Below are 288,358 nucleotides of genomic sequence, written 5' to 3'. Positions count from 1 at the left end.
AAATCACAAGGTGGGGGGATCCCTGGCTTATTGCTGATGATGCCAAGGAGCCTGGCATCCTGCTAAGAGCTCCAGGGCTCAACCCAGGATTCAGCTGGTCCCAGACAAAACTGTATAGTTTTCTTGCATGAATATACCAAAGATCAGCCCAGGGAGTGATGTAAAGTCTTCAGTTCTCATTCTAGAGGCCCATGCAAGATGAATACTCATATTCATGTGTGTCTGTTTTTTTTAAAGAGGCTATTTCTTAAACACAGAAAGTATAACAGTGAGACTGGGGCAGAGGGAAATGAGGAATCGTTTAATGGCTAGAGCATTTCAGCTTCTCAGGGTGAAAAGTTCTGAAGACTGGTTGCACAACAATGTGAATATGCCTAACAATACTGAACAACACACTTGAAAATTGTTAAGATGGTAAATTTTATGTTACACGTGTTTTACGTGATAGCCTTCTGGTACAATCAGAGAAAATAATTAAAATAGCTACCATTTACTAACTACCTCCTACACGCCATGTGTTTATAAAGTAATCCTTATGAAAATTCATTGAGATGGGCTATTATCCTGAGAGAGGCTAAGAAATATGCACAAGATTCACAGCTGATGAATAGCAGAGCCACCATTTGGGCTGAGATCTCTCTGATTCCAGTAATGTGCTAATTCCTATGCAACACTGGTTGAAGTGGAGAAGAAAAACAATTGCCAGATGTGGAAGACAACTTTAGGTGGGAAGAATGAAATTAGGAGGATATCAGGAGTTTTAGACCAGGAACCATGCTTACTGTTTTTTATTTTTATTTTTTAATAATTCCCAGAAAGCCTAGCACAATGCAACTGCACCCTGAGGCCTTCAAGAAATATTTTTTAATAAATAAGTGAATTATGAATTTGTTGTTCAGTCGCTCAGTCATGTCCAACTCTTTGCGACCCCATGAATTGCAGCACAGCAGGCCTCCCTGTCCATCACCAACTCCCAGAATCTACCCAAACCCATGTCCATCGAGTCAGTGATGCCATCCAACCATCTCATCCTCTGTCGTCCCCTTCTCCTCCTGCCCCCAATCCTTCCCAGCATTAGGGTCTTTTCCAATGAGTCAACTCTTCGCATGAGGTGGCCAAAGTATTGGAGTTTCAGCTTCAACATCAGTCCTTCCAATGAACACCCAGGACTCATCTCCTTTAGGATGGACTGGTTGGAAATCCTTGCAGTCCAAGGAACTCTCCAGAGTCTTCTCCAACACCACAGTTCAAAAGCATCAATTCTTCGGCACTCAGCTTTCTTCACCATCTGACTCTCACATCCATACACGACCACTGGCAAAACCATAGCCTTGACTAGACGGACTTTGTTGGCAAAGTAATGTCTCTGCTTTTCAATATGCTATCTAGGTTGGTCATAACCTTCCTTCCAAGGAGTAAGTGTCTTTTAATTTCATGGCTGCAATCACCATCTGCAGTGATTTTGGAGCCCCCAAAAATAAAGTCTGACACTGTTTCCCCATCTATTTCCCATGAAGTGATGGGACCAGATGCCATGATCTTAGTTTTCTGAACGTTGAGCTTTAAGCCAACTTTTTCACTCTCCTCTTTCACTTTCATCAAGAGGCTCTTTAGTTCTTCTTCACTTTCTGCCATAAGGGTGGTGTCATCTGCTTATCTGAGGTTATTGATATTTCTCCCGGCAATCTTGATTCCAGCTTGTGTTTCTTCCAGCCCAGCATTTCTCATGATGTACTCTGCATAGAAGTTAAATAAGCAGGGGGACAATATACAGCCTTGACGTAGTCCTTTTCCTATTTGGAACCAGTCTGTTGTTCCATGTCCACTTCTAACTGTTGCTTCCTGACGTGCATAACATAATTATTATTAAAGAACAAAGTGATTCCTCCCATTTACTTCTAAAAACTTAGGTAACTGTTTCTCTCTGGCTTTCAGACCAACCAAAGTAAGTTTATTTCAAATGGGAAAGACCTCTGGGACTTCCAGTTTCTGGTCCAACATTGAAAGAGTTTGAACGTCATTGCTCCCCTCCTCTCAACAAGAAAAAAGGGGAACAAATGGAAAATCATCACTCTTCTCAGATCCATCAGAGAATAAGGTCATAGAGCAAACTGCTGCCCTGAAAACTGGAGAGACCACTAGGCACATACTTAACTGGGAGCAGAAGTCCACAGATGGAGCCAGCACTTAAATTATCACTGATGAACTGCTGGAGGTGTACTGAGGAATAGTGCAAGGGTTGAAAACTGAAGGAAGGGCAGTCTTAGGGGGTCCCTAAACTTTCCTGAGTTTTACTAGATTCTTACTGGGACAGTTATAGAAAAATCTCACGCTTCCAGCAAGGGAGTGGAGGGTGGAGAAAGTAGCCATTTTCCAATATGCCCCGAGCTCTCTGTTCTCCTTAATAAAGCCTTCCCTCAAGGAAAACTATTTTGCCAGCGCCTACCTAACCTTGGGGAAAGAAAACGTTCAACTCCTGCCGCCTAGAAACTTCCGTGACCGTTTTTAAGAAAGACTCTCTAAGGAAACCCTGGATAAGGAAATGGCTACCCATTCCAGTATTCTTGCCTAGAAAGTCCCATTGACAGAGGAGCCTGGCAGGCTACAGTTTGGGGTCACCAAAAGTTGGACACGACTGAGCATGCACACACATGCTAAAGAAACCAAAAGACAACGAGGAAGACGAAAGCAAGGACACTAGAGAACATTTTATTCTCTGACAGGAAGCTACAATAAACAGTCAGCACAGCCTAACCCTTGCCAGATAAACATAAAGTCTCACACCAAAGACCAATCTACCTTGGTTCTTTTTCCTAGATTTATCATGCCCAATTTCAGCAACAAAAAAAAATGACAAGGCATACTTACAGGTAGAAAAACATCGTCTGAAGAGACAAAATTTTTTAAAAAGTATCAGAACCAGACTCAAGATGGCAGAGATTTTGGAAAAGACCTCTGAAGGGTCCTGATGGACTCCATATCTTTAGGAGGAGGAGCTCCTGACTCTGTGATCCTAGACAAACTTCTCTAAAGCTGGTCCTGCTAATTGTTCTACAGCAAGGGCTGTCACATCCACACTTTCCTTTTTATTCTGTTGTCCCCTGAATCCAGGCCCCCATGCCCCTTGGATTATTGAGTCATCTCCTAACTATTCCCCCTGCCTCCGCTTCTAGGCACCCTACATACTGCTCCAGGTTCATTATTCCACTTAGCGCATGCCAGCTCCACCTTAAATACTCCACCCGTCTGGAGCCAAGTCCTGGAGGAACCCTCCCTGCTGGTCCACCCCTTCCTCTGCCATGTCCCGGAGGGTAGCACCTCACTGTTGCTTATGTCCTCTGCCCTGCCTCGTCCCCCTCTCTACTTATCCACATGTGGGTGACCTTCCAGGCACAGCTCAGGGCCTCCCCATCTCCACATGAGCCTCAGCCCTCTGTAACCACACCTTTCTCCATAGGTCTGTAAGTCTTTATCTCTACTGTTCATTTCACCTTTATTACTCATTGTTGATGACACCAAAGAATTGTGTAAGCTATTAATTAATCACTATGTGCCAGATACTTTCTGGCCTTACATACTTTACATACTCATTGATCCTTACCAAATCCCTGTAGTAATGGCATTATTACTATGCAAAAGTATATTATATTAACAATAGTATTATCCTCATTTTTCACAAGAGGAAATTAAGACCCAGAGAGGTTATGCAACATATTCAAGATCACAGCAGTGGTACAGCTGAACATCAAATTCAGGTCTGCGGAACTCAGAGCCTATGTTCTTTTTATGCTATGTGACTTCTCAAAAAACTATGATTGTTTGCTGAATACTGTGCCTACTATGTGCCATGCACGTATGTAGTGTAAGAGGGCTAAAGGTCAATTAGACAGAAACCCAGACTTCAAAAGCTTTGAGATATACTCCTATATGATATCTCTTTTTCTGTATTTTCTGTCTTTCCACATCTACGATAACTACCTTCATACAGTAGAGACTCTGTAAACGCACTGTAAACGCACAGTTCACTGAACTGTAAATGCATGAGGTCAAGGATGGGGGTCTCAAGCAATGCTTTCCTCTCAATATTTACCTCAGTATCTCATGCATAATAGATATTCAAGAAATATTTGTTGAACAAGTGAATAAAAGAGTGGATGAAAGAATATTTAAAATGGATGGAAGGCGGGTGGAATGAACTGGGAGACTGGGACTGACATATGTATACACCACCAATACTATGTATAAAACAGGTGGGCTTCCCAGGTGGCACTAGTGGTAAAGAATCTGCCTCCAAAGCAGGAGACCTGGGTTCTATCCCTGGATGGGGAAGATCCCCTGGAGAAGGGCATGGCAACCCACTTCAGTATTCTTGCTTGGAAAATCCCATGGACAGTGAGGCCTGGTGGGCTACAGTCCATAGGGTCACAAAGAGTCGGACATGACTGAAGTAACAGCACGCATGCACATATAAAATAGGTAACTAGCAAGAACCTGCTGTATAGCAGAGGGAATTCTATTCAATGCTCTGTGGTGACCTAAATGGAAAGGAAATCCAAAAGAGAGGGGATATATGTAAACAAATAGCTGATTCACTTTGCTATACAGCAGAGACTAACACACATTATAAAACAACCATACTCCAATAAAAATTAATTTTAAAAAAGATCATCAAAAATAAAAAGTATTTTTTTAGGGCTTCCCTCGTGGCTCAGTGGTGAAGAATCCACCTGCCAATGCAGGAGACACAAGTTTGATCCCTGATCCGGGAAGATCCCATATACCATGGAGCAAGTGAGCCTTTCTGCCACAACTATTGAGCCTGTGCTATAGAGCCGTGGAGTCACACCTACTGAAGCCCTAGAGTCTGTGTTCCACAACAAGAGAAGACACTGCAATGAGAAGTCTGCATGTCACAACTAGAGAGTAGTCCCCACTCACCACAACTAGAGAAAAGCCTGTGCAGCAACAGTGACCTAGCACAGCCAAAACTAAATAAAATTATTTTTAAAATTCTTTTAAATAAAGCTAAAAAAAAAAAGAATATTTACAGGGGATAAAGATGTGGAAAGTGAGGAGGGGGGAGGGGTCAGAGGATGAAGTCCTCCATTTCCATGCCCCAAGATCCCCAAGGGGAAAAGCATAAATATAGCAGTTTGAGAGCAAGAAGGAATTTAATACTATTGTCACTGCTTAGCTGATGGATGGGAGTCAAATCGTTCCCATGTTGGATATCTGGCCCACAGAGCTGATTGATAGACTCGGTACAATGTTCCCGCTCCCACACCAGGAAGAGAGGACTCCAGGTCCAGGGTTCCCAAGTTCAATAGCCTTTTCTTTTTTGCCTTAAAAAAAAAAATTGCTGAAGCATGAGATACTTCCGTTCTCCACTGGCATCTTTTCACTGTGCCCAGAGAAACAATCATATCGCATTCAGGAAGGCAAGGGCTGCAAAGCAGGGAAACAGGAACTGTCCCCACGGATGTCCTCCAAAGGGGGGAGGCAGCCAGGGGCTGGGAACAAACGCTGTGTGAAAGGAAAGCCGGCCTACATAAGAGGCTCCAGGTTGAGGGGCTGGCTCGTCCCAGCAGCCGGAGGACCCTCAGCCACAAAGTCCAGGAACAGCATGTTATTCTTAAAAACACACACTTTTCCTACCCTAACCCCAGTCTCACATATTAAATCTCATGTGAAAGCTGAACAAGGAGCTTGTACTGCAAAGTACATTCCAACTCCTTAGACCCAATTCTAGACCCTCACCAGAAAAGCATCCACCTATCTCATTCAAACACATCTCTGTTAACCCAGCTCTAACCTGGCAGCTCTGCTCACTGTCCCCAAGGATGTGTCAAACAGTCTCACTCCAATCCAACCTTCTCTTTCCCTTCTACCTTCTACCCTTCTCTTCCCTTCCTCTCTGATTAGTAAGATTTCCCCATGAGTCATTGACTCAGAGCATCTCAGTCAGAGTTACCCTCTCTTTACTTTTAAACCCCAGCAGCACTTCCTAAGTCAGAGCTTCCTAATCTTTTTCATGGAATAAAAGAAAAAAATATTTCCATTGCACCCAGGGTTAAATACATGAAGCTGATCTCAGCCAGGGCAACTAGCCCAGGAACCTCAGATGCTCGTAGGACAAGGGGAGCGGTTCCTCAGACACACCTGTAATCCATTCAAAGTCACTGCACACAGGAGTGATGGGTAAGCTCAAGTCTACAGCCTGACTTTGCTACAGAGCAGTATGCACGCTAGACACAGAAAAAAGGAATATAGGAAACCCCCTGCCTTTGAGGTATTTGCATGCTAGTTGAAGAAGCAGAAGATGCCTGCATGTATAAACACAAACATACACACACAAAATTATTTTTAAGTTCTTTATGGACATAAAGATCTTGACCTTTGGCATAAAAGACGTATAGAAGCTTAAACTCTGGCTTTACTACTTATCTGCTGTATGAACTTAAGCAAGTTAATACCGCTCTGATCTTACTTTTCCCATCTGTAAAATCGGGATAAGACTGCCTATCCTCACAAGATTGTGTTTTTAAATCATCTCTAAGTGAGATATAATTTACACACAATAAATTTCACCCACTAAAGAATATAATTCGCTAAGTTTCGAAAAGGGTATACTGTCATATATTCACTACTGCAATCAAAATATAGAACATTTCCATCACCTCAAAGAGTTCCTCCAGCCTCTTCACAGTATCCCCTCCTCCTACCATATACTCATACCCCTAGCAATCATGGATCTGATTTCCATCACTTTAATTTGGCCTGTTCTATTAATAATTTTCATATAAGCAGAGTCATACAATCATAGTCCTTTGTGCCTGGCTTCTTTGACTTACGATAATGCTTTTGCAATTCATTTGTATCTAGTTTGTTCCTTTTTACTGTGTGTGTGCTCAGTCACTCAGCTGTGTCCAACTCTGCAACCCTATGGACGATCCCACCAGGCTCCTCTGTCTAAGGGATTTCCCAGGCAAGAATACTGGAGTGGGTTGCCATTTCCTTTCCCAAGGGATCTTCCAAACCCAGGGATCAAATTGGTGTCTCCTGTGGCTCCTGCATTGGCACACAGATACTTTATCACTGAGCCACCTGGGAAGTGTGGATAGAACTCCATTGTCTGGAAATACAACCATTTATTTAGTCATTCTCCTGTTGATGAACATTTGGGTTGTTTATGGGTTTGGGCTTTTATGAATAAAGCTACTATGAGCAATCTTGCAAAAGTCTTTTTGCCAACATGATTTAATTTTTGGGGGGTTAATACCTAAGCATTAAATTGCTGGCTTATAGAGTATGTTTAAGTTCTTAAAAAACATCCAAACACTAATTCAAAGTGGTTGTACCATCTGACACTCCCACCACCAGTGTATGTGAGTTCCAGTTGCTCCACATTCTTGCCAACATTTGGTGTTGTCAGTCTTTCCCATTTTAGCCATTCTGGTCAGTATGTGGAGACATTTCATGGCAGTTTTAACTTGCATTTTCCTAATGACTAATGATATTGAGCACATTTTCATGTGTATGTTAGCCATCTATACTTTTTTTTTCTGAAGTGTCTTTTGCCCATTCTATTTGTTAGATTGTCTTTTTATGATTGATTTTTAAGAGCTCTTTATATACATTGGAAAGAAATTTTTTGTCAGATACATTTTTCAAATATTCTTCCCTAGATTGTAGCTTGTCTTTTCATTTCAATGGTGTCTTTTGATAAGTAGTTTTGAGTTCTGATAAATCGATTTATCAACAGTTTGTTTCTATTCGGTTAGTGCTTTTTGTAACCTCTCTAAGAAATATTCTCCACTCTAAGGTCACAAAAAATATCTTCTCAGGTTTCCTTCTAGAATTTTTACAGTTTTAACTTTCATGTTGAGGTCTATGATACATCTCAGATTAATTTTGTATGTAATAAGAAGTAAGGGTAAATTTTTTTTTCATATGTTTATCCAGTTGTTCCAGCGCTATGTTGGAAAAGGTTTTTCTTTCCTCTACTGAACTGATTTGTCAAAAATCAATTGACTACATATGTATGGATCTCTTTCTAAACTCTATATTCTGTTCCATTGATCTATTTTTCTACGTTTACATCAATTCACTGTGTTAAATACTATAATTGTAAAATATTTATGTAATTAGATAATGGGAATTCCCCAATTTGTTCTTTTTTTAGATTATCTTGATTGTTCTAGTCTTCTGTATTTCTACATAATTTTTAGAATTAACATACCAATTTACATTTTTTAAAAACCCACTGGAATTTTGATTAGGATTACAGTAAGTCTATAGATGAATTTGCAAAGAATGAGCACCTTAACAATACTGATTCTTCGAACCCATGAACATTACATTAGTTCTCTGTTTCAGTTCAGTTCAGTTCAGTCGCTCAGTCGTGTCCAACTGTTTTCGACCCCATGAATCACAGCACGCCAGGCTTCCCTGTCCATCACCAACTCCCAGAGTTTACACAAACTCATGTCCTTCGAGTCGGTGATACCATCCAGCCATCTCATCCTCTGTCGTCCCCTTCTCCTCCTGCCCCCAACCCCTCCCAGCATCAGGGTCTTTTCCAATGAGTCAACTCTTCGCATGAGGTGGCCAAAGTATTGGAGTTTCAGCTTCAACATCAGTCCTTCCAATGAACACCCAGGATTGATCTCCTTTAGGATGGACTGGCTGGATCTTCTTGCAGTCCAAGGGACTCTCAAGAGTCTTCTCCAACACCACAGTTCAAAAGCGTCAATTCTTCAGTGCTCAGCTTTCTTCACAGTCCATCTCTCACATCCATACATGACCACTGGAAAAACCACAGCCTTAACTAGACAGACTTTTGTTGGCAAAGTAATGTCTCTGCTTTTTAATATGCTGTCTAGGTTGGTCATAACTTTTCTTCCAAGGAGTAAGCATCTTTTAATTTCATGGCTGCAGTCACCATCTGCAGGGATTTTGGAGCCCATAAAAATAAATTCTGACGCTGTTTCCGCTGTTTCTCCATCTATTTCCCATGAAGTGATGGGACCAGATGCCATGATCTTAGTTTTCGGAACGTTGAGCTTTAAGCCAACTTTTTCACTCTCCTCTTTCACTTTCATCAAGAGGCTTTTTAGTTCCTCTTCACTTTCTGCCATAAGGATGGTGTCATCTGCATATCTGAGGTTATTGATATTTCTCCCGGCTTCTCTGTTTAGGTCTTCATTAAGTTCTTTCAGTGATGTTTTGTACTTCTCAGTGTAGATATTTTGCACTTTTATTAAATTTATTCTCAAGTATTTGATGCTTTTGACACTATTATAATAATACTTTTAGATTTTATTGTCCAAATTTTTGGTGCTAGTATAGGCACATACAACTGATCTTTGCATATTGGTTTTGTTGTCCATAACTTTTTAAGTGCACTTATTAGTTCCAATAGGGTTTTTTCTTTGCTTGTTTAGATTCCACAGACTACACAATAATAATGCCATTGGAGAATAAAGGTAGTTTTACTTCTTTTACAAAGTTTATACTCTATTTCTTTTGCTTGCAATACTGTACTGCCTAAGGCCTTCGATACATTACTGAATAGAAGTAGAGAGAGCATTTTCCTGATCTAAAGAGAAAAGCATTCAATGTTTTACTATTAAATATGATATTAGTTGTAGAATTTTTCATTGATGTCTATTATCAGATTGAAGAGGTTATGTTCCTCTCTGATGAGCATTTTAATCAGGAATGAGTGTTGGATATTTTCCAATTTTTTTTCCCCTGTATTTATGGAGTTGATCATACGGCTTTTCTTCTTTATTCTCTAAATGTGGTGAATTACACTGATTGATTTTCAAACATTAAACTATGTATTATTTGTATTATTTGTGATAAACTCCATTTGGTCTTAATAAATTATCCTTAATAACATTTTTAAAATTATTCCTTTCATGCATTGTCAGATTTAGTATGACAGTAATTTGTTGAGGAGTTATTTTTTAGTATCTATATCTATGTTGTTGAAAGAAAACAGTCTTCAGTTTTCTCATAAAGTCCTTTTTTCTGATTTTGGAATCAGTATAATGCTGATTTTATAAAATTATTTGGAAACCTTTCTCTCCTCCTCTGTTTTCAGAAAGAATTTATGTAGGGAATAGTATTTTTTTCTGCTTAGATAATTGAAAAAATTCACCATAAACCATGTGGATGGGCTGTTTTCTTCATGAAAAGGCTTAAAATTAGAAAGTTTTTCTTTTTTTTCAATTTTTTGTTTTTCCTGAGTCAATTTTGTTATGTTTTTAATGGATTTGTCTATTTTAATCTCAATTATCATATTTATTGGCATAAAATTGTTTATAAAATTTTTCTTATTGTCCTTTTAATATCTGTAGCATCTATATTTATATTCTTTCTTTCATTCTTGATTTTGGAGTTTTCTTCATTGATGAGCCTTACTAGGGATTTATGAATTTTATTAATCTTTTCAAAGAAACAACTTTAAGCTTTATTAATTTTTCCATTGTTTGTCTTTTCTTCTATTTAATTAACTTTAGTTCTTCATTATTTCCTGACTTCTATTTCCTTTGTGTTTAATTTGTTCTTTTTCTAGCTTCTTAAGGTGGATACGGAGATCACTGATTTTAAACATTTCTTCTTTTCTTAAAAAAAAAGTATTTAAAGCTTTAAATTTTCCTTCAAGCCTTTCTTTAGATGTATACCAACATTTTGTTTCATTCAGTGAAAACTACTTTCCGATATCTCTTGTAACTTCTTCTTTGAGACACAGGTTATTTATAAATGTGTTGTTTAATTTTCAAATGTTTGAGAATTTTTCTTGATACCTTTTTGTTATTGGTTTTTAATTTTATTTTATTATAGTTAGAGAATATATTCTGTGAGATAGTAATCTTTTGAAAGTACTGAGAGTTATTTTATGGTTCAGCTTATGGTTCAACTTGGTGAATATTCCCCGGGCTCTTAAAAAGAATGTTTGTTCTGCTATCATAGGATGAAGTGTTCTATAAATGTCACTAAGTCAAGTTATTGACTGTTGTTCTAAGCTTTTTATCCTCACTGATTTTTAAAATTTACTTGTCCTATAAATTACTTAGAGAATGTTATTAAAATCTCCCATTATGGAGATTTCCCTGGTGGCCTAGTCATTATGACTCCACACTTCAACAGAAGGGGGAACAGATTGGATCCTTGGTCAGGGAACTAAGATCCCACATGACATGTGGTGTAGCCTAAAACAAAAAAAATCTCCCACTATAATTGGATATTTGTCTGTCCTTTTAGTTCTGTCACATTTTCCTTCTGTTATTAGATGTATATTTAGAGATGTTACGTTTTCCTGATGAACTGACCCTTTTATCATTATGAAACAGCTGTCTTTTTTGTTAAACAGCCCTCTTAATCTCTGAAAATACTCCTTGACTTACGTCTGCTAATATTAATATAGCCATATCAAATTGCTTATACTGCTGTTTAATTGTTTATCTTTTTTCCCATCCTTTGACTGTAAACCCACATGTGTGTTCTTTGTATTTAAACTGTGTCTTCTCTAGATATCATATATACTTGAGTCTTGATATTTTTTACTCATCTGAAAAATCTATCTTTTAAATAAAGAATTTAGTCCATATTCATTTAATGTAACTATTAAGTCCATATTCATTTAATGTAACTACTAACTATTACATTAAATGAGTATGGACTAAATTCTTTAAGATCATTGGGTTTAAGCCTATCACCTTGCTATTTCTTCTCTCTTTGTCCCATCTAGATTTTTTCCCCTCTATTTCTCCTTTTCAGCCTTTCAGTTTTTTTTTTTATTAATGGAACATTTTCAGTATTCCCATTTATTTCCTCTATTGGCTTTTAAATTATATCTCTTTGGGTTTTTTCTCTTAGCAGTTGCTCTAGATATAACCACAACCCACATACTGCAATGACGATGGAAGATTTCATGTGGCACAACTAAGACCCAGCACAGTCAAATAGATAAAGTAATTAAAATAAAATAAATATTAAAAATAAGATATCCCTCTGATTTAAATACATATTTATTTCGTCATTCATTTCAGTTGATCTGAATGTTCATCTGGTATCATTTTCCTTTAGCCTAGTAAGTATTTTGCAGCATTTCTTATAATACAGATCTGCTGGCAACAAATTCTCTCAGCTTTTCTTTATCTAAAAGTGCTTTATCCCACTTAAGATTTGAGGGATATTATCACAAAATATTGAACTCTGGGTTGACAGGGATGGTTTTTTTCCCTACATGTCATTCTGTTTTCTTCTAGCTTCCTTTGTTTCTTATGTGAAGTCAGCTCTAGTTTGTTTCTTTGTTCTCCTACAACTAATTTTCCCCCTCCCCACTTCTGGCTGCTTTAAGATTTTCTATTTATTTTGGATTTTCAAAAATTTGACTGTAATTTCCTGAACAGCAATTGAATTGATGAACACTGAAACTGGACCAGCATGTTCAGATTGCAGATTAAATCTCTGGAAACATTTCTTAGTATACTTTAGTCTACTTCACAGTTTCCCAACTAAGAAGGCATTAAAGACCTTGAAGAGGACAGAGATTAGATGCCCAGAACAAGGAGGTAGAAAAATAAAGCCATGAGAAAAGGTTAACATATTATTATACTAGAAGATAAGAAGTCTGGAGGGACTCATGAAGAGAAAATGCACAGATACCTAACAATAACTGCATAAATGTTGAGCTCTACCTAAGTAAAAATTTGTTTATCAGAGTTGTTTAATAATGAGATAGGCTGTCTCAAAGAAGTGAGTTAATGGTCACTGAAGTATTCAAATAGGAGCAGTAAGAGTCCTTGTCTAGAAGCTGGAGAAGATGGTTCTGTCTTGGGCTGGGAATGAGCCAGTCCACATTTATGTTTTCATCAAATTGTAGTAATCTATAATTCAATTTCAGAATTTTGGGGTTCTCTTTTACTCATTCATTTAACAAATACCAAATGCCTATGATGTGCTGAGTGCTGGGAACACCATAGTGAGCAAAATAACACAGTTTCTGTCCTTAAGGAATTTACCCATCAGCAAAGGGAAGAGAAGAAATAATTCTGGGCTGTAGCACTAAGGATGTAGATAAGCTCTAAGAAAGGGTTTGCTTAGTTGTTAAACACAGCAGTTTTGTAATTTGTATCCTGCTCCTGTAAATCTTTTAATATAGGATAGATTCTCATCTACCTGGGACATTTTAAAATGTAATCAGGGAATGCTTGTAGACAGAGGAATGAACTATCTAGTGACTTGAAATCTTTTCTATTCCTGTGAACTAATTATCTTCTGAACACATTTGGGACTATGTCAACTTAGAATATTTCATCCAAAATCTTCATGCTACTTCCTAATCTAAATTAAGCAAAGTTTACAAGATGGACAAATCTCTTTATCCTTCTGTTTAAAAGGGAAACTGAGCTAGATAAAATGATTTCCCAGGACCAAAACCCAAACTTAGAAAAATATCCTTTATTACCATTGATATTTACTGAATATCTACTATGTGTTATGCACCTACCAGCCTAGGTATCTTAAGTACATTATATTATTCATTCCTTCCAACAATCTTAAGGCTATGTATTAAAATGTGAAAACTGAAGCCCAGAAAGTAAATATAATTTGCTAGTAAGCAGCAAGATCAGGATTCAAGCCCAGATCTGATTCTAAGACCTCTGTTCTTGCCCTCTGTACTGTAGTACGATCATACACAAAGTGTATATAGTAATTGAGTTTGTAATTCTCTAGGCTCTGCTGGCCAGGAGACATCCATGGCATGCCCTCCCACTCAGGGAAGACACATCTTGCTCCAGAACATGGAGGGTCCTAGCTACATAGGTTAGAGAATAGTGGGACCCTGAGCCTTCAGGGCCAAGCAACATATCTCCTAGTGGCTGGGCGACAGTGCTCCTGATGAGGAGATGGATCTACTGCTAATTAAAGTCTTCATTTGAGTGGGGTCCAGCCTCTTTCCAGGGCCAAGAGGCAGTACAGATTAAGCCCCTAATACAGGTGACACTGACTTGCTTTCTGATGCCAGAATCACCCTCTGATATACTGGGGAAGATTTTTTTCCATTTGCTAAAGCTGGTTTTAGAAAAGGCAGAGGAACCAGAGATCAAATTGCCGACATCCGCTGGATCATCAAAAAAGCAAGAGAGTTCCAGAAAAACATCTATTTCTGCTTTATTGACTGTGCCAAAGCCTTTGACTGTGTGGATAACAATAAACTGTGGAAAATTCTGAAAGAGATGGGAATACCAGACCACCTGACCTGCCTCTTGAGAAACCTGTATGCAGGTCAGGAAGCAACAGTTAGAAGTGGACATGGAACAACAGACTGGTTCCAAATAGGAAAAGGACTACGTCAAGGCTGTATATTGTCCCCCTGCTTATTTAACTTCTATGCAGAGTACATCATGAGAAATGCTGGGCTGGAAGAAACACAAGCTGGAATCAAGACTGCCAGGAGAAATATCAATAACCTCAGATAAGCAGATGACACCACCCTTATGGCAGAAAGTGAAGAAGAACTAAAGAGCCTCTTGATGAAAGTGAAAGAGGAGAGTGAAAAAGTTGGCTTAAAGCTCAACGTTCAGAAAACTAAGATCATGGCATCTGGTCCCATCACTTCATGGCAAATAGATGGGGAAACAGTGGAAACAGTGTCAGACTTTATTTTGGGGGGCTCCAAAATCACTGCTGATGGTGATTGCAGCCATGAAATTAAAAGATGCTTACTCCTTGGAAGGAAGGTTATGGCCAACCTAGATAACATATTTAAAAGCAGAGACATTACTTTGTCAACAAAAGTCCGTCTAGTCAAGGCTATGGTTTTTCCAGTGGTCATGTATGGATGTGAGAGTTGGACGGTGAAGAAAGCTGAGCGCCACAGAATTGATGCTTTTGAACTGTGGTGTTGGAGAAGACTCTTGAGAGTCCCTTGGACTGCAAGGAGATCCAATCAATCCATCCTAAAGGAGATCAATCCTGGGTGTTCATTGGAAGGACTGATGTTGAGGCTGAAACTCCAATACTTTGGCCACCTCATGCGAAGAGTTGACTCACTGGAAAAGACCCTAATGCTGGGAAGGATCGGGGGCAGGAGGAGAAGGGGATGACGGAGGATGAGATGGTTGGATGGCATCACTGACTCGATGGACATGGGTTTGGGTGGACTTCGGGAGTTGGTGATGTACAGGGAGGCCTGGCGTGCTGTGATTCATGGGGTCGCAAAGAGTTGAATACAACTGAGCAACTGAACTGAATTAAACTGAACCGGATATTAAAGGGTTATCCCTCTTACCAATTCTGTAGGAAACCACTGACATGATTACATTTATCATACTCTTCAAAACATCTTGGAAGATATTTTATAAGAGAGGGCATAGGTGGAAATCCCTCAGAAGTCAAATACCAAAGCACTGCTACATCCCTCAAGAAGCCTCTTGAAACCCAGGTTGTGTGCTCCGTTGTTACACTTAATCAGATGCCAGTTCATAGCACACTTATTAGTGTATGTTTCCCATCCACTTTACTACATACAAGTCCTGGTGAAGCAACTTTTGGAGACAGATAGATCTGGATTCAAATTCAGTCTCTATCACACACTACCTCTATTTGGAGTTAGGCAAATTGTTGAATTGCTGAATTTTCTGACTCTCTGTTTCCACGTATTAAATTTGGATTGACTATATTCCCCATTAGAGAATAACTCTTAGAATTAAAATAGACAATGTGTATAGAAACACCTAGCTAGTTAACTATAGACATTTGGCCCAGGGTTCATTCCACGTGGAGAGTAGAAGCCACACCTTTGTCATCTTTACATCCCTCCAACTACCTAACTTAGATGCTTGAACTTCCAAAATGTTCAGTCTCTGTTTGCTGAGTGAGGAAAGTACTCTGAACTTGCAACCAAAAGGTCATACTTACTGCCTGTGTAGCTGTGAACCATATGCTTCCCTTTGATGAAACTCAATTTTCTTACTAGTAACATAGAGTTGATACAATTTGTCTCATCTGGTTGTTGTAAGGATGCAGTAAGCATCACTGTGCCAAGCTCAGTGCTTCTAAACCCTGATTATACATTAGAATTAGAATGCGGGAGCTTTTGAAAAATACTAATCCCTAACCCCACCTAGGTCATGAAAAAGAAGTCTCTAGGGATGGGGTCTTGGCAATGTATAAATTTCTACAGGAGCTTCTAGTGGAGAATGAAGGCTGAAAATCACTAGCACGTGTCTGATGAACAGCAAACACCCAGTTAAGTGTTCTTCCTTCCAGGTAGATGTAGTAGAAGTGGTGACAACGGGAGCAACTTCCTAGGGGAAGGACTCACTATTTCAGAATCATTCCACACATATCCTGTCACTTAGAAATTCATATTTAAAAATTATTTTAAAGATTGAAATACTGCTAGGTTGGTTATATTTATAAATATTTATAATTTAAGCTGGTGGAACCCTTTGAAAGCATCCGGTCCACACCCCTCATTTTGTGGATAAGGAAACTGAGTCCCAGAGAGAAGAAATGGTTTTCCCCATGTCTCATAGTGACAAGAACACAAGTCTTCAAACCACCAGACTGTTGTTGTACTGGATAATGAGATCTTCCTCAAGCTACTAACTAACTGAAAGCGATGGAAGGGCAAGACCTTGAACAGGTGCATAAACCTTGTGCATGATACTATACGTGCTACAGCTACAAGAATAATTCAAGCAGGGATTCTACCCTGATGGAGAGATTAGAGATTTTCTGAGAAAAAGGTAGAGAAAGGAAGGTGGATTTCTCTTTCCTTGCAGTATTGCCTTGGACCAGGGGTAGGGGGATCACTGTATCAGTACACCATGAAAAATCATCCTCATGCTACCCTGGGCACCTAATCTAAATTCAGTTGTTACTGTTGTTGTTGTTTATTCTTAATACAATATGAGCATTATAAGCCAAGTTTACTAATACAGACCGACCACATCAGAGGTTTCTGGGAAATTCATATTTAAAATTTACATAATTGAGATTTCCTGCTGTGACTAGAATCTGTACAGATCAATTCTTCCAGCTAGAAAATCTGGATAAAATATTTGAAGTAAAGGCATCAATTTGAAGGTTCAGAGAGCTACCAAGATGTCAAAACACTTGAGGACAAATACTTTGACAATGAAGAGATGAGCACAACTTTCAACTTTACTATCTTAGACACATTTGTTGATTTAAAAGTGGGGACTATGAGGCTGGGAGACTGAGCAGAGCCACTGGCAGCCTTAAACACTGGGAGAACAAAAACTGGAGTCAGGGTCCACCAAGGAGGAGGAACTCTGATAATACCCTAGGCTTTCACTTGGGACCTCTAAAAGGTCACATTTTAGGAGTGAATGTCAACTAGAAATAGATAAAAAAGGATAAATCTCAAAAAGGATAAATCTCAGTTCTCAATGAATTCAGTCATCAGTTGGAATGGAATAATTTCCCTCTAGTCTTCTGCAAAAGCAAATGTATTTATTCTCTTAAGCAAAAGAATGTCAGTAAGAGCTTCTGATATTTTATACACAATGCCCAGGATTCAAACAAAAGTTACAGAAGCGACAGGAGACAAGACCAAATGTGTGAAAAACAAGAGGGGAAAAAAAAACAGAAAATGAGAGACCCAGAGAGACCCAGACCCAGATCCATGAGGGATTCAGATCCTGACATTATCAAATTAAAATAACTGTGAATAATACACTCAAAAATAGATAAGATGGAAAAGCTTCCTCAGAGAACTGGAAAATATTTTTAAAAGAATCAAATGGAAATTCTAAAACTGAAAGAAATACAATAACTTAAATTCAGAATTCAACAGATAGATTTGACAGCACATTAGACAGTTGAAAAGTAGATTCACAAACCAGAAAAAAAAAAAATCAATAGAAAACATCCAGACACAGAGAAAGAGAGAAGTACAGAAAAGAACATGAGACATATGGACACGGTGAAAGGTCCAACAGACACAATATTTGTCTTTAAGGAAGTGAGAGAGTGAATGGGGAAGAAGCAATATTTGAAGAGATATCAGCTGAGAATTTTCCACAACTCATTAAAGGCATCAAGCCCCACACTGAGAATCTCTGTGAATCCAAGCAACAAAATACAAAAACCAACCAAACAAGCAAACCCACAACTAGGCACATTATCACAAAACTGTTGAAAACTGAGACCAAGGAAAAACTAAAAGAATATGGGGCAGGGGGCAAGGGAAGAGGAAGATGGAATCACATTACCTACAAAGAAGCAAAATAAAATTGACAGATGACTTCCCAACAGAAACTATAGAAACCAGAAGGCAATGACATATTTAAAAGTGCTGAAGAAAAATAACTACAGTCTAGAATTTGACAACCCATCAGAAAAAATTATCATCGTAAGTGAAGTTTAAGTTCACCCATTTTCAAACAAACAAAGAAAAGAGAGATTTCATCAAAAGTAGGCTAGCACTGAAAGAAAAAATAAAGGTAGTTTTTTATGCAGAAGTAAAATTATCCCAGGTAGTATATTGGAGATGCAAAAAGGAAAAGAGGAAACAGAAATGATAAGTATGTGGATGATTCTAAAGGAATATTGTATAAATTGATGGTATCATGTAATGAAACCCCAGTTCCCAAAACTGCTCGCCTGGTGGAGACAAACCACCATAGTCACTCACGTGATAATTAGAAATCCTTCCACATTTTTCAACCATCACATTTTTTTCTCACTTTTCTTCTTAAGCCACAGACAATTTATCTGCTAATCACTAATACTAAGTTTCATTATCATTTGTTAGATTAGTTCGTCTTTGGCCAGGTTAGTTGATCTGTTATGATAATGCTGTTCCAGTACATCTGAACATGTCTTCTTCAATACACTATGTACAAATGCCTGTACAGTCTTTGCCAAGATAATCTGATGAATTCTTGGCCCCAGGATCTAATAATATATATTTAAAAAGTAAAGGTCTACTTTCTCCTTCATTGCCATTTATTTTCTGCTTCTGCCACCAACAATGTTGGAAGCTTTAGTACACTTTGCTCTATTCCAGCACCGGATTATTCAATTCAGAGTCACAACCACAAGCATCTTCAGTTTCACCCAAATGCAAACCTCTCTTTAAGCTAGAATTAAGCACAGTTTTGAGTATGGAATTTAGGCTAATCAGGTATATATGCAGTGCAGCTCTTTCAGGTTTTTTAATTTAGACTTGCTAGTATGTCATTGTACATTATTGATTAGTCTGTACTCTAGATACTCAAGATGTAATGGGGCCAAATGTTGATTCCTTCTACTGGCTGTTATTTAGTCAATAAGTCATGTTCGCCTCTTTTGCAACCCACAGACTGTAGCCCACCAGATTCCTCTGTCCATGGGATTCTCCAGGCAAGAGTACTGGAGAGGGTTTCCATTTCCTTCCCCAGGGGATCTCCACAAGCCAGGGATCGAACCCATGTGTCTTACATTAGGGGCAGATTCTTTACCACTGAGCCACCAGGGAAGCCCTTCTATTGGTTACTTATAATCTAAGTAACCAATAGAAGGTTTTTTAATCGAAGTTTCAAAGAAGTTCAAGTTACTGCCTGGTGATGTTAAGTGAGACAAACTATATTCATTCGTTCAATAAACAATTTCTGAGCACTCAATACAACAAGATTCCCACAATGACATAAACTAGAATTAAGACAATTGAACATGGCTCCTACCCTCCATCCAGCCCCCATTCTCACATACAGTAGTCTGTTTGTTTTAGTTGCTAAGTTGTGTCAGACTCTTTGCAACCCTATGGACTGTAGCCTGCCAGACTCCTATGTCCACGGGGTTCTCCAGGCAAGAATACTGGAATGGGTTGCCATTTCTTTATCCAGTATATATAGTGTATATATATATATATATATATATATGCCTTTGGAAGCAGAGAAATGGAGGGTGAATCTCAACATCCCCAGTATCTTCTGGATGTATTTTCTTGAATTAGGCCAACAAATGGGTACTACTCACCCTGAGATTGCTAGAATTACTGTTTTTTGCCCTAGAAATTCCAACAATAGATCACAGAAGCATCCCCAGTAATATTTAAGACAGAAAAGATAACTGCCACCAGGGGTTGCCAAAATTCAGCCAGGTGTTGATAAATTTGGATGGGAACTTCCTGCTGGTTAGCTGAGTTGATTAGCCCCAATTATTTCATTAGCCTTATTAATTTGACCCCTCATTTTTTGTTAGTGAATTTTTGGACACCACTTAATCAAAGATTAGTGAAATTTTATTGATATGAATTTTAATTAATATGCCCTCAAGGAACTTGCATTTTATTGGAGGGGCTAGCTAAACTAATCAATAATTATAATGCGATTTAATAAATTCCACAACAGAGATATGGATAGGATGGGATTATCCCAATCAACAAAACAAGGGGATAATTGACTGTTTTTCTTTTACCAAGTTTTTCAAGAGTCTAGGATGATCATCTTCATTGTAAACACTTTTAGACTTTGAATAGATTTTTAAGAATGATGGATTTTAGATCTTTGTCAGACCAACAGCTAAGTGTGTTAAACTAAATATTACAAATATATCACCACTATCCCCTATTGCAGTACAATTTTCTTTCATTGATTCTATTCAGTGTTATCATCACTGTGGTTATTATTTCAGTGGTTCTTAAAGTTCAGTTCAGTTCAGTTTAGTCGCTCAGTCGTGTCCGACTCTTTGCGACCCCATGAACCGCAGCAGCCAGGCCTCCCTGTCCATCACCAACTCCCGAAGTTTACCCAAACCCATGTCCATCGAGTCAGTGATGCCATCCAACCATCTCATCCTCTGTCGTCCCCTGCTCCTCCTGCCCCCAATCCTTCCCAGCATCAGGGTCTTTTCCAATGAGTCAACTCTTCGCATGAGGTGGCCAAAGTATTGGAGTTTCAGCTTCAACATCAGTCCTTCCAATGAACACCCAGGACTGATCTCTTTTAGGATGGATTGATTGGCTCTCCTTGCAGTCCAAGGGACTCTCGAGAGTCTTCTCCAACACTACAGTTCAAAAGCATCAATTCTGTGGCGCTCAGCTTTCTTCACCATCCAACTCTCACATCCATACACGACTACTGGAAAAACCACAGCCTTGACTAGACTGACCTTTGTTGACAAAGTAATGTTTCTGCTTTTAAATATGCTATCTAGGTTGGCTGATGGTGATTGCAGCCATGAAATTAAAAGACGCTTACTCCTTAGAAGGAAGGTTATGACCAACCTAGATAGCATATTGAAAAGCAGAGACATTACTTTGCCAACAAAGGTCCGTCTAGTCAAGGGTATGATTTTTCCAGTGGTCATGTATGGATGTGAGAGTTGGACGGTGAAGAAAGCTGAGCGCCGAAGAATTGATGCTTTTGAACTGTAGTGTTGGAGAAGAATCTCGAGAGTCCCTTGGACTGCAAGGAAATCCAACCAGCCCATCCTAAAGGAGATCAGTCCTGGGTGTTCATTGGAAGGACTGATGTTGAAGCTGAAACTCCAATACTTTGGCCACCTCATGCAAAGAGTTGACTCATTGGAAAAGACCCTGATGCTGGGAAGGATTGGGGGCAGGAGGAGAAGGGGATGACAGAGGATGAGATGGTTGGATGGCATCACTGACTCGATGGACATGGGTTTGGGTAAACTCCGGGAGTTGGTGATGGACAGGGAGGCCTGGCGTGCTGCGATTCATGGGGTCGCAAAGAGTCGGACACTACTGAGCGACTGAACTGAACTGAACTGAACTGAGGTTGGTCATAACTTTTCTTCCAAGGAGTAAACGTCTTTTAATTTCATGGCTGCAGTCACCATCTGCAGTGATTTTGGAGCCCAAAAAAGTAAAGTCTGACACTGTTTCCACTGTTTCCCCATCTATTTCTCATGAAGTGATGGGACTAGATGCCATGATCTTAGTTTTCTGAATGTTGAGCTTTAAGCCAACTTTTTCACTCTCTTCTTTCACTTTCATCAAGAGGCTCTTTAGTTCTTCTTCACTTTCTGCCATAAGGGTGGTGTCATCTGCTTATCTGAGGTTATTGATATTTCTCCCGGCAATCTTGTTTCCAGCTGGTGTTTCTTCGAGCCCAGCATTTCTCATGATGTACTCTGCATAGAAGTTAAATAAGCAGGGTGACAATATACAACCTTGACGTACTCCTTTTCCTATTTGGAACCAGTCTGTTGTTTCATGTCCAGTTCTAACTGTTGCTTCCTGACCTGCATAGAGGTTTCTCAAGAGACAGGTCAGATGGTCTGGTATTCCCATCTCTTTCAGATTTTTCCACAGTTTATTGTGATCCACACAGTCAAAGGCTTTGGCATAGTCAATAAAGCAGAAATAGATGTTTTTCCTGGAACTCTCTTGCTTTTTCGATGATCCAGTGGATGTTGGCAATTTGATATTTGGTTCCTCTGCCTTTTCTAAAACCAGCTTAAAGTTAGAGCCACATTAAGTCCACTCTTAAACTAAGCTAATTAACTCCTAAGCAGGTATAATCACAAACTCTATTTGACTATGCTAGTGGAAAAAAAGGCCAGTTTAAAGAGGTTATAAAAATTATTAAACTTAAAACTAACATGAGGGAGAAAAAAGATCCCTTTGGGGCAAAAGCTTTTTTATTTCTAAGAATAGAAGAAATGGCAACAGGCAAAATCATACAGTTGGAAGTTTAACATTTTATAAGGCATCTGGAGAGAAGTCAGAGGAGAAGGCAGTCCAAGATTGATTTCTTATGGACAGTACAAAATGAAGGAAAACTGGAGACCAGAAATCCCCCGACACTATAATCTTCTCAAGGTTCTTACCTTGCTCTCCCTGCACAGTTATTCTACAGCCTCTTCTTCCAATCTACTTTAGCAGTCAGCCAAATAGCAGCCGACTGGTCTAGTTACAAGGAATTCCCCACCCCTAGGAATGGCTACAATAGGGTTTCAAAAATGCAATTTATAAGCAAAAATTTACAGCAGGAAACATGAAAGGAATCGGGTTATGCATAAACCATGAGACATATCTGCCAGGGCTCTCTTCCTTAAAAGGTTGGATCTAATTATACAGGGAGCCATAAAGGAGATGGAGTTAGCGTGAATGACCCCCAGAGTTTCACATTCCCAAGACTAAGGGACAAGGGGGAGGGGAGAACTTTGGTGTCTCTCTAAATAGAAATAACTCCAGCTTGGCGATGAGCTATGTGTCCCTTCTTTCTGTGATCCTCTGGGTCTTGGTCCCTTTTATGCTCTTGTATATTTGCCCAGTTATGTGTCTCGGTTTCTTTTATCCGAGCGCTCTCCTGACTGATTATATTTTATCTCTCGTTTTAATGGGCATGTGAGAGTACAGGATCTTCCACCCCCATGTCAGAGCAGACATCTTATTTCCTGGTCTTTCATTCCAGGGCCCACCCTATAAAACATGCTGAGCTTAAAATGATGTAGGATCTGCTTCCACAAATCCCCAGTTTAAAGCTCAGTTGTAGACTCTTCCTTCCCCTCCCCTGCTTGTCTCTTTACCAAGGGAAAGCAAATAATGTTACCAGAGTCTTGAACTCCAGCTCTTATCTCTATCTCTGCATTCTCCAAAATACCACGTGATGGAAAAAAACACAAGCTTTAAAGTTCAGGGGGACTTGGGTATAAATCCTGATTCTGCCACCTCTTAGCATTGTGACCTTGGACAAGTGAGTCAATATATTTAACCTTCATCCCCCCTATCTGTACAATGGGAATAAAAGAGCTACTTTGCAGAGCTTACATGATTAAATGAAATGATAAATGTAAAGGTGCAAGCCATATAATATATATTTAGTAAGTGCTAACTATTAGAAAAAAATAAAAGACTCTTCAATTTTAGGTATATATTTTTTATCCTCACAATAACATTGAGGTTCACGTCCACAGATGTCTAACTCTTAGAATGTTATGGCAAATGAGACCTACATTGTGTCAGTTCCTGATAGCATGAGTGATGGACAGTAGCAGATCTTCTTACTTGTAACTTTGGTCAAGAAGTTGTCGTGCTTTCTTTTTGTGTGTCAGATTTCCAACCAAACCAGGTGGTGAATTCACAGAGCTGAACCCGTATCTCTGCTCCAGTAATGGACAGAATCATTTCTCAACCTAATCCCACCCAATCCTGGGGTCTTTCTTATTCACCATGTAGAGTTTGGAGAAGAAAGTTGGCCTCCTTAAAGAGAGAAAGTTCCTGCAGAAACAGTGGCCCAGATTTTAAACAGGAACAACCTGGTGACCATTCAGAGACTTATCATGAGTTCACACAAAGACAGAGCAGGGAACTGCTCTATCTTTCAGTTAACACTTCACAGTTTCGGAGGGCTTTCATATTTCTAACCTTCTGGGAAGGCCAATTCTTAATTGTTTGCATATTCAACTCTCCCCATGTCTCCTCCATTGAGAAAATACTAATTAGTCCATTACTTATACATATTATTTGGTCCATGTCGATATCCAGGAGGACTGACACCATGTGTAACTGGTATAACATTGTATTTCCAGCTTCTAGCCCAGTGCCTGGTACAAAGTGGGTACTCAATAAATATTTGGTGAATGAAAAGAAGTTACAAAACCCATATGCCCATCAATCTCTAATAAAATATTTTTTATCAGGCTAACAAGTTTAGTTGGAAAATTAATCCACTGCCAAGACAAATGTCATGACATTTCCCAAAGCCAAAAGTAAGTATCTTTTTGGATAATCCCAGCTACTGCTCCACAGATCATCAGAAAAGGACTGTAGACACCCCTAACTCTCTCCACTAATGAATCATCATCTCATTTAAGAAGCCAGCTGAGTATTTTCTTCCCAATTCCATTTCATCAGTTTTACTTAAACAGCTGTCAACTCTAATAGGTTGTTTCTCCAGATTAATTCTGCTCACTTTAAAAAAATTTTTATTTTATATTGGAAGTATAGCCGATTAACATTGCTGTGATATTTTCAGGTAGACAGCAAAGGGATTCAGCCATACATATACATGTATCTGGAGAACACAATGGCACCCCACTCCAGTACTCTTGCCTGGAAAATCCCATGGACGGAGGAGCCTGGTAGGCTGCAGACCATGGGGTTGCTAAGAGTTGAACACAACTGAGCGACTTCACTTTCACTTTCATGCATTGGAGAGGGAAATGGCAACCCACTCCAGTGTCCTTGCCTGGAGAATCGCAGGGATGGGGGAGCCTGGTGGGCTGCCGTCTATGGGGTCACACAGAGTTGGACATGACTGAAACGACTTAGCAGCATACATGTATCCATTCTCCAAACCCCCTCTTGTCCAGGCTGCCACATAACATTGAGCAGAGCTCCCTGTGCTGTACACTAAGTCCTCATTGGTTATCCATTTTAAATATTCTGCTCACTTTTTTAGAATGACTGATGACACATCACCCCCATTTTGATCTTTCTATTCTTCAAGATATTCCTTCTAGAAAACAACAATATCATTTAGAGACTGTCTTATCAAAGTGGTCCAGGACTTAGGAAGCATCCTAAACTTCATTATACATTTTTTTTTAATTTTAATAAATTTTTAGATTTCTCTAGAGCGGTCTTTTCTGATTCCCACCCATAGCTTTTTCTTTTCTTTTCTTTTCTTTTTTTAACATTTCCCTGTTAGAGACTCTCAAAGTAAATAAGTATTGAGGGAGGTGTGATAGAAGCCCTGAGATGTGCTTAATTCCTGGCCTTACCCCAGATGCAATGCAGCTGTGCCCAAGGCTGCCAACACGGCTGAATGGCATGTCATACACACTGTCCATGACCTGTCCTGTGAGCCAATGCCAAAAGCTGCTTTGATTAATTTTATTTTTAAATGCAATTGCTGTGTGGGTGGAGCATAGATCCTGCCTCTGCAAGTTTGGAGCAGGGCACATAATCCGTCTCTTTCACCTCTTTGTCCACTTGCAAAACTGGTATGGCAATAAAATTTGTCTTTCCACATTGATATATAGTAAGACATAAACTATTCAGGACCACTGATAGTTTGACCATGAAAAAGTGCCATGTGAACAGCTCAAAATGATGTTTTCTGAACTCTCTGTGTCACACCTTGTATCTTTAACAAGGTTCCCTCGGCTGTGTACTGAGTCCCCAGCCCCAGCCTTTAATAATTGTATAAGCAACAAACACAGATTCATCTTAGTACAAATGAAGCCAAAAGAATTCCTCTAAAACATACATCATGGCATTCAAAAGAGTTTGGATGATCTAACCCACAGCTCCACAGGCAATGAAGGTTGGCCTCCTTTGGGTACTTACTCTGTGCCAGGAACTGTGTTCAGTACTTTACATGCATTAGCTATTCAGTCCTAACAATTACCCTATTACATAGATGCTATTATTAAACTTCATTTTATAGATCAGGAAACTGAGGCACAGAGAGATTAAATGGTTTGCTTGATATCACACATCTAGTACGTGGCAGAGTCCAGATTTGAGCCAGCTGGCTTAGCTGTCACACTCTACTGCATTTCTAGATAATGAGAGTGGCCATTCATGTGCCAGCCATCGGGCCAAGTGCTCTACAGAGATTATCTTATTAAATCCCCGTAACAGTCATCCCCATCTACAGATGATAACACTGTGACTTCAAAGAATTAATCTGCCAAATATCACAGAGCTAGAGAGTAGGAGGCTCAGAGACAGGCTGTCTGATTATAGTGTCTGAGAGCAAAGGAAATACTAGATCATGTTGAGAAAGTCAGTGATGAACTCTAACTACAGGGTCTTCCAGGCAAGACACCCTCATCCTTCAGAAGGTCATGCAAATGTGCTTACTGGATCTGGTGAGGAGGGAAATTCCTCTGGAGTCTGCACTCTAAGGGATGTGCAGACAAGCCAAGGGGAGAATGAACTTCCACATAGGCTCCTGGAGTCTACTGAGGCAGGCTTTCACCTGTGACCAGCCAGCAGGCTTTTGGAGGGCCAGGCTAAGGGTGGGTAGCTCACAGCAGAGGAAGCCCCCTCCCAACCACCTTCCACATGGCCCCAACATCTCCACCCACCCCGCCCCCAGCAACAGAGGCTTCGTGTAGCATTCAGGTGGATGGGTTAGATTCACACAATCTCAGCCTTAACTCTTAAAATGGACACTCTGCTGTTCTAACCAGGATGGCCCCGAAATGTTTCTGTCTCCTGTGAATCTAATCTCTGAGATCAGTCTTCCATTTGCTGAAGTTTATCCTTTGCCATCAAATGAACCAACAGTCTATTCAATCCACATTTGCCTTTTCTTTAAATTTTTTTAACTTTTTATTTTGTATTGGAGTATAGCCAATTACTTCATGGCATCACTTCGTGCATGCATGCTCAGTCGCTTCAGTCATGTCCGACTCTGTGCGAACCTATGGGTTGTCGCCTACCAAGCTCTTCTGTCCACAGGATTCTCCAAGGCGAAAATACTAGAGTGGGTTGCCATGCACTCTTCCAGGCGATCTTCCCAACCCAGGGATTGAACCCGTGGCGTCTCCTGCATCTTCTGCATCACAGGTGAATTCTTTACCACTGAGCCACCCAGGAAGCCCTGGCATCACCACTTCATGGCAAATAGAAGAGAGGAAAGTGGAAGCAGTGACAGAATTTATTTTCTTGGGATCCAAAAATCACTGTGGACAGTGACTGCAGCCATGAAATTAAAATATGCTTGCTCCTTGGAAGGAAGGCTATGACAAACCTAGACAGCATATTGAAAAGCAGAGATATCACTTTACCAACAAAGGTCCGTATAGTCAAAACTATGGTTTTTCCAGTAGTCATGTAAGGATGTAAGAATTGAACCATAAAGAAGACTGAGCACCAAAGAACTGATGCTTTCAAATTGTGGTCTTGGAGAAGATTCTTGAGAATCCCTTCGACAGTAAGGACATCAAACCAGTTAATCCTAAAGGAAATCAACCCTGAATATTCATCGGAAGGACTGATACTGAAACTGAATCTCCAGTACTTTGGCTACCTGATGCAAAGAGCCAATTCATTGGAAAAGACCTGATAATGGGAAAGACTGAAGGCAGGAGGAGAAGAAGGAGACAGAGGAAGAGATGGTTGGATAGCATCACTGACTCAATGGACATGAGTTTAAGCTAACTCCAGGAGCTGGTGAAGGAGAGGGCAGTGTGGCGTCCTGCAGTCCATGGGGTCATGAAGAGTCGGACATGACTTAGCGACTGAACAACAACAACATAGCCAATTAACAACGCTATGATAGCTTCAGGTGAACAGAGAAGGGACTCGGCCATACATAATACATGTATCTATTCTCTCCTAAACTCCCCTCCCATCCAGGCTGCTACATAACATTGAGTAGAGTTCTCTATGCTCTACAGTAGGTCCTTGTTGGTTATCCATTTTAAATATAGCAGTGTATACAGGCAACCATAAGTTTGTTGTCTAAGTCTGTGAGTCTCTTTCTGTTTTGTAAGTATATTTTTAGATTCCACATATAAGGGATGCCATACGATGTTTCTCCTGCTCTAACTTCACTCATTACGACAATCTCTAGGTCCATCCATGTTGTGCATACATTTGCCTTGTTATGATCAAATATTGCCCCAGTGTAATAAGGAATACACCAGAGGAAACAAAGACAGGCCTGGGAGAGGGAAGAGAGAGATGTAGAAAAGAAACTCTTAGGTTTTGTGGTTTGGAATTTGGGGGCTGTGGGAGACAGGACAAATATTTCAGTGATGAAAGAGGCTAGTGAGTAGGAAGGGGAAAAGGGGGGCAAATGGGGGATATCCTCTGCAACTTCCAGCTCCACCAGGGAGGGCATCAGAAGGTGGCCCAGAAAATGTGGTCACACAGTAAACAGTTCCCCAAATGTGGCCGGCCCGGGTCTTTCTCCTTTGCATTTCCCATCATCTCAGCCCTTCCCACTGAGATCAAGTCCATCTATTCTGGTGTGATTAAAAAGAGCTCACTCAATTCCCTCCTCCCTCGCAGACCTTGTATTGGATTATTTTTTGGCCGGCCTTCTGAAGTTGTCCTAAAAACCATGCCTGGAGCAAAAGAGAGACAGCATCGCCCTCTAGTGACTCAAGGCCAACCCCTGTGGTGCTTTGGAAGCTTTCCTGGACACCTAGGCAGAAGCACATCGCCAGAATGGAAATAACTCCCTTAGAACCTCTGGCTGTTAAATGGCTTTAACAGTCATTTTGCCCAAGTAGTGAGGTCTCCAAATATCACCCTGCTCCCCGTATCCTGCCAGCCAATTTCCTATACAGACAAATGAGAACTGTCTGCGGTGTCTGGCTCTTTTTTCTTTTAACTATATTTCAAGTTGATTTACAATGTTGTGCTAGTTTCTGTTGTATAGGCTTCCCAGGTGGCTAGTGGTAAATAACTCGCCTGCCAAAGCAGGAGATGTAAGAGATGTGGGTTCAACCCCTGGGTCGGGAAGATCCCCTGGAGAAGGGCATGGCAACCCACTCCAGTATTCATGCCTGGAGAATCCCATGGACAGAGGAGCCTGACAGGCTTTGGTCCATAGAGTCGAAAAGAGTTGGATACAATTGAAACAACTTAGCACATAAATATATGCTCTTTTTAATATTCTCTTCTATTATAGATTATTACAAGATATTGAGTCTATGTCCTATTCTATACTGTAGGTCCTTATAGGTTATCTATTTTATATATAGTCGTAGCTGTTGTTGTTTAGTCACTAAGTTGTGGCCGACCCTTTGTGACCAACTCTTTGTGACCCCATGGACTATAGCTTGCCAGGTTTCTCTGTCCATGGGATTTCCCAGGCAAGAATACTGGAGTGGGTTGCCATTTCCACCTCTAGGGGATCTTCCCGACCCAGGGATTGAAAACGTGTCTCCTGCATTGGCAGGCGGATTCTTTACCACTGAGCTACCAGAGAAGCCTATATATAGTAATATGTATATTTTAATCCCAGACTCCTAATTTATCCCCTCCTCTTCCCCTTGGCAATGGCACCCCACTCCAATACTCTTGCCTGGAAATTCCCATGGACGGAGGAGCCTGGTAGGCTGCAGTCCATGGGGTCGCTAAGAGTCGGACACGACTGAGCGACTTCACTTTCACTTTTCACTCTCATGCATTGGAGAAGGAAATGGCAACCCACTCTGGTGTTCTTGCCTGGAGAATCCCAGGGACGGGGGAGCCTGCTGGGCTGCCGTCTATGGGGTCACACAGAGTCGGACACGACTGAAGCAACTTAGCAGCAGCAGCTTCCCCTTTGGTAACCAATGTCTTCTATGTCTGAGTCTATTTCTGTTTGGTATATAAATTCATTTGATTCATTTTTTTATATACATTGCTTCTGTAAGAAAGCTTGTGGGTTGGTAAGTCAGCAGATCAGGACTGAAAAGAAAAAGGGAATTCTGATGTCTTTGTTTCCATTTCAGTCCATTTAGCCAGGTTGAAGCAGACTCGCTTTCATTTGTCTTAAGTCCAAATAAATAAATAAACCTCTCAAATCAAACACCATCACATATTACTCCTAAGGAATAATGAATTACCTTTTTAGGTAAGGGAAAGAAAGGCTCAGAGAATCCCAGCCAAGCCTAGGGTGAGTGGAAGGAGGCAGGGAATAAATTTTGTTGACTAGGGAAAGGTCTGTGTCTTGAGCTCAGAAGCCAGTCTAGGGGCATCAAGCTCTGGGGGCCCAGGTCTGTGCTGTCCCCACTGCAGACAAACGCTCTTCCTGCTGCAGGTCTCTCTGTGACCGTCAGAGGCTTTGCCACCACACTGAGGTCACCGTCCTCCCAGGACCTCCTCTGCCTCTGATAGGAGGAGGTAAGTGGAGGGTGGACACCAGAGTTGGGGCGCGGCTGGAGCCGCCCCTCCATCAGAGCGCAGAGCTCCATCAGAGCGCAGAGTCTAGACCCATCCTGGCCAACGCAGAAGCAGGGAGTGAGAGAGGCAAAAGGAGCCAGCCTGTTTCCATAGATACGGATTGCAGTTGCATTTTATGACAGCCGTGCCCCGGCTGCGTGGAGAGGCATCGCGTTTGGATGCCTGGGGACCCGCTCAGAAGGAAAAATGAAGAAACAATTCAACAAAAAATAAATTCCAAGTGGCTTCCCTCTCAGATTCAGGCCAAGAGCCCCCTGTGCCCTCCAGGGAGGTTCCTATTTGAAATTAAGAGGGGAAGTCATTTGCCTCCCTGGAGCCCTGGGTTATGCGAGCAAAGCTGGCCATGAACTGTACTTACCCACTAGCAGAATTCCTCCTTTTGGAGGATTTAGAACTCCATCTCTGCTTTCTCAACACTCTTCTCTATCCTTGGCCAGCTCTCATGAATAAGATAAAATAGGACTTGTTACCAGAATGTTCCCCTATACAGCTTGGGGGTGTAACTAAGACGCCTCGGTGTGTCCCAGGGGCATCTGAGAGGCCCTCTGACCATGGGAATGCCGGGGTGGGGGGCAGTTCCAGGTCCCTCCTGTGGGGCTCCCACAAGCCTCCCTGTTATGTGTCCAGAGTCCGTTCATGCCTGTGAGACTATAACCTGGCTCTGACCTATTTTGATGGACACCCTGGGGAGAAAGGGCCGGGTGCCTGCAGAGACTGGCCTCAGCAAGTCATGTCAGAAGCACAGAAGTTGAGGGAAACCCCAACTTCCTCACAAGCCAGAGTATCTGAGGAAATATAGAGATCCAAGGTAGCCAATGTTTTGGAAATGGGTAGCCTCTTTCCCAGCATTACCTGGGAGAGTGGCGTAGGGTATTAATTGGCCAGAGACCTTCAAACTGAACTTGCTCAGGTCTTTATAACCTCACAAGGTGAGAAAGTAAAGATTCCAGGTTCCAGATGACAGGACACTGTGGTGCCATCCTCATGGGAGAGGCTCAGGACGAGGCAATGGGAAGGCGACATAATACCTCAAAAGAATGACCTGGAGCCATTTAGCAGAGTGAGTCAGCTGCTTAGGGAGTACCAAGGCAGTGTGTGTGTGTGCGTGCTAAGTCACTTCAGTCATGTCTGACTCTTTGTGACCCCAAGGACTGCAGGCCACCAGGCACCTCTGTCCATGAGATTCCCCAGGCATGAATACTGGAGGGGGGTGCCATGCCCTCCTCCAGGGAATCTTCCCAATTCAGGGATAAAACCCATGTCTTTTATGTCTCCTGCATTGGCAGGTGGGTTCTTTACCACTAGTATCACCTGGGAAGCCCCAGTGAGTATGGCAATTCCATTGCTGTTTTCAGAGGGAACACAAGTCTCCCAACATTCTGAAAGCTTCATGTCCTATAGGGCCAGAGAAGGTGATAGCTTTGTGGTCAGCTCTTTTTGTCCCCACACACAGTGCTAGCTCAGGACTGAGTCCCATATCTGAAACCGACATCAGCCCATCATAGGAAGGTCACTTTCATTAACCCCAAGGGGTCCTGTTCTATCCTTCTCAGGTACCCTCAGTGGACATTCTCAGGTATCTTCTTCTCCCAGAAGAGGAAGGAAAAAGAGGATTCTGGCAAGAGGTCATCCCTGGCAGGATCCTTGCCTTTAAGCACAGCCTCTAACACTCCACACCCTCCATCCCAGAGTGAAAGTGAAAGTCACTCAGTTGTGTCTGACTCTTTGGGACTGCATGGACTGTATAGTCCATGGAATTCTCCAGGCCAGAATACTGGAGTGGGTAGCCCTTCCCTTCTCCAGGGGTTCTTCCCAATCCAGGGATCAAACTCAGGTCTCCCGAATTGCAGGTGGATTCTTTACCAGCTGAGCCACAAGGGAAGCCCAAGAATACTTGAGTGGGTAGCCTATCCCTCCTCCAGGGGATCTTCCCAACCCAGGAATCGAACTGGGGTCTCCTGCATTGCAGGCCGATTCTTTACCAACTGAGCTATCAGTGAAGCCCAGGTCACAGTCAAAAGGAGCAGACCACGGCTGGGGCTTCTCTTAAAGCTGCCAGGGCTAAAGGAGTTAACAGTCCCCCAACCCCTAGTGACCCATCATGAAGGCTACTATGGGAGCTGTGAGAGGAGAGGTTTCACCCTGGCCTCCTGTGGGTGGCTCAGCCTGCAGCCTGAGAAACTCGTCTTACTCCCAGATTCAAACCATCCACTCCCTGAAGCACTCCTTCCCTTTCCCACTTCTACATCTTCATCTCCTATCACCTCATCTACTGGGATGACTCTCCCTCTGCTGCTGCTGCTGCTGCTGCTGAGTCGCTTCAGTCGTGTCTGACTCTGTGCGACCCCACAGATGGCAGCCCACCAGGCTCCACCGTCCCTGGGATTCTCCAGGCAAGAATACTGGAGTGGGCTGCCATTTCCTTCTCCAGTGCATGAACAGGAAAAGTGAAAGTGAAGTGACTCTCCCTCTACTTTACACTTATTCATGTATCTGTTTACCAAAAAACCATAATGAGTTCTTTCATTTGCCCGGTCTTCCTAAATTAGACACAAAGAAGACACATTTCCTGCCACTCAGAAACCTCATAGACTAGTGGAGGAGACAGAAACATAAATGAATTATTGAAAAACAAAGTAGATAAGGTCAGAGACAAATTCCTGGAGAAGGTGAAGCCCAAACTGAGCCTTAACAGATGAGTCAGAGTTGGGGTAGGGAGGATGAAGTAGAGGGGACTGCATGGGCAAAAGAATGTAGGCAAGAATCAGAGTGACATGTACAGGGAACATGTAGATCATAGATGCTGAAGGTCAAGTGCAAAGCTATGAGCTGCGAAAGATGGGCTGGAGTAATAGGCAGGCTTCAGACAGCAGAGGGCCCTGTACGCCTTGTTAAAGGGCACAAGCTTCATCCTGCAATGGTTCTTTTCTTTTTTTTTTTTTTTAACAATTCCAGGTTTCAGTTTATTTTATTTTATTATTGGAGTATAATTGCTTTACACTGTTGTGTTAGTTTCTGCTGTACAACAAAGTGAATCATCTGTATGTATACATATTGTCCCTCCCCCTTGAGTCTCCTCCCACCGCACCCCCATCCCACCCCCCTAAGTCATCACAGAGCACCAAATTGAGCTCCCTGTGCTATACCGCAGCTTCCCACTGGCTATCTGTTTTACACACGGCAGTGTATATATGTCAGTGCCACTCTCCCAATTTGTCCCACCCTTCCCTTCACACCCCCACACTGTGTCCATATGTCTGTTCTCTACCTCTGCATCTCTATTCCTGGCTTGCAAACAGGTTCATCTGTAGCATTTTTTCAAGATTCCATATATATATGTTAATATATGATATTTGTTTTTCCTCTTTCTGACTTACTTCACTCTGCCTGACAGACTCTATCTCCATCCACATCATGACAAATGATTCCAATTTTTTTTTTCTTTTTATGGCTGAGAAATATTCCAGTGTATATATGTACCACATCTTCTTTAACCATACATCTGTTGATGGACACTTAGGTTACTCCCATGTCTTGGCTGTTTCAAATAGCCAGGCAACAGAGGGCCCTATATGCTTTGTTAAAAGACACAAGCTTCATCCTGAAGTGGTTTTTGAAACTTGTTTCCTGGAGCTCCTGAGAGGCAGGACTTGGGGCCCATCACCCCTGGCCCAAGTGACTCAACTACACAGTAAAGTTTAATTTGAAATAAAAATATTGAACAATACCTCTATGTGCAAGCTACGGAAGGGTTTTTAGTATAGAGCAGGCCAAGTTTGTGTTTCAGAAAGACCTCTTTGGCCTCTGGGTCCCAATTCCAAACATTCCTTAGGGAAAGTCTATTGTTTAAGAAAAACTTTGACAGTAGTAAGTTATTTGAAGCAAAAATGAAAGCTAAACTATGATTACTGTTGCCAAACTTATTACATTCAGAAGAAAGTGAAATAGAGATCCCCTTTCTCCACTTGGACGGCAGACAGAACCATCTTCGTCAGCTCGCTATGTTGATGACGCCATCTAGTGGTACGAGTACACCATTACCCTAAAAGGAACCAAGATTGCTTCCTAAGAACCTCGGTGTCACATTTGTAAAATTCCCTATTTTCTTATTTAATCCTCAACATATCTCAGTAAGGTATGTCCTATTTTTCATCCATGTTACAGGCCAAGAAATTGAGGAATTTATGGGAAATAATGTTTCTGTTGAGTCTTCTTTGGATTAGGAGCCATGTTAGATGATTTATAAGAGATTGGCATTATCCCTACTTCAAAGATGAAGAAACTAAGTCCTTGGTGATTGAGAGATCTGCTATATTAAGCCATAGACAATGAAATTTTTCTGCTGCCGTAACCATACTCTTTCTAATGAATCTGGTCAGATTCAAACCCCTTACTTAAGTCAAAAAGAAATCAAGTAGTAGTAAAGGAATAAGTAAGAGGCAGGGTTTTTTTTTTTGAATTCTGGGAAACTGACCCAGACTACAGCTATTTTATTTGCCACCAAAATAGGGGTGGGGGAGAGGCAAAAAGATAAAGACCAAAGTTCCTCCTCATAAGAGGGTAGAAAATATGACTGTAAAACAGAAAATAATAACATTCTTGCTCTCTCTTTCTCCACCCACCCATAATATCTGAATATAAGTAAAAAATCAGGCATTCAGAATGATAAGGAGGCAAGACAAAAACACTGATAAGAAGCAAAAGGACACAGATGATCCCTACATTTGGTTTTCTGATTTGCAAATCAGACTAGGTCCTTGAAAATGGTGATGATGATGAAATCTGTTGCCACTTACACCAAGCTGATGAATAAAAATTGTATAATTTCTTTATTAGTAAAAAGAAAAAGGCCAGTAGAAAAAACAAAGAGGCTAAAAACTAGGAGGAGAATAGGCAGTACTCATATTGCTCTGACAATTCAGTTTTTTCAAGGGTCCGGGCTTAAATGCTGAACTAAAACAGAGTCTACTCTGGCAACTTTTTTTTTCTAACTGATTTCCTGAATTTTAATGAAACATAGAGGCCTTTCCAAGCCAGGCACAAAGTCAGGAACCATAAATTTTTAGATGAGAGATTCAATTAGGTAAAAATATAAATCCTCTGTATAGCAAAACATGCTAAAAGCGAAGTTACAGAAATTACAAGTGATAGTTTGAAAAAAATGTTACAACATACATGACAGAGAAATAATAACCATAGTCTATAAAAAGACCTTATGAATCAATGGGGAAAAGGCAAATAACCTGTCAAAAATGGACAAAGGATATGAGTAGGCAACTCAGAGAAAAAAAATGCAAATGGCTAGTAAGCATGTAATGAGTCACTCCATCTGTCTAGTAAGCAGAAAAATGCAAATCAAAAAAATACTTTCTGCCCAGCCTATTGTCAAAAAATGTAAAGAGAGACAATAGCAAGTGATGGTAAGAATATGTCATGAAGTGCCCTCTCACAACCTATATCGAGAACACTGTCTGGTGCGGTCTTGTTTGAGAGTAATTGGTAGTATCCCATCAACTTAAAAATGTTACCCATCTTTTGAATAACCATTTCTACCTCTAGGAAGACATCCTTAAAAAACATTCCAGCACGTGCTGGAATATTGGAATATATACATTCCAAAAATATCTATATGTAGGTATTTATTTTAAAAATTTGTAATAGCAAAAAAAAAAAGAAGAAGCAACCTAAGTGTCCTTCAATAGAGAACATATTGAACAAATTTATAGGATGTCCTTTTTATGGAATACTGCTGTAGACATTAAAAAGATGCCATTGCTCTATATGTATACTTCAGATATATCAACATATATTAAGTGAATAAAGCAAAAAGTGTCTGAGAGAACACACAGCGAATTGTCAAGCATGGTTACAGTGCTCATGGGGAAGAAGGGGGTAAAAAGAGATCTTTGCTTTATATCTTATAGGCTCCTATATTGTTTAATTTTTTTTTCAATGTGAAAGTATTCATGCAATACATTTGTAGTTTTTTAATATGGATATATGCCAAAAGAATTCATCTATTTAGAAAATATTGGCAGCTATGTTGGTTGCCCAGAACAAGCAAAAAAAAAAAAAAGTTAAATACCCAGATGTTAACTGGTTAGAACAAAGACCAGAGACCCCACATGCTCTGAAAGGTCAGCACTGTAGCACTGAATCTCCTAATTAAAGGAGACAAGATGGGCAGCCAAAGCAAACACGGGCTTTGAGGTCAAGCAGATGTGGTTTCTGTCCTTGCCCTGCCCCTTTCTTTCTGTGACCATGAGCAAATTACTTAGCCTCACTGGGGCTTGATAAAATGGAGATAAAAAGTATAAAAATGTTTTTATCCCCTTCTGATTTATGGTATTACAGACGGTTGTTGTTGCTGCTTAGTCGCTCAGTCGTGTCCAACTCTTGCAACCCCATGGATTGTAGCCCATCAGGCTCCCATGTCCATGGGATTCTCCAGGCAAGAATACTGGAGTAGGTCGCCATTTACTTCTCTACGCGCTCTTCTCGACTCAGGGATCGAAACCACATCTCCTGCATTGCATGCAGATTCTTTACCACTGAGCCAACAGGGAAGCCCATATTACAGATGGAGGATGGACTGATATGGCAGCTGAGAGCCATCAGGGAAATCACAAGAGTTGCGTTTTCTGGATAGACCCAAAGAAAGGTTTCTAGGGCTTTGTCTTGGCAGCAGAGTGTCAGGAAAGTTAGTGGATGTGGGAGAAGGCTATACAAAGAAAATTCTGGGTACCAGGGCTGGGATGATCAATTCTAGTAGCGGGGGCTACCTCCAGCAGTCTCCGAATCACCTGGAGGGCTTGTTAGAACAGTTTGCTGGACTCTCACCCCAGAGATTCTGATTCGGTAGGTCCAGGCTTGGTCCAGGCTTGAGAGTCTGCATTCCAGAAAGTTCGCAGGCAATGCTGATGTTGCATGCTGAAACTATAGTGCTGATGCTAAAACTACAGTTTCAGGCTCACTGCCCTAGAATATCAATAACTGCTCCCACACCAGTGAATTTTAGGTGGCAGCAGCCTCTTTCCCTACCCCTCTGCTGAGATGTCTCTGCAAGCCTCTCTCAGGCACCTAGAATGCCAGGACGCTCCCTAGGCTCACCCCTGGCCAGCCAGTGGCCACTTTCTGCGGCCTGTGCTCCTCTTGCCAAGGTGATGGGGCAGCCAAGGAGAACCCAAGACTTGGAGCAGGGAGAGGGGAGGAGATGAGGAGAAACGCTCAGAGCCAAGCCCAGCCCTGGCCCTGGCCCGGGTCCTGTCTGCTCTGTGTGCTCAGCACAAGGACGGGAAGTGTGTCCCTCTTCTGCCTAAGCAGATGGGGAAAGATAACTTTGTTAGCAGGAGAAGCCGGTCTGAGGGGTCGTGCTCTACAGAACTGGCACAGTCTGCTCTCATGCATGAGCTGCTCTGCTCAATAGAGAGCCTGGCCTTGTCCTGACAGCTCGTCTGTGCGTCTGTGCGGGAAATCCTCTCCCCAGTGAAAGTGCCCCCGATCCACCCTCCACCCAACCCTTTGCCCCTCAGGGCACAGGAGCCCTTGAACTTCAGCCAAATAACTGTGATGAAGAAGAATTTCTGTCTGACAACCAGGCTGGCCAGGGAGGAGGCACAGAGAGGGCCATGTGGAAAACAAGCAGCAGCAAGTATTGATCCCAGTGCTGGTGAAGCAAGGAACCCTCGATCTCATTCCAACAGTATCCAAACCTTCTTCTTAATAGTGGGAATATGTATCCTGATAGCTCAGATGGTAAAGAATCTGCCAGCAATGCAGGAGACCCAGGTTCCAGCCCTGGTTCAGGAAAATCCCCTGGAGGAGGAAATGGCAACCCACTCCAGTGTTCTTTCCTGGGGAATTCCACCAACAGAGAAGCCTGGCAGGCTGCAGTCCACGGGGCCTCAAAGAATTGGACACGACTGAGCAACTAATATACACATTTATCAAGAGCTTTCTGAACACCAAATACTGAACTCAGTTTTACACACGTTGCTTTATTTGATCACTGCAACTCTTTTTCAGTGGATATGGGTTCTCATTTTTCACAAGAAAAAACTGAGGTGGAGACATGGAAGTCACTGACATGAGTTTAGGCAGTGTGCTAGTGGCAACACTGACACAGTCTCATTCCAAAGCCTGGCATCATGGCTGTTCAGTCTCCTACAAGATGGAGGCCCCACCCTAAGGCCTGCTCTGCGGTGTGGGGGCTGGGAGACCAGACCCCCATGGTCCTGTCTCCTTGAGCAGATGTACACGTGGTAGCATCCCATCGGGGCCTGTGCCTTATGCATCTTTGTGTTCCCAGCACAGCGCCAGGCACAGAGTGACAGCTGAGCAAAAAGTATGACGGCTACACAACATTGTAAATCGACTATAATATAAAATTTTTTAAATTTCTTAAAACCTATAAAGGAAGGTAATCAGAAAAAAATAGACTTATATGTATGTATGACTGAATCACTTTGCTGTACACCTAAAACCAACACAACTGTGTAAATCAACTATATTCCGATATAAAATTTAAAATGTTTTTTAAAAATCTGTAAGGAAAAATAATCTTCAAAAAAATAAATTTTTTCGTGTGTATGACAGAATCAGTTTGCTATACATCTAAAACCAACACAACCTCATAAATCAACTACATTCCAGTATAAAATAAAAAAAATTTTTTTAAATCTATAAGGGAAAATAACTTGCAAAAAAATAGATTTATATGTATGTATGACTATGACTGAATCACTTTGCTGTATATCTGAAACTAATACAACATTGTAAACCAACTATCAGTTCAGTTCAGTTCAGTCGCTCAGTCATGTCCGACTCTTTGCGACCCCGTGAACCGCAGCACGCCAGGCCTCCCTGTCCATCACCAACTCCCGGAGTTTACCCAAACTCATGTCCATTGAGTCAGTGATGCCATCTAACCATCTCATCCTCTGTCGTCCCCTTCTTCTCCTGCCTTCAATCTTTCCCAACATCAGGGTCTTTTCAAATGAGTCAGCTCTTCGCATCAGGTGGCCAAAATATTGGAGTTTCAGCTTCAACATCAGTCCTTCCAATGAATGCCCAGGACTGATTTCCTTTAGGATGGATCAACTATACTAAAATTTTTTAAAAATTGAAGTAAAAAAATTTTTTAAGTGTGTAATGGAAAAGAAGGGCAAATTTGCACATTGGATGCTGTGTAGGATCTCATCTCTTGGTGGTACTGTAGTTTTAAAGACATGCAAGAGAACAAACCATATGTGGACAAATAATCAAGAGACAAAAATTACATCTCCCAACAATTTCTGTCCTCGCCTGCTCTGATTCAGCCCCTCGGGCCTGTTGCTATGGCTGACAGCCTTCCCTCAATACCCCACGGCTCCATCCCTTCAAAGCAGACCTTCTTTATAGTCTGCTCAAACCTTCTGTTCTCAGTAAGGTCTGTGTCAGTACCACCTTCCCTCCTGTGGCTCTCCCAACGCCCCCAACCCTGTCATATGTTTTTCATATTTGGTAGCACTTATCAGCTTCTAATCTACTATGCGATCCCCTGGCTTGTTGTATTTAATGAGTATTATTTGCCTCCCCCACAAAATATAAGCTCTGCTGTGACAGGGATCTTTGTTTTATTCACCAATGTGTCCTGAACATCTCAGAGGGTGGGAGCTTAACAAATACTTGTTGAATGAATCTCCGAATATTGCCCACTAACTCAGAGCCAGGTCTGAGACACTCAGGAAAGGGACCCAATTTACCCACAAGGTCTGGTCCTAGGTTTCTTAGAGGCTCATTCCCCCTCACACCTCAGCAGCTGGAAGGGAATAGATGTGTGTGTATGTTAGTTGCTCAGTCATGTTCAACTCTATGGACTGTAGACCATAGAGACTCAGACCCCATGGACTGTAGTCCATTCCACTGTAGTCTGTGGAATCCTCCAGGCAAGAATACTGGAGAGGGTAGCCATTCCCTTCTCCAGGGAAATCTTCCCAGACTAGAGATAGAATTTGAGTCTCCTGCACTGCAGGCGGATTCTTTACCATCTGAGCCACCAGGGAAGCCCAAAGGGGAGGAGATACATGTCCCTCAATTGCAGTCACTGGGATTGACTGAGGACGGTCTCCTCTGGCCCATGTAACCACCTGCCCTTCTACTCATGCCCAAGCTCACCTGCTTCTCCCTAAAGAACCCTCTGCTTATATGAGACATGGAGGCACCAGAGCCATGGAGAGTGCCTGAACCTCAGAGCTGCAGCAAAATATCAGTGTCATTTCCACACCAAGCCTGAGTTTCCTCATCTATAAAATGAAGGCAGTTGGAGTCAGTGATCTCTTCTGGTCTTTCCCAGTTCTGACACTTCCTGCGGGAAGAGAGGAGTGTTGGACCTTGGTCAAGGTACACTTTGAAACAAACCAACTCAGGTCCCAGGAGTACAGGACACAGCCTGTACTCGGAGCAAGAGGAGATCACAGCAAACATGACCGACGAGTGAACAGGGATTCACAGCATTGCATGGACTAGATAAGTAGCCACCATCATTATAAAAGGTTCTTTTTACCAAACAAAAAGGCAGGTATTATCCTGTCTATTTCACAAATGAGAAAACTGAGACTCAGAGAGGCCAAGTAAACTGCACACAAACAAGAAGCAGAAGAGCCACACACCCAGAGCCAGGTCTCCTAACTACAAACCCCATAATCTTTGCACACATGTAACCGCTTCACTGTTTCCAAAATGAACCCTGGTAGAAAAATGCCACCATTGAATTACTTAAAATGTTAATAATCTATTCTAAATAATTACGGAATATAAAAAAATTGGAATTTGCATTTGAATGTGGTTATGTGCCATGTTTTAAAGATTTATTTACATCCAATCAGATAATAGGGCCATCATGAGAAGACATCCCTCTGAAAGACCTGAGAAACTGACTGATTTCTTTAGGAAGAGGCCGCCCATCTCTCAGCAACAGCTAAGATGAATCTCTCTCCTCACGTCTTTCAAAACATTCCTCAAGAGGTTTGGGATTAAGTGTTTATATTTTCAAGGACTTTGCAGCTGTCAACAACTATATTTTAATCAATTGGGCACTATTAGTAGAGTGTCTTCAGTGTCAACAGAATAAATAAGCAAAGAAAGTACTCAATTAGAAAACTGGATTCCTCCAAACCTGAGAGACTGACTGGTTCAGAGTGATGTGGACGTTCTCTGATTTTCCAGATGCAAGCACATGCTCTACTATCATCTCTCACACAATGATGTCAGGAGGTGGGGCCACCCCAGCATATAGCCAAACTGGGTCAGGATGCCCTGAGTGAGCAAAGTTCATTTTGAAAGTTCTGGGATGTCTCAGGGAAAACACAAGTGTCAGGAATCAACAGTTACTGAATGTTCTCAAAAGAAAGAATGATTGGGTTTCTTTCCCTCTCTCCTCTATCTTCTTGCCTTACTGATATTGGGAACAACCATGACTGGCTGTTTTCAACAGAGGAATTCCCTGGAGGGCATCATCTCAATCACTGTGGGCCCTTAAACCTAGAAGTTGGAAAGAAATCAGAATTCTAGAGAAAATAAGGCTGTGGGCTAGTGAACATTTTAATAAAAATGGAAGTTGAGACCCACAACCTTGGTACTCTCCTCCTTCAAACTGCCACCATCAAAATGCAATATGCTGAAGAAGGAAATGGCAATCCATTCCAGTATTCTTGCCTAGGAAATCCCATGGACAGAGGAGCCTGGAGGGCTACAGTTCATGGGGTCGCAATGAGCTGGACACAACTTAGAAACTAAACACCACCAAACTAAGAATACCTACTGCAGTGGTTTGTTGTGAGATTAAAAATAAAGTATGCCTAGGACTTGGGAAAAAAAATGCAATATGGCCATGACACCAGAAAGGACAGGAAACAAGGGGTGTGGCTGAGGCAAGTGCCCTTTTTTCCTCTGGCTTAATCTCAAAGTTGCCTTCAATTTAGTAATCACACATTGCAGATTTCCTAAAACAATTTCAGCTTCAACTATTTTGCTCCATTTTTCCATAAGTAAGTTTGTAGAATAAAATGCCCCAATTTTTGTTTTGGAAAATGTGGTCACAACAACCGTTTTCTATACCAGTGCAATAGTGGAAAGGGAGCAGGCTCAGAGAGGCACAGAACATGCACTCATGTCCTCCATGCTAGCTTCCCAAGCATCATTTCTCATTCAGCCATACTCGTGTTTCATCCAACAGCCTCTTGCTGGGCAAAACTATCAAACCCCCATCTCACAGATGGAGGCACTAAAGTCTAAAACTCTCACTGACGTTTCTTCAGCTTTCTTCCCCTTGATTCTTCAACTTCTCAAAAGTATTTATAATTATGAGTGAAATAAAGTGGGAAACGTCATTACCTTGACAAATGGTGCCAGAATTCTTTGGAGTATTAATACTCCTTTCCAATGAGGGAGACTGCCCTGCTGGAAGTTATGAGACACAAAAACAAACCACCAATGGAAGATGAAATATCATCCTTTAAAGGGATCAAGTTTACTCTTTCTGGAGTGGCTTTGGTCCAGTCTGACTTGGTGACCTCTGACCGTCCCTACATTCCTAAGATTCTCTAAGCCCACGATAAGGTGCTGGGAAAATACGCCCAGGGCTTATGTCCTCTGGAGAGAAGTCAAAGATCTCCTGTTGCGGAGGGCTAGTCTCCTGCTAAAAGAAACTTTTGGAGGCTGCAGAAGCCCCAGCTAAGCTTTCCCACATCAGCTTCTCCCCACTCTCCTCCCCTCACTGCCTAACACAGCTCTCCCATTCTCTCTCGCCTATTGTTTTCCAAACATCCCTCCTTTCATAAAAGCTGTCTGGCTGGGAGCTTAAAATATTGCTGGACAGTAAAACCTACCCATCAGGGCCAATCCAGTCATATCTGCTCAGTCGTGCAGCACAGTAGGGGCGGGGTAGAGAAGTGGGAGGTGGGCTTTTAGGTGCCAAAGGAAAGAGGCCAAAGTTGCCATTTTACCGCTGAGCGCCAAGAGAAGAAGAAAGCACATATCTCTCCGGGAGACCCTACTCCTATTGGCAAGTTTTCCCTGGGTGATATTAGCTTATAGGCTTCCCAATCCCTCCCATCCCCCACTTCTTTCCCAGCCTAATCTAAGGGCTACGTCTGGAATTCTCCAAAAGGAGAAAGGTTGCCACTAACATTCAGTCTTGGATTAGGATGGATGGATTTAGAGTTCAATTCCAAAAACCTTGGAATTAGCCTAAGAGTTGGCAGAGGTTTGGAAGGGAAAGAAATGTGGGAATGGAGGAACAAGGTGGGGTGGTGGCAGAGATGTCCAAATTCTAACTACAACCTGACTTTCTAAGGCCTTTCTTTTGTCAGAATGAGTTAACATGCCCCCAGGTAGCCCGAGGGATCTAAACCATGTATTTGAGGTTATGAAAGTTTTCTGTACTTTTTCACTCAAACTCTGCCATAGAAGTAGCAGTGATATTAATAACTGTCGAGTGCCATGGGGGTAGGAGAAGCTTCATGCTCAGCATTTTCGATGTTGGAGTATTTACTGGAGCACAGGAACGGGTTTGTTAAGGACCGCTAAGATCTTCCTGGGGGCATGTTCTGAGAGCTGGTGGTTAAAGGGGCTGCTCAAGAAATGTGGTGGCACATTTACACTGCCTTACCCACCGGAGTGGTGCTTGCTTGCTTGCTCAGTTGCTCAGCCCTGTCCAACTCTGCAACCCCGTGGACTGTAGCCCTCCAGGTTCCTATGTCCATGGAATTTTCTAGGCAGGAATACTGCAGTGGGTTTCCATTTCCTACTCCAATGGTAAGTGGCCTCTAATCCTTTTCATGGAACTAGTTAACACGGATGTATATGTGTTATTCTGCCTCTTCAAAGCCAGAAGAAGGCTATGCTATCCTGAAAATCACCCTGGGCTTGAAGTCGAAAACCACGGCTCTGCGTTCACTAGCTGAGCCCCCTTGGAAGACTTACTTAACCTCCCACTCCATCTCCCATCCTGGTAAATGGGGCTGATAATGCCAGGTTGCCTGGTTCTCAACCATCCATCTGTAGACCTGTCAGCTCTGGTCCAAGATGAATTATTCAGCTGCCTGTGACAAAAATGTGACAGTGATGTAGTAAACAGTGGAGTAAATTGTTCACCAAGTTAAATGTGTTCGATTTCAAGGCCTGTCTTTTATTCCAAAATTATGTCCTATCTAGGTTTGTAGTATTAAAATTCCCCTTTTATGGATGATGGTGAAAAAAGACTGCAGTCATAGTAATTTTAAAGTTTTTTGGCAAAACAAGGAGTCAGTAGCCATATGTTGGAGTCTGTACCCTATTTTGTTTTTATTGTACTAGTCTCTGAAATCCAAGTCTGATGACCACTGGCCTTAGTTCACAGGTTTTTATGAAAACTGAAATAAGATATGCTAAAATGTATCATTTATAAATAGATAAGGGCTACCCAAACATAAGGTGTTATTTTAATCATTACCTAAAACCATAATCCTCTGGTGGGGTGGTATGGTGGATACCTTGAGGGTGGAGGCTCGAACTCTGTCAGTTTATTTTCCACCTGTAATAGATTTTAACAAGCAAAATAAACCAGAGAATTGCCTCCTTGAAGAAAAGGGAAATCCTTTGCTTTAGATTTTGCCATTCCAATGAAACAATTTGCCCAGATTTACTCTTATCTGATTTCCTTTAATTATGATTTTCACTTTTAGAAGTCAAGAACCCAGGGCACCTTTCCTTAGCACTTCTAAATCTTTTCTCCTTAATGGTATTGTTGGCCTGTTTCAACAGCATGGAATTGGAAAGATTTTGTCCTCAATTGTAGTTTCTCTTTTTTCATTATTGCAAGAAATTCTGTAACATAGACATTTAAAAAAGAAAGAAAACCAGTCAAACAATCCTAGCATTGCAGGGTGAGGTGTGGAAGGACACAGCTCTGTCTGGTTTTAGTTTGGAAATTATGAATGAGGCAGTCAGGAGGGTCTTCATGTATCATGAATGTGTGTCATGATACATGTCAAAAATTATTGGCCTTCCAGCTTGTATCTTTAATTTTATACAAAACAATACCTCAAAACAACTAGTTCTGGATCCATTTACCATCCTTTTTTTAAATTTACCATTTCTTTGCAAGTTTTCAATCTCCCCACTGCTAGCCACAGCAAAAAGGATTGAAGTTCCTTAGGAATTGGAGCTTCCTGTAGGTAAGACTAGTATTACATGCACTCAGGGATTGAGAATTTCAGATTTCAAATGATTACCATTACCTATCCACTGGTATCTATGGAGCTCCCACTCTGTAAGGTCTTTGTTCTGTGTCATGATGGTTCACAGAGGATAAAGACAAAATGGTCCCTATCCTCCAAGAGCTTTTGATTCTAAAAGGGGGAAACAAGACTAGTAGACATACAGTCCTGAGAGTTGGTGCCCACCACACACATTCATGTGGGTACATGAGTGAAAAACATACAAAATTTCAAAGGGACCAATATGGTACAATACAAGTAAGCTTGTAAACTGAGTTGATGTATTAACGGGGATAAGACATTAGCAACACGACATTTAGAGTTCATTAAAGCCAGACTTGATCTCACAGGAGTAAATTACATAAATTATTGTTTTGACATTAATTTTAGATTGAACTAGTTGATTAAAAAATATTGGATTTTCCCGGCTCTGTCACTAGTAGGATTTATGCGTGGACTGTTTACATGATTGTGGTGTTTCCCACCTTCTTCCAGAAGGCAATGGGTATGGCTGCCACTCTTCAAAGGGCAAAAACTAAATTTAATTGCCATCTGAGGAGTGTTAAAGGCAGTAGTATAGCTAGATACATGTGACTGGGATTCTGAACAGCTGGTTTTGAGTCAAGAACCCTTGGCCACTCTCAATTCCCCATTCCCAAAAGGAACTCTTCCCAAAGCCAGAGTCATGGCTGGGGTTACCTCAGCTGCTCTCACCTTCCCACAAGGAGAGAAGCTGCTGTCAGATGCCTGGCCTAACTGGAAGTTTCTGTGGCTCCAAGAGGAGCAACTCTCTCTACTCTTCACCATAAAATAGATAGCCGAGAGCCTAGGTTGGTCACTGTTCACACCTGCCATCAGTATCTGCCACCAAGTTCTGTCTGGCCAGGCTCCAAACCACAGGTTGGAAGAAAGCTTTCAGATGTTATTTTATTTACCGTCTTCTAAAGATGACAATCCCACTTAATTTAAGATACCACATTTCATCACTCATCCAAATGTTTAGCAAATATCACTGTCATTAAATGTGATGGGCATATCCTCTGGCCCCATGGACTTCTGATCCTATAATGTAGGGCTCGGCTGGAGAAGCCCAGATCAGCATCTCTAGCATGGGCTCTTGCTCTGGTCTGAGGGCAGTGATGAGTAAACCCCACAACTCTAAAGATGTTCAAGCTGGAGGAGCATAGCCAAGGTGGAGGTTTTGACCGGAGTCTTTCAGAGATTACCAGCTTGCACCACAGGTTTGCACTGGACAAATGACCCAGTTTGCACACATCACCCCCATCAGTTCAATCCCATGTCCATTAGTCATCACCATTGCTAGGGGCATTGTATACTATCATGTTTAATGGTATTTTTTTTTCTGACAGATGAAATTTTAGCTCTATTAAAGCAGCCACATGTTACAGACCCTAAACCCTTTTCACTCTGTGGGACACTAAAACCATCTTAATGGACTTTTCTCACCCTGTGACGTGATTTCTTCCCAAAACACTCTCCCCATTCTTCGGATTTAAAAGAGTGATAATACATAAATATAAATATATATGTACATATATATATCACTCTCAATTTGAAAAGCTATTAAGAAAGGTTTCCAGATTTCAACCTAGAGAAGAGAAAACATAAATGAAGAGCACAGGAGTCATAGAACTGTACAGCTCCAATCACAGGCAATGAGTCCCAAAGGGGTGGCAAAAAGAACCTAGCAGAAAGAACTGCTGCTAGCTATCTGATCTTGGACAATTTATTTAAACTCTCAGAGCCTCAGTTTTCTCATGTGATAGAATCAAATTAGTTAAACATTTATCAAGCTTTCATTATGTGCTGGGCTCTGTGACAGGCATGGAGTAGGTCTCACAGCATCAAATTGAATGAAAAAAATGTAATGCCAAAGGTCATCAAAGCAGATATTCAAAAAATATGTTTCCTTCCACTTCCCTTTCAACATACAGTCATTGTATACCCCAACACAGTCACAAGTCAGGTGACTACAGGCAATTTCATACATAGGAAAAAATGGGGGGAGGGGTGCAGGCAGACACCAACGGATTAGAATATTTTTTTAGCATTATGCCTCATGAACCTCAGTTCAGCTTGTGGTCTTGACTTAAATCCATGAAACCATGAGTTTCTATTTATGATCAACAATGATTTCTTATTTGATATGTAGTTCAAGGCTTATACAGACGCTGCCTCATTTATCCTTTCAGGCAGCTTGTGAAGTGAATGTGAACCCATTTTACAGATGAGAAACCCAGTGGAAGCAGATTCTTTTATGCCTCTTTTGTTCCCTGAAGTTGGTGATGGACAGGGAGGCCTGGCGTGCTGCAGTTCATGGGGTCGCAAAGAGTCGGACACAACTGAGCGACTGAACTGAACTAACTGAACTAGTACTAGTCTGCACAGAAGAAACACTCAAAAGATACTGTTTACCCACTGACTGTTTCAGCCACCCATGAAGGGGAGGTACCCCGAGAGTTAGCAAAAAGAGGTGGATTCCGGATTGCACTGTGGCCGCTCAGCTTTGCCTTCTCCTTCTGCAGGTAGGTGAATCATGGGGGACTGGAGTTTCCTGGGGAACATCTTGGAGGAGGTGAATGAGCACTCCACAGTCATCGGCCGCGTATGGCTCACGGTGCTTTTCATCTTTCGGATCCTCATCCTTGGCACTGCTGCAGAGTTGGTGTGGGGGGATGAGCAGTCCGACTTCGTGTGCAACACCCAGCAGCCAGGTTGCGAGAACGTCTGCTACGACGAGGCCTTCCCCATCTCCCACATCCGTCTCTGGGTCCTGCAGATCATCTTCGTCTCCACGCCGTCGCTGGTGTACGTGGGGCACGCGGTGCACCACGTCCGCATGGAGGAGAAGCGCAAGGAGCGCGAGGCGGAGGAGCTGAGCCAGCAGTCGCCGGGCAATGGCGGCGAGAGGGCGCCCCTAGCGGCGGACCAGGGCAGCGTCAAGAAGAACAGCAGCAGCAGCAAGGGCACCAAGAAGTTCCGGCTGGAGGGGACCCTGCTGAGGACCTACGTCTGCCACATCATCTTCAAGACCCTCTTTGAGGTGGGCTTCATCGTGGGCCACTACTTCCTGTACGGTTTCCGGATCCTGCCTCTCTACCGCTGCAGCCGGTGGCCCTGCCCCAACATGGTGGACTGCTTCGTGTCACGACCCACCGAGAAAACCATCTTCATCCTCTTCATGCTGTCCGTGGCCTCCGTGTCCCTCTTCCTCAATATTCTGGAGATGAGCCACCTGGCCCTGAAGAAAATCCGATCCGCCTTCAAGAGGCCGGTGGAGCAGCCACTGGGGGAGATTCCTGAGAAGTCCCTCCACTCTATTGCCGTCTCCTCCATCCAGAAGGCCAAGGGCTACCAGCTCCTCGAAGAAGAGAAAATCGTGTCCCATTATTTCCCTTTGACGGAGGTGGGGATGGTGGAGGCCAGCCCCCTTTCTGCCAAGCCTTTCAGTCAGTTCGAGGAGAAGGTGGGCCCGGGGCCCCTGGGAGACTTGTCCAGGGCCTACCAGGAGACACTGCCTTCCTACGCTCAGGTGGGCGCCCAGGAGGGAGCTGGGGAGGAGCAGCCTGTAGAGGCGGCCGCAGAACCAGAGGTGGGCGAGATGAGTCAGGAGGCAGAGAAAGTGAGCACAGAAGGCCAAGAGACCCTGGCTGTGCTGGAAGCGGAGAAAGTGGAGCCCCCCGAAGTGGAGAAGGAGGTTGAGGAAGAAGAGCCGCCGCCTGAGAAGGTATCAAAGCAAGAGCTGACACCTGAGAAGGCGTCTTCGCTTTGTGCGGAGCTGCCAGGGGACGACACCAGACCCCTGAGCAGGCTGAGCAAAGCCAGCAGCCGGGCCAGGTCAGACGATCTCACCGTGTGAAGCGGTGCCAAAGAGAGAAAGAAAACGCCTGAGCTAACACACGGCAAGATGAAACCTAAAGTTGCCAACACGATTTGAGTCTTCTCTCCCTCCCCTCACACCACCCTGGTTGGATGGGCACCGTGGAAGAACTATGCATACAACCAGGAAACTGCCTTTCCCCGTGTACAAAGGCTACCCAGATAAACCCATTGTCCCATCAAAGTTCCCAGTCTCGTGACTGCCCTGCCCTCTCCACAGCCACAGGCAATTCTGCTTTCATCCTCATTTCCCCATAGAAAGCCTTTCAATCAGAACTGATTGCCTCAGAGATTTTTACCAGCCTTGTGGCAACTTTACAAACTCAGCTGAACTATATCAACTCAGCACTTCCCTAGCAGACCGTGTAGCATATATCAGCGGTCCCAAACTTAACTGCCTGCAGGATGCAGGCAGGTGGTTTAAATTGGTGAAGTGCACCTGTTCTAATGCCATGCGAGGGCTGCGGCTGTGAAATTTGGAGAGCAGAGGGCAGCTGCTCAGTTTCAGGCAGTGATTACCAGACAGTGTTACCTGGCCATCTGATTTTTCAAGAAAAGCCAGAAATCCAAATGTTCAGGTGAAGTTTTCCACATTTTTAACGTTGCCAACTAAATTTTAAATATGCCATGTGAGCAAAACAAAAAAGTGCAAGCCAAATTTAACCTGCGGGGCACCAATTTTCAAGTTCAGCTTATACTTGTGAGCCCAGCTTTCCTATGGAATTGGTCATATTATTTATGGTCCCAACTCATTCCCATGGCTTCCAAACCTCATTTTACTGTTTTGGAGTGTTTGGTTTAAATCATCAGTCCAGGAGATGTCCAGAGTTCTCACTGGCCTTTCTTTTGGGTCACTGTAGCCCTGGGTTCTGATGCAATTACATCCCTTGTATTAGTGGGAATTCTGCACTGGGCACCATGAGAAAAGGAGAACAAGACTCCATACCCTCTCCCTGAACTGAAAAGGTTTTAAAAATCCCAGTCACAGTCTTCTCCCCTAAAACAGAAAAGGTCCCTTTCTTTCCTGTCCTCTTATAGCTTCAACACTCAGCCTGAAATCTACACCTCCTTTTATCAGGGACTGGGAACAAACCTAGCTCTGGGCCAGACGATACCTCCTACTGGCTTGTTTTGAGGAGAATCAGCCCTCAGGCCTTGCTTGAGCACAAGATGTGTACCAAAAGAGTCATCAGAGGGCCACCAGGGAGAGCCTCTTACAAACTGGGAACACAAACAGCCAGGGTCCCTGTCTAGTCCCAGGTCAGACTTCATCCCTGGAAGGGACCTAGAGGCTGAAGAAAACAAGAAGATCTTCTACCCTTTGTGCCTGCAACCAACACTCCTCAAATCTAGAGGCCAATCAGAGGAAATCCTCAGGTATAAGTACATATTTCACACACACAGTAATTTTATCTAGAGCCAACCAGTTCCCAAAGCAGAGGGAGAAATTGATAACCAAGATGGTTCATCTAAACCAAAGCTATTCTTCATGGATTGCAGTGCCAAGGCTAAGGTAGGAGGGATAGAAACCAAGTTGACATCACAGGGAACTGGACAGGAGAACCCCGGAGACTCAGAAAAACTGCCTTCATTGTATCCCCCCCATCCAGCACCACCCCCCAAAAAGGCAAATCCCTTGGGCTGACCTCTGGTTACCACCTTCCTTTTAAGATACTCATTCTAGATGTGCTCTCCAGACCAAAGCCTCCTCAAAAATTATTCTTCCCCTGTGACAGTATTCCCACTCCTTGGTGCTCCATCCTAAAGCAAAATGGTCTAAAAATTAAATTCATTCTAAGATATGATTTTTTTTTATACTTACTCCAGGGAAAATTTACATTTTAAAAGAGAAAACCTAAAATGTATTTTACCTAGGTTAACTCAAAGTGACAAACTTTCAGTAAAGGAATGTATCAGGCAGTAGACAGCTGAACAGGTGTATTTATCTTGTGGACCTGTGGCTTTCTGGCTACTACCTGAATCTTCCTTCCCCTTTCCATCAATGCTATTCCAGACAGACCTTCTTCTGGATGGTGAAAGAAATAACAAAATCCCACGTCTGAGAACTGGACATCATCACACTCCCTCGCCCCCAATGGCTGCACTATTGCTCCTACAGTTTTGCTCCTGAAGACCCATTTTAAGAAGATGTAAACTCAGAGCCTGAGAATAGCTCGATCACTAACAGAATAAAGTGTCTATCTCAAGTAGGACCTGATCTAGAATAGAAAAGAAAAAAATTGCATCCTCTTCTAAGTGAAAAGTGCTGGTGCTCTTTGGGGGGACCAGTAGCAGATGTGTAGGTGAAGGCTGCTGGTCTCCTTGTCTTGTTATTTGTTCAGTTGCTCAGTAGTGTCTGACTCTTTGCGATCCCATGGACTGCAGCATGCCAGGCTTCCCTGTCCTTCACCATCTCCCAGAGCTTGCTCAAACTCATGTCCATTGAGTCAGTGATGCTATCCAACCATCTCATCCTCTGTCAGCCCCTTCTCCTCCTGCCTTCAATCTCTCCCAGCATCAGGGTCTTTTCTCCTTGTCTTGGCTGAGGCCTAAGTGTCTGTGTGTATTTCCTTGAGTAAAGTGGCATCCTGCTTCAGAGTCTGTACCTACCCCACCATCGTGGAAGTTGCCATTGTCCCTCTCAGTCTTCCCAACAAGTGAGGAAGCCTATTTCAGAAGAAATGGACCCAGGCATCAAGGGACCACGAATTTTTTTTTCTCTCTCTGCCACTTAGTAGTTGTGTTATTGTCATCTCTTAACCTCTCTGTACCTCAGTTTTCTGTCTGCAAACTAGAGATAGCATTTGCCACCAACCTACCTCCAGGGGTATCAGAAGGATTAATGAGTTGGCTGTCAACTCTAGACCCTGCTGAGTGGTGCCTGACTGATTCCTTGAACAGCAGGGAGACTGAGAAGAAGGGCAGGTGGGTAACTTCTATCTGACCCTCCAGACCTGCCTTACAGTTTTCTGGTGAGAGCTTTTTGGTGTGGACTAGGCACTCTGGAGATGTTTTCTTGGAGAAGACTCAAAACAGAATCATGACCCCATATGTTTGGTAGGAACCTATCTGACCGTGAGACATGGCTGGGGACAGGAGGGTGATTACTTTCTACCTGGGGAAAGTGTTCCTTCATGCTCCATCTTAAGCTGCCACACAACTGCTGTCAGGTTCCATTCACAGGCAGCAGTGTGTCTGTGGAGGACCTTACCTAGTACATCTGGATCCCTCAGCATCTGTTCTGAGGCAAATAATTACGACTGACTCAGGATTATCACCATCCCTGGGCTCCATTAAGGCCAAGCTTTCAATCCTAATCCTGGTCCTGTCTTTGTTAGACTAAAGCTTTACGGTATGGGGAACTACCAGCAAAAAGAAGCATTGGACAGCAGGCCATCAAAAGTGCAGCTCTCTCCAGAAGCAAAGGACTAATGGCCCAATAGCAATTATAACACCTTCGTTAGGGGAGATCTGTGACCAGGAAGGATAGAGTTCCTCAAAGCTCAGTGAGAAAGTTTCAGGCTTGGCTCTGGTAATCCCTGGGTCTCATATTTGGGTCATCATAGAAAGGCCTGTCTGCTTTTCATCATGACTCTGTTACTTGGCACCCACATGAAGCATGCATCACCGAGTTGGACAAATATTCCTGAAGGTCAGTGCAACCTGGGGATCAGATTTTCCCACAAGGAACACTGAAGGTCAAATCAGAAGTGTGGGCTGTACCTCTCTGACTCTGGGAGCCCCAAAATGTCATTTACCCACTCCATATGACAATTTTCCTTAGGTAAATTGTGGGTAATAAGTTCTGCCCCTCCTCCACAAGATAGATCCAGTGAATTGATATGCAAGAAATACTAGGAGCATACTAAGAGAAGAAATAAGTGGGGTTTTTTAATTCACTTATTTGGAAATGAAAGGGGGGAAGGTCTTATCCAAATCTGTCATAAGTCCTTATTTTAAAATGTTGACTGAAGAAATAACAGTCACCACTTTCAAATGCTTCACAGATTGTTAACTAAGCAACTGGTTAAAAGTGAGCCAATGAGTGAAAATGAAAGAAGTAAATGAAGGTGATGGGGGGAGGTCAATTTTTCTGTAGTTTTGAATTCCTGAGAATTATAGTGCAAAAAAGAACATCTTTGATCATGCATGAGATTCATTGCTGACAGTGGTGCTGAAGGATTCAGCTCACTAGGGCCCCTGTGGAGAGATGTACCAGCCCTGGGACAGTCTTACTCCAGGCGGAAGGAAGTTCATGGAATCAAAAGAGCTGCATATAGCAGCTCTTAGTCCAACCCATGAGGAAGGCCTGGGGTGAGACTTGTGTGGACAGCTGCTTTTCCTGAGTTCCTAAGGAGGGTCCCTGAGGCAGCTCAGATACCACTCAGACAGCACCTCCTACCCACCCCCAACTCCTTCTTGCTCCTTCCCCTAACCTTGAGTTACCCCCTACCATGTATATTGTGTGCAAATGATCACACAATCTAAGGTAGCAAAGTGTAGAGGAAAAACGTTTGCCTAGCTGGATGGAAACTCTTCTAAGAATAAATAGACCGGGTAAAGCAAAGTAAGTATGTACCTAGAAGTGATAGTGAAATAGGCAGGGAGACTGTCCCTTCTTGTAATTATTGTATTATAACTAAATATGTAATTGGGGGAGAAAGGAGAAAAAGGACGTAAAATTCTAGGTTTAACAGTTAAATAACAGGAAAGATTTTTATGAAAGACAAGTCATCTCCACTATCCTAGACATTGCTGCTCCCAAAGTCTGCAGAGAGTGGTACTCAATATGACCAATGAGGGAGCAGTGGGATACATTGCAGTCTCCAGCCAAGGCAATCTGGAGGTTCTCCAGAACAAAGGATATTCTGGAAGAATTCATCAAGTCACCTGGCGAGAAAAGTCGATAGCTTCATTGCCTTTTTCTGCAAAATTTCCATCTATGAAACAGGATTAGTAAAGACTCAGCTAAGAAACATATTCAAAACAAACTTCCTGGGGGAAACCTCTGGCAAAGGCATTATTGGCATTGTGTCCTAAATTCTCCAACCTTCCACATCTTTATGTCAGAGCTAATAGTCACATGTTAGACTGTTACCAAACAATAAAACTAACTTGACTTTTCACTGTCTTTGTGTTTTCTTTTGCCCTGTCAGCCATGCTACCCTGTCAACAGACTTCCCAGCTTCTGGTGTTCTTCCTTTGAAATTAAGGGGTTGAGGAACAAGAGCACTGGGGAAAAGGGAGGGAGGCAGTGGTAAGTTTGTAAATGTGTAACAACCAGCTCTTTCTAGGGTAAAGAGGCCCTGGTTTGTAGTGTTTGTCAACTTCCTTGGTGTAAATTCTCCCACCATCTCCAGTTTCTACTCACCAACATAATGCCACTGAACATAGAGATGAGATGTACAATAGCACAACATTATAAATATTTCTATCATATAATAGATATAAATAATATCAAGAGTATAAATAATAGTAAAATAAGAAGTGATAAGCTTTGAGTATTACCTTTGTATTATTTTTTAATTTATGTAATTTAATTGTTAATAATGACTATACTTAGAACTGGCTCACAAAATTCCAAGAAATTTAGCAAATGACTCTTACAAGCCAGTACAAGAAGCTCCAGCACACCACTAGGTGGAATGGAGGAGAATCTGATTCAGAAAGAACATGAACACTCTCTTTATTAGCTGAAGTTTGGTCAGTCTGTCCCCCTCCCTTATTCTACACAAATCTCAGGAAAAATCAAAGTATACTTCTTTGGCCATTTGGGAAGAGACAAAAGAATAGGATTTTTTCTCTCTTATGTCATTGAGAACTGTAGAAAGAAGTAAAGTTAATTACAGATAAAAATACATCAAATAAAATTAGCCAAAATATTCTGCCTGAGATTTATCACGTCACTTCTCTGCGTAAAATCCATCAGTGACTCAATTGCTTACCCCAAATTCTAACTTCCTTAACATGACTTACAAAGCCTTTGTGACTACAACCCACTTGGAGAAGACCTCTGTTTTTACTTGCCCAGAATCTATTGTCCCTTCTGCTCTAATAACATCTCTATTGGGATTTATGCTTCCTCAATTGGATATAATCTTGGTAGGATTCTTAGTAACATTGCTTTTTTTCTGGTTACAGCTCAGAGTTTTATTCAGCAAACAAAGAATAGTACACCCTTGAGGCGGGAGGGCAGGCCGACCCCAAAGGAGAGCCCTCAATCCATCATGGGTCAAGTTTTGTTTGTTTGAACTCAAATGGGCCAACCATACACTCTCTCCCTGGAATGTGAAACTTGAGTGTAGTAACAGAGACTGAAACGTAGTTGGGATTCATTTATCTTGACAGAACCCCTTGAAGAGATTCACAATTAGTTCCTGCTTACCTAGATTTCTGGCAAATGCTTAGTTCCTCTTTTTACAGATCATGGTTCATCAGCCTTTCTTCAGTTTGCTAAGCTACTCCAGAGTTCCTTTTTTTTTTTTATTTGATGTTGCCAAAATTATTCCTGTTCCTTATAAGCTTCTGACTGGTAGGTACACCACATCCTAGCCTCATCTCCCACATTTCTAGCCTCATCTCCCACATCCATCCACACATGCATATGCCCCTGTCTTACAGAGCCATTGGCTGGTCCCCAATATGGACAAGCCTGACATTTAGTGATGAAGGAATTTCATAGTATTTCAGGACTCTGCCCTGTCCAGCCTTTTTTCTGTAATCAGCTCCTTCTCATCTTTCAAGATTCAACTCAATTGTCTCCTTCTTTATGAAATGTCACAAAATTCCCTGTACAAAGTGAGTTGCTTCCTCCTTTTCAATCCCTTAATATTTGTGTACACTTGATCATAGCACTTATCAAAAGTGACTTCAAAAAGAGACTTCATATTATTATATAATCTCTGAATATTCAGTACTTAGCACAGTGACTGGAACATAGTAATGTTTGGGGAATGAATGAATACTACTCCCAGGGCAGAAAAGAGATAATTGGCTAAGTATGCCCCAGCACCAGAGCTGGCTGACACTACAAGGAATGTATCTGAGGAAGAGCTTTCCTGAAGGTCCCAGGAATTCCAGGTTTAAGGCCCTGGGCTTGTTTTATCATAATTAAAGGAAAAAAGAGCAAGTTTCAGATGAATTGCTGGCTGTCATCACCCAGAGCAGCCTTGGAAGCCATATGTCGACAATGGCAGCCAGTCTTCAAATGACAATAGACTAGAGGATCACTAACACCTCTTCCAATTCCCATGAATTGGACTTTTGGATTTCACATGAAACAAAAAATAAACTTGTGTTGTATTAATTCTCTGAGATCTCAAGATTTATCTGTTATCGGGCCTAGCAGTATTTTTGTAGAAATTGAGGTTAGATGTAGCTATAACAAAACCCTAAGATAAGCGGCTTTAGATTGACAGTTGAACAGTGAGTGGTGAAGGAATGAAAATCAAAGGTTATAATGATTGAGGGCTTCCCTGGCAGCCCCGTGGTTAAGAGTCCAAGCTCCCAATGCATGGGGCCTGGGTTTGATCCCTGGTCAGGGAACCAGATCCTACATGCTGCACTCATACACCGCAATGAAGACCTGGGACATCCAAACCAATAAACAAATAACTTAAAAAAAAAAAAAAAAAAGGTTACAAAGATAGAGCCTCAGACTATGCCATGAAAATATTTACTAAAAAATGTCATCTGTGATGATTCATGTATTAGTTATCTATTGCTTCATAACATATCACTCCAAAACTTCATGGCTTGAAACAACAATGTGCATGTGTGCCAGCTAAGTTGCTTCAGTTGTGTCCAGGTCTTTGCACCCCCTGGACTATAGCCCATCAGGCCCCTCTGTCTATGGGATTTTCCAGGCAAGACTGCTGGAATGGTTTGCCATGCCCTTCTTCAGGGGGATTTTCCCAATCAAGGATCAAACCCATGTCTCTTACATCTCCTGCATTGGCAGGTGAGTTCTTTACCACTAGTGCCACCTGGGAGCCCCTGAAACAACAATATGTATTATCTCTTATAGCTTCTGAGGGTCAGGAACTCTGGAGCAGCTTGGGGTCTCTCATGGGGTTGCAGTCAGATATTGACAAAGTCTGCAGTCATCTGAGGCTTGACTGAAGAGGTAAGCTCCACCCATTCACATGGTTATGTGACCAGAAGGTTGGTGCTGGCAAGTTAGCATCTCTCTACTTGGGCCACTCCATGGGTCTGCTTGAGTGTTCTCATGAACCAGTGGCTGGTTTTCCCTAGAAGAGGTCAATCAAGAGATCAAGGCACATGCTTCAATGTCTTTTATGTCCTAGGTTTGGAAATCACATACCATCACTTTCATTGCATTTTTAGTCACATTTTCAGGTTGCTCCATCTACTGTGCAGAGAATAAACTAGAGAGGAGCAAGATTTGAGGTAAAGATGCCACTTGATTCAGAACAACCTCTGACTCATCTGAACCAATTAAAGCCCTGGACAAGGCGTCCTAAATGCACACTAGGTCAACACCAGGGTCAACACATCCAAAATGAGGCTAGATAAGAAGAAAGAACTAACGCACATAGCCAAGAAAGTTTGGAAGAGTGGTGACCAACTTGTAAAGAAGTTCAGTCACGTGGATGTTAATCTAGTGTGAAGATTTTTGGAGACATTCTAAAATCAAAAGCAGAGGGTAGCAGTTCCTTGGGTCACCCACATCAGTCCTTGGCCTGGACACAGGTGTTAACAGTAGGGAGAATTTTGAATTGTTGTTGTTCTTCAGTCACTCAGTCATGTCTAACTCTTTGTGACCCCATGGACTGCAGCACACCAGGCTTCCCTGTCCTTCATCATCTCCCAGCGCTTGCTCAAACTCATGTCCATTGAGTTGGTGATGCCATCCAACCATCTTGTCCTCTGTCATCCCCTTCTCCTCCTGCCTTCAACCTTTCCCATCATCAGGGTCTTTTCCAGTGAGTCAGCTCTTTGCATCAGATGGTAGAAGTATTGGAGCTTCAGCATCAGTCCTTTCAGTGAATATTCAGGGTTGACTTCCTTTAGGATTGACTGGTTTGATCTCCTTGCAGTCCAAGGGACTCTCAAGAGTCTTCCCCAACACCACAGTTCGAAACTATCAATTCTTTGGCACTCAGCCTTCTTTATGGTCTAACTCTCACATCCATACCTGACTACTGGAAAAACCATAGCTTTGACTAGATGAACCTCTGTTGGCAAAGTAACGTCTCTGTTTTTTATATGCTGTCAAGATTTGTCATAGAATTTTGAATGTGTCTTTCAAAGCTTTACACAGCCCTGGGGGCAGTGGGATTGTATACCTTTTTCTGCTACCAGCTTCACTGAGACCCTGATCCCCACCATGCATTCCAGTAAGCCACTAAGGTAAACTGTTTGCCTTGATAGGCTAACACAGCATTCTGCACTATCACACAGCCTTGATAGGTGAGAGTCTAACTCATCATCTGCTTACACAGATGCTACTTCTTCCCTGATAGATGTAGCCAGGGACAGAAAGTTCTCTGGCTAAGACTCCCTTAGTGGGGATGTCTCCACTGCTCCCTGACCTTCTAGACTGGGGACAGGATGTCTGAGAGGTGTTTGGGCTACTTAGTATGAGTAGAATTGAAGTCTAAGAAAGAAAGATACACTTCCTTTTGCGTAATAAATCTGAGTCTCAGTTATTCAGACTGTAGTAGACTAAATACTCTGGCCCAAGTTGCAGGTATTGACTACAGCCTTGAATGCAGCCAGTCTCACATTGGGTGATGGCCCTCAGCTGGGGCGAGCTCCAGGATGAGATTATAGGGACTACATGCACTGGGTAGAGGCCTGGTGGGAAAGGATAAGCCCCACAGCAGCGCATTAAGCCTTCACGAAATGAATATTGAATGGATGAAGTAGTGATTCTGCTACATCTGAGAAATTTCAACATGGGTGGGGGGTGGGGGAGACTATTTCCTAAAATAACTCATCTTCAGACTCTTAAAGAATTATTCCTTGTTTTGAACTAAATCTATCTTCATTTAACTCCCAGTCCTTTGTCCTACAAATATCTTTTGAGGCCATATCAATTCTATCCATTCTTTCAAATGAAGACAACTGTCAACGTTCCTGAGCCTTCTTTCTTCAATTCCTTTCATCTGTCCTTATCTAGTGGCTCACCTCTGAGCATGCTCCAATACATCTATTTGCCTCTCAAAAGTGTGGTAAAAGAATCAGAAATTTACTTGATTAGCTATATGTGCTAAAACCTGCCTTTATATTCGTCCCTCTTTATGCCATTGTTTGTGGACCCAAGTTAAGTTGTGACATGTAGAACACAACGCCTGATTTATGGTATAATCCATTATTATTAACTTCGCCATTATAAGGGCTTCCCTGGTGGCTCAGATGGTAAAGCGTCTGCTTACAATGCGGGAGACCCGGGTTTGATCCCTGGGTGGGGAAGATCCCCTGGAGAAGGAAATGGCAACCCACTCCAGTATTCTTGCCTTGAAAATCCCATGGACGGAGGAGCCTGGTAGGCTACAGTCCATGGAGTCGCAAAGAGTCGGACATGACTGAGCAACTTCACTTTCACCATTATAAAAGAGAATTAAAATAAGATGTTAGCCCAGGCCCCACCTCCGTTAGCCTCAGAAGTGGAAATGCTATCCTGCACTACATCTGCTTTTGAATTTTCAGACCTCGTTGCGGCACTTTGCTCCTTTTGGCCCGGCCCCCTCTAATTAAGACCCGCCCCCAGAACGCCCCCTGGCCCCGCCCACCGCTCTCAGCTCCTCGGCGTCCCTCCCACTCGTAGCCCTAGGCGGGAAGCGCCGGACGTAGCTGCTGATTGGCTGGCTGGGGCGCAGCTTGATGGCGTCGAGCTGGCGAGCCCAGGCCCCCCGGCGAGTGCTGCCTGTGTGAGGGGGCCCGTGGCCTAACGTGCTGTGGCTTCGGGGAAAGTGGAGACACGAGCCCTCCTTACTCTTCGCCATGAGTTTCCTAATCGATTCCAGCATCATGATTACTTCCCAGGTGAGCCACCGCGTCCCACCTCAGGACTCCTCAACCTCTCTCCCGAGTCGTCTTCTCCAGGCCTCGGTGATGCGGGCTGGCCCGGAGTCTCGCTCTTCTCGCCTGCGGCTAGTGCCTGCCTCACCCATGCTCAGAGCTCCGGGAGGGTGTGGGATTTGCTGTGTCTGGCTCCCTGCTCCCTCGCTGTCAGGTGGAGTCCCGCGGCCGTCCGCGCTCCAACTCATACTTCATTCCTCCTCACGCCATCCTACCCCACGCTCCGGTTTCCTGTCACTTTTGGGAGAGGTCAGGTGGCCTTAGGGCTCAGAGCCGGTGCCGCGAGCTGTCCCCAAAGCTCCCCGAAGCTCTGGGCTACGCGGCTGATCCATGGATTAGGGAAGAGTGTGGTTCCGGGTGCGGAGTGCGCGACTCGCCAATCCGGCTGGCTCCTGGGGACACGTGAGGGCTTTGTTGGTTAGTTGTCAAATTCTCAATCCGGATGCGGATGAATTTGCCGCAGTCACTTCAGAGATCTTCTAAGTATCAGTTTTCGTTTGTACAGTAATACCTCCAACGTGTATCCTCTGTTTGCGGCCACGCTTTCGGATCTTTTTCTGACCCTCTTTCCTTCCAGATTAGCCATCTTCATTCGTTCGTACAGTCAACAAACACGTTTATGGAGCATTATATAAAGTTCTGAGGATACACACTTAAATAAGACACTGACTTGTCCCTGCTCTATAGAAACTTCGTCTAGTGAGCTTTTTGTTTTTACTATGTAAATTTTTTGTGACTCTTTTATTTTCTCCACAGCATTTATCCTAGCACTGATATCATTTATTTATGAATTTATTTTTTTGAGATCCTATCTTTTTAATAGCTCTGTCCTCCCTCCAGGTGCAAGCGCTCAATAAGTATTTATTGGCCAACTGTTAAAATTTGTAGAAGCTCAGACTACCTAATTACTGATCTCCCCCCTACCTCATTGCTCCACTAACTTAAGGTATTTTTCTTTAATTGCTCTTTTTTTCAAGTCGTTCTTGAAACAGTTCTTTCTAGGAGTTTAAAGTAAACTAAATCTTAGGGGTTTTTTTTCTGTGTTTGTGTTACTTTATCCTAATGCTTCTGTCTTTGGAGTGGAGCATTGTCCCTGTTTCTTGAAAAAGTTCTATTGAAATACTTTAGAGAGTATGAAACAAGTAACATCTGATAACAATAATTTTTTGTTTTTAAATTTAACACCTTTTATAAGTTTTCATAACTATTGCTTTTATTGGCTACATAATATTCAAATGTATCAATGTACAAAAATCTGGACATGTAATTCTCTTGCTTTTCTAACTTTTCTAAGGCTTCCTGTTTGTCCTTTATGACAACTCAGGGTTGTTTTTAGCCTTAGTATCAACTCAGGAAAAATGACAATATTTAAGTAGCATTTTTTTCATTTAGAATAAAAATAAGAATGTCACTGAGGAAATTGGCATTGTATTGTAACCTTTAAGATTTATAGCATGGATACAATTGATAAGTTAAACCAAGAAAGTGGCTTTCTGATCTTATGTGCCATATAATATTTTAACTTTCACACATGCATTAACATGCAGTATTAAGTGTAATTCTCAAAGCTGCTCTTTACAAAGGAGGAACTAAGACCCAAAGAATCCTTTGTGTGGTATGTTCTCTGTCCAAATATTTATGTGGCTACTTCATCATCATTTAGATATCAGTAAAGATGTCACTTCAGGGAGGCTTTACCTGACTCCCTACGCCAGTCAAGATTAACATCCATTCTGGCCAGCTGCTGTCTCATGTCCTTGTTTTATTTTCTTCTTCGTATCTGTCACTACTGTTTGTTTGTGTTTGTTAGAGGCGAACGCCATGAGTTCTAGGGTACTCTCTGTCTTGTTTCTGCTGTATTTCCCAGCATCTAGATCAGTTTCTGGAACACAGTAGAGGCCTTTTTGTTGTTGTTGAGTTGCTAAGTTGTGTCTGACTCTTTGCAACCCCATGGACGGTAGCCCGCCAGGCTCCTCTGTCCGTGGGATTTCCTAGTCAAGAATACTGGAGTGGGTTGTCATTTTCTTCCCCAGGGGGTCTTTCCAGTCCGGGGATGGAACCCGTGTCTCCTGCATTGCAAGTAGATTCTTTACCACTGAGCCACCTGAGAAGCCCTATAGTAGAAGCCTAATAAATATTTAATAAAAAGCACCTTTCTGGAGAGGTGTGATTGCCTTAGAAACATCTCCCCCTCATTTTTCAAGTTTTATATGAACTGAAAGATTTATTTGAAAGGAAATCTGAAATCAGAGGTCATATATTGAAGCTGGTTCACCCCAGGCAACATCTTGGTATAGACCTTGTTCATCATTCCGCAGGATAAAGTTCACATCCTTAATTGGCTTATGTGGTCTCTTATGATGAGACTCAGTTCTTAACCTCTTCAGCCTTGCCTTCACCATTTCTCACTTCAGTTTATACACTAGCCTTACTGAACTTCTTTTAGTTCCTTAACCTGGCCATGCTATCATGCCTCCAGGTTTCCGCCAGTCTGTTCTCTTTCTGGACCTTTTTCCCATGCTCCTCCACTTCTTTCTCCCGACTGACTCCTACTCAGCCTTTGTTTCTCAACATGGATATCCAGAAAACCTCTTCCAGACTGGACTAGATATCCCTTGACATGTTTTCCTAGTACCCTTTGCCCACTTCCCTTATAGTAGCACTATCACATTGTTTCATAATTCCTTGTCTATCTCCTCCATAGATGACAAACCTTGAGAGCAGTGTCCATGCTGTCTTGTTAACCCTTCTACCCTTAAGACCTGGTACATGTTAGACACCAATAAATATTTGTTAAATAAAAGTATAAATAAATGATCCAAGAAAGGAATCTTTTTCTAGTCAGTTCTTTAAACTATCCTGCTAATGGTTGTTTTTTTTTAATCTGTAGCTAATTTTCAATTTACGAGTTATCTTTTGTGAAAGCAACTGTTATCTAACCTCTGTTTTTCAGCCTTCTCTACAGTTATAAGACTTATCAGTTCCAAAGTACACTCTTAAGTCTCAAGGTCAAGACTGCACAATTTCAAAAATATTCTCTTTTTTGAATAAATGCAGTACACATTTTTGTTTTATTTGCAAAATGTTTAAAATTGCTTTTCCCTTTTGCATGCTCTTTAGATCCTGTATAATCTTGCCAGAATTTGTATTAATCTTGGACTTCTTGAATTTTCCTGGTATGTTTTTATATTAGTTGTGTAAAAGTCTTTTTAAACTTTTTTTGTCAATATGAAAGGAACCCACAATGAAATACAAAGGTGCATATCTCTTTTCTCTTTTTCTCCCATTTCCCGCTCCCTCATATAGACTTATCAATTTTATTTGTTTTCTTTTCCTTGTCTAAAGTCCCATTTCAGAGTGATCTTGGTGAAATATTTTATTTTTTATTATCCATCTCACCATATACACTACTCTCTAAATGCCTAACTTCAACTGCAGTCATGACTTCAGAAATCATTTAAATATGGCCTCTAAACTATGAATTTAAATGTTTCCACTGGTAATGATTTAAAATAGCCAAAGGATCTCATAAGTAGTCTAAGAGTATTTTGCCCTAATCTATTCACCCTCTTCCTTTTCTACTCAGTCTGAAATCATGGATCCAAGCTCCTTCATATTCACTTGTTTCTTTGCCTGCATGTAAAGCCCACAATTGGATCACTGCTGTAGTTTGTCTACTGCTAACTCAGGAGCCAATACTTTGACCACCTGATGCAAAGAACTGACTCATTGGGAAAGACCCTGATGCTGGGAAAGATTGAAGGCAGGAGGAGAAGGGGACAACAGAGGATGAGATGGTTGGATGACATCACCAACTTGATGGACATGAGTTTGAGTAAGCTCTGGGAGTTGGTAGTGGACAGGGAAGCCTGGACTGAACTGAACTCAGGAGCCTGAAGGCTTTCATAGAAAATCACATATGTGCAGATTGCTGATGCCTTGAGTTTATGGACACCCTCAGGTCATTGATTCTTTTTTTTTTTTCCTTGACTTTAGTCAGCTCCTTGTTCCCTTCCCTTCATAACTTCTCTGAGTTTTTAATCACTCTTTTCAAAGCCCCCTTTTCCAACTTCACCTCTCCTGCCCTTAGCAGATGACCTCACCTCCTACTTGATCAACAAAAGTGAGGCCAAAAGATGTGAGCTCCTCCTACATCTTAATCTAAGCAGTTGTCTATGTCCATGACCATTCCCAACTCCTTTCCTCCCATGTCAGAAGATAAGGTGCCCCTTACTCCTGTTTAAAGCCGTGTTTTCCACATGTACCTTTGATTGTGGAGCTGCTTATTGTGAAGTGATTATAAGCAGAAGCTTTGGAGTCAGCCACACAGACTTCAGCTTGATCTTGATTCTGACACCCACTATAAATGAGTTAACTTCTGTTAAATCTCAGCTATCTCTGTAATGAGGACAATCAAACCTACCTTGTCAAGTTTTTATGATTTAATATGACTGCAAGGCTAAGCACTTAGAGTTCCTGGAATATACTAAATGGTCAGTAAAATATAGCTGTTGCTAATAATAATAATAACTCACATCCAGTGTTTCTTCTCATATTTATCTCTTTTCTGCTTTCTTCTCCTTGGCCTATAAATTTTTCTCTTTTCCCCACATTCTTCTTTAGGCTACGGTCTGATGTTTTCTGTCTTTCTCATTCTTGGCTGTCCCTTGAGTAATCTGTGTTTGTTGTCTCTACTGCGTTACCCCCCAGGCACCCCCAACGCGGTGAAATCTAGTTCCTGCTTCCACCTCACTACTCAAACTGTTTTCCTTAAGGTCAGCATTGACCTCCCAGTTACCAAATCCTTTGAACATTTTTCAATCCTGTTTCTGTTGTCCGTCTGCTTTTTTAACATGTCTTTAAACTCTATTCCCTTTGGTTTCAGGATACCACCGTTCTGGTGCCTATTATTTCTCTGACCATTCCTTCTCTGTCTCCTTCCTGGTCTCTTCTTCCCATTCCTACTCTCTACTATTTTCTTCTTGGCATATTGCTCTCTTCAGTCTATAAACTATTCCTGAGTGATCTCATATTCTTTGACGGTTTCAACTCTCAGCCCTCCCTTCATAATCTTTTTTTTTTTTTTAATAAATTTATTTATTTTAGTTGGGGGCTAATTACTTTACAATATTGTAGTAGTTTTTGCCATACATTGACATGAATCAGCCATGGGTTTACATGTGTTCCCCTTCCTGGACCCCCCTCCCACCTCCCTCCCCAACCTTCATAATCTTTTATGTCAACTTGGATGGCCCTCAAGCACTTAGCATATCTAAAAGTGAACCCATCATTTTCCTGTCTCCCATCCACATTCCCCAAATTTTTTTCCTCCAGTAGTCTTTATATAAAGTGGATGGCCTCCTTCTTCATCCTATATTCCAAACTAGTCATCCTTAATTCCTCCCTACTGATTTTGCCTTCGAAGTACTCAAATCTGTTGCCTCCTCTCCAACCACTGATGTTTTAATTCAGGCCTTTATTATCTCTCATCTGAACTGCTGCAGCAACCTCCTATTATGTTTCTTTCTCTACAGTGTTGTTTCCTTCAGAGAGCCCCCATAGTTTCTCTGTAAAGCAAACCTGGCCATGTCTTTTCCATCCTTAAATAACTCATCACCTACAGACTATGATCCAAGCTCTTTACAGTGACCTTTGGGGCTTTCCATCATTGGTCTTCTATTCATCCCCTCTTTGCCTCATTTTTAACCACTTTTTTCTTTGAATTTTGTCTCCCAGCAGCACCAAACCATGTGTAGTTACCAGTATACACCATGCTATTTCTCACCTCTGTGCCTTTACTCGTGCTCTTTGCTGCCTGAAAAAGAAGACCTGCACACCCCCACTACCTGTCTTTTACCTGCCTAGTTCTTTTTCAACACTTTAAGAGAGTGTTTGGTTCTTTTGTTTGTTTTAAAATCTTTTAGGGACGGTGGGAACCTTTGAGTGTATGTGAATACCTTGAAGCCTCTCTCTAGAAAAATGCATATAATCCTCAAATTTGCACATGATACCAGGTTTTAACTCTAAATTAAAACCTCCTTCAGCCAAGGTATTATCTTCCCCAGAAAAATCTGTCCTAACCCCATACCAGATTTGTTTAGTCTCCCTCTTTCATATTCTTTAACAATATCATGTGCATGTCTCTATCATTGTATGTCCCCTATTACACTATAATTACTTAGTGTCTTTACCACTATACTATACCTCCTTGAGAGTAGTAACAATCTAACTCATCTTTGTGTCCTTATCACTTAGTACAGTACAAAGAATTGAGGGTGAATGTTCCTGAAGAACAAACCGTCTTTCACTGTGCACCATTGATCCATTCAGCAAGCATTTATGGGGAGCCTGCTATGTGCCAGGCATTGTGCTGGGTGCTGAAATACAAAGATTGACAAGACAAACGTGACCCTTATCCTCACAGAACTTGCAGTCTAATATCTTTTTAAAAAGAATGTATTTAAATTAGACATTAAAAAACTCTGTGGCAAGTGCTTTGGTAAGGGAAATACAAGGTAGGATAATAGGATTATGTAAAAAGAGCAAGTTATCTGTGTTTGGGAGGCCAGAGAAGGCCTTCTAGAGGTAATAATAGTTAAGATTTGTAGGATAAGTAGGGAGGGGACTGGAGAGAAGTTCCTGTCAAAGGATAACATCTGCAAAGGTCTTGGTATGAAAGAATGTTATATCTAAAGAAGCACAGGCAGTTCCATATGGCTGAAAACATGAATTTGGTGGATAGGAGGGACACAGTAAGAGGAGGAATAATCTGCTAAACCATGCTCAAGAGTTCACACTTGCTCCTGAAGTGAGTTGGAAGGCATAAAAGAATTTTATTCTGAAATAATTCCACTTGCAGCAACATGGATGGACCTAGAGATTATCATACTAAGTAAGTCAGAGAGAAAGACAAATATCATATGCTATCACTTATGTTTGGAATCTAAAGTATGACACGAACTTACTTATGAAATGGAAACAGACTCACAGACATTGAAAACACACTTATGGCTACCAAAGGGGAAAAGGGCTGGGGGAGGGATAAATTCAGAGTTTTCAATTAGCAGATGCAAACTATTATATATAAAATAAGCAACAAGTTCCTACTGTATAGCACAGTATTGGAAACTATATCCAATATCCTGTAACAAACCATAATGGAAAGAAATAAGAAAAACAATATATGTGTGTGTGTATATATATATGTATATGTATAACTGAATACACCAGAAACTAACACAACCTTTTAAAGCAACTATAATTTTTAAAAAGAATTTTATTCTTTGATAACGTTCCTAGCCAATATAAGAAGAGGAGTTGTGTCAGAGTATGTGTATGTGGAGAAGGTATTTACCAGTGAAAAATAAATGAGCTTTACAACAATGAACAAAGCTGTCATGTGGCTACTACCTTAATTTGTGCCCAACTTAAAACATGTTCTAAAACAAGGATAATTTCAAAAATTGAACAGCATTTCAACATCTGGTCCACTGTTGAGGACTCTAATAAGTAGGTGTTATATGAGTGGATGTCACCTTTAATCTCTAAAATAAACTATTTAGTTAAGCAACCTTTTATCATAAAATAGTCTGTAAAAGGCATTTCTCAAAAGATTATGTATTGACATGCTGATCTTCTATATTCTTTCTCCTCCAGATACTTTTCTTTGGATTTGGGTGGCTTTTTTTCATGCGACAACTGTTTAAGGACTACGAGGTGAGAAGAGGTCATTTTGATTATGCTAATATTATATGGATTTATTGTTTTAAATGGGAAAAGAAAAATACCTCCATTAAAGAAAAAATCATGTTTGAGAAAGACAAATACCATATTATATCACTTATATGTGAAATCTAAAAAATGAAACAAGTGAACTTATTTGCAACACAGAAGTAGACTCACAGACATAGAAAACAAACTCATGGTTACCATGGGGAAAGTGGAGGAAGAGGGGAAGGGGATAAATTGGGACTTTGGGTTTACAGATATACACTACTACATATAAAATAGATAAGTAACAAGGGTCTACTGTATAGCACAAGGAATTGTATTTAGTATCTTGTAATAACGTATAATGGAAAAAATCTGAAATGTGTGTGTGTGTATATATATATATATATATATGAATCATTTTGCTGTACACCTGAAACATTTTAAATCAGCTGTACTTCAGTTAAGAAACCATTTATGCTTGAGCTTTCATGACTCGTCATGGTCAAAAAAAATAAAAAAGATAATCATGTTCACTCCCAAGATGGGAAGCTTTTGCTACTATAATATATAATTCTTAAATTGGAGAATATAATTAAGCTTAGTTGATTTTTTTTTTAATGCTAGTTCTATATAGCCCAGAAGCCAGGATCAAGAAATATCATGGTTTAGTAATATTAGTATACACACCAATAGCAAATAGTTCTTTGGGAGAGAATTTAACTTGTAATGTCTCATAAATGTACTCATTCATTTGGGTATCTGACATTCAGTGTTAATTACCAGTCTTACATCCTAAGTTAATTCTAAGGCTGGTCTGATTCATATCTTAGGGTTTGAATTCAGAAAGACAACAGCCTATACTGGACATTTCCTGATTAATCTTCCTCATTTAGTAATAAGCTCAATGGTGATGGACTATTTGGGGTCATTTCTAGTATGTTCTCCATTAAACTTCCCCAGGGAGTTTGAGTTGTTGTCTAAAAGAGCCCAGAATTCTAGAGATTCTGTTTTGCTCACTACTGTAAGGCCTCCTAGGAGAGGTTCTAAAACTGTTTCAAGGTCTGTGCAGAATGTTGAGGAAACCCTTTTAGAACCTGTATATCTAAATCTGTCATTTTTTATCAGTGTACATCAGGAATTCTAAGTGCTACTTCTGACCTTGTCACTTCATCTTCTTGTGTTTTAAATTTTTCATCCACAAGAGGGTGATGGTAATAGTGACCTATGAATTAGTAGTACAACCTATTTTCATCTATTCTTTTAGCTCTAGATAGGTTACTGTCATGGTCCTGTTTCTAATAACTTGAGAATTTCTTCAAAATAAGTTTTCTGACTTGTAATAAGAAACTTGTAATCATCAACTCAATATTTCACACAAGGAAATGACTTTTAGTCTCTATTTGACTTTTAACAGGTACGTCAGTATGTGGTACAGGTGATCTTCTCTGTGACTTTCGCATTTTCTTGCACCATGTTTGAGCTCATCATCTTTGAAATCTTAGGAGTATTGAATAGCAGGTGAGTAAGAGTACTAATTAGATCTCCTCTTAAAGAGACCTATGTTACTTTCTTTATGGTGGAAGATTTACTCGGATCCCATAGCTGAGAAAAATCCACTGTGTAGTTAGTTTAGTCTCAGTAACTCTAATAATCATAGCAAATATGGGTTCCAGGCACTTAGTAACTGGCTTGACAAAGATTGTGAAATAGCAGGAAAACAAGTCTAAACGTTAGTTCTGAAGTACTAATTGAGACTAGGCTGTGAGAACCTAGGTCCCAGGCTTTACTACAAGAAGTTTTATTTTCTCAAGCTGCTCTCTGATTGAATCCCAGGAAGAGCCCTTCACATTGTCCTGCTGATGGAGAAATCTCTACCTGAAAAGATCCGAATTCCTCAGAGCTAATTAAGGGCTTCTATGAAGACTTCTATTACCAATCTAGTTAATTTTGTTTATTTCATAGGCATGTTCAAGTGTGACTGAACTTAAGAGTGGTCTTTAAAGCATTTTTAAAAAGTAACTCCTGTCTTTCTCCAAAAAATAGACCTGTTAATTTATTGAACAGTCTATCCAAAATATTTCTTGCTTGTTAAACTGCAAGCTTCCTTTTTTTAGAGGCCAGTATTTGTATTTAGAGTACATCAACTATTCTGTGTAGAGTTTTGTTGTACTTTTTTTTAATCACTACATGGAAAAGTCTTAAGAATAAAGTTGCCTTGGCTCTGTAGTTGGAAATCAATGCTGAGCTAAACTGTGTAACTCATTATATATAGACCCCTGACTCTTGAGACTTATCAAGAGATTATATTCTCAAATTCCTGTTTTGAAAATCAGAGTTGATGATTATAGTCTCTTGATGGATAAATTAAGAACTTGTAAAACAGGAATAGGTTTAATGTTGAGTTTTAAGCCAGCTTTTTCACTGTCCTCTTTCACCTTCATCAAGAGGGTCTTTAGTTCCTCTTTGCTTTCTGCCATAAGGGTGGTATCATCTGCATATCTGAGGTTACTGATATTTCTCCCAGCATCTTAATTCCAGCTTGTGCTTCATCCAGGCCAGCATTTCTCATGATGTACTCTGCTTATAAGTTAAATAAGCAGGCTGACAATATACAGCCTCGATATACTCCTTTTCCTGTTTGGAATCAGTCTGTTGTTCCATGTCCAGTTCTAACTGTTGCTTCCTGACCTGTATACAGATTTCTCAAGAGGCAGGTCAGGTGGTCTGGTATTCCCATCTCTTAAAGAATTTTCCGCAGTTTGTGGTGATCCACACAGTCAAAGGTTTTGGCATAGTCAATAAAGCAGAAATAGATGTTTTTCTGGAACTCTTTTGCTTTTTTGATAATCCAATGGATTTTGGCAATTTAAACTCTGGTTCCTGTGTCTTTTCTAAATCCAGCTTGAACATCTGGAAGTTCATGATTCACATACTGTTGAAGCCTGGCTTGGAGAATTTTGAGCATTACTTTACTAGTGTGTGAGATGAGTGCGATTGTGCGGTAGTTTGAGCATTCTTTGGCATTACCTTTCTTTGGGATTAGAATGAAAACTGACCTTTTCCAGTCCTGTGGCCACTGCTGAGTTTTCCAAATTTGCGGGCATATTGAGTGCAGCACTTTCACAGCATCATCTTTCAGGATTTGAAATAGCTCAACTGGAATTCCATCACCTCCACTAGCTTTGTTCATAGTGATGCTTACTAAGGCCCACTTGACTTCGCATTCCAGGATGTCTGGCTCTAGATGAGTGATCACACCATCATGATCATCTGGGTCATGAAGATCTTTTTTGTATAGTTCTTCTGTGTATTCTTGCCACCTCTTCTTAATATTTTCTGCTTCTGTTAGGTCCATACCATTTCTGTCCTTTATTGAGCCCATCTTTGCACGAAATGTTCCCCTGGTATCGCTAATTTTCTTGAAGAGATCTTGAAATGGATTAAAGACTTAAATCTAAAACTTGAAACCATGAAGCTCCTAGAAGAAAATGTAGCAGAAAAACTCCTTGAAAATGATTTTTTTGGAAATCACACCTAAAGCACAAACAGCAACATCAAAAACAAACAGGTGGGATTATATCAAACTAAAAAGCTTCTGCACAGCAAAATGAACCATCAATAAAGTGAAAAGACAACCTATAGAAGGGAAAAAACATTTGCAAATCATGTATCTGATATGGAGTTAATATCCAAAGCATATAAAGAACTCATAACTCAATAGCAAAAAAACAAATAATCCAATTTTAAAACGGGCAAAGGACCTGAATAGACATTTTCCAAAGATTTATCAGGCCAACAGGTACGTGAAAAAAGGCTCAACATTACTAGTCATTAGAGAAATGACACCTCATATCTGTTAGAGTGGCTATCATCAGAAAGACAAAAGATAACAAATAGTGGTCTTGATGTAGAGAAAAGGGAACTTTTGTGCACTGTTGCTGGGATTGTAAATTGATACAGCTGCTATGGAAAACAGTATGGAGGCTCCTCAAAAAAATAAAAATAGAAGTACCATATGATCCAGCAATTCCACTTCTGAAAGTATGTCCAAAGAAAATGAAAACACTAACTCGAAACACCTCATGTTCATTGCAGCATTATTTACAGTAGCCAAGACATGAAACAACCTCAGTGTCCATGGAGAGATGAATGGATAAAGTATGAAATGTATATACAATGTATAGAATGAAATCCTTCCATTTGTGATGACATGGATGGACCTTGAAGGCATTATGCTAAGTGAAACAAGTTAGAGAAAGACAAATACTGTATGGTTCCGCTTATATGTGGAACCTAAAAGCAAAAACAAAAATAAGAACACAAAACTCATAGAAAAGGAGATCAGATTAGTGGTTGCTAGAGGTGGGAGTTTGGCGGAGGGGAAATTGAAGGAAGGTGGCTAATTTGCTGTGTGATATGTGGGAAAGTTAAGAGAATAAATCCTAAGAGTTCTCATCATGAGAGTTTTTTTTTTTTTTTTACTGTATCTAAATGAGAGAATGATGTTAACTAAACCTTTTGCAATCATTTCACAATACATGTAAATCAAACCATCATTGTGGACACCTTAAGCTTATTTTGTGGTCTATGTCAGTTATTTCTCAATACAGCTAGAAAAAAAAATTTTATTATCACAACCTGAAAGTTTTACTGCTATCTAACCAGAGGTCAGCAACCATTCCTGTAAAGAGCCAGAGAGTAAATATTTTAGGCTCTGTGGGCCACACTATTTGTACTGTAACTACTCAACCTTGCTGTTGCAGAGCCAAAGCAGCCAGAGGCAATATGTAATCAAATGGGTGTGACTGTGTTCTGGTAAAACTTCATTTATAAAAACAGGTGACTGACTGGCCATGAGTAATGTCTAGGTAGTTTAGAAAGGACTTTGACTCAGTCTAAAACCAAAATTATTGTTTTTGGTAGCTGATGTCCCCCAACTTTTGACTCATTTATTGCTAATAATCCCATATAGTAAGATATGTCACTCAGTTACTTGGATTTATACTCCTCAAATAGCTTATCTTAAAAATTATGAAAGTAGCATTGCTAAATCTGGTTCTTCTGTAGGTCCTTTTTGGGAATTGGACAGGCTAAGCTATATCTTCAGTTATACCTGTTTTTTCATACTAACAGTTGGTCCTACTATGTAACAGAATTATGGATTGTGATCATATATTATTACTTGTGCATTGACTATTCAGAATAGTTTTCCAAGGAAAATCTTCAACCTGAACAAGAGTATTCTTTTGGCTCATCTCTAAGCAGAAGTCCTGTAGCCTCCTATTCAAATATGTAATCTTGTTGGTATCCTTAATTTTTCAAGAGACTGTCACTTTACCCTCAGCTCACATTACAGTTAAAATATATGGTTTGCTTTTAATGGGCAATATGGATTATACTTGTCATTTCAAACCTACTGCCTCCCAGTATCTTTCAGAAACTTAGCTGAAATAGTACAATTGCCTGGAGCATGTGCATGTTGTTTCTCTAAATGCTCAAAAGTGGGTAATCCAGATGAGCAAAAACTGTCAGTTTTTCTAAACTAAATGGTATTGGCTCTCTGTAGGATAGCCTTTACTAAATAGCTCTGTGTTTTATGATTCCTGCCATATGCACTAAGGAGTAAACAGAAAGAAATAGCCCTCTGAAACTCATTGATGTTTCTCTTGAATGGATGGTGTGAAGAACATTGTTAACTGCCCTCATATTTTCTTCTGTAAGAAATCTTTGAAGAAATTTCAATATGATCATGGTAATAATTCAGTTATAATTAGTAATAATTATGCTTCCCTTATAATTTGTTTTTCTTACATACACTATGATGTATCAAACTGATTGATTTTTCTATTTTACATTGACCATTAGAAAATGTAAAGCTAAATTTATGGCCCACCTGTAGCAAGTTTTTAGAACTCTTAAGGTGTGAATTTTCATAATAACCATCAGGCCTAGCCTGATATTCTACCTATATTTTGCCACTGTTTTTCCTTCCTTTCATATTACCTTATAGTTTTTTTCATCATCTTGTATTTAATATATACTCATAAGCCATTTAACTGCTTAACCTTCTTTGAAACCAGGCCTAGTTTTAAGTAAGTTTAAAATCAATAGATACAAAGGACACCATCAAGAAAGTTTACAGATATCCCAGAAATGGGAGAAAATTTTTGTAAACCATGAAATCTGCTGTAGGACTTCTATCTCGAACATGTAAAGAACTCTAACAACTTAGTGATAAAAAGACAAATAACACAGTCAAAAATTAGACAAAGGGAAAAAAATGGACAAAGGATATGAGTAGGCATTTCTCCAAATAAGATATGCAAATGGTGGAAAAGCTAAAAAGTGGAACAACCCAAATGTCCACCAACTAATGAATGGGTAAACAAACTATGGTATATCCATACAATGGTATGAATATTATTCAGCCGTAAAAAGGAGTGAAACATTGTTAGATGCTGCACATGGATGAACCTTGAAAACATAATGCTAAGTTAAAGAAGTCAGTCACAAAAGATCATATATTACATGATTCCATGTACATGAAATGTCCAGAAAGTGCACGTCCATAGAGACAGAGTAAATTGGCAGTTTCCTAGGCTGGTGGTGGTGGTGGTTTAGTTGCTAAGTTGTATCTGATTCTTGCAACCCCCTGGCAGGAGTCCTGCTAGGCTCCTTTGTCCATGGGATTCACGCAAGAATACTGGAGTGGGTTGCCATTTCCTTCTCCAGGGAATCTTCCTGATCCAGGAATTGAATCCAGGTCTCCTGCATTGCAGGCAGATTCTTTACTGACTGAGCTACATGGAAAGCTCCTCTTCTAGGACTGGGGAGGTTGAAAGAAAAAGGGAGTGATTGCTAATGGGTACTAGGTTTCATCGTGGACTGTTGAAAATGTTTTAAAATTGTTTGTAGTAATGGTTGCACAATGTGAATATACTGAAAAGCCTTATATTGTACACTTTAAATATGTGAATTATGTCTCAGTAAATTGTTATAAAAAGTCCTAAAAATCAATAAATAAAATATTTTATAAGCAGTAATGAAAGTAATCATGCAGATCAGATGTTTAGTTATATTGAGGTTACAGAAGAAGTATTTATGTGTCCTTATAATGCATATTATTAACGTTTATTTTCTTTTAATTCTTATATTGAAATATGACTCCTAGCGTTAAATGAAACAATAATCATCTACCAGCAATAATATATATTGATATATGTTATTATGTATTGCTTATGAATATAACCAGAGCATTAACAGGTGCACACAGAAGACAACACAACGGGCGTGAAAGCACCCCGAGCCCAGGCCAGCCTCCGCAAAGCCAGGGACAAAGCCCAGGTCCATGGCAAGCGGAAGGAGACCCTGTTGTAAAGGAAGATCTGGGCAGCAGCTGGGAGAGACTTTACTTATGACCTTGTACAGTTTTTCTTTCTGTCCTGTGAGCATGGCAGCGTTACTCAGTACCCGCCTCATGTCTTCCTATGTGTTTGGTTGGTTTTGGTGGTTGTTCTTTTATTTTTTTTAATGGCAGCTAAAGATGTATAAAGATTACTGTTAAACTGCAATTTTTTGTTTTGTTTTTTTTTTTCCTCCTTGATCATTTAGAACATGCAAACCTGGTAGTTTTAATCAAATGAAATACTTAATGGGTATTCTCATTCTGCATTCATCATGACTTTTTAATACCGATTGTGATATTTACAGTGTTTGCCAAAACTTAAAATTTTGCAAATACCAGGATTTTACCAGTGTTTCTTTGATGAACTTTGCATGGAGAATTTTAAGGTCTACTTGGAATGTTTGTAATATTTCAAAATTTACATTGAAACATACGTTCCTTGGAAAACAAACAAAACTTAATAGGTTTTCCATTTTGCCAACTGGAATGCTTTTTATTAGTTTGTTTTTCACTGCACATTCCTCATTTTTCATTGATTTAACTTGCCAATTATTTAATTTTTTTTTATTGTAAAGTATTTAGTATTTCCTTTTATTTTTTTACTTTGATGCCTTTTCAAATTGGCATGTCTTTAAAGTATTTTTCTGCCTTGATTAAAAATGTGTGTGTGTGTATGTTTTTAAATCATATTAACTTTACCAAGTGAAATCAAGCCATACTGTTTTTCAGCCAGTTAAGAAAATTGCTGTTTTTAAAGTGTAGTGTTTCAGGGTGGTGGACACACATGAAATGACTCAGTGTGTTCTGAACTACTGAAAGAAAACCATCTTAAGGATTTCATGGAAAGTTAATATTCTCTGAAAAGCAAAAGGGAAGACAATTGACTGATAATAAGTATTTTTTAAAAAAAACAGCGGGAAAAAGAGTGTAGTTTTGTCTTAAAGTAAAAATGTCTGATTGTGTCAGACATTTCTGAGAAGAGATAGTAAAAGCTAAAGTCGAGAGTATGTAGTAAGTTGTAGAAGGCTTGGGGGATGTGAACTGTGTTTACCTTGATTTACAGTACTTGCAAATAAGGGGTTTGAAAAGAAAAGGAAATGTGTTGAAAATTTGACCATATTAAATCCATTCTGGCAGATTTATTCGTAAGAGGGGAAAAGAGACTGGTGAGTGTTTTTACTCTGAAATGTTTCTGTTCAAATGCAATCATTGTCTTATTAGACGGGGAAGAACTGAAAACCCATGTAGTGGAAGATTTGTCATGGTGACTGTTCCAGTAAACGTGGACTGTTATGTGAACTGTATCTGGCCAGTGGAAATGAAAACTGAAAAAGACTGTAAATAATTACAAATGATTTCTCTGTATAAATGATTTACACAATTAAAAAAAAGTCACACACACCCCCCAAAAATGAAATTTTTAGGAGGTTACAATGGCCATATATACCTTTCAGAACTTTATATTTTTTAATCCCTATAAATGATATATTTTTTAATCCCTATAAATGAGTAGATAGTAACAGCCTAGTTGACTAATGAGATGAAATATTCAGTGTTGAGTTCAAAGAGCAAGAGATCCTTTGGAAGACTAAAGAGAGTGAAAATAGCTGCCCTCTTCCCCTCCTAGTGATAATTCTTTGACATTTGTTTCAGCTCCCGTTATTTTCACTGGAAAATGAACTTGTGTGTAATTTTGTTGATCCTGGTTTTCATGGTGCCTTTTTACATTGGCTATTTTATTTTGAGCAACATCCGACTACGTGAGTATTTTACCCTCATAACAGCACATGATTAAGATGAATGTTCTTAGGGATTGAGGCTTCAGAGAGCTTCATTTTTATATTACTTTCAGTAGCTACTGTTATTTGGGGGCACCTCATACACATCATCTTCAAAAGGTTAGCACAAAATAAATATTAAATGAATAATTAGATTCTTTGTCCTGTCACAACTTTATTTCTCTTTCTACTATAATGTGTTTCCTTTCATTTTTCCAATTCAGGGTACTATTTGTACTTTTTGATTTGTACTGGGGATTGTTATTAGTACTTTATCAGAAAATGACTTTTTCCCCCTCTTCAACTATCAGTTTAAAAGACTTCTTCATTCTTAAAAAAAAAAGTCTCCCCTAACTCAACTAGATTTCTCTTATAATGGTAAGAGGTTTAGAAAACAATTTCTGAAACTTATGTTGTTCCACCATTCATTTACAAGTGAGCAAGGCAGCCAAATATTAATTAGGATGATCCCATAAACTTATATAAAGAAAACTCTTTTACATATACTTATTCCACCTTGTCTTCTCTTTCTTAGTACATAAACAGCGACTGCTTTTTTCCTGTCTCTTATGGTTGACCTTTATGTATTTCTTCTGGAAACTAGGAGATCCATTTCCCATTCTCAGCCCCAAACATGGTGAGTGTATGTGGTGGGGAGGGGAAAAGGGTTGTTTATCATTTTCTGCTTTGAAAAACATCAATTTTTATAAACTACTTATTATGGGAAACACAGCAAGTTATTTCTCTAAAAAAATGTCTGGTTTTGAACTGAATTTTTCTTTCATCCTAGGAGGTATCAGATGCTGGTTTGGGAACAGACTTCTATCATTTTAGAGCAGGAGTTTTGACTTTAGGTTAGTGAATGAACTTTAAGGGAATAATGGATTGAGAAAGGTATCCTTAACTTTAGCCTTCTGGTATTTTATGCAGAATGATGGGAATGTATATGTATATTTGGAAGTGAGGTATCCATAAGCTCTTATGAGATTCCCAAAGTGGTCTATGACTCAGAAGGTAAACGGTCAGTGCTCAAGTGGTGATAAAGATCGTCTCTAGGGAGTGTTTGTATTCTGGGAAAGAGCAATGACATAAAACTCTATTAGTAGATGAAAAGCTTTTTAGGAGTTAGTGTCTCTCCACACAAAAATGTTCATTTTAAATACAACAACCGGTCGTGAACAGAGCCCTGCTTTCTATGCTAATCAATAGGCAAAATCCCTCAATAAGCAAGTTCTTCTAGAACTACTTCAGAAATAAATACTCCTCCAGAATATATATATATATATATATATATTAGATTAGAGCACCTACCTGTAATGGATATACTGGGACTTTCATATACTGAAGCTTTTTTTTAATTTAAATACACATCTTTTCATTTTACTGTCCTACTGTACCTATCAAGGTTCTTATAGCAGAAAACAGATTCTACTCTAACTAGTTTAAAGCAGGAAGTGGTTTATTACAGTGTATTGGGAGTTCTTAGAAATTCTGGTAAAGCAGGGTATCAAACTTGAGTGCTACATAGTAAAGAGAAACACCCAACCACATAGTACTAAATTAGGAGGAAAAAAAACGGTAGAAGTTGTCACCTGCCACTTAGGACCTATGTTTGGGGACCAGACATTAGAAATGGCTCCAGCTGCTCCAGTTCCCAAGTGCTGTCATCACTCCCACATTATTCACGTGTGTGTTTGAGGTCTCACATGGCAAGTGAATATGAGGCGACCCAGGTGACATTCGGAATCTTAGCTTCAAGAAAATCTGGGAAAGAGCTTTTGGCTTTCCAGATTCTATAGGAAAAGAAGTCATGCTAGAAAGGCACGGAAATGAGTGGTGCCTAAACCAGTATCTTGAATCTGCCATACCTCCCATGTGTCCTTCCATGTCTAGTCATTGCCTGGAGCAGGGATCTGGGGGAGAGAGGTTTTAAGACTCTTCTCCAGGAGTGTCGGAGGAAATGTGCAGTTTTTAAAAGCATGTGCGATGTCATAAATAACTGTGTATTTTTTAAACAAAAATAGCTATTTTGAAATTTCACATAACATCAAATAAGTCCCCAAAAGTTAAGAAACACCAACATACCAAAATCCTTCATATTCTTATCGTGTCATACAAGACTTTCCATGTCCTGACAACTGTTCTCTTTCTCTGTCTGTCCTCCAGCCCTGCCAAATTACTTAAAGTTTCTAGAACTTTTCTGTCAGCCTGGATAGTCCTTCACCTCTGTTCTGCCTGGAAAATACTTATTTATTCTTTCAGTATTCAACTCTTGTCAATTCCTCTAAGAAGACTTTCCTGGCTGTCATTAGGAGATGTCAGTTTCTCCTGCTTCAGTGCACTTATATCACCTTTAAAACTTGGGATTACTTGTTTCCTTATCCAACTTCCAACTTCCTAACCTGTGAGCTCCCTGAGGTCAGAGACTACGTCTTATTTATCATTATATCCTTAGTGCCTGTCATGGAACCTAGCACATAATAAGTGTTTAATACATATTTATTGAATTAGTGAATGAAAAAAAAAATTGGTTCTCCAAGGTGATAGATGAGTTCAAGAATGTAACACACTGGGTAGGAATTTAAGATTTGCTAATGTGATCAGCATGCCCATGTCATTGTATGGAAAAATTTGGAGTAGAGAGGCCCTGATGATATACTTCTCATATAAACTGTTTCAAATGAATGCCCAGAGAGAGATTTATCTGTGATACTAGAAATGAGGGACAGTAGTGGTAAGAGGACCCCAGGGCTGCTAACAGTGATAGTGCAAGCTCACATGTAGTTCAAAGGTGTGACTGATGCCTTTTTCCAGCCTTCTGGAGAGGAGTTAACTCATGTGACCAGAGCAGCCAGACAGTGCCCGAGGGGAGATAAAGACTATCACATCTATTGTAACTTCATCCATCCCTTTTTTAAATTCTGTGGGGATATCCTGAAGAATACACCCAGAGGAAGAGCTAACTAATAGTTTCAGTGTTAGTCTTTCCTTTGTGCTCCAGTAAATAAGCATTTTGGTTTTATTTCTGAATGTTCAAGTATCTAATTAATTTGACCCTGTAAGAGAAATAAGGAGGAAGAAAAGTTTAGGCAATAGCTGAGAAGCAGCCAGGCTTACACTGCCTTTTTAGAGCTTTCCCCAGACTGTCCCAACAACCAGTGTGGTTTGTTGCTGTGGAGACCATGGAAAAAACTATAAGATCCAATCTTTACTTATATGAAAAAATGTCTGTAAAAGTATTCCTTGTGCAGTGCCTGCACCTGGGAAGGTTGGAAGACATTCCATAGTAGGAAAGAGTAAGGGAAACTAAGAAGTCATATGAAGCCAGAAGTAATCTGTGTGAGCAAATAGCAGCAGTGGGATGGTCTTCTGCAAATCACTTAATCCATCTGACTTTCCATTTATGAGCTAGAAAACAAGAATTATAATGGTTAACCTTTACTTCATAGAAATACTGAGATTAAGTAGATAGTATTAAAAGTACTTTAAGCCAGAAAAATATACTTAATAAAGAGACAGTACCTTAAAGAGAATAAAAGAGGGGACATTTTTCCAGTTTTTTATATAACTTGTATTAATCCCTTAGGTTTTTGTTTTTTTTTTAACATAACTTGGCAATAATTATGTATCCACAGTCAACAAACATTTGTTGAACACCTTTCATGTGCCAGGTAGTAAGTAAAGATCAATAAGACATGATTCCTTCCTGTAAAAAGGATACAAATTCAAGAGATATATGAAGAGTACCTTCAACAAAATTTGGATTTATTCATTCGTTTAACATTCTACAAATTTTTGTTGAGCACCTAGTTTATATTAAACTGCTAGAGATACAACCATGAACAAAAGCTATCATAGAAAATAATACAGATAAGGATATTAAATTTATTGCAAGCCCTTAGCATCAACCTTTCTGAGGAAGTGATATTCAAGCTGAGATTTAAAGGACAAAACCAAAGATATATTCAGCAGGAAGTCACAGGAGACATCATGTAAAGCCCTGAGGTGTATTCAAGACTGAGTAAGAGACTGAACAGAAACTAATGGTATAGATTTTTTTTATTGAGTGTCCAGATAGTTGATGATGTCATTTGCTAAGAAAAGTAATACAGAAGAAGGAGGATAATTTTAGTTTAGGATATGTAGAATTTGTGTTGCCTGTGCGCATCTAAGTGATATTCAGTAGGTAAATAGATGCACAAATCAGGAACTTAAAAGTATAGATTTATCTGTCCTCTTGGAGATAATTCCAGGAATCTAAAAAATTAGATATCATCAGCTAAATGCTGTTAGGTGAAACTGGGGAAACAGGCAAGATCACCCAAGGAAAATGTATAGACTGAAATGAAAGAGGGAATTCTGGTCCATGGAGATCAAAAACAGACCAAGAAAAAGCAAGTAGAGAAGGAAAACAGAAATGGTAGTATAAAAGCCAAGAAAGGAAAATAATGTAAAATAGGAACAATTCAATGTCATAAATGATCAAATAAAACAAGGATTATAAAATGTCGAATTTTGCAATCAGAAGAAAATTCCTGTCCATATTATGATAATGGCTAAGAGTCCAGGTTCTGGAACTAGGCTGTTTGGGTTTAAATCCTGACTCTGCCACTTATTAGCTATGTTAGCTTGACTAAGTTACTTAACTTTTCTGTGCCTCCATTTCATCATCTGTAAAATGAGATCTTCAGTAATACCCACCTCAGAGTTGTTATGAGAATTAAATGAATTAATACAAGTAGAATACTTAAAACAGTACGTAGTATATAACAGGTGCTTGGTGAATATTACCTATTATATTGCCATTGTGATTTTTAGTGAAAGCACTTTCATTCAGTGTAGAACAGTGGGATGAAAGCTGAATTGCAGCCAGTTGAAGAATAAATGGACGTGAAAGAAGCTCCTCCATTTAAGGGGTAAATAGAGAGGGTTGGTAACTAGATGTACACTCGAGGCCAAGGACAGACTTTTTCTTAGGAAAGAAACTTGAAGCTGAAAGGAAAAAATCAGCAAAGAAGCAAAGGTTGAAGATAAAAGAGAGGGAGAGAGAGAGAGAGGACAGACAGTAGAACAAATTTTAGAGGAGGTAGAAGGGGCATTAGATCAAAAGCACAGGAAGAGAAGCCTTAGCTGTGGATACCAGCTTGTTCTGAAGGGGGCAAGTTAGAAGGATGATTGCAGATGTAAATGTTTAAAGGTAGTTGATGTCTAAGACTTCTTTCTTACATGATAAGCACATTAGCTAAAAAGAACAAAGATTAGAAAAATGGGTTAAAGTATATCTGCTAAGGGGTAGAGGGAGAGATGGCTGACCAAGGGCAAGAAAATGATTCCTTAGTAGTGAATGATTTCTGTTAAGACTGGAGACCATACACTTATAATGGCATCAATGTCAGCATGCATTCTAGTAGTTTTGGGCAGCTCAGTCATGGGCACTGGGAAGGCAGAGTGTCAGGTTGATCTAGGGTTAGGAGTTTGCAGGATCAGTGGTTTAGGAGGAAAGTAGGGGCTGAGGGTCCTGACAAGAGAAGTTAAACAAGCTTGGAGTACAGGTTCAGCAAAGAAGGAATTGGAAGATCGGGGGATGCAAAAGACTAGCAACCAGAGGTCACAGTGAGCTCTAAAATGGGGTAGTGGAAATACAGGCACAAGAGGACTTAAATATTGGAAGTACAGCTTCAGAGCCAGTAGAATTCCTGAATGGTCCCTCTGGTGTTAGGCCACAGGAGTGGATGGCTGAAGTCAACTCTATCCTAGAAATAGGAAGTGAGACCAAATTTGAACTAGTTTTTTCCTGTGACACCAGACTTTCTGAGTTACTCTTAGCGTTGCCTTCTTTTACTTATTCCAAATACATCAAAAATAGCATTTATTTTAACTACCACGCTGATTTTCAGCATTCTCAAAGAATAGGAAACAATTGATAATTGGAATAAAATTGAGTATCTAAAACTCACATACTTACTCATTCTAGAAATTCAACCCATTTATTAGATGCATTATGTGCTTATTGGTGGCAAAAATGAATAAGACATAGCTAAAGAACTGATAACATTAGGGGAAAATATGTAGACTGAAGGTAACTATAGTGGAAAGTATTATCTCCTATTTATACTTTTCCAGCAGATTTGCTTTCCTAAAAGTACTACTTTGTTAGAGTTCACATTACCTTGAGTAAATAGTCAGCAAATGTTATTTATTGTTATTTTACCATTGCCCAAGAATAGAGATGATTCTGAAAGCATTTGGGATAAGAAGAAAATCAATAGACTTTTATATTTATTAGAGAAAAATCCACATATTAATAATTAATTTAGCTTATGTAAGTTAGCTAAAAGTAATGGTTGCTGTTTTCAGTGAGGTTTCCTTTTGCTGTGAGATGAAAGCCGGTTTATCTCTATCACCTGGCATTAATGTGCTTTCATATTTTTAGGGATCTTATCCATAGAACAACTCATCAGCCGGGTAGGTGTGATTGGAGTGACTCTCATGGCTCTTCTTTCTGGATTTGGTGCTGTCAACTGTCCGTACACTTACATGTCCTACTTCCTCAGGTAACAAGAATTTTGTCTTTTTCTTTTCTTCTCATTGCTTCTTGAATACATATGTCACATCATGCCCCCATCATTAATACTTAAATATTAGATCTATGATACTGTCTTTTTATTCTTCTCTGTCCTTTTGGATATTGGCTTAGGAATCTTTCTGAATGAGTCTTATTACTTATATATTGCTTGCCCTTGTTATTTATCCTACATTTATTTTTAAAATGGCAATTTCAATCTGACCTTCTCCAACCTCTTTTCACTCCCACTTTTTAAAGCACATTTCTAGTGGATAGCAACGTGAGCCAGTCCCAACTTCAGCAAATTGGTTCCTCCCAAAAGTAAAACAGTAGATGACAATGCCAAGTTAAAATTGTAGATACACGCATATCCTAAATGTCACTGGATCAAGTCTAAGGAAATCTATAAGATAGCTAGTTACCTTCTGCTCCCCTGAGGCCCCAGAAGTATTGGCTATTAAAAAGTGACAATAAAATAATTTTTTACTTATTATACTTATTTTAATATTCCCCAGGAAAAATACAGTTCCTTAAATTACTGGGTAATGGTTGAGGTTCCTGTATTTCTCTGGCTGCCCTGTATTATGCCCAAAGATGGAACCCCAAACTCTGCTGATAGCTTATGCTTATTATAGGAATGTGACTGACACAGATATTCTAGCCCTGGAACGGCGACTGCTCCAAACTATGGATATGATCATAAGCAAAAAGAAAAGGTAAGCTATCAACACGTTAAAAACTTGTGCTGTTCAAATTTCTCAACAAGGAAATTTGACATGACTGGTGCTAACAGGGATGAAATCTGATTTATTTTTAAGTCTCATTTATTTTTAAGTTAGGGAACCACCAGAGACTTTAGTGTCTAATCTTGTGTGAAGGAAAATTTTCAAATCAACCTTACTTCCTGACTTCAAATATAAATTCTCTTAGATAAATTTTAGAATATTTTTTATATTTGAAGGTATTCTACATTGAGTGTTTTAACAGTCTATTGTCTTGCATTTTTATAAACTTTTTCATACTTTGTTTCAACTTCCTTTTCTCCAACCACTTTATAAAATCCTTCAGGTCTTCCAACTATTGTTGTTGTTTTTATTATTTAAAAAGTACTTTTAAAATGTATGTTTTCAAAGTGGCATTTCTAAAAATTCGTGTCTCAGTGGGTAAAAGCACAGATGCTGGATTCAGACTATCTGGATCTGAATCTTTGGCCTACAACTTGGTGTGACTTTAAGGTAGTTTCTTTATTTCCTTATATCTTGATTTACTTAACTGTAAAATGGAAATAATAATAATGAGTTGACTGACATGCAGACTTCTTAGAATAGAGAACTATAAATAGCTGAGGGAAACCATTTATTAATAATCTCAGCAGGACAATCATTTGGTTTTAATATTTTGCCTGTATTCATTCATATGAATGAATCATTCACTTAATAATTGTACAAAGCCTAGTTTATGTTGGACACTGTACTAAATGCTGAATAGTACATGGAGATAGAATGATGAGCAAGGTAATCAATTCCTACCTTTGTGAAACTTATTAGTCTACTATTTTTATTAGAGCTAGTATTACTTAAATAAAAATGATATCATAGAAGTTTTAAGTTGATGAGTGTTTTTCCCTTTCATGTGTCTTCTTTCAACACTTTCCTATAGTAAGATACATAATCAAGTCAGAAGACTTAATGTAAGTGAGAACAATAGATACTAAAATGATAAAGAGGTCCAGATTCACCAACTAATTCTTTATCTCCATTTGTATACATCTTCACTAGGGGACTGGAAGTAGATACACATGTGTATACATTTATTTACTTATATATGTTTTGTTCACATTTAAACTATATAGTTTATTTTACATGAATGAATATGAATGTTGATTTTTAGAATACAACAATAAGAGCAATGTTATTCAATATTAAAACATACTGTTTTATATAGAAACATACTGTTTGGATTCCCAGGGTTAGTTTCCCTTTTACTATATTTACTTTATTCATGTAGAGAGATGAATGTAAAGTCATGACCCACATCAAATGTGGATGTGCACTTTTAAGCCATTTCGTCACTAATCTTTCTTAGGAATTGGCTCTGATCTATACATGAACCCCTATAGACCTTGTTAAGTCAGGATCTAGGATGGCTTGTGGTCCTGCAGCATGTCTTCATAATTTGAGTGGCTCTCAGAAGAATCAGCCTCCCAATTTGACCTAATTATCACAGTTCTCTACCTGGTGGAGCTAACAGTTCAAGTACAGCTAGATAAACTGCTTGCTAGAACAAAAAAATAACAGTCCTCAGAAAAAACAGATTCCAAAGTCACTGAAACATATAATCTACAATGTCAAGTCTGCAGTCAAAGCTTGTTGTGCATACAAAGAAAGAGAACTGTGCAATGCATATTCAAGATAAAAACCAACTAATAGACACTTAACTCTAGGTGGGCACAGATAACAGCTTTAACAGACTTGAAAACAGCTATCATAAATACATTAAAAAAAGAAAGAATATATAATATTAATTAGTGAACAGAAAAGGAGTCTCAAAAGAGAAATAGAAACTATATTTTTAAAAAGAAGCAAAAGGAAATTCAAAAGCTGAAAGCAACAGTAACTAAAATGAAAATTTTACTAGGTAGGCTTAGCAGAGTTGAGATGGCAGAAGAATCAATTAGTGAGCTTGAAAGTAGGTCAATAGAAATTATTCAGTCTGAAGAATAGAGAAATAAAAGATGAAAGAAAAATGAATGAAAATCTCAGGATGAAGCACTATCAAGCAGTCCCAACAGGTACCTGTAGTTGGAGTCCTCTAGGACTAAGGAGCAAAAAAAAGTACTTAAATAATGGCCAAAAGCCTTCCAAATTTGGTGGAAAACATTAATTTACAGATCTAAGAGGCTTAAGTCAAACACAAGTTTGACTAGTTTTGTATAGTCAGATTGCTAAAAGACAAAGATAAATAAAAAATCTTAAAAGCATCAAGAGAAAAATGATGAATAGATATAGTTGTTTGTTGTTCAGTCACTAAGTCATGACCAACTCTTTGCAACCCCATAGACTGCAGTATGCGAGGCTTTCTTGTCCTTCACTATCTCCTGGAGTTTGCTCAAACTCATGTTCATTGAGTCAGTGATGCCATCCAACTGTTTCATACTCTGTCACCCCATTCTGCCTTCAGTCTTTCCCAGTATCAGGGTCTTTTCTAATGAGTCTGTTCTTTGCATCAGGTGGCCAAAGTATTGGCATTTCAGCTTCAGCATCAGTCTTTCCAGTGAATATTCAGTACTGATTTCTTTTAGCATTGACTGGTTTGATCCCCTTGCAGTTCAACGGACTCTCAAGAGTCTTCTCCAGCACAATTCAAAAGCATCAATTCTTCGACACTCAACCTTCTTTTTGGTCCAGTTCTCACATCTGTACATGACTGCTGGAGAAGCCATAATTTTGAATATATGGACCTTTGTCAGCAAAGTGATGTCTTTGCTTTTTAATATGCTGTCTAGGTTTGTCATAGCTTTCCTTCCAAAAAGCAAGCATCTTTTAGTTTCATGGCTGCAGTCGCTGTCTGCAGTGATTTTGGAGCCCAAGAAAATAAAATCTGTCACTGTTTCCACTTTTTCCCCATCTGTTTGCCATGAAGTAATAAATCTAGGGGAACCATGAAGAAAATAATACAACTTGGAAACTATATTCCATTCACTCAGTATGCAGATAAAGGTCATTCTAACAGGAAACAGTTAAGTCAGTGTGGCCAATACACTTTTAACATTCTTTTTTTTTTTTTAATGCTTTTTAAAAATTTTTGTTTATTTTTAAATTTTTATTTATTTATTTATTTTTGGTTGCAGTGGGTCTTTGGTTGCTGTGTGTGGGCTTACTCTACTTGCAGCGAGCAGGAGCCACTCTTTTTTGTGGTGCAAAGGCTTCTCATTGCGGTGGATTCTCTTGTGGAGGCTGGGCTGGCTCTAGGGCACACGGGCTTTAGTAGTTGTGGCACATGGACTTAGTTGCCCCAAGGCATGTGAAATCTCCCCAGACCAGTGATCAAACCCATGTCCCCTGCATTGTCAAGCAGATTTTTAACCACTGAACCACCAGGGCATTCTTCTTTATTGTTATTATTTTAGCCAATGGCTTAATTTACCCTACAGAAATACCATATGGTATTTGATACCATTGGTACCATTTGTATTGGTCCTAACCATGAACACCAGTGCTGCTGCTTTATCCTTACCACTTCTATCTCTTGTGACCCTTTTGAGGTTAACATTGAGTTAAATTTTTCTTTAGTTCTACAAATCTGCTTTTATTAAACTCATCCTGTGTTTTGTTTTTTTTTAAGCCCTTAGGCCTTGGCCTATTGTACCTTTCAAGTAACCATTTATGAACAAATGGTCTATTTTTCCTCACAAGGACCCTGTTCTTAATATCGGTGTAATAGGCTGGAACATGCCAGCAGCCACCACTGATGTGGTAGGTCCTTCCATAAACTGATAGGAGGGACAAATGTCCCACTGATTTATTCAGTAGTAGGAAGAGATTGACATTAGAGAGAGAATGATGCTTTAGAAGAGGCCAGGTTTGTGTGATTTTCTGATTTTTTTTTTCTTTTGTCAGCTTCTGAAAAGGAAGGAAAGAAACATTTATTGAGTTCCTACCCTGTACCTGATCCTTTATCTAGGCATGTTAGCTATTATTTTATTTTGTTCTTAAATGATAATGGTAATAAGTAAATATATTGTTTCATTGATCTTCATAATCATCCAGAGATGAGGACATGAAAACCCTAAAGCCTTACAGTTTGCAAGTGGCAGATCCAGTCTTCAGATTTATTGCCAACTCCAATTCTGTGCTCCTTCACCTATTCCACATTCCTTCTGGGAGTGTATAGTTTTCCCTCAGTTGTAAGCAGTAGAAAAGTGGGACTCCAGAATTCAGTCCTTCCCTGAACAGCTCAGCAAATGAAAGGAGAAGCTATGAGACTGGACAAGAATGGACTTTGAGGGTCCATGCTCCCTTGCTGAGGTTTTACATTTTCTTTTTTTAACAGTAGGTCCTTGTTGGTTATCTATTTTAATTATAGCTGTGTGTCCATGTCCATCGGAAATGGCAACCCACTCCAGTGTTCTTGGCCTGGAGAATCCCAGGGATGGTGGAGCCTGGTGGGCTGCCGTCTATGGGGTCGCACAGAGTCGGACACGACTGAAGCGACTTAGCAGCAGCAGCAGCATGTCCATCCCAAACTCCCTAACTATCCCTTTCCCCCATCCTTACCCCCCACCATTCCCCACCCCTGGCAACCATAAGTTCGTTCTCTAAGTCTTTACATTTTGTTTTATTTCAGGATGGCAATGACACGGAGGACTATGTTCCAGAAGGGGGAGGTGCATAACAAACCATCAGGATTCTGGGGGATGATAAAGAGCGTTACCACTTCAGCACCAGGAAGTGAAAGTATCCTTTATCCATTGGCTTGTTTCTTTTTCTCAACTCTGGACCAAGGGCAGAATAAAAAGTAGTGTTGGGACAGGGACATTCTCTTCTAAGATACCTGACTGCATCAGAGTTCACCTGGCCAGGACTGGGCTTAGGAAATAGAAAGCCATAGATAATCCTAAAATAATAAAACCATTGTCTTTGAGCTGAAGGGATCCAAACAAGTCAGTCTTTCCATTTTACAGATGAGAAAATAGACCCAGAGAAGTTAAGTCACACAGTAGCTTGTGGCAAAGGTAAGACCAGAACTGTGGTCTCCTTAGTTCTTTCCACTACACTATTATATTTCCCAACTCCAAAAACCCACCACAGAACAGTGGCTCCCTAAAATGACTGGTTTGTATATGGATTGTAAGGGCCCAATTCTAAAGCAGTTTTAGAAACAAATTTTAAGCAGCTCTTTATCTCCAGTAACTTTTTGGTTTAAAGAATCAAGGAGATTGTGTTAATGAATTTGTCTTGGCCCAGCTGGTTGCAGTGTTAAACTAATTCCCAAATTGAGTAACTACATCTCTTTGTGGCTACCAGGCTGTCAAGCCAAAATTTGGCGTGAGGGACTAGAGGTGAGATAGCTTATGCATATTCCTCCCTTCTCTGGCCTGAGGAAGAACAAATTCCCTTTTGCCTCAATTGGAGGAAAAGAATGTAACCTGTTCTTGCTATAAATTATGATATACCTTTCTGGTGTGAAATGCAGGTAGGAATTAGAACAAACAATGGGATGACCACAGGAGAGAGGGGGAGAAAAAGGTGACTTTAAATTTATTTAAACATTTATTTCGTGTCTCCTATTTCCAGACAGAGTGCTAAACTGATGAGCAGAAGATAGCCTCTCTCCTCAAGGAACTTACTGTCTAATCATGGGGGAGCCAGACATGTAACTGAACCATGGTATTCAGTGACCTGAACTGTGCCAACAGCACCCACTACTGAGGAGGGAGCTGAAGGGCACTTGCTGATTTGGGTAATAGTGGGAAAAATCACAGAGAGGAGGGAGGATTTGGATTAAAACCAATTAAACTTCTGTTTTAGAAAGGGCTATTTTTACTATTTTTATTACTTAAAAATTCATAAAAGCCAAACTTTAGATTTAAGCTATCTTAGCAACACTAATGGAGAAGGCAATGGCACCCCACTCCAGTACTCTTGCCTGGAAAATCCCATGGATGGAGGAGCCTGGTGGGCTGCAGTCCATGGGGTCGCTAAGGGTCGGAGACGACTGAGCGACTTCACTTTCACTTTTCACTTTCATGCATTGGAGAAGGAAATGGCAACCCACTCCAGTGTTCTTGCCTAGAGAATCCCAGGGACGGGGGAGCCTGGTGGGCTGCCATGTATGGGGTCGCACAGAGTCGGACACGACTGAAGCGACTTAGCAGCAGTAGCAGCAGCAGCAACACTAAGCCAAGTCAAAAAAGTATCAGGATTATTTAACCTCTCTTGAGTCTTTTCCTAAATGGAGAGGATAATCACACAGCCTCACTGAGTTCTTGGAAGGTGGCACAGAGTAATGGAAAGAGCAGACCTTGTAGTAAGGCAGCTCTGACTTTGCGTCCACGCCTATTAGCTGTGTGACTTTGAGCAAGATATTTGACTCTCTGAGCTTTATTTTCCTTATCTGAAAAATGGATAATGACACCTATCTCATGGGATTGTTGTGAATGATAGAAGATAAGATTTGTAAAGAACTGAAGAAGGTAATGTCTATAAATCCCAGCCTGTATTAGAACTCAGTAAACATTAGATCCCTTTTCCTAACATATTTATTCAAGATAATTCAAGAGGAAATTTTGCTGTATATTGTAGGTGTTTCTCTTACTATGAAACTTTTTGAGATTTCAAAGATGACATTTGATTTAAGTTAACTAGATAAAGCAAAAATAAACAGAACCACCTACCCGAGCCACTTTCAAGCTAGTGTAAAACTGAGTGGTAGATGTTTGGTGGCGATGCTCTTAATGGTAAAGCTTTTATACACCTGTGTCTGAGATTGGAAAAATACTTCTGAAATAGTACTGCTGGCTATGAAGCAGGAAATTGAAAATATGGGCAGTTCCTAGGACCCACTATAGAAGAAACCAAAAGCATGTGCTTTCTTCATTGCTATTCCTTGAAACTTCTGTGTGATTTAAACCTTGATGCCCATTTGTGCCAGATCTTACTCTTATTCAACAGGAAGTGGATGCTTTGGAAGAACTAAGCAGGCAACTTTTTCTGGAAACAGCTGATCTATATGCTACCAAGGTACAGAGTAAGGAAACTGAAGTATGGTTTTTACCAATGTGATTGAAGAGAGAGCAAGACTAAATAAGCTTTGTAGCATCCTCTATGGCCAAGCCATGTAAGAGGCACCTCAGTAGCTTCAGTATCAGTCATGAAGCATTGATACCTGGACTCTTTGTGACATTGCTCCTACCAGTAGCAAAACCCTTAATGGAACACTCTCAAAAATGGAAATTATTGGAATAGTCAGAAGAAGCTTTTAATCATCTAGGAAGGTTGCACACATCACTTCCTACTGATGGCCAAGATCAAGAGGGTGGCTTCTATGGTAGCTCCTGTGATTGTTTTTTATTCTCTTGCAAGTTAGTAATATTGTAAAAGCAGTAAGACATCCATCTGCCATGGTCTATTGTTATTGTTTAGTCCCTAAGTCATGTCTGACTCTTGTGATCCCATGGACTATAGGCTGCCAGGCTCCTCTGTGCATGGGATTTCCCAGGCAAGAATACTGGACTGGGTTGCCATTTCCTTCTCCAGGGTATCTTCCTGACCCAGAGATCAAACCCAAGTCTCTTACACTGGCAGGTGGATTCTATACCACTGGGCCACTAGGGAAGCCCCTGCTGTGGTCTAGCTCTATTTTAAAGGAGCCAGATTAAGAAGGAACTTAACTACAAGAAGAAACTTTCCTATATACACCTAAAATGCAATATAATTTAAATGTGCAAAATCTATTATTTAAGGTTGTTCAGACTATTTTAATCCTTTTTGAGGATCACTTCACAGGAATAGCCGCACAGGATAGAGATAAACATAGGCTTTGGAGACAGGCAGACCTGAGCCTAACTTCCCTTACTCACTAGCTGTGTGTCCTTAAGCAAGTTATTTAACCTTTCTAAGCCTTCATTTTCTCATCTGTAAAATTAAAAAGGACATATCTCATAAGAGTTGTTATGAAGATTAAAGTATATACTGCATGTAAGGTGTTTATCCTAATTTTTGGTTTAAAGTAATCATTCAATAAATTTTCCCACTACTCTTATTATTATTTTAATATTGTTATTATTATCGTGTGTGGTTTTAATCCTTAGCCTGAACAGTGATTCATAGAGGCAGATATATTTTTGTAGAATGTAAATAGACATTTTGCTAAGGCTAACCATGTTTTGTGTTTGTTCTCCCTCAGGAGAGAATAGAATACTCCAAAACTTTCAAAGGGAAATACTTTAATTTTCTGGGTTACTTCTTCTCTATTTACTGTGTTTGGAAAATTTTCATGGTAAGTATATTTTTTTAATTGTCGGGGTTTAGATAATTTTCTCTAGTCATGGCAGAGAGAAAATTGGGTTTGGTTGAGGCTGTGAACTAAATTCCAAATCCAACTGCATCAGTAGAGCTTGTCATCTTTCACATATCTGAGCCTCTTCCCCCTCTTCTTTTTGGGTCACCTAGAAAAGGGAGGTTGCATTTTTCTTCTGTCAGAAATTATTAGTAAGTTCTTAGGTTGTGAAATATATGAAGTGACTATATAGAAGTTTCCTGTTTTACACCCTACTCTTCATATTACCCATGAGTACATGACTGTATGTAACACGACTCCAACCTTCAGCTCAGAATAGAAACCACCTGTCCTTTTTAATAATCTGTATATACCCAAAAAAGTAAATTCTAAAACATATTCCTACAGATAAATTCATCTTCTGTGCTTCCAGCTCTTACTCTTTTGTGGCTTGCCCTCCCGCTCTATTCTTTATGTGCATTTTATGCACTGCTTTATTTCTCTTCACTTGTGACCCATCTGCAGGTATTAATGGATTTCAGTGTGATTATAAAAAAGGCTGATTTGACTTTCTGGTTTGATGACTTTCCCACTGAGGCTGTGCTTGCACAAAGAGGAGCTTTGTCAGCTTGTTAGTTAATTTTCATCAGTGTAGATGAATGGAGGAATCTAGATTTAACAGATCTAAATGTTATAAAAAATTGATGTTAATACCCATTCAGATGACATTTTTATTTTTTTTTTAAATAAATTAATTTATTTTAGTTGGGAGCCAATTACTCCACAATATTGTAATAGTTTTTGCCATACATTGACATGAATCAGCCATGGGTTTACATGTGTTCCCCTTCCTGGACCCCCCACCCACCTCCCTCCCCATCCCATCCCTCTGGGTCATCCCATTGCCCCGGCCCTGAGCATCTGTCCCATGCATCGAACATAGAATGGTGTTCTGTTTCACATATGATGATATACATGTTTCAATGCTATTCTCCCAGAACGTCCCACCCTCACCTTCTCCCTCAGAGTCCATAAGACTGTTCTATGCATCTGTGTCTCTTATTCTGTCTTGCATATAGGGTTATCGTTACCGTCTTTCAAATTCCATATATATGCATTAGTATACTGTATTGGTGTTTTTCTTTCTGACTTACTTCACTCTGTATAATGGGCTCCAGTTTCATCCATCTCAATAGAACCGATTCAAATGTATTTTTTTAATGGCTGAGTAATATTCCATTGTGTATATGTACCACAGCTTCCTTATCCATTCGTCTGCTGATGGACATCTAGGTTGCTTCCATGTCCTGGCTATTGTAAACAGTGCTGCAATGAACATTGGGGTACATGCGTCTCTTTCAATTCTGGTTTCCTCGGTGTGTATGCCCAGCAGTGGGATTGCTGGGTCATATGGCAGTTCTATTCCCAGTTTTTTAAGGAATCTCCATCAGATGACATTTTTAAATCTTGACTTCTTCAGTGGGAGAGGATAAATGAAGATAGTGTATTCAGTTATTAAGTATTCAGATTATTAAGCTACTAAAGGTTTTTTCCCTGAGATGCAGCCTTTAGGAGAGTGTAACATTTTTTAACAGCTTTATTGTGATGTGATTGACATTCAGTAAACTGTACATATTTAACATACACAATTTGGTAAGTTTTGATATATGTGTATACCTGTGCAACGGCCATCACCCAGTCAACATAGAGAACATACCCATGCATCACTTCCAAATGTTTCCTCAGGCCCCTTTGTCTCTCTATACTTTGTAGTATTCCACTGTATGGATGCACCACAATTTGTTTTATCTGTTCACCTGCTGATCAATATTTGTTTGTTTCCCGTTTGGGAATATTACAAATAAAGTTGCTGTGAATATTTGTGTACAAGTCTGTGTTTGGACATGTGTTCTCTTTTCTCTTGGGAGAAAGCATTTGTGTGTAGAATGGCTGGATCATATGGCAGACATATGTTTAACTTTTGATGAAATGGCCAAACTTTTCCAAAGAGGTTATACCATTTTACATTCCTACCTGCAGTATTTGAGAGTTTCAGTTATTCCACATCCTTGCTAACACTGTGTAGTCAGTCTTTTACATCTTAAATGTTTTAATAGATACGAGGTGGTACTAAATCATTTTAATTTGTATTTTCCTAATGCCTAATGATGTTGAACAACTTTTATGTGCTTTTTTGCCACCTGTATATCCTCTCTAGGTGAGTGATCACACCATTGTGATTATCTGGGTCATGAAGATCTTTTTTGTACAATTCTTCTGTGTATTCTTGCCACCTCTTCTTAATATCTTCTGCTTCTGTTAGGTCCATACCATTTCTGTTCTTTATCGAGCCCATCTTTGCATGAAATGTTCCCTTGGTATATCTGATTTTCTTGAAGAGATCTCTAGTCTTTCCCATTCTGTTGTTTTCCTCTATTTCTTTGCATTGATCGTTGAGGAAGGCTTTCTTATCTCTCCTTGCTATTCTTTGGAACTTTGCATTCAGATGGGAATATCTTTCCTTTTCTCCTTTGCTTTTCGCTTCTCTTCTCTTCCCAGCTGTCTTTAAGGCCTCCTCAGACAGCCATTTTGCTTTTTTGCATTTCTTTTCCGTGGGGATGGTCTTGTTCCCTGTCTCCTGTACAATGTCACGAACCTCTGTCCATAGTTCATCAGGCACTCTGTCTATCAGATCTAGTCCCTTAAATCTATTTGTCACTTCCACTGTATAATCATAAGGGATTTGATTTAGGTCATACCTGAATGGTCTAGTTGTTTTCCCTACTTTCTTCAATTTAAGTCTGAATCTGGCAATAAGGAGTTCATGATCTGAGCCACAGTCCGCTCCTGGTCTTGTTTTTGCTGACTGTATAGAGCTTCTCCATCTTTGGCTGCAAAGAATATAATCAGTCTGATTTCGATGTTGACCATCTGATGATGTCCATGTGTAGAGTCTTCTCTTGTGTTGTTGGAAGAGGGTGTTTGCTCTGACCAAAGCGTTCTCTTGGCAAAACTCGATTAGCCTTTGCCCTGCTTCATTCTGTACTCCAAGGCCAAATTTGCCTGTTACACCAGGTTTTTACTGACTTCCTACTTTTGCATTCCAGTCTCCTCTAATGAAAAGCACATCTTTTTTGGGTGTTAGTTCTAAAAGGTCTTGTAAGTCTTCATAGAACTGTTCAACTTCAGCTTCTTCAGTGTTACTGGTTGGGGCATAGACTTGGATTACCGTGATATTGAATGGTTTGCCTTGGAAACGAACAGAGATCATTCTGTCATTTTTGAGATTGCATCCAAGTACTGCATTTCAGACTCTTTTGTTGACCATGATGGCTACTCCATTTCTTCTAAGGGATTCTTGCCCACAGTAGTAGATATAATGGTCATTTGAGTTAAATTCACCCATTCCAGTCCATCTTAGTTCGCTGATTCCTAGAATATCGACGTACGAACAAAGCTAGTAGAGGTGATGGAATTCCAGTTGAGCTATTTCAAATCCTGAAAGATGATGCTGTGAAGGTGCTGCACTCAATATGCCAGCAAATCTGGAAAACTCAGCAGTGGCCACAGGACTGGAAAAGGTCAGTTTTCGTTCCAATCCCAAAGAAAGGCAATGCCAAAGAATGCTCAAACTACCGTACAATTGCACTCATCTCACACACTAGTACAGTAATGCTCAAAATTCTCCAAGCCAGGCTTCAGCAGTACGTGAACCATGAACTTCTAGATGTTCAAGCTGATTTTAGAAAAGGCAGAGGAACCAGAGATCAAATTGCCAACATCCACCAGATCATCAAAAAAGCAAGAGAGTTCCAGAAAAACATCTATTTCTGCTTTATTGACTATGCCAAAGCCTTTGACTATGTAGATCACAATAAACTGTGGAAAATTCTTTAAGAGATGGGAATACCAGACCATCTGACCTGTCTCTTGAGAAACCTCTATGCAGATCAGGAAGCATCAGTTAGAACTGGACATGGAACGACAGACTGGTTCCAAATAGGAAAAGGAGTACGTCAAGGCTGTATATTGTCACCCTGCTTATTTAACTTATATGCAGAGTACATCATGAGAAATGCTGGGCTGGAAGAAACACAAGCTGGAATCAAGATTGCTGGGAGAAATATCAATAACCTCAGATATGCAGATGACACCACCCTTATGGCAGAAAGTGAAGAAGAACTAAAGAGCCTCTTGATGAAGGTGAAAGAGGAGAGTGAAAAAGTTGGCTTAAAGCTCAACATTCAGAAAACTAAGATCATGGCATCTAGTCCCATCACTTCATGGCAAATAGATGGGGAAACAGTGGAAACAGTGTCAGACTTTATTTTTTGGGCTCCAAAATCACCACAGATGGTAATTGCAGCCATGTAATCAAAAGACACTTACTCCTTGGAAGGAAGGTTATGGCCAACCTAGATAGCATATTTAAAAGCAGAGACATTACTTTGCCAACAAAGGTCCATGTAAGCAAGGCTATGGTTTTTCCAGTAGTCATGTATGGATGTGAGAGTTGGATGGTGAAGAAAGCTGAGCGCCGAAGAATTGATGCTTTTGAACTGTGGTGTAGGAGAAGACTCTGGAGCATCCCTTGGACTACAAGGAGATCCAACCAGTCCATCCTAAAGGAGGTGAGTCCTGGGTGTTCATTGGAAGGACTGATGTTGAAGCTGAAACCCCAATACTTTGGCCACCTCATCTGAAGATTTGACTCATTGTAAAAGACCCTAATGCTGGGAAGGATTGGGGGCAGGAGGAGAATGGGACAACAGAGGATGAGATGGCTGGATGGCATCACCGACTCGATGGGCATGCATTTGGGTGGACTCAGGGAGTTGGTGATGGACAGGGAGGCCTGGCGTGCTGCGATTCATGGGGTCACAAAGAGTCGGACATGACTGAGCGACTGAACTGAACTGAATATCCTCTCTGGTGATGTATCGATTCAGATTTTTTGCCAGTTTTTTAATTGTGCTCAGTCGTTCAGTCATGTCTGACTCTTTGCAGCCGCATGGACTGTAGACTGCCAGGCTCCTCTGCCCATAGAATTTTCCAGGCAAGAATACTGGAGTGGAGTGCCATTTCCTCCTCCAGGGAATCTTCCCGACCCAGGGATCAAACCCACATCTCCGGCATTGGCAGGCAGATTCTTTACTATTGGGCCACCTGGAGAGCCTATTTTTTAATTAGGTTGATTGTTGTCTTTTTATTGGGCTGAGAGTTTTTTAGTATATTCTGGTAACCTTTTATCAAATATGTGATTTTAAAATATTTTCTCCCATCAGTGACTTGGCTTTTCCTTCTGTTAGCAGTATCCTTCAAAAATCAAAAGGTCTTAATTTCGATGATGTCCAATTTATCCTTTTTTTATTATAGATTATGCTTTTGTGTTGTATCTAAGAAATCTTTGTCTAACCTGGGGTCACAAAGATTTTTATTCATATGTTTTCTTAATATGAAAAATATAAAATAGAAATTTTATAGTTTTAGGTTTTACATTTAGGTTGGTGATCCATCTTAAGTTAAATTTCTAATATGATATTGGAGTATGAATCCAAGTTCACTTTTTTCACATAGATGTCCAGGTGTTCTAGCACTATTCATTGAAAAGAGTATCCTTTCTCCACCGAGGCAATTTTGCAATTTTGTCAAAAACTAATTGACCTTATGTATATGGGTCTGTTTCTGTTCTCTTTTTTTCTATTGAGATTTATATGTATCTTATAGATTTACTTCTGCCAGTACCACACTGTCTTCATCAATATGTCTTCCAATCCATGAACGTGGTACAGCTCTTCATTTATTTAGATTTTCTAGTTTTTCTCAGCAGTGTTTTATAGTTTTTGGTGTACAGATCTTCCTCATCTTTCTCAGATTTATCTAAGTATTTAATTTTTAGATGCTATTATAAATGACAATGTTTTTATAATTTTCATTTTCAAGTGTTAATAGTATATAGATAAACAATCGATTCTTGTATATTGATCTTGTATTCTGATACCTTGCTAAACTCTCTTATTGTTTCTAGAAACTTTTTATAAATTTCATAGGATTTCCTACATAGACAATTCCATCCTATTTTCTCCTCCTCTTCAATCCTTATTGCACTGACCAAATCCTCCAGTAACAGAATTAAGTAAAACGGTCACCCTGATCTTAGGGGAAAAGCATCCAGTCTTACACCATTAAGTATGGTGTTAGCTGTTGGTTTTTGCTAGATGCACTTTATCAGATTGAGGAATTTTCTTTTATTAATAGTTTCTTAAGTGTTTTTAATCATGAAAGCATGTGTGAGTTTGTCACTTCTGCGTCTATGGAGATGATCATATGGTTTTTCTTTTTTATTCAGCTAATACAGTAAAATTAATTCTTGAACATTAAACTGACCTCACATTCCCAGAGTAAACCTTACTTGGCCAGGTGTATTATCCTTTTAATGTTTTGTTAGATTTAATTTACTAATGGTTTGTTAAAGAATTTTTGCATCTATGTTTATGAAGAATGTCAGAGTGTAGTTTGCTTGTTAATGTCTTTGGTTTAGGTGTCTAACCTTAGAGAATAAGTTGAGAAGTATTTCTTTCTTTTCCAATTAGTAGAAGGGTTTGCATGGAATATTAATATATTAATAAATTAATGAGTGTGATATATAGTTAGATTCTATAATTGAATGTTAATATATAAATATATTAATAACTTTATTAAATGGAGTCATGCGATGTGATCTTTGTGGTTGGCTTCCTAACATAATGTTTTCAAGGTTTATCTATATTGTAGCCTCTATCAATAAATATTTCATTGCTTTTTATGATCGAATAATATTTATTCCATTATATGGATATACCACATTAATTTAAATTATCCACTCATTAGTTGATGAACATTTGAGTTGTTTTACTGTGACAGTTTTGGCCACTATAAATAATGCTGTTGAGCATTCATGTATAAGTTTGTTTTGGGGACTGTGCTGGGTCTTCATTGCTGTGCAGGCTTTTCTCTAGTTGCCGCGAGCAGGGCTACTCTGTTGTTGCAGTGCACAGTCTTCTCGTTGTGGTGGCTTCACTTGTTGCAGAGCACAGGCTCGAGGATGTGTGGACTCAGTAGTTGCAGCACATGGACTTAGCTGCTCTGCTGCATTTGGGACCTTCCTGGACTAGGGATCAAAGCTGTGTTTCCTGCATTGGCAGGTGGATTGTTAACCTCTAAGCCACTAGGGAAACCCCACGTATAAGTTGTTATGTGGGCATGTGTTTCATTTCTCTTAGGTATATATCTGTAGAAGTAGAATTGCTGGGTTATATGCTTACTATTTGTTTTAACCTTCTAATAAACTGCCTAACTACCAGGCTCTTTTCCAAAGCATCTGCACCATTTATATTCCTGCCAGCAGTGTGTGACGGTTGCAATTTCCCAACATCCTCTCCAACACTTATTATCTACCTTTTTAATTATAGTCATTTTGTTGTTGTTTAGTTGCTCAGTCGTTTCCAACTCTTTGCAACCCCATGGACTGCAGCATGCCAGGCTTCCCTGTCCTTCACTATCTCTGGTGTTGGCTCAAACTCATGTCCATTGAGTTGATGATGCCATCCAACCATCTTATCCTCTGTTGCCCACTTCTCTTCCTGCCCTCAGCCTTTCCCAACATAAGAGTGTTTTCCAGTAAGTGAGCTCTTCACATCAGATGGCCAGAGTATTGGAACTTCAACTTCAGCATCATTATCCCAATAAATACTCAGGGTTTATTTCCTTTAGGATTAGATTGGTTTGATCTCCTTGCTGTCCAAGGGATTCTCAAGAGTCTTCTCCAACACCACAATTCAAAAGCATCAATTCTTCAGCACCCAGCCTTCTTTATGGTCCACCTCTCACATCCATACATGACTACTGGAAAAACCATAGCTTTGACTAGACGGACCTTTGTCAGCAATGTAATGTCTCTGCTTTTTAATACTCTGTCTAGGTTTGTCATAGCTTTTCTTCCAAGGAGCAACCGTCTTTGAATTTCATGGCGGCAGTCACTGTCTCCAGTGATTTTGGAGCCCCCAAAACTAGAGTCTGTCACTGTTTCCATTGTTTCCCCATCTATTTGTCATGAAGTGATGGGACCAGATGCCATCCATGATCTTAGTTTTTTGAATGTTGAGTTTTAAGCCAGCTTTTTCACTGTCCTCTTTCACCTTCATCAAGACGGTCTTTAGTTCCTCTTTGCTTTCTGCCATAAGGGTAGTATCATCTGCATATCTGAGGTTACTGATATTTCTCCCAGCATCTTAATTCCAGCTTGTACTTCATCCAGGCCAGCAGTTCTCATGATGTCCTCTGCATATAAGTTAAATAAGCAGGGTGACAATATACAGCCTTGACGTACTCCTTTCCCAGTTTGGAACCAGATTGTTGTTCCATGTCCAGTTCTAACTCTTGCTTCTTGACCTACATACAGGTTTCTCCTTACAGGAGGCAGGTCAGGTAGTCTGGTATTCCCATCTCTTTAAGAATTTTCCGGTTTCTTATGATCCATACAGTCAAAGGTTTTAGCATGATCAATGAAGCAGAAGTCGATGTTTTTCTGGAATTCCCTTGCTTTTTCTGTGATCCAATGGATGTTAGCAATTTCATCTCTGATTCTTCTGACTTTTCTAACCCTAGCTTGTACATGTGGAATTTCTTGGTTCATGTACTATTGAAACCTAGCTTGAAGGATTTTGAGCATTACCTTGCTAGCATATGAAATGAGTGCAACTGTGCAGTAGTTTGAACATTCTTTGGCATTGCCTTTCTTTGGGATTGGAATGAAACTGACCTTTTCCAGTACTGTGGCCACTGCTGAGTTTTCCAAATTTGCTGGCATATTGAGTGCAGCACTTTCACAACATTATCTTTTAGGATTTGAAATAACTCAGCTGGAATTCCATCACCTTCACTAGCTTTGTTTGTAGTGATGCTTCCTAAGGCTCACTTGACTTCATACTCCAGGATGTCTGGCTCTAGGTGAGTGACCACACCGTAGTGGTTATCCAGGTCATTAAGATCTTTCTTGTATAGTTCTTCTGTGTATTCTTGCCACCTTTCCTTAATATCTTCTGCTTCTGTTAGGTCCATACCGTTTCTGTCCTTTATTGTGCCCATCTTTGCATAAAATGTCCCGTTGGAATCTCTGATTTTCTTGAAGAGATCTCTAGTCTTTCCCATTCTATTGTTTTCCTCTGTTTCTTTGCATTGTTCACTTAAGAAGGCTTTCTTATCTCTCCTTGCTATTCTTTGGAATTCTGCCTTCAATTGGGTGTATCTTTTAATATTTTGGTGGATGTGAATTAATATCTCTCATTCTTTTTTTTCCTGATCATCTAGATAGAAGTTTATCAATTTTATTGAACTTTTCAAAGAACCAGCATCTGGGTTAATTGATTTTCTCTATTTTTCTGGTTTCTACTTCATTGATTTCTGCTCTGATATTTATTATTTTTCTTCTGCTGCTTTTTTGGGTGTCTTCTTTTTCTGATTTTTTAAAGAGGAAGCTAAGATCATTGACTTGAAACTTTTTTTAAATATAGGCATTTTAATGCTACAGATTTCTTACTAAGCACTATTTTATTTGTATCTCACACATGCAACTTTTTTGATATGTTTATATTTATTTTCATTCAGTTCAGAATACTTTCTGATTTACTTTTTGATTTCTTCTTTGACTCATTGGTTATTTAGAAGTATGTTATAAAATATTTGGGCATCTTCTGCGTATCTTTCTGTAACTACTTTCTAATTTAATTTCATGTGGTCTGAGAACATATTTTGTATGATTTGAATCTTTTAAAATCTATTGAGGCTTGTTTTCTGGCCCAGAATGTGGTCAACCATGGTTAATGTTCTTTGTGCACTTGAGTGGAAAATGTATTCTACTCTGGTTGGGTGGAATAGCCTACAGGTCTCACTTAGGTCAAGTTGATTGATAATATTGTTAAGTTTTTCTATACTCTTACTGATTTTCTGACTGCTTAATTATTGAGAGAGGGCTGTTGAAATTTCCACCTATTGTTGTGGATTTGCCTATTTCTTTTTTTAATTCTATCATTTTTTTTTTCTTCATGTATGTCATGTAGGGTCACTATGTACCCCTTGATGAAATGATTCTTTTATCGTTATGAAATGACCCTTTTAGTCTCTGGCAACATTTTTTTGCTATGAAATCTACTTTGTCTGATATTAATATAGACATTCCAGCTTTCTTTGATTATCATTAGCATAATATATCTTTTTCCGTGCTTTTAGTTTTAACCTATTTGTATCTTTATACTTAAAGTGGGCTTCTTGTAAATAACTTGCTTTTATATCTAATCTAATGGTCCCTGTCATTTATTTGTCATATTTGGACCAGGAGTCAGCTATCTGCAGCCCCTAAGCCAAATCCAGCCACCACCTGCTTTTATTTAAAAAGTTTGATTGGAACACAGCCAAGTCCATTTATCTACACAGTCATGACCGTGGCAGAGTTTGCCAACCTCTGGTTTAGATCATTTATATATTTTTTAAACTTTTTATTTTGTATTGGAGTATAGCCAATTAACAAACAATGTTGTGATCATTTCAGGTGAACAGCAAAGGGACTCAGCCATACATATACATGTGTCCATTATCTCCAAACTCCCCTTCCGTCCAGGCCACATAACACTGAGTTACTATACAGTAGTAAACCATTTATATTCAATGTGTTATTGTTATGGTTGAGCAACCCTGTTGCTGTATGTTTTTATTTGTCTTGCGTTCTTTTTTCCTTTTGTCTTTCTTCTTTTGGATCAATTGATTATTTTTCATAATTCCATTTGATCTTCTTTGTTGGCTCGTCAGCTATAATAATTCTCCTTGTTGTTTTAGTGATTGCTACTAGAGCTTTCAGAAAATAACCATAGGGAATGACCCTGGAATCCCTTGATTCTCTTACCTTGTGTTTTACCAGAATGTTACCTTTCTGGATCCTAATAAATTGAGGTGTATATGTCATATCCTTATCCCCCTTTACACTCTACAGAAAAGAAAGATAGGGTAGATAGGGACTTTTGTTTGCCGATGTATGAATAGCCAAAATAGATTTCTCATGTATGATTTAGATTGAAAGTAGAATTGCATTTTTAGGAATATCCACCTGTGAGAAACACTTGGTGATTCATTATTTTGAATCATTTTTTGAAACTGATTTTTGAGATACTCTAATGTAAAGGTCTATGTCTCTGTAGGCAACCATCAATATCGTTTTTGACCGAGTTGGGAAAACTGATCCAGTTACAAGAGGCATTGAAATCACTGTGAATTATCTGGGGATCCAATTTGATGTAAGAGTTGTATCAAAATCCTTGTTTGTTATGTTGAGATTCTACGTCCTTACTCTAGGTACTTGTTTCTGCTTTCATTCTTCTCCCTCTCCTATGTTTTGCCATATTCACATGGCAGATTCATAAAGGGCCTGAAACCATAACTAATGACTGGCAATTATTATTTTCGTGGGTAGTGATCATTTCTACAATTCCTTCTCTTCTCAGTCACAACTACCACTCTCCAACTTCTCCCTACCAAATATTCAACTGTCTGTGATACTTGATGATATCTTCAAACATATAACTCACCTTTGATTCCTCTGGTAGAAAATTAACTACTAATTAGTGTTCCTGTGGTAGAACGAAAATGATTTCTGCTGTAAAAAATTATCTGTATCAATTCATATGGGCTTTGAGCTAAAAATGGTTAACTGTCACCTGTGTACAAATTTTTTTTTAATCTTCTTTCTACCTGTTTTATAACTGGGACAGTCTTGTTCCAATTTAAGTTTAATGTCTTTGTAGAATAGTGTATTTTCCAGGTATTTATATGGCCAGTGATTCTAGCTGATTAGCACTTTGGTAATAAAACCAGTGTCACATTCTTAGTCCTTATGAGTGCCATTTAGTTGTTCTATGATCCTGGCCATAGTTTGCCTGATACCCTCAGCTGGACATGCCCCTGGTAGCTGGATAAAATGAAAATACACCAGAGCAAATTGAGCTCCAGTCCTTGAGAAATAACTCAAGGCACACATTTCTTAGATGATAAATCAACAATGTATTCTTTTTCATGTGAAGGAGCATGGTTTCTTTCCTTCAAGTAGTATATAAAGTATATGGTAAAGCATGCTTCACTCATATTTCATATGTATTTTCCTTTAAAAATTTTTTTTACTGGGGTGAATTTTTAGAAATGCCCTTCCTTGTTAGTGCTTTCTAGGGCTAGTTGCTGTGTATGTATATGTGTTCCATCTGTAACATATCTACACACCACTCCACATTGCATAAATCTGAATAACATCTCTCAGATGTTGACAATACAGCTCCCCTCTGATGCTTTTCAGCCTTGAAATCAAGCACAGGGTATCACAGCTGCCTCTCACTCTGAAGCAATCCAAGAGAAGGAAAAAGTATCGTCCTGTGATTCAAATAAAGGTCAACTACTTCCTAGACCGTAGCTGAGAATGTTTACATATTCTTTTATTATTTAAGTTTTGGGTGATCAGAGAACTGTCATTCACAAATATTAAAAATTATCAGGCTGCTATTTAGTTTCCTTTTAATTCATGCTTTTTACTTGAAGCTATGTTATTGGCTTTGTGTTTCTTCTGATTTATTAGTAGTATTTTCATCACTTCACTGCACTTGCTGTCTTCTGTCCTTAAGTTTTAGGTCTGCTAATTAAGATACCCACTGAAGTCTTCGTATACATGTTTTTATTGCCACTTACTTGCTAATGAAGTTCCCTCTCACAGTCGCATAAGTGATAATAATGTATTGTCTTAACTTTCCCATCTCTCTGAACAGAGATTTAACAAATATTTTTTCTTCCTCTTGTCTTGACAGGTGAAGTTCTGGTCCCAACACATTTCCTTTATTCTGGTTGGAATAATCATAGTCACATCTATCAGAGGACTGTTGATCACTCTTACCAAGGTAGGTTATATCACGGAGTTGAAAAGTACTTAATTACATGTGGCACTGTGAGATAACTTTACCTAATTAAGATTTCTGCCTTCTGAGATCTTAAACAACAACTATAAATTTGTAAAAGACATGCCACAGAATAAAATAAAATAAAAGAAAAGCACATAAATTGATGATGATGTATTTACATCATACACCAGGCAGATAAGTACAGTTACCAAAGGTCATAGAATGAGATCACAGTATGTTTCATTCACTGATGTGTCACCAGCATCTAGAACAGAACCTGGTTCATGGTAGATACTGAGCAGATAGTTGGAATAAATAAATGAGGTAGTATTTGAGGTGAGACGAATAACTGGGAGAGTCACTTGTAAAGAGAATATGATAGTAGGAGAAGCTGAATGTTGGGTTGTTTTCTGATCAACATAGGAAGGTTTCATGGAACTGGAAGGTAAATTCTCTGGTAGAAGAGGTGGGATTTCAAAATCCAAGAGCTGTTGAAATGAAAGGAGCGAAGATGTTGAGAGGGGGAAAGGGCTCTTCAAGCATTCAGCACAATTTTAGGAAGAGCTCAGGAGCCCAGAAACAATTACAGGGGCTTGGAGTGAGCTGGTGTAATTTGCTTTTATGTTATTTAATGATGCTAAAATCATATGTATCACATGGTTTCTGGTAAGTGGGAATCTTTTCACGTTATAATACTTAAAATCACCAACTTACCCATATCAGTTCAGTTCAGTCGCTAAGTCCTGTCTGACTCTTTGCAACCCCATGGACTGCAGCACGCCAGGCTTTCCTGTCTTTCACTGTCTCCTGGAGTTTGCTCAGATTCATATCCATTGAGTCGGTGATGTCATCCAACCATCTCATTCTCTGTCGCCCCCTTCTCCTGCCCTCAGTCTTCCCGAGCATCAGGGTCTTCTCTAATGAGTCGGCTCTTCGCATCAAGTGGCCAGAGTATTGGAGCTTCAGTTTCAGCATCAGTCCTTCCAATTAATATTCAGGAATGATTTCCTTTAGGATTGACTGCTTGGATCTCCTTCCAGTCCAAGGGACTCTCAAAAGTCTTCTTCAACACCACAGTTCAAAAGCATCAATTCTTCAGTGCTCAGCTTTCTTTATGGTCCAACTCTCACATCCATACATCACTACTGGAAAAATCATAGGTTTGACTAGATGAACCTTTTTTGGCAAAGTAATGTCTCTCTCTGCTTTTTAATATGCTGTCTAGGTTGGTTATAGCTTTTCTTCCTAGGAGGAAGCGTCTTTTAATTTCATGGCTGCAGTCACTCTCTGTAGTGATTTTGGATCTGTTTCCATTGTTTCCCCATCTATTTGCCATGAAGTGATGGGACTGGATGCCATGACCTTAGTTTTTTGAATGTTGAGTTTTAAGCCAGCTTTTTCACTCTCCTCTTTCACTTTCATCAAGAGGCTCTTTAGTTCCTCTTCACTTTCTGCTATGAGGGTGGTGTCATCTGCATATCTGAGGTTATTGATATTTCTCCCAGCAATCTTGCTTCCAGCTTATGCTTCATCCAGCCCGGCATTTTGCATGATGTCCTCTGCATATAAGTTAAATAAGTAGGATGACAATATACAGCCTTGATGTACTCCTTTCCCAATTTGGAACCAGTCCGTTGTTCCATGTCCGGTTCTAACTGTTGCTTCTTGACCTGCATACAGATTTCGTGGGAGGCAGGTAGTGTTCTGGTATTCCCATCTCTTGAAGAATTTTCCAGTTTGGTGTGATCCACACAGTCAAAGGCTTTGGTGTAGTCAATAAATCAGATGTTTTTCTGGAACTCTCTTGCTTTTTCTATGATCCAGCAGATGTTGGCAATTTGATCTCTGGTTCCACTGTATTTTCTAAATCCAGCTTGAACATCTGGAAGTTCTCTGTTCACATACTGTTGAAGCCTCACTTGGAGAATTTTGACACTACTTTGCTGGCATGTGAAATGAGTGCAACTGTGTAGTAGTCTGAGCATTCTTTGCCATTGCCTTTCTTTGGGGTTAGAATGAAAACTGACCTTTTCCAGTCCTGTGGCCACTGCTGAGTTTTCCAAATTTGCTGTCATATTGAGTGCAGCACTTAAACAGCATCATCTTTTAGAATTTGAAATAGCTCAACTGGAATTCCATCACGTCCACTAGCTTTGTTCACAGTGATGCTTCCTACAAAGCATCACTAGTAGTATGCTACTAGTTTGTAGTGATATTTTCCCATACTTACCCGTATGGGAAAACTATAAGAGGATCCTTTTGGGGCAGTCTGTTTAAATATCTTATTTATAGCCTTAATCTTATGAACGGTTCTACACAAGATGGTGGCATGGAAGAAACACTTTTATTTACATGCTAACTATACTACTTAATGTTTTTGACACAGGAATCTAGAAGTACTGAATAATCATCTGTCCTCCCTTTCTTGACAGTTCTTTTATGCCATCTCCAGCAGTAAGTCCTCCAATGTCATTGTCCTGCTATTAGCACAGATAATGGTAAGTTTAATGAACTAGCTTTATGTCTAGAGCCGTAAAATACCAGAAATGTTTCATACGTTTTAATATTTTAACAATTTCCTTTGTCTGTCACTGCATTCAAAGCCCCTTCTGGATTCATTTGACCTACAGGGCATGTACTTCGTCTCATCTGTGCTGCTGATCCGAATGAGCATGCCTCTAGAGTACCGCACCATCATCACTGAAGTCCTTGGAGAGCTGCAGTTCAACTTCTATCACCGTTGGTTTGATGTCATCTTCCTGGTCAGTGCTCTCTCCAGCATACTGTTCCTCTATCTGGCCCACAAACAGGCACCAGAGAAGCATATGGCACCTTGAACTCATGCCTGTTACAGACTGCTACAGGCCAGTGGTGTCAGAATTTGGATATATGAGGGAGAAACTGGAGGGGCCAGGGCCTAACATTTTTAAAACAACATAGTGCTATGGGAGCATATTCTACCTGCAGCTTATGCCTTCCTCCTCAGATGATACTGTAATCGTGAGTAGCTTCAGCTTCTCGTTATATGAGAGAGAGAAGTAACTCAAGCTAGCACTCAACCAAGAGCACCCTGTTTGGGTTTGAGGCTGGTGGAGTATGCCAGGTGGTGGGGCTAGATGGAGCCAAGAAACTAAAGGGAGAAAATACACTGGAACTCTGGGGTAAGTGAAATAGAAGGTAGCTGGTTAAACACATGAGATTCTGTTTAAATCAAGGATCCCGTGGAGAAGGTTATGACTTTCCCTTGAGATTGACTATCATTAAAATCAGAGATTGTTAACATTTGGGCCTTACTGTCATTCTGTCAGGGATAGTTTGGTATCATGCTTGTGTTATCTAAGTCAGCGTCCCAGCCCTCCTCCCCATCCCCTTCCCCCTTCAAATAACCAAAAGTTCATCTATGCTGGGGAAGGAGTGGTATGCAGCTGAAATAGAGTTGCCAAGAGACGCTTCAGCGTATGACATTTTTCTTGATTTCCTTTCAACTTAGTTCGATCCCTGGGTTGGAAAGATCCCCTGGAGAAGGGAAAGGCTACCCACTCCAGTATTCTGACCTAGAGAATTCCATGGACTGTATAGTCCATAGGGTCGCAAAGAGTCGGAGACAACTGAGCAACTTTCACTTTCACTTCACTGGTATTATTTAAGAGTGAATTACTCTAAATTCAAGACACTGATGATATTTCATTTTTTCTTTTCATCTGCCATTTGTGGGGTTGTGGGGTAAAACAATGAATAACTTAACTGGAATAAGTCACTTTCCTATCCTAGGACTTAATGTCTTCATCTGTAATAGGAAGCTTTTGGAAAATTTGTAGGACACTCAGCAATGCAATTTAAGAAAATCTTGAATTTTATTACCAAGAAGTCTCTCTTTGTTACTGAGATCTTATTCTGAGTTTTGTTGTGTTGGGGGTTTCTAGAGGCAAAATGAAAGTTAAAACATAAAAAGTTTACCAGAAACAAAAGCACTATTAAGGTTCTATCAGCCAACAGGGAAAATTCAAGCATACTCAAAAGGCATTTTTAATGGCATTTATTTCAGCAACAACAACATTCTTACAAAAGCATAGTTTTAATAGGCTTATCTGCTCAGATACCTTAATTAGCAGTTCTCACATATACAGATTTATGAATCATCTTTGGTACTCTGGGAACCTATAGAAGAAGTAACATCAAACAGAGAAGAGTAGTTAACTTGAAGGTTGAAAGAGATCGCATGAAAAGCATCTGGCTCATATATTAACTTTTCCTAAGTTGGCCATAAATAAGCTCTCTGCAGTAGCCACCCCTGAGACAGATGACAGCAGAAGACAATCACATGTGATGAACTGGTTTCCAAGGAGTTCTTCTCTAACAAAGACAGTAAACCGATGTCAGCTCATTCCTTGGGAAAGGATTCCTGTTAAATACCCAGAAACAGCTGTCAGCCAAAGCCAGTGCTTGTTCTCATCACATCTCTGTGTCTTCAGAATTGGAAGAAGAATGAGAGGCTGTACTGTGGGCCTGTGCAAAAGAAAAAACAGGCGATGTGTAAGTGCTAAGAGTGTGAACTTAAGGAGATAGATGGTCTGTTCTAGATTTGCACCTTGTGAGTCAGGAAAAAGAGTCACTCACTAGAAGCTTGGTGACCAGAATTCTGCACTTGGCTTCATTTCCAGCTTGCTGTTCCACCCTGACACATTCCTTTTAATATCTATATATATATACATATTTCTTTTCTATAAACTAGCATAGTACTATAATTGACTTTCTATAGAGTTATTATAGAATTTTTTTAAAGACATCTAGAATATTTTCTTTGTGAAACAATACAGGATACAAGGTCAGTGGCAACATGTATGCTATGGTCTGCATGTTTGTATCTCCCCAAAGTGCAGAGATTGAAATCCTGTTTCCCAAGGTGATGAGGAGGTGATTAGGTCAGGAGGGCAGAGCTCTCATGACTGAGATTAGGCCTTTATAAGAGGCCTCCCAGAACTCCTTAGCTCCTTCTGCCATAAGAAGGCAAGCCAGAAGTCAGCACTCTGCAACCCGGAAGAGGGCCTTCACTAGACCCTAAATCTGCCAGTGCCGTGATCTTGGGTTTCCGAGCCTCCACAACTGTGAGAAACGAATGTTTGTTGTTTATAAGCCACCAAGTCTATGGTATTTTGTTTAGCAGCCCAAACAGACTAAGACAGCTTATATTCATTAAAAATGAGTATTTTCTTTTTAGATTACCAATCTGCAGAAATAATGTAATGAAAAAAATGTAAAACTTTTATTTAGAGTCTTGGCTTTGTCATACATTTCCTTTATGAATTTGGATAGTTTACTTTTGGACCTCAAGTTCATCTATGAAGAGAAATTGAGACTTGTCAAGGAATTTATCTAAATGAAATAATGTTTAATGGTTATTCTTCCCCAGTAATGAAACTTGAATACCTGCCAGTTATTTTAAAAAGAATATTGTCTCTAACCACCACCATTCATTTTCATGCTCCCCATGAACCGGGCACTATTCAAAGACTTTAACAGTCTTAATATATCCTGATAACAATCCTACAAATTATCTTTGTTTTATAGGTGAGGAAACCGAGGCACAGAGACTAAATCCATTATTTTCTATTACTTGTTACCCAAGGCTGATAAATTATCCAGCCTATTACCCAAGAGTGATAAATGGCAATTCCAGAATTTGTATGTAAATAGTCTGATTTGGGTTCTTCTGGTGTTTTCATTATAATTTTGATAAGTTACTGTCAACTCCATGCTATGAAAAATAAGTTTATTCTTAAACTACCTCCTCTCACCCACGGTAACTGAATTTGCTAGTTCTCTTAACACTGTAATTTTCTAGTGTTTTAGGAAACCTGTGGTAAATGTAGGTACGTGGTGCACTTGTTAAGGACTTTACCATACTCTGGTTAGTTAGATTACTAAAAGCAATGTATCACCACTCACTCGTTCTCGTTCTTCTGCCGTGTGTGAGTCTTGCTCTGATTGTTCTAGCCTTCCTTCATCCGGATCAGGGTCTTCATCCAGCGGATCAGCCATGGAGGAAACGATAGGGATTTTCTTAGCCTGGAAATAATCATAGGCCTTCTTTCCACAGACTAAGAGTGTGACAGTCTTGCCACTGCTCTGGATTCTGTCCACCACCTTCTCATAGGGCTCATCCAGCACGTTCACTCCGTTCACCTCAATGATGACGTCCTCGTCCTCCAGTCCAGCCAGGTCAGCAGGGCCACCCTTCTGCACCTGTGAGCAGAGTTCTGAGTTACCAGTTCCCAACAGAGACCACAGAGTGTTAGACTAGCAATGCTTCAGAGGAGAGATAAGGGCTTTGAGAATTTATTCTCAGTCATGTTGAGAATACAGACATTTCTCCTTGAGGTACAGAAGTTTAACATGGTGCCCTAATGCTTTCTGCTTATGAAAGCTACAATTTCATAAGTGCTACTCAAAAGAATAGTGTTCACAATGGTTGAATATCCTATTGTATATCTTTCATATGGTGCTTTCCAGGGTGAAGGCATTAGATTCCATAGGTCCCCCTTCTTCATTCCCAACTTGAGAGCTACAGAGATAGTCTTCTCACTGTCAGTCCCTGCAGCATAGTGGCATTATGCCAGACACATGCCAGACACACAGAAGCAAACAAATATTACTCCCAGACAAGACTTGTTAGTAGTGACTATCAACTACAGTCATGTCAGCTCACTCTGTTTATTTGATTTGATGTCTAAAGAGACACACAGATGTTTTCAGAAACAAATGATGTGAACTTTGATGTACTCATAGCTATCTGAAAGGGTACGAGACCAGTATTTACTTGAACCCAAGTGAGACACTCAGTATAGGCCTTTGGTGTAATCTTTTTACTGAACCATTAGTGAGTGGGAGGAACTGAGACTCTCCTCACTGTGATTGTGTTCACTGGGCTGCTGGAACCAGCTCACCATACCTCTTTGACGAATGAGCCTGGCTGATCCCGAACGGCGTTTAAATGAAAGCCATAGCCATCTTCACCTCTAGCCAGCCTGCAGAGTTTAGGCTTATGATCTCCTACTTCCTCTGTAGTTTCTGGGCTTGAGACCTCCAGAGGAGCAGGAGTAGGAGCTGGAGCCTCCTTGACAGAACCATTAGGCATTTCTTGGCTTTGATAGTAGAAAAATGGAGAAAAGCCAGCCTTTTGAAAATAAAGTGGAAAAAAACATTAATGATAAGTATGAGAATTTACACTTTATTAAATGTGCTGGTTTAATTTATAAGGTATTCTCTATGTTCCACTCCTCTTCCAGATACATCTGGTTGTGGGCTGTAAAATATCTCTACTACCCTAAACAGAAAAGGTATAAAGGAAGATTGAGCTTAGTTACAGAATAATGAGCATAAACATGTAAGCAAATGTACATACACATAAAATAAAAGCAGTATAGAATGTTGTACAAGGATCCAAAAATAAGTCTAACAGAACTGCTAGTTTATTCTGATTCCATGATAGTGAGCAAGTCACTGAACAAATTGTCAGCTGTCTCCCTGTTGGGAGATTATAAGACATTGAGTGACTTGCCCAATATCTCATGCAGAGGAGGTTCACCTGGCCCGTTCCCTTCAGTAAGATGGTCTTCAGAACTCTTCAGAGCTCCTTAAACACATTAGAGAAAGTGAAACATAAGACAATATTTTTGTCACTATTTTAATTACAGTAATCAATTGGGGGAGTGAGTAGAGGAAGTTGGCGATCACACAGTCACATATGGTAACAAAAGTCAGTTCCAGTCATTTACTACTTGCTTCTCCCACTCCCCCCTAGTCCTGTGTCTGTTGTACTCTATTTTACTATTTGCTGATACAACCATTAGCTGACACTCTGATATGCTAGATGCCTCACTATCTTTTTTTTTTTTTTTTTTTTAAGCTTTTTATTTTGCACTGGAGTATAGCCGGTTAACAATGTTGTGAGAGTTTCAGGTGGACAGCAGAGGGACTTAGCCGTACATATACATGTATCCATTCTCTCCCAAACTCCCTCCCATCCAGATTCCTCAATATCTTTAAATACTTCTAATCCATCTCAACTCCCAGACCGTCCACGTGAAGAAGGCAGTGATGGTCTTAAATATAAAAAGCAGAGAAACAGGAAACATAGGACTGGTTTTTGTTACAGAATGAAGAGTTTAGCTGACTGTGGGTTTTAGTTAAGAGAATTAAAACTTTATTTTATTTAGTTGTATATTTTATATAGTTGTATATTTGGATATGGTAAGATCTTGGATCAGCAGTTTAATTACTGCCCATAGGTGTGCAGGACACTGGTTTAGGCAATGAGTAGAAAATCAAGCAATTGAAGCTGAGCCTGGCCGACCCCATACCACGTTTAAGTGAAAGCCATAGCCATCTTCACCTTTAGCCCACCTGCAGAGCTTAGGCTTATGATCTCCTACTTCCTGTTCAACAACCTGGCTAAAACTGGATTTGGGGTCCTAGTATCATCTGTTTTACCTCAAGACCACATCTTCCTTTCTGAACAAGAGTAGCACCAGCACAGGACTTCCCTGATGATACAGTGGATAAGAATCCTTCTGCCAATGCAGGGGACATGGGTTTGATCCCTGGTCCAGGGAGATCCTGCCTGCCTCAGGGCAACTAAACCTGTTCATCACAACTACTCAAGTCTGTGCTCTCTAGAGTCTGCAAGCTGCAGCTACTGAACCCTGTGCGCTACAGCCTGTGCTCCACAACAAGAGAGGCCACCACAATGAAAAGCCCACACACCACAACTAGAGAAAGTTCTCTCACAGCAACAAAGACCCACCACAACCTAAGATAAAATTTTTAAAAAAGAGTAGCACCAGCACAGAACCTCCCACTTACCCAATTCAGTGAACCTCAGATCTTTCAATGCTATACTTGCAAATCTTCCCACATTTCTTTCTCTTTAAAATGTGGAAAATTGTCAGAGTGACTCATCACATGCAAAAATACTTCTGCTATCACTACAGATCAACTGTATCTGACAGTAGCAGCTAATCTTGAGGCAGAGAAAAGTAATGAGTCTTTACTCATTCTTCATTCAAATATTTGGGTGTCTGGTATGTGCCAAGAACTGGTCTAGGTGTTTGTTTTATTCACTGATATATATATATATATATAGATCCAACCATCATGCACCTACCCATCTATGGAATGTACTTTGGGGGAGAAAAGGGAGGAAGAGGATGGAGACAGGCATCTTTTTAGATCCAATTTCTCTCATACTAATCAAAACATTTAAATTATAGTTAAGTCATTCTGTCATAAGATTAGGAAGCATTGAGAAGGACTTGAGACTTCCCAGGTCGTGCTAGTGGTAGAGAACCTGCCTGCCAGTACAGGAGACACAGAAGATGCAGGCTTGATCCCTCAGTTGGGAAGATGCCCTGGAGGAGGAAATGGCAACTCGCTCATTTTCTTAACTGGAAAATACCATGGACAGAAGATCCTGGCAGGCTACAGTCCATAGGGTTGCAGAGTCAGATGCAACTCAGAGTTGCAAGCACATAAGCAAGCATGCATGAAGAGGAGGACTTGATCCCTGAATTCCCTTTACAGCAGCTACTGCAGTGACCTTCTGACTTCTATTTGACTTTTTCCTCCAACTGGGAGCTCCCCACTCTGCAGAGCTTGTTCCTGGTAGCTTTGGTTGTCTTTAAGCCAAAAGCTAGCTCCTTATGCCTTCTCTATTTGGTGAAGCTGTGCCCCGTAGGACACCTCAAAAATAAGTATATACATGCCTTTCAGATTCAAGTGTGTGTGTTTGTTATTTGTTTTAAATCCATTTATCTGTCAATGGACGCTTGGGTTGATTCCATCTTTTGGCTCTAGTGACTTGATTTGTGGCCTAGCACATGGTCTATTCTGGAGACCATCCCATGTGCACTTGAGAAGAATGTGTATTCTGTTGTTGGGTAGAGTGTTCTGTGTATGACTATTAGATCTAGCTGGTTTGCATTGTTCAAGTCCTCTAGTTCCTTCCTTCTGTCTGGTAGTTCTGTCCAGTATTGAGAATGGGCTATTGAAGTCTCCAACTATCATTGTAGAATTGTATTTCTCTTTTCAGTTTCATCAGTTTTTGCTTCATGTATCTTCCCAGCTGTAACAATGTATAACTGACAGTTACAGTTGTATATGTTTGAGGTGTACACATGATTTGCTAGACATATACTTCCTGAAATGATTACCACAATCAAGTTAATTAACACAGATCCATTACCTTACATAGTTACCATTCAGCCTTTTAAATTCTTGACAATGTTTTCCTTTCTTCCCCAAAACCTATGGTTATTCAAACTAAATATTCACATAATGTCTTACAAAACCTCTTCCCTGGTTACCTTTCTTGACACTGGGCCTAAAGTGAGGTTGTCAGGGTTGGACACATTGTTGATTAACTCATTTAACACTTAATAACCACCCTTCGCCATAGATACACCCACCTTACAATGAAGGAAACAGGCACAGGGAAGGTAATTTACCCAAAATTACATTACTGGTAATTTCAGGTATAGTCTGATCAACTCAGAACAGTAATACTATCATCTTCAAAAGCCAAGTGTCAATTAATGTAACCTTAAATTTAGTTTTTTATGTCATCTGTATGACTTAAGTATATTAAATATGTTTTCCATGTCTCCATCCACATTTAATAATATACTAGCTTCGGAACAAACAGCATGCTATTAGACATCTGTTCAGGTTGACATTTGGTCCAGTATCAAGTACTCTTAGGTATGGTTGTTCAGCTAGCTAAAAACCCATTAATTTTTCTATCATCCAGTTCACTATTTAGTCTTCTTTACACAAATGTCTTGAAATATCTATTCAAAATGTGCTGAGAGGGAGTGTGGCATGATAAATTAAAACTGGCTTTCAAATACTGACTTCAGTCTTTGCTAAAATGGGTGATTTTAGCCAATCACTTAGTCTCTCTAAGCTTCAGGTTTTTTTAAACTGAAGGAGGCTAATTCTACCACCCATAATATTCCTCTTTCTATATCATTTATATACCTTTGGATGCTTCTATTGTATATCACATAGAACAAGTTCATCTTTGTTCATTTTTGTGACCAACACCTAACAAGGCAGATGATACTTAAGAAGGCCCCTGAATGTCTGCTAAGCTAGTGAACCTCAGTTCTTGTGATAAAAGTGTTATAAAAAACCTTAAAATATGCAGACAATAGCTATTGTGATTAAGAGATAAAATGAAATAAGGTTAGTTTGACACAACTTGGTCTTGGTGAATCTGTGTTTCTACTCCCTTGCTAAGGGTTTATAAACTAGTAATCCCTTCTAGGCTTTTACATGGGATTGACAGAACACATTGGTCTACAGTTTAAAATCCAGTCATTCCCTATTTGGGAAAGTTAGGACTACATCTGCTTATTTCCAGGCTATTGCTCATAGATTTTTCCCAGGTCACCAAGAGAAATTCTGCAGTTATATTTGCAAATTCTTTCAAAAATCTTATTTCCAAGGACTTAAACCTCATGAACCCATCACATTCTCTTATCTACCAATTTGAGCTTCAGTGGAGCCTTAATGATGCCTCTTCCAGTATGAAGATCAAAGTGGTAACTTAACCAAGGTTTGAGGGCATGAGTGAATGGCTGCTGCTGCTGCTAAGTTGCTTCAGTTGGGTCTGACTCTTTGCGACCCTATAGATGGCAGCCCACCAGGCTCCGCCGTCCCTGGGATTCTCCAGGCAAGAATACTGGAGTGGGTTGCCATTTCCTTCTCCAGTGCATGAAAGGGAAAAGTGAAAGTGAAGTCGCTCAGTCGTGTCCGACTCTTAGCGACCCCATGGACTGTAGCCTACCAGGCTCCTCCGTCCATGGGATTTTCCAGGCAAGAGTGCTGGAGTAGGGTGCCATTGCCTTCTCCGATGAGTGAATGGACCCAACCTTAATTCATGAATATGTGACCTTGTATTACTTACCAGTTTATATATATTGTCTGTCTCTTTGTCTACCACCAACAGAGAGGTCTGATCTCCACCCTTTCTAATCATTTCCACCACACTGTCATGATCAAGGGACTCCACAGACTTGCCATTGACAGCAACCACCAGGTCATTGTTCTTCAAGCCAGCCTTTTCTGCTGGACTTTTGGAATCTATGTCCTTGATGATTTGACCTACCCCCCCAAAAAAAAATTTAAATAGAATTATCAGAAAGATCCCTAGAAAACAAACTGGGGGATTTCTGCTGGGGCCTAAAGCCCTTATAAAATAGATATAAAAGGCATGCTGAGTACAACTCCTTTCCTTCCCACTAGGATAGCTATATGCATCCTATCCACCTCGATCTTTGGTCAGAACTCATTCCAGGAATAAACCCAGTCATTAATAATGAAAGGGTCTTAAAGAAAAGAATGTTATTACTAAACATGTTTGGGATTCAATCTTGACAAAACAGCATGCTAAGCAGTAAGCGTCAGCAAAGTCCCAGGAAGTCAGTGTGCATACTTGTATGCTTATGTAGAAGCTAAGCCATAAAAAAGGGGAGGAGAGAGTGGGAAGAATGGTGAACAAAACCAAAGAATTCAGACTCCAGGAAACCCAAGCTAGCCTTTTAGTAGCAGTTCGGCAAATTCGGTTGTGAATGGATTTGTGAGTGCATGCCACACAGATGGGTGTTGAGTCTTCAGGAATTGAACCATCTTCACCAGAAGCCTTCAGATCGCCCCCCCCCTTTTTTTTTGCCCCTCATACAGTTTTAACGAACTCCAATTTCACTTTTCCAGCTAGTTGCTTGGCATCTCTTGGTCACCTGTTAGTGGGAGCACCATCCTCCTGTCACTGACACGTAGCATGACTCTTCCTCAGCATCCACTCCCTGTGTCTAATCAGCCAAGTCCTTCAGTGCTACCTTAATATTTTTACACATCTCTTCTGGAGCCCTAGTTCCTCTACCTGAAATGCAGTTTGTATTCATTCCTGCCTTGAATTCTTCCTAAGCTGCTACCTTATCAGTTGCTCTCCCCTCCTTGTTTGCATTCTCCAGTACAGACCTGCCTTCAGATTCATCTTGATGCAACATCTGAGCGAGTCACTCCCCAGCACGACAGCATGAGTGTGAGCTTTGGAACTAAACAGACCTAATTTTGATTCTAGCTGTACTAGAACTATTTGACCATATAAAAATTGTTGTATCTTCTTCAAGTCCCCAATTTCAGCAATTCTTGCAAAATTATTAGGAGTAATTGAGATTTGTAAAGCCCCCAAGACAATGTAGGCTTAATTTTTCTTCTCTCTCACACTGTTCAAAAAATAACTCCCCACTAACTCTGGAAATAAGTCTAAACTCCTCAACATGCACTAACAGTCCATCATATGTTTCTCCAGCTGACCTTTCTAACTTGATTTTCTGTGCTACACTTTAAATGGCAGTCAAACTGAGCCTGTGTCTTCCTGCTTTATTCACACAATCCTGTCTTCATGGATTGGACTTACTTGTCCCTACCCCATTAACTTACCCAAATTCTATTCATACTACAAAACCAGAGCTCAAGTGCTACCTTTACTATGAGGCCTCCCAATACCTTTTAGTGAGAAAAACTTGCTCCAACATTGAATTTCCATAGTATCTTACCTGCCCTGTTTTAAGATATTTCTCACCATCAACCTTCAGTTATGGACATATGTGCCTTATCTCCTCTAGTAAATAGGGGTCTTCTTGACTGAAGAATTCTTATGGCATTCATTTGATATTCTCAAAGATCCTGAGGATGTTTTTATACCATATGAGCCAAATTAATGTTTCCTAAATTAATGTAAATATATATGATGGAAAGAAAATGGCAACTTCTGGGTGAACAACAATTTTCATGCCCTGAACCTACATTTTTTTTTCCTAATGTATTCAGTTTGTGTAGAGGACCTTAATTCGTATTGAATTACAGGGAATCAGAAAGACTCCTGATTCTATTCATGTCCCAGATCCCCACCCACACCCCTGCCTCAGATCTAGTGGTGTGTTGGTGCTGTCACACACCAGCTCATGAGAGTACTTCTCAACTTTGCATTCTATGACAGCATGTTGTAGCTTGAAACCAGACACGGTGGGAGTATTTACACCACAAAGAAACAACACATGCTACAAATTAGGGCTTTTTTTTTTTTCCAGAGAGCCAATTTACTAGCATGCTACTGCTCAGATCCAAAATTCTGCCTTATAATTCTGCTATGAAAACCTAAGGATACCCTGATGGGGGCCTGGGGGCGCCTAATGGAACTCTGGAGTCAGACTGGGATGAAAAATTGGATGGTTACACTGCCAGGTTTTCTGCTCTTCAAGTGCCTTACCTTTCTGTTCTGGGCTTTCCCTCAGGTAGAAACCATAGCCATTGCTTCCCTTCTTCATCTCTACAACACGGGGCTGGCGGGGTAGCAGTTTCAAACTAGCTGTTTCTCTCTTGACTTTTATCTTCTGCTCACTATGGTGCTTGTCAGTTTCCTTGTCCACAAGCAGGAACGTGATGCGGCTTCCAGACTTCTTCACCTGCAACAACACTCACAGGTGAGGACCAACATCAGTCTCCAAGAAAGATGCTGGGAAATAGGAAAGTTTCTGTGTTGAGGCACACAGTCTATAGATTAAACAGGAAATATGGGATGTAAGTCCTGAGCTTAAGCTGTAATACTGTTTTGTACCACCTCACTGGTATTTATTTATCTTCCCTTATACAGTTGTTTTTCCCTTTGTTAAGTATGACATCACCCACACAGATGCTAACTGAACCCAAGTGAAAGCTGGAATTCAGAAAACCCAGAAAGGTACTTAGGTGAAGACTAGGAAAGGAATTTGGAAAAGAAAATAAAGGTCTACTTTGAAATATCATTCTACCAAGAAAAGATAAAGTTGGTCAATTTTCAAGGTTCCATATGACCCCAAAGGAAAACCTCTGAGTGTTTTCCATGCGTCGTGGAATCATGCTGGGGCGTAAGATTTGGGGTATAATACATCAAATACTCCCCATGTGTAACTCAATATTCATCACCCACACTGGTCATCTTCCAGCTTATATTAAAACACTTTAGTAACATTGGTTCAACATCGAATGTATTACAAGTTTAGAGAGTGATTCCAGTAAATTACACATAAGATCCAGAGTATAATGGTTCTTTAGAACACTTTTCTTCGAGACAACATGAAACTAGCAAAGGCCTCATTCCAAAACCCTGTTAACACTGCTTACACCACTAGTGAGTCTGTTTGCTCTTAATACAAAGGTTTAGCTTCCCATTATCATAGTCCTCCCATCATAAACTACCATTCCTGTCTTCCTGTCACTTCCAGTGAGAGCAGAGTGAAAGTTAAAGGTGAGAAAAGTACTCCTTTGGGATATACCTTTTCAACTACCTTCTCGTGGCTGGCATTCTCTACATTCTCTCCATTCACTTCAATCAAGTGGTCATCAACCAGGACTCCAGCTTTCATAGCCACACCTTGAGGTTTTATATCAGTCATGTACACTCCGTTTTTACCTGAAAGAGAGTAGGGGGTACATAAGTGTCACAACTTTGTTACACTGAAAGTCTAACAGCAAAGAGTTTTCTCCCAATAATATAAAACTAGAACTTCGCGTTTTAGAGCTAACTCACATTGATACAGAATGACAATTAGAGCTTATAGCACAAACTTGACACGGCCATTACTCAGTTGGTTTTTATTGATTTGAATAGGATTTCTGAGCCCAACTAAGTGCAAAGAAGGAATCTCAAGTGGCACTGGCCTCTTGAACCAGAAAGTAGCAAATCATGCCCACTCTGCATCACTGTGTCATACTCCCTTTCCTTTGCATTTGTAGAATTAGACGGCATCTGCTCTGTTTAGTCCTCTTTAAAACTATCACCAACTACCACATCCCAGTGGACTGAATAAATCTCACTGATGCAGGCTAAAGAAAACAGGCACAGGAAGAGAGGAAAGCATACAAACATAAGGTCAGTCTGGATTAGCAGATAGTATGATTTAGGAGGTGCTTAAAGAAATGCTGTCAGTTCTTTCAAGATATTAATATTTCAGCCTAGGCAAAGGGTACCTTCACTATGACTACATAAACCATTTGTAAAGAATAATAATAATTTAAACTCAGCTTCCTTAAATACACTTGGCATTTCTCCTGTTACCTTTTTATATTTTCTTCATAAATCTTAATTTAAGCGTTTGACCACGGACATTACACAAAGGCCAAACGAATAGAGTCTGAACTGCAATTTCTTTTTTTCTTTCTTTCTTTCTTTACTTTTTTTACCATATTACTGATAATAAACCTCTGAGAAATGCCAAGCTTCCCTTGACCACCTATATCACGTGTTTTAACACTGAAAAACGCAAGAAATATCTCTTATAGATAGTTTATTTCTCTTGCTAACAGGTTAAATAAGCCTTAGAAACCATGTTTAGTATTGGTCTGCTCTTTTCAAGCCAAGCCTTAGTTGCTCAGTCGTGTCCAACTCTTTGCAACCCCATGGACTATATATAGCCTACCAGGCTCCTCTGTCCATGGAATTCTCTAGGCAAGAATATTGGAGTGGGTTGCCATTTCCCTCTCCAGGGGATCTTCCCGACCCAGGGATCGAACATGCATCTCTTACATCTCCTGCACTGGCAGGCAGGTTCTTTACCAATAGAGCCACCTAGGAAGCTCTTTATCACTTAACCAGATTATGACGCACCACCAGTGCCTCTCTAGTACAGAAAGAACAGGGAAGGAGCAACGTTAGAGGTGGAACCAAAACCCTAACTCAGCTATGGTTCCAACCTCAATCCCAGTGAAACCATTAGAAAACCACAGTCAACTGTTCATGGGTCAGCCTGCAACTCTGAAATTCTAGGAACAGAACTTCCAGTACTTTCTGATGGTTGGGGTTTCTCAAATCACTGTACCTCTCAGCTAGAGGTCAGGGAGACATCTCAGAGCATAGCCACAGCTGAGGGTACTATCTTGATGCCACAGGAGGGTGGGGATCTTGGCCGTGCCTGCGGCAACTGTAACAGCAGCTGATACATAAATAGGTGCTCAAGGATTTTTTGAATAAGTGACCACCTGGACACTCAGAGATGAAAAGAGATATGATTCTAATTCCAAAGTAGCTCAGGGAGAACCTCCTTTTTCTTGCCTCTTATTCTCCATTCTCTCCTCCATCTTTACCCCCAAAGAAGCATCAATCCTCTAACCGTCTGGCCTCGAGGGCTCAGCTTAACAAACACAGGGAGACAGGAGTGCCCAGTGTCCCTCCACAGTGCTGTTGTCCAACATCCTGATCCCTCTTTGCACAACCGTACAAAGGAAGGGCCAGAGAGAGAGAGGCTGCTGTTGAATCTCCATAGCAATTGACAAGTTAGTCAAAGAAGTCATTAACGGATACCAATCTCTCTCTTCCAGAAAGCTGTTTGTCCCTGCCCCACCTTCAAGCTCACCTTGGACAGTTTTCAGAGAGAAGCCATAGCTACCCCCCTCCTTCACTAGATAGCAGAGCCGTGGCTGCGTCCACATCTGTGCTCCTCCGTTCATCACAGAGGGCGGCTTCTTATCGTTCAAACTTGACTCCTGACTTTGACCCAACGCTTTCAAGTCTACTTGCTTTTTCATGGCTTTCTCATAGGAATCCCCATCCAGAACTAGTAAAGTCACTGAATTCCCACTCTTTCTGACCAGATCCACAACCTAAGAGGAAGAAAGAAAAAGATTAACTTTAACCAATAACCCTCTATCAACCACCAGGGTTGTGGGTGAGAGAGCAGTGCTCACCATCTGACTCTGGAGATTCTTTCAACTGACCCCTGACATCCAAGTAGTCAGCAGATCATCCCCCAGCCATCTCCACCAAGATCCAGGGACAGATTAGGCTGGGCCTTTAGCACCACTGGACTCTAGAGTGCAGCCCAAGCCCAGCCCAGGGAACTTTTACTAGGACCAGTCTTCTCCCGGGATGAATGCTGCCCCAAAGCACAGCAGGTCCTCCTGAGTCTACAAAGACAGCATAGTACAGTGAAAAGAGTACCCACTTTAGAGGCAGATAGAATTGAGGTGAGGTCAGACACTCCCATATGTTCACTGTGTGAACACATTAGCAAGCTAAGGTGTCTGAGCTTCCATTTCCTCGACTGTGAAATGGTACCTCATGGGTTGTGCCAAGGATTTAACAAAATAATATGAAATTGCCTACTATAGTCCCATTCACATAGCAAATACGCAGTGCACATTAGACCTGACACTATTCAAACCTAGGAATAACTTCTACAGTTCTTGGTTAATCATAGGAGAGTTGATTAGCTGGCAGAGTATAGCTGTAAAGGTGTCCTGCCCTACCAGTGGCAGCCAGGAAAGCTCCACTAACACCCAGAACTAAAATCATCAGAGGTATAGGGGCTAAAGAGATCCTCGAAGAACTCCAAATGTCCCACTTACCTGCATATGCTCTTCCTTGTCCACAAAGACACCATTGATCCTAAGAACTCTGTCTCCATCCTGGAGACCTGCCTTCTCTGCTGGGCTACCCTTCTCAATCACCCGGACCAGGTGGCCGTCAGTGTCCTTCTCAATTCGCAGGAAGAAGCCATAGCTTTTCCCTTCCTGTTTGGTTAGCTTACATTCTCGAGGGTTGAAGGTGGAGGCCATTTCTGTGATGAAAACCAAATGGGTAAATCCTCAAGGAAGAGTCTAACTGGGGTGAGAAATCTGTACTCCATCTCCTATATGTCTTTTCTTCCAATCACACCAGCTCCTGGCTGTTCAGGTAGCAACATTTGGGGTATGGGACGTCACCTTCCAGGACTTGCTAGTGATTTCCAAATCTGTTCCTCCCCAAAGATGACCGTTCACTTGAGTTTCAGACCCATGTATTCAGCTAGGAATTGGACACAGATGCTTCAATTTCAGTAGTTCCAAAACCAAATTCCCTTTTGTCCCCTGACCAAAAGAAATTAGTTCCAAATATATTACCTAAAAATTTTAAGAAAATCCAAGTCCACTTTCATTTAAATATCTGAAGATCTTGCCTAGTTCAAGGCATTGAAGATAAGTCTGTGGACAAGACAGATCTATACTTTTCCTCTCGTGTCAGGGAGAACATGTTTTTACGGAAACGTGGTGAATGATCTACTAGGGAAGAACAGAGTGATAAGGGAGAATATAACAGAGTCTTGGGAGCAAGGAATGGGGTGGGAAGAATAAAGTATGGCTTCCTAGAGAAATGACTTTTCCAAGACCTGAAGAATTAGTCAGAGTGGTAAGATGAGACAAGATAAGGAAGACCTCAAGCAATTAAAAATCAGAGAAGCCAGACCTTAGAGCTGACACAACACACTGGAAACAGAAAAGTAGTTTCCAGGACCATGAAGTTCTAGTCAGAGAGGAGTAGGGATTCCCCCACAGAGAGGGTTCCCGCTGCCAGGTCAGGTTTATCCCTCCTAAAGCCCCTTCTTTTTCCACCCCTCCTGCTACTTCTTTCACCTCATTGTAGGATCGAGGTCCTGGGCCACAGGATGAGGAAAGGAAAAGTGTAAAAGCCTGGAGCCCTGTCACCCAGTCATTAAGTGTAAGATTCCTGCCAGGCACAGGAAGCTCGATTCAATATCCTGTGATAAACCATAAAGGAAAAGAATATGAAAAATATGTATAAGTGAATCACTTTGCTGTACAGAAGAAATGAACACAATATTGTATATCAACTATACATCAAAAATAAAATTAAAAAAAATTAAATTAAAATTTCCTGCCAGGGGTCCCCAACCCCTCTTGGTGTAAGCAATTTTTTTTCCATAGGAGATTGAGAAGAGAGGACAGAACTGCTAGTGTGTGTAAAGCAGAGGCTAGACTCTGCTGGGTCAACTGCCTGCAGGGCAAACCCTCATGTTCCCCTCATCACAGCTCCCCACCAGTAACTCAGAATAAACCATCCATCTCTCCTGGAAGGACAGGAGCAGAAGACTGCACAGGGCATGGGGGTGGGGGGAGACGGTGAAGGAGAGACAACAAAGCACTCCAGGCTCCCTAGAAGCCACGCATGGTGTTTCCAGATGGCCATCTCTGATCTCCGTGTCCACAGAGACACAGTACACATGGGGCAGAAAGCCTCCCATGGCCTGACCCCTTGGCTACTTCACTTGGTCTCTGCAGAGTCTGGCAGACAAACCACCAGGGGCGTGGATGACTAAGCAGCCAAGGAAACAAGAAACAGTGTTTCAAGTAATGTCTTACAACCGCCCGACAAGAACCTAACGCTGAGCTCACCCCATTGAGGACTGAGGGCAGAGAAAAGTGAAGACCCGATCACCAAGGTTGCCACCCACACTTGGGAGAGTGTTAGCCGCTCTACTGTATCAGGACCAGCCACCAGGAAGATGCTGCTTTGGGAGGAAAGGGGGGAAGTAGGGAGTTAGGGGAGAAGAGGACAGCACCAGAGTGGAGCTTCTCACACACAGGCATCTGTGTGTGGTCCCTCTGACTCTGACCTTTGGCTTCTCTTTCTGCTGATCATCACTGAGCGACTTCACTTTCACTTTTCACTTTCATGCACTGGAGAAGGACATGGCAACCCACTCTAGTGTTCTTGCCTGGAGAATCCCAGGGACGGGGGAGCCTGGTGGGCTTCCGTCTATGGGGTTGCAGAGAGTCGGACACGACTGAAGCGACTTAGCAGCAGCAGCAGCTGCTGATCATCTATCCCACAAGCATCGATTCCATTTTCCAACTTGAATCCACATCTATGTCCAGACTTACTCCTAGATTCCTATCAGCTCTCAATTTCAAAGGCCTGAAAACTCTTGAAGGAAAAAAAAGAAAATCCCTCTGAAATTTGGAGGTAATTATAGAGAATCTTCATCCAAATCCTACAAAATTCTAAACATGTCCTTATAATTATTCAAAATAAAGACCATTAGATGAGATATTTTCATCAAGAGATGAGGCTGTTTGTGATCAACATATGAATGCTCATTTCTAAAGTTGTTTGTTTAAACAATAAATGCTGGAGAGGGTGCGGAGAAAAGGGAACCCTCTTACACTGTTGGTGGGAATGCAAACTAGGACAGCCACTATGGAGAACAGTGTGGAGATTCCTTAAAAAACTGGAAATAGAACTGCCATCTGACCCAGCAATCCCACTGCTGGGCATACACACCGAGGAAACCAGAATTGAAAGAGACGCGTGTACCCCAGTGTTCATCACAGCACTGTTTACAATAGCCAGGACATGGAAGCAACCTAGATGTCCATCAGCAGACGAATGGATAAGGAAGCCGTGGTACATATACACAATGGAATAGTACTCAGCTATTAAAAAGAATGCATTTGAATCAGTTCTAATGAGGTGGATGAAACTGGAGCCTATTATACAGAGTGAAGTAAGTCAGAAAGAAAAACACCAATATAGTCTATGAATGCATATATATGGAATTTAGAAAGATGGTAATGATGACCCTATATGCAAGACAGCAAAAGAGACACAGATGTAAAGAACAGACTTCTGGACTCTGTGGGAGAAGGCAAGGGTGGGATGATTTGAGAGAATAGCATTGAAACACATATATTATCATATGTGAAACAGATCGCCAGTCCAGGTTTGATGCATGAAACAGAGTGCTCAGGGCTAGTGCACTGGGATGACCCAGAGGGATGGGATGGGGAGGGAGGTGGGAGTGGGGTTCAGGATGGGGAACACGTGTACACCCGTGGCTGATTCATGTCAATGTATGGTAAAAACCACTACAATATTGTAAAGTAATTAGCCTCCAATTAAAATAAATTAATTTTTAAAAAGTAATAAAGTTGTTGTTTAGTCATTAAGTCGTGCCCAACTCTTTGCGAACCCCTGGACTGTAGCCCACCAGGCTCCTCTGTCCAGGGGATTTCCCAGGCAAGAATACTGGAGTGGGTTGCCTTTTCCTTCTCCAGGGGATCTTCCCAACCCAGCGATGGAGCCGGAGTCTCCTGCATTGCAGGCAGATTCTTTACCACTAAGCCATCAGGGAAGCCACACATTTCTAAGGTACTCATCCCTTAAATTCAGCCATCTCACACTCTGCAGTGGCAACCACAGAATCTTACTCTCTCAAGGATGGAAAGTGAAACCTCCTTGATAGCAGGACAATCTAGTGTTTGGGAAGAGAAGAAGAGCAAAGCTTTCCTGTATCTCAATAGAGACCTGAAAGTCTGAAATAAAAGGAAACACAAATCTGTTTCTGGGCAAAATCTCAAGTTGTTTTGTTTGCTTGTTTGTTTCAAGTTTCAAACATCCAGAGAATAATTACTCAGATCTGCACTTATGTCTTTGAAGGGTCAGGTGTTCAAGGTCAGAGTTTCTTTTCAGCATCTATGGTTGAAGCCCAGAGAATTAGATCCAGTTCACAATGATAAAAATACTGATAGAAACGCTACCACATTGATAGGGAAACAGCCACTGGTCCAAGCCCCAGGTTACATCCTTCCACCCTGTTTGCTGCTGTCACCCTGTTTGCCCTCCCCACAATTTAACCACTAAAGGATTAATGCTGGTGCCCACCTCAGACTGATGAAATATTTAACACTTTCAATTGTATCAATGCAGAAAGCCGATCAAAACCTCCGAAGCCTGGACTTAAAGAGCCCTAAAACTATTTGTCTCCTTTGCCATCTTGTAGAGATGGTTCAGCTAGGAGTCAAGAGGACTGAGCTCTGGTACAGATCCAGTCCTAGTGGGTCCAGTCCACATCCTGGTGTTACACTGGCCCCTAAAGCAGGGCTGGGATCCGTCACTTTAGCAAGACTGTCACTGCTCCAAGATGAGGATGCCTGGGACTCTGGAACCTGCGGCTGAGCTAGGAAGGACCTTTGTACTTAAGAATGCTGTTTCCTCAAATATCATATATTAATGCATATATGGAATCTAGAAAAATGGTACTAATGAACTATTTGTAGGGCAGCAATGGAGACACAAACATAGAGAACAGACTTGTGGTCACAGTGGGGGAAGGAGAGGGTGGGATGAATTGAGAGGGTAGCATTGAAACATATACATTACCATATGTAAAGTAGATATCCAGTGGGAATTTGCTGTATGATTCAGGGAGCTCAACCTGGTGCTCTGTGACAACCTAGAAGAGTGGGATGGGGTCGGAGGTGAGAGGGAGACTCAAGAGGAAAGGGATATATGTATACCTATGGTTGATTCGAAATGCAGTACTTAGACGCAATCTCAAAAATCATAGAATGATCTCTGTTCGTTTCCAAGGCAAACCATTCAATATCACGGTAATCCAAGTCTATGCCCCAACCAGTAATGCCAAAGAAGCTGAAGTTGAACGATTCTATGAAGACCTACAAAACCTTTTAGAACTAACCAAAAAAGATGTCATTTTCATTATAGGGGACTGGAATGCAAAAGTAGGAAGTCAAGAAACACCTGGCGTAACAGGCAAGTTTGGCCTTGGAGTACAAAATGAAGCAGGGCAAAGGCTAATAGAGTTTTGCCACGAGAACGCACTGGTCATAGCAAACACCCTATTCCAACAACACAAGAGAAGACTCTACACGTGGACATCACCAGATGGTCAACACCGAAATCAGATTGATTATATTCTTTGCAGCCAAAGATGGAGAAGCTCTATACAGTCAGCAAAAACAAGACTGGGAGCAGACTGTGGCTCCGATCATGAATTGCTTATTGCCAAACTCAGACTTAAATTGAAGAAAGTAGGGAAAACCACTAGACCATTCAGGTATGACCTAGATCAAATCCCTTATGAGTATACTGTGGAAGTGACAAATAGATTTAAGGGTCTAGACCTGATAGAGTGCCTGATGAACTATGGACAGAGGTTCGTGACATTGTACAGGAGACAGGGATCAAGAAAATCCCCATGGAAAAGAAATGCAAAAAAGCAAAATGGCTGTCTGAGGAGGCCTTAAAGACAGCTGGGAAGAGAAGAGAAGCGAAAAGCAAAGGAGAAAAGGAAAGATATTCCCATCTGAATGCAGAGTTCCAGAGAATAGCAAGGAGAGATAAGAAAGCCTTCCTCAGCGATCAATGCAAAGAAATAGAGGAAAACAACAGATTGGGAAAGACTAGAGATCTCTTCAAGAAAATTAGAGATACCAAAGGAACATTTCATGCAAAGATGGGCTCGATAAAGGACAGAAATGGTATGGACCTAACAGAAGCAGAAGATATTAAGAAGAGGTGGCAAGAATACACAGAAGAACTGTACAAAAAAGATATTCACGACCCAGATAATCACGATGGTGTGATCAGTCACCTAGAGCCAGACATCCTGGAATGTGAAGTCAAGTGGGCCTTAGAAAGCATCACTACAAACAAAGCTAGTGGAGGTGATGGAATTCCAGTTGAGCTATTTCAAATCCTCAAAAGTGATGCTATGAAAGTGCTGCACTCGATATGCCAGCAAATTTGGAAAACTCAGCAGTGGCCACAGGACTGGAAGAGGTCAGTCTTCGTTCCAATCCCAAAGAAAGGCAATGCCAAAGAATGCTCAAACTACCGCACAATTGCACTCATCTCACATGCTAGTAAAGTAATGCTCAAAATTCTCCAAGCCAGGCTTCAGCAATACGTGAACCGTGAACTTCCAGATGTTCAAGCTGGTTTTAGAAAAGGCAGAGGAACCAGAGATCAAATTGCCAATATCCGCTGGATCATCGAAAAAGCAAGAGAGTTCCAGGAAAAACATCTATTTCTGCTTTATTGACTATGCCAAAGCCTTTGACTGTGTGGATCACAATAAACTGTGGAAAATTCTGAAAGAGATGGGAATACCAGACCATCTGACCTGTCTCTCGAGAAATCTGTATGCAGGTCAGGAAGCAACAGTTAGAAGTGGACATGGAACAACAGACTGGTTCCAAATAGGAAAAGGAGTACGTCAAGGCTGTATATTGTCACCCTGCTTATTTAACTTATATGCAGAGTACATCATGAGAAACGCTGGGCTGGAAGAAACACAAGCTGGAATCAAGATTGCCGGGAGAAATATCAATAACCTCAGATATGCGGATGACACCACCCGTATGGCAGAAAGTGAAGAAGAACTAAAGAGCCTCTTGATGAAGGTGAAAGAGGAGAGCAAAAAAGTTGGCTTAAAGCTCAACGTTCAGAAAACTAAGATCATGGCATCTGGTCCCATCACTTCATGGCAAATAGATGGGGAAATAGTGGAAACAGTGTCAGACTTTATTTTTTGGGGCTCCAATATCACTGCTGATGGTGATTGCAGCCATGAAATTAAAAGACGGTTACTCCTTGGAAGGAAGGTTATGGCCAACCTAGATAGCATATTGAAAAGCAGAGACATTACTTTGCCAACAAAAGTACGTCTAGTCAAGGCTATGGTTTTTCCAGTAGTCATGTATTGATGTGAGAGTTGGACGGTGAAGAAACCTGAGCTCCGAAGAATTGATGCTTTTGAACTGAGGTGTTGGAGAAGACTCTTGAGAGTCCCTTGGACTGCAAGGAGATCCAATCAATCCATCCTAAAAGAGATCAATCCTGGGTGTTCATTGGAAGGTCTGATGTTGAAGCTGAAACTCCAATACTTTGGGCACCTCATGCGAAGGGTTGACTCATTGGAAAAGACCCTAATGCTGGGTAGGATTGGGGGCGGGAGGAGAAGGGGACGAGAGAGGATGAGATGGTTGGATGGCATCACCGACTCGATGGACATGGGTTTGGGTAGACTCCGGGAGTTGGTGATGGACAGAGAGGCCTGGCGTGCTGCAATTCATGGGGTCGCAAAGAGTCGGATACGACTGAGCGACTGAACTGAACTGAACTGATGGTTGATTCACATTGATGTATGGCAGAAACCAACATAACAGTATAAAGCAATTATCCCCTAATTAAGAAATAAATTTTTAAAAATACTGTTTCCTGTTTCTTCCTGCTTTTCTTGCAAATCAAAACCACAGTGTGATATCACTTCACATTCATCACAATGGCTGTCATCAAAAAGACCACAACTAACAAGTATTGATGAGTGTGTGGAGAAAAGGAAACCCTCATACCCTTGTTGGTGGGAATGTAAATGGGTGCATGGAAGACAGTACAAAGATTCCTCAAAAAATTAAAAATAGAATTATCATATGACCCAGCAATTCCACTCCTGGGTATATATCCAAAGAAAATGAACACTAATTTGAAAAGATACACACCCCAATGTTCATAGCAGTATTATTTACAATAGCCAAGATACAGAAGCAACCGAAGTGTCTGTGGACAGATGAACAGATAAAGAAGATGTGGTACACATATACAATGGAAAACTATTTAGCCACGAAAAAGAGTGAAATTTTGCAACAACATGGCTGGACCAGGAGGGTTCTATGCTTAGTGAAATAAGTCAGACAGAGAAAGACAAATACTATATATTATCACTTATATGTGGAATCTAAAAAATAAAATGAATATAACAAAAATAGACTCACAGATATAAAAAACAAACTAGTAGTTACCAGTGGTGGGAGGGAAGGGGAAAGGGGCAAGACAGGGGTCGGGGATTAAGAGATACAAACTACTGTGTATGAAATAAGCTACAAGGATATACTGTACAACACAGGGAATATAGCCAATATTTTATAATAACTTGAAATGGAGTATGTACATGCTCAGTTGCTCAGTCATGTCTGACTCTTTGAGACCCCATGGACTGTGGCCTGCCAGGCTCCTCCATCCATGGAATTCCCCAAGTGAGAAATACTAGAGTGGATTACCATTTCCTACTCCATTAAATGGAGTATAGTCTATAAAAATTTTGAATCAGTATGTTGTACACCTGAAACAGAATAGTGTAAATCACTATACTTCAATTTTTAAAAATTAAAAACAAGTAAAGGTAATGATTAAAAAAAAAAAATCCTGTTTCTTTAGCCCCCATCCCCATCTTCCACTTCCTGAGAATACAGGGATCAGAACCCTATGGTAGATAGATATGTAATTAGTGAAGGCCCATGGATTTCTACAACATCATATGAGCAATCATCTGAAACTGGAGTCCATCAAACCCTCAGTCAGCTTTATTCCCCAGTTTAAATAGTCAAAATAAAATACTGGAAATGAAAGAAAGCTCTAACCATTTCTGAGCTCTGAGAAAAGCCAATTCTTGGCAACAAAGTTGCTTGTCTGTGGGAAGGAGAACAAAGTGCCAGCTGGTAGGTAGGAAAGACTCCAGGTAAGAGCCAAAGAGAATTTTTTTAATCAAACTTAATTATTAATCATACCTTTAGACCCCACCTTCTAAAAGGGTTAGAGCATTGCTACTAGGAAAGGGAATAATATGCCCATGGTCAAGGAGAAAATGCAGGTACATCTTAGAAGTTAGGAAGGCTAGCAGGTAGGACTTATGAAGGTGGCCAGAGAAAGAACTGAAGCCACCAAGTGATTTTCCACAGGAGAGAAATATCTGGTAGGACCCAGGGAACTCTTCCAAGGCCAAGGCAGGCAGAGGTCTCCAGGTCCAGGCAGCCATCAACATGGGCCCATACCCAGTCCCAGGGGAACACCCACCCTCCCAGCAGGGCTGGGTGGAGCCACAAATCTGAGCAAGAGCTGCTCCTGAGAGGAACATGACCACAAAAGTGAGACTCAAACCATCAGAAGGTTTCAGCTTAGCTGGCCAAGCATAGGAGGAAGCCTCATTTTCCCCTCAGTTTGTGTGTTTGGGTCTAGAACCTACAGGACTTCCCCCAACAAGGCTAGTTTGTGAAAAGAATGAGATTCCGTTTTAACTGATCCCCAGGTCAGTGGGATCCCCAGCAGTGAAGCACCGCTGCCTTGTCACTGGCACCTCAAAAAGCCCTCTGTTCCGTGATAGTTGCTGTAAGTGGAAAGGTCCAGTTAAAAAATATCATGGGCGTAAATGCTCCTAAGCCCCCCACTTCCACTCAGTGCAGGGGAGGACTAGAAGTGAGGGGATTTTAAAGGTACTTAGTTTATCAAAATCTCTTGTCTCCTGAGAAATATTTGAGCATCTCAAGATCAGTGGGAACCTGACAAGAACACAAAGCATCTCCCAAAACAAAGGGAAACACAGGGTTTTCCAAATTACTTCCTGCTCTAAAGCAGTTATCTAACTCCTGTTCGTTTCCAGGTATTATTTTATGAAAAAATCCTTAAAACAGAAACAGACTCACAGATCTTGAAATCAAACTTTTGGTTACCAAAGGAAGAAAGTGAGGGAAAGTGATGAATGAGGAGATTGGGACTGACATATACACACTACTATATATAAACATATATATATATATATATACATTTATATAAAATAGATAACTAATAAGGACCTACCGTATAGCACAAGGAACTCCACTTAATATTTTGTAATAACCTATGTGGGAAAAGAATGGATATATTATATATATATAATAATGAATGGATATATTATATACTTTATATATATATATATAAGAACAGATATATTACATATATTATATATACATGTATATAACATTCACTTTGCTATACACCTGAAACAAACAAGACATTATAAATCAACTATACTCCAGTAAAATTAAAAAAAAAAAGAATCCCCAAACTGCTACCGATCAGATCAAACACAAGTCAGGGAAGAGCAAATTTTTCTGAGGAAGGAAAAGATAACTCCTGGAAAAGTGAAGACAGCAAGAATTAGAGGATCTTCATTCATCTCCTCAGTCCTAGGAGTTGTCTGCCCAAAGGCAGTAGCTGGTTTCCTCTAACACAACAGATTTACTCAGTGGTTAGCATAAATCTATAGACCATCAGGTGATGCCAGTAATAGTAAATCACGTTACCATTTAAAACTCACCATGCTATATTCAGACATGCTACATGATCTGATTTAATCCTCACAATCACCTTACATGTTTAATCTCAATCCTAGCTGGCCCTCAGAATCACTAAAAGAGACTTATAAAAACAGATCCTTCGTTAGGCCCCACCTCAGATCTACTGACTCAGTCCAGGCTTGAAACTGGAACATGGGCATGTTTAGAATCCCCACGAGTTTAACAAACTCATGCTCAAAACCACTCTTTCTGCTCCCAGCTCCCCTTTTCTCCCCCTCAGCCTTGGGATAACACCCTCATGGGTCAGAGAAGAATGTCAAGGCTGGATGAACTATTAACAGCTACCTTGAGCTCACCTTTACTCAACTTGAGAAACCAAGGTGGCAGCCTGGTTAGGAGAGGTTCTCAGGATCCCACTCTGCCCACGGTCCCGCCTGACCTGCATGCAGCACAGGAGTGTGTGGCAACCTAAAGCCCGTGCCTCTGCTTTCCACCACATTCTAGTTCTGACCCAGGCAAACAGAATCCAGCAGATGAAAACAAACTTTAATAGCTCCCACAGACTCTTTGTTCTGTGAATTAAGTCTGAGGGGACCCTTTCCAGCCCCCCTAAACCTAACCACCTTAAGAGTTGAGGCTGGGACTTCCCTGATGGTTCAATGGTTAAGAATCCACTTGCCAATGCAGGGGACAGAGGTTCAACCCCTGGTCCAGGAAGATTCCACGTGCTGTGATGCCACAACTGCAGAAGCCTGCATGCCTTAGAGCCCATGTGCCATGACAAGAGAAGATAGCACCATGAGAAACCTGAGCACCACAACGAAGAGTAGCTCCCACTCACCTCAACTAGAGAAAGCCCACGTGCAGCAACAAAGACCCAGTACAGACAAAATAAATAATTTTTTTTAAAAAAAGAGTTGAGGCCATTTCTCCTCCTCCATCATCCAATGGGTGGAAACCCGAGTTCCATTCCTGTCTGAGGCCAAACAACTAGATTCTCCAATGAACATCCTAGAGTACATGCAACTTGTTTGGGATCATGAACAAAGATCCCTCAAAACTCTACTGAACATCAGGAAGACATATTGCCCCAAATCTGATTTCATTTGTCCATGCCATAAATATTTGCCTCAAACTGATATGCAAAACACTGATAAGTGGTTGAAGGAATAAAGTAAAACAACACCTCTATCCTCATGGACTTTATAGTTAAATAGGGGTGAAGAAAATTGTTAGTACAGAATGAGCTACCACTATGAGCAGAGTATAAATGCCATGAGACCTACAACATGAGACAAATTAAGGAAAGCTTTGCAATTTACATAGGATTTGATTTAGACATTGGCAACAGATGGGTAGGACTTCAATAGGACAGAAGTAGGAAAAGAATATTCTAGCCACAAAGAATAGTATGAACCTCAGGCATGGAAGTGGCAAAGTTCTTGGGGATGGTCAAAGAAGAGCTAAAACCCAAAGTGACTGAAGAACAGCCAACAGGAAGACAGCCAACACACCCTTTTGTCATGGGTGACAAGTTAGACTGTAAAGGCCTCTAATAGCAGTCCAAGGGATCTGGCCTTAGTTTGGTGGTCAGCAGGGACCAAGCAGGGGCTTCCATGGTGGCGCTCTTGGTAAGGAATCCACCTGGAATGCAGGAGTTGTAAGAGATGCCAGGTTCAATCCTTGGGTCAGAAGGATTCCCTGGAGGAGAGCATGGCAGCCCATTCCAGTATTCTTGCCTGGAGAATCCCATGGACAGAGGAGCCTGGCAGGCTACAGTCCATAGGGTTGCAAAGAGTCGGACACAACTGAAGTGACTTAGCACGCACCCAGGCATGGACCAAGCAAGGCTTATAAGCAGAGGAAGGACAGGATCAGAGTTGGGCTCCAAGAGTGGTAGGAGGGATGGCCTGGAGCAAAGACACCCTGGAGGTAAGCCAGGTAAGAGGCCATTGTACTAATCCTCCTCACGTGCAGCCTGACCCTGCACCTCTACATGAGAGTAGAGGTGAAAGAGCTGGAGGAACTAGAGAGGACTAAGCCACATATGGTATTAAGTCTTCAATCCTGCCCTCTCAGATTTCTCCATACAGAGATGGCCTCAGACAGGACAGGTACAACAACACAGGCGTCCAAAACACTTATTTACAATGACCAGGAGATACACCAGGTCCCTGTGACTCTCCCTAATTACTGCCTACCTCACTCACACACAATTTTGTTGTGGATTTGAGACGGTAACAGGTAGGAAGGCCAGAGGTCCCCAAGCGGCAGGAGGAAATAAACTGCAAGTGGCAGTTTTTTTCCTTCTCTACACAAAATTAAAAGAGGCTTCTTGTAATTCTGTGTTGACTACACCTGATTCTGCCTTGAGCTAACCAATGCATTTTTCTTATGGAAATGTTTTTCTTAAGCTATGTTAATGAAACTATGTATTTGCTTTGGAATCTGCCTTTCTTCAAAATGGTTCTGCCTAAGACTAACTTTTTTTTTCTTTTCTCAAATCTTGAGTGATAATGGCTTAACAAACCAGTATTCATATCAATTGTTTTATGACTGGGAGATAAAACTCATATTGTGGGAGAGGGGCCTGATGAAACTCCCTCAGCCTTGAGGTGTCTCTCTTATCTGATTAACAGCTTTCTAACAGACATAAAACACCTTGCTAAAAACTAGCAAGGGGGCATTCTTTCTGCTCCCTTCTGATGTCTATGTCAGAAGCTTTCTCTCTCTCTCTTATACTTTAATCAAATTCTGTGACACAAAAAGCTCCAGTGGGCAAGCCTGGTCTTGGGCCCTGGATCGAAATCCTCTCCTCCAGAGGTTGCACAGAGTGGTACATGCACAATTCCATCTTCTGAGGTCACTGCCCAGTGTGAACACAGCTGTGCTTCTGACTCCTCTCAGCTCTGAGTTGCCAGAACACCCTAATTCTGTGGTCATTTTCTCATTCTGTCTGCTTCCCCACAAGTGGTATACTTTCCCTGGACTTACTACCCTTGATCAGTTTTTTTCTGAGCTTCCCTTGTAGCTCAGTCGGTAAAGCATCTGCCTGCAGTGCAAAAGGCCTGGGTTCGATCTCTGGGTCAGGAAGATCCCCTGGAGAAGGAAATGGCAACCCACTCCAGTATCCTTGCCTGGAAAATCCCATGGACAGAGGAGCCTGGTGGGCTGAAGTCCGTGGGGTCCCAGAGTTGGGCACAACTGAGCGACTAATAACACTTCACCCTTGATACTTTTTCTACTTCAAGCCTTAGACTCCCCGTCTGCTATGGACTCAACTGTTTCACTCCCAAAATTCATATGTTGAAGCCTTATGACTATTTGGAGATAGAGCCTTGTAAAGAGATAATTAAGGTTAAAAGAGGTCCAAAAATGTGGGTCTGGCATCCTTATAAGAAGACACAGAAAAGCATATATGCAGAGAAAGGGCTACATGAAGACACAGTAAGAAGGCTGCCATCTGCAAACCAACAACAGAGGCCTCAGGAGAAACCAGCCCTGCTGGCACCTTGACTTTGGACTTCTAGCCTCCAGAACTGTGAAGAAAGAAATTTCTGTTTAAGCAACAAGGGATTCTGTTATGTGGTATTCTGTTATGACAGCTAGGAGACTAAGGCATCTTCCAAGTAACACTGCCTACTTGGGCTGAGTGTTAGAAAGGAAGAAGTCAAAAAAAGAAAGAAAAAGACCCACAAGTTCATGCCTTGGTGACTAACAGACAAGTTGTACCATTAAAAGATGGTATAGTCATGAAGAATGATATGGAAAAGTCAGTTTGAGATGGTTTTAAATCAGAAGACTAAAAAGCAAAAAAGGAATGGAGTATCTACTTCACTTTACACACAAAAATTAATTCAAAATCAAAGAAAAAATTAAGAGCTAGAACTGTTTCTTCTAAACCCTTAGAAGAAAATATGGGGATAAATCTTCAAAAGTTAAAAATTTTTTTAAATCAGAGGAGTTGGCAGAACATCCTGCAGGTAGATAGAAGTGTGGACTTGGAGCTCGGGCAGTGGTGGTCTAGAGTCCTCACAGCAATGCTTATGTGATGCCCGGGAGTAAGAACATGAAAGGAGGGGAGCCAAGGCTAAAGCCTTGGGTAATACTGATATCCAGGTGACAAGAAGGAAGCTGAGAAGGAATAATCAGATGGCCAAGATTTTACAGTCCAATCTAAAAGAGGAATTTCAAGACAACATAATTAACAATGCAAAACTCTGCTAGGAGGTAAAGAGAATAAAAACAGAAAATGCCACTAAGTTTAGAAAAGGGAAGTTCAGGGCAGATAAGGGACTAAGAAGCAAGTGAACCCTAGTAAATAACAGAAGCAAGGAATACAGATACATCCTGAAACAGATACATGAGAGGACTGGGATAGCAGTTTGAGGGGGAAGTAGGGTTAGTGGATGGGTTTATTTTTAACGTTTGTATATCAAGGGATGATACAGACCACATAGAAAATGGGTTTGGCCTTGATGAGATGGAATACTTCTACTGAGGCAGGAGAAGAGTGGGGAAAATGAGACAAAGAGGAAGATACGGTCAACTTACTGAGACAAATGAAGAACTTCGAGAATGTGGACCATTCCACATTCTCCACATTCTCCACTGGGCCCCAAACTGATAAATCAGTGAAGGTGGCTAGGAGAGGAGTGTGGATTAGCAGTATTTACCTCCGAAGGCCACTGCTATGAGGAAATAAGAGCCCAGCATGCTGGATCTTCCAATCTCTCAAGAGAACTTAGAAGTCCAGATTTATGTGAAATGTCCCCATATTTAAAAACAGGCAGCTATTTCAAAGTTTAAAAAAAAACAAACTTCATGTAAACAGAATTGGACCCCTGGGATGGCAGTTTATAATCTTGGCAAAAAGGCTATCCAAAGCTTCAGCATTGTTTCACTATAAACAGACAACACGTTGAATAAAAATTTCTAAGTAACAACGTAGGCCAAAATATATTTTTTTCACTAGACAGATAGATATAGATCTCATGAATTTATACAAGACCAATCAGCATGATTTCTCATGGCTTTTTCTCAGTATGTATTGGGTTGATCAAAAAGTTCGTTCAGGATTTTCCATAAGAGCCTATGGGAAAACTCAAACTTTTGGGCCTACCCAACACATCAAGAATAGAAGAAGAAAGTGGTCACTTTTACCTCAGGTTGGAGCATGATATGTTTAAAAACAGACGGCTAGGAGGTGAGGGTTTCTATGTTTACAATGAGCCCAGAGTTCATTAAAACGTGAGACTTTGAGGCTGGTGTGAATTATGAGGAAGAGAAACTACATGAGGTCTTCCCAGGTGGTGCTAGTGGTCAAGAATCCACCTGCCAGTGCAGGAGACACAAGAAACTCAGGTTTGATCCCTGGGTCAGGAAGATCCCCTGGAGTTGGAAATGGCAACCCACTCTAGTATTCTTACCTGGAAAATTCCGTGGACAGAGGATCCTGTTGGGCTACAGTCCATGGAGCCACAAAGAGTCGGACACAACTGAGCATGCATTCAGCCCTGAGCTACAAAGATGGAGTGATGGAAAAGATGAAGTGTTCTAGCTTCTGTTCTAGTTCTGGCTTCTGTTCTAGTGTTCTGGCTGGGCAGGATGAATGGGGAGAGAGAGGAGGAGGGGACTGAGGGAACAGTTTTGAAAATTAAGGGGCTGACATAGGAAAAGTCATCTTAAACAATGTTTAGAACAGAGTAGTTTCCAGTAACAAAAAGTCTAAACATAGGTATGTAGCTGATGTGAAGGGAGTTTGTGTTTTTATTTTCATCTTCCCTGAGCATTCTAGTCTGGATAAAGTACATTAGAAAGAACCAGTTTTAAAGCCAAACCCACTTTTTAATTCCACTGTCACCACTTGCTAGCTATGAGAACATGTGTGGCTTCCTTAATTTTGACCTGGAGATAGAAATACATCAGAAGTAGGAAGTGCACATGGATCAATGCACCGGGCCAAGATCACTGAAGACGGATGGTGTAGAGCAATCTAAGCACAGTGTCTGGAGCAGAGAAGCCCACTCCAGGTGAACCATATTCCCTGCTCTCTGGTGGAAGTTCTGAGTCCATGGGAATCCCATTCCCTGTGATGACATTTGAGTGGTGTTTCTGATTTTCCTTGTGAAGCCGACAAGAGATTGAGTGATGGACTAGGGATGAGCAGGCATCTTGATTTTCAGGTCAGAGATTTTCTGTCTCTTCACTCTGGACCACCTCTGCAAAGTTAGTTTTAGCTGCTGGAAAGTCGGCTAAAGATTTTGTTCCCCCATGAAATCAAGCTCAAATAATGAACTCAGATTTCCCTAAGAACTCTCATGTAAGACTGAAAGCTAGGGAATTACCAAAATGGAACCAAATGCCATGTGTTAAGGAGGTAAAAGATTCCGGGGAGCTTTTACAGAACTAAGCTGGCCAGGGAGTCCAAACATCTGGAGAAAATGAGTTCTAACAGATGTGAGTACAAGATAGAGCAGCTAAGGGACCCACATACAGGGTGGAGAAGATGGAGTGAGGGAAGTATCACCAGACATACTGAGGTGTGGATGGATCATGGTCACCAGGGAGTGACTAGGGAACAGGTTCACTCACTGGACCAACAATGGATTTCCAAAAGACTAGAGAAGGGATGTGGGATAAACAGCATTCTGCTTGGAGGGGGAAATCAGAAAGGGGCTGTGATCAGTGACAGTCAGGTGCAATGACTACTGTCAGGAAAGAAAATACCCAGTGCTGTCTTCTTTGTCTTTCTCCTCAAATCTAGGATGTAGTGGATCATTCTATCAATACAGTAATCTACTACCATCAGTAATGAGTGCTTTGGACCAACCACCATCTTATCTAGATAAGACGGAATAAAATAGATACTCCATCTATTTTAGATAATAGGAAAATAGTTAGGAATCAATGGCGCAGACAGTGTCAGACGGCAAAGAAAACAGAACCTCTCCTTACAAGGCGCTTATGTAACCAACACCCAAAGCGTGAAAAACTCAAAGAACAAAAACTGAGCAAGATAGTGGGGAATAATGTTTAATCCTAGTTACTGTAACTGTAGGAGGATGTTTGTATAACCTAGGATGTAACCAGAGAGTAAATGATTTCCGTTTCGTTGAGGCACGAGGGGAAGAGAGGGCAGGAACTCTCGGCTAACATTCAAACTGAATGTTACTCACTTTACCCTAAAACTCCGTGCTGGTCTATAAAACACTTTGAACTTCAGCAAGGAGAAAGCAACCTTCCCAGGAAGCTCAACCAGGCATATCTACACATCGTGCCCTTGTGACAAATGCTGCCTCTTCAGCATTTTTGTGTAATGAGTTAGACAAAGAAGTCACTAGACTTTTGTTGGGCTTCCCTGGTGGCTTGGTTGGTAAAGAATCTGCCTGCAGTGCTAGGAGACCTGGGTTCGGTCCCTGGCTCGAGAAGATCCCCTGGAGAAGAAAATGGCAACTCATTCCAGATTTCTTGCCTGGAGACTTCCATGCTCAGAGGAGCCTGACAGGCTATAATTCATGGGGTCACAAAGAGTCAGACAACTGAGTGACTAACACAGACTTTTGTTGGAAAACTATGACTGGTAGAGACTGGTGATGTTATGTCAGCACCTATAGACCATAAGAGAATTCTCTATAGCTGACAGCCCTGATCAAGGGCTTCCGTGCTGGGCCAGGTGTGTCTGCCTTCTTTCACAGCCTGCCTAAGAGCCTTGGGAGACACTGTTTCTTCCAACAACATAAAAGAAATCCTATTGTAGCTCAGTTGGTATTGACAGATGTATCAAGCAAGGAGAAGATAAATGAAATTCAATTTTATCCTTCTTCAAAAATATTTTACCTAGAGCAGATCCAGTATCTTTGCTGCAGATTATATTTAAGCCAGCTGGATTCCTCCTTTAAAAAGCAAGAGGTGTTGAAATTCAAAACACTCAAGTGTATTAGTTTTAAATTAGTATCAAAAATAGAAAAATAAATGGGGCCCCAAGATATGTTTTTGCTAACTGTACTTTCCCACTGTAAATATTACTGTTTGGTCTTAGGCAGCCATAAATTTCAAGTATGGGAAATTAATGAAATGTGTTCCAGTAGAGAAGAGTGTTCAGAGGCCCCGTGAGTGATTCTTGTTTCTCTTTTATGATAAGGAATGGAATCTGCTTATCTTGAAATTCATTTGGCCTGCTGGTACTGAATGCCCCTCCCCCCACCCACCCATCATGAACGATACTTTGTCCTAGAAGACAGGACTCTTGGTTGGAGTTCAAGGCCTTCTCCACTCTACTTGCTGATCTAAGAGTTCTGCAAGTTGGGAGAGAGACGAAGTCAATATCATGTGGAAACAAGAGTCGCCCTTGGAGAAAGGATACTTTGTGCTGCTGACAGAACTGGTACCTGAAAATAGCCAAACTATCCTGAGGATTGGCCAGAACGAGAGTGTCTCCCAAAGTAGGTATCTTGCTTTTCAATACCTTTTGAAACTGCATTTCTGCCCCCTGGCTTTTTTCCCTATAACTCAAACTCCTCTGGCCTCTCCCAGTCACTGCCTCAAGACAAACTGCCTGATCTTTCTTTCACCAAGTTAGTCTCTAAAAATAACACTTAAGAATCTAAAATCCGATTATCATACTGAGAGAAGTAAGTCAGATAGAGAAGGAGAAATAGCATGTGACATCCCTTATATGTGGAATTCAAAAAGAAATGATACAAACGAATTTACAAAACAGAGAACAAATTTATGGTTGCAAGGAAGTGGGGAAGGATAGGGGGCAGGGATAGTTAGGCAGTTTGGAAAGGTCGTGCACACACTGATATATTTAAAATGGATAACCAAAAAGGATGAACGGTATAGCACATGGAACTCTGCTCAATGTTATGTGGCAGTCTGGATGGAAGGAGGGTTTAGGGGAGAATGGAACATGTATATATATGGCTGAATCCCTTCGCTGTTCACCTGAAAATATCACAACATTATTAATTGGTTATACTCCAATACAAAATAAAAAGTTTAAAAAAAAAAAAAAAAGAACCTACAAGTCCAAACTCCTTGATCAGGCTTTGAGGTACAACATAATCAACCCAACCTGATCCTCTTCTGCTCCTCAGTGTCACCTTTTGGCACACTTGTGGTCACCCACACCCAGCCTGCCCTTTGCTCACCCCACATGCTCTGCCTAAAATACCTCCAGCCCCCACCCCCGGTTATTTATTTATAGTAGGTCACATTTTTTTTCCAAGTGGATGAATTAAAGACCTAACCATATTCAAGGCTCAGTTCAAATTTTAGGTCACATACAAATCCTTGCCCGACCACTACAGTCTGAAGGAATCACTCCAGCCTCTAAATTTCAACTAGAAAAGAAAATGTTTGTTATTGTTATACACATTTATTGAGCTCCTACTAGGCTCCAAACACCAGCCTAGGTTACATTTTATGAGTTCTCACTTAATACTTATGGTCTGCTTGACAAGAGAAAAGTCCCTGAAAATGTAAGCTGGTTTTCCATGGCTATTTGGATAAGCAGCAGAACCTGGATTTAAATTCAGTTGAATCTGGGTTCCTCCCACCATCTGCCCAGCCTCCCAACCATGAGGGCTGTGTTAGGGAACCCAAGTAGTTAGACTGGGAGGAGGAAAGCATTCCAGGCAAAAGGAATAGCAGAGGTATGTTCACAAATCGGGGGTGGGGTGCTGCTTTCTTCGTGGCTCAGCAGTAAAGTCTGCCTGCCAATGCAGGGGATGTGAGTTTGATCCCTGGGCAGGGAAGATCCCCTACAGGAGGAATGGGCAACCCACTCTAGTATTCTTGCCTAGGAAATCCTATGGACAGAGGAGCCTGGAGGGCTACAGTCCATAGGGTAGCAAAAAGAGTTGGACACGATTTAGTGACTAAGCAAGCACACGTGTTCATGAATGGTGAATCTCAGACCACAGCTGCCATGGAGTCTATCTTTCATATTTATAAAAACTCCTCCCCACTGCCTGGTTCCTTCCTTCCTTGGGGTCATGCCCGTCATAAAACTGTCTGATGATCATCAGAATAGTAGCATTTAAGGTGCAAGAGGCCCTATGTGCTTCTCCAGTCTCATTCTCATAACATTAGGAACTAGGTTCTATTACGCCCATTTGACAGATGAGGAAATAAGCAATTTCCTCATGAGAGTAAGAATACATCTGCTCTGTAATTCAGGTTTCTAATTCTTAATCATTTAGTGATGATGCTCACCAGGCAAAGAGATTATCATGAAGGGCCAAGGAAAGGAGGTACTGAACTCTTTAGGAAAATATGTCTAGTTCTAGCTCTGCCTTGCCACTCTCATCAAATTCCTGTGCAACAAATGTGAAAATCATTTAACCAAGATGTCCAGAGACATCCATTCCCAATCCATCAGACTTTGGACCTTAAGGGCCTCCCAGGTGGCACTAGTGGTAAAGAACCCACCTGCAAATTCAAGAGCCACAGGAGTCACAGGTTCAATCCCTAGGTCAGGAAGATCCTCTGGAGGAGGGCATGGCAATCCACACCAATATTCTTGCCTGGAAAATCCCATAGACAGAGGAGCCTGGCGGGCTACAGTCCATGGGTCACACAGAGTTGGATACGACTGAAGTGACTTAGCACGCACGCAGGCAAGGACCTTAAGTGCCTGAGAGACTATCAGAGTTCTTCAGCCTCCTCCTTGATAAAAGCATTATCCAAACATACTGACTCTATTCTTGCAGCTCTCTCCCTGCCACACTAACTTCCATTTATCGGCAAAGCTAAGCATCTACTCTATGCCAGGTATTGTTCTAAGAGCAGGTAACACAAAAGTCAAGACCCCTGCTCTGTAGAGCTTAACATCTGCCAAAGGTGATAAAAAATAAACAAGATGATTTCTGATGATAAAGGCTACAAATTATAAGATCTGGTAGTGAGGTGGAGGGAGGAAGCTGAATTTAAAAGCCATTCCTGGGAAGGTAATATTTCCATCCATACCCAAATAACAAGCAGAAGCCAGCCTTCAAAGCTCCAGTATCTATCATATTTGGGGGGCTGAAAAGGACACCAGCAATTATCTAGTCTCAGCCCCTTACTGATAGATGAGTAAACAGACTCAGTGAGATGATATGCAAATTCGTTCCACATTTTTTAAGGACTTCCTTGGTAAAGAGTCTGCCTGCAATGCGTGAGACCCGGGTTTGATCCCTAGGTTGGGAAGATCCCTAGGTTGGGAAGATCCCCCGGAGAAGGAAACGGCAACCCTCTCCAACATTCTTGCCTGGAAAATCCCATGGACAGAGGAGCCTGGAGGTCTAGAGTTCATGGGGTCGCAAAGAGTCAGACACACTGAGCGACTAACACTTCCATTTTCAACGAGATTAAAACACAAGATCTCCCAACCGCAAGGCTGCCCCACTGTTCCACAGGGCCTTTGGAGACACATATTTGAAATGTAAGCACATTTGTGGTTATGCTTGAACACATATTTCTAATTTTATTTTCAGTACAGCCTTGGGGAAAAGATGAGAGGCTTTGATAGGCAATAAACTTGAGGCTCCAGTTGGCAAAGGGACTTGTCTAATGGCCTGTCACTAACAACTGAATCAAAGCCCAGGTTATTTGTATTCCAGTCCCATGTTCCTTCCCTGGGATGAGAAAGAGTCGTCTAACCAGTGGTCTATGAACGTAAGACATCATTACTAGCAACTTCATAGTTTATGGTGCAAAGAACAAACAAAAGAGTCAAAGATAAGAACAATTTACTTTGTCATAACACAGAGACTCAAAGTCCCTGAGTTATTTGCTGCAGGGAAGAACATGTGACTCCAGGTGACTAGACAACCATGGCCTGAGACAAAGAGCCCCTGTGCCTTTTGGAAACGGGACTGAGAGTTCGCTCATGGGTGCAACGTTGCAGGAACTGTAACTGAGGAGGTGTACGTTCCTGCAGAGCCAGCCCAGACCAGGAATCTCCTCTTCTGGGTAGGCCCAAGACGACAGTCACACTTAAGTCCCTTGACCACTTTCGCTTAGGAAATAAGTTACTAAGTAGTGGCTCCCAAACATCCCTTCCCACAAGAATCATCTGAAGGGATGTTGCAGAAGAAAAAAAAAAAAAAAAAGAATTTTCATGGCTTCACAAGATCCAAAGAACTAGACACTCCAGAGGGTAAAGTCTGGGGATCTGTTTTAAAATTCAGTCAGCCTAAAAATCCACTGACTTTTCTTATTTCTCAGCACTATAACGTGATAAAAAGCATTTTTATTATCCAGTGAGAAAGTTGTTAGGTTGTATCTTTTAATGGCTGCTTCCAAAAGAAAATCTCTACTACCCAAAGCCCTTGAACAGTGGGAAGGTCCTGTGAGAGAGAATCTCCCTGGAAATCTGTGAAGTCTGTCGTCTCCCTCCCTCTGGCTACACATCAAACGCCCGTGCAACCTTGGAAAACCTTGCTCTGAGGGTCAGATTATCTATTCTCTTGTGAAGCAGACCCAAGCCTGTGAGGGTCCGGGTGTCTCATGCACAGAGAACCTCAGAGTGTGGAGAATCCCTCACCCCTCAATCCCACCATCACCAAAGGGGCCTGCCTGGCTTCTTCCCCACCAGGCTATCCTCTGCCCTGGACGGCCAGCTACTATGTAGAAATGGAAAAAGAAAAAGAAAGAAGAGGGTCTGGGCCTAGGTGGTCAGGGCCCTCAGTCAAGGGGACCCAGAGTCAGTTCTTACCTAGGTCCTGGAGGAAGAGCCACTGGCTTCACCAGGCAGTTCTCTCTCTGCTGATGAGCTCTAGTTGGAACTCACTGGACTTTGAACAAAGATTGATTTAAAAGCTGATATATTTAACAGGAATGTGTGGTCTGAGTTCAAATGACCTCTGTCCAGCTTGCTGTCAGCTGGCTGGGCTCTGAGCTGGGCAAACCTGGAAAACCCTCAGCAAACCCAAGGCTTGGGCCCACCTGCCTAGAGAGGGGAGCAGAGGGGGCAGGGGAGGCCAGCCAGGGGGGAGGGGCCTTCTGCTCGGCAGATGCCTCAGTCACACCCAAGCAATACCCAAGCCTCAAGAGCCAACGCTGTCCCCCAGGCCAAGGGCAGTGCTGATCACCAGCACCTGAGCACCCTGAGGTCTTCCTGGGGAGCAGTACCTGTGCCACCTCACCCGTAGGAGGCCACAGGCCAAGAAGTCCTGGTAAAAGGAGCAAAGCTCCATGTATGCCCGTCCTGCGTCCTCTCCACTTGGCATTCTTACTTTGCAGGCTTCCTAGAAGCTGAGCCAGTAAAGCCCCTGCTCTTATTTCCCAACTCCTTTGCTCTCCTCATACACTCGCTCCCCTTTTTCCTTTCTCTGTCTCACCTGAGGGTGCTCTAATTCTCTTCTCTGACAGCTGGTTTCCCCGTCCACGCTCAGAACCTCTCAGGTAAGCCCAGCTGGGCAGGTGGAGGCGCTTCCACAAGCTCCTGTGCCAGCGCCTGGGAAGCACAGTGGCGTCTTGAGCTCGGCCCCCCGCCCCGAGCAGCTGATCCCTGTCAGCAGCACCCACACCGGCAGACCCAGTGCTGGGCTTCTCACTGACCTGGATCCTCAGCCCACACTGGAAATCAGGGCAAGAGATTGCTCCGAGCAGTGAAGCAAAGAAAACTACAGGCTGAGGACAGGGTGGCCTCGCCCTCCTCCACCTACATTCCAAGGGCCTCTTGTCTTTGCTGGGCCTTGGCTGCTCCCAGGTGAAGGCATGGCAGGAGCCAGAGGGTAAATGGTCAACAAAGACAAACATCTGAGCAGCTAGCTCATATCAGGTCATCTCCACCTTCACATCTACCTGGGCCTCCTACATGTCTTCCAAAGTGGACAGTAGAAGGGGAAAGATCTGGATGTAAGATCAGAACACCTGGATTCAAATTCTGACTCCATCACTTACCAAGTGTTTGATCTAGAGGAATTTATTTATTTTGACTGCCCTGGGACTTCGTTGCTGCAGTCAGACTTGCTCTAGTTGCAGTGATCGGGGGCTACTCCCTAGTTGTGATACGTGGGCTTCTCTTTGAGGTGGCTTCTCTTCTCGTTATGGAATTCAGGCTCTAGGGTGTGTGGACTTCAGTAGCTGCGGCACATGGGCTTAGTTACCCTGAAGCATTTGGGATATTCCTGGACTAGGGATTGAACCCATGTCCCCTGCATTAGCAGGTGGATTCTTAACCACTGGACCACCAAGAAACCTTGAGGAATTCATTTTTAACTCTGAGTCTCACTTACTTTCATCATTGGTAAATCGTTGTTATAACATTGTTTTTAGTTTTTTTATATTGAATCAAAACATCTCTCACTTCTGCCCCTGAGTCCTCATGGCTCACTCTGAGCTACACACTAAGTCTACTCTTTATTCTGCATAGCAGCTCTTCAAATATTTGAAGGCTGATGTATTCCCCATGTGTGTGTTAGTCGCTCAGTCGTGTCCAACTCTTTGCGACCCTATGGAATATAGTCCGTCAGGCCCCTCTGTCCGTGGAATTCTCCAGGCAAGAATACTGGAGTGGGTTGCCATTTCTTTCTCCAGGGGATCTTCCCGACCTAGGGATCAAACCCCGGTCTCCTGAATTGCAGGAAGATTCTTTACCACTGAGCCACCAGGGAAGCTGTATCCCCCATAAGCCTTCATTCCTCTGGGAGTCAATGGATCCCTTCATTCTTTCAGGTGGTCTGCCTTTGTCATGACTTCAATACTTCTTGCCCTGGATCCCAGGCTGTCAACATCTCTCTTCAAATCAAAGGCCTAAAGGGGAAACTTGGAGGTGAGGGAATTAGTTCTTTATCTCAAGTGTGGGTTTTTCTACAATGACCAACCAAACTGTACACCTATAAGTGGATGAATTGTGTTGCATTGAAATAATTCTTTAATTTTTAAGGTAGCCAAAGTCAGCAGAATTATTCTTGAAATTCCTAAAATAAAAAAAAAAAAGGATGATTAAAAGAAAAGGCAACTTCACAGTGCAGTTTACCCTAGGTCTGCATTCAGAGACTTCTCAGACTTCCTTTTCACCCCAAGCCAGATGGGATAAATACCAATAGCCTGGAAACTGGAAATAGAAGAGGCCTTGATATACAGAGACACTATTGGTTCAAAATTAAATAGAAATGAGCAATTGTTTGTTTTAATGACAAAACTCTTCCCCACTGTTACATGGAACTGAATGAGATTTGCCCTTACTAAAATTTGGATTTTAAAAAATCTCATGGCAATAAGTGGCTGTGATCTAGTTAATGCAAAGCAGAGTAGGTCTTTTTGCTGATTATTTAAATCAATTACTTAGATCAGGACATTAAAGACAAGGGAAAATAACATTGTCTATTGTGTGTGCCTGGTAAGCCTTTATATCCATTATTCTGTTAACCCTCAGCATGATCTTATGAGACAATATCCCTATTTTAGGGACTTCCCTGGTGGTGCAGTGGATTAAGAGTCTGCCTGCCAATGCAGGGGACATGGGTTCGATCCCTGGTCCGGGAAGATCCCACATGCCTCAGGGCAGTTAAGCCCGTGAGCCACAGCTACTGAGCCTGAGTGCTGCAAATACTGAAGCCCACATGCCCGACAGCCTGTGCTCTGCAATAAGAGAAGCGTCTGCAGTGAGAAGCCTGTCCACCACAGCAAAGAGTAGCTCCTGCTGGCAGCAATGAGAGAAAGCCCACAAGCAGCAACAAAGACCCAGCACAGTAAAAAAATTAAAAAAAAAAAAAAACATAAATAAATAAAAGCCATTACATGTTTAAAAACTCGTAAATAAAGACCTTTAAAAAAAAAAAATCCCTATTTTACAGATAAGAAGCCTTTAAATCCATCTGGTTAATTATCCTATCATATCTCCTGGCTCAGAAGGCTTACAGAGCCTGTCTGTCTCCTTAGGTATAATTGTTTTTCCTCTACAATAAGGCCTCCCACCATCCAGGGAATGTGCTCTCCTTCCCTAGAGGTACTCAAGAAGAGGCTGATGATAACCTGTGTCATGTTACAGAAAGAAGTCCTGCATTGTTAGGGGATTGGAGTAGGTGATTTTTTGGGTTGCTTCCAATTCTAAGATTCTGTGAACCGAAAGGCTGTGGGTCCTCCCCATGAGGATGTAGTGGAGTCCTGCCCTGGTGTGTGTAGGGGCAAGAGTTATGAGTTATGGAATTTGGCATCAAACAGATGCTGAACTGAATCTTAAATCTGCCTTTAACAGTTTTATATTTTTTATTGTGAGCTTAAGTTTGCCTGGGCTTTATCTATGGAACACCTGGCAGCTTGGGTGGAGGGTTTTCTGTTTTGTTTTTGTCAAGCAGATCTTCTCCATACACATAGAATGGTGAAGAAAGACACGAAAAACCTTGGGTCAATTTATGTTGGTTACTTGCTGTAGTGCTTCTAGATCATGCAAATAATGAATGTCAGTTACAGCACCAGCACCTCCTGAAAGCAGATCCATGGTCAGGAACTTGCAAGAGAAGATTCTTTTTCTTCTCAGAGTCCAGGCCAAGACAGATGGTTTCCTTCTTATTCCTGATCCATTTTACCCTGTTCTGTTTTTTCCATAAACCTATCTTCTTTTATCATGTTTATATAATGTTTATTAATTATATTCTGTCTCTTCCCTACCAGAATATTATCTCCCCAGGGATAGAGATTTGTAATTGTTTTGTCACTGTATTCCAAGAGCCTAGAATATAAGCCTAGCTTATAGCAAGCTTTCCAGAAATGAATAAGTGAGTGAATAAATGAATCTCCTTTTGCCAACAGGATTGGTTTTTACCCCACCCTTTCACTGAGATTGTAGCTTTCTGAGATTCTGGGCTCCATGCAGGGTCTCAGTTTCTAGGTCTTAGCTCCTGTCCCAAAGTGACCCTGGGAAAACAGGCTACTTGGTTACTGGTTTTCAGCTTTCTCCTCACTTTCTTTCACTTTACTTTCTCTTCACTTCTGGACCTTAGCAACTTCTTTCCTTTTTTCCAAGTTCAACTATCTAGTTGAATACAATTTTTTTAATATATTTTACCCAGTATTTCCATGAACTTTGTAGAGAAAGGGATTTCAGATTTTCTAGTCTGCCATGTTTCCAGAAATGATTCTATCACTTAGCAGTTACTTTGCCTCTCAAAACGTCAGCTTTAGACAATGCTGCAAACATACAATAATCAAAACTGTGTGGTATTGGCACAAAAACAGACATATGGATCAAAGGAACAGCCTAGAGAGCCCAGAAATAACCCACACACTGATGGTCAATTAGTCTTCAACAAAGGAGACAAGACTATACAATGGAGAAAAGACAGTCTGTTCAGCAAGTGGTGTTTGGAAAGCCAGGCAGCTGAATGTAAATCAGTGAAGTTAGAACACTTCTTCACATCATACACAAAAATAAACTCAAAATGGCTTAAAGACTGCAATATAAGATATGATATCATAAAACTCCTAGAAGACAACACAGGCAAAATATTCTTGGACATAAATCACAGCAATGTTTTCTCAGGTCAGTCTCCCAAGGCAAAAGAAATAAAAGTAAAAATAAACAAATAGGACCTAATCAAACTTATAAACTTTTGCACAGCAAAGGAAACCATAAAAAAAAATGAAAAGACAACCTATGGACTGGGAGAAAATAATTGCAAAGAATGCAAACGACAAGGGCCTCATCATCAAAATATACAAACAGCTTATATAGCTCAATAAAAAAAAGGAGGGGGAGCAAAAGACCTAAATAGACATTTGTCCAAAGAAGACATAAAGATAGCTAAAAAGCACATGAAAAAATGCTCAACATCACTAATTATTAGAGAAATGCAAATCAAAACTACAGTGAGGTTTCACCTCATACTAATCAGAATGGCCATCATCAAAAAGTCTACAAATGATAAAAGCTGAAGAGGGTGTGGAGAATAGGGAACCCTCTTACACTGTTGGTAGGAATGTATATTGGTATAGCCACTATGGAGAACATTATGAAGGTTCCCTGAAAAACTAAAAATAGGACTTCCCTGGTACTCCAGTGGTTAGGAATCTGCCTGCCAATGCAGGGGACATGGGTTTGATCTCTGGTCGAGGAAGATTCCACATGCCACGGGGTAAATAAGTCCATGCTCTAGAGCCCATGTGCCACAACTACTGAAGCCCATACTCTACAACAAGAGAAGCTACCACAGTGAGAAACCCACACACCACAATCAGCGAGTAGCCGCCTTTCACCACAACTAGAGAAAGCTTACAAGCAACAACAAGGACTCAGTGCTGTCAGAAAGAAACTAAAAATATAGTTACCATATGATCCAGCAATCCCACTCTTGGGCATTGACTCCAGAAAAGACAAAAAACTCTAATTAAAAAAGATACATACACCTCCTCCCTGCCCCCCCGAAAAAGATACATATACCCCAATAGCAGCACTACTTAAATAGCCAAGACATGAAAGCAACCTAAATATCCATCAACAGATGAATGGATAAAGATGTAGTACATATATCCAATAGAATATTACTCAGTCACAAAGTAAAAATGAAATAATGCCACATGCAGCAACAAGGATCGGACCTAGAGATTATCATACTAAGTGAAGTAAGTCAGACAAAGACAAATATCGTATATGACTTGTATATGAAATCTAAAAAAAAAAAAATGATGTGGATGAAATTATTTATGAAACAGAAACAGACCCACAGACATAGAAAACAAACTTATAGTTACCAAAAGGGAAAGGGGGGAAGGATAAATTAAGAGGTTGGGAGTACATCACTATATATAAAATTAACAAGGTCCTACTGTATAGCATAGGGAATTATAATCAATATCTTGTAATAACTTATAAGGAAAAAGAATGTGAAAATTATATACGTATAACTATATAGAGATAGATATATAGATATATTGTAACTGAATCACTGTATACCAGAAACTAACACAACACAACATTGTAAATCAACTATACTTCAATTCTTAAAAATTCATTAAAAAAAAAAAAACTCCAGCTTTTTCTTCTATGAAGTACAGATACTAACAACCTTAGAGTATTTCTTGGAGACTTAAAAAGACATTTGTAGATCACCCAGAACCTGACGAACCCTCAATAGAAAATAACATTGTGGTTTTTGCAAGAACAAGACCTCTTAATTTATGGGCACACGTTGTACAAGCAAGCTCATGGAAATAAACGGGCTAGAAGTATACAGTGGGCAACTCTGTTCGGGAGTTCAGAATGTTTAGGGCATCAGGGATGGCATTTTTGCCCACACACAACACAGCATTTTGTGCAAGTGGTCAGGGACAGAAAACCAAAAAGACATCCCAATGCTTTCCATTTTTTTTCCTATCACGTCACATGGAGAAATTGGTTAACAGTTGCATAGCTCATCACTAGAGTAAACAGATGAGGCTTTTTAAGGATGGAGTGACCTGCATAGGGCCAACTGTCCCAAGCTCTGCCCAGACTCCCCAGAGGGTGAGGGGATCAATATTTGGGTATGCTTGTAGAAAACTAGAAGACATTATCGAGGGCTTCCCTGGTGGCTCAGTGGTAAAGAATCTGCCTGCCTCTGTAGGAAACATAGGTTGGATCCCTGATCTGGGAAGATCCCACGTGCCACAGAGCAACTATGCCCGTGTGCCACAATCGTTGAGCCTGTACTCTAGAGACCAAGAACTGCAACAACTGAGCCCACATGCCACAGCTACTGAAGCCCACACCCTCTAGAACCTGTGCTCTGCAGCAAGAGAAGCCACCGCAATGAGAAGTCTGTGCACCACAACTAAAGAGTAGCCCTGTACTCTACAAACGAGAAAAGCCCAGGCAGCAATGAAGACCCAGCACAGCCAAAAAAATCATTGAGAGCAACTAAATAAAATTAAGCAAATGAAGATTTTACCATATCCATTGATTGAAACTTCAGCACTAAGATAGTTCTCCAAACTGATCTACAGATTATTGTATTTCTAATCAAATTTCCCACAGGGATTGTTTGGTTATATGTTTGTTTTTTGGTGAAACTTGACAAGCTAATTCTGAAAAATAAGGATAAGGAAGGAGTTGTTCTCCTGGGTAGCAAGATACTAGAGAGACAATAATTACTACAATATGGCATGGGCACAAGGTAAACTGTAGCACTGGAATAGACTAAAAAGCCCCCAAACAGACCCATACAAATAGAAGCAATATGACAAAAACAGAGGAAAAGGCAGGTCTTTTTTCAATAAATTGCTCTGGTGTATTCCTTTTGGGTCCGGTTTATTTCATTCAATATATTTGTGAGATTCATCCATGTTGTTGTATGTAGTTGTAGATCATTTGTCTTCATCCTGGGATTCTGTTATATAATGTCCAAACAGCAGTCAGAATGCCTGCTCAGGTGGCAACACAGTATCCACAATTGGAAGTGATCTGTATCTTGGCATTGGCATACTTCAAGAATCTTGGATCTCTCCACCTCAATTGTTTTTATTGTGGTAAAAGTATACATAACATAAAATTTACCATTTTAACCATTTTTTAGTGTCAGAGGCATTATGCACTTTCACATTGTTGTGCAACAATCACCACCATCCATCTCCAGAACCTCTTTATCTTCCCAAACTGAAACTACACGTCTATTAAACAACAACTGTCCATTGTCATCCCCTGGGTCTCTGGCAACCACCATTCTACTCTCTGTCTTTATGAATTTGACTACTCTAGGTACCTTGTATAAGTGGAAGCACACAGTATTTGTCTTTTTGTGACTGGCCTATTTCATTTAGCAAATGTCTTCAAGGTTTATCCATGTTTAGCATGTATTAGAATTTTCCTTTTCAAGACTGAATAATATTCCATTGTGTGTATACACCATATTTTATGTATTCATTCACTCAGTGTTGAGTGGATTGCTTTTGGCTATTGTGAATAATGCTGCTATGAACGTGAGTGTACAGACATCTGTTCGAGTTCTTGCTTTCAGTGCTTTTGAGTATATACCCAGAAGTGTAATTGCTGGATTATATGGCAATTTTATGTTTAATTTTTTGAGGAACTGCCATACTGTGTTTCCATAGCAGCTGCTCTATTTGCATTATCATCAACAATGCACAAAGCTTCCAGTTTCTCTGTGTGTTCACCAACACTTGATATCTTCTGTATTTTTTAAATAATAGTCATCCTAATGGGTGTGAAATGACATCTTATTATGGTTTTGATCTGTATTTCTCGAAAGATTAGAAATGTGCTTATTAAATTTTGTATATCTTCTTTGGAGAAATGTGTATTCAAGTCCTTTGCCCATTTTTTAATCAGATTGCTTGATTTTCTGTTACTGAATTGTACCAACTCAATTTTTTTACTATGCAAAAAGACTCAAAGAGATGAAGTGACTTAACCAAGTCACTTAATCCCAAGTTCAGAGCAGAGCCATGGATAAAAAACTTGTGATTTTAGGGATACAAAGATGGTTTAATATCTACAAATCAGTGTAATAAAACACATTAACAAAAGGAAGGATAAAAATCACATGATCATCTCAATTGACACAGAAAAAACTTTTGACAAAATTTTAAAGTCTCTTCAAAGTTGGTATAGAGGGAATATATTTCAACATAATAAAGGACATTTATGACAGACCCACAACTAACATCATACTGAATGGTGAAAAGCTGAAAGCCTTTCCTCTAAGACCAAGAATAAGACAAGGATGCTCACTCTCACCACTTCTATTTAACATAGTATTGGAAGTCCTAGCTACAGCAATCAGAAGAGAAAAAGAAATAAAAGGCATCCAAATTAGAAGGGAAGAAGTAGAATTCACTATTTGTAGATGACATTACACTTAGACAATACTTTGACAATACTTTGGCTACCTGATGTGAAGAGCCAACTCACTGGAAAAGACCCTGATGCTGGGAAAGACTGAGGGCAGAAGGAGAAGGGGGTGACAGAGGATGAGACATTTGGATGGCATCATCGACTCAATGGACATAAGTTTGAGCAAACTCCAGGAGATAGTGAAGGACAGGGAAACCTGGCATGCTGCAGTCTGTGGGGTTGCAAAGAGTGGTACACAATTGAGAGACTGAACAACAATGACAACAAATGACACTAGAAAACCCTAAAGTCTCCACAGAAAGTTGTTAGAACTAATAAATCAATTCAGTAAAGTTGCAGGATACAAGGTAAATATATAGAAATTTGCTATTTTTCTACACACTAATAATGAACTATCTGAAAGAGAAAATAAGAAAACAGTCTTGTTCAAAATTACATCAAAAAGAATAAAGTACCAAGGAGTATAGTTAATGAAGGAGGTGAAATAACTGGAAACTACAAAACATTAATGAAGGAAATTAATGATACAAATAAATAGAAAGTTATCTCATGCTCTTGCATTGGAAGAATTAATATTGTTGAAATGTCCATACTAACCAAAGTAATCTACACATTTAATGCAATCCATATCAAAATACCCATGACCTTTTTCACAGAACTAGAACAAATAATCCTAAAATCTATATGGAACCACAAAGGACCCTGAATTGCCAAAGCAATCTCGAGAAAAAAGAACAAAGCTAAAAGTATCACTCCCTAACTTTAGACTATAGACTGTACCACAAAGCTACAGTAATCAAAACAGTATGGTACTGGCACAAGACATACACTGGAACAGAACATAGAGCCCAGGAATAAATCCACACACAAGGGCAATTAATCTAGGACATACAATGAGGAAAAGACAGTCTCCACAATAAGCAGTGCTAGGAAAAGTGGAGAGCTACATGCAAAAGAATGAGATTAGAACATTTTCTCATACCTTATATAGAAATAAACTCAAAATGAATTAAAGACCTAAAACCATAAAACTTGTAGAAGATAACGTAGGCAGAATACTCTTTGACATAAATTGTAGGACTATATTTTTGATCTATCTCCTAAAGTAAAAGAGAATATTTTTTAAAATGAGACCTAATAAAGCTTAAAAGCTTTGCACAGTAAAGGAAACCATCAATAAAATGAAAAAATAATCTATTGAATGGGAGAAAGTATTTGCAAATGATATGACTGATAAGGGATTAATATCCAAAATAGATAAACAGCTCATACAACTCAATATCAAAATAAACAACCTGATTCAAAAATGAGCAAAAGACCTGAATAGACATTTTTCAAAAAAGAAGAAATATGGATGGCCAACAGGCATATGAAAACATACTCAATGTCACTAATCATCAGAGAAATGTAAATCAAAACAATAATGAAATCCCACCTCACACCTGTCAAAATGATTATCAACAGAAATTCTACAAATAATAAATCCTGGAAAAGGTGTTGAGAAAGGAGACACTCCAACTGTGGGTGGGAATGTAAATTGGTGCAGCCACTATGGAGAACAATAGGCAGTTTCTCAAAAAACTAAAAATAGAACTACCATATGATACAGCAATTCTACTGTTAGGCATACATTTGGAAAAAATGAAAACATTAATTTGAAAAAATACATGTACCCCAATGTTCATAACAGCATTGTTTATAATAACCAAGATATGGAATCAACTTAAGTATCCATCAACAGATGAATAAATGAAGAAAATGTGGTATATAAAATGGAATACTAGCCATAAGAATGAATGAAATTCTGCCATTTGCAACAGTGCAGATGGACCTAGAGCGCATTATGCTTAGTGGAATAAGTCAGACAGAGAGAGACAAATTGTGTGTGTTACCACTTATATGTGGAATCTAAAAATTAAAACAAACAAATAAATATAAAAAAACAGAAACAGACTCACAGATGTAGAAACAAACTAGTGGTTACAGATGGGAGAGGAAAGGGGGGAAGGGCAAGATAGGGTATGGGATTAAAAGTTTAAAAGTACTATGTATAAAATAAGTAAGCAACAAGAATATACTGTACAGCACAGGGAAATTTAGCCATTATTTTGCAATAACTTTAAATGGTATATAATCTATAAACATATTGAATCATTATGTTGTATACCTGAAACTAATATTGCAAATCAACTATAGTTCAATAAAAAATAAATCCAAGGCCAATGTCCTTCTACTACACCGGTCTGCCTGGTTTAGTACAAGATTCTAGCCTCCACCCTTTACATTTCAGATATATCCCTGATATGTTCATATTTTTACCCCAACTTCAGATCTGATTATCCTTGTCTTTTTAGTAGCTCATTAACTTACCCGGAGCCTGATATTTTAAGCTCCAGCGGTTTTCTGCCCCTGACTGAGTCAGTGTTTATGACAATCACCTCTGTTACTCCCTAGGTTACTCTGGCCTCATCCAACACCTGAAGAAGCATTCTGTTTAGCCTGCATACCTTTGGAGGAATTTATTAGGCCAGGGTCCAGATACAGAATTGAGATAAATGTTTTACAGCAGTACCAGGCAATGGGCAGGAGGAAGGGCAAAGTCATGGTCCTCAGCTGGTTCACACACTGTGGCCCCACATGATTGCTGAGTTAAACTTTCTAGTGTTTCTTCAGCAACCAGGTAGCAGGTCAAGGCAGGCCTGAGGACCCCTAGAGAGCTGTGACTTATTAATACTTGCAAGTTGGCTACAAAGGATACTTAGTAGTTATTCCCTTCCTCTTCCTTTTCCCAGCTGAGGGGTCAGAATACACAGTACTTTTCCACTGGTGGGGGCAGGGGCGGGGGCAGAGGCAGGAAACTGAGATGCAGAGCAAGAACAGGCCATGTCCTCCGTTCCTGAAGGTATCAAAGTCTGGGCACTCTTGAATACCGGTTAGGGTCTCTCCTTACCTCTTTCTGAAAGACACAGAAATGGAGGATCAACGGTCCTTGGGAAGTTTGGACTCTGTCTTAAAGAGCTAGCTTCTCAGGGGCCCCAAAGGGACAAGCTTAGGGACAGGAAAACAAGGAAAGTGCCAGAAACTTCAAGGCCACAGCCTCAGCCTGGCTCCAGCTCTCACAGGGAGACTGAAGACCATCCCATTCAGGAGTAAAAGGCCCATGAGAGAGAATCAAGAGAATCAAGACAAGGAACAGATTAATGGAGCTAAGTGTGTGGCATGATTTAAAAGACACCCCTGCCTCAAAGTACTGCCTCCTTTAGGATGGTCTCAGGACTCCTTGACACTCTAGTTAACCAACTAATCTATGTGCATGCTGTTTTTCCCCATTGCTTAGAATTCTAACATGCCAGAAACACACACACACACATACAATACTCACCTTCATTATCCACTGAAGAAAGTACCTCTTCTCAGAAGCCCCAGTCAGATTAAAGATGATTCCATCTGAATGCCATAAGGTGGTATACAGCCTCTATGCCCCCAGCTACAGAAGTGCTGAAATCCTACTCTCAGCAGTGGATCCTTTGCTAAACAGTATCTTTTTTCTTTCCCCTAGATCAGCCTGGAAATATTCCAGAGGACAAACTATTAAGTCCCTGATTCAAAGACTTGGGCGTCAGGAAGGCCTGGGATTCCTAGAGGGTGTAGGAAGGCTGAAGAAGTGCAGATGTCACAAAATGCAGGAGGCTAATTTCCTCGACTCCTTTGGCCAAAGACAGAGCTTGGCAGGAGCCTTACAACAGAGCTCAGGACTGGGACTCACAGCCTGCCGCTTGCGGGGCAGCTGTCAAGAGGACATAAGCAGAGAAAGATGGGGATCTGCAGCTTCAAAGCCATGTGCTGTGTGACTTGGTCGTCTAATAGGCAGTAAACTGCAGAAAGGAGCCGTCTTCCTATTTGCTCACATGGCACAGTGTGGCTTTGTGGTGGCAGTGAGGGGGCACCCCAGCCCAGAAGACACACAGAGCTGCGACTGCAGCCATTTCTGCCACCAGGATGCTGTATCCTGAAAAATCCTGGTATATCGCCATATGGATCAGCATGTGGAGCAGGTGGCAGTGTTCAGGCTGCCGAGCCAGCAGTTCTGCAGGAGGGAGGACTGGCTGCAAAGGAACTGGTGTCCTCTGTGACCAGAAAGAGGTAAGACACTCTCCTGAACATCAGTGACTTGGGCAGACAGATTTTTTCTGCCTTCAGTTTAAAACTTGAGGTCATTATTGCCAGTAAGCCATTCACTACACATTGGAAATTAGGATTGAAACTGTGAGAGGCATTGCTCCCAGAGCCTGCCTTGTCACCCTAATACCCACACCCCTGAAGCTGCCACACCATCCCCATAATAAACAGCCCTGACTCTCTCCTCATGATGTTACCAAGGACTCTGGGCAAGAGGCCAGTAGAGACAGATGCAGGGGGTAGGGACTGAAATGCCTACACAGCTTTGATCTAAATGCCCTCTGGCCCTGAAGTTTGGTTTCCTTCCAGAAAACTATCAGCTGTACCAAGGGGGTCAGTTCACCCTTCCCCAGGGTGGGTCTCCCACCAGGCCCATGGAGCCAGGCGGGGCAGAGGCCAAGACAGAGAAAAGAAGTAGATCCCTTTTCTCTGTCAGCCTCTGACATGCTTCTTCACACGGCCTGGTGCCCAGGTTGCTCTCACAGCAGTCACAAAGCAAGTGTAAGCCCCAGGTCAGACCCAGGATCAGAGTGATCTCCCCAACCAACACCCTACACATGGTAAGAGCCCCATGTGGGGGTGAGCTTCAAGGGGAAATGTGACAGAATAACAAATTTTTCCTTATGTGCAGATGTGGCCTCAGGCATTTCATTGCCTAAAAGTCTGATGGGGTCAAGTGAAATGTGGAAATTAGCCACAAAAGCTAAAGTGATCTTTGGTAGCAGTGAGTATACTAGGCTCCAACTATGCTGAGGCCAGTGGCAGGTCTGAGCCCCATGCACACTTGACAAGGGAACTTTACAAACCAGACTCTGTTTGGAGGAGAGTAACAAAAATGAAGGAAATATTGACACTGTGCCATAAGGAATAGGTGAAGAAACTAAGGATATTTATCCCAGAAAGCAGAAATGTTAGCTAAAATTATTAACTTTCTTCAGTGATTTGATGAGATTCCACATAGAGAAGGGTTTCCGTGGTGGCTCAGACAGTAAAGAATCCACCTGCAATGTGGGAGACCTGGGTTCAATCCCTGGGTTGGGAAGGTACCCTGGAGAAGGAAATGGCAATCCACTCCAGTATTCCTGCCTGGAGAATCCCCATGGACAGAGGTGCCTGGTAGGCTACAGTCTATCGCGTCGCAAAGAGTCAGACATGACTGAGAGACTAAGCATATACACACATGGGGAAGGAAATCCGGGTAATGCTAAAAGTCAACATTTATTGAGTACTTACTATGTGCCAAAAAAACAAGCTAATTATTTTATACACTTTCTCATTTAATCTAAACATCTTATTTAGATATTTTAGAAACATATTATTTCCATTCTACAGATCAGGAAAATTCAGAAAAGCTGAGAGACTTGCCCAAGTTCACATACCTAGTGGAAGAGTAAGGAGATGAGCCCAGGCCTGTTACTCAACCACCATCCACAGACATGTTCTGTGTGGCACCCTCAGCAGAATTAGGAGCAATGGCTGGGTGGAAGTAACAGGAGGGAGAATTTTCAAACAACTGGAGGGTTCAACAAAGAATAGCGGGTGGGTGCTGTGAGTGGTCATGAGCCACACACAACTAGAGATGAAAGCTGAGGAGTCAAGCAGTATTAAATAACAGTTGTCAAGAATTACAGCAACAACAGCACCTGGGAACTTATTAGGAGCCCAGATCCTTGGACCCCACCGCAACCCTACTGAATCAGAAACTCTGTGGCTGGACCCAGACACGTGTATTTTACCAAACCGTCCAGGTGATTCTGATACACACTCAGTTTTGAGAACCACTGACAAGGAAGCTTCTACACCCTGCCAGGGACTGGACTAGATGACTGTGTTCGTCCCTTCCATCTCTAAGACTCACAGTTCTACAGAAGTGAGATACAAGTATGATTTAACAACTAACCAGATTTTCCTTTAACATGGAGCACTTTATAGTAATATCCTGGAAACAATATATCAGCTACTAAATTGTGTGATTGGACTCAGGTACCTCAGACACGTGAAGGCTGACAAGATAAATATCTGGGAGACTGTGGGCAATGGGGCAGCCCCTCCAGCCAGCAAGCAACCTACGTTCTAGCCACCTCAGCCACTTCACTGCTTTCCAAACAAGCCCTGAGTGTCCCCACTCCTTGTTCATTCCTATTGTTCTTCTATCTGAAAAGCACTTACCTTTTGAAATTGTCCCTTCTTTAAAAGCTCAATTCAAATGTCACCGTTCATGAAAGTGCCCAACAGCATCTGGTACACGGGTCAGTCTCCCTCCCCGCTTTCCTTCCTGGGTGTCCTCTCACTTCTGGGTGACTTGCAGCACCTGGTGCGGTCGGTCGGCTTTGGCTCACAGGGGTGGGGCCTCAGCAGAGCGTGTTCTCCTGAGAGGAGGCGGGCACTCAGGCATGTCACCCCCCCAGTGCCTACCATATAATGATGCTCAGTGGGGAGGGATCAGAAGCAGCATCTTAGGAAAATGATCTAGGCAACTATTTACAAGATGCACAGATGCCGCCTCACTGTGAGAAAGAAGCCCTCTATGATTCAGTTTCTAGCCCTGAGGTCTTTGCAGAACTTTGAGGTTTTTGCAGTAACCAGTGTGAATACATATCTATGCTGTTGGGGCTCAGGGGGCCCCACCCTCACAAATCTACAGCCCTGTTATATTCAACTCCTCTTCATGTTCATAACAATCTTTGTTATATAATCCCTGGATGATGAGAAAGGCTGAATGCCCTCACAGCCAACCTTCTAAGTACCCCACAGAGACAAGCATGGACAAATCTTTTTAGGGAACAAGGAGGTCATAAATTTGACCACTGTTGTATGGACAGCAAAGAAGGATACTGGGTTACTGGATACCAGGTCCAATTTAAGAGTTTATGTCAGCAGGGCCAGGTGTCCTGTGGGCCGTGGTGAATTGGCCTTGTGGCCAGGATGCTGCTGAGAGACACGGAAAGGGGATGAAAGACCCCCCCCTTCTCAACAAGGGTTTCTATACTGCAGCCTCCTGGAATTGACTCATTCTGAATACTGAAAGCTGAATACTTCGATGGAATAACAAGATGTTCCTGATACATGTCTCACCTGACAACACCCAGACAATGGTTTCCTTGTCCATTGAAAGGACCTCAAACTCCAGAAGTCCTGTTACGATTTGGGGGTGGGGCACAGAGTACTACAAAACAGGAATTCCCTGTCCACACAAGTGGAGAGGAACTCTAGTCATGAAACACTTCCCCCAACCCAATTAGGGCTCCTGGGTAGCCCAGCACTGGTTGGCAATCATGGTAGAGTTTGCTACAGAACCAGAGGACTTCCTGTTGTGCTGGGTCCCCTCTGGTACAGGGCCTGGCCCAGCCTTGCAGAGGTTAGAGCCCAGAGTTTCTCATTCTCTGACCAATGCTCTTTCTACCAAAGTATACAATCTAGAGTTTAGGAATAATCGTTGCAATCTCCCCAGCCATCAACAACCAAGGAGGAACAACAGAATAGAAATGGGTGAGGGGGTCACGAGTGAAGAAATAAGGTCAGTCATCCACCCCCTCACCTCTACGTATAGGACCATTTGGACTGCCATCACCCTTCATCTCCCTTGCTCCCCCAGCCTCCCTGCATCACTCCTGGCCCATTTTCCCCTTCATCCTGAAGCAGCTCTGTTCTCTGTCCTGTGCTGTGCTTAGTCGCTCAGTCATGTTGGACTCTTTGCAATCCTATGGACTGTAGCCCACCAGGCTCCTCTGTCCATGGAATTCTCCAGGCAAGAATACTGGAGTGGGTTGCCATGCCCTCCTCTAGAGGATCTTCCCAACCCAGGGATCGGACCCACGTCTCCCACATTGCAGGTGATTTCTTTACCAAGAGCCAAGACCCAGTAATTAGATTGATTGTGGAATGTGACTTAGGAATGAGCCCAGGACAGGAAGGCATTGTCTAGAGAGTCAAAAGGCAGACTCAGGATTTTTGGAGTCAGCAGAAGCAGGCCCACATAGATGAACAGGCCCATCTGGAAAGTTAAAAGTAAAAGCATAGAGAATCAAGACATAAAAATGCTATCACTTAGTCTGGGTCAGGATGCACCCATGAATCAATTGTTGGCACCTTCACAGCTGTGGGAGAAGAAACAATAACCTGGTAAGGGCCTTCCCAGAGGAGACTGACCCCAGATCCCAACGTCTTTATCAGGACCTTGGTGTCCTACTCCTAAGCCAAGTCTTCTCTCAAGAAAAGACTAGGCACCTTACTTTATACTTGAGGGCACATTCTGTCCTTATATCTTCAAGATATTAAGATAGTCTAATTTCAGTCTTATCCTTATAGTGAGCTACCAAGTGAAAAATCTTTGTCCCTCAAGGTGAAGAAAACAAAGAGTGGTTTTTCTCAGCACCTTAGTCTACTTCTAACACACGCAAAAAAAAAAAAAAAAAAAGACAAGAAAAAGAGAAAGTGGTAGAGAAGGAGGTAGAGGAGACAGAGAAGAAAAGATTTCACAGTGGGGGTGGAGGAGGAGGAGAAAAGCAGGAAGACCTGTGACTGCTAATAAAGAACTCATTCTCTGGCGTTAAAAGACCATATATACCAGTAATGAGGGCACCAGCAATGACAGAAGAGGGGGATGGGGTTTCAACAAAAATGAAGAGCAAGTTGAGGGCCAAGAGCTCATTCAAAGAGCTTTCACCAGAGCCCCCAGCCTGAGAGCAGGAAAGAACTTCTGTCCTAAGGTAAAGAGGCCCATTGGGGACCTGAGGCCTGGGAGCGGGGATGGGACAGTCGACAGGACTGGTCAGGCAAGGACAGGCTTCCAGTGAGGTCCCTGGGAAGCCCCATGTCTTGAAATGTTCTTTGCTCTCAAGAGCCGGGGAAGAGAAGTGTTCCTCACGCCCACGAAGCCAGTGTGCTCAGTCTTCTCCAGGAGGCATTCAGGGGTACATCCTGTCCTGACAATTTCCTCAAATGGGAAAGAACCACACTGTGTTTTCATGGGAGGGAAAGCCAGGTGAACTCCTTGAAGTAACTGTACCTGACAAAGCCTAAATTGCTTATGCAGTTCTAAGCCCTCCAGGCTCCTTTCTTCTGTTCAGTCTTGAGGAATGAATGACAAAGGGTCATTCTTATCAATAAAAAGGAGATAGTTAGCAGAGGAAAGTTACCAAGACTTGAATCAATTCTCCTCTGGATCCCAAGCCTGGCCTGGGAAAAGACACTAGGCTCCATGGAGCTTGGAGCTGGCCCTGTGAGGTGCGTTGAGGGGAGCTTACATCCCAGATGTAGGCTCTGGGGGTTATGCAAACAAGGGAGGCTTTGGCCACTCGCATGTTTCTGGCAGAGTAAACCTGGAAATTCCAGGGTGAAGATACTGGTTTGGAGATAGTTCTCCCCAAGTTCCAGAGTTATGCACTTAGTGGGAAGACCCTTCACCCAGGAATCAGGAGACCTGGTTGCCTCAGTTTCCCCACAGGCAAAATAAGGAGCCTGTCATACAGGACCTCTTAAATGGGGAGTCGATGGATTGACTGATGGGATCGTGAATTAGGGAGAAACATTACATCTTTATCTTCACCAGTCTCTAGTTGAAAGTTAGCATTTGCTTCCATTATGAATGTAGGCAACAAACCACATTAGAATTCGCCATCAATAGAAATTATAGTTATTTACAAATCTCTTTAGAGTTGTCACAGATTTTTTAATATGTCATATATGCTCATCACTTCTGTGAAATTACAATTGTTTATTTAGACTGATGCTACTTCTAAAGAAGCCCATACACCACTCTATCACACATTCTTCTAATGTTTGGACAACTGTTTTTATATAATGTGTTTCCTTTGTTATTCTATATACTTTATTTTATGAATTTTTAAACGTTATTTTGAAAAGAAGATCCACAGGCTTCACCAGGCAACAGAAGTGTTCAGCACATTTATGTTAAGGTTGAGAAGCCCTGCTCTAGTGTGTTGAGAGGGGTCAGAGTGGGAGGCCTGAGAAAGCAGACAAGTGATCCAAGGGTCTCCTGACTGAATTTCAGCTGACTTATAAATCTGCCTCTACTCTAAGGAAGTTGTGGTGACTGATGAAATCCTGTCTCTGGCTGGGCCTCAAGCATTTTTTTCAATGTTGTGGGAGATCTGCAAACAGAGGTGTTTGTGAAGTGGATTGCTAACCTTCCAGCTCCTCTGAGAGGCTAGGTCTGGGCTTTGGTAGAGGAGAGAATGGAGCCTCTGCCTTACAATCTTGACCCCACCAATAACAGTCCACATATCCCAGAAAACCTTGGGTACAGCTTCATGTGCCATTTAATCATCACATTCCCATGAGGCAGCTTGAAACACAAGAGGAATGTGAGCCTGATTTAGGAACGTGCCTTCCACCACAGGAAGCTTGCATCTGAATCCAGGACTCAGCCGTCTCCCACTTGAAAAGGTCAGGGAAAGGAGTCCATGCCCTGCTTGCTGTGGCTGAGGTCACTCCATACGGAGAGTCCACAGGCCCTAGGCAGCCAAGGGAGTTCAGGAAACCCCAGGAAAAGGCCGAGAGTGCCAGTCTGGTGCCAACCTAGTCAGCATCCACGTCCTTGCCCGCTCTGCTCTGTTTTATGAGGGAGATAAGACTTGTCCCCACACACGTGGTGGACCCAGAATGTCCCCACACTTCCCGCCCCACCCCTTTTCCTGCTATTTAGTGCCAGCTGCAACTCTAGTACAGGCTGTGACCCCAGGACCCATGAGGCCCGGAATTGCATATTCCTACCCTAGACCTCTGCCTCTAGTTTAGGTTTTCCTGGGTGAACCCGCAAGCTCTACCCCGTGCCCGGCTCAGGGGGCCAAAGCCTAGGCTCAGGAAGGCTTCAACCGGAAGGCAGCGCCCTCTAGCGGTCAGAGTGCAGAACCAGCAGGGTTCTGCCTGCATCACACCAGGATGCTCACAGGCACCAAGGTGACTTACTCCAAGAGCATCCTTGTCCCACGGACCCTGCGTACCCACAACCCTCCATAACTGCCCATGACAGACTTACACGTTCTGCTCCAGCTCGGCCCTAGGCACCACGACGCCCGACGACTCTTGTATCAGCTCCTGCAAGCCTGCCAGACTTGTCTGCCGCTCTCTTCTTGGAAGCAGTCCCTACACTGCCCCCTCCTGTCCCGCTGCACCAGTCCCTTAGGAAACGTGCCTGGAAAAGGGATATGACCTTCTCAGTATCTCACAGCTAGCTAGTGCAGAGCCAGGTTGTTTATTCGTTAAGTCCTGTCGGACTCTTTTGTGACCTCATGGAGGGTAGCCTCCCAGGCTCCCCTGTCCGTGGGAGGGGAGGGGACAGTATTCTCCCTGTCCCAGGCAAGAATACTGCAGTAGGTTGCCATTTTCTTCTCCAGGGGATCTTCCCAAACCAGGTATCGAACCTGTGTCTCCTGCATTGGCAGGCAGGTTCTTTACCACTGAGCCACCAGGAAAGCCCAGTGCAGAGCCAGGTCTGGAAGCCAAATCTCCCCCAGTCCACTCACCACTGTACCCATAAGGCACCAGCAAACATCTATCAAGGCCTAATTCCACTGTCACCTTGAAGCCTTTCCAGATACCTCATCTAAAATTTCTCCTTCCCTATTCCTTGATACACTTTACAACTTTATTATTGTTATCAGAGTCCCTTCTGTTGCAGCTGTTCCTGAATGGCAGGATGGGTGGAAGAAAAGAGGCAAAGAAAATTCCAAGAGAAAGACCTCATAACTTAGGAGTTAGAATCCTTGCTCGCCTACTTAGAAGCTGTGATTTTAAAGTGGTCACAATGCCTAAGCCTCCATGTGCTTTAGCTCAAATGACAAATGTTTAAATAACCATAATACCTCAGGGTTTGATAAGAACCAAACACAGGACTTCCTTGGTGGTCTAAGAGTTTAAGAATCCACCTGCCAATGCATGGGCCATGGGTTCAACTCCTGGTTCAAGAAGATTCCACAGGCTGCGGAGCAACTAAGCCCCTTCACCACAACTACCAAAGCCTGTACACCCTAGAGCCAGTGCTCAGCAACAAGAGAAGCCACCACAATGAGAAGCCCACACATCACAACTAGAGAAAGCCCTCATAGAGCAATGAAGACCCAGCGCAGCCAAAAATTTAAAAAATTTTTAAATGTAAAGTTAACAAAAAAGAACTAAACACAGTCATGTATGTGTATGTGCTTAAGACACTGTAAATTGTCTCAAATGTGGGGAACCATTAAAAACATAATCATGGTTAACAGTTTTTGAGCCCTTACTCTATGCCAGGTGCTATAATATGTAGTTTACACAGGTTGCTTTGTTTAACCCACAAAACAAACCTGGGAAGAGAATATTATCACCACCATTTTATAGATCAATAAACTGATTTTCAGAAAGGTTAAAAACTTGCCCAACATTATACAGCTAATTGTCCAAGCTAGATCACAAACCTGTCCTGATTCTACAGGCTGCATTTAACCACTAAAATAGTCTGTCTCTGAGTTTTAGTTCTTTCTGTGTCCTAGGTTGCCTGACACATCATAGGTGTTCAGGTTTGTCAAAGGTATTCATTTACTAAGGACTTAGTGTAATGCCTGTCCCAGGAGCCTAAGAAACTTACTTGTCACACAAGTAAATTTTGGGATCAAGAGTTGGACACAAGCTGCTGGACTTAACCACATCCTTTGGTGGGAAGAATCACTGCAGTCCTCTTTTTCTTTTCCAGTCAGATAATGCTTGGTAGTGAGACACAACGGGCTTCCTTGGTGGCTCAGTAGTAAAGAATCTGCCTGCAAGGCGGGCCCAGCTTTGATCCCTGGGTTCAGGAAGATCCCCTCAAGAAGGGAATGGCTACCCACTCCAATATTCTTGCCTGGAGAATTCCATGGACAGAGGAGCCTGGCGGGCTATAGTCCATAGGGTCCCCAAGAGTCATAACTGAATGACTAACAACATTACATTTTTAATATCCTGCTGAATTGGTTATTTTTTTCTTTTGTATTTCCAGGTGAATATTTAGTACTTTCACATGAGTAAGTGAGACTGGTCTGTAGACCTTTCTATGCTTTCTTTTAGGATTAGAAAGTGAAAAGTCAAAGTGTTAGTCACTCAATTGTGTCCAGCTCTTTGCAATCCCATGGACTGTAGCCTGCCAGGCTCCTCTGTCCATGGAATCTGCCCAGTAAGAATACTAGAATGGGTTGCCATTTCCTTCTCCAGGGGATATTCCCCACCCAGGAATCAAACCCAGGTCTCCTGCATTACAGGTGGATTCTTTACCATCTGAGCCACCAAGGAAGGTATTAATAAAAAGAAATGAGATTTCTTCCTTCTTCTATGCTGCCAATTTGAATAGCATCAGAATCCAGAGTAGTGCTTTCTGAAAAGATAGTACCAAATAATATTCTCAATTTTTCCCACGGTTATTTGGCCTTTTAGGTTTTTCCCCTCTTTTTGACTCAGATTTGGTTATTTGTATTTTATAGAAATTTGTTTTTCTAACTTGTCAACACAGAATGCTAGAAAAATACCCTTTATAATTTTTAATTCCTTTGATATTTATGATTATTTTTATTCTTAATTTTTACTTTCTTTTTCCTTTTATTCAACTAGTTTTTTATTTTAGTGTGTTCCCCATCCCCATAGGGTCATGAGCTGAAATTTAAAGGATAATTAAGAGTTTACAGGCACGAGACAGCAAAAGAGACATAGATGTATAGAACAGTCTTTTGGACTCTGTGGGAGAGGGCGAGGGTGGGATTATTTGGAAGAATGGCATTGAAACATGTATATTATCATACGTGAAACAAATCACCAGTCCAGGTTTCATGCATGAGACAGGGTGCTCGGGGCTGGTGCACTGGGATGACCCAGAGGGATGGGATGGGTAGGGAGGTGGGAGGGGGGTTCAGGATGGGGAACACATGTACACCCATGGTGGATTCATGTCAATGTATGGCAAAACCACTATAATATTGTAAAGTAATTAGCCTCCAATTAAAATAAATAAATTTATATTTTAAAAAAAGAGTTTACAGGCAAAGAAAGAAAGGAAAAGTATCTCTGGAGAAGTAAACATCATGGACAGAAATATGCAGCTGTAAAATAGCTTTGGGATATTGAAGGGGACAACAGAGGATGAGACGGTTGGATGGCATCACCGACTCAATGGACATGAGTTTGGGTAAACTCCGGAAGTTGGTGATGGACAGGGAGGCCTGGTGTGCTGCAGTCCGTGGGGTCGCCAAGAGTCAGATATGACTGAGTGACTGAACTGAACTTGGCTATGACATCATGGTAAGGGTAGGACAGTGAGCAGGTACTAGACTTTGAAGAAATCTCACCAGTGAGTATTATTCCACGGTCACTTCATTTTTGCGGCATACCCTCAAGAGTCAAAGGCCTGATGGGAACATCCTATTAGTCCAATTCCGTCTTTCAGAGGATGGGAAGAAGGTGTATCTGGTCTTTTGGGCTCCTGGAAGGAAATCAGGGCTCTGCCTTCTACCAACACTCTCACAGGGAGACAATAAGGGGAGAAAGGAGGATGCAGCTGGTTCCATCAAAAGATACTACTGAGTAGCCAGAAGAATGACAAACGTCCACTACATGGAGTCACTGTTATCTTTCAACTGCGGAGAAAGCCAGGTTCAAATCTGTGTTTTTTTTTCAATATTTAGAAGTAAGCAGCCTCCTCACTTACAAATGAGGAAATAAAGTTCAGGGGAGGACCTGAGACAAGCCAAGGAAACCGTCATTAAGAGTTGAAATCAGGAAACCATAAACAAAATGAAAAGACAACGTACAGAATGAAAGAAAATATTTTTTTAAATGATGTGACTGACAAGGGATTCATCTCCAAAATATACAAACTCACATAGCTCAATATAAAAAACAAACAAAACACCCAATCAAAGAATGGATGGAAAATCTAAATAGACATTCCTCCAAGGAAGACATACAGATGGCCATGAAAAGAGGCACATGAAAAGATGATCAATGTTACTAATTAGTAGAGAAATGCAAATCAAAACCACAATGAGGTATCACCCACACCAGTCAGAATGGCCATCATGAAAAAAAATCTACAAAAATAAGTGCTGGAGAGGGTGTGCGGTAAAGGGAACCCTCCTACACTGTTGGTGGGAATATAAATTGGTACAATTGTTATGAACAGTATGAAAAGTCCTTAAAACATTAAATACTGAACTATCACATGATCCAGTAATCCCACTCCCAGGCATGTATCTGGAGAAACACATACTTCAAAAAGACACATGCAACTCAATGTTCATGGCAGCACTATTTGCAAAACCCAAGACATGGAAGCAACTTAAATGTCCACTGACAGAGGAGTGGATAGAGGTGGTACATATTTACAATGAAATATTACTCAGAAATTTTGGTACTTGCCATCTACCTCTACAAGGATTAAATCATGTGCTGCTGCAGCTGCTGATTTTCAATAACTCCCCTGAAAGGGGTTCATGGAGGAGAGCAGAAATGAGACACTGTAGACTCAAGGAAAAACTGGTCTTCCCAACTATTTAACAGATAGTAAGATATTTTCAGGAGTTGATTTTATGAGTCCAATTCTTGTATCTCCTCAGATCTAGGAAAGCACTAAAATCCTTCATGGTGACAGCTATTCTTCATGACTAGCAGAAAGCTTCACAAGACAAGCAGAAATCTTCCAGAAAAACATGTGCTTGATTGCATGTATTCTCTTCACCAAAATAACTTATTTTCCCTGCCTCTTCCCCCCCTGCCTCTTTACAGTAGTTCTCAGAGCTATCTGAGGTGCAATTTCCTGGGTTGCAGTCCTCATTTTGCCCCAAATAAAATAAACTCACAACTCTCAAAACTGTGTATTTTTTTTAAGTCAACACAGAGAAAGACAAATACCATATGATATCACTTGTATGTGGAATCTAAAAATAAAAATGGTACAAATGAACTTTTTTTGATGGTTAAAGGCAATTAATAAAGCATTCAATATTTATTCTTGATATCTTAAAAATTCAATAAAATAGAAATAAACATATATTCCTTAACATAATAAAATAGCTAGCACAATGCTTAATAAGGAAACTGAAGAATCCCTCATTAAACTAAGGAAAAAGACAGGACTCATTATCACCACTATTATTTAATATTTTCTGAAGATATTAGCCAACACAATTAGACAGGAAAAAGAAATCAGAAATATAAAAAAGAAAATGAAGTAACTATCACTGTTTACAAATAAGATGATTATATGACTAGAAAATCCAAGAGAATCAACTGAAAAATGATTCAAAACAACTGTAGAACTGAGTAAGAGACAGTAACTGGATATGAAATTAATACATAATCATCAATAGTCTTTCAGGTGTGCAAAACACTGAAGAGATAAAAGATATAAGGAATGGTAACAAAATTAAAATGACAAACATAAAGGATACAATGGGAAAAAGATAATATTTTCAATAGTGACATAAAATATAAAATACTAAGAAATAAGAAATGGACAAGACCTTTATTTTAAAAACTTCTAAACATGGCTGAGAGACACACATATCAAAACACAAGACTTTTAAAAATGGTAAGGAATATCATGCTCTTGGATGAAATAAAATCAATGTCACTGGAAGCAACCTAGATGTCCATCAACAGAGGAATGGATAAAGATGTCGTCATATGTATACACAATGGAATGTTATTCAGGCATTAGAAAGGATGAAATCATGCCATTTACAGCAACATGGGTGGACCAAGGACATCAACCCTATAGGAGATGAGCAATTTCACAGAAAGGGATAAACAAATGTCTCTTGAACATATAAAATGTGCTTAACCTAGGTCATGATAACTGTAAATTAAAACTGTATGAAGACCATTTTTTCACTTCTCAAATTATCATCATGTTGTTGGCATGGGTATGAGGAAGCATTTCATATGTTGCTGGTGGAAAGGTATGCTGGTGCAACCTCTGTGGAGGACAATATGGCAACTTTCTCAAAATTGCAAATGCATATACCCTTTGACTAGCAATGCCATTTCTAGAGATTCATCATTAGCAAAATAATGCATGTACAAGGTGGGGTTTAGGAAACCTCCATCAGACTAAACAAGCGAGGTTGCTGCCAGAAGCAGGGAGATGATCTTGGATCTCTGTCAGGCCTTGTGTAGGAGATCCCCTTGTGCTTTCAGGAAAAGTGAGGCCAAGGACACCAGCAGAGCCAACATCTGCTATTCCTGGGGCTGCTGACAACATGCAAGATGCTGATGGAGAGGCTGCTGTGCCCTACCCATTCTTCTGGCAACTGTGGACATCTAGCTTCGTGGTGAGCACAGCCCATCTAAAGATCCTCAAAGCAGAGACAGTCATCAGGGAGAATCCTGGGTTCATGAGGGATGGAACCCATCATTTTCTTTTTTCTGGTGGGGAAAAAAAGGACCCATTTTTCCTGACACTAATGAAAGGGTGAAGAATATAGTTTCTTTTTTTTTAAGAACTAATACTATTGCCCTTCCCATCTGCCTCTGCTATATGTCTCAAAAAAGCCTGGTAATCTGGCCCTTAGGCTCTTATATACTATAAATTTATAAAATCCAGGTTTAATATCCAGATACTCCAGTATTTGTCAACTTTAGCAACCACTTAACCACTCTGTGCCTCAGTTTATCTGTAAAATGGGAAAAATAATACCTGTCTCTAGGACTATACCATAAATGTATACAAAAGAACTTTTTAATAGTTAAAGGGCCTATAGAAGTTCCAGCTGAAGAACAGAAATAAAATATAAACCACTTCAGAATTAATGAACTGGGATTGCAGACCTCCCTCAGATATAGGTATAGTATGTAGGTTACTCTTATAACAGGGTGGTATTCAGTGTCTATGGAGCAGCCCCATCTCTGCCTCAACATTTTTATGTGAGTGGATTTAGTTAACCATGTATATAACTGTCTTCCATGGCTAACACTTTCCTTCCTATTCCAGAATGAATGCAACCCTCAGCTCAACTTCCCAGGAGGGAAAGCAATTGTATGGCTTAAGAAAAGAAGAGACTGAGATGGGAATAGTGTTTTTTGTGCAAGGACAAGTTTTGAGATTATTCCCCTGAGACAAGCTTGAAGCAACTGAGACTTAAACAGGATCCTGGGAGAGATTGTATTAGTGAAATATCATCTCAGTTGGTATTCACTGTAAACCAAGCCATTCCATTGGACAGTGAGACCTACCAAAGTTGTGCCAGAAGCCGGAAGCTGGATATCCACCTTCAGGGCCATTTTTGTCTATGTGAGTCATAGCTGAGCTTCTGATATCATCCCAGTGCCACCAGGTGGGATAGTAAGCAGGGTCAACAGCTAGAGACAGAAGTAGTTATTTCAGGTCCTGGATAGGCAGTAACCTTGGAAAAAGAGTCCTTCCCATTACTTAGATCCTTTGCCATCACTCCCATTGGCAAATGCTGCCTTTCCTCAAAGCATGGATACAAACGTATCTCATTTTGTCTTTAATTTATAAATGGATAGGTGTCTTGAAGAGCATTTAGTCATAAGAAATAGAAAACTGGACTTGCCTAGCGGCACAGTGGCTAGGAATCCACCTGCCAATGCAGGGGACATGGGTTTTACCCTCGGTCCAGGCAGATCCTACATGCTGCAGAGCAACTAAGTCCATGTGGGCATCAACTACTGAGCCCACAATCTAGAACCTGCAAGCTGCTACTGAGCCTGTGTGCTGCAACTACTGAAGCCGGTGTGCCTAGAGCCTGTGCTTTGCAACGAGAAGCCACAACAATGAGAATCCTGTGCACCGCAATCAAGAGTAGCCCCGCTCACCACAGCTAAGGAAAGCCCACATGCAGCAACGAAGACCCAGCACAACCAAAAAAAAAAAAAATTTTTTTTAAAGAGTAAATCTTAAGAACTTTCATCAGAAAAAAAAAAATCTATTTAAAAAACAAAGGAAAAGAAACCCACTCAAATTGTCATAGATTTGGGGGGTGGGGAATAATAATAAGTACAGCAAGCCCTCGTGAGTTCTGGAATCAGAAACCAGAAAACCAACAGAACCCCAATTACTGTCTCGGTCTCTTTAGGGTAGCAAGCCCTCTCATCTCTGCACATTTCCTTTGTGTATGTTCCCCTGCTTTGTTACTACTTGGTGTGCATGTGCTCAGTCGTTTCAGTCGTGTCCTCCTCTTTGTGACCCCACGGATCATAGCCAGCCAGGCTCCTCTGTTCATAGATTTTTCCCAGCAAGAATACTGGAGTGGGTTGTCAGGCCCTCCTCCAGGGGATACTCCCAACCCAGGGATGGAACTCCCGTCTTTTGCACTGCAGGCAGATTATTTACCACTGAGTCACCAGGCTTTAGCACAGCCTAAATATGGTCACTCCAACTTCAACTTTATATGAGACTTCCTCCTATTCCCAGACAAGGGAGCAAGTCTTCAAAACTGTAAATTATGTTCTAGCTAGAATTCTATACCCAACCAAACTACCAGTTAAACACGAGGAAAGAATAAAGACAGTTTGACACACAATAACTCAAAAAAAAAAAAAAGTGCTTCAGTAAACCAAGAAGGTGAATCAGTACAGCGGATAAAATGGGATCCAGGAAATGAGAAAACTAGTAGGCGGAAGGGGATAAAGAAATTCTAGAATGAAAAAGGGCCCAAAAGGGTAATTAGTTGTGAAGAAAGCAAATGACAGAGGGCTCAGAAAGATCTCTAGGGGGCAAAACAGAATTGACAGATCATCCTTCTGAAGTTCTATGACAGATCTGATAAAGGATTAAAGATATGGATATGGAAAACTCTGCCTGTTTCAGATGACCATCATCTCCAGGGAAAACACTAAATTTCACAAAAGGAAGCACAATTGTAGCTCACAATTTGGCTCTGTAATAAGCAACATTTACAGAATCCGAACTATGTAAAAATAAACTAAATTCTGTGATATAATGATTTTTGAAAGATCCAGAGAAGAGGGTAGAGGTTTAAGAGAACTATACCCTCATTTTCTTTAACACAAAGTCAGTAGACAATGTCTCAACTTTATCATCAAGAAGTGGCAGTCTTAGGGCTTTGTGTAGGAATATGGTAAAATATCTCAAAGAGTTGATATTGGTTGTCTCTGGGGATAAAAGGACACTATTATTTTTTATGAACTTTCACATAGTATCTTTTTGACTTTAAGAAAAATAGATCTAAATTACACCTGCTGCTGCTAAGTCACTTCAGTCGTGTCCGGCTCTGTGCGACCCCATAGACGGCAGCCCACCAGGCTCCCCCGGCCCTGGGATTCTCCAGGCAAGAATACTGGAGTGGGTTGCCATTTTCTTCCCCAATGCATGAAAAGTGAAAAGTGAAAGTGAAGTCGCTCAGTCGTGTCTGACTCTTAGCGACCCCATGGACTGCAAACTACCAGGCTCCTCCATCCATGGGATTTTCCAGGCAAGAGTACTGGAGTGGGATGCCATTGCCTTCTCCGAAATTATACCTACCCACCCCCAAATAGAATCTACCTACAATGCAGGAGACCTGGGTTTGATCCCCGGGTTGGAAAGATCCGCTGGAGAAGGGAATGGCAACCCACTTCAGTATCCTTGCCTGGAGAATTCCATGGAGAGAGGAGCCTGGTGGGCTACAGTCCATGGGGTCACAAAGAATCAGACACGACTGGTTTACTAACACTTCACCCCCAAATAAAAACCTATCCCAGAGCCTTTTAACAAATATTTTCATCATCACCTACAGTTACTAGTTAATTCAAATTTTCTACTTCAGCCTAAGGGAATGTGTTTTCCTCCTAGCTTCCTCTTGTCTTCCCATCTGACCTAATCAGCTTAACATTCAGCACTTCCATTCTCTCCCTTATCAAACTTTCATCTCTACTGGCTTCTGTGACTGTTTTCTGGTTTTTCGACCTTTCTGGCTGTTCTTTTCTTTCCTCTGCCTGTTTCCTCCTCCCATCTCTCAAACATGAAAATGCATTCAAGACTCACTCCCCACTCCTTCAATCTTTTCTACTCTCTCTCCCAATTTCTCATCCACCCTCATGACTGAAACCTGCAACCCCCTGCAACTGACCCACAAATCAACTCTAACCTCTTTCCTAAGTTTCAATTAAAAAATCTACCCTGACAGCTGGACTCCTTGTTCCTAAATGCCCTACCATTTCATCACTCAAAATCAAATCTCTGAGACCATATTTTTGTCCATGATTCACAGTCATAACCTTGGTTCCTTTTTCCTCTTCCCCTATCCAGTCAGTAAGTACTACTAATTCTTTCCCACATTCACTCCTTTCTTTCCAAAGGTGTTTTCCAGGTCTTCAGCATCTCACAGCTAGTACAGTCTCCTAAGTGGTAAACCCCAGATCTCAAATCTGCCCATGTCTTTTTCAATATTTAACCTCCCACACCTACCTCAGGGCCTGGCACTGAGCTACTGCCTAATAAATGGTCCATCATCTCTAAATACAATCTCTGCCTCTAATCCATACTGCCACCAGACATCTAAAATGTGAATTTGTACAAACTACACACCATTCAGAGTTTTGATGGCTTTTCACTGTCATGCGGCAGTGAATTAGTTTAGCCTGGCCCTGGAGGTGCTCTATGAAATTTCATTCTACTACTTATGTGAATACTACTCTGGTTAATCTCCCTAATGGAAACTCCTCTTTTATTCATCTGAACAGACTGATTGCATACCCCAGGTTCAGTGCTAAGCCCTGGAGAACAGAACGGGAGTATAAGGAAGCCACTGTCCTTATAATTCAGTATTTGTGTTCTCCTAATAACCCTTAAGTGTTTCTATTAATACTTGCAACGGTTCTCCTTAAGATAGGAAGCCTTTCTCATCCTCTCAGCATACTTAAGTACTACAGTCAGTAAATGTGGATGCTCACCAAATGTGGAAATAAGGTTCTTTTTGGAAGGTGAAATAAGGCCAAAGAGGTAACAGATAATACCAATAAACAATGTCTACCATTTACTGAGTGTTTACTGTGTGCCAGGCATTGTGCTAAGTGATATATTATTTCATTTAATCTTCACGGCCTTTTGAGGTAGGCAGTATTCTTGTCATGTGACAGATCAAGCTCAAAGGTAATCTGTGTAAGTTCACTCAGCTAGTAAATAGTGGTAAATAAAAATCCAGATCTATTACAAAACCCAAGATTTTAACTTAAACTGCTTGATTCACTCCAGAAGATGGTTTTGAAATGAGATTTGGGGACACTCAAATCTAAGGTAACTAAGCTATTTTAGCTGTCTCTCTGGCCCTTCGAGTTCCTTCAAGGTAGGCCGATTTGCATCCCCACTGTGACACACATACATGCTATATTTATGTACTGTTGCTTAAGTACATCATCATCACCACCCACAAATGTTAAAAAATACTTCTGTGGGCAACTAATTATACTGAGAGGTATCCTTGGAGATCATGAAAAAGATGTCCTGGGATTATGCAAAAGGAGGTATTAATTTTCAAAACTTTCTCCTGATCCACTGATTCTCTTCTGAACTGCAGTAATGGTACTGAAACACAGAGGAGACCCTGAGTTTGGCCATTTGGCCACAGTAAATGTGTTCTCAGCTCAGGTTTCTTGAAAGAAAAGTCTGGATGATCCTGTTCACCAGCCTGGTGACCCTTCAAGGTATGTTCAGAAGAGCCTTAAGCGCCACAAGAAATGAGGGTGCTATACCTTTAACATCTTGATTTCTCTCCAGGAGAAGAGTGGAAAGGAAACCCAGAATGGGACAGTGAAATGCTCTCCAGGCCCTGTCTGTCCACAAGAAAACGTAACATCAGTATGAGGGCAAAACTGGTCCAAATGGACTAGTGACTTCATACTAACTAGGGGAGGTAGAATCAGACTTTCCATTGGGTAGGAGGTCACACCTATGAGGATAGAAAGCCTGTGGGAGAGGCAAGCAAACACCCCCAACTTACTGGATGAACAGAAGGCTAGAAGTTGAGGCAACAGACGTTTGGCTACAGTGTGAAGATGAGAAAGGCAAGAAATAGACTTGGTCTGGAGGTGGGTTTTAAACAATGCAGCTCTTTAGCAAAGGATGATGGCCAGTCTGAGTACATAAAACACTTGTAGTTGAGTTCTCTGAGCATCAATGTCAATCAGTTTTCCCTATTAGGTAAAAAAAGACACTGGAATTTGCAATGATTTACCATTTCATGTCTGCATAATCGGTAACTGATAGAGGTTTTTGCCTCTCCTTGACATTCTTAATTTCAAGCCTATTGAGGCCTTCCTCAAATCAGTAAGTAATACTTTCCAAGTGCCACCAGAATGCAAGCTCTATAAATATGGTAAGGACTTTGTCTTTTTTACCCCAACAAAAAACCAGTATCAGGTACATAGCAGGCTCTTAATAAATTTGTTTAAATAATTTGTACGATGGGCTAGGCTTTACAAGGTGCTTCTAACCTCACACAACCCTTCCAGGTAAATATTCCCTGCTTCCTCACCAGCAAATAGGTATCAAGAGGAAAAAGGCTGACCCAGTACACAGGAATTAATACAGGACTGTCTCACTCTAAAATCTGTGCTCTCAGTGATCATCTACTACATGCTAAGCAACTTCTCTCTCAACTCCATCACCACTCTCCCCATTCTGAGACTGCCCTCCTCCCATTTCCAGAAACAGGACCACCTAACACTCTTACTTCACCCCTCAACCTAAACTATCAAAAGAAAACAAAGACCTAATCTGTGCTCCTTGGCAAGCATCTGCCAAATGTAAGCTGATGCCAGTTTTCAGGAGGAAACTGGTGAATATCAAGCAGCCTGACCCCTCAGACATAATTCTTTATTGAATCCAAATCCTCAGATGGCTATTTCATTGACAAAATAAATTTTAATTATTCATACAGATTAAAAACTTTAAAGAGGAAATTTGGTTTAGCCATACAACCTACTACCATTTATTACTACCTTTGACTCCCAAGTTAGGCTAGAGGTCTAAGTTCTTTTCCTTTTTCTAGTCAGGTGAAGAGAATGAACTTTGATAGTCCATTCCTTTTATTCCTCTCTCCCAACTCAAGCCTCAGCAGAATTATGGATGTGGTAGTGTTCAGTAAAACAAAAACATACATTTTCTCAGACCCAGAGAAATGACGCAGGTCAAGTTACCATGCATACATGTGACAAAAATGAGGGAACTTTCCTGGATCTCTATGCCTCCCTCAGTTCATGAAGCTAATTTCAGTTAAGTGTCCCTGTCCTTTCACTGTGCCAGGCATTCATTGCTATACATGGACAACCTACCTTGAAATTGAATGGCATCTATTTCTTCTTTGACTGTCCTATCTTCCAGCAAGGAGAGATCAAAAGTAGGCTTCTTCCCCACTTCCATCAGGATCATGCAGATTTCACAAGATCACAATTGCAACTTTAAGCAGTAAGACACAACACATCTAAGACTTTCTTCCCTCCTTTCCTTGTCCATTCCCTCCAGTCATAAGGATCTATCAAACACACATCCCAGGATGAAGTACATCAGGTATTTTGTTGCTATTCTTAAAGTTTGTAGCATAATACAAACCTTCCTTTTTCTTTCTACAGCTTTGTAAGCTTTGTACCAGAAATTAAAACAAAACAAAACTAAAGCTACAGCAAGAGAAAACTGACTTTTTTTAGTTTGGTATCTTTCGCATCACAGTATACAGAGAAGGAAATAACAAGGAACAGGTGAAGAGAAGCTAAATATGCCAAAAATATGAGCAATATAAGATGGGCAAGTAAATGTAGTCCTTCACCTCCCCTCCTCACTGCCAGAACAAACCTAACTTTCTTCCTACTTCAGTCACCAGTAAACAGTGCAGCTCTCACAAAAGCAGTTGGTATACAGTTCTCACTCAAATACTGGCTAAGTATGTTGTGTTTTTGTACCCTGGAAGAACTTTTCCTCTATGCCCTCTGAACAAAGTCAAATAAATAAGCAAGTCAAACAAAATGAGAACACCAATGTTTTTGGAAATTTTATTTGACACTGTTAAGGGAAGGTAGATGAAACAAGCAAACACAGGTAGGACAGGAGAAGAACGCCAGACCCAGTAACTGACTTGGCAGAAAACGAGGAAACAAAGAGACCTTGCTAACAGCATCCACGTAGTGGTGCTGGAGGAAGAGGAAGATTTATTTGTGTAGGCCAGATGCACCACAGATCCTAACTGTCCAGCTTCAATGAAGTACTTGTCAACCTCTCTGATCATTTCTCTCTCTTTTTAAATAAACATCAAAGCAGTATTTGCAGCCTTTTCTTTTCTCCCTAAGTTCACAAATCCTCTTGTCTCTCTTTGGACAGATAACCTCTTATCATAGCTAAGCAGAGAGGTGGGGGCAGGATACTCCTGATAGGAGGAACTATATGAATAAAGAGGTGGGAACACAATTCCACCAGGGCTAAATGGCAAACCATCAAAGGGAAACAGAGACCTTACCTGTGATCCTTGGCCAGGACCTGCAAAATGTGGGAGCTAAAGTTTATAGGAACAGAGGGAGAACGGCTGAAAACAGATGGGTTAAGACCTTTATTAGTGATGGCATTGAACCTCACACTAAGGATTTTGGATTTTGTTGTCTTAAGGAGGTAAAAAGATTAGGCATGAAGTCAAAAAGCCTGAATTCAAATTCTGACTCTGCAACGTGTCTACGTGTCCTTGGGCAAATGAAGTTTTGAGATACTATTTCTATCTACTTATCTGTAAAATGGCATATTTCCTACTTTATCTTCTGTTTCCAGAGGAATCCTCTGAGAATCAAATGAGATTCTGTATTTTAAACCCAGAACCACTGGAATTCTGACTCTGAAATCTCCAAAGCTTTATCCATTATAGTACACTCACTTTAATCTTACTCAACCTGTTTTATGTACTAGTGCTGTTCTCTTAACTGAATTTTAAGTTTACATGAGTGGAGATGTATTTTACTTTTTTACTATTCAAAGACTCTTCTGAAACTACTCCATATTACACAATTGCTGGAAGTCTCACAAAGAAGCCATATCCAACTATAGAAAAAGTTTTTATCCATTGTGATGTGCTAATTATAGCCTACATAAAAAAAGTCTGCAGAAAGGATACATGATTACTGGCCAAGTTTATCAAGACACTCAAGAGCATTAGACTACTAACTCTGACTTGAACTAAGCAGAATAAACAAAGCCAACAGTAAGTCAGGGATCCCACTTCTAAAGAATTTATTTCTTCTGCTTATTTCAAGACAGTTAAACAGAAATTTGAAATACTTATGTCTTGACTTTCAAAGTATATTAATACCACTGATTTCAAATAAGCCTATAAATTTCCATGCATGAATAAGTACTTTTCTGGACACACATCTGAACTTCAATCTATATGAGTGATTTATAACCCAAGGAATTTGAACCTCTGTAAGGCCATGCAGTTACATAAGAAATCTGTATAAGCATTATCTCTAATATATCTCACAAATAAGTATATACTTCTCTTCAACTAGATGTAGATTCTTGTGTGACTAATAAAGACAAATTGATTTAAAAGCATTATTGAAAGCATAGCAGCTTTTTGCTGTGCATTTGTTTCAGCAAAAGATAATAAAACTACAATTATAATCTTATTGGGAGGGAATCTAATAATTTTTGGACCTCAAAAATGATACATCTTATTAGAAAAAGAATCATAAGCTTACATTCCATGATTTATAGATATTAAGTGTTTCAGGTGAAAGAGGAAAGGTAACATATAGACTCTACTTCTGGGGACACCTTAAGTGTAATTCGGCAAAACACAAAGTTTATATGTAAAAAATTTGAAACTTGAGTGCCTATAATTCCACTTATCTGGCAAGTACATAAGAGATCAAAACCTCAATAATGTCCACTGGGTAAGACATTTTGATCCTCTCTTGATCCTGGAAAAGATCTCTGGTTGTACACTTTGTATTCTACATATTCTATTTTAAAATCCATGGCACAGCCGGCTGGGATGCTGACATTACTGCAACCTACAATTCCCTGCCCCCAACAGGATGGACACCTGTGATATGTTTACCTCACTGTTCCCCAACCTTTTTGGCACAAGGGACTAGTTTCATGGAAGATAATTTTTCCACAGATAAGGGTGGGGAGATGGTTTCAGGATGATTCAAGAGTGGTACAATTTATTATGCCTCTACTGATCTGACAGGAGGCGGAGCTCAGATGGTTATGTGAGGGGGACTGGTTGTAAATACAGACAAAGCTTCGCTTGCTCATCTGACACTCACCTCCTGCTGTGTGGCAATTCCTAAGAGGCCACGGACCAGTACCGGTCCATGGCCCAAGGGTTGAGAACTCCTGGTTTACCCCACCAAATCTTTCCCCCAACTCCCTACACCAAAACTTGTGCTAGATTCATTTTGGAAACTTTCAGTAAGAGTACTCTCTCCTGCTAGTACCCTCAAACTCCCAAATCTCCACTGGTATATTCTTGCAAACAGCACCTTTATCTTCCTACTTCTCTACCACAGAGACCAACGGGATTTCCCCTAACAATCAAATATCTATTCATCAGCCCTGCTCCTTCTCCTAAATCTGTCTTCCTTCACAGATGTCAGTGGCCTTCCTAGATGGGCTCTAAAAATCAACTCTGAGGTGGTGTCTCTCACTTCTCCAAACCCCAGAGGCTGTTTTGTTGTTTAAAACAGACAAACTACGATCCCCTCCTGATTAGTTTTTGTTAAGTTCTGATATACCTGTATTCCTTGAGAAACAGCACTTGGACACCAAGAAGAATGAAACTGAAGCACACAGAAGGTCATATGAGAAGTCAATTTATCATCAATAATTTATCAAGAAAGAAATTTTAAAAACAATAGACAACTGTGTTAGAGTTCACCTAATTATAATACAGGAAAAACAGATAATGAATACCCTTTCCTCAAAGCCATTTATTCTTAACCTTCAAAAATGATAACCAGACTTTTAGCTCCAGTGAAACCCTTTGCCACACACCACATAACAGGGTGCCTGCCCAAGCCAACAGTGCCCTGTAATAAGAGAAGTATAGAGACACATGGGCCTAAGGCAGGTACAATGAGGGAATCAGACTGTGAGGCTCCAGCCCTCTGCTGTACCCCTGCTCACTTTATCTATTTCAGTGCCCACCAAATCCCTTCTTCCTCTAGAGTGAAATGTGCATACATGCATTTGCCTATGGACACACACACAGACACACACAGAGAAATGTTCAATATAAAGACATAAACAAGGAATTTTTCTATTAATTATTTAATCCAAGTGAGACTTGTTGGGGTGGGGGGGAAACAAATTCTTCTCACCAAATCTTCCTTCTAACTTGAGAAGTAACTACCAGACCACACAGAGTACTGCTTAAGGAAAACATTTAACAAGTATTTGCTCATTTGTTTTGTAGCAAATGTTCACAACTAAGGAAGCTATTTGGACTCTCTAGGTTTCCCAACTCTTCAGAGAACTGGCAACAAGAGGAATTTTGAGGGAAAATTAATTGTTAATACCATGATTATTCCTTCTCTCTGATGAAGAAAACAGTTAAATGCTCATCACTTTGCCCTGCCCACCCAACTGCCCAGTTCTAATTCATCTGGAAACTACCCAAGAAGCAATCATCACTCGGAGGCCAGCATGGAGCTGACCTACGTAACTTCTCAACTTTCAAGTCTACCAATCTCTAGGAAGTCTCTCCTAATTATGTGCTAACAAAGTTTTATTTCCTCTTACTTCAAATTATAATGAAAAAAGATTAAGAAAAAAAAGATATTTATGAATGAGAAAACAATCTGCTTATCTCTGCATGGAACTCAAAGGGTAGGCCATTTAGTACAAATGTAAAGGCCTCAAATCTAATGCCTAAGATTTGAAATTGCAACGTTCTTCTATTAGCTTTGATAATGAGGGAAAGCTGAATCATCTCTCCTAGTAAGGCTGACTCCTAGTAAGGCTCCAGTTTCCTGAGTTTGTAAACCTTCAGGCTGTAAAGGAATGAACACCTGAAAAGTCTGGGTTATGGAGACTTCTGCTTTGGGCACTACATCAAACTGTGTTTGGATCCATAATCATGTGACCCAATTCTTTATAATAAATCTCTATACACATGTACACACACAACCTTATGGTTCAGCTTCTCTGGAGAACCCTGAAACACTCCTTACCTAAATTAACCTGGAAGTCTGAGACATTTCCGATTCTTTGAAGAAACATTACAGATTCATTAAGCAGGAGGGGTCTTGGAAACAGCAAAAAGATTTATCTCCTTTATCTAAAAGAATAAAAAAAAAGTGAAGGAAATTTCAAATAACTTAGATTGATGCTATCTGCTATTCTTATATTGAAAAGTTAAATCCCTATCTAGCACTTTGTTTGCATACCTTTGTAAAGCCACTCAAGAGTCTTTCTAGTTGTCTAGTTTACAGTTTAGATTAGTTCAGTCGCTCAGTCATGTCTGACTCTTTGCGACCCCATGCACTGCAGCATGCCAGGCTTCCCTGTCCATCACCAACTCCCGGAGCTTGCCCAAACTCATATCCATTGAGTTGGTGGTACCATCCAACCATCTCATCTTCTGTCGTCCCCTTCTCCTCCTGCCTTCAATCTTTCCCAGCATCAGGTCTTTTCCAATGAGTCAGTTCTTTACATCAAGTGGCCAAAGTATTGGAGCTTCAGCTTCAGCATCAGCCCTTCCAATGAATATTCAGGACTGATTTCCTTGAGGATTGACTGGTTAGATCTCCTTGCAGTCCAAGGGACTCTCAAAAGTCTTCTCGAACACCACAGTTCAAAAGCATCAATTCTTTGGCGCTCAGCTTTCTTTATAGTCCAATTCTCACATCCATACATGACTACTGAAAAAACCATAGCTCTGACAAGATAAATCTTTGTTGGCAAAGTCATGTCTCTGCTTTTCAATATGCTATCTAGATTGGTCATAGCTTTTCTTCCAAGGAACAAGCATCTTTTAATTTCATGGCTGCACCATTATACAAAGTGAAGTAAGCCAGAAAGAAAAACACCAATATAGTATACTAATGCATATATATGGAATTTAGAAAGATGGTAACGATAACCCTATATGTGAGATGGAAAAAGAGACACAGATGCATAGAACAGTCTTTTGGACTCTGTGGGAGAAGGTGAGGGTGGAATGATCTGAGAGAATAGCATTGAGACATGTATATTATCATATGTGAAACAGAACGCCAGTCCAGGTTCGATGCATGAGAGAAGTGCTCAGGGCTGGTGCAATGGGATGACCCAGAGGGATGGGATGGGGAGGGAGGTGGGAGGGGGCGTTCAGGATGGGGAACACATGTAAACCCATGGCTGATTCATATCAATGTATGGCAAAAACCACTACAATATTGTAAAGTAATTAGCCTCCAACTAAAATAAAAATAATAATAATAATAATTTCATGGCTGCAGTCACCATCTGCAGTGATTTTGGAGCCTAAGAAAATAAGGTCTCTCCCTGTTTCCATTGTTTCCCCATCTATTTGTCATGAAGTGATGGGACTGGATGTCATGATCTTAGTTTTCTGAGTGTTGAGTTTTAAGCCAGCTTTTTCACTTTCCTCTTTCACTTTCATCAAAAGGCTCTTTAGTACTTCTTCGCTTTCTGCCATAAGGGTGGTGTCATCTGCGTATCTGAGGCTATTGATATTTCTCCCAGCAATCTTGATTCCAGCTTGTGCTTCATCCAGCCTGGCATTTTGCATGATGTACTCTGCATATAAGTTAAATAAGCAGGGTGACAATACACAGCCTTGAAGTACTCCTTTCCCTATTTGGAACCAGTCTGTTGTGCCATGTCTGGTTCTAACTGTTGCTTCTTGACCTGCATACAGATTTCTCAGGAGGCAGGTAAGGTGGTCTAGTATTCCCATCTCTTGAAGAATTTTCCACAGTTTGTTGTGATCCACACTGTCAAAGGCTTTGGCATAGTCAATAAAACAGAAGTAGATGTTTTTCTGGAACTCTCTCGCTTTTTCTGTGATCCAAAAGATGTTGGCAACTTGATCTCTGGTTCCTCTGCCTTTTCTAAATCCAGCTTGAACATCTGGAAGCTCACGGTTCACACACCGTTGAAGTCTGGCTTGAAGAATTTTGAGCATTACTTTGCTAACGTGTGAGGTGAGTGCAATTGTGCGATAGTTTGAACATTCTTTGATTGTGCGGTAGTTTGAACATTCTCTGGCATTGCCTTTCTTTGGGATTGGAATGAAAACTGACCTTTCTCCAGTCCTGTGGCCACTGCTGAGTTTTCCAAACCTGCTGGCATATTGAGTGCAGCACCTTAACAGCATCATCATTTAACTGGCATCATTCTAGTTCTCTAGTTGTAAGTAAAAATACACCTGCCTGTCCTGGCATCTCCAGATACGAACAAAACTTCCAGGCTAACATCATTTTTCTGAGACAGTTGATACAGTCAATATTGTTTTACTTGAAAACCACAACATACTCCAACTTCAGCTGAGCCCGTCTCAACCTAAGCAATGGCTGTTCACAATACACCTCTTATGTCCCCTCAGACTCATCACTTGTCCCCATTCAAAGCCAATGTATATCTCTGGGTTACAATTCAATAACCACAGTAAATAGTTCACATTCTCCAAAGAAACTCTCTCTACAGAGGTATAACATAAGAGGCATATGAGAAAACATCTCATTCTCTCTGGGCCCAACCTGAATCATACCTTATGGTTACAGCTTTTAGAGGCAGGCTATTAATTCAGCATTAAATTCTCCCACTTTCTCTCTTCCCTCCCCTACTCCTCTATCCTCTGCTGCTGCTGCTGCTGCTAAGTCACTTCAGTCGTGTCCGACTCTGTGCGATCCCATAGACGGCAGCCCACCAGGCTCCCCCGGCCCTGGGACTCTCCAGGCAAGAACACTGAAGTGGGTTGCCGTTTCCTTCTCCAATGCATGAAAAGTGAAAGTGAAGTTGCTCAGTCGTGTCCAACTCTTCACCACCCCATGGACTGCAGCCTACCAGGCTCCTCCGTCCAAGGGATTTTCCAGGCAAGAGTACTGGAGTGGGGTGCCAGTGCCTTCTCCCCTCTATCCTCTACTAAATTACAAAGATATCTCTAACCCCACCCCTCATGCCCAAAACCAGTGTGTGACAGACTCCTAGCCAAGAAAGAGACTCATCAAAGACTCACCTTCTTGTTTTGATCATTCCAACCATGAAGGGCTGATAAGACCACACCAATGGTGCCCCTTTTGTCACCCTTTTTGATGCACCAACTGTGGTCACATGTTCCCATCATTTATTTTTAAGACTTTGAAGTTCCAACAACATTCTTAAGCTTCTTCATTTATTCAACTTTAAATACTTAAATGCACCAAAGAGCATGTGCATGTACATGGGACACAGGCTGAAAAAAGAAGGCCTATCTCTCCTAGGCCAAGTTGTTTCAGCATGATCACAAAAATCAATATGACTCCAAGTATAGCCAGAACCAAGCAAACAAAAAGGTTTTAGAGATGATAAATGGACTTAAAAAAATTAAAATGAAACAACATAAAGTCTCAATTCCTGAAGACCAATGAATTATAAGAAAACATGAATTAGCTGTACAAGCAGTAATAAAATAATCCTATTTCTGTGAGGGAAATTACTTTAAGGTCCCCAGGATAAACAATGAGTTGAGAATCACTAAAAAACCTTAGAACCAGAGATTTCAAATATCTCTCTTTCTGTGCCTTTATTCTGCCCAACTTATTCCCAGAAAGGAACCAGAATCAGATTCCTACCAACATAAGACTCTTAAGACATGTCATTTGTCATGTTGGTTTCTGCAGAAGCTGCATCTTACGAAGTAGTCTTTAAAAATAAAAATGAGAAAACCATAGAGTACAATTAGAAGCCTTCCCACTGTAACTTTGTTTTGATTTGCTCTCTAAAGATTTAAGGAAAAAAAAAATCATTAGTCTCAGATTCCTGATTTAACATGACCTCACTCCATGGCTAATGTGGCCAAGAGTAGATGCTTTTGTACAATTAAAACGGAAGCACTTTATCAGCAGGACTTTAGGGCTCTGGTTCCACTGTATTTACTATAAAGTACACTAACGACAGTGGAGGTTGAAGAAAGAGGTGGAAACAACCGTCACAAGGTATCATGACAGACAGCAGGACCCTAGGTAGACTTTAAGGAACCAATTCTATTCTGGCAGGGGAAACCCACATAATTAAGTTTCACACTTACAAAATTATCACTCTGAATTCAGGAATAAGAGGCATTTGGTTCTAGATACAATTCCATCTGTAGACACTAACTTTAAATTTAGAGAAGAAAAATACTCAGTGAATTAATGAGTTGGGGTTTCTTAAGTGATTCCTAAATCCACCTATTTTTTTTGCATTGATACAATTAATAGCTGTGATAGGTCTACCATAGCCCTGGCTCAGACGTTGTCTTTAGTTTCAGAAAGTCCATCGGTCATGTAGCTGGCTGTCACTGCTAAATCTGTTGCTTGCAGAAGCCCCAGAGCTCCGTGTTTGCTGAGTAGAGTCCTCACCATTTAAGCTCTTCCTACATACAGGACATGCGTCATGCTGAAACAGAAAGATATAAGTCCATGTGAACAGCCTGACTAGAGAAGCTGGAAGAACTAACTAAACACTTAAGAAACCCTGACAGTTAGCAGGTAGATAAACAAAAAGGGAATGCATTCTCACAGAGCACCCGCTGGGCTTCAAGTGTAACCCCAGGACATCTCCCAAATAAACTTTTAACAGAACTGACAAAGAATTTGAGGTGGCAACTTAACGATAGCGAACACATATTATCAAACAAAACTAACTAGAAACAATGACCTGAGATGGTCTAGAGCAGGGGTCAGCAAATTTGCTTTGTTAAAGAAAAAGTAAATATTTCAGACTCTGCAGGCCATACCGCCAATGTTGCAACTACTCAACTCTGCTGAGGAAGCACAAAAGTAGCCATAGACCACCTGTAAACAAATGAGCATAGCTGTGTTCCAATGAAACTTCATTTACAAAAACAGGTGGCAGGCCACAGAGACCTGTAGGTTGTAGTTTGCTAACCCCTGGTCAGAGAAGTTCTGAACAGATTAATAATCTAAAACACAGTAATGGTGCTACTAGGAGTTAGCCAGAAACTAAAATCTGATTTGCTTGGCTCTCCACTGTTAATTATGCCCTTACTGATCCCCCCAAGACATGACTGTCACAGGGGCCCCATCACAGATGAAAGCTGTCTGTACTTACCAGTTCTAACCACGGCACAATACAACTGCTGTGAAAGTAGTGGTTGCAGGGTAACTGCCGGACTTCCTCCTCAACTGTGTAATCCTCTTTGCATACTGGACACTCTAAACCCTTATCTGTTAGAGGAGCAAAATGCCTTTTAAAATAAACAAGCAAAAAGAAGGAAAAAAACCTAGCCCAGTGTCTTTACCAACCAAAGGGATACAAAGAAAAAACAAAATGCATCTAGGGTGGAGGCAGAGAAGAAGCAGAATTTTATTTCAAAATGGAGACAGAGGTAGTAATAGCCAGGGATATGAAAAGGACTGATGAATGGGCCCATTCCAATAAGGTCCAGACAGCAACTCTATGAGGCCTATTTTTCAACATAAAGAGTTGGAAGAACTGGGGCTTAGATTATCTGTTAAGTAAAAATAGGAAAAACATCTTCTCAAATGTGTGAAAGCCTTCTGGCAGTTTCTACTTAGGAAACACTGGCAATCTGTCCACCACAACCAAAGGACTCATCTTGATAATCTCAGCAGTTCTCATTCAGTGTGGCAAGCCACTTTCACTCTACTACTTTTGACATTACACATCCTATTTCATCATGGTTACCCTAAAGCTCTTTTCACAAGTTGTTTATTAAAAGTTGTACCAGGAAGTGCTGCTACAGAACTGCAAGGCCCAAGGGTAACTCAGGCTCCAAGTCCAGAGACAGGAAAGCTTCTTCTGAGAGAAAATGGCTACAAACTGAACTAGCATTACCAAGGAGAAAATTCCAAGTTTCCCAAGTTTGGCTAATAACACCAGCTAGTCTATCTCTCCAGCAGCTGGGGTTATGTATGCTACATGCTCCACAGTATCCACAGCATTTGGAGTAAAATACCACTTAAAAGATTCACTCCCTCCTCTCTACTCCCATGACGTTTGCCCTAATTCCAGATTTTACTTCTCATGCCTAGTTTACTGCAATAGCCTCTTAGGTAACAACCCTGACTCCAGGCCTTCCAAATATATCCTATACTTTGCAACCAGTTAGTTTTCCCTAACACCAGCTCCACAGCAATTTCCAGCTCATCTTTTCTTGGATTCTCAGTTGGCATCCCCAAAATCAACAGATTCAAAATTAAAAACATCACATCACCTCCTTATCCAAACCAGGGCCTGCTCACAATTCTTCCATCCCTGATGATGTCAGTACCACCTCTATAGTTACAGAGTTGCAAAACTTTAGAATCATCTTTCCCCCTTTCCCCTCCTTATCTTATGCAATCAATGACGAAAGCCTTTCTTCAAAAATGATCTGAGTCTACTCTTTCCTTTGTAGCACTGCCACCAGCACCTGAACCCCATCAGAATGCTGCAATGGCCCATTAAGAATATTTCTGCTCCTTCCCTCTTCCAATCTATTTTAGATACTACCCTCCAAACTAATCTTCTCCAAAGATCAGTCAAATTCCCTCATTCCTCCAGTTAGGGACCTACAAAATTTACCTACTACCTAAAACATCCAGCCCTAACTCCTCTGCCAGTTTCAGGGTCCTCTATAACAAGGACCTCCAGTCATACCTATCCAATTACACCTCTGATTCAAACATACCTCCCATCACTCCACAAATTAGATTCCATTTTAGATCTAATGAGGTTACACTCCTTATACCTAATTCAGACTCCATGTCCATACTGACATTCTTCATTGGTTCATACTTTGCCATGAACAGAATAATCTCTCTAAGATGGCCCATCCTGTCTTTTAAAATCTTCTGACTCTCTAAAGAAGAATTCATGGGGAACGAAACTCCAAGTCCAAAATAATGTCCCTCATCACTAAGTTCTTTTCATGCTTATAAATAAAATAATATCTATGTCTAATGTACCTAAGTATAGGGTAGATGTGAAACAAATTCCTGGCTTCCTATTTTTTCTCTTCCTTTTCCCCCAGAGTATCATTTGCTCAAGTACTTTTTATAATAATGTCTAATCATTTGGTGAGTTTTGCTTCCTCTAGTAAGTTCTTCAAGAAATCAAGTTTTATATGCCTTGCACTTCTTTATTTCCTGAACAGCAGCTAGAAAAATAGCATGGTAATTGCTCAGGAATTACCTGTTGACTAATCCTAATGAAGGGATAGATACTTTTCATATCTGGCACACAGGTAGGAACTTTAGGAGTGCTACAGTTTCACAGAAGATTTTTAATATAGTACATGGCTCAGATTCTGAACAGAGATAATAAAACGACAACACACATATGAAAACAAACTTACCGACTTGTTCCTGAGTTACTGTCACTGTTGGAAGAGATGTGATCTTTTCCTTGTCAGCTGGGGGAGGCCCTGTATTTTCCAGTTGTCCTAAAAGCTACAAAAAAAAAAAAAGGCAAAGAAGTGGCAGACATCCCTAGAGAGGGAGCTGGTCCATCTGAGAACAGTGCAGACATTAGAAATGTTAGTTGCTTTTGCTTCTACAAGGCTCTGAGAAGCTTGGGTTTGCCCTTTCCTGCTGCCAGAATAATTGTTTTACAATTTCAGAGTGACATTAGTATAAGCCTACAGACAGATCCATCATTGCAAGGCTCACCTCTGGGCATTAAGCAACTTTGGAGGCAGCAAAAGGGTTGTGATGTCACAAATAAAACTACACCTTAACAGAAAGTGATACTTAACCAGTTCAAAAACTTCATTTTGCTGAAAGAAAGAAAAAGGTGAGAGTATGGAAAGTAGCATAAGCCAAGAAATAGGTAAATTATTGCCTACAAGAAGACCTGGATATAAATGACATGCTTTCTAGTCTCAGCAATCCACAAGGGAAATGAAAAACCAATTAAATTAAAATCAACATAAACAAGTGGAAGCAATTATACATGGCACAGGAATACCTTTTTCTCTGCTTCCTTCCCCTACTTTGCTCCATCTAGCAGAAATCCCTGCTTCAACATGTGAGGAGACCTTTCTTTTTTGTGAAGTACTTGTCAATAGAATCCTCATAGGAATGAACAAGAGGCCAAAACAGAAAATACTGTTTGTTATAGAAGTTTTTTCCTTTGGAATTGAAGCTGTCTTCTAGAAAGTCCCTAGGACCAAGAAAGTACATGGACGCTGAGCTAAACCCATAAATATTTATCTCTTTAGTAAAACAGAAACCCACAAGCTCAAAATATTAGGGAAAGCAGAGTGACTGCCATTTCAGAAAGTAGCAGAAGGAAAGCAGGAAGCCTGTGGAACCACGAGACACACTGAACAGACGCCCTCAAAAGGCAGCTCCTCACCTGGGTAACAATGGCATCAAGCCCTGTCTGACCCCAGGCATAGTCCCCAGGGTTGGAGTGCAGCATCCCGCTCCTATACATGAGATGAGACAGACAGCATTAGATGCAGTGACCAGGCTCCACCTTACACCACAGTAAAAGCTGGCAGAGGAATCCTGCTCTCTCTCAGAGCTGGCAAGTCACTAGTTCTCTGGAACCAAGTGGCAAAGAATTTCTCAGTGATTTCAAGGTCAAACAGATTATCCAGAGGCAGTCTCTCATTCTCCAGGAATTTCTGCTTAACTGTATGGAACATAAAATGTGAAGCTACCTAAAATACCACCTGACAAACCAGAGCAAAAAGAGTGAGTCATTGCCCGTTGGTTAAAAGTTTGTCTCCTCTGTGCCCATTTAAATTAAACATAGATGGAGCTGCTTTTTAAGGAGATTTTTCCCTTCCTGAGTGGCCAAAATTGACAGCAGAGTTCCCTCATTCCAAGGGGCCGCCTGTGGCCCTACACAATGAGCAGCTTTCAAGTAGAGAAGCAGCCATAGCAGTGTCTCTGAATCACAACTTAGAGCAGTTACAAAAGGGATTGGGCAGCACCTCTTTCTGGAGCTGTTGGTGTACTACCCTGCATGACAGATATCCCGAGTCTTTGGCTGGAACATGCTTAAAGAAACTAGAGGCTGGAAAACAGGGTAACTGTGTGGAAGGACCAAGGTCCCTCTGAGCAAAGAAGCCTTCTGGGGTAGAGTCAGAAGTGGCAAATAATTGTCCAGACAAGAAGACATTCTATCTTTAACCAGTACCATAAGTAACTGTCACTCTGTTACTGAATTTAAACCTTTCATTTCTTCTGAAAAAACCTTCTTCCTTTGAGAAAAGGAAGTAAAGCAATGTTTTCAATTTCAGAAATTCTTAAGGAATAAAATCTTCCCATATAATCTCAAAGAGAAACTCACACATCAGACACCAAACTTGGTAGGGACCACCTCACTCCCTACCTCAGCACGACCCTCAGACCTGAGTAAGAATGGAGTCAGACACCCTGCAGGACGAGGATGGCTCTCATCAGCCTGAATTATACAAAAATAAGTTCTGATTAAGTCTGGGCTCAGCAGACAACAGCAGTCTTTAACAGCCTGCCAATCACACCTTTACACTCACCTGTGCAGCTCCTTTTGTCTCTCATTATGGCACAGATACTACAGTACTGGAAATTATGCTACTCCAGGAGAGTAAGACAGAAGGCAACTAGTTACTTACCAAGAAAATGGGGATCCAGGAATGAATCCTGCAATGATCTGTTGTAGTACTCTGTTGAAGAAAAAAATTAGGTAAGACAACAAACTCTTGAAAGTACTCTATAGATATCCATGGCTGACTCATCACCAACTCCTTCCCCAAAACACAATGACTTTTCACTGTATACAACAGCACCAGAAATCAGTCTGCTACCCGGTAGACTGCTACTTTGCTATTATGGCTGTCTTCCTGAGCTATGCTGCCTTATGTAATAATAGATTTTTATGAATTAAGCAGGAAAGGACTCTGACTGTATGGTTAGTGTTCAAACTGTGATTCCTTGATCCTTGGCAGCAACATGAGAGGCTTAAAGAGATGCTAGGCCAGTGGGATTCTGGACCCACCTCCCTGCAACAAGAGCAGTTCCATTTTTATGTGTTATATACATTGTGCAAAATACTATTTAAAGGTACGGCATCCCTGCCCACCCCTTTATGTGCCTGTGCTGGGTTGTCTTTGCTGCTCGGGCTGTTTTCTAGTTGTGGTGCTGTTTTCTAGAGGTTTTTCATTCTTGTGGCTTCTCTTATTGCACAGCACAGGCTCTAGGACATGTGGGCTTCAGCAGTTGCGGCTCCAGGGCTCTAGAGCACAGGCTCAATATTTGTGGCACACGGGCTTAGTTTCTCCATGGCATGTGGGATCTTCCCAGACCAGGGATTGAACCTGTATCTCCTGTATTGGCAGGCAGATTCTTTACCACTGAGCCACCAGGGAAGCCCTAAAGAGCCTTTTTAAAAGAAATTCCATGATAGCTAACTAAGACATTCACAAGTTATTTTATACTCCTCTTTTGGGTGTAGGTTGGACTTAATGACTTTTCTTTTTTTCTGATATACAACTGACATATAATGTTTTTTTTTTTCCCCAGGTACAACATGATTTGATGTTTGTATATATCGCAAATGATCATCATAATAAAACTAATTCACATTCACTACCATAAATAGTTATAAAATTTTTACTTTCTTAAGATCTACTCCCTTAGCAACTTTCAAATATGCAATACAGTATTACAATAACACTGTAATGTAATTAACAGTAATGAACTATAATCTATCTCATTGTGGGCTTCATTTACATTTCCCTAATAATACAGTCATTGTGCTATACACTATATCCCCAATATTTATTTTGTAGCTGGAAATTTGTATCTTTTGACCCCCTTCACTGATTTTACTTATCCCCCAACCCCTGCCTATGGTAACCCATCAATCTGTTCTCTTTTATCTATGAACCTGGATATCGGATTTTTTTTTAAGATTCCACCTGTAAGATTACATAGTATTTGTCTTTCTCTCTCTGATTTATTTCACTTAGCATGTCCTCTGGGTCCATTCATGTTGTTGCAAATGACAAGATTTCAGTCTATTTTAGAGCTGAATAATATTCCACTGTATACATGTACCACAACTTCTTTATCCATTCATCCATCAGTGGACCCTTTTAGGTTGTTTCCATGTCTTGGCTATGGTAAACAATGCTGCAACAATCATGGGATGCATGTATCTTTTCAAATTTGTGCTTTTGTTTTCTTCAGATGAATATCCAGAAGAGGAATTGCTGGATGATAAGGTAGTTCTATTTTTTTTTTTTTTTTTGAGGAAACCATATTGTTTTCCACATTGGTTATACCAATTTACATTCCCAACAAGAGTATATAGGGGGCTCATTCCCTTTTCTTGACACCCTCATCAACACTTGTTATTTCTTATCTTTTTGATTGTAGCCATTCTAATGGGTATGAGGTGATAGCTCACTGTGGCTTTGATTTGTATTTCTCTGATGATTAGTGATGGCAGAGCATCTTTTCACGTGCCTGTTGGCCACCTATATGTCTTTTTCAGAAAAATGTCTATTCAAGTCCTCTGCACATTTTTTAATTCAGATGTTTGTTTTTATTGTTGCTGAGTTGCATGAGTTCTTTGTATTATTTTGGATATTAGTCTTCTGTTGAATATACCATTTGCAAATACCTTTTCCAATTCAGTTGGTTTCCTTGTCATTCTATTGATTTCCTTAGCCATGCAGAAGCTTTTTATAGTCTGATGTTGTTCCACTTGTTTATTTTTGTCGCCTCTGCTTTTGGAGTCATCCAAAAAAATCATCACCAAGACTGATGTCAAGGAGTTTCCTGCTTGTTTTCTTAAAGGGATTTTACAGTTTCAGGTCATATGTACCAGTCTTTAATCCATTTTGAGTTAATAAGACACTGATCCAATTTCATTCTTTTCCTTGTGGCTATCCAGTTTTTCCAATACCACTTACTAAACAGACTGTTCTTTCTCCACTGTATATTCTTGGCTCTCCTGCCACAAACGAACTGACCATATATGCATAGATTTATTTCTGGCCCTCTGTTACCTTGATTTAGATGTCTATTTTCATGCCAATACCATACTGTGACTTACTTCTTTTTTTTATTATTAAAAACTAAATTTACTTCATTACCAAAGTTAAGGAAGTCAAATAAGACACAAAGGCTTAAACAGATTCTTACAAAAGATTCTCTGTCTTAACCAACCCTCTGTTCCTGCTCCCAGGAGGGAGTCACTTTCTGTGGTTGCTTCTGGAATTCTTAAATATTCATATTCCTAAGTACTATCATGATTCGTTTGTCTCTTGATCAATCAGTTGTAGTCATTCACTTATTGATTTACTGATTTCCTCTTGGAGTAGATGAGCATTTAGCTCTGTGAGCTAATTACTCCAATCTCATCTTGTCCTCCAGCTACTCTGCTTTCCTGTTCCAGACACAGTCTGGTCAGTGATTCTGGCTATATCAGTATCAGTTGTGACTTACTTTACTTCTCAACAATAGAATATGGCAGGATAACTGTGACTTCCAAAAGTGAAAGTGCAAGTGAAGTTGCTCAGTCATGTCCAACTCTTTGTGACCCAATGGACTGTAGCCCACAAGGCTCCTCCATCCATGGGATTTTCCAGGCAAGAATACTGGAGTGGGTTGCCATTTCCTTCTCCAAGGATAGGTCATAAAAGGTATTGTGGCTTCTTCCTTGCACCCTCTCATGGATTACTTTCTCTGGGAAAGTGCCATATCAAGCAATCCTGTGGAAATGCCCACATGATAAAGAACTGAGGCTTCCTGGCAATACCCAGAACAAACTTGCCAAAATCTGAGTAATTCCCAATTGATTCTTCAGACAACTACAGCAACGGTCAATGAACTAACTGTAAGCTCATGAGATCCTGGGCCAGAACCACCCAGCTAAGCTGCTCTCAAATTCCTGACCCACTGAACCTATGAGATAATAAATGTTTGTTGTTTAAGCCTCTAAGCTCTGAGGTAATTGTTATACAGCAATAGATAATACAGATTTTGATACCCAGAAGTGAGTGCATGCAGGCTAAGTTGCGTCCGACTCTTTGCAATCCCACGGACTCTAGCCTGCTAGGCTCCTCTGCCCATGGAGTTTTCCAGTCAAGAATACTGCAAGAGGGTTGCCATTTCCTACTCCAGGGGATCTACCAGACCCAGGGGTCAAACATATGTCTCTTATGTCTCTAGCACTGGCAGGTGGATTCTTTACCACTGGGCCACCTGGGAAGCTTGCTGTAAAACAAAACAAAACAAAACAAAACCTAAAACGTGGGTATAGCTCTGGAATACAGCAGAGGGCAGAACTGGAAGGACTTTGAGGAGGGTGAGTAGAAGTTTGACAAGCCTTGAAGAAATAGTAGATGCATGAAGGCTTCTGAGGAAGAGTTATGGGTGAGTACTTAAGGGAAAGTGAGGAAAACAGGAGGGAAAGAGATCCTTGATATGCAGTGGCAAAAGCCTGCCATCATATGGGAAGTAGAAGTTATGGCTCATGAATGGGATGATAATCCAGCTGACAAGATTTCCAGACAGGAATGTTGAAGGTCCCTTTTGGTTTCATCTTGCTGCATTAAAATGCAAAAGAAGGAGAATACATTAAAGGAAGAATACTTAAAAAGGAGTTAAGATTGGATCATTCTGAAAATTCCCAGCCTCTCCAGATGGCAAATGATACTAAAATTAAGAAATAGCTTTTAAAAAAATAAAGAAAGAAATGGCTTTCAAGCAAAGTTCAAATTATGGGCATTGCCCAAAGAAAACAGTTAAAGAAGCCAAGAGTGTGGCTATAAAAATTCTTTGTGAAGACCTCAGAAAGATAGTGCCTAGAGAACTATTCAATTAAACAACTGTGGATGTTGTATTATTAATAGTTTCCTGGGGCTGCCATAACATATTCCCACAAACTGGGTAGCTAAAACAACAGGAGTTTATTCTCTCATAATTTTGGAAGTCAGAAATCTGAAATCAAGATGCTGTCAGGGGCTTCCCTGGTGACTCAGTGGTAAAGAATCCACCTGTCAATGCAGGAGACACAACAGACGTGGATTTGATCCTTGGGTCGGAAAGATTTCCCTGGAGGACAGCATGGCAACCCAGTATTCTTGCCTAGAGAATTCCATGGACAGAAGAGCCTGGTAGGCTACAATCCATAGGGCTGCAAAGAGTCAGACACAACTGAAGCGTCTGAGCACATACACACATAAAAGACCTTATTTCCAAAACAGATCACATTCACAGCTAAGTTAGGAAGTTAGGACTTGAACACTGGTGGAGTATACAGGTCTACCCACAACAAGTATTGTCTTTTAGCAATCCCAGAAGAAGTCCATGGTGAAAAAGAAAGTATCTAAAAAAGGCTTGGGAGTAGTTTTTGTTAATGGCATGAACTTTACTAATACTCACAGGAGACTCAAAGTTTTAAAAAGAAACACTACCAGCTTAAATTGAAAAGTACAGAGGCAGTAGAAAACGAAAAGAGATCTTTTAGGCCCTCAAAATTCTACTGTCAAGATGCAGGCTAAGAAAACTATGGAGCTGCAAATCCGGACTACTTTTCATGGAAAAGAATGACTCATAGGGTAGAATCAAGAGCTGGGAAGGAGGAAATAAGAGCCACAGAGAAACATTCCTGGGCAGAAGTAGAACGAAGTCCTAATCAAGGACCGTCCAACATTTATCCAGACAAACATCAAAATTGCTATGAATCAGTAACTTCTGTGTGTCTTACATCTTCTCCCTTTCTAAACAGAAATCTCTATACCTGTTTATTATATGCCTGTCCCATCACTATATGTTGTATATGTGAGCGGTAGAAAACTTGTGTCTTTGGTTTCTAGATCTCCACATCAGAAGGAATTCTGTCTATACCCAAAGAGCCCCATCCATACTCAGACCTAAGTAAATGACACCTGGATTTCAAGTTGATGCTATAAAGGGACAAGATTTCTGCTGGGTCTTGGGAGGAGGTGAGTGTATTTCTCCCATAAATTTCTGGCCAAAGGTTAAATTGTGGTAGTTTTAAAAAAATATGTCCGGGGCTTCCCTGGCAGTCCAGTGGTTAAGACTCTGCTTGCACTGCAGGGAGTGCAGATTTGATCCCTGGTCAGTGAACTAAGACCTCCACATGCCATGCAGCATGGCCAAAAAATTAAAGAAAAAAAAATTTTTTTTTAATTTTGTAAATAAAAACATGTACACAAATTCTTTAATATTCCTCCTCATGAATGTGGGCTAGACTTGGGTGACTCACTTCTTACAGATAAAATACCACTGAAGTGACAGTGTTTGTCATTTAAAATCAGGATATAAAAGGCATTATGGTTTTTCCCTTCTTCCTTTTTCTCTCTTGGATCACTTACTCTAGGGGAAGCCAGCTGCCAAGTCATGAAGACACCAAAGAGTCCTAAGGAGAAGTCCACACAGTGAGGAATTGAGGCCTCCTGCCAACAGCAATGTTAGTTCACCCATCTTGAAGTGGGTTTTCCAGTCCCAGGTTAAGTATTCAGATTACTGCTGCCACTGCAGACATTTTGATTACAACATCATGAAAAACTTTACCAGAAACACCTAGCTAAGCTGCTCCCAAATTCCTGTCCCTCAGAAACTGTGAGATGATAAATGTCTGTTGTTAAAAGCTGCTATGGGGTTCCCCGATAGCTCAGTTGGTAAAGAATCCTCCTGCAATGCAGGAGACCCTGGTTCAACTCCTGAGTCAGGAAGATCCACTGGAGAAGGGATAGGCTACCCACTTCAATATTCTTGGGTTTCCCTTGTGGCTCAGCTGATGAAGAATCTGCCCACAATGCAGGAGACCTGGGTTCGATCCCTGGGTTGGGAAGATCCCCTGGAGAAGGGAGAGACTACTCACTCCAGTATTCTGGCCTGGAGAATTCCATGGACTTTATAGTCCATGGGGTTGCAGAAAGTCGGACACAACTGAGCAATAACTCTATCTATCTTAAATTGCTAAATTCTGGTATAATCTGTTTACCCAGCAACAAATGACTAGTATATCCTCGCTTGCTAGTAAAGGCATATCTCACCAATAGCACAGGTGTGGTTCCAGACTACTTCAATAAAGCAAATGTTGCAATAAAATCACTCATATGAATTTTTTGGTTTCCCAGTGCATATAAAAGTTACGTTTACACTTTATTGTTGTCTACTAAGTGTGTGATAATATTACGTCTAAAACAATGTACATACCTTAATTTTAAAATATTGTTTAAAAATGCTAACCATCATCTGAACCTTCAGCAAGTTAGTAGTAATACCAATGACCACTGATCAAAGCTCACCACGGCAAATACAATAATGAAAAACTTTAAATAGCATTTACATTGTTTAAAGTGTTGCTGTTTACATAGCATTGTATTAAGTGTTACAGTAACCTGAAGATGATTTAAAGTATACAGAAGGATGTACTATAGATTACTTGCAAATACTGTTTTCCATCAGGGATGCAAATTCTCAGAGTTGGGTACCAGCAGGGGGCGCACGGTGTCCTGGAACCAATCCCTCCAACAGATACTGAGGGATGACTAACTAGAACAGTTAATCACATACTTGAACTAACCAATAAGTAAGTGGTAATAATCAAGTTTGAGAGAGAGACAGAAAGACTCTAGTTCCCTGAGGCTCTAAAGCAGACCCTATATAAATACTTGGAATTGCCAGGGACACCTCAGGGTATCAGCTGCTGATTTCGCCTTTATCGGCTGCTTACTCTCCGGAAGTGAGATGCAGGTTCCATCTCAGCAGCTCAAGGTGACCCGAGTAAGTGTATGAGCTTATGTCAGGAAATTATCTTCAATAGATACATATACAATACTTACAGTGAACTTTTTTTAAACAAACACTTTCTTGTTAAAGTAATAGGAGCTAAAAGGGGTGGAGGAAGAGGTTTATGTATTTAATTTTAGCAACCCGCAGAAGAGAAAAATAAATCCACAGAGTCTGGAAGGGAAGATACATGCTAAAATCAGATAAGAGTATTCACTTAGTCTCCAGAGCTGTATTCTCTCTAGGTTTTCCTCCTAGCTCCTTTCTCAGTCTTCTCTACTTATTCTTCCTACCTTCCAAACTTCTAACCAAGGAGGGCCCAGAGCTCAATTTCCTGAGCTCTTCTATTTTCTATCTTGACTCTTTTGGCAATTTCATCCAGTTTTATATTTAAGTACCATATACAGGCAACAACTTCCAGGTTTTACCTCCAGCCAAGACCTCTCCCTACTCAACATCATCACTTGAATGTGTAGTAAGCACCTCAAACTTATTATGTCCAAAAGTGAACTCTTAGATCTTCTCCCCCAAACCCGTCCCTTCTAGCATTCCCCATCTTCACTGATGGTGGCTCCATTTTTCTAGTTGTTCAGGCAAAAACCTTTATGTCATCCTTAACTCTTCTTTCTGTTACACCTCATATCCAATCTGCTGGCAAATCCTATCATGCCCAATGTCAATCTTTACCTAGAATCCAACTTTTTTTTTTTTTTAAAACTAACCCTCATCCAAGCCACTGGCATCTCTAACTTTAATGCAATAGCCTCCTAACTGGTTTCTCTGCTTCTGTCTTTGCCCCTGTGCCCCTCGTACACACATACCACTCGCCATTCTATTATCAACACAGCAGTTACAATGATCATTTAAAGGTGTAAGTTAGACCATGTCATTCCTCTACCCTAAATTCCTACTGGACTTCCACTGCACTCAGAATAAAAGCCTTTATGATAGCCTACCAGTCTCTACATGATCTCAGACTCACCTCCTGATCTCCGGCCCCAACACGTTCTCTGTGACCTCATCTCCTACTATTTCCCTCACTTATTCTGCTCTCTCTACATCAGACTTTCCTTGTTGGCACATTCCTGGCTCATTCCCTCACTTCTTTTATGTCTATTCAAATATCTTCTCAATAAGGGCTTTGCTGACTATACTTTTTGAAGCTTCACTTCTCCCACACTCCCAAACTCCCTCCCCTTTTTCTTTTCCGTATCATTTACTGCTGTTTAACACTCTATTGATTAGGTTTATTTTGCTTGTCTGTCATACCCCATTAGTATTTAAATTCCACAAGGGTAATCTTTTTTTTTTTTTTTTTTTTACTGTTTTATTGACTAATGTATGCCCAACATCCTGAATAGCACTTGGCAGTAATACACAAATGCTTACTGAATGACTTCAGAGACCTCAAGATGGGGCCCAATCAGATAGTCATTGAAAGACATATTCAATCTATGAACATTAAAAAAAAGAGATTATAAAATAGGTATAGTATGATTCCTTTTCAACTATACAGATGTAGGTATCTCATATGCTGCTGCTGCTGCTAAGTCGCTTCAGTCGTGTCCGACTCTGTGCGACCCCAAAGACGGCAGCCCACCAGGCTCCGCCGTCCCTGGGATTCTCCAGGCAAGAACACTGGAGTGGGTTGCCATTTCCTTCTCCAGTGCATGAAAGGGAAAAGTGAAAGTGAAGTCGCTCAGTCGTGTCCGACTCTTAGCGACCCCATGGACCATAGCCTACCAGGCTCCTCCATCCATGGGATTTTCCAGGCAAGAGGACAGGAGTGGGCTGCCATTGCCTTCTCCGGGTATCTCATATATATGTATGTAAAAGGTCTACATGAAAAAAAAAAAAAAGTCTACATGATTACGTACCAAGAAACAACTGTGGCTAATTTCTGGGTAATGCTGTTTTTTCAATCCAAGTCAAAAAACAAAACAAAACAAACCTACTATTTTTAAATAACAAAAAAGGTCAATTCTCAAAATTTGAGTTGTGAGCAGTGGTCAGTAAACAATGGTCCCAGAACCTAGGGTTAACTTCAGGAGAACATATTCTAGGTTGAAAACCTGACAAGCAGGATAAAAAGTTATACTACTTCTCAAATCAGCAGGACAAACTGTTATCAGGAAGAAGCCAAGCCAAAATTTAATCAATAAAAAAACTTATAAAATATGAAATTGTACAGTACTTTCAAAACACTGGGTAACATTGTAATGATAACTACTGTAAAGTAGTAACAATCATGTGGAACAATCTGGGTTGACCTGCTAAGAAGGCACAGCAATACACCCCAAAGATGTGTTCCATTTACACTTACATGAACAAAAAGAAAAAATAAATTGAACCTAAAACTTTCTAAGTTTTACTTACTGACACACTGATACGTGTCCCTTAGAAAGAAAATTTTTGAGAAAGTTAGACAAATGCTTAATTCTTTTTTTTTCCTAACTGTGAAGACTATAAAACACTATTAAAATTTCTTTAAGTATTTTGAAACATTCATAATCCCACCAACTACAAGTATCATCACTTTTGCCATATCCTGGCTCCAATATTTAACTGGCTTCATATCTTCAGGCAATTTACCTAACCTCTCTGTGCCTCAGTTTCTACTGTAAAATGGAATATTCATAGTAACTTATCCAGAGTTATAATGAAGATTAAACAAATAATTGTAAAGCACTCAAACTAGTATCTGGCACAAACTCTTAGCTATTATTATTACTAATTCATATGTTCCACATACCTCTTAGAAACATAATTACAATTATTCAATATAGTGTTTGTGGTATGTGTTTGTGCTCAGTGGTATCTGACTTTGTGAATTCATGGATTGGAGTCTGCCAGGATACTCTGTCCATGGGATTTCCCAGGAAAGAATGTTGGAGTGGGTTACCATTTCTTTCTCCAGAAGATTCATTCAACACAAATATATACAGTATTCACTATAAAACAGACACTAACTAGAAGCTGGGAATACAAAAATGAATAAAATGCTACCCTAAACCACTGATCCCAGAAGTAACCGATAAGGCTGTAACAGATCTGGTCCCCCAAAAGATGCTAGACCCAGATAAAAATTACAGGTAACTTTTATCAAACCTTTAAAAAACAGATAATTCCTGATTCAAACTATTCTCAACCATAAAAAACAAAGCAAGATTTCCCAGTTTATTTTACCAAACTAACATAACCCTGATACCAAAACCTGATAAAGATTATACAAGAAAATTACCAGCTTCCTTATGAATTGATGCAAAAATCCTAAAAAAGATTAGGAAGAAATCAACTCCAACAACGCATTAAAAGATCAATGCTTCTTTGACAAAGTGGTTTTTAATCAAAGTCTGATGAATTCATAGTGTTCATTCAATGTTAGAAAATCTATTAGTTAAGAAAATGCACTAATTGTTTAAAGGAGAAAAACTATAAAGGCCATCTTCACAAGACTGCAAAGAGCATTTGATAAAATCACTCGCCATCCTCAATTAAAAGCCCGTAATAAATCAGGAATAAAATAAATGTGATAGTGCACATATTAGGAACCAAAAGCAAATATGCTTAATAAAGAAACACTAATTCACTCTTACTGAAGTCAGGAAGAAGACAAAGATAACTATTAGGTAACTCTGTTTTGATAATAAAGTCAATGCAACAGATAAGAAAAATAATGAGGCATAAACACAGGGAAAAAATACAATCAATATTTGTAAATGATACACCTGTTAATCTAGAAAACTTAGAAAGTAAATGAATAACTATTAGAGCTAATAAGACAACTAAATTAAGGAGCAAGGTGTTGGGTAGCAATCTATCTAACAATCAGTTTAAAAATTAAGTGAAACTATAAAATTCTACTGAATACATCAAAAAAGAACGATACAAATTGAGACATGAGGCGTGGGTCCAGATGAGAAGTTTCAATATTATAAAAAGTACCAACTGTCCTCAAATAAATGAAATTCCAATCAAAATTCCAATGGGATAAGAGAGGTCAGAGATTGACAAATTACATTTAAAATTCATTTGAAAGAGTAAATGTAAGAGAAGCATTCAGCAGTTTTTAAAAAGGAATAATAATGAAATAGACTTTCACTACTAGGTATCAAATCATACTATAAAATTATAGAAAGTAAACCAGGAAGACATAGGCATAGGAGCATACAAAAAAATATCAGATCATAATACATAATCCAGAGATGAATACGAAACTGTATACATAACAAAGGTAACATTTCAAGTCAGATGGATTATTCAATAAATGATAATGTGAAATAACTATATACTCATACTCGGAGGGGATATATTAACTCAAAAAATGCACAAGAATAATACCACTCAGTACCAGAAGTGTGTGCACAAAACACAGAAATCTTCCCTGGAAGTGGCTAGAGGCACATATCCACTGTGCTCTAATGTTCTTATAAACTTGGAACTACCATTAGCTGTCTTTCATTTTACATAGGAGAGCTATCTAATAATGATGCCAACAAAGAGAGGACAGAGACAGACAGATGATGATAACATACTGATCAACCACTTAGATCCATCTAAAAACATCTAATTTACATCAGTGGTCAATAGTGCCCCCACACAGCAACTGAGAAATCCAAAGAGATGGTTTTGCTAGATACAATAAATGGGGTAGTACCATTCATACTCAATAGATAGGAAGGAGCAGTACTAGTCATCCTGCCAAGAAATGGGAAGACAGCCAGGACCAACACGGAACTGTCTTCCAACATGTGTAATTTGTGAACATCCTGCCTGGACATTCATTTGGGGAATGTCTGTTTAAAATTAACTGAATTTTCTAGTAACACATCTACTGTGAAAATCAAGGGAAAATTATACATTCCCACCCCCAGCACTTTCCCAGGAAGTCTTCACCACTTTGGAAAATCTTAACACTAGCAATCACGGGTTCGATCCCTGGGTGGGGAAGATCTCCTGGAGAAGGAAATGGCAACCCACTCCAGTATTCTTGCCTGGGAAATCCCCATGGACAGAGGAGTCTGGCAGGCTACAGTCCAGGGGGTCGCAAAGAGTCGGACATGACTGAGCATGTACACATGCTCACAACTCTAGCAATGCTGTTTGTGGTAGACAGAGATGGTAGATATTACACTCTCATACCATCTGCCTATCATATTGTTTTTTAAAAAATTATTATGTGTTATCTATACACATAATCAGAATACACAGTTTAAGATTTCTTTTTAGTGGAAAGGAATCCAACGTCTCAAGAGTTTTGATGAGCCTGCAACATGTTTTCTGGAAATCACTTAACTGAGCCTTTTGAGACTCTGGAACAAAACAGGAGAAAAACTGGTTCAAGAAAATCAGCACTTAGATTTTGAAACCAAACTACCTATTCTTAATTCTACACATCCAGAACTGGAAAGAACTGGGACAATTCCTCTTCTATATTTCCAACATGCTCAGATTTACTCTAGCAAACAGATGCCTGCTCTACTGAAGACATAATGCAAACAGAATAAATTCAACAGAAGATGGTGGTATACTTTTTTTTTTGGCCACATATATGGCTTGTGGGATTTCAGTTCACTGACCAAGGATGGAACCCAGGCCACAGCAGTGAAAGCCTGGAATCCTAACCATTAGGCCACCAGGGAACTCCTGGCGGTATGCTTTTAAGGAGGACACAATTGATGGCCTGTGGCAAGTTTATGGAATGGTAAGGATTTTGAGAGTAGGGATGAGAAAAATAGCTACAGAAAAGGTAATGTAAGATTGCAAATAAGAACTTCTATTGGTAACTGAACTGAGCAATGATATACTTTTATTTTATTTTATTTTTTTAATGATATACTTTTAAACAAAGGTGGACCTTATTTACCTAATGTTCAATTTCCATCAGTTTCGATAGATACCATTGTAAATACCACTACTGACTACTTTGCATTACAATTCAGGATTCCATAGACCCCATGGAGGCATGGAATTCAATAAGAAGCCTTCATCTTTTATGTGAAATTCAAAGGCATTGTGAAGACTGAGGTCAACTGAGCTAACCAGGTTAACTAAGATTTGTTTCATTTGTAAGAGAACCCTCCCACAACAGTTTTATTGAATTCTCCTAAAAATGGTGGCACTCTTTTAAACTTTTCTCCTTTCAGAAGCAGCAGTTATATAAATGGGAATGCTGGATTAAACCTAAAAATAGGGGCACTGGTCAACTTTCATTATTTTTCTACATATAATCATGGCAAAAGGTTAGGAGATCCCTCTTCCCATTCTACACATTTCTAATCAAAATATAATTTGAAAGTTTGTCCTTGCCAAACTATAAAACAGTTACTTGAGAATAAACCAGCAGAGCACTGCATCACCTCAATAAAGCTGTAGGTTTCATCATATGCACCAACAAATCTACAGGGGTAGTTTCTACACTCCCCTTTTGAAGACTTTATCTCACACCTCTCATACCACACAGCATTTTAAACACTGACATATAACTCCCTAAAAAGATAAAGCAAAGATGAAAGTGTTTATAAAGCCAGGGATGAGCAGCTTCCATAAGATTTTTAATTCTTTACAGTCTCAGGATTAAGCGAGAGTCAGGCTTTGATTCATGTTAAATACTGTATGGATGATGTTAATGTCGCCCCCCAGGCCCCATTTCCTGGCCTACTCCTTAGAACTACTCCCATGAAAATGTATTTTAAAATAAATAAATAAGGGGGTGTAAAAGATAAAACTGTATGTATTTGTGAAATGATTATCACGTAAGTCTAGTTAATATTCGTCACCATACAGTTTAAAATTTTTTTAACATGAGAACTTTTAAGACCTACTCTGTTAGCAATTTTCAAATATGCAATAACATTATTAACTATAGCAGCCACGTTCTACATTATATTCCCACGACTTATTTATAATATAACTGGAAATCTGTCCTTTTTGACACCCTTCACCCATTTCACCCACCTCCCATTCTAAAATCCCTCTGGCAACCACCAATCTGTTCTCTGTATCTATGAACCTGGTTAATGAAATTTTTTTTTTTAGATTCCACCTATAAGATCATACAGTATTTGTCTTTCTTTATCTGATTTATTTCATGCAGCATAATGCCTTCAAGGTCCATCCATGTTGTTGCAAATGGCAAAATTTCATCCTTTTTCATGGCTGAATAGCATATACACACATATATGTGTATATTGAAATTTTTTTTTTATCTATTCATCCATCAATGGCTCCTTAGGTTGTTTCCATGTCTTGGCTATGGAAAACAATGCTGCAACAAACATGGGATGCCATTTACCTTTTCATATTTGTGTTTTTGTTTTCTTCAGATAAATACCCAGGAATGGAACTGCTGGATCATAAGGTAGTCCTATTTTTAATTTTTTTGAGAAACCTCCATATTGTTTCCCACAGTGGCTACACCAATTTACATTCCTACCAACAGTGTAAAGGGGTTTGTTCCCTTTTCTCCACAACCTCATCAACACTTATTATTTCTTGTCTTTTTGATAACAGCCATTCTAACAGGTGTAAGGTGATATTTCACTGCAGTTTTGATTTGTATTCCTCTGATGATTAGTGATGCTTGATATCCTTTCATGTCCTTTCTGGCCATTTGTATGTCTTTGGAAAAATGTCTCTTCAGATCTTCTACCTATTTTTTAAACAGATTGTTAGGCTATTTGCCTTTCATTTTGTTGATGATTTCCTTTGCTGTGCAGAAACTTTTTATCATTTGACGTAGTCTCACTGTTCATTTTTGCTTTTGTTGCCTTTGCTTTTGGAGTCAGATCCAAAAAATCATCACCAAGATCAATGTCAAGGAGCTTATTGCCTATGTTTCCTCATAGTGATTTTATGGTTTCAGGTCTTATGTACAAGCCTTTAATCTATCTTGAGTTAATTTCTGTGGATGGTGTAAGACAGTTTCATTCTTTTGCATGTGGTGACTCTCAAAGCCCCACAATGGCATCTAGCTTTCTCCTCAGCAATAGACTGAAGGCTTTGAACAAATTTTCACTGCTCAACATCCTGATGGACAGGCATGCCATAGGATGCATCCTTAGGAAATGTGCATTTACAGCCACTAAAATACACACAAATCCAATATACAACATAATCTCACTTGGCCTTGTATCCCAGTCTATGCACTTTATCAAGCCAAGTAGGGCAGGCAGTCTTACAGAGCTCTCAGAGCTGGCAGTACTGTACCCTGAGAACAAAGTGCATTACATCGACTGCTTCTTCCTCCATAGCTCCTGGATGTATTAATACTTGTACCAATACAAGTACCCATCTTGGCTTACCTAATGGCTGCTGCCAGACAGAAAGGCACTATCACTTTTCTTAGTGATTCTCCACACAGAAGCAAGCATCTGGTATTTCACAGTCTCCCAAATCAGTCATAGCCAAGTATTTATAAATTTAAAAACATATTTTTTATGTATTACTTTTAGTTCTCTTTTATATTAATTGGAGAATAATAATACAGGCATGCTGCTGCTGCTGCTAAGTCGCTTCAGTCGTGTCCGACTCTGTGCGACCCCATAGATGGCAGCCCACCAGACTCTGCCATCCCTGGGATTCTCCAGGCAAGAATACTGGAGTGGGTTGCCATTTCCTTCTCCAGTGCATGAAAGGGAAAAGCGAAAGTGAAGTAGCTCAGTCGTGTCCGACTCGTAGCGACCCCATGGACTGAAGCCTTCCAGGCTCCTCCATCCATGGGATTTTCCAGGCAAAAGAGTACTGGAGTAGATGTTTTCATTATATTTTATATGTTATATTATGAATAAATTCCAAATCAGGATAATAAGAAATGATAACATACTTGCTAAAAAAGGGGAGATATTGGGTTTGATACAGCCAAGAACCACTTGAATTATATGAACCAACACATTCTAATTTTCTCAAGTTATATTAAATTGAATTTCTATTGCTTGTCAAAAGAGTTCTGACCATTATAACCAAAAAGCACTAGATAAGAAAATACTGGGAGAAAATATGGGAATATTTTAAAATCATGAAATAGGAGAGAGACTTTCTAAGTATGGTATGAAATCTAAAATATGTACTATATAAATAATATATAAAAGATTAAGATCTTTGCTACATAGAGAGAACTCCTATAAAACAGTTTTTTAATTCTGTAATAGGAAAACCAAGCAAAGGATATTAATAAACAATTCATAAAAGAAAAAATATAAATACCTAATAATTATATGAAAATAAGCTTAATCAAATGAAAAAATTAAAGAGACACAAAAAGTAACTAGCATATTTTTGTCTATCAGATCATGAAAGAGAAAGACTGATAACAGTTTAATAAGGATGTTCCGTACACATTCAAATACTGTTGGTGAGAATATAATGCTATAGCCTTTCAGAAAGGCAATTGGACAGTATCAATTTTCAAATGGTCATATCCTTTGACCCAGCTTTCTCTCTTAGAATTTTATACTCCAGCAAGAGAATTTCAGAAAAACATCTACTTCTGCTTCACTGACTATGCGAAAGCCTTTGACTGCACAGATCACAACAAACTGGAAAATTCTTAAAAAGAGACTGGAATACCAGACCATCTTACATGTTTCCCGAGAAACCTGTACGCAGGTCAAGAAGTAACAGTTAGAACCAGACATGGAACAACAGATTGGTTCAAAATTGGGAAAGGAGTACATCAAGGCTGTGTACTATCATCATGCTTATTTAACTTATATGCAGAGTACATTATGCGAAATGTTGAGCTGGATGAATCACAAGCTAGAATCAAGATTGCTGGGAGAAATATCAACAAACTCAGATATGCAGATAATACCACCTTAATGGCAGAAAAATGAAGAGGAACTAAAGAGCCTCTTGATGAAGGTGAAAGAGGACAGTTGGTTTAAAAACTGTCTTTTTCTGGCTTTAAGCCAGAAAAAGCTGGCTTAAAACTCAACATTCAAGAAACTAAAATCATGGCGTCTGGTCCCATCACTTCATGGCAAATAGATGGGAGAAAAGTAGAAACAGTGAACAGTGACAGATTTTATTTTCTTGGGCTCCAAAATCACTGTGGATGGTGACTGCCACCAAGAAATTAAAGAAACTTTTCCTTGGAAGAAAAGTTATGACAAACCTAGACAGCATATTAAAAAGCAAAGACATCACTTAGGTGACAAAGGTCTGTATAGTCAAAGCTATTGTTTTTCCAGTAGTCATGTATGGATGTGAGAGCTGGACCATAAAGAAGGCTGAGTGACAAAGAATTGATGCTTTTGAACTGTGGCGTTGGAGAAGACTCTTGAAAGTCCCTTGGACTGCAAGGAGATCAAACCAATCAATACTAAAGGAAATCAACCATGAATATTCACTGCAAGGACTGATGCTGAAGTTGAAGCTCCAACATATGGCCACCTGATATGAAGAGCCGACTCTGGGAAAGATCCTGATGGTGGGAAAGACTTGAGGGCAGGAGAAGGGGGCGACAGAGGATGAGATAGTTGTATGTCATTACGGACTCAATGGACCTGAGTTTGAGCAAACTCCGGGAGACAGTGAAGGACAGAGAAGCCTGGCATGCTATAGTTCATGGGGTTGCAAAGAGTCGAACATGATTTAGCAACTGAACAATAACAAAATGAAAACAGCAACAACACCTACCATTTTACATGGCTTAAATGAGATACGCAGAAATAGCACAAAGCACAATCCTATGCATATGGCAAACACTTAAATATTTAGTGTTTATCATTCCTACTAAATGGTATCCATGAGATCAAGGACCACTATCTGTTTTGCTCACCATCATATCCCCAGTACCCAGTAAAGTGTCCCAACATAAAAGACACTCAATAAGTATTTGTTGAGTGAACGTTTTGTAGTCACAAGACTCTATATTCCTATTAAATTTCATATTAACTCCAACACTCCAATCTATTGAGGTCTTTTTGAATCCTAATATCATCCACTATATCCACTATCTCTTTCAGTATCTTCTGAAACTTTGATAAACATATCACCTAGATATTTACCTGAAATATTAATAAAAATGTTAACTAGAGACCTAGGTCATTAGTTTTATCATCCTTCAGTTTATCATCATTGGTAAACTGGTACTAGTTGAGTATAGACATTCAATTTGGCTTCATTTTCATTCTGCATATATATTCTCATCTTGTCCACAAAGATAGTAAGTATGAAAATCTTACTATGTCAATATGTCCTTCACTGAAACTACCCTTAAAAAGAATTTAAATAACAACTTAGCACTCACCTTTCAAAAGCTGGGGATCTCTCAGGACGAGTACTTCCTCGAGATCTGTATCTCTGAGTCACTGACAGCCGTGGAGGCCGACTTGGTCCCCAGAAGTCAGTGTGAGTTTGGTGACTCCTCTCATTGGCTCTGTTATCTTGGTCCAGTAGACTGCTACTTAGAAAGGGTCTAAAATCTTGGAAAAACATCGTGGGGTCCAAACGGTCCCAGAACTAGTAAAAACCAGAAATAAACAACATGTTACTTGTTTCAAGAAAAGGCGATAGAGGAAACAGGATGAAAAAATACTGAAAAAAAGAGAGGATTAACTTTTAAGACTTCAAAATTCAGCAGTTACAAATTTTAAAGATGTATGCTTCCCAATTTCATGGAGGAAAAAAGAGAAGTCTTGCAAGTGTATGCACAGGGGGAAAATTTTGTATACCAAGAAATAATTCCCTTCATATAGAAACAAGCCAATGGCCAGACCTTAATACTGAACTCATAGCCACATGGCTCTGACCAGTTTCCCACACTAAAATTAAAAACATGAACCAAAGGTTGATCATGAACTTCTGTCCTAAGTACAATCAATCATTTAGATCAACATTATAACCTTGTGTATTGTAACAATGACATCCAAATTTCTACCATAGAATAACCTAAGATTAAGTAAAATGGATGTATACACTTGTGGAAAAAAAAAGCATCAACACTACAAAGTGAAGAGAGATGTCTATAAAATACTTAACTTATAGAAGGTGAATGAGAAAGCTGTATCAAAGCTGTGCCAAAGCAGTGCAAGAATGTCTGATAAGGGCATTCTATTGTACACACTTTTTACTAAAAGCGTATTGACGTGGGACAGGCGTGTCTAGGGGCGAGGGGGAAGGGGAGTGTTTGTTCAGTTTTGCCAAGGAATCACTAAACAAAGAGTAAGAGGAAAAAATCCAAGTTACCTCTAAAATAATTTAAATTTTATTTGGGCATCAGATATTTCAAGAGTTCCACAGAACACAACTTACTTCACTCCATCCAACCAAGTACATAACTCTGGTCACATCCTGGTCTTTTCATGTTGTTTTAAAGTTTTAAATCAAGTTAAAAAAACCTCATTGTTTATTGTATTTTAGTATGTTACTAAAATATTAAACTACTCAGTACATGACCTTAGATCCTGAAATCCTCACAGCTCCTCCATCCCAGACTGATCTTTCTTCCAGAGACTCATACTAGCAACAGCCTCCTTTAGAAATACTCAGAGAAGGGTTAGCAGCTCAGTTGCACATTAAGCTAAGCTGATTCCAGGACCATTTCTAGTCTCAATCTACCTTCCAATAATTTGTCACATCAATTCTTGAAGTTAAGGGGTTTGTTTAGGTTTGTCAATAATGTTATTTTTTGCTAATTTTTCCGATTTATAATTTCTGCTTGATTTTCAAAGATGCTTTCTCCCTTTTTAGTTAAAAATATACAATAAATATAAATTATAAAAATGCAAGTGCAGAATATAAAATACAAAGTACAATATAGCTTCCATTCTCTCAGCTGTGACCAAACTCTACCCCTAATTCCAAAGAACTACTTAGAGGTTAATTTGGTATGCAGATTACCGATTTTTTGTTTTCTTGAGAGGGAATTGTTAAATTTTTATCTTTTGTTTTCCTTTTTATATTTTATGACTTTGTTGTTGTTGCTTGTTATATTTCTAGAACATAGGCGTCATTCCACTAATAGAAACTGACAGGACATAGACAGAATTATCTGATGAATACACACAATGACTAGAAAAGAAATATAAAGAGACTCAGTTTATGAAAAGTTTACCTTAGTTTATGAAAAGACTTAGTTTACCTCTGAGAAATCATCCCCCAAAATAGGTCCTATATTAACAACTGCAAAAACTAAACAAACCCAAATGAAATGAAAGCAAATAAAACTTCAAAACATTAAAGTACAGTGCAAAAAAATGGTATGACAAATTTAAGTCAGTTTTCAGCCTTTCAGTTAATAAAAAGCTGTGATTGTGTCTTTGTTTGGATTCAGGTCCTCCTTTTTAAATTATGCCCTAAAGCCCTTGCCCCAAGTGATGGGGGGGTTGGGGGGGGTTAAGCGGGGCAGTGGAACACCCAGTCTGTGACATCTGACAGCATGTGCTTTCACCGTGGGCCAGCACAGCAATGGTGACACTCCCCTATTCTCACTGGTAAAGCCTAGAATTTCAGATCTTTAAATATCTATGTGTACATACATTCACCAGGTTTTATAAACATACACACACATTTATTCAACAAATACTTATTGCGCTTGTACTATGTCCCAATCACTTTCTGGGAATGATTAGAATATAGCAGTTAACAAGATGTTAAAAAACAAATAAGAACTTGTGCCCTAACAGATTTCATTTTCAAGTGGGAAGAGAAACACTCTCCCTTTCTCCAAAAAAAAAAAAGCCATGAAAGGAAAAAAAGGCTTGCAATGAATAATTCAGAACACACAAAGGCATATCATTCTTTTCAACAATAGCACAGTATGGATGTTTTATGTTTTATATAGTCTTTAACATTTCTTATTATAATATATAGTATTTGACACATGTAAAATGCACAATAAATGAGGTATAAGAAAATAAAACAGGACTTCCCTGGTGGCACAGAAGATAAGACGTGACCTGCCAATGCAGGGAACATGGGTTCCATCCCTGGTCTGAGAAGATCTCACATACTGTGGACCAACAAGGTCTGTGTGCCACAACCACTGAAGCCCACACGCCCTAGAACCTGTGCTCCACAAGAGAAGCCATCACAATGAGAAGCCTGGGCACCGCAACAAAGAGGAGCCTCAGTTCTCCGTCAACTAGAGGAAGCCTGCACACAGCAATGAAGGCCCAGCGCAAACAAAAAAAGTAAAAATAAATAAATAAAATTTTTTTAAAAAGAAAACATATGGTCATGTAACCATCTCTTAGCTCATATGACCAAAACCACTGAAATCCTATGTCCCTCCCTCCCCCAACCTCCAGGGATATAACCACTACCCTCAATTTTTTCTTTACCATTCCTTAAATAGTTTTACCACGAATATACACATCCATAAATACAATGTGCCTTATGAATTAATATGAAAGTGCCTAATGAAAGCACTTGCTTTTCTGTCTCCACCTGTTGATACATTTATTTTCACACACACTTTATGCCACAATTTTAAAATCTTTTCTTCCCTCAATAAACGTAAGGACATACTGTTTTCAGTTTTTCGCCATTACAAACAGCCAGTGTGAACATTCTTATATATGTTTTCTGCTATAGAGACAGGAAGTTTCTGTTAGTGGTCTATACAACTTTATATATGGTCTATATTAATGCCAACAAATTGTTTTCCAAAGTGGTTGAACCAATTTACACCTCCGCTGTAAGTGTTGAAGGGTTTCCACTGTATCAAACCCTGGCTAACACTTGATAATAGGTCTTTTTTTAAAAATAGTTTTTACCAGTCTTCAAGACAGGAAACACTTATATCACCGAGAGGTTTCTCTTTGTTTTCTGTGTATAAGAATCTATAGAGGGTTGATTTCTAAAATGTATATTTTTCTGTCCTACTAAACTCAACAGGTCTATAGTAAGCGTGAAAGACTCCCTTCAGCATTTCTTGTACAGATGGTATAGACCATATAGTAATGAACTCCCTCAGCTATTGTTTATCTGGAAATGTCTTAATTTCTCCTTCATTCTTGAAGAGTTTTACTGGATTTAGAATTTCAAGGTAGCCGTGTTTGGTTTTTTTTTCAGCACTTTAAATATGTTATTTCACTGCCTTCTCAGTGCAGTTCAGTTCAGTCGCTCAGTCGTGTCTGACTCTTTGCGACCCCATGAACTGCAGCACGCCCTGCCTCCCTGTCCATCACCAACTCCCGGAGTTTACTCAAACTCATGTCCATTGAGTCGGTGATGCCATCCAACCATCTCATCCTCTGTCGTCCCCTTCTCCTCCCGCCTTCAATCTTTCCCAGCATCAGGGTCTTTTCAAATGAGTCAGCTCTTTGCATCAGGTGGCCAAAGTATTGGGAGTTTCAGCTTCAACATCAGTCCATCCAATGAACACCCAGGCCTGGTCTCCTTTAGGATGGACTGGTTGGATCTCCTTGCAGTCCAAGGGACTCTCGAGAGTCTTCTCCAACACCACAGTTCAAAAGCATCAATTCTTCGGCACTCAGCTTTCTTTATAGTCCATCTATACTATACCATCCTCTCACATCCATACATGACTACTGTAAAAACCATAGTTTTGACTAGACGGATCTTTGTTAGTAAATTAATATCTCTGCTTTTTTATATGCTGTCTAGGTTGGTCATAACTTTTCTTTCAGGGAGCAAGTGTCTTTCAATTTCATGGCTGCAGTCACCATCTGCAGTGATTTTGGAGCCCCCCAAAATAAAGTCTGTCACTGTTTCCTAGTCTTAAAAATTAATCCAACCTTGAAATCCTAGGACAAACACAAAATGTGGCTTATGATACATTGTTAGATTCTATTTCTCGTGTTTTGGATGAATTTCTACCTCTATGTTCAGGAATGAATTGGCCTGTAATTTTCCTTTTGTGTAATTTCCTTATCTGGTTTTGCTATCAGGTTATATATACTAGTTCCATAAAATACATTCTGAACTATTCCTCCTCTTTCATATGAATATCTGATAGCATAGTAATAGACCTTCTGGGTGTAAGCACTTTCAATTTGCTAGAAAGTACCCTCCAAAGGGGCTACCATTTTGTACTCTGACCAGAGCACAAGAGCTAACATTCTCTCATACTCTTGCTAACACTGCTTAAAATTTTCTAAAAATTCTAATATCCAATCTGAAGAGCAAAACATAATGTGCACATCAATTAAGATTTCTGTAAACAATACTGAGGTAGCACCTTTTCAACTGTCATTTGTACTTCTTACCATATCAGACATTCCTTTGCTTTCTAGAAATAGCCTCCATCTGTCAGAAATGACTGGTTTCTAGTCTGAAAGTGTTCAACCGAGTTTTTCTTGACCCAGAAGTCCAAAGTAAACACAGCATTTAAAAACCCATAACTATACTTGCTTTTATCAGGTGAATAAGTATAAGCAACCTCCTCCATGTTCCCCATTACCTATCTCACTGAGGTAAACTATAGGAAGAAATGTATAATTCCCTCACTGTTTGACTAAAGTGCTACAGCGTTTGCTCACAGAAAGGAACTCTCAACGCAATCATTATATTCATTATAATTAACGGTCAGTTCAGGTCAGTTCAGTCGCTCAGTCGTGTCCGACTCTTTGCGAACCCGTGAACCGCAGCACGCCAGGCCTCCCTGTCCATCACCAACTCCCAGAATTTACTCAAACTCATGTCCATTGAGTCGGTGATGCCATCCAGCCATCTCATCCTCAGTTGTCCCCTTTTCCTCCGGCCTTCAATCTTTCCCAGTATCAGGGTCTTTTCAAATGAGTCAGTTCTTCGCATGAGGTGGCCAAAGTTTTGGAGTTTCAGCTTCAAAATCAGTCCTTCCAATGAATATTTAGGACTGATTTCCTTTACAATGGACTGGTTGGATCTCCTTGCAGTCCAAGGGACTCTCAAGAGTCTGCTCCAACACCAGTTCAAAAGCATCAATTCTTCGGAACTCAGCTTTCTTTATAGTCCAACTCTCACATCCATACATGACCACTTGAAAAACCATAGCTCTGACGAGACGGACCTTTGCTAGCAAAGTAATGTCTCTGCTTTTTAATATGCCGTCTAGGTTCGTCATAACTTTTCTTCCAAGGAGTGAGCGTCTTTTAATTTCATGGTTGCAGTCACCATCTGCAGTGATTTTGGAGCCCCTCAAAATAAAGTCGGTCACTGTTTCCACTGTTTCTCCATCTACTTGCCATGAAGTGATGGGACCGGATGCCATAATCTTTTGTTTTCTGAATATTGAGCTTTAAGCCAACTTTTTCACTCTGCTCTTTCACTTTCATCAAGAGGCTCTTTAGTTCTTCACTTTCTGCCATAAGGGTGGTGTCATCTGCATATCTGAGGTTATTGATATTTCTCCTGGCAATCTTGATTCCAGTTTGTGCTTCATTCATTCCAGGGTTTCTCATGATGTACTTTGCATATAAGTTAAATAAGCAGGGTGACAATATACAGCCTTGACGTACTCCTTTTCCTATTTGGAACCAGTCTGTCGTTCCATGTCCAGTTCTAACTGTTGCTTCCTGACCTGCATACGGGTTTCTCATGAGGCAGGTCACGTGGTCTGGTATTCCCATCTCTTTCAGAATTTTCCACAGTTTCTTGTGATCCACACAGTCAAAGGCTTTGGCATAGTCAATAAAGCAGAAATAGATGTTTTTCTGGAACTCTCTCACTGTTTTGATGATCCAGCGGATGTTGGCAATTTGATCTCTGGTTCCTCTGTCTTTTCTAAAACAAGCTTGAACATCTGGAAGTTCATGGCTCACGTATTGTTGAAGCCTGGCTTGGAGAATTTTGAGCATTACTTTACTAGCGTGTGAGATGAGTGCAATTGTGCGGCAGTTTGAGCATCCTTTGGCATTGCCTTTCTTTGGGATTGGAATGAAAACTGACCTTTTCCAGTCCTGTGGCCACTCAGGAGTTTTCCATATTTGCTGGCATATTGAGTGCAGCACTTTCATAGCATCCTCCTTTAGGATTTGAAATAGCTCAACTGGAATTCCATCACCTCCACTAGCTTTGTTCGTAGTGATGCTTCCTAAGGCCCACTTGACTTTGCATTCCAGGATGTCTGGCTCTAGGTAAGGGATCAATCACACCATCGTGATTATCTGGGTAGTGAAGATCTTTTTTGTACACTTCTGTGTATTCTTGCCACCTCTTCTTAATATCTTCTGCTTGTTAGGTCCATATCATTTCTGTCCTTTATTGTGCCCATCTTTGCATGAAATGTTCCCTTGGTATCTCTCATTTTCTTGAAGAGATCTCTAGTCTTTTCCATTCTACTGTTTTCCTCTATTTCTTTGCACTGATCACTGAGGAAGGGTTTTTATCTCTCCTTGCTATTCTTTGGAACTCTGCATTCAAATTGGTATGTCTTTCCTTTTCTCCTTTGCTTTTTGCTTCTCTTCTTTTCACAGGTATTTGTCAGGCCTCCTCAGACAGCCATTTTGCTTTTTTCCATTTCTTTTTCTTGGGGATGGTCCCACTGTATAATCATAAGGGATTTGATTTAGGTCATACCTGAATGGTCTAGTGGTTTTCCCTCCTTTCTTCAATTTAAGTCTGAATTTGGCAATAAGGAGTTCATGATCTGAGCCACAGTCTCCTCCCGGTCTTGTTTTTCCTGACTGTATAGAGCGTCTCCATCTTTGGCTGCTAAGAATATAATCAATCTGATTTTGGTGTTGATCAACTGGTGATGTCCATGTTTAGAGTCTTCTCTTGCGTTGCTGGAAGAGGGTGTTTGCTATGACCAGTGCGTTCTCTTGGCAAAACTCTATTAGCCTTTGGCCTGCTTCATTCTGTACTCCAAGGTGAAATTTGCCTGTTACTCCAGGCGTTTCTTGACTTCCTACTTTTGCATTCCAGGCCCTAAAATGAAAAGGACATGTTTTTTTGGTGTTAGTTCTAGAAGGTCTTGTAGGTCTTCATAGAACTGTTCAACTTCAGCTTCTTCAGCATTACTGGTCGGGGCATAGGCTTGGATTACTGTGATACTGAATGGTTTGCCTTGGAAGCGAACAGAGATCATTCTGTTGTTTTTGAGATTGCATCCAAGTACTGCATTTCAGACTCTTGCTGACTATGATGGCTACTCCATTTCTTCTAAGGGATTCTTGCCCACAGTAGTAGATATAACGGTCATCTGAATTAAATTCACCCATTCCAGTCCATTTAAATTTGCTGATTCCTAAAATGTTGACGTTCACTCTTGCCATCTCCTGTTTGACCACTTCCAATTTGCCTTGATTCATGGACCTAACATTCCAGGTTCCTATGCAATATTGCTCTTTACAGCATCAGATCTTGCTTCCATCACCAGTCACATCCACAACTGGGTGTTGTTTTTGCTTTGGTTCCGTCTCTTCTTTCTTTCTGGAGTTATTTCTCCACTGATCTCCAGTGGCATATTGGGAACCTATCCACCTGGGGAGTTCATCTTTCAGTGTCCTATCTTTTTGCCTTTTCATACTGTTCATGGGATTCTCAAGGCAAGAATATTAAAGTGGTTTGTCATTCCCTTCTCCAGTGGACCACATTTTGTCAGAACTCTCCACTATGACCCATCCGTCTTGGGTGGCCCTACACGGCATGGCTCATAGTTTCATTGAGTTAGACAAGGCTGTGGTCCATGTGATTAGATTGGTTAGTTTTCTGTGATTGTGGTTTTCAGTCTATCTGCCCTCTGATGAAGAAGGAAAGAGGCTTATGGAAGCTTCCTGGTGGGAGAGAGTGACTGAGGGGGAAACAGGGTCTTGTTCTGATGGGCGGGTCCATGCTCAGTAAATCTTTAATCCAATTTTCTGTTGAAGGATGGGGCTGTGTTAAGCTAAAAACTAAATATTTGAAAAAAAATTTATTGAAGTATAGCTGATTTGCAATATTATGTTAGTTTCAGGTACAAGCAAAGTGATTCAGTCATATATGTGTATGTGTGTAATATATGTATGTATGTATGTGTGTGTGTGTATATATATATATATATATCCTTGTTGTTTATCTATTTCATATATAGCTGTGTTATCAGTTAATCCCAAACTCCTGATTTATCTTTTCCCCTTTGTTAGTCTGTTTTCTATGTGGGTCTTTTTTATAAATAAGTTCACTCATGTCTTTTTTTAGATTCTGCAGGTAAGTGATATTATATGTTATTTATCTTTCTCTGTCTGACTTACTTCACTTAGTATGAAAATTTCTAGGTCCATCCATGTTGGTACAAATGGCATGATTATTTTTTAATGGCTGGGTAATATTCTACATGTCTGCATATGTATATGTGTGTGTGTAGCTCACATCTCATCCTTTCATCTGTCAGTGGACATTTAGGTTGCTTTCATGTCTTGGCTACTGTAAATAGTGCTGCTGTGAACACTGGAGTACATATATCTTTTCAAATTAGACTTTTTGTCTTTTCCAGATATATGCCCAGGAGTGAGATTGCTGGATCATATGGTAATTTTATTTTTAGTTTTTTGTTTTTCTTAAGATTATTTATTGTTGTTTGTGTTGGGTCTTTGTTGCTATGCACAGGCTTTCTCTAGTTGCGGACAGCAGAGGCTACTCTCTAGTTGTAGTACATGGGCTTCTCATTACGGAGGCTTCTCTTGTTGAGGAGCACAGGCTCTAGGGTACACAGGTTTCAGTAGTTATGAAGCATGGGCTCAGCAGTTGTGGCTCACAGGTTCCAGAGGGCTGGCTTAGTAGTTGTGGCGCATAGGCTTAGTCAGCCCACGGCATGTGGGATCTTCCTGGACCAGGGATCAAACCCATGTCCCCTGCACTGGCAGGCAGATTCTTAACCACTAGACTACCAGGGAAGCCCTACTTTTAGTTTTTTAAGGAATCTCCATACTGTTCTCCAAAGTGGCTGCACCAATTTACATTCCCATCAACAGTGTGGGAGGGTTCCCTTTTCTCTACACCCTTTTCAGCATTTATTATTTGCCGACTTGTTCGTGATAGCTATCACTGTGGTTTTGATTTGCATTTCTATAATAATTAGTAATGCTGAGCATCTTTTCATGTGCCTACTGGTCATCTATATATATATATCTATATATATATCTTCGTCAGATAAATATTTGAAATTTTTGATTAGAAGAAAAATTAAGCACCAAACTCAATAATATCAATAATCTGCATTGATAATTACACATGAATTACTGCATCTAACATTTTTAAAAATTCTGAAGGAACCCAAGCTTAGAAGCAGCTTCAACATCAGCATAACGCACTTTCTACTTGTTTGGAAACTGCAAATTAGTGCAGACAGAGAGTAGTGGTCAATCTATTTGTCCCAAGATACTATTGTATGTTGACCATACAGCACCTGATAAAAAGAGCACACCACACATTTTTATACCAAATCAACACTAAGGATAAGAATAGCTTCAGGTCATTTGCCTCTGAGCAGACTTAGGACAAACCTAAGAGAAAAAAACAGCTCATACCACAAAACTAGGTATTCAAGACGAGTTAAAAACAGATATTCAGTTTATTTTAGATTCTCTTCTCACATAGGTTATCGCAAGAATACCATTATAAAGTTTTGGTGAAACATTCCAAAGATTTACAGAAACAGCCTATTTGACAAGCTCTATCTTGAAAAACTGAAAATGTTACTCTGTATTGGAGATAAAAAGATGATGCTTCAAAAAATATGTGGGCTGAAATACTTACATGTTTCAATATAAAAATGATGGAGTGATTTCCCCAGTGGTCCAGTGGCTAAGACTGTGCTACCAATGCAGGGCCTGGCTCCCTGGTTAGGGAACTAGATCCCACATGCAACTGAGAGTGCCTGCATGCTGCAACTAAGACCTGGTGCAGCGAAATAAATAAATAATATGGACAATTAACAAAATTTGCTATAAGCTAACCATGATTATATAAGCTAATCAGAAGAACTATACAAAAAAGATCTTAATGACCCAGATAACCACGATGGTGTGATCACTCACCTAGAGCCAGACATCCTAGAGTCCGAAGCATCACTACGAACAAAGCTAGTGAGGTGATGAAATTCCAGCTGAGCTATTTCAAGTCCTAAAAGATGATGCTGTGAAAGTGCTGCACTCAATATGTCAGCAAATTTGGAAAATTCATCAGTGGCCACAGGACTGGAAAAGGTCAGTTTTCATTCCAATCCCAAAGAAAGGCAATGCTAAAGAATGTTCAAACTATACAAGTTGCACTCATCTCACATGTTAACCAAGTAATGCTCAAAATTCTCCAAGCGAGGATGTATGCTGCATGTGGGATCTAGTTCCCTGACCAGGGAGCCAACTCAGGCCCCCTGCATTGGGAGTACAGTCTTAGTCACTGGACCACTGGGGAAGTCACTCCATCTTTTTTATATTGAAACATGTAAGTATTTCAGCCCATATATTTATTGAAGCATCATCTTTTTACCTCCAATGCAGAGTAACACTTCCAGTTTTTCAAGACAGAAATTGTTAAGTAGGCACTAGCAAAGTAATGCTCAAAATTCTCCAGGCAAGGCTTAAACAGTACGTGAACCATAAACTTCCAGATGTTCAAGCTGGATTTAGAAAACACAGAGGAACCAGAGATCAAGTTGCCAACATCCGTTGGATCACTGAAAAAGCAAGAAAATTCCAGAAAAACATCTACTTCTGCTTTATTGACTATGCCAAAGCCTTTGACTGTGTGGATCACAACAAACTATGGAACATTCTTCAGGAGATGGGAACACCAGACCACCTGACCTGCCTCCTGAGATATCTGCATGCAGGTCAAGAAGCAACAGTTAAAACTGAACATGGAATAACAGATTGGTTCCAAATTGGGAAAGGAGTACGTCAAGGCTGTATATATTGTCACCTTGCTTATTTAACTTATATGCAGAGTACATCATGCAAAATGCCAGGCTGGATGAAGCACAAGCTGGAATCAAGACTGCAGGGAGAAATATGAACAACTTCACATATGCATATGACACCACCCTCATGGCAGAAAGTGAAGAGAAACTAAAGAGCCTCTTGATGAAAGTGAAAGAGAGTGAATAAGCTGGCTTAAAACTCAACATTCAAAAAACTATCATCATGGCATGCATCCAGTCCCATCACTTCATGGTAAATAGATGGGGAAACAATGGAAACAGTAACAGACTTTATTCTCTTGGGCTCCCAAATGACTGCAGGTGGTCGACTGCAGCCATAAAATTAAGAGACGCTTGCTCCTTGGAAGAAAAGCTATAACCAACCTAGACACAGACAGCATATTAAAAAGCAGAGACATTCCTTTGCCAACAAAGGTCTGTCTATTGAAACTACGGTTTTTCCAGTAGTCATGTATGGATGTGAGAGTTGGACCACAAAGGAAGCTGAACTCCGAAGAACTGATGCTTTTGAACTGTGGTGTTGGAGAAGACTCTTGAGAGTCCCTTGGACAGTAAGATCAAACCAGTCAATCCTAAAGGAAATCAGTCCTGAATATTCATTGGAAGGACTGATGCTGAAGCTGAGGCTCCAATACTTTGGCCACCTGATGTGAAGAACTCACTCCTTGGAAAAGACCCTGATGCTGGGAAAGATTGAAGGCGAGAGGAGTAGGGGACGACAGAGGATAAGATGGTTGGATGGCATCACAGACTCAATGGACATGAGCTTGAGCAAGTTTCAGGAGTTGGTGATGGACAGGGTGGCCTGGCGTGCTGCAGTCTATGAGGTCGCAAAGAGTCGGACACGACTGAGCAACTGAACTGAACCATGATTATATGAGCACCTCTTAAATACTATGGTCAGTTCTTTGAAAAGTTAAAGAGCTACTATATGGCCCAGCAATTTCCCTCCTACTTATATACTTGAGAACACACAAAATACATACACAAAAAAATTATACATATTCACAGCAATGTTATTCAAAATGGCTAAAAAGTGTAAATAATGGAAATATCTATCAACTGTTGAGCAGATAAACAAAATGTAGTATATCCATACAGCAGAAGATCACGCGGCCATAAAAAAATAATTAAGTGCTGATACATGCTAAAACACAGATATGTCAAGAAAACATTATGTTAACTGAGTCAGTCACAAAGGTCAAAGGGGACAACAGAAGATGAGATGGCTAGATGGCATCATCGACTCAATGGACATGGGTTTGGGTGGACTCAGGGAGTTGGTGATAGACGAGGAGGCCTGGTGTGCTGCAGTTCGCGGGGTCGCAAAGAGTCGGACACAACTGAGTGACTGAACTGAACTGAACTGATGGTGATATAAGTTTGTGAATACACCAAAACCACAAAATGTACACTTTACACAGGATGTGAATTATATCTCCAAAAAACAAATTATGATCTACAGAGATGAGTCAGCCGAGGATGATTTCAAAATTACTAACTTTAGAAATGCAATTTTGAAAAAAGTTCACAAGCAATTTTACAAAAGCACTAAATCAAGATACAGAACATTTTCATCCCCTCCTCCTGCCCCTCCCTGCCCTCAAGCAGCCACTGATCATTCTGTGATTTGCATTTTCTCGAATTTTATGCTTTCTAGGAGTTCATGTAAAGGGAATCCTACTATATGTATTCTTTGACTTCTTTCATTCAGCTTAATTACTTTGAGATTCATTCTAATTTTTACATGAATCAAGGGTTTATGTTGAGTCACATTCCACATACTTTATATTGCTGAGTAGTATTTCCATACTATGGATATACCACAATTTGTTTATCCATCCACCTGTTGATGGGCACTTGGATTGTTTCTAATTTTTATTATTACAAATAGTTGCTGTGCACAATTATGTACATATCTTAGGGGAGTACAGTGGTTGAATCATAAGGCTGATATTTCTAAAAAAAAAAAAAAAAGCCTGTTGGCTAAACTGGTTAGACCATTTTTACAATCAATTTCAGTTGCTCCACAGCCTTACCAAAAGTTAGTATCTTCAATCTTTTAAAGTTTAGCCATCCTGATAGCTATGTAGTAGTTCATTTTGGTGAGTTGTTTTTTTGGTTTTTTTTGGCCATACCACACAGCATTTGGGATCTTAGTTTCCCATCCAGGGATTGAACCATGCCCTCCATGCCCTCTCCAGTGGAAGTTCGAGAGAGTCCTAACAACTGGACCACCAGGGAATTCCCTCATTGTGGTTTTAATGGGCATTTTCCTAACTACTCAATGGACATGAATTTGAGCAAACTCCAGAAGATCGTGGGGGACAGAGGAGCCTGGCATGCTGCAGTCCATGCAGTCACAAAGAATCAGAGGCAACTAAACAACCGAACAACAACAACAAACAACTAACGATGTTGAGATTTCTTTTGCCATCTATATACCTTCTTTGGTAAAGGAGATTGTTTAAATATTTTGCAATTTTTAAAAAATGGGTTGTTTTCTCATTATTTCATTTTAAGAGGTCTCTACATAGCCTGGATACAAGTTTTCAATCAAATATAAAATTCCCAAATTTTATAAAAATACAGAGTATTCAAATGCTATTCACAAAGAAAAAAATATGATGTCCAGTGCCCCACCACCACCCCTTAAAATGTAAACAGTGTGCCATAAATTATCTCTTGAAAAGCACCTTTTTCCAAATGAGTTTAAGCTTACAGGCTCTAGATGTGGTCAACTGGCAGTCACTGAACAAAAAACTGGCAAGGCTGACACCAAAATTATTTTCTCTTTCATTCTTCTTCCTTCAGTTACCATTGAGATTACATTACATTCTTTGCTTGGCAACAGAATTACTGTTGTGAACCTAGTACTGAATTAGAGAAACATAGTTATTCTTTGGACAACTGCTGAAGAGTTCTGGAGTTGATATTTCTAAATGGACTGGATGTGAAGTAGGTAGCACTGTGAAATGAGCTCTTTTAACTCTTTATACCAAAAAGTGAGACAGATGAAAGATTTGGTTGAATTAATTCAACTTTTAAGATCACATCCAGGGTGCAGCTGCTCAAAGAATCCAAACTCTACCTGGCATTTGAGTACAAGCCCTCTGGCTGAGACTGAGAAGAAGAGCAAACAGCTAAAAGGAAGACTTACTTGGGAAAAGAAAGTGAAAGATTTTAAATCTTTAACTTCTTTTTACTAGGTTTAATCATTTAAAATTACCATCTTTGTAGGTCAAGAACAATAGAATATCAACAATTTTATTTAGTTCAGCTTAATTTAATGTTGTTCTTGATTACTTCAGAGCATTCTCCACAGGTCCCAGGAGCACACACAAAAGAGCACAGTTGGTACTGGAGAGAGACTTCCTAAAGACAGACATAATATTGCCCTCCCAGACTACTCATCTCCTTGCCTAACTGCCAGAGGTACTAGTCCCAGATCCCTGCTAACTACAGACTTCAATTACTAAATTCAAAGGTGAGAAGGGAAGACTCAAGAGCTTTCACGTCCACTTCTAACCTCTTTATTCATTCCTCATTATTCTTTCCTCCCAGAGGAATGATGCATCTGATTGGTAAGTAGCAAAAACCTAACATCTGCTAAGTCATATTTCTCCAGTTGATGGAGTTCATGTATAAGGACCCTACACAAAGGACAAAGAAGTGGTTTCGAGTATTTGTGCCTGCTCTGCTGCCTCTAATTCTCAGGAGGGGCACCCTGTGCAAACGTAGGATGTCCATTTGGCCACAGATCAAATGTGGTTTCCAATTTCACTGAATAAAAATTAAATCTTTATTTCCATCTCCCTAGCATCTATGCTTTACTTCTCAACATGTTCTAGACTCTGAGATGAAGTGAAGAGGTATGATCAATAATCAACCATCATGTATAGCCAGACATGTTTTAACACAGGATAACAGTTTAATACAGAGAAGGCATGAAAGAATATGAAGTCATAAAATATATAACTCTTCTAATTATGAAGAGACAAGAAAAAAATTTATGCTATAATCCTAAGTAAATTTTAAAAATCAGAAATACAACATAGCATATTCTATGATCATATCTGAAAACAGTTATGAAGCATGAATGTGAGAAATGGAAAGTATGAGAAAGAAAGAAACAAAATGAGAGGGGGAGGGAAGGAAAGGAAGAAATAAAAAATAAGGTAATGATAATATGGAAGACTTTTAAAAAAATCTTCTTAATGTTGTTATAATATCTTTCAGTATCTATGCCTCAGGACAAAACCTGAAAGGAAATATATAAAGAAAGGGGGTTCTTAGAATAGTGGAACTCCAGATGTATTTTAACACCTTTTTTATTGCCCAATGCAATGCTGTATATGTACCAAAACAAATTTTATTTAAATAAACATAAATCAGGCTGCTCAGAGTACCTTGCCTTCTTGTACACCTGAGAGTTCTTTTTCTAGAAAACCATCTTTCTTATTTTCTGCTAATCTGAGGCAGAAGCCATAGCCACTCTTGCACTGTAGTGATATACTCAGGAAAGCTGAGACTTCGAGATCAAATGTCTCACCGGCACCAGCTCATGATCAGAAGCTTTCATGTAATCAATGAAACACTCAGAGAGCAATGGGCTCAATTCCCCAGATTATCAACAGGGACCTCAGTATAGCTATGTTCTCTCTCCCTACAATCTGTTAGCAACATTTATAAATTCACTCTCCACCAATCCTCACACACTACTCAAACATAGTCCCCATTTCACTGGCAACTCTTCTCCATCCTCATCTACTCTTCCTGTTTCATCCACCCCAGATCTCATTTAGGGGGAAAAAAAAAAAAAATACACACACACACACACACACGCTTGGACTAAGCCTCTTCTAATACATCCAGTGTTTTAAGAATCCAGCATTAATAAATACTAATTAAGAAAATAATCTCTTCATTGTACAAGCAACTCTGAAGAAAAATAGAGCAAAACTGAGCATAAGCATTTGCTGGAATTATCAACTGAAATATAGAAAAGAAAAACAACTCTTGTTTCCAAACATAATTTTCTTTCTAAGCTTTTCCTCTAGGGATATGGGTATAATTATGAACTTAAAGCCTATGAACACTGTCTATAGAGGAAAAGTGTGTGTGTTTTTTCATCTCTTTGCTTATCTAAATTCCACCTACCCTTTAAGGCTCTAGTACTTGAAGCCTTGTTTTATCTTCTCCATGAAGTATTAATAACAGCTAAAATTTATTAAGCACTCACTATACGGCAGGCACACTGGCCCACACACCAGGCATGTATCAACTCAATCCTCACAACAACCCTCTGAGGTAGGTATTATTATTTTCCCCAATTTACAAAGGAGGAAATGGAAGCACTGAAAAATTCTAAGTAATTTTGCCCAGGTTACATAGTCAGTAAGCAGCAGACCCAGGATTTAAACTCAGGCAATCTGGATCTGGGCATATCACTATGTCATTTGACCTCTTTTCCTGAACATCTTAGTCTTTTCAAAGACTGCAGCCCACCTAATCTGTCCTTTCTACCGTCTGTTACATACACCCCACAATAAGTTTATTATACCATCTGTACATTCTTTCTTGTATTCATACTTGTTTCACATGTTCGCACTTGCTCCCCAACTAAATTACAAGTTCCTTGCACTCAAGGCAACTGTAACGTTTGTTTCTTGCCCCAACTTCTAGCAGAGTGCTAGAAATGCACTCAATATATACTTCTTAGCTGATTTTTTTAATCCTTGACAACTTCTACAATATTAAAAGACAGATTTTTGTCTATATAAGTGCAAAATATTTTAAAAGGAGAAAACTGAAATATTCCCTTTGATGACAAGGGAAAACTGGGTGTAATCATGTCCTTGCCACAAATCCTGAAGAACATGTCACAGGCTATGACTAGGCAAAATTACTTCAACACCTGAAGGATAACTCATGCAGTGTCAGATTCAGCATTACTAAAGTTAGAAAAGTGACTAAATATATATATTTATTTTTCTTCTGAATGCATCTTCTCCTAGTGAGTCATAACTATAAAACCTGTATTTCCATCTCCTAAAAGAGAACTAACACTTAAGGAAAATCAGACGAAGTTTTTCATCTGCATATGTATAACCAGTAAGTGACAATCTGTTATCAGGAATAGCACATACAAGGAAAAAAACATACTAAAACTGGAAAGGCTTTCAGGCCTGGTGAGCAGAATCAATTTTAAGTAATGTTTTTTCATCCATCAAAACAAGAAAATGAGAGTTCAAAGACATAATCTATCTTGAATCACACTAACCAACCCATGTACCAAGTCAGTTCAGAGTTAAGTAAAAAGCTTAATACCAGATATTGGGAAGTACCACAGACCATAACTAAAAGAAAATACCCTTAATAAAACAAGATTGCTACCCAAACATTAAGTTTCTTGACTATAAATCTAATAACATAAAAACTCTAGGGAGCTGAGAATTCCCTAGTGGCCCAGTGGTTAGGACTTGGTGCTTTCACTACTGGGGCCTGGGTTCAATCCCTGGTCAAGGAACTAAGGAACTAACTAACTAACTAGGATGGGAACTAAGATCCTATAAGCTGCACAGTGTGGCGCAAAAAAAAAAAAGTGTGGGAGCTGCAAGTCTTAGAATAATTTTCAGAGGATAAAGGAGAGAAGCTTAGGGTTTTATGGGCTTCTTACTCAATACCAGTTTTCAGACACAGCTGAAAATACAGTTTTAATTTATACACAAATAAATACTAAAAAATTTTGCTTGTTCTCAAAATTTGAACTATTTCCAAAAAAGGTTAATGTGATCCTGAAACACAAATTCTGATTATGGGATTTAATTTTTTTTTCTTTTAGCATCTGTTAGCTTTCTAGGGCTAACCAAACTATATGGCAGTAGGAGCAAAAGCAAACCAGTGTTCTCTGTAGGCAGAGGGGGTCTACCTTTGTGAGATATAGTCTCTAGGTGCTTACAGACAAAAAGTACTTAATGTCACTTAAAACTGTACACCTTAGGGCTTCCCTCGTGGCTCTGGGGTAAGGAATCCACCTGCCAATGCAGGAGAAATGGGTTCGCTCACTGATTCAGAAAGATCCCATATGTCACATGGCAACTAAGCTTGTGCACCACAATTATTGAGCCCATGCTCCAGAGCCCGAGAGCCACATCTACTGAGTCCACCTGTCACAACTACTGAGGCCCACATGCCCCAGAGCTTATGCTTAGCAATAAGAGAACCCACATTATATAAAGAACTGGAAATAACTATAGGTCCTATCTTGAGACCCAGAAGGCAAGTAAATATCTTACCCTTAATCTGGCACCCAAATTCCAATACATATACCAAATTACCACATTCATTAAAGGTAATCTCTAGAAACCAGTAACTCTGTGTAAAACTGTAGACTGTGCCTCAATGTGACTTCAAGTATAACTCATCCCCTGCTCTTTACTTGACTGTCACACCACTAAGAGTCTGCAACACAGTTATTAAAAAACAAACAAACACAAGCTTTACATTCTCACACTATATAAACAATGTAGAAGCAGAAAATGACTGAAAACACCACCTAATCAAAGGTTTACTAAAAATAACATGCCAAAGCCCCAACTATCGAACACAAATCCTTGTAAGACCACTCTTGCCTACATTTTCCTTAAACATTGAGGTTCTGCTGCACTGGCAAGTGAAAATCTGTCACCGTTTTGGCACAAGCCCACTACCTAAAGAATCCATAGAGCCAAAAGAAAACTTACCTCTGAAAACTGTGTTGATGTGCTGCTGCCACCACCTAAAAAACTGAAGAGAAAAAGCAATGAGAAGTGATTCTATTTTCTATTCCCGGAATAAGCTTCCCTCCCAGAACCTAAATATAGAATGGTACAATGAGAACAAATCCCAACAAGGAAAAATAACTCATTCCAACATGACACCTATAAAGGAAATTATGAAGAACTTGCACGTGGATTAATCTACGAAAAATACTATAACAAACTACAAAGTCAAGGATAAACCAAGTGAAAAATTAGAGGGGCCATCACAGAGAAGGAAGAAGGACCCACAGCCAGCAATGCAACTCAAATCTGAGCAAAGGAAGAAAAATATTTATTCTCAGAAGCTAAAAAATAAGACTAGATTCTCCAAATAATATTTCACTAAAAACCCACTAACCACCAGATGAACACACAACATTTGGAACTACTAGAAATGATTAAATATAGTAATGCAAGGGGTCTGGTACAATATTTAGCATCTTATAAAAGGGCTCAATAAATATTTTTTCTTCTGATGATGATTATCTTACCCACCCCTCAGAGCCATCCTCCATTAAGACTTTACTAAACTCACCAAACAAGACTCTTCCACAACCCTCTGCACTCTTGACTTTGATTCTAAATTTGACCTTGTATTATACATATCTAGAACTTGTTTCATCCATTTCTACTTCTTACCCTTCTTTCAGAAACATAAAATTCAGAGGGTAAAGCCTGTATTTTATTAATACCACAAATATATGTATTTATTATGTATCAGCCATTATACAGAGCACTCAGCACTTTCGATAACACTGCTTTACTATATCCTGCATTGATAACTCAAAAGTAAACGTTGAATTAATATTGCATGTATAAACCAATTCCCAAAGACCAGGAAAAAATATTAGATCCCACTGTCCCCATGAAATTTGCAAAGAGAGAAAACTGGCTAAAACACTTTGACAGAAAGGGGATGGAAAGAATCACAAGAATTGCTGGATATCACTTTTACTTCAAGAGACATACAAGGGCACAAAAGTACACACATTAGCACACAAGCATGCACACACTCACCCCAAGGATATAAAGTCCACAAATTACTATAGCAGCTTTCATTTTCAGAATTACAATAGCAATTCAGGCACTGCACTCAGCTCATTGAGAAAACACACACACCGGGTTAGTCTGGAACCAAAAGCGAAAAAACGAAAGCTAATGCCATTCTCTATCTATGGCATCATTCTCAAGCCTTATTCTCTGATTAGAAACCATTTAACAACTGTTATTTGTTTCAAAAGTTAAAATGTCTTTTGTAAAAAACGCTTCCTATGTAGAACAAGCCCCAAATTACCAGTACCTCTATGCTAAATAAATAATTAAATTACCACTGTGTATCCATGTTATTGCTCAAGCTAGACAGGCTTCCAGGGCTCTTACTGCCTTTACCATATGTTGATAGCTTCAAGGATTCAGGTTTCTTTGGTAATTGAAGCAATCAACTCTTTCTTTTAGGCTTCTATCCCTGCAACTCTCCCAGCCTTCCCTTTCCTTAAAACTCCTTTGTATATTAAGAATGATAGAGCTGGGGGTTCCTTGGTGGCTCAGTGGTGAAGAATCCACCTCCCAATGCAGGAGACATGGGTTTGATCCCCGATCCAGGAAGATCCCACATGCAGCATGGCAACCAAGTCTGTACACCACAACCCTTGAGCCTGCGCTGTAGAGCCCGGGAGCTGCAACTACTGAGCCCCACTCTAGAGCCCACGTGCCTCAACTATTGAAGTCCACAGGCCATAGAGCCCTTGGTCCACAACAAGAGAAGCCACCACAATGAGAAGCCTGAGCACCACAACTAGAGAGTAGCCCCTACTCGTAGCACCTAGTAAAAAGCCCATGGACAGCAATAAAGGCCCAGTACAGCCAAAAATAAATAAATAAATAAATAATTTTTTTTAAAAAGAATGATAGGGTTAATCATAGAGAAGGGATAATAAAAACAATTACATTTTTCTGAGAAATGTTACAAAGCTTAAGAAAATTCACAAGATGCTCCTCCAGATGAATGTCTAACAGCAAATGGAACCCATTATCCAATGTTCACATAAGGACTTGCTCTCATTAATTTTTACCATCCACTACTTAACACTGTAATTGCTAAGTATTCAAATCAGTAAATGTTTATAAACTTTATAGAAGGGAATAAATATCCTGCTACCTCTAAGACACTGATTCTAAGCAAAGATTTCTTCAACTACTTATACCAATCTTTCAAAAGACATCACCTTTGCATTTGAATATCTGCTACCAATAGCACCTGTACAAGACAACCTTTGACTCACAAAAGCACAAATAAAAGATTAAGTCAAGTGAGAGCAGGACCCATAGAATTCAGTTTCCTTCTAGAAAAGATTCATCTTGTAGTTAATCACCAACCTCATGGCTAAAGAAACCAGGATTAGTATTCAAAACCTCTGAAAAGATGCACCCCCCCCCCCAAAAAAACACAACTAACATGCTCTATAACACATGCAGAGCATACCCTGCTTGAAACAAGTACATGATGCAATTATAACAGCACAAATAAAAAGCTATCCCAAGTTAGCATGCCATCCACACAAAATTGCTAATTTTGCCATCATGCTAATCTTATAGATTGAGCTGGTATTGTGTTATTTAAAACCAAGATTATTACATCAAGTGTTTGTAGAAAACTAGATTCTCATGCCATATGTTGCCCCAGAAGCTCCAGGTCAGATTATACATATCATCACTGATCATTAATAAAGTTAAACTAATTGTACATACTGTAAAATGTGTAGTTTTTCCTGGTTGTGGAAGGGAACTTCAACTTTATATTCTGCCAACAGCAACAGTAAAGGAATTATTTACTGCCATTAAAACCCCCAAAGTCACTCCAAGATTTAAAGAAGCCCTCCTATTAACACTATTCTACTTTTTATTAAGCTTTCATAGTTTTACTCATATTAACCAAGAAGGAATATATAACATTGTCACTTTCAGAAATAACTTCCCCCTTTTTATAAGTTTTATACCATCAGTAAGAGCAACAGGAGCCAATTTCAAGCATTACCAACCCACTAATACTACAGTGGCAAGATATGGTATGTCTGACCACAATAATCCTAATAAGCACAAGGGACCCAAGCCTTCCTCAAGAATAACAACTCAGTTTCCCTGGCTAGAACAGCCTGTTTATCTTACTAGATAATCTTTGTCAGAAGTTGCTCCCCAGCCTACCAAAGGGTATAAGAGCAATCTACCTTCACGCAACAGAGCAGTCACTAAAAACCAACCAATAATCCAAGAGAAACCCCAAAGTCTCAGAAAATACATGAAAACTCCCCAAATTTCCTCTGATAGGGATACAGAGGTTTCCAGGAATGCCACAGTAGATCTCAAGACACCTACTATCACAATATTTTCCTAATTTTCCCATTTTTCTTCCCCTTTGCTCTGCTGCTTTTCTTCTCTCTCTCTCAGCAGAGAGTGTAAGTTATAAAATAAATTTCTTTCTATTCATTTAGTTGATGCTAAAAAACATAATTTTGATAACAGAATGCCTGATTTATTCATGGGCTTGTACAATACCTGGAATCATCTGTCACTTCTTCAATAAAACCTGATTCACACCTGGGACAAGTATATTCCTATAAAAGAAAGGAAGACATAAATGAGAGTCTTTTACCAGAAAGCTAAGTATATAGTTACAGAACAATATGCAGTACACAAGCTGATGTTGTGAAGTGTTGTTTGTACTTGCTGACTCTCGGGATAGTTTTTTCTGTTATACTCCAGCAAGTAATGAATTCCATGTGATAATTATAGAATGGTTTCATGTGATTCCCACTGAAAGCTAAAAGGAAGAATGTCAAAGTTTGTTTTTTTTAACTTGAATTTTTAACTGTAATGAATTCATTATCTAATTTTCTCTTCAAATCTAGTGAAAAAGCTCCACGAGATGTATCAGAGCAGTAAAAGATTATAATACTCAATGGGTACAGAAATTGCTATTTTTTTCCTGTTACGCTATTTTTTTCCTTTATTTACTCGCTGCCTTTTTGCCACACTATCATAACCCAAGCCAGCACTGGCTCTAGACAATGACAGGAGACATCAACTGAATTACAGAATAAATCAATTTGTAGACTAGGAATTTACAGTGAAGTTTTACAATACTTCTAACCTATTTTTTGATTATCAATGGTTCCAAGTAAAACTTGAATATTCTCAGGTATTTATAGACATGTTAATTCAAATAACCAGAATAATTCCATTAGATCAGCTTCTGTTTCCTTCACTACCAGGAATCTTTCTTTTAATTAAATATCAAGCTTTTGGGCCAATTATCTGTGTCTAGAACCTCTGCGTTACCTTGATGGATTTCTCCATTCCAAGGCTCTAACTGGGTGGCTCAGACGGTAAAGAATCTGCCTGCGATGCGGGAGACCGGGGTTCGATCCCTGGGTCAGGACGATCCCCTGGAGAAGGAAATGGCTACCCACTCCAGAATTCTTACCTGGAGAATCCCATGGACAGAGGAGCCTGGAGGGCTACAGTCCATGGGGTCACAAAGAGTTGGACACGACTGAACAACATTGGGGCTGATAAGAAAGAATATACTTCGGAGGTTGCTTTACCACAATTTTAAAAAGTATATTTTAACTATTAATACCTATTAAAATAGGTCTGGGAAAGACATCTTCAATTATTTTCTTGCTTGCTATATTTTCTAAACCCCAAAGTTTGTCTTATCAGAAGGAAATGTAAGCTGTATTTGCCTACTCAAACAAAGACAGTCAGAAATGTAACTCGAACATTCAAAGGCTTTCTTAAAAATAAAGAAAAAAATCAATCCCTTCTGTCAAGAAGATTAGTTTGGTGAGCAGTCAATGCAAGAAAAACATTTAAATTTAATAAAACAATTTCCTTAAGCAATGCACACTGGGAATATAAACAAATACCAAAGTTCTCCTGAGGGAATCAGGGAAAGCTTTATCTGAAACAGAGACTTAAAATACTAGTCTATCTGCTCAATAAAAAATGAAATTATTAGAGTTAAAAATCATAACAATAGAATACAGCATGCATGGTGGTTGGAGGGGAATGGTATGATGAGTGTGAATAGGCAGGCTGAAACCAGACTATGGAAAACTTCAGATTACCATGAAATGTATCCTGTAGAGCAGAAACTCTCAATCTTTTTTCTTCTCTACACACATGAAAGATGAGAAACACTAATAATGGGCATACTGTGAATTACTCCAGGCAGGAAATAATCTGGAAAACATATAAATTCCCGAACCCCTCCCTCTGCTCCTTCTTCCCCTATCCTCCCAGGTAGCAGTAACTATATTCCTTTCTTTCCCACAAAGAAAGTTATCTGAAAGCAAGTGAGATGGCCTTTAGAAGGCTAACCTTAAATCTATTTTAATATTTAAAGTTAAAAAGAAAAAAATCAATTAAAAAATATTATGATTTGTGATTTGCATACCAGTGTCAGGCCCTCCTCTTTCTTTTCTCTTCCTCTCTCATTCATTCCCATTGCTTTAAATGAAAAATAAAAAAATAAAAATAAATAAATATCCTCTAGGTGGAACAACTCCCAAACGTGTTATCTCCAACCCAGGTCACTCTTCTGGACTCCAGATTCATTTATCCTCAAATGTATTCTCTCTCATGCTCTTTCTCTCTTAACATACACACACTTATCAAGAGGTGGCGTATCAAGTTTGTTCATACTGGAAAACTCGGAGTCACTCCTGACTCCGCCCTCTCTGTCATCTTCCACATCCAACCATCAAATCCTGGTACTTCTACTGCAAACACATTTCTCAAATCTACTCCTTGTCTTTTTGCCACACTATCATAACCCAAGCCAGTACTGGCTCTAAACAATGAATAAGTTCCCTCTTAAGTGTTGTCCTGCTTCTCTTCCAGCCTCTTCCCATCTGTTCTGCATGATAAAGTCAGAATGTTTCTAAAACATAAAACAGACCACATCATCCCATCTTAAAACCTTGCAACTATTTCCAGAAACACTCAGAATAAAATCAAACTCTTAAAAATGACTTGCAAGGCCTTGATTCAGCTGGTCCCTGTTTAACTTGCCAACCTCATTTCAGGCTACCTGCCTCAATGAATTCCAGCCACAAAGACCTTCTTTCAATTATTCTAACTCATCAAGCTGATCCCTTCCTCAAGCTTTCACACATTCTGCTTCTACAACTGAAAACACTATTCCCCTAACTCTTTGCATGGCAAGGGACTTCCAGTCTTTTAGGTCTCCATTTTGAGGTCATGTCAGAAAGCCCCTCTTTCACTATTTGGTCTAAAGTGCTTTCCTCCTCTTTTTTAAAAAGAATTTATTTTTGGTTGCATTGAGTCTTCATTGCTGTGTGTTAGCTTTCTCTAGTTGCAGCAGGCAGGGGCTACTCATCGTTGCGGTGCATGGGCTTCCCATTGCAGTGGCTTCTCTTGTTGTGGAGCACAGGCTCTAGGCACACAGGCTTCAGTAGTTGTGGTGCAGGAGGCTTAGCTACTCGGTAGCATGTGGAATTCTCCTGGACCAGGGATTGAACCTGTGTCCCCTGCATTGGCAGGCAGATTCCTATCCACTTGTAACACCAGGGAAGTCCCCTCCTCTTCTTATTTTCTCCTTATAGCACCTAATTCATTCCTTTATAGCACTTAATTTGTAATTATATATTTGTTTAATGCTTTCTTAATGTCTGTAACCATTCAGAAAACTTTAAGTTTCATAAAGGCAGGGTTCAGATCAATTTTGTTTACCATTATATCCCCAAGACAGTTAGGTATTCAACAAATATTTACTGAATAAACAAACATGAAATTACTTGCCACACACCTCACAACTAGGAGTCAAAGTACCAGAATCTAATACAATCAGAGAATGGTTGGAGTGAAAGTAAACAATTTAAAGAGCTGGAAGTTTAAGAAGTTGGGGCCTGCTCATGGGATAGTGAAGCCTAAGATTTCAAAAGTAGCAATGCTCTGGATGATCACAACGTCCAAGATACAGCTATGAGTAGGTGGTGTAATAACTATACAATTATTATTATATAATCACATTTATTTCATAATCAACATTAAGCATATATAGAAATATTATACATGTATTTTTAAAATTTTTAATTGGAGGATAATTGCTTTACAATATTGTGTTGGTTTCTACCATACACCAACATGAATCAGCCATAGGTACATATATGTCCCCTCCCTCTTAAATCTCCCTCCCACCACCTACCCCATCCCACCCCTCTAGGTTGTCACAGAGCACCTGATTTGAGCTCGGTGCATCCTACAACAAATTTTCACTGTCTATTTTACATATGGTAATTTATGTTTCCATGCTACTCTCTCGATTGCCCCACCTACTTCTTCCCTCACTGTGTCCACAAGTCTGTTCTTTATGTCTGTGTCTCCACTGCTGCCCTGCAAACAGGCACCTAGATTCCATATATATGTATTAATATATGATATTTGTTTTTCTCTTTCTGACTTACTTTACTCTGTATAACAGGCTCTAGGTTCATCCACCTCATTAGGACTGAATGTATTCTTTTTTATGGCTGAGTAATATTCTACTGTATTTATGTACCACAACTTTTTTATTAATTCATCTGTCGACAGACATCTAAGTTGCTTCCATGTCCCATCTATTGTAAATAGTGCTGCAACAAAAGCTGGGGTACATGTGGCTCTTTCAATTATGGTTTTCTCAGGGTATATGTCCAATGGTGGGATTGTTGGGTCATATGGCAATTCTACTCCTAGTTTTTTAAGCAATATCCATGATGTTCTCCATAGTGACAGTATCAATTTACATTCCTACCATGGAGTAAGTAAGGTCTTTAAAGGGTCATCTACATTGATTCTGAACTTTCAATGATGTTTAGAACTATGATAAAAAGAAAATAATTTCAGAAGGTAGATATCATAACTGGGAAGACAGAAGAGACTTGAAGCAAGAATCACAGTGATTTAGAGTAGAGAAATGTACAAGTTCTCTCTTCGTGATCCCAGACATAGTTCTAAGAACCAGATCACTGAATCTGGAGAGCCCTGTGACTTCTTTACCTATAGAATACTGAGCTAATTCCAGACAATGCTCTTAACTGCCTAACAGTTTCTGCTTTCTGAGTCTTAAAGCTCTGAGCAGTAACACAAGTCTGGGCTACTCTGCTGGACAGCAAGCAAAGAGGAACTAAAGAACCTCTTGATGAGGGTGAAAGAAGAGAGTGAAAAGCCTGGCTTAAAACTCAACATTCAAAAAAAGATCATCATGACATCCAGTCCCATCACTTCATGGCAAACAGAAGAGGAAAAAATGGAAACAGTGACAGATTTTACTTTCTTGGGCTCCAAAATCACTCCAATCAATGACTGCAGCCAAGAAATTAAAAGACACTAGCTCTTTGGAAGAAAAGCTATGACAAACCTAGACAGCATATTAAAAAGCAGAGACATCACTTTGCCAACAAAAGTCTGTATAGTCAAAGCTACGGTTTTTTTCAGTAATCATGTAAGGATGTAAGAGTTGTACCATAAAGCTGAGTGCCAAAGAATTGATGCTTTTGAATTATGGTGCTGGAGAAGACTCTTGAGAGTCCCTTGGACAGCAAGGAGATCAAACCAGTCAATCCTAACAGAAATCAACCCTAAATATTCATCGCAAGGACTGATGCTGAAGCTCCAATACTTTGGCCACCTGAAGCAAAGAGTTGACTCATTGGAAAAGCCCCTGATACGGAGAAAGATTGAGAGCAGGAGGAGAAGGGGGCAACAGAAGATGAGATGGTTGGATGGCATCATCAACTCAACAGACATGAGTTTGTCAAACTCCGAGAGATAGTGAAGGACAGGGAAGCCCGACATGTTGCAGTCAACGGGGTCACAAAGAGTCAGACACGACTTAGCAATTAAACAACAACTCTGTTGGACAGAGAGGTCACAAAGACGAGCACTGAGACATCAGAGAAAGACTGGATTGTAAGAGGGAAAAACTACCTTGAAGGTCCATCCCAGTAGGGCCTTCAGACAGCTCCCTCCAGTTTTGTCGACTACAAACAGATGAAAGATCTCAAGTGAGAACTGACCAGCTGAACTCTGTAAATCCACAGGAACATGGAAGATAATACTGTTTCAAGTTACTAAATTTTGGGGTGACTGTTTAGGCAGTAACAGAAAACCAGAATATTGACCAAGGGATGAAGAGTTTTGAATCCTGGTCTTTCTTGAATTCAAAACCCCATATTCTTTTCACTACACCTCACTGATTGACAATAATTACTCTTTTAAAGAAAGGAATAGGAACTATAATTTGCTGATGATTGAATGGAAAAGTTTATGTCAAGGCCAAATGAGGACTTGGGAGATTCAGCAACCTTCCAGCCCCCTCCTTCCCTTAACAGGAGAGCATTACCCTGATGAACATACAATCCAGGATCTGAAACCTTCTATCTTACAAGATCAGAAATTTAATCTAGCACCTAGAGAAGACCTTTCTCTTAAGAGGAAAATTCACATAAAACCAAATTCAGAGGCCATCTATATAAAAACCAGAATGCCAATTTAATTTCAACAAAAAGAGTTACCGAGTGGCTCATTTACTTTTACTATTCAGCACAGTCTTCCTCAATAAATAATTCTACCTGAATAGAGAAAGACACATGAGTAGAGGAGTTTTGGAATCACAGACCTGAATTCTAAACTCAAGTCTCTATTTATTAGTTGTATTATTATAAAGGTTAAGCTGTTTGCAAATTACTTAATTCAATGATTGCCACATTAGACATATAATATAGCTATTGTAGTTATTCCAGATTACAATCACCTGTTAAAAAAGCAGAGACTTGGAGCAGTAGGCAACTGAATATATAGCCTGTGTCATCAGGCTAAGATAGCCTACTACATCCATTTCCACTATCAGCATAAACCAGATTCTCAAAATCAATGATCTGGGTTTCCTCTCCCTCTGGGCAGGAAGAAAACAGCGTATGTTCGCCTCTGACTCTTTTTTCTATTCTTTCACTGCTGATTTACAATTTCCACACCTTCTTCTAACAGATACATTCTTTCTCCTGTTAGAATATAACACAATTACTTGGCTGTATTTTCTTACTTACAATCACAATTTAGTCCTGCCTGACACTGAGATTACACCCAGACTAGATTTTACGTATTTATCTCTTGCGTCACTTCTGAAGATGGCTAACTTGGCATTTTAATTTTTCCTAATTTTTTTTCAGAGGTAATGTTAAGTTCACTTTGGGGGAACATCCATGAATTAAGGAGAATTTGTAAGAAGATCAAACAAGAACCAAACATAGTCTCTGACTCTACACTCCTCCCATACCCAAGCCTTGGTCTTAGTATATCATCCTGATATATCCAGATAACAGAGTTTTAAATCTTAAGCATAATAGGTTTTGGAGGGGAGGGCAAAAGCAATGATAAGAGTGAATTAAAGGCTCACTATAGGTCTGGCACTATTCATATCTCCAAACTAAACTGCTTTCCTCCAGGGTCTGAACATTTACTATATACAACTCCAGTGAAGACACTCAGTAGCAGGTACACTTGAATGAACTACTTTGGATGATCCACTGCCTGTTTCATCTAAAAATATCCACAAGGAGAAATATTTTTCACCATTAATAGTCTGAATCAGGGACAACTTTAAGTGCAGCTTAGCCCTGATGTTTACTCACTTAGAAGAATAGTCCTAGCAGACACAAAGCATTCAGAATGTAACTGAAAAAGGACTTTAGGGGTTTTTCTTTTTGTGTGTGTGGTTTTTAGGGGGAAAGGATGGTTTTAATGCATTATTTTATTTTCCTTCTTATATTTCATGGACTAATATCACAAAATGTGAGGTCTTGGTAAAACAATAACCTACAAGCCAAGACTTATTTATATTAAATCCCATACTGTGAAATTTATATACCCTTGAACTTTATACAAATTGATATCCAAGGTTTATTCATAATAAGAAATATAATATAAAAACTTACTATTTACTTTCTAATTCCACAGCTTTGTTTTTCTATGTGTTCATCATCAGTCTATTTTTTATTTTAGCTAAAAGAAAAGCCTATTTTCTGTGTCATTTGACAGAATACAAATCTAAGATCACAATATTAAGTCAGTCATGTTCTATTGTTCACATTCTCTAGAGTATCACAAGGCAAATTATTGAGAAACTCCTAATTAGAAGGATTAGAAACACAAACTGTTTGAAACACACCACAGTTCCTACCTAGGCTAGAACCCAACCATGAATCTCATGTCAACTTTCATCTCTAATATCAACCACACTGCTTTTCTCCTAGAGAAAGTGAAAGTGAAAGTCGCTCAGTCGTGTCTGACTCTGTGACCCCATGTACTATATATAGCCCATGGAATTCTTCAGGCCAGAATACTGGAGTGGGTAACCGTTTCCTTTTCCAGGGGATCTTCCCAACCCAGGGATCAAACCCAGGTCTCCCGCATTGCAGGCGGATTCTTTACCATCTGAGCCACCAGGAAAGCCCAAGAATACTGGAGTGGGTAGCCTATCCCTTCTCCAGCGGATCTCCCTGACCCAGGAATCGAAATCGGGTCTCTTGCACTGCAGGCGGATACTTTACCAGCTGAACTACAAGGGAAGCCCTTAAGTTTTCCATAATCTCCTATGATTATTTCTTTACAAGCCAGGTTATGCTTTCTGCCTTTTTAAAAGCATCAAGCGAACCCCAAAACAAAGTTAACAGATCTGAAATAGGCTGGGACTTAGGACCCTTTACTGGAGTGCTTACACCTGGACAAACTAAGAAACTAAAAGCAAGAGAGTTCCAGAAAAACATCTGCTTTATCGATTACGTCAAAGCCTTTGACTGTGTGGATCACAACAAACTGTGGAAAATTTTTCAAGAGATGGGAATACCAGACCACCTTACCTGTCTCCTGAGAAATCTATATGCAGGTCAAGAAGCAACAGTTGGAAATGGACATGGAACAACAAACTGGTTCCAAACTGGGAAAGGAGTACATCAAGGCTGTATATTGTCACCTTGCTTATTTAACTTATATGCATAAATCATCACGCGAAATACCGGCCTAGATGAAGCACAAGCTGGAATCAAGATTGCTGGGAGAAATATCAATAACCTCAGATATGCAGATGACACCACCCTTATGGCAGAAAGCAAAGAGGAACTGAAGAGCCTCTTGATGAAAGTGAAAGAGGAGAGTGAATAAGCTGTCTTAAAACTCAACATTTCAAAAAACTATCATCTCATCATGGCATCCAGTCCCATCACTTCATGGCAAACAGATGGGGAAACAATGGAAACAGTGTGAGACTTTATTTTCTTAGGCTTCAAAATCACTGCAGATGGTGACTGTAGCCATGAAATTAAAAGACGCTTGTTCCTTGGAAGAAAACTTATGACAAACCTAGAGAGTGTATTAAAAAGCAGAGACACTACTTTTCTGACAAAGGTCTGTCTCGTCAAAGCTATGGTTTTTCCAGTAGTCATGTATGGATGTGAGAGTTGGACTATAAAGAAAGCTGAGCACGGAAGAATTGATGCTTTTGAACTGTGGTGTTGGAGAAGACTCTTGACAGTCCCTTGGACTGCAAGGAGATCCAACCAGTCCATCCTAAAGAAAATCAGTCGTGAATATTCATTGGAAGGACTGATGCTGAAGCTGAAGCTCCACTACTTTGGCCACCTAATGCGAAGAACTGACTCACTGGAAAAGAGCGATGCTGGGAAAGATTGAAGGCAGAAGGGGACAACAGAGGATGAGATGGTTGGATGGCATCACCGGCTCGATGGACACGAGTTTGAGCAAGCTCTGGGAGTTGGTGATGGACAGGAAGCCCTGGCGTGCTGCAGTCCACAGGGTCGCAAAGAGTCAGACCCGACTAAGCGACTGAAGTGAACTGAAAAGTAACTGCATGTACTTGCAGTTGGGGCAATTATGAACAGTAAGATAAAAAAAGGCCATAAACTGACTGACTTTTTGGAGGTGTTGGGAACAAAAGTACATGGTACCTGCACACAGCATCACCTGAGGTGGGCAGACCACCTAAACTATGCTTCCTGCCCAACCCACCCATCCACCCCTATCTACCCTTACCTCATTTAAGGAACCACTAGCTTACCTCACCTCAGAAAACGAGCAAGGGCACCTGTTTCTTACTTGAAGCCCAAGTCCCAGTAAAGCCTTGCCTGAACTTTTCATCTGGCCTCTTATCAATTTCTATTGATTAATGAGTCCACAGACCCAGGTAGGTAACAGAAATTCTGGGTTCTATTCCCAGTTCCACCAGTTCATGGTCTTTGGGAAGACTTGTTTCTCCATCTGTAAAACTAGAATACAGATGTTGTCCTCATTTACTTGTCCCCTCTAACTCTCCTTCAGGAAAACAAGAGGTCTCATTCATTCAATTCTTATTTTGAGGTTAAGTTAATACTGAATATCTGGGGGCTTCCCAGGTGGCTCAGTGGTAAAAGAATCCACCTGCCAAGCAGGAGATGCCAGTTTTATCCCTGGGTCGGGAAGATCCCCTCGAGAAGGAAATGGCAACCACTCCAGTGTTCCTGCCTCAGAAATCCCACGGAGAGAGAAGCCTTGCTGGCTACAGTCCATGGGGTTGTGAAAGAGAACACAAGCTAGCGACTGAATAACCACGATTCTTAAGATTAGGATATTCACAGAAGTTTGTTTTATATGTCTTTACTTCCCTAAGTGGAGTTTTATTATTAGAACATAAACTTTGTACATGATTTCAGTGACTTTTAATCCCAGGTTATTTTTTCTTTCCCCACCAAGTATGCTTTTCTTTCTGCACAATGCTTAAAATATAGAGCTTAGAATATAACTGCTGAATGAATGAAGGTTGTCAGTTTATGTAAGAAGAGTCTATCAGCCTAAAGTGAATGTAAGAAGACAAACTTTTCCCTCAGACTATGATGGTACACAATAGAACCAAGGGCAAACTTTTAGAATCATTTACCATTTTATATCTATGCCACTGAGCTGTTCCCCTTCTTGCTGCCTTTACTATAAGCAAGCAAAGAACACTATAACTAAACACTTTCTGGCTAAATTGTGTTAACTTTATCTCTGATAATTCTTGTAGTTTAGTCAATTTTTTTTTCCTTAGGAAATCTGGCTTCTTGTCCATCTGATCAAATTATATCAAGTAACACTTTGTCTCCTGACCTGATTTTATGCCTTGTTACACAATGAACCAAAGAAAGTTGGTTGATTATACATTCCTGTTTGGAATCCCTGATAATGTCAACCTTTCAGGTCTGGAATGAAGGAACAAAATGATGAAGGTTGTGAATGTTACTATTCTTAAGGAATAAGACCATAGATAAAGGCAGTTCTAATGGCCTGGAACTCAATCACAGCTCTCCAAATATTTAAATTGTATAGGTATCTTTGTGTAACACTAAAAAACTGTGGCCTAACGGTGGATTTTTGTTTTTGTAAACTGGTTTTCTTCCTGAATAACAGCCAGGGGGACAATCACTTAAAACTTAAGTTCAGAGAACTAATTCACACTCAGTAACAGATTTCTGGAATCCTTTTATAGCACTAGTGTTGCAAGATGAGAAAGACCAATGTTACATTGCTAACCTTATTAAAAACCTTGGGAACTCTGAATCTGCTCATCGAATACAGATTGTATGCTAAAATAGAATGCTAGTAAGGAATAGTTCTCAAAGCTTTCTAAGAGGCTGTTCCAGGGTTAAAATCCTCAGTTTGGCCCAAATAAAATTTTCCATTTCAAAAACAAACAAAAAAGAACCAAAATGCTAGTATATTATTAAAACAAGTCTCCCTAACTGAATTAGCACCTACACTTGGCACAGAATAATAATAAGCCAATAATTTTAGTAATTGGTAAAATAAGGTTGAAAAATTTAGGGAATTAAACACTTTCATTATTCTTATTTGTGAATATTACTTCCAAACAGTTTTTAATCATAAATAAGCAAATTAAAAACAGCAGTAGAAGCTAATTTGCTGAATTTACCTTTTACATGTTATTAAACAAAAAGTAAATGTACCATGATAAACAGTTTTCACACTATATCAGCAATCAAAATAATAGTAGTTTAGGTTCAGATCTGCACAACATCAAAGTGAGTGGCAAGTAGGTGAATATAGGATACCTTGCCTACTTCCTGTGATACTTGTTGAACTCATCAAGGAAAGAGATTACTACCTTAACAGATTTTCAAGGAAAACAAAACTAACTGGCCTGTTTGGGGAAAAGAGGCTGGGCAATCTATTTAACATAGAAGAAAAGTGTGCCTGGTTTAAAATCACCAGTCACTTCTATTTATTATACATGCATCTGCATACCTCTAAGGAACTTTGAAATAACAACTGAACTTAAAAAAGATTTCAAAAAAATCTTTCAGAATCTAACCTAAACTTCTTTATGTGAAACTATAAGAACTACCTAAAATGTTTCTACTATGGTAAAGGCCTTATTTCTCTACAAATAAGGACTGCTGATTTCTATACAACCTTTCAATCAAAGATTACATAGCTCCATTTCTCTGAATGCCCACTCAAGCTTTCAATAGGCCCATCTCAGTATTATTTTACAGTGGGATACACCAAGACAAACTGAGAAGGTCAGATGACTCAACTTCAATCCTATGAACAAACAGTATTAGAACAAGGCTTGATAACGTCAATTCACCAACTCGACCAAGAATTTGGGGAAACTAAAAGTTTAAGCACAAAATCTCCTAAGCTCATGGAAACTTTTAATAACATTAAGAAAAACAGAGAAAGTAATGCTTAATGCAAAGATGAGCTACGAAAAACTAAAAGTTAGTCTTGGTGTCTGCTTTTCACTTTGTTTTCAAACGGGAATTCCAGATGTCTTACTAAGTTACATGTTGTGTTACTACTTCAATTAATTTCCAACTGACAAAAAATCTGGATACTTTTAGAAGTTGTCCCACAGTGTGTAACTTGAGAGGCGTGATCCAATTCCTCTGGTCTCAGTAACCACAGGAGAGAAAGTGACCCCAAGAGATACTGCTATAATAGAATGCCACTTAACTACTTTCTAAACAATCCCTCCCATCAGGGCTTTGGTTAAAATTATCTCAATTTTATCCCACTGAAAATTCTCAATAGGATTCCAAAATTAGAAATCAAAGCTACCCCAGGACAAAACTTTCAGCACCAGTGACACAAGACAATGACTATCCTTTTATCCTTCTACACCTGGGTTCCTGAACCACAGTGCTCTTGACATTTTGGGCCCAGTAACTTTTTGCTGTGGGGGGCTGTCCTGTTCATTGAAGCAGGTTTGGCAGCATCCCTAGCCTCTATCCACTAGATGCCAGCAACAACCCTCCCTTTCCCGCAGTTGTGACAACAACCCAGTTGTAGAAAAGGTCTACAGACGTTGCCAAATTTCCTCCTAAAAAGCAAAACTGCCCCCAGTTGAGAACCACTGCTCTACATTATCTCTATTAATCAACATCAAGCTGTGGAGAGATGAAAAGAAGTCAGTATTCACAGGCTTCTTATTCTCAGATCCTTCTAATTTTACTAGAGAGAATAAGAAACAATCCACATGGTTTTTCCTCTTCTAATGATGGCTGTCTGAAAGACCTCAGCATCCTCTCCCTTAATGTAAGCAAAGGTCATAAAAAGCCAAGTAAACATAAAGAAACAAAAAGTATTAGCAACCAAAAAGTGTTACTTCCCCTTAAAAATATAAAGAATTTCACCTGTGAAATTTTAAGGTTTTTGTTCTTCCTCATACTGAAAAAAAATCCCAAGATTTCCCCAAGATATACATAAAAGTCAATTTATCAGCAGAATTTCAAGACTAGAACTAGCCTTCTACCCATAAGAACACGCATGTCTTTCTTCTAGCTCCTTGCAGGGAATATAATTACTGACATGGTTATCTTCAAACTTCGCATGGTAGCACTTGCATTTTGTTCCACTGAAGTCTTTTAGATAAAGATCTCATACCATTAACACCACTACTTTTTAAAAATAACTACTGGGTATTCAACTCAAGGGCTTGCTTCCTGATGGCTCAGCTTGGTGGTTCAGCAGTAAATAATCTGCCTGCCAATGCAGAAGATGCAGGTTCGATCCCTGGGTCGGGAAGATCCCCTCAAGAAGGAAATGGCAACCCACATCAGTATTCTTGCCTGGGAAATCCCATGGACAGAGGAGCCTGGCAGGCTATATAGTCCGTGGGGTCGCAAAAGAGTCCGACACAACTTAGCAGCTAAACAGCAATTCAACTCAGAATATTTCAAGAGACATTTAATAAGCAACTGCTATAAAGCACAGAAAGATGCTAGATAATCAAGCAGACTTTTTAGATGTTAAGTCACCAATAGCAGAATTTAAGAAATCTAAATAATTAAAACCTCTAAAATCCAGCTCAAATCACTAATTCCTTCCTCCAGGTCAACAAAACTACTAATATTACTTAAGACACAATTCCAGGATATTCCTAAGAATCATGCAGTTTTAAAACTCTAGGTCAGACTTCCCTGGTGGTACAGTGGATAGGAATTGGCCTACCAAGGCAGGGGACATGGATTGGATCCCTGGTCCAAGAAGATTCCATGTCACAGAGCAACAAAAGTCTATTAGCCACAACTACTGAGCCCCCGGGCCACAACTACTGGGCCCATACGCCTAGAGCCTGTGCTCTGCAACAAGCCACCACAATGAGAAGCCCATGCACCCCAATGAAGAGTAGCCCCTGCTCACCCCAACTAGAGAATGCCCAAACACAGCAACAAAGACCATTGCAACCAAAAATAAGTAAGTTTTTAAAAAATAAAGAGCAAGGACAGGAAGCTTAGAGTTTTAAGAATCACAAAGTCTTTAAGAAGTTTACTTTTTAGCTTCTCTTATGAGGTGGTTAGAAAGTTTTCCTGTATTAGTGTCATTACAAGTATAGCACAATAACAATGATTTGCATAGTACCTGGTAAAGAAACAAACTAGGTAATATTACTTATTGATAAGGATGACATTTTATTAGTCCAAAGGTGATATAATAAGGAGACAGAAGAGGGAGAGAAGTTGGCTACTTTCTTCAGGCAAAGCCTCAGAGGTGAGTAACACACTTGCAGTCCTTAATGAGACTGGTCTCTCTGGGTTTGGATACTCTGATCTCCATAAAACACTTAGGAACCACCCTAGTTTCATCAATACTAAAAGTTGTTGACTCTGCAAGATTTATCTCACCTGTTCAATGACTCTACAGAATTTAATCTCGTAAGGTAATATCCCCTGACCTTGATAAAAATGGGAGAGGATAGTGTGGAGATGGAATGACACCTTTACATTGCATGACACAGTCCTCTGTGGCACCACCCAGTCATCCCTCAGGGTCACCCCTCAGTGCTGCATACTTAACGCCATCAGTCTTGGCTTCACAGTGTCTCTCACTGGATAGACAGGTGAGGCAGAAGCTTCTGCTATATTTTGAAAATAACTTTAAGTTACTTAAGTATTTCCTCTATCATCTGATGATCAAAAAAATACAATACCAATTTACCCAATGATATTTAATATAAACGAAATACTAGGGCTTCAGACCATATAATCAAAATCCTTTATTTTAAAATCCAAGTTTAGAGGAGGACTCACCCTCTCCCTCCCTAACTCATCTGGGGCCAAAGAAGACAGCTGTAAGGCTCAATTCACCCAATGCCAATCAAAGGAAAATTGGCAAGAGGAAGCAGACCTGAATGAAGGATAGAACACATGAATCTCTCTGCTTCTGCCTAAGCACCAACCATGCTGGCCACTTGGAATATGCTGACCCATCTTTGTCCACTTGTCTTGATTCTTCTAGGCTGGAATGCCTCCAAGAAACCTTCCCCGACTCAGACCCCAGCCTCAGGGATCTGCCTCTCCTTTTCTCTTAAGCTGTCAGTGGCTTCCTGGATGCACTTGCTCGTGGACCCTTCTCTGTTCACTCTCAGCTTGATGCCAAGCAGGGTCCTGTGGGGCTCCTGCACACGGAGGCCGTTTTGTGCCCCATTTCTTATAGGCACGACTCCAGCCTCCATGACCTTCTCTGAGTTCCACAGGGCAAAACAATTGCCAATCAAAGGAGGAGCAGCCAATGAACCACTTGAGACAAGATTAAGGGACCAGAGACCTAAACAAGATTAGGAAACCCAAACACCTACCACCTAAGACCCTGAACACAACCCCACCCTCTTGAAACCTTGCAGAAGAAGAATGCAAGACTGTTACTCCCTTGATGCTTATCATATGCCCCTGCCTAACTATATAACGGAGAAGGCAATGGCAACCCACTCCAGTACTCTTGCCTGGAAAACCCCATGGACGGAGGGAGCCTGGTAGGCTGCAGTCCATGGAGTGTCGAAGAGTCGGACACGACCGAGCGACTTCACTTTCACTTTTCACTTCCATGCACTGGAGAAGGAAATGGCAACCCACTCCAGTGTTTTTGCCTGGAGAATCCCAGGGACGGAGAAGCCTGGTGGGCTGTCGTCTATGGGGTCGCACAGAGTCGGACACAACTGAAGCAACTTAGCAGCAGCAGCAGCAACTATATAACCTCTCCCTACTCACCAGGGAAAAAGCTGACTTGAAACTCAACGTTCAAAAAACGAAGATCAAGGCATCCAGTCCCATCATTTCATGGCAAATAGATGGGGAAACAATGGAAACAGTGACAGACTTTATTTTCTTGGGCTCCAAAATCACTGCAGATGGTAACTTCAACCATGAAATTAAAAGACGGTTGCTCCTTGGAAGAAAAGCTGTGACAGAAGAAAGACTTGTCTTTAATACGGAAGAAAAACATAGCGTATTAAAAAGCAGAGAAATCACTTTGCCGACAAAGGTCCATATAATTAAAGCTGCGGTTTTTCCAGTAGTCATGGACGGGTGTGAGAGTTGGACATAAAGAAGGCTAAGAGAGGAAGAACTGATGCTTTCAAACTGTGGTGCTAGAGAAGACTCTTTAGAATCCCCTGGACAGCAAGATCAAACCAGTCAATCCTAAAGGAAATCAACCCTGAATATCCTTGGAAGGACTGATGCTGAAACTGACACTCCAATACTTTGGCTACCTGATGAAAACAGCCAACTCACTGGAAAAGACCCTGATGCTAGGAAAAACTGAGGGCAAGACGAGAAGTGGGCAACAGAGGATGAGATGGTAGGATGGCATCACTGACTCAACGGACCTGAATTTGAGCAAACTCTGGGAAATGGTGAAGGACAGGGAAGCCTGGAGCGCTGCAGTCCACAGGGTCGCAAACAGTCGGACAGGACTTAGTGACTAAACAACAACAACTCACCAGGGAGGAGGGCACAGTTCTTGAGGCACTAGTCTACTATCCCCCTTTGCCTGGTAAAGTAATAAAGCCACTCTTTCCTTCTCCAAAAAAATTAATTAATTAAAAATAAAATCCAAGTTTAGTACTCACTAAATTTTACTAAAACTATTTTCACTGTAAACAGGGAAACATTTTTAATGAAAAAGAAAATTCCTAAATCACTATTCACTTCTAGAATGAAGACTTTTTTGAAACCTAACAATACCACTGAATAATATTTTCATTCTAAAATCTCAAAAAAACTAAGCAGCCATTGCGCTTTTGTGAAGAACACTTACAACAGAGAAATCTCCATTTGTAAGGGTTTGTTCCTCTTTGCACCAGAAATAGAAGGATAATGAAACTTCAATTCTTATCAATGGAGAAGTCCTGACTTAAATCTGCAAACAATCATGCTTGTTTACCGTGTTTTGCATGATAATCTGCCAAAACTGGTTTCCCCTCTCCCCCAAAGTCTCCTGTTTTTAGCTGAAGATGGTATTTAACGTGATGGCTTTATAGTCATTTCAGGGAGAGATTCAGTTTTCCTTGGCATCTCCCCTGTATATAGGAGGTATACATGTTATCAGACTTTTCTCCAGGAAAAAATAAAAAATAAAATTCCCTTCACGATTTCCCCCTCATTTCTTAGTATTTCCTTTCTAAAAGAAATTTGTCTTCTTATCTGAGAGACTCCAAATCAAAAACACACGAAGTTGAGATAGATAGATCGAGATTAGCAGTAAGGAGCAGTATAGCAAAGAGCAGACACAAACACAGCCAAAAAACAGCAAGCAAAACTACAACAGCATGTAGATGAAACTATGACTACAAAATTGAGGGTGGGGCAAATAGTGAAGAAAGAAAACGCTGTAAGAGCCTAAAAAAGCATAACCTTTAGGCAAAAAGGCTATATACCTTTAGGCACTTTTTCCCTGGCCTCCATTGGTGTTTCTAAGAAATAAGATATACAGACACACTTTAGTAAGCTTTCTTACAGATTTTATCGGAGACGCTGTAAACACTGAAGGAAGTTGTTAGGCACCCTGACTTAAGGCTGAACACAGATACTTCTAAGGAGAAAAACAATCATAACTAGCTAAAGATGGTTGGCCAAAGGCAGGATTAACATTCATCCTGGTGGGTCTCCCTGTGGTAGATATAGCCCAAGCCAAAAAAGCCTGTGTGGTTTGGGTGTTGTAGCTGACCAGCTTGCTGCAGAAGCACTTTTTTTCACAGCCATACACTACCTCTCTAGGGACTAACAAAATCTGGCAGAGAGTAGTGAAAACCAATTTTACATTAGATGATGCAGTCCCCAGCATTCTGTCCTAGATCTTTTTTATTCAGCGAAGAGAAAGAGAACCAGAGGAGGAAGGGTGAGTAAGGCAGGTGGTGCTAAAGACACTGGCAGCATGACAATCAAAATAAGCAAGTTGAAACAATATGTTCTGCCTTCTTCCTAAAGCCATTTCCTTCAATAGTGATAGGGAGCGCAGGCAGTCTGCAAGTCATTAGCACACTGCTGTTTTCACTTTCAGAAGAATACTGGAAACCCCTGAAGAGCAAAATCCCCCTCTCCATCCCAGTTACCTTCCAACCCTCTCTTTCTCTCCGTGTTTTCTTGCTTCCCTTCCTAGGGACGACCGAATAAGGTCAATTCTCAGCAATCTGCTATTTTGCTTTAATGAGGGGGGAGAGGGAGGATCTGGTAAAAAGTGGAAAAGGAGTAAAGGTGAGAGGCAACAGCGGAAAGAGTATCGAGTGCAGGAAAAGAGAGGTCATCGTGGGAAGGAGACAAGGTGAAGAAGAGTGCATGAAAACAGGGGCGGTGTCAAAAGAGAACTTGCTAAAGAAGGCCAAAAAAATTAAAAATGGAGCGCGGGGCGGGGGGAGGGGAGGAGCTGGTCAAGAGGGGAGAGAAAGTGAGGGGCAGGTGGAACATCCGAGCGAGAGTTGCGGAGCCTAGGCCGAGACGCCCGGGCAGCAAGGTACTTGAGAGACCGATGTCAGGTGAATCGGGGTTGTATGGGAAGCTTAACCCCTACTCCAGGACATCTGGGAGAGGAATCCGGGCCGATGCCCGAGCGCAGAGGAACCGGGCTCTTACCGGCAGGTTGGGGCTGACCTCGCCCTTGCAAAAGTGGCAGAAAAACCGGTGCGCGGCAACCGCAGAGCCCGCGCCGGCCCCGGCCGCCGAAGCCTCCGCCATTTTTCTCTTTCGCCACGGCTGTCCGAGAGGGCAGCCGGCCGGTCTTTCGCCAGGCCGCTACCTCCCGGCTGCTGTCGCCTCCTCTGCCGCCGCCGCTTCCTGAGTGCTGCCAGCCTCTCCAGAGCTCGCGCAAGTCACGTGAGTCCACCCGGCCCACAGAGGTGGTGGCGCGGCTGGTGACCTCGCGGCCCGCCTCCCAGAACCAAAGAGGCGCAGGAAGGAGAGTCCTCCCGCCGCCGCCCGCCTGCCGGCTTCTCAAACAGCCCCTCGCCGGTCCTCCAAACTCCCAGCGAGAAGAAAGAAAGAGCGTCCCCGGAAACCACCGAAACGCTGGGGTAGAGTGGCACACGTTTTTCCTCTTCGCCGGTCCTCCTCGGTGGCCGTGCTCCTGCGCGAAAGGACCTTGGGCTCCCCCTCTGCCCGGGCGGTCAGCGGGAACCTTACAAAGCAGTCGGGGGGAACTCGGCGGCGTTACGTTGCACTGACCCAGAGGTTAGTGAAAAATGCGGTCTGAACGAGGCAGCCCTGTCTCTGGACCCAGGGATCCACTCCGGAACCGGAACCAGCAGGAAGGGAGTGAAGAGCGAGGAGCCAGGCTCCCTATAAATCTTTCCGAGGATGGCAGAGGGTCTGGGGATGTGTCCTCAAAGACCTGTGGATGGGAATAGTGAGGCTGAAAGGCAAAGTCTTGGTTGGCTTCTGAGGAAGTGGGAGAAATAAATGAACAAACCAGTGTTTGATAGCACTTGTGATTATATAGGCAACCATGTTTGTTTCTTTTTGTGTCTACTTAGTAAAGAACTCGAAATTTCAGAATTAAATACTGCCCTGCTAACAACATACTTCATCTCCTATCTGAAACACCCTGCTGAGAAGCTATCATTTACCTTCTACCTTACTTTGCAAAGTTGTCATTGCCTGTTCACTCCCAATAGGAGTGAAACAATTAAGTATAGAATCTAAGGTCTGAGATAGATCACAAAACCATCTACATCCAATCTTTCAAGAAAATTAGAATCATACATGATCCCATAAAGATAAATCTCATATACATAGGTTTCCAGTTTTCGATGCATGCGTGTGGGGTTTTTTTCACAATAATTGAACTTTCCTCTACATTTTGCATTGTAACCTGCATCTTTCACTTAATGAATAATTTTCTACACTAATACATATTGTATTGTTAATGTTGGCATAGAATTCCATCATATGCATATACCATAATTTATTGAAATAATCACTTATTAGGTTCCCAGAATATCAGTATTCTAAAGTGACATATTTTTATCATTCCCTTGGAACAGAAGATCCAAAACAAAAGCATTAGGTCAAAGATATGCAAGATTTTAAGGCTTTTGGTATATCTACTCTCAAATTGCTGTCTAGAAAGAACATGAATTTACATTCAGCAATTCTGCTCCCAACATAAAAGAAAAACTTCCCATCATACCGTCTTTCATTTTTTTCCTAGCTCTGAGACCCCTCAGCATAATGACTCAAGCAGAAATTAAACTGTGTTCTTTGTTGCTGCAAGAGCATTTTGGAGAGATTGTAGAAAAAATTGGAGTCCACCTAATCAGAACTGGCAGCCAGCCCCTAAGAGTTATTGCCCATGACACAGGAACATCGCTGGATCAGGTATGTTTGGATCACATCAATTTGCTTTCATTTCATTAATTTCTTTTACCTACCCTTGAATATTGTTACTGCCTGCCCCACAAGGACAGAGGAGCCTGGTGTGCTGCAGTCCATAGTGTTGCAAAGAGTCAGACATGAGTAACAGACTGGATAACCCCACAAAATGGAAAAGAGCAAAGTCTGCCCTAGGATCAGAATGGTGTTATTTGAGAGGAGGGAGAGAATGAGACATAGGGCCCAAGGTTCTGCTTCTCAAAGTCTTCTGGCTCCTTGTGGCTTCTTAGGCAAATCTTTGCTCCTCCTATCCCATACTTCATTTATTCATAATGAGTCTGTTAATCTCAGTAGTACATTTTAGGAATGAGAATAATAGAGGGGAAGTAAACTGTACTTTGAAAGATAAAGATTGGAGGAAATATGAACATCTTAGTAAGGAATCTTCCTGATTTTTTCCACTGACATTCGATTCTTACTAACTATTCCAGTGGAGAGAGGGAGCAATTTGCAGCTGTCTCTTGATGTTTAGGAAACTGTTGGACAAAACTTGCCAGCAATAATGAACTGCATCTTCAGATTTTTCTTCTCTTTCTTTTATATCCTCTATAGGTAAAAAAAGCCCTTTGTGTCCTCATCCAGCACAACTTGGTGATATATCAAGTACACAAACGTGGCGTGGTGGAGTATGAAGCCCAGTGCAACCGAGTGTTGCGAATGCTTAGGTATCCCCGGTACATCTATACCGCCAAAACACTGTACAGTGACACTGGAGAGCTGATTGTTGAGGAGCTGTTGTTGAATGGCAAAATGACAATGTCAGCTGTTGTGAAGAAAGTAGCAGATAGGCTCACAGAGACTATGGAGGGTCAGTACTGAATCCACAGCTGTTAACAAAAGCATAGATTGACTGGCTGCAGGAGTGAACCCTTAGCTACCTGAGGCCGTCTCATTTGCCTGTTTCCTCCTGTTGTACAGATGGCAAGACCATGGACTACGCTGAGGTATCAAACACATTTGTGCGACTAGTGGACACACACTTTGTGCAGCGTTGCCCCTTGGTGCCTGCCACTGAGAATTCAGATACTGGGCCACCACCACCTGCCCCCACTCTTGTCATCAATGAAAAGGACATGTACCTGGTTCCTAAACTGAGCTTGATAGGTAAGGAATTTTGACCCTAAGATCTGTGACTTGCCCTAATTTTAGATTCTTTCATGAAAGTTTCATAGTGATTGTTAAATCAATCAATGAAGCAGTTACCAAGAATTTGCTCTCTGCCAGATACTGTGGTATAAAGTGATGAAAAAAACATTATGGTCCCTTATGGAGCTTGAGTCTAGTATAGAAAGCTTACATTAATCAGATAGTCTCATGGATATATCGGCGGAGGCAATGGCAACCCACTCCAGTACTCTTGCCTGGCAAATCCCATGGACGGAGGGAGCCTGGTAGGCTGCAGTCGGTGGGGTTGCTAAGAGTCGGACACGGCTGAGCGACTTCACTTTTACTTTTCACTTTAATGCATTGAAGAAGGAAATGGCAACCCACTCCAGTGTTCTCGCTTGGAGAATCCCAGGGACGGGGGAGCCTGGTGGGCTGCTGTCTGTGGGGTCACATAGAGTCAGACACGACTGAAGTGACTTAGCAGCAGCACCAGCATGGATATATAACTAAAAAACTGTGATTAGTACTGTGAAGGAAAAGTATGAAAAGTGTGTTAGGAGTGTTATGAAAATATACAACAGGGGACCAGATTTACCTGGGAGTTTAGGGCACATACTTCTTTGAGAAAATGGCATTTGAACCAAGATTTGAAGCAGAAGTAGGAGCCAGTCAGTGAGGTAAGGTGTAAAGAGGTACAGAGGATAAGCATTTTGGGCAAAAGGAATTGTATGTAGTGAGGGAAAAAACAGTATATTTGAGGAATTAAAAGAAGATCAGTGTAGTTAAAGCATAGAGAGCAAAGGAAAGAGCCATACAATAAGGTTAGAGAGAGAGGCAGGGAATAGATCATGCAAGACCGCATAGAGCACTTGTTCTTTATCCTAGATGTGAAGGGAAAGTACTAAAGGATTTTAGAGGAAGTAACATGATCTAATTTGCATTTAAAAAATATGCTTCTGTCTGCAGAAAGGATGGGGCAAAGGTAAATGTAGACAAACCAGTGAATAATTAGGCATAGAAGGGATGGAGAAAACAGAAATCAAGAATGACATCTGGCTGGCATACATGGAACGATGAGTGTACCATTCACTGTGAAAGGAAGCCTTGGAACAGGAGCAGTTTGAGGAAGAGAGACTATGAGTTTCTTTTTGAACATATTGAGTTTCAGATGACTTCATCATTAAATTGAATTTCTTGTAGTTCCTCCGTCTCCTCAACATCTCTTACCTAGAGGCCACTACAGATGTCTTTGGGGTAGCGACACCTGCTGTCACCTTCCGCCATTTCCTGTCATCATAGGCGATGTAGCCTATCAGTGCAACTGTTCTGTTTGGCAGGGAAAGGTAAAAGGAGGAGATCATCTGACGAAGATGCTACTGGGGAGCCCAAGGCCAAGAGACCAAAACAGACCACAGATAACAAAGAGGTAATGATGCTTCTGGACTTGGAGTCCTCACCCTGAGGCCAGCCAGGAAGAGCACTGAGATAATAAGCCCCAAAAGAGCTTCAAGGTTCTTGGGTTGAGAAGTAGTAGGATTATGAACTTCATCAAATGTTGGCCAGGGACAGACTAACAAAGAGGGCACTCCATTACTGTCTCCCTTCTGAGGCTTAACCTCATTGGACAGAGGTAGTAGCTTATGCAAAAATAAAGGGCCTAGAAAAAGTTTAAATTGATCACTGTGACTGGACTATAGAGACCCACAGGGATAAGTGGTCACAAATGAGTCTAGAAAGATATATGTAGGCCTAAGCTCTTACATTCAAATGCCTTCTCAGCATCCCTATAAAGATGTCTAATAAGCATCCCAAAAGTAGTATGACTAAAACAGAGTAATTGATTTCTCATTCCTAGCTATCTACTCCCTCCTAAGCTTTCCTCATCTTAGGGACATCACCAAGACCAACAACCTAGGATACCATTTGCTTAGACCAAAGTCCTAGGAGCCAGCTGACCTCACAGTAAAACCTGTCAACCCAATTTCTAAAATCAATTCAAATCTGACTGTTTCTTACCATTCCCAGTCACCTTAGTCCAAACCACTATCACTGTAGTCAGACTTCACCAACACTCTCCTAAGTGGTCTCCCTACCTACATTCATACCTACGTAAGAGCCAAAATGACTTCCTAAATTGTTCTTTTTAAAACAAACCCATCACTGATTTTTGACTCCTTTAATAACTTCCCATTACTCTTAAGAGCCTGGTACGTACAGTCCATGGGGTCACTAGGAGTCGGACACAGCTGAGCGACTTTACTTTCACTTTTCCCTTTCATGCACTGGAGAAGGAAATGGCAACCCACTCCAGTATTCTTGCCTGGAGAATCTCAGGGATGGCGGAGCCTGGTGGGCTGCCATCTATGGGGTCGCACAGAGTCAGACACGACTGGAGCAACTTAGCAGCAGCAGCAGCATTACTCTTAGAAGCAATCCACATCTTTACCATGGATTATTATCCCTTACATGAACTAAGTCTTTCCATGATCTGCTGGAGACAAGGCTCTCCAACCTCAGCTCTTGTTCTGTCCCTCAAATATGTCATACGTGCTCTTTCTAATCTTTTGGCTTTCATCCCTACGATTTCTTCTGCTTCAAATACTTTCCCTCAGATCTTCATGTAGTTGCCTCTTTTTCATCATTCCGATCTCAGTTCAAATGATGTTTTTTAAGAGCTCAAGCACCATTGCCCACTCTCTACTCCATTCTCTACCACATTTTCCCATTTCATCTTCACAGCCTAGCCTTTAAAGGTAGATGAAATTATTTATTTTTTGTACTCCCAATAGACTATAACTCTTTGAGGACAATATCTTGTCCCCAGTACCTGGAATACTAGCATAACATCAATAAATATTCTTTGATTGACTAAGAGGTTTACACTTCACCCTGAAGATAAGGGGGAGTCGTTGATGAATTTTAGGCAGGTGAATGAGTTAGCTAGATTGAAGTTTTAGAAATGTTACTATAGTGCAGTGGTTCATAACTTGTACAACTTCATGGATGCATTTCAGAGAGTCCACCTATACTTGTTCATATGTACATTTTTCTATAGAGTACTCATAGCTTTTTTCAGATTCTTCAGGGGGACTGTACCCCAAAAGCTGAAAAAGCACAGCTCTATGAGAAACAGGGAGAACAGTGCAAAAGGAGCAAGATTAAAAACCAAAAACCAAATTATCCTCTTTTATAGTGTTCATTAAAAAGAAATGAAAATTAGTTAGGAGGCTACTTATAGTAATTCAGGTGAGTCAAAATTAGAACCTAAAATAAGGTAATGACAGGATAAAGAAAAGTAGACCTTTAATTGGGCTTCCCTTGTGGCTCAGCTGGTAAAGAATCCGCCTGCAATGTGGGAGACCTGGGTTTGACCCCTGGGTTAGGAACATCCCCTGGAGAAGGGAAAGGCTACCCACTCCAGTATTATGGCCTGAAGAATTCCATGGACTGTGTAGTCCATGGAGTCGCAAAGAGTCGGACACAACTGAGCAACTTTCACTTCACTAAATCCACACAATTGAATGGTTTTTTCCTCCAACCAATTTAGTCACTAGCCTGGTGGGCTGCTGTCTGTGGGGTCACATAGAGTCATACATGACTGAAGTGACTTAGCAGCAGCAGTATAGGAAAAGAAATAGTGAAATCCAAACTCCTCCCTGGAAAACTTCATTGTATATAAATGTTTGTTTCTAATACTTTTCTCCTCCTCAGCCCATTCCAGATGATGGGATTTATTGGCAGGCCAACCTTGACAGATTCCACCAGCACTTCCGTGACCAAGCCATTGTCAGCGCAGTTGCCAACAGGATGGACCAGGTGATACCTAAATGGGTGGGACAGTGGCTGTCAGGAACATTACACTGTTTACCAGATGTGGCCATTGGCATATAGCCAGAGTCCATGAAGCAGAGTGAATTCTGAATTCCAGTTCACTGTTCAAACCTAGACCAGTAGTGAGATCGTGAGGACCATGCTCCGGATGAGTGAGGTCACCACTCCCTCTGGTGCCCCCTTCACCCAGCCATTGTCTTCCAATGAGGTGAGTTTCATGCTTCTTATACTAGTTTTCTGACAAACTCTTGGATATAACTATTATACATAGAGCCTGGGATTAGGTTAAGGTCCGGACCTTGAAAGAAAAGGTTTTTGCCGTTTGAGGTGGGACGGTGATTATCCCCAGGTGGTAGGTACTGAAATATTTGGTCTCTTGGGAATTAAACCTTTAAAAACCTAAACCACTCTTCTAGTCAAAGTACAAGTAATTCTTTTTTTTTTTCATTTTTAATATATTTTATTCAAGTACAGTTGATTTACAATGTTGCATTCATTTCTGCTATACAGCAAAGTGATTCAGTTTTATATATATATATATATATATATATATATATATACACATACACACACATTCTTTGCTTTTTCATGTTCTTTTCCTTATTAGTTTATCACAGGATATTGAATATAGTTCCCTGTGCTATACAGTTAACCTTGTTGTTCATTCATTCTATATGTAATAGTTTGCATCTGCTTATCCCAAACTCCCAATCCAAACCCTCCCCTACCCACCTCCCTCTTGGCAACTACAAGTCTGTTCTCTGTCAGTCTGTTTCTGTTTCGTAGATAAGTTCATTTGTGTCATATTTTAGATTCCACATATAAATGATACTGTGTAGTATTTGTCTTTCTCTTTCTGATTTACTCTACTTAGTATGATAACCTCTAGGTTAATCCGTGGCTGAATAGTATTTCGTTGTATATATATGGTACAGATTACTCTTAATTGTTCTACGTATACACTGTTTGGAATCTGAGCCTTAGTGCTCAGGATATTATTTGGCTGCTTGTATTTGTTTTTTCAGTATATTATATATATTTTAAATTTTTAATATTTTGTTTATTAAGTTTTGATTGAAAAAATATTTAATAAATCAAATACTTAATATTGTTACTTTTTGTAATCATACCAGTATTTATCCATATTAAATATAGTTGCATTTTTACAGTGTTTAGATTTTTTTAAGTTATTATATAACAAAAATTTAAATACAAATGTTTTTCCAATGACAAAAATAATTATATGACCTGTATTTAGAGATCTATAGTTCTTTGTTAATATTTATTTATTTATTTATTTAGCTGCACCAGGCATTAATTGCTACACATGGGATCTTTGATCTTTGTTGCAGCATGCAGGATCCTTCACTGCAACATGCAAACTCTTAGTTGCAGCATGTGGGATCTAGTTCTCTGACCAGGGATCGAACGTGGGCACCCTGCTTTGGGAGCACAGAGTCTCAGCCACTGGACCACCAGGGAAGTCCCTAGAAATGTATGGTTTTTCAAAGTTGTAGTTCCCCAAACTTTCCGAAATGGCAAGCAAGTGCTGTATCTTGTAGAGGGTAGTTACATGGGTATATAAAATTATCAACACTCATCAAACTGAATCCTTACAATCTGTGCTTCTTGTATGTAACATACTCTAGTTTAAATACATATGTAGTTTTGCATAATCCCAACCCCAGAGATCTTTGTCAGTAGTTTGGTACATATCTTTATTCAGACTTCTTATATATAGTCTCTCTTACATGTAAGTATACGTATATTTTTTAACTAAAATTTTAAAAGGTATTATACTCTGCATACTATTCTAAACTTGCTTCTCTCATATGAGTATATAAACTTCCTTTTCATGATCTGTCTCATTCTTTTTAATGGCCATATCACATTCCACTTAATGTGGCCACGCTGTACTGTATTTTAATGAATTCCTTATTATTGGACATGTGAATTCTTTCCAGTTTTTTACTCTTACCAACAATGCTGCTGTGCTTTGGGACATTTTTATGCTTGTGATATCTAAAATTAAAACATCTTTATTTCAGCAATGTCACCAGTTCTAAGTTCCCAAACCCATTTTCACAGTCTCTTTTGGCTCCATAGATCTTCAGATCCCTACCTGTCGGCTATAACATCTCTAAGCAAGTTCTTGATCAGTATCTCACTCTGCTGGCAGATGATCCAGTAAGTCTTTTTTTTTTCTTTCTTTTTCTTTTTTTTTTCTATTGTTTTTAGGATTAATTTCTGCTGCTGATAACTGGTAGTAGTCTTCATTCTCTACCTAGCCAGCTCAGACAATTTCTCTACCATCGCCTGATAGGAGAGCTTCCTGCTACCGACTGGACCAGATTTGTTCTTCTGGAAAGAGAATCACTGGACTTTCCATTCAGATAATACATATTCTCTCTCTTTCTCTTTTTTTAATAGCTCGAGTTTGTTGGAAAGTCTGGCGACAGTGGTGGAGGAATGTATGTCATCAGTATCCTTATGGGTGGTTATTTCCTTAACAGTCAGGCAGCCTGAACTATGAAACAGAAGGGTGACTTTAGGAAAGATTTGATGGTATTTAGTATACTAAGTGGGGAAGGGAGTGGCAACCCACTCCAGTATTCTTGCCTGGAGAAATCCACAGTCAGAAGAGCCTGGCGGGCTACAATCCATGGGGTCACAAAGAGTTGGACACAGCTGAACGACTAACACACACATACAGTATACTAAGTAAGTTAGAAAATTGAACTAAAACACTGATGATAAAGAAATAAAACAGACTTTTAACCAACTAAATTTTAGTTAAGCAAAACCCTGACTTAAGCACCTTTAGTTAATTACGGTTTTGAAATATTTACATAACATAAGTGAGACTAATGTGAAAAACAAAACTATTTAAATTTTTAATTAAAGACTCGGGAATAAAACTAAGGGCACAATATCCAGGCCAAAACAGTATAGAGTGACCTTTACCCTCTACATAAAGACCTGCATAAGGCTCTAGGATCTCTAGCCACGGCCACTCTGGAGTCCGTCGTACAAGAGAGGTAAGGCGGTTACCCTGAAAGGGTTGGGGGTCAGGTACTTCCTTTCCACACCCCATTTGAACAAGTGATTTGATCATTAGGTAACCAACCAGTATAGGCACACCTTGGCACATCTTGCCCCATTTTCCATTGGACTGCTATGGATTCCATCTATTACTGCTCTTTACCCAATATACCCTGCTGCTTAATTCCCAGGGATGCCAATTCATCAGCCTTCCTAACACCTTTCCTTACAAATGCGGGAACTGAGGCATTCAAGTCAGCAGTTGGTGACGCTCTTATGATTAGCAGTACTGTCATTGATCTGTGGAGTTAGGAAGGATTCTCTGATTGCTGTTCCTCTCAGGTCCTTGCTCCACACATAGACACTAAACAACCCTCTGTAACTAAGAACTAAAGCTAATTTATGTTGGCATGCCATTTGCTTTCTTTATTCCCTTCCAGATTTGGATCTCGCTGTGCCAGAATATTCCGTCTAGTTTTACAAAAGAAACACCTGGAGCAGAAGCAGGTAGAAGACTTTGCAATGATTCCAGCAAAGGAGGCAAAGGATATGCTTTATAAGATGCTCTCAGAAAATTTCATATCACTGCAGGTAACAATAATTGCCAACCAGCAGAGGTGACAGATGAGAGAAATTCCTGAAGCAAATATCCTGAACCTCAAACAAACTCTGTATCCATCTTTGAGACAGAAGAAAAAAAAAAGATTGACAAAGACATAGCAAGCACTTGCAAGATAACTGTGGAGCTTTATCTGGCCTTGTGAAAAAGAGGCACGGCCAAGAAATCACCCCAGAATCACCCTACCTTTTTTCTTTAGCTCCTTGTTTAGCTCCTTTCCTCAAGCCTTAAGTTTATTACCTGTCAGTCTATCAATAGCATCTGTTGGGTCCTCACTGCATGCAGAGCTATGTACTCTTCCCTAAAAGGAAGTAAGATAGAATGGATTTTGGGATCAGAATTACAGCTCTGCCTTTCACTCAGTTACACTAAGCAAATTACCTACCGTCCTTTTTCCCACCTACAAAATGGTGATAGATGGAGGTAACAAATAATATAGTGTGTTATAAAAATCAAATACAGTCTACTTGGCACATAAGAGTTGCTCAGTAAATGTTAAGTGCCTTATCTTTCTTCCCCACTCAGGATGTTGACAATCAAAGGAAAAAACAGGACATTCCAGCCGTCCATATGGCCGATTATGCTATAAACACAGATGCTATATGACTGGGGAAGAGGGAATATAGGTGAAAGAGAGTGCTTAGTAACGCCAGATGGCACAGGTATTTACTTTGCCAGTTCTGAAGGAAAGTATAATGTCTCTTATTTTTCTTTCTGTGGACAAATAGGAAATTCCCAAAACACCAGACCATGCCCCATCCCGGACCTTCTATTTATACACTGTGAACATCCTGTCAGCTGCCCGAATGTTGCTGCATAGGTGCTACAAGGTAACTCCTCCCCATTCCCTCTACAGAGATGTCTCACCCTCACGCCCCCTTTAGTTGTTTTGCCTGAGCTACTTATATAGAACTATGTGCATTTCTTCTCTCTCCTCAGAGTGTAGCCAACTTAATAGAAAGGAGACAATTTGAAACCAAAGAAAACAAGTGAGTAACATTTTCAACTGAGTAATTACATTTTTCAAGGCCAAAAAGCTTATGGGGAAATCGCCTATAGAAATGGAAACCAATAGAGATAATAACCTGTCTGGTTGCACTGAATTATTGGCTTAGGTTGGTATAATCATGCATTCATATATACTTTTCTCATATATCCCTAGTGAAATAGTTTTGCAGATTAAATTTATGAGCAACATATAAACTGGCACCAAACTTTTTAAGTACAAGTGAGAAGCAGTAAGAGTTTCAGAAATAAAGTCACATTTCTCATTAAACTTGTAGAAAACGTCCTTAGAGAGTGACATTGTCCACTTTGCCCAGGAACATGGTAAAGGGGGAGTTATGCCCCAGGTCTACGGGATAAAAGAATCTCCAAGGCTAGGTGACATGCCTCAGAGTTGTGTTGTTCTGACAGGCGTCTACTAGAAAAGTCACAGAGGGTAGAAGCCATCATTGCATCTATGCAGGCTACAGGTGCAGAGGAGGCCCAACTACAAGAAATAGAGGAGATGATCACAGCCCCCGAACGCCAGCAGCTAGAGACCCTGAAACGTAACGTCAACAAGTAAGCCTCACAAACTTCAAAGCTATGTTTCAAAATACCCTCCAAACAAATCCTCTTTGATGTCCTGCCACCCCTCCAACTTAACATGAGCAAACTGAAACTCACTATCTTCCTCATCATCTCAATTAACAGAATTTAATCCACCTATTTTCCTAAGCTCAAATTTCTGAAGATATTCTCAGCTTCTCCTCCCTCTCTCTCTCTCTCTCTCCCCTCTCCTCTCCTCTCTTTCCTCTCTCTCTATCTCATGTTCACCAGGACTGTTGATGTTACTTCAGCAGTGTGTCCCAAATCTGGCCTTTCATCTTGCTCTCCATGCACGCCCTTCTCACCTTTTTCCCAGACCTTTGCAGTCACCTCCCCCTTCAAACCATTTCTTATAATGCTTTCAAAGTTAGTTTCTTTAAAGGGATTGATAATATCACTCTTCTACTTTAAATGCTTTATTGACTTCTTGTTTATAGCATAAAAACCAGCCTCCTTGGCATAACATACAAGTTCTTTCATGGTCTCATACTAGCCTGTCCCTTCATTGTCATTTTCTTTCACTCCTCACCATTGACCTTCACCGGGATTGCTTTGAACTGTAGATTACTCTGGGGAAGATTGCCATCTTAATGATACTAAATCTTCCAACCCATGAATATGAAAGGTCTTTCCATTTACTTAGTTCTTCCTTAATCTCTTTCAATGATGTTTTCAGTATTCAAGTCTTACAGTTTTTTTGGTTAAATTTATTCCTGTTTATTCTTTTTTGATGCTGTTTTAGTGTTTTCTTAAATTTCATTTTTGAATTGTTCATTGCCAGTATATGGAAATAGAACTGATTTTTGTGTTTTGATTTTACATCCTGCAATTTTGCGAATTCATTTACTAGATGTGGTAAGTTTTTTGTGGATCCTTTGAGATTTTTCTGTCTATAGGATTATCATCTGTGAATTAGAAATAGATTTACTTCTTCCTTTTCAATCTAGATGCCTTTTGTTTGTTTTTCTTGCCTAATTTCCAGACTAGAACTTCCAGTGAAATGTTGAATGCAAGTAAAAAGCAGGCAGGCATCCTTGTCTTGTTCCTGATCATAGGGGGAAAGCTTTCAGTCGTTCTTCACTAAGTATGATGCTCGGTATGGGTTTTTCATAGATGACTTTTATCAGTATTATCAGTAGAAGCAGTATTCCCTTCTATTCCTAATCACTTTCAGCCTCAGCCACTCTCAGCTTCTATTTTAAAATACACTAGGTCCTTTTACACCTGTGCCTTTAACATGTGCTTTTTCCTCCTTGCAAATTAGACTATAACTTCTCCTGGGACAGAGGCGTTGTTTTTTGAACCCTCAGCAATTTCCACAGTGCCTAGCACGTACGAGATGCTTGGTCAATGGGAGAATGAACTATTAGTTCTCTTGCTTTCTGCCCAGTACTTTCGAGGGTAACCAGTCCAGCCTCTAATCTTAAATGTGCTGATAAATGTGCAGTCTGGACAAATGCTCTCATTTTTTTCACTCAGGTTGGATGCCTGTGAGATCCAGGTGGATGAAACCATCTTCCTGCTAGAATCATACATCGACAGCACCATGAAGAGACAGTAACCCAGAAGAAAAGTCTTCCTCCAAAGATCTGAGGGGATTGGAAGGAAGAATAAAGGAGTAGGAGAAGATCCAGATTCTGTACTGACATTCCCTCTCCCTGCCATCCAGAGTACCCCAGAAAGAGTGTGACCTTTTTTTTAAGTTTGCTGATCCTGTTTGAAAACCATCACTATATTCTACCCTCATCAAATCTTGGCAAGAGAAAGAACCTTATATCAACTAAATTAATCATCTGTTAGATGCATCAGTTCCCACTGAGAAGTCAGCTAAAGCTGTGTTTGAACATCCCTGACAATGAGAAAAACTTCTTCCTAAGCTTTTTATTCCATTTTCAAAAAGCTGCACCTGTTCTTTACTTTGTTAAACTGTAATATTAAACACACACACAGTGTAGAGAATGTGAAAGACTACCACGGAGAGGGGGATAAAAGCTATTTTTAGGGCTAGCAGGTGGATTGGCCCAAGCAGTCATACTAGAATCTATGGATAAATGTCACCTTTGCCAGCCCTGGGCTTCTAACACATCTGAAATTATGTGTGTGAAACACTTAGCACAGTGCTTGGCATATAATAAGCACTCAATAAATCACTGCCTTTCTCTTCACCATTATGCCTAAAAACTGGCCATTGTAACTTCCCTCTCTCAGTACTGTGGATAGATGACTACTCTAGTTGGTATAATTTGTCCCAGCAGCTTCATTTCATTTAAAGCAGTTAGGTGTAGTTTCATAATCACTTCAGTTTGCTCCTACCAGTGTTAGTCCTAATTCATTAAACATTGGAATGCCAATTAACTGTCGATACAATATACAAAGATAACTCTTAATACAATACCATCTCTGCCTTCAAGACACTTACCATCATTTTTCAGCACGAGTTACATCCCCAGTACTAGGATGCAAAGATGAATAGCCTCTAGCACAAACGTAATGAAAGGAGACAAATAAGTACAAGGATGTGTTGGGGGGCTGTAGTATAGAAGTAAAGGGGGAAAGGGTCAGGCAAGAAAGGAAGCAAAGAGAAGTGACACAATCTGTATTTTGAAAGATAGGGATTTACCAGGTGAAACGGGGAAAGACCCCAGAGGGAAGCAGAGCCTGTTTCTTAGGGGAACCACAAATAGGATATGACTAGAAAATGACATAAGTCCTGCCAGAATTGACAGGCAGGAGCAAGGACTGGTGGGTCCTTGCTATGCTGTGGTAAGTAGCTTAGCTTATCCTGAGAGCACTGAGAAGCAAAATGAGCAGACTTGTATTTTGGAAAGATCACTCTGAACTGTAGAGAATGAATTGGTGGAGGCAGGACTATTTCAGTTCAGTCACTCAGTCGTTTCCGACTGTGACCCCATGGACTGCAGCACGCCAGGCCTCCCTGTCCACCAGCTCCCAGAGTTTACTCAAACTCATGTCCATTGAGTCGGTGATGCCATCCAACCATCTCATCCTCTGTCGTCCCCTTCTCCTTCTGCCTTCAATCTTTCCCAGCATCAGGGTGCTTTTGAATGAGTCAGTTCTTTGCATCAGGTGGCCAAAGTATTGGGAGATTCAATATCTCAGGCAGAATATGAGGAAGACTTGAACTAGGGCACTGGAGGCTGGAAATTAAGACACGGATTTGAGAACATATAAGGAGGCAGAATCTGGTGGACTTGGCTGCCATTTTCGTGAAAAGAAAGAGGTGTCAAGAATGTTTCCTGGGTGTCTGGCTAAGAGATAGATGTAATTAATCCGAGGAGTTACCTGCTAGCACAGTTGTGCAGAGTGCCCTGGAGGGATACTTATATAGTTCCACCCATGACTGGTGGGAAGTAGGAGGACAAGAGGAGCAGAGGATTTAGAGGCGTTCCGCTTTGTCATTTATTTATTACACTCCTGGATCATCCCCAAGGGTCTTTCCTGAATTTCCCCCAGGGACTTTCCGGAAGTCGGCTTCCTTCCGAAGGCTCGAAGGGGAAGCGCTGCTGGGCCACCAGAGGGCGCCAAGCGCGCCGGAGCCCGTGATGGCGGCGGCGCGGGTGTTGCTACTCCTCTCCGGGCGCCCGGAGTCGGTGAGCTTCGCGCAGAGTGTGTGCGGCCTCCTGGGCGCCGGGTCGGGGCTCGGGCCGTGGCCCACGCACTGCTGCCTGAAGCGGGGTCAACTGGTCCTCTCGGACAAGCCTTTCCCAGGCGCGTCGGCCAGGCTTCCGCTCCAGGTGGGGACAGGAGGGAACGCGATAGGGCGGGTGAAGGGCCGAAGGAAGGGACCAGGAGGGACCGGGAGCGGGCGGGAGCTGGAGGCGAGAGGCCTGGGCCGGTCACCTGCCTCGGGCTCCTCCAGTTTCTTGTCGCTTCTGCGATGTTAACCCCAGTGGCTCCCTCCCACCAGCGACCCCCTTTCTGCCCTTTTGCGGCCCTGGACCAACAACCCAGGGCTCCGGGGGTCGAGCTGCCCCCAAATGGTCAAGGTGTGGATCTGGGTGTGGCGGTCATTCTGCAGTCCAGCGATCAGACTGTCTTGTTGACGCGAAGGACAAGCACCCTCAACGTTTCGCCCAACCTCTGGGTACCCCCAGGTGAGTGACCTGAGGACAAAGTCCAATGTCCAGGAAAGAAATCTGCCTCTACCCCACAGTGCTCTTCCCAGTCTCAGAATGACAGAAGTAGGCCCAGAAGTGTGGTAGGTCCCAGAATCACAAGGGGCTATAACTGCACCTGTGTCCACTGGAGGAGGGGGCAAGTGTAAATAGACTCTGAGTGCGGGTCCCTGGACAGGAACACTACCTTTCACCTACTGGTCCCACTGTTGTTACAGGTGGGCATGTGGAACCTGATGAAGAGGTAACCAATCAACTGAGCCAACCTGCACCCTCTGCTGAAGGAGAGACCCTGTCTGGACCACCTGGGGTGTGGGCTGAGGGAAGGGCAAACACAGGACTTGTAGAAGCCAGGCATTGGCCTCTCTGACCTCCTATCCTCTCACCCCCAGCTGCTGGATGGGGGGCTTCGAGAGCTTTGGGAGGAGAGTGGACTGCAGCTGCCCCAGGGCCAGTTCTCCTGGGTCCCTCTGGGGTTATGGGAGGTGAGACGGGGCCCTGGGAGAGGTTCCTTCCTATGTAACCAAGAGCACTTAATAACTACTAACCCACCAAAGCCCACAGAACAGCCCTACTTGCCTTGACTGCAGGGGAACTGATGGAGTGTGGGTGGTTTGGAGTCCCCAATCCCATGACTCTTACCCATGTCCCTCCTATACCATTTCTACTCTCCACTTCCTCAGCTGCATTTCCAAAGTCTCAAAAAGGGACAGGAAGTTCTCTTTTTTTTTCTTCTTAGTCTGCCTACCCCCCTAAGCTGAGCTGGGGTCTCCCCAAATACCATCACATCGTTCTCTACCTACTTGTCATCTCCCAGGAGTCACAGCAGCAGCTCCAGGTAGGGCTGGCAATGGAGGAAGGAAATGGGGCTGAGGAGGCCCAGATAGACCGGTTCCAACGATGACTACGGTGGGGGGAAAGTCAGAGACAACCATGAAATACAAAATAGCCTCTCCCCTGTCCCTGCTCCAAGTCTCCCCATTCCACCGGTGGGTAGGCTGTGATCAAGAACAGGTCTTCTGAGAGAGGCCATGACTAAAGGATCAACATGTCTGGCCCCAGGCCCGGATTCAACCAAATGCAGGAGAGGTGAGTGCCTTCATGTGGCTGGGACCAGACATAGCAGCTGCAGTGGCTGCCACAGAGGATGGAACAGGGACACCCAAACATCTTCTCCAGGACCTACCACCTTCAGTTCCGTAAGTAGGAACTTCTCCCTATCCCTCCAACACATAGACATCGAGAAGTTCACCTTCTGTCTCCTTCTCAGGTGAAGATATGTGTTGTGGGGGAGATTTAGGGAGGGAGTTGGTCAACTGATAATGAAGAGAGCACACAGATCAAAGATACTGCCTGTGATACTCCCAAGGATTCCTGTCTAACTGGCTAGCACTGAAGACCTACTTGGGTTTCAGTGCCACACTCCCATTGGGGCAAGTCATTTTACCCTCCTTTCTGTAAAATGAGGTTAACCCCCCCAACCCACCCCTCTCCTGTGGTGGTTGGGAGGATCACATGACCTAATGGATATGGAAGTGGGGCTAAACCACAAGGTACACCCCAGACGGGAGCTGTCATTCTGCAGTGTAGTGGAACTAAAAGAGAATGGAGGAGCCCGACCTCTGGCCTTGCCCACATCCACCCTGCTGCGGACAACCCCAGCCACGGCAGACAGCAGAGAGAGGGTCAGCACTGGGACCAAGTTCGCCCTCACACTCTGGCTGCAACATCTGGGCAGGTAAGGATGAGGAAGGACATAAGAACTCCACGCTGTTGGGCTGAATGGGCTAGTGTGCTTATGGGCTTGGGGAAAAGAAAGGAAGAAAGAACAACTGCCCTGGGAAGTCCTCAGTGTAACACCCCTACCAGGAGGAAGTGGGAGCTCACTTGGACCCAGGGCCAGCAAGGGAAGAACAGAGTGTGGACCTCCCTCCCCACCTCCCCACACCAGGGATCTGGAAAGCCGAGTGCTTAATCCCCTCCCCAGCCCACCTCCGTGACACTCACAGAACATTCACAACCTTTATTATGGGTAAGAACTTTGCTACAACTGTGAAAATAAAAAGTAAAATTACGACATAGATCCTAGGCCCCAGAGGAGCCTGAAAAGGGAGACAGGAGAGAGCACAAGGATGCTCCCACCTTCCAGGAAAGGTGCAGAATGAGCCAGACCTAACCCCAGGGCCACCGGCCTTTAGAACCTCAGGCCCCAGGCTGGTCAGCGTAAGCAACGTTGTGAACTTAAATATATAAATAGAGACCCAGGCAGTCAGCCAGGCCCTTCTCCCAAACGCCTGGGGATCCGGGCTAAGGCCTTATCTCCTCCTCAGTCATACTGGGCAGTAGGAGGCAAGGAAAATCATCTTTGGAATATTTTGGTTTTTCTTGTTTATGCACAAAAATCTGCAACCCAAAATAGAATTATCCGTCCATGTGTCAGCCTATCTCAGTTACTCCACCTGTCTGTTTGGCCAAAGAAAACGGAATGGACATGAAGAGACGATGGATGTGGGGGCTGGGAAGAGAGGGCATCTAGGGGACATGAGAAAAGCCCCCTTCCCACGAGGCTCTAGACAGTCAAGGCTGAGGACTCAGCCCTTTCCCCAACTCCCATCCCATCCGCCTCCCACTGCCTAGGTTAACGGACCCAAAGGAATGTGCTGGATGTCAAAGAACGTTTCCAAAAACAGACCCCAAATGTCCTTAAAAAGAGGTTAAATATTAACCCTTTGGGTGCTAGCCTCGTCAGGCAGAGATAAGGCCAAAAAACCGGTGACCATGAAGGTATTTCTGGCCTTTGACCAAAGCCACCCCACCCCACCCCAAGGGGTCAGAGCGGCCAGGAGTCTAGACTCCACAGCATACTTGTTCAGTGATGGGAGACTCAGTCCAGGGAAATGATGTCTGACCGACAGCCAGTCAAAGAGGGACCTGAGGGCAGGGGTCCTCCATGCCCCTCCCTTAAGGTCCCCCCAGGGGCCACAATGCTACTGACACGGCCAGGAGGGGGTGCCGGCGTGGCGCTGCGGTGAGAGCTCCCCAACGTGGGGGTGAGTGGGCCCAGGAAGTGGGAGGGGGTCCCTCGGTACTGGAAGAAGTGGCCCAGGGCATCCTGTTCATCTAGTGAGGTGATGACGGAGGGACCATAGTGCTGGGAGGAAGCAAGAGTGGGGTGTAAGATTTTATCCGGACCTTCCTTACCCGCCTCCAAGTCACTCATCTCACAAATACCATATGGGATAAATCAACCCCTCAGAATCCCAAAGAGTTCTCTGAGTAGCAGGAGAGCTCTCCTCTGACTCCTTCCCCAACTTCCCCACACCCCACCCCTCTTCCCTGCCCTGAGACAGACAGCCCCACCAGCTTGGCGCTGTGGGCGTCTGAAATGTGTGGAATGTCCGGCTAGGGCAGTCACAGCACTCAAGTGCACATGGGTTGGGGGCAGGGTGGGGGGTGAGCAGACGAGCAGAACTACACCAAAAACTAGAGACAAACAGTAAGTAACGGGACAGAGGAAGACACGGGTGAGAATCTGAGGAAGTCCCAGGCGGGGCCTCCGAGGGAAATAAACTGCCCGTGCCACCCCGCCCTTCCTTCATGAAGAAGCTGATTTAGGTCTCTCAGGAAAATGAGGGGCCCCATCAGTGCCTAGAGAGGAAGCTTCAGAGATCTGAGGTGGAGAAGGGACCACTTACCTGACTCTCAGTCTGAAGGAAAGAAAATAAATCTAAACCTGGTAGGAAAGGAAAAATTAAAATCAACCTCCTATCTAAACACTTCATCACACACACACACACACACACTCAAAGAAGTTCCCTGGATTGTAGCCCTTTGCAAAAAAGCTTAGGAGCAAGGGTTCTGAACTGGTTTGGGGGAGGACGTGGCAATGCAGGGCCCCATGCTGTGATCTGTGTCATACCTTGGATATCAGCCCCAAGTGGGAAGGCAGGCGGGTACTCATGTAGTGGGAGACTGGACAGGAAATCCCCACCCAGCGTGCCCATAGCAGGGCTCCGCAGCACCGAAGATGGCTGGTGACCAGATGTCAGGACTCTGTGAGGGAAGAGATGGAATCACAGGTGCCCTCACCCAGTTCAGCATTCCAAGTCCCCTCTCTGCCCCAGGGTTTGCTCATTCCTGATTTTTCCCTCTGTGCCCTGTGCTATAGATTCAGCCTGTTTCTTCATACCCTTTGCTTCCAGGTAGAGCCGGGATGGCAGCTGAGGTAACAGGACAGTGCTTCTTTGTCGGGGGCAGGTCCTCCTCATCTGATGAGCTTTCTACTGTCAAGTCAATAACTTCAACCTTCTTCTTACCCTCCGATGGATTGCCCTCTTGGACTGGGCTATACTGGAGGCCTGTGGGTGGTAAGAAGACTGTGTCTCAGAGAAGAAGCCACACAAGACTTAGCTCAACTGGGGGACAGGGGGTCACTCACCATCCAGCCCATACCCTGGCGGGGGGCAAACCTCAGATGCCTCCTTCTTGGGTTTCATTGGGCACCAGGATCCATCTTCCATGAACTGGATCTCATCACAATCCGAGCAGGAATTAAGAATGTCCATGAATAGACTGGGGAAGAGGAAAGATGGGAATTCATGTGGCTGGGAGGTGGCTGGAACAGTGGCCACGGACTTCTGGGACTCACCTTCCTGAACCTGTTTCCTCATCTGTAAATTAGGGCTGTTATCCACCCTCCTGACCTCTCTGGGTTGTTGGAATCAAAGTAAGGTATATAAAGAAAGTGAAAGTGAAGTCACGTCAGACTCTTTGTGACCCTATGGACTATAGAGTCCATGGAATTCTCCAGGCCAGAATACTGAAGTGGGTACCCTATCCCTTCTCCAGGGGATCTTCCCAACCCAGGAATCGAACTGGGGTCTCCTGCATTGCAGGCGGATTCTTTACCAACTGAGCTATGAGGGAATCCCAAGGTGTATAAAAGAGCTGTGAAAACTTTAAATGCTAAGTTTTAAATACATTCTAAAAAATCTATTTCGTGTGGTACTAGGGACAAGACAGAAGGAGCAGAGGTACAGAACACTACGAAAGTGTTAGTCACTCAGTCATGTCCCACTCTTTGTGACCCCATGGACTGTAGCCTGCCAGGTTCCTCTGTCCATGGGATTTCCCAGGCAAGAATACTGGAGTGGGTAGCCATTCCCTTCTCCAGGGGATCTTCCTGACCCAGGGATTGAACCCGGGTGTCCTGCATTGCAGGCAGATTCTTTACCACTGAGCCACCAGGAAAGCCCTCTATACAGAACTCTATAAACCACCTCAAAAAAGGCACTGGGAACAAGAACCATAACAGAGGATCTGGAAGAGAGTTAAGACTAGATCAGCACATCCAAGCCCTCAAAAGAACCGGACTGCTATGTACAGTAAGAGGTCAGGTAATTGTTCTGTGTAACAGTTCGTATACTTGGCTCTGCCACTTATTTACAGTATAACTTTGAGCAAGATACTCCATCTTTCTAGGCTTCAGCTTCCCTCACCTATAATGACAGTACCTATCTCACAGGGTGATTGGCATCTCACAGGATTCAATGAGATAAGGCATGCCAAGTTCTCAGCACAATGTGTAGTGAGTCCTCAATGTTGGAAAGATAGATAATATTTATACAAAATAGACAAGTAAGCATGTTCAAGGGAGGGGAATGGGGCGGGCAGTCCTAGCAGATATCCTCAGTAAAAGGAAGTAGAATGCAGAATGGTCCTACCCATCAATGATAAGAGATTCATAGGGAGCTTTCTTGTCACACACAGGGCATGTCCACGTTGGCTTCTTCTCATTCATCTGTAGATAAAGGGCAGCATCGAAGCTCTGCAGGTGGGCGCAGGTGAGGGCACGACAAGGGACAGTCAAGCGCATTTTCCCCAGCTGAGGAGAGACAGGTTCTCTGGTCAGAGTCCCCATGTCCCAGAAAGCTTTATGCTAACCGCCCTACACACTCTCATCTGAGTCCAGAAGTTCATCCCACCCCTCCTCCCCCTTCTCCTCTCCCTGGTACCCACCGGGCACATGAGTGACACCCGGAGACTCGTAGTAGCCACCTCACTGTCCGGGTCAGCGGTCAACTTCTCCTTGACTGAAACAAGAGTGGGGCCAGAGCCACAGGGTCAGCAAGGCTGGAGAGAGGCCCGGGAAATGCTGAAGCCAGAAGCAGATGGCCCTAGCTGAGAGGTAGCTGGGGAGAGAGCCTTTGGGGGCCTATGGGATATCATATGGGGGTGGCCTGGGACCTGCATTATGAAGGCTAAGTGGGGGAAGGGGATCTCCCAGTCCCTAAAGATGCTTTATCTTTAGCATCTTTGGCAGAGACGACCTAGACACTTGGCAGAGACCACCTAGAGGGAATTGAAGCATCGCCAAGAGGGTCAGAGTAGACAATACTTAAGACTCTTTCTAGAGACTTCCCTGGTGGTCAGTGGTTAATACTTCATGTTTCCACTGCAAAGGGCATGGGTTCAATCCCTTGTCAGGGAACTAAACCTGCATGCCATAAATAAATCAAAAATTTAACTTTAAAAAAAAGAGACTCTTTCTGGTCTGGAGGACCCATATTCCAGCAGTTAGGGTCTGTGAGGTACAAAGCAGATGTATAACTGGGAATGCAAGAGTGTCACTCAACGCCTGGAGTGGCCCCACTTTTCAACCATAAAGATTGGTAAGAGGGGTACCACAAGGGTTAGGGTTCATGTAAGCGGTAACAAGGTAAGCTGTCACAAGAAGGGTATAAGTTTAACTATAAAGGCCAGAGGGCCAGGAAAAACTGGATCTGGGTCAAGGGAAGAGGGACAAGATGTTACTCACTCAGTGCCCGGGAGTGGTCTGGGTTCCGGATGCCCTTTGCTCTGAGTTTTTGTAGCAGGGTCCCTGCCGTCAGCTGCCTCACCAGGTACACAGACAAGGAGTAATTCTACTTGGAGGTGGGGGAAACAATTAGCCTCTGCATTGTACACCGCCACTACCACCATCTCCACTTTGTCACACAAGGGCCAGAGACAGCAAGTTAAGGGAGAGAGATCCACAAAGAGATGGATGTTTCCCCAGCCCAAGACACTTGATGTTTCCCTCTCACTCCCTGCAGGCTTCTCCAGGCTCCCTGCCTCAACCATGCTCACCCGTCCAAACTCAGACGACCAGTTGACCACGATGGTGTTGGGAACAGTGGCTGAGAGACGAGCCAGGGGTGTGATGTTGATGGGGCGGCTGGGTCTCTTGGGCTCAGCCCCATTCTTGGTAGGGGGAAGGTAACCCTGGAGGAGGGAGGGGCAGACTGGTCAACACATCTTGTCTTAGGTTACTCACTTTCTGGAGAAAAGGTCAGCTCACTCTCTGACCAAGGAGATGGGGGCCCATTCAGTGACTCAAAAACTGGGGCACTATCTAGGGCTGAGAGTGAGGTTCATTTCTAGGGGAAAAGGAGAGCTTATTCACTGACCAAAGATAAAGGAACCTGCTCACTGCCTTCTTAAGAAGGAAGAGTAGGGATACCCGATTTCTTCTAACCCTCAACTCTAGTATCATCACTTCTGAGAATCTTCTCTGAATCTTTGGGTTGAACTAATATCCCTCCTGATGCTGGGAAAGATTGAAGGCAAAAGGAGAAAAGGGCAGCAGAGGATGAGACAGTTGGATGGCAACACTGATTCAATGGACATGAACCTGGGTGAACTCCGGGAGATGGTGAAGGATACAGGGGACTGGCATGCTGTAGTCCATGGAGTCGTAAACAGTTGAACACAACTTAGTGACTGAACAACAGCTATGTCCCTCCTCTGGGTTCTAAGAGAATCTTAGAATCTTGTTCAGCCCTATCCTAGTTCTCTCTGAACTATATTGATTCAGGCAGTAAACTGAGCACCTACTATGTGTCAGGCACTGTGCTAGGCATGTCTCTTTCATAACAGATGTGTAGCTAACACTGAAGAACTGAAACAAGGACAGGGTGACTGTCAGAAGAAGAAGAGCATTTACCGGCAGGGGGCACAGTTTCCCATTGACCTTGACAAAGAGGTTGGGGGGGAAGTAATCTTCCTGGGGGCAGCTGGTCTCACAGAGACAGAACCTGGTAACAGATAAGAGAAGATGAAAGTGTGGGAGGCAGTTTCTGGAACAAAATCTGACAGAGAGGTAAGCAATCTCAGAAAATCAGTCAAAGATATCTGTAGCCTTTAGCTTCCAACAAGAACTCCAGGGCTGGCTATGGCGGATGTGACGGAGCAGGGATATCTCCTAATAGGAACACTCACACCCTCACTTCGTTCCCACCCTCAGTGGGGGCCCTGCTAGGAGACAGTATCAACTCACCTTAACTGCACCTGTATGGTATAATCACATTTGGCTCCTGGCAGAACCTCTCTGAAACAGGGAGGGAGGAGAGATGTCAGTATGTGGCCCTTGGAGGGCAGCGCAGGGATAAATAGAGAAACAGATGTCCAGGGGATAGAGACGAGACATACAAGAGAATGAGGGACAAAGCAGGTGCAGGAGGATGGTGAGAAGGAGGGCAAAAAAGAAAAGAAGAAAGTCAGAGAGCAGAGTCTCAGGGTAACCACCCAAGGATGAGGCAGGAGGACTCAAAGAGACGTACCTGGAAGTGAGAATCTGCTGCACTTGCTGGGGGGTGAGGGCAAAGGTGAAGTGCGCTTCCTCGAACCGCTGGCTAGAAGTGGATGCTGAGGACACAAAGGGGCAGTTATTTCCAAGCCCATGCCCAGGTGGCCACAGAAGTGGCCCCTATTCCAGTGTGCTGATCCCACAGGACGAAAGCCTAAGAAAGGCTTGAGGAAGAGGTAGGGAGGCCAGGAAGATCCAGGGACCACAAAGAGCCATACCGAGGGTGGTGGGCCGGATGAGCTCCCCGTAGATTTCATAGAAGGGCAATGGTTTCATGGTAACGTCAGGGTGCACAGGCTGGGGCAGAGGAGGGTGCATGTCCACTTCACGCTTGGGGCCCAGCAGGGTGCCAGGGGCCAAGAGGGCTGGGGGTATGGGAGCCAGAGGACCGGGAGAGCCTACAGGAGGGGTTCCAGGGGGCAAGGAGAGCAGAGAAAGATCAGAGGGCCCCAGGGTCTTGCGGGGAAAACGTCGGCGGTAAAGCTCTTTGATCTTCATCTGGACACTGGGGGCACAGCTGGACTTGAGAAGGTGTAGGGCCTTGGCCAGGAGCTCGTGCTTCCGTCCACTCTTGTTCCGGCCAGCAAAGCCGAGGAGCACCTGGAGCTCAGACACCCGGAAACTCATCACCATGTGCTGTGGAGATCAGAGAAGCTTGAGGATCCTACCCTGCACAGGCCTGTCCTGCCAAAGATACTGGGGCTGAGCTATTAGGTGGGCAATGCACTTTCCCTCCAGCACTGATCTGAAAGATGCTTTGCAGCCAGTGGATTACTGCCGAACTGCCTACCTAGCCAAAAGGACATCTAAGTCCCATTCTAGCAACCCTCAGGTCACCTCTCCACTACCCCCCAGGGTTGAGCAATCCTGTCTCCCCATCCCGGAAGTTGACCAGATGGGGGCAGGGTGCATGCCACCCTACAGCACACCTCGGAGTCCACTACAGCCTCCTCCCACCACCCCTGCCTAGAGCCTGAACCCTCCTTTAAGCTGCTTATCTCCTCTCCTGCTCTTTCTCAGACTCTCAGACCCATCCTAGCCTCCTGGGAAGAGGATAGGAGACAGGGAGGAGGGGGAAAAGAGGATTCAGGCCAGACAGCCCCGCAGGGAAGAAAGGGGCCAGGTGGCTGGAGGATTGTGCCTCAAAGTCAACTCCTCTGCACACCTCAATCTATCTCAGCTATTTTCCCCAAGCTTTTGTGGCCAGGTCAGGGTTCAATGCTCATAACTTCCCAAACCTTTTCTTGGTATCATTTACATAACCACTCACCCCTCAGGCCTATTTTTTCTGGGAGAGAAACAGGACCAAAACTTGGGGTGAGGGGTTAACAGTGAATTGTGGAGTCCAGGTATCATTCCTGTTTACCTGTTTACTCCATCTGCCAGGAACTAATAACCTGCTTCTCTCCCACCCAGAGAAAGTAAGTGATCCTTCCCTTCCTCCACAGGGGTGGAAGAAACAAGGGGAATGGGGAGAAGGTGAGCAGCCCCTGAGCCAGGCTGCAGAACTGCACACTCTCCTAGGCAGCTGGAACCAGTGACTAGACCTCAGGCCTTCTCATGACTCTGGTTCCATTTCAAAAGGCAGAATAAAGCCAGGAGGCAAGGGGGTGAACCCCATGGTTTTTAAAGGTTCTGCTAGATGGTTATCCTCAAGATTCTGGTAGTGGCAAGCTCTCCGCTTAAAGGACTCACTTCTGTGAATCTCCAGGAGACCCTGCCATGGGCCGGGCCGATCTTACTAGTCATCTGCAATTCTTATGGAGGCATTATGGCTTTGGGCCCCTTTTAAGGAATATGATTAAAAACTTGCACCGCTACCTTTATCCCCATCCTTATCTCCTCGGTCCTGTCTTTATTTCTCCATTAGCTTTGTCAAGAAATTCTCCTTTTCAATCCCATAGTCTCACACTTCTCTCTGCCCAGAGATACCGACTCACTAAGGCAGGACCTTCCTCTCAGCCTCCAGGATGCTTCTGCCCCACCCCTTCGATCTATCCCCGCACAGCCCCGCCCCCTAGATCTCAGCCACCTACTGGTACTTCCCAAGGCTCAGATCCCAACAGCAGCCCCAAAGTCTCTATCCTCTCAGCGCCTTTCCCCCAGGAGCCTCCCGGTTATCGGCCCCCCAGCCCCATTCTCATCATCTGCCCCCTACTGTCACCTCTCTAGGCCTCCATCGACTCGCCCCCTTTGCCTCTACAGCAGCTTTTCCTCCCCGTCCTACCCCTACATCTGCCCCTTCTACCAAATCCGACTTCTACCCCGCGTCCCCGCCCCCTGAGCCTCGGCCCCCAGCAGCTGCAATTCCCCTCGGCCCCACCCCTACATCTGCCCCGCGGCCCCGCCCCCGGAGCCCCGCGCAGCCCCTTCCTCGCCCACAGCCACTTCTCACCGTCCCCAGCAGCCAGTCCCCACCACGTCTCCGGCCCCCACCCCAGCCCTCAGCACCCAGTCTCGGTCGCTTCCCAGACTCGGCGTAGAGCCCGGCTCAGTCCAGATGGGGATGGGGGAGGGGGCCGGTACCTTTAATTCGCCCAGCTCCGCCATCTTGAGACATCGCAGGCGCCCAAGCCCGAGCCGGAGCTCAGGCCCAGGGACCGGCGCACAACTCTCCACCCCGGCGCCGGCCGCAAATGCCGCCTGCTCCGCCCCGTCCGGCCCCCTACACCTCCCCTTCCCGGCCCCGCCCGCCGGGTTTCGGACGAACCCCAGCCTCAGCCCCTCCCTCCACAGCCGGACCCAGCCGCTGCACGTCTTTGGCCGCGGTGCCAGACCCGTAGACCCGGAGGGAGTGTGCGGCCCGAAGGATCGCGGGGTCCCCGGTGGCACGGGAGAGGAGGTGAACTCGAAGTATCTGGGGCAGGGGGGCCTTGCCACGCCGGAGTTGGGAAGGGATGAGCTTTGAGGAAGCCAAAGATACTTGGGATATGGAGGGAAAAGTCTCGAGAAGGGCGAAATCTCAGGGAAATGGGGGAGGGGGAGCGAAGTTGGAGCAAACCCCCTCATCTCCCTATCTACAAGTTTAACCAGCCAAATTCAAGAGTTCCATCAACTCGGGAAATGGGTGAGATCTGATCCATTTTAGGGACGCTATGGAGTCATGAATAGTTTATTTCAAGACTGCTATTCTCAATTCTTCACCCCCTCCCCCCCACCAGTTACATTGTATCTCATGGTCCCGCGGTAGGACTCAAATGGCCAGCAAAAAAGTTTCGTGCGGAGAGGGGGACTTACCAGCACAGTTGCAGGGAGCGGGGAGGGGGCTCGGGACGCTCAGAGGGTGGTCTGGGGAGTTGGAGGGGAAGGGGGCCCGGCGCCGCTCCCAAGGTCTGCACGGCTGGAGGTCGGTCCGGCAGCTGGCCGTTGCAGCCGCAGCTCCGCCCGGGCAGGAGCTCCGCCCGGCCCAGCGCTGGGGCTGGGGCCGCCCCCTTCTGGATGAGCCCGCCAGGACCGCGGAGAAGTGGGGAAGGGGCGGAGTCTGAGACGGGAGAGGGCGGGACTCTGAGCCTGCAGAGGAGAGATTAACTCCTCTAGGGAGCGGACGGGAGAGACGTTCTTGGATCTCACCGTTCTCACTACTACTGTTCTGACTCCCTGCAAGCAAACCCTTGTTTGCGTTTTGAGTGGAAGCATGCTGCAGATAAGACGGTGTGGACCAGAAATCCGATCGCTTAAAGAGGTACCTACTTACAGTGAGTCTCTCCCTACGGGAAAGAAAACATGAGCTGCTAAAACCGAAGTGTACCTAAACCCTACCTCCACCAGTGGTCCCCTACCCCCTACCTCAAATACAGACTGTCACCAGAGACTTCAGACCTTTAATGTAGTTGAAAGTGAATGGAGAGGAGGTTTTCTCACCGAGAAAGGGCACTTTTTCTGCCGCTCTCTGAACTGCCTACTCTTCTTCCTCCAAAGCCATAGACCTCAACTAAGCTAATCACCCGCAGACAGTTCCCTTGAAAATACCAACTTGAGAGCGGTTTACCCAAACTAGGTATTGGAAAAATACACAGCATTTTGTACTTAGTTGGTTGGGACCTAAGTGATAATGTCCTTTGTTCAATAAATACTTGATTACTGTTCAAAGATTGTTAGGTGGTGAGTACATAAAATCCTTGCAGGAGTTTCCAGTCTAGCAGCAGCCGGATGGTTAAACCAATAATTGACATACAGAAAGAGTACTTTAGTAAATAATATGAATAATCCTCTCATTTTGCTTACTTTCAGTATAATCCTGAAACCCATGAGACCCCAAAACTAAGATTGAAGGTGCCAGCCTACCAACATCCCCATGTACCGGCTGAACTGGACCATGCCCAACTGCTTTGTGGATTTTGTCCCTAGGGAGGATGTCTGCCCTCTCCTGACATTCAGGTTCTTTCCTTGCTGCTCTGCTGCCAGCAGTAGTGGAACCTCAAGCTCAAATATTTGGTTCTAAATCCCAATTGCGCCCTCCAACACTTGAGTCTTCATCAGGCCCTGAGCTCATTTTTTTGTTAAGTCCTCTATATCAAAGGAGGAGAAGGGGACAACAGAGGATGAGATGGCTGGATGGCATCACGAACTCAATGGACATAAATTTGAGCAAGCACCGGGAGATGGTGAAGGACAGGGAAACCTGGCCTGCTGCAGTCCATGGGGTCGCAAAGAGTTGGACAGGACTGAGCAACTGAACAACAGCAACAAATCAAAAGTTACTATGGACTAGTTTATATCTTCTAGAATTTTCAGTGGTTTCAGGGGAAGAATAGGAAAGATTAAAAAAAAGAGAGAGATGGGGAAAGTCTTTGGAAGTGATGGGTATGTTCATCATCTTGATGGTGTGATGGTTTTATGAGTGTATGTGCTGTGTTCAGTTGCTCAGTTGTGTCCGACTCTTTACGAACCCATGAACTATAGCCCACCAGGCTCCTCTGTGTATGGGGATTCTCCAGGCAAGAAGACTGGAGTGGGTTGCCATGCCCTTCAGGGAATCTTCCCAACCCAGGGGTCAAACCCAGTTCTCCCAAATTGCAGGTAGATTCTTTACTGTCTGAGCCACCAGGGAAGCCCAAGAATACTGGAGTGGGTAGCCTATCCCTTCTCCAGGGGATCCTCCTGACCCAGGAATCGAACTGGGGTCTCTAGCATTGAGGCGAATTCTTTACCAGCTGAGCTACCAGGGAAGCCCCTTAGGCGTATATAAATATGTCAAAATTGATCAAACTGTACACTTTATGTGCAGCTTGTTGTATATCAGTTATACCTCAATAAAGCTGTAAAAATATAAAGGAAAAAAGTCAACCTCACCTTGATTGCTAGTAATTTAATAAAGGAGAGATCTCCTATAATAGTTAATTTGAATCCCCAAGAAAAAGAGGAAACGCTTTTCCAAGGAGCTGCTCAGCAATGGACTTGAAGAGGTTGCTGGTAGTGTTGCAGGGAGAAGTCAATTCTGACTCCATGTTGGAACTGTTTCTTTGACTTGCTTTCCGTTGTTTTTGTTATTATAATCATACATAAAGTCCTACTTCAGAGAAGCCTGCCCCTCTGCCTCACTGTTAAGTAAAAATGCCTTTGTTCATAACTCTGTCCACCTGTAGATTGCAGGAAGAAAGAAATTAATCCCCTTGCCTGAGGCTTGCTATTCTAGGAGATATTTGCAAGATTAATGGCCTTTTTTTTTACACTTTGTTTCCTCACTTCCCACCCCCCATCTCTGATCCATAAAAGAACCTGTTATCCAGACCCAGGACAAGATGGTTATTTTGAGATGTTGCCATCTTCTTGGACTCCGTAACAGTAGCAAGAGCAGCAGCTCCAAGAAAAAGTTCCAAAAGTTATCCCAGGGAGATTAGAATGGACATTTCCCTGATGGGGCATAACTCATGGAGATATTCCCCAATGCATCCCCTATGTCTCAAGAAAAACAAATTCACAAGGGGAAAAAAAAAGTTCATTGCAGTTTTAAGTTCTAGCATCCCTATAGGATAACAGAACTAGGAACCAGGGCTCCTGGATCTGATCCTGCCTGCAAACTCTCTCTATCCCCAGTGCCTGGCACTTAGTAGACCCTCTTCACATCGGTATAATAAAGTTATGTGACCAGACAAAGGAGGTGAACTGCACATCAGAACCAAGTTTCAGATCTAGGGCATTCAAAAACATGGTCTGGGGTTCAGACCCCATCAGGGCTCACCAAGCTTCACCCCCTCTCATGCATACACCCCATCTGGAGAAGGAGAGAGAAGTGAAGCAGGAAGAGTTAAGTCCCTACTGAAGTTCTACTAAAGAGACAGTCCAAGAGGAAAGACATGGACATTAAGACTAGGGTTACTTTGAGAAAGAAAGATTTATGAAATAAAGGAAAATTTCAGGGCTTGAGTTGTTGGGGTAACAGTTTATGGGGTTGTATAGAGGGAGACTGCTTAGGAAGACCCATGGCTAGAGAAGTTTCCACTTCTGTATTAATATTAACATCATTGACCATTCCCATAGCTCAGCCATCCTGGGATCAGCTTCCAGGAACCCCAGAGGAAGCCAAACGTGTGATTTCCATTACCAGAACTGTTTCCTGACTCGACCTTAGCAAAATGATCTCCCCGTCTCTGGACCCTTCTCTCAGCAGTCTCTTCATTCTTCCCACCCCGCACTGCATATACAATAAGGAATGTAATATTCCTTTTCTGTTCTGTGGTAACTCGACGGGCAGGAAGGAAAAGAGAAGTTCTGTTCTCCTTAAAAATGACTTTGACCTTCTGATGCTCTTTTGGCAACTCCACCCTTCTTTTTCCCCATCAATTCCTCCTCTCTTCATTCTCCCAACCTTAAAGCAGGCCTGTGCCCATCCGCAAAACCCCGAAACTGACCTCATCTTCTCTAGGACCTAATCTACATAGCTGCCATTTTCCTGGCCAAACCCTGGAGACAGGCTCTGCAGCCCTGCGTGGACTGCGTGGCTCCCTGTCTTCCATGACAGCTCCTCCCCACCCTTCTCTCAGCCCAATCAGTCTACTGCCAAACCGCTGCCGCCTGACCCAGCGTGACCCAGCAGGGGGCGGGCTGAGAGAAGGAATTGGGAGGGATCAATGTGGGGCCACCGAACCGCAGTTCCAGATATTTGAGTAACTGACCGCCTCCCTCTCACCTAGCGGTCTGACTGGTGGAGGGGCGGGAAGGGGCGGAGACCCAGGGGAAGGGACCCAGAGATACATTTTTATCAGTCTGAGAACAGAGCTGGAGGGAAGAAGCCAAAGCTGAGTATCCCTTCATCCCTTTCCCAGGAATCAGACTTTTCAACCCTCTTTGCACCTGGGGCAAAGAACAGTGACTTCATGAGACCAGGCACCTCAAATCTAGACACCTAGTTTAACATATGATAGAATATTTTAGACTGTATATCCTGAAGAAAATCTAGGTCTCTCAACTTCTCCTTCTTAAAAAAGATAGTGGACTGAGGAGTAC

At 41.1% G+C, this 288,358-nt stretch overlaps 8 protein-coding genes and 1 long non-coding RNA gene across 57 annotated transcripts; 6 read left to right on the top strand and 3 right to left on the bottom strand.

The window, feature by feature from the left end:
- The first annotated feature begins 48,649 nt into the window (after positions 1-48,649).
- On the top strand, positions 48,650-55,118 carry GJA8 (gap junction protein alpha 8). The gene has a single exon (XM_081495162.1). It carries the CDS (start codon positions 48,650-48,652, stop codon positions 49,970-49,972), a length of 1,323 nt encoding a protein of 440 aa, XP_081351288.1. The 3' UTR covers positions 49,973-55,118.
- Positions 55,119-60,832: 5,714 nt separating this feature from the next.
- On the top strand, positions 60,833-109,746 carry GPHRA (golgi pH regulator A). Of its 12 annotated transcripts, none has more exons than XM_081495152.1 (15): positions 60,833-61,002; positions 64,625-64,873; positions 68,695-68,754; positions 70,166-70,269; positions 77,810-77,916; positions 78,470-78,571; positions 84,368-84,488; positions 85,135-85,215; positions 89,846-89,955; positions 92,153-92,241; positions 93,407-93,499; positions 104,728-104,823; positions 106,375-106,464; positions 108,897-108,962; positions 109,095-109,746. In XM_081495152.1, exons 3-15 carry the CDS (start codon positions 68,728-68,730, stop codon positions 109,299-109,301), a joined length of 1,293 nt encoding a protein of 430 aa, XP_081351278.1. In that variant the 5' UTR covers positions 60,833-61,002; positions 64,625-64,873; positions 68,695-68,727; the 3' UTR covers positions 109,302-109,746. The 12 variants fall into 12 exon arrangements, with proteins under 12 accessions (XP_081351278.1, XP_081351276.1, XP_081351287.1 ...); XM_081495153.1 differs by lacking the exon at positions 60,833-61,002 and adding an exon at positions 61,879-61,984; XM_081495150.1 differs by lacking the exon at positions 64,625-64,873 and having other exon boundaries at positions 78,539-78,571.
- A 738-nt stretch (positions 109,747-110,484) lies between these two features.
- PDZK1 (PDZ domain containing 1) lies at positions 110,485-189,268 on the bottom strand. Of its 21 annotated transcripts, none has more exons than XM_081495143.1 (12): positions 186,566-187,920; positions 186,350-186,456; positions 168,216-168,371; positions 134,774-134,813; positions 124,909-125,120; positions 123,918-124,164; positions 121,842-121,978; positions 120,797-120,992; positions 118,430-118,626; positions 113,414-113,638; positions 112,411-112,707; positions 110,485-110,970 (listed from the first exon to the last, which is right to left on the bottom strand). In XM_081495143.1, exons 5-12 carry the CDS (start codon positions 125,116-125,118, stop codon positions 110,917-110,919), a joined length of 1,563 nt encoding a protein of 520 aa, XP_081351269.1. In that variant the 5' UTR covers positions 125,119-125,120; positions 134,774-134,813; positions 168,216-168,371; positions 186,350-186,456; positions 186,566-187,920; the 3' UTR covers positions 110,485-110,916. The 21 variants fall into 21 exon arrangements, with proteins under 21 accessions (XP_081351269.1, XP_081351265.1, XP_081351264.1 ...); XM_081495139.1 differs by lacking the exon at positions 168,216-168,371 and adding an exon at positions 129,500-129,572 and having other exon boundaries at positions 186,566-186,646; XM_081495138.1 differs by lacking the exons at positions 168,216-168,371; positions 186,350-186,456; positions 186,566-187,920 and adding exons at positions 129,500-129,572; positions 149,149-150,167; positions 163,385-163,524.
- Positions 138,354-169,433, top strand: LOC145507766 (uncharacterized). Its single transcript, XR_014055110.1, has 4 exons — positions 138,354-141,284; positions 143,396-143,696; positions 160,596-161,179; positions 168,858-169,433. It is a non-coding gene; the product is annotated as an uncharacterized LOC145507766 (long non-coding RNA).
- Positions 175,165-179,898, top strand: CD160 (CD160 molecule). The gene is given in 4 exon segments (XM_081495265.1): positions 175,165-175,248; positions 175,250-175,463; positions 179,448-179,478; positions 179,781-179,898. Coding segments are annotated over 4 exon segments (447 nt in total).
- Positions 189,269-189,502: 234 nt separating the features above from the next.
- On the bottom strand, positions 189,503-256,367 carry RNF115 (ring finger protein 115). 6 transcript variants are annotated; one of them, XM_081495172.1, is made up of 12 exons: positions 256,165-256,367; positions 253,303-253,493; positions 239,157-239,209; positions 237,254-237,312; positions 236,450-236,501; positions 233,645-233,687; positions 214,344-214,555; positions 195,934-195,984; positions 194,685-194,757; positions 193,684-193,777; positions 191,436-191,551; positions 189,503-190,760 (listed from the first exon to the last, which is right to left on the bottom strand). In XM_081495172.1, exons 4-12 carry the CDS (start codon positions 237,261-237,263, stop codon positions 190,629-190,631), a joined length of 783 nt encoding a protein of 260 aa, XP_081351298.1. In that variant the 5' UTR covers positions 237,264-237,312; positions 239,157-239,209; positions 253,303-253,493; positions 256,165-256,367; the 3' UTR covers positions 189,503-190,628. The 6 variants fall into 6 exon arrangements, with proteins under 6 accessions (XP_081351298.1, XP_081351293.1, XP_081351296.1 ...); XM_081495167.1 differs by lacking the exon at positions 236,450-236,501; XM_081495170.1 differs by lacking the exon at positions 239,157-239,209.
- A 241-nt stretch (positions 256,368-256,608) lies between these two features.
- POLR3C (RNA polymerase III subunit C) lies at positions 256,609-270,331 on the top strand. The gene is made up of 15 exons (XM_081495148.1): positions 256,609-256,758; positions 257,738-257,904; positions 258,511-258,766; positions 258,877-259,062; positions 260,403-260,491; positions 262,777-262,881; positions 263,012-263,104; positions 265,003-265,083; positions 265,327-265,378; positions 265,874-265,934; positions 266,379-266,529; positions 267,286-267,387; positions 267,497-267,546; positions 267,974-268,123; positions 269,630-270,331. Exons 2-15 carry the CDS (start codon positions 257,758-257,760, stop codon positions 269,709-269,711), a joined length of 1,605 nt encoding a protein of 534 aa, XP_081351274.1. The 5' UTR covers positions 256,609-256,758; positions 257,738-257,757; the 3' UTR covers positions 269,712-270,331.
- A 400-nt stretch (positions 270,332-270,731) lies between these two features.
- On the bottom strand, positions 270,732-284,294 carry PIAS3 (protein inhibitor of activated STAT 3). 8 transcript variants are annotated; one of them, XM_081495123.1, is made up of 15 exons: positions 284,150-284,294; positions 281,131-281,548; positions 280,887-280,971; positions 280,604-280,654; positions 280,271-280,361; positions 279,415-279,549; positions 279,104-279,209; positions 278,305-278,378; positions 278,010-278,170; positions 276,725-276,858; positions 276,476-276,644; positions 276,206-276,339; positions 275,982-276,019; positions 273,090-273,190; positions 270,732-271,308 (listed from the first exon to the last, which is right to left on the bottom strand). In XM_081495123.1, exons 2-14 carry the CDS (start codon positions 281,543-281,545, stop codon positions 273,107-273,109), a joined length of 1,677 nt encoding a protein of 558 aa, XP_081351249.1. In that variant the 5' UTR covers positions 281,546-281,548; positions 284,150-284,294; the 3' UTR covers positions 270,732-271,308; positions 273,090-273,106. The 8 variants fall into 8 exon arrangements, with proteins under 8 accessions (XP_081351249.1, XP_081351247.1, XP_081351248.1 ...); XM_081495121.1 differs by lacking the exon at positions 284,150-284,294 and adding an exon at positions 283,439-283,499; XM_081495122.1 differs by lacking the exon at positions 270,732-271,308 and adding an exon at positions 271,547-272,274.
- NUDT17 (nudix hydrolase 17) lies at positions 271,699-277,041 on the top strand. Of its 6 annotated transcripts, none has more exons than XR_014055109.1 (9): positions 271,699-271,905; positions 272,079-272,265; positions 272,505-272,530; positions 272,679-272,771; positions 273,026-273,124; positions 273,349-273,485; positions 273,557-273,719; positions 273,877-274,024; positions 276,489-277,041. XR_014055109.1 is itself a non-coding variant. In XM_081495165.1 (8 exons), exons 1-8 carry the CDS (start codon positions 271,714-271,716, stop codon positions 276,490-276,492), a joined length of 891 nt encoding a protein of 296 aa, XP_081351291.1. In that variant the 5' UTR covers positions 271,699-271,713; the 3' UTR covers positions 276,493-277,041. The 6 variants fall into 6 exon arrangements, 3 of the variants coding, with proteins under 3 accessions (XP_081351291.1, XP_081351289.1, XP_081351290.1); XR_014055107.1 differs by having other exon boundaries at positions 273,872-274,024; XR_014055108.1 differs by having other exon boundaries at positions 273,557-274,024.
- Positions 284,295-288,358: the final 4,064 nt, after the last annotated feature.

The sequence above is a fragment of the Giraffa tippelskirchi genome, chromosome 5 (assembly GCF_054371585.1).
Source record: "Giraffa tippelskirchi isolate mGirTip1 chromosome 5, T2T-mGirTip1v1.2.pri, whole genome shotgun sequence".
Lineage (NCBI taxonomy): Eukaryota > Metazoa > Chordata > Mammalia > Artiodactyla > Giraffidae > Giraffa > Giraffa tippelskirchi.
Note: the sequence above shows the minus strand (reverse complement) of the source record. Positions and strands in the feature narration are given on the sequence as shown.

Bases quoted from the DNA above. Each gene is read 5' to 3' on its own strand.
- PDZK1 (XM_081495126.1), bottom strand. From the start codon at position 140,758: ATGCTCAGTTGTGTCCGACTCTTTGTGGCTCCATGGACTGTAGCCCAA. The intron at 121,979-123,917 runs GTGAGCTTGAAG...ACTCTCTTTCAG, and splicing joins CTCTCTGAAAACTGTCCAAG to GTAAAAACGGAGTGTACATG. The intron at 110,971-112,410 runs GTGAGTGGTGAT...TCTTTTGCACAG, and splicing joins CGGCAGAAGAACGAGAACGA to GCCCACAGTACAGCCTCTCA.
- POLR3C (XM_081495148.1), top strand. From the start codon at position 257,758: ATGACTCAAGCAGAAATTAAACTGTGTTCTTTGTTGCTGCAAGAGCAT. The intron at 259,063-260,402 runs GTAAGGAATTTT...TCTGTTTGGCAG, and splicing joins TCCTAAACTGAGCTTGATAG to GGAAAGGTAAAAGGAGGAGA. The intron at 260,492-262,776 runs GTAATGATGCTT...TCTCCTCCTCAG, and splicing joins AGACCACAGATAACAAAGAG to CCCATTCCAGATGATGGGAT.
- PIAS3 (XM_081495117.1), bottom strand. From the start codon at position 283,462: ATGGCGGAGCTGGGCGAATTAAAG. The intron at 278,171-278,304 runs GTGGGTACCAGG...GTCTCTCCTCAG, and splicing joins GGGTGTCACTCATGTGCCCG to CTGGGGAAAATGCGCTTGAC. The intron at 276,020-276,205 runs GTATGACACAGA...CTTTCCTACCAG, and splicing joins ACTTGGGGCTGATATCCAAG to GTTTAGATTTATTTTCTTTC.
- GPHRA (XM_081495149.1), top strand. From the start codon at position 60,961: ATGAGTTTCCTAATCGATTCCAGCATCATGATTACTTCCCAG. The intron at 77,917-78,469 runs GTGAGTATTTTA...TCTCTTTCTTAG, and splicing joins TTTGAGCAACATCCGACTAC to TACATAAACAGCGACTGCTT. The intron at 78,572-84,367 runs GTGAGTGTATGT...TCATATTTTTAG, and splicing joins CATTCTCAGCCCCAAACATG to GGATCTTATCCATAGAACAA.
- NUDT17 (XM_081495163.1), top strand. From the start codon at position 271,714: ATGGCGGCGGCGCGGGTGTTGCTACTCCTCTCCGGGCGCCCGGAGTCG. The intron at 272,772-273,025 runs GTGAGACGGGGC...TTTTCTTCTTAG, and splicing joins TCCCTCTGGGGTTATGGGAG to TCTGCCTACCCCCCTAAGCT. The intron at 273,486-273,871 runs GTAAGTAGGAAC...GTCATTCTGCAG, and splicing joins GACCTACCACCTTCAGTTCC to TGTAGTGGAACTAAAAGAGA.
- GJA8 (XM_081495162.1), top strand. From the start codon at position 48,650: ATGGGGGACTGGAGTTTCCTGGGGAACATCTTGGAGGAGGTGAATGAG.
- RNF115 (XM_081495166.1), bottom strand. From the start codon at position 256,266: ATGGCGGAGGCTTCGGCGGCCGGGGCCGGCGCGGGCTCTGCGGTTGCC. The intron at 233,688-237,253 runs GTATTGTACAAG...TTTTCTCTTCAG, and splicing joins GAAGTGACAGATGATTCCAG to TTTTTTAGGTGGTGGCAGCA. The intron at 193,778-194,684 runs GTGAGGAGCTGC...TTTTTTTTGTAG, and splicing joins TTGATGCCATTGTTACCCAG to CTTTTAGGACAACTGGAAAA.